This window comes from Heteronotia binoei, chromosome 5 (genome assembly GCF_032191835.1).
Source record: "Heteronotia binoei isolate CCM8104 ecotype False Entrance Well chromosome 5, APGP_CSIRO_Hbin_v1, whole genome shotgun sequence".
Classification (NCBI taxonomy): domain Eukaryota; kingdom Metazoa; phylum Chordata; class Lepidosauria; order Squamata; family Gekkonidae; genus Heteronotia; species Heteronotia binoei.
This window is the reverse complement of record NC_083227.1, coordinates 85036500-85280292: the sequence shown is the minus strand read 5'-3', so window position 1 is coordinate 85280292 and position 243793 is coordinate 85036500. Positions and strand designations below refer to the sequence as shown.

The 243793-nt window shown below is 42.2% G+C and overlaps 1 protein-coding gene across 16 annotated transcripts; it reads left to right on the top strand.

Moving 5' to 3' along the window:
- The first annotated feature begins 24641 nt into the window (after positions 1-24641).
- On the top strand, positions 24642-191443 carry SLMAP (sarcolemma associated protein). 16 transcript variants are annotated; one of them, XM_060239751.1, is made up of 25 exons: positions 24783-24876; positions 25042-26453; positions 96870-97017; positions 99771-99843; positions 101333-101369; positions 116070-116132; positions 123934-124029; positions 124276-124347; positions 126177-126317; positions 129163-129300; positions 130899-131067; positions 131155-131205; positions 131746-131796; positions 136689-136751; positions 142327-142383; positions 151483-151563; positions 151764-151823; positions 152939-153061; positions 153518-153592; positions 164876-165196; positions 168397-168514; positions 170158-170329; positions 182779-182913; positions 188418-188507; positions 189553-191443. In XM_060239751.1, the coding sequence occupies exons 2-24, from the start codon at positions 26247-26249 to the stop codon at positions 188499-188501; spliced, it is 2535 nt and encodes an 844-aa protein (XP_060095734.1). In that variant the 5' UTR covers positions 24783-24876; positions 25042-26246; the 3' UTR covers positions 188502-188507; positions 189553-191443. The 16 variants fall into 16 exon arrangements, with proteins under 16 accessions (XP_060095731.1, XP_060095734.1, XP_060095733.1 ...); XM_060239750.1 differs by having other exon boundaries at positions 152936-153061; XM_060239748.1 differs by lacking the exon at positions 188418-188507 and having other exon boundaries at positions 24642-24876; positions 152936-153061.
- The last annotated feature ends 52350 nt before the right edge of the window (positions 191444-243793 follow it).

The following is a 243793-nucleotide window of genomic DNA, read 5'->3' as shown; positions in this document are numbered from 1 at the left end:
CCCCTTAGACTCTACTTGTGATTCTTCTGATATGGCATTGTTATCTCAGGCTGACTATGTGTCTTATGTACAAGAATATGTAAACCGTCAAGAGAAGAATATACCTTTCAAGCCAATCATGCATATGTATTAGCAAAGCAATTGGAACAATACACCCCTTTTATACAATCGATTCCAGAGAGTGACGGTGAGGGGTCAGATACCTTTTAACAAAAAACAAAAAAGAGTGAGATGAAGGAAGGGCAATGGCCTGGCCAACCTTGTCCTGACTCCATCTTAAGACTCAGAAGGCAGCATTAAGCCTGCATGTACTTTGCCCTATGCAAGAATGCTGAGGGTCTTGGAATGATCTGCCCTTTCACCTCCTTCCTGGAATCCGCATTTGGGGTAACAAGCTTATGTAAACATCGGTCGTCTCATTCTGCACGTTGTTAGTAAATGTTTGTGTAAAGAATAATGTATATAAATAAAGCAATGCAGCCACTGACAGTCAGAAGAGCAGCACAGACTGGACAGACTGGTGCGAGAACATCAACCCTGAGTCGTGTGACATTCCTACAGCCTTTGACTCACTCAAGACAGCTCTCTCTTGCCAACAGCTCTCAAGAACTCTTACTTCAGTTGGCCCTTCTTGCTGCAAACAGTTGTTCTGAGGCAGGCCTTAGGGCAATATTCTCCAAAGAGTGGGACAGTCAGAAGTTTCCAATGGTATTCCTGAACTGCAAGCTACAGCCAGCCAAGACGCAATATGCCACTGTGGAAAAGGACATGGTGTCTGTAAAATTGGCAGTAGAGACCCTTCAGTACTAACTTGCCAATAACACCTTTGTCCTTGTAACAGACCATGTTCCACTCCAATGCCTACCATGCAAGAAGGACCACCACAATCAGGTCTTCAGTCAGTATTTGTCCCTGTCTCTGTGAGGTACCAGGCAGGCAAGAGCCGCATTAATACTGACTGCTTATCATGCCTTCTTGAGACAATAGATCAACTAGTTATGACCAGGCCAAGGAAGAGTACCTGAGCTTGTACCCCCGCACTTCTCTCAGGAAACTGAGTATCCCCAAAAGAAGCAGTGCTGCCAACAAGCCCGAACAGCATGGGAACAGCCAATCTGATTGCCACTAGCCACACCAACAGGGAACTACAGGCCAGGAGGAGCTCGACTGGCTGGTAGGGACACTCTGGCTGGCAGGACCACTGGATCTGGTGCCAATGCCACACTGGGTGAAGTTCCTGTTGAATACCAGTGCCCAGAGTCATTAGAGAGCCAGTTTGATGTAGTGGTTAAGTGCGTGGACTCTTATCTGGGAGAACCGGGTTTGATTCCCCACTCCTCCACTTGCACCTGCTGGAATGGCCTTGGGTTAGCCATAGCTCTGGCAGAGGTTGTCCTTGAAAGGGCAGCTGCTGTGAGAGCTCTCTCAGCTCCACCCACCTCACAGGGTGTCTGTTGTGGGGGAAGAAGATATAGGAGATTGTAAGCCGCTCTGAGTCTCTGATTCAGAGAGAAGGGCGAGGTATAAATCTGTAATTCTTCTTCTTTTTCATCATTAGGGAAGGCATCTGTCTCTAGGCTCTGTTTGGCTCCCTAGAGTAACTGGTTGTCTGCTGTGTAAAATAGGATGTGTGACTACGTAGACCACTAGTGTAATCCAGCTAGGCTTTTCTTACGTTCTTTTATTCTTAACCACTAGGACCAAGTGTTTGGACAGATCTCTATGCCTTTGTTCCAGAGAGCTGCTGCCAGTCATATCAGACAATAATCTAGGTGAATGATATAAAACAGCTTTATGTAGGGATATATCTGTGGATTTTCTTCCTTCTTCCTTATCTTCCATCATGACCTTTTTGATAAATTGAGGCATTATGATTGACTATATACTATCTGTGTCTCAGGTCAAAAGAAGCAATGCCACATAAAAAGGTAAAAGTAGTCCCCTGTGCAAGTACCAGTTGTTTCCGACTCTGGGGTGACATTGCTTTCACAACGTTTTTGCGACAGACTTTTTATGGGGTGGTTTGCCATTGCCTTCCGCAGTCATCTACACACACACACACCCCAGCAAGTTGGGTACTCATTTTACCGACCTCAGAAGGATGGAAGGCTGAGTCAACCTCGAACCAGCTACCTGAACCCAGCTGCTGCCGGGATCTAACTCAGGTCGTGAGCAGAGCTTAGGACTGCAGTACTGCAGCTTTACCACTTTGCGATATTGAGGGCAGTCTAACAGCTGTGTAGGCCTTATTTCTTCTGGTGATTCATCAATGTCTGATAATTTTTTGGAAATATTGTAGATCTTCTAAGATATTCTTGTTTGTGCGTTGGCTTTGTACAACTTGGGAATAATTTAGCAGAAAAAATATATTGTTTGTCTATTTATGAAATTTAATATATAAATGCGTTATTGTATTCTAATTTTATTTAAACGATTATGATAAATATATTGAGATAGTTATGAAATAGCTTTTCCCTTACTCAATTACATTTTTGTTTTGCCATTTGGGAAAACAGGAATGACCTGAAAGGTAAAAACAGAAGTTGAAATAAAGGTTTTTATTATCTGGGCCTGGTTCCAAAGGACCGGGCTGTGGGAGGATCATGCAATCAGCACACCAACCTGCTTCCCTATAATGCTGATAACACAAGAGCACAAGATCTTTACACCCGTGTTCAAACCGCACTTCTGCTTCCTCAGATAAATCTATTCCTGACAACTACTGAGCTGGTATTAGTTTCTGTAGACGAGACAGACACAACCTCATGGTAACAGGGGAGATGTCTTCCTGTGAGTGCTTTGTCTGTTGTGATGCGGTAAGCTGAATTATTTTTGGTGTGAGTGGAACAGGAAAAAATAAACCCTTGCTCAGAGAGGCAAGGTAGAGCATTTTCTCCTCAACACACGTGTTGTGTGGATCATTCCAACAAGTGGCCCCCCAAAGCGGGGACAGCTCATCGAAGCAGGCACAGCTCAGCTCCCGGGACAAGGGAGAGCTCTTGCTTTCAGGTATCGCCTGGCATAGCCCAGCAGCTCAGCTCCTACTTATCAAACGCCTGGCACAGGCCCCCGAAGTGCGCACTCCGTCGTTCTCAAACGACCCCTTTCATTTGGTAAGTAATGGATGGACAATTCTCTCAGGCTGAGCAGAAACATTTAGGTGAGTTAAAGTTTTTGATACAAAAGTCCAGCGGGTCCGTGACTTCTGGCCAACTTAAGACTCTGTTACAAGAGATCAGTAAGCAATGCCCCTGGTATCCGGAGGGAGGTTCTCTTAAACTTCGGGACTGGGAGAAGATAGGGAAGATCTTTCACATAGAGCCTTGAGCTTCTGTTGAACTGCTGCAAGTCTGGCATAAATGCAGATATGCAGTAGAGAAATTTATGCCCGTTTCTAACCCAAGCCAGTTCTCCAAAGATTGTCCCCTAAAAGGCACCGGTGTCCAACTTGTGCCCCCTGCCCTCCTCTTCTTCCTCCTCCTTTCCCCCCTCCTCCACCAACAGATCCACCCATGGGCCCACCATCTAACACCCTGGGACGCATGGTCTGTGAAGTTTTGGAGAAGGAACTTGATCAGGCTAAATTGAAAGATGTCCCAGAATTGGCAGAAATGTTGTCTATTTGCCCTGTACATTTGACAGGGGAAGAGTTGCCTGACCTTTTATCAGTAAAGGCTATCAGAGATATGGGCAGAGGGGGAACCAATGTGCAAAATCTTTTAGAAGAACTCTCTAATGGATACACTGTGAAATGTGCTTTACAGGCCTTTGTCAAGGTACCTACAGAAGAAAAACCAGCCCATAGTTTTGCAACTGTTTGTCAAAAGCTACAAGAGCCCTGCTTAGACCCTATCAATTGTCTTCAGGCAGCAATCAGAAGACAGGTTGATAATCCTGATGCAGCAGGAAAATTGATGATAAAATTGGCCAAGGAAAATGCTAATTTGGATTAAAAAAGAGCCCCGTGGTGCAGTGTTAAAGCTGCAGTACCTCAGTCTTGAGCTCTGCTTATGGCCTGAGTTTGATCCTGGCGGAAGCTGGATTCAGGTAGCTGCCTCAAGGTTACTCTGCTTTCCATTTTTCTGAGGTTGACCAAATGAGTACCCAGTTTGCTGGGGGGGAAAGTGTAAAAGATGCAGTTTACTTTGTGGCAGTGCTCAATGCAGCAGGCTGAAATTGTTACTATTCGCACAGGCTTTCAACTTAATAGGACACCTTATATCCACTTAATTTGATTCATCAACTTCTTGATTCATGTATCTCTCCAAATTGACCTTGATTTGATTGGCTATATTTTTAATCTTGCAGGGTTTAATTTTTTGTTGTTACTTTTCTCATTGCTCACTATTTAAAGTCATTTTAATCTTCCTGGTGTGATTGCTCAGGGCAATATACATGCTGATAAGATTTTAAAAAGTGTTACTTCCCTATTTATTTTCTTTTTCTTTTTCTTTCTCAGTCATAGCTATTTTTACCTAAATTCCAAAGCACTGGAAAAATGGTTTTTGTTGCTTTTGATCAGACTCAGCATAATGTACTAATAATCATATTCCTGATTCTGCTGTTAACCTGCAGGGTTTACAAACTAACATAAGAATATAAGAGAGCCTGTTTGGTGTAGTGGTTAAGTGTGTGGACTCTTATCTAAAAGAGCCAGGTTTGATTCCCCACTCCTCCACTTACAACTGCTGGAGTGACCTTGGGCGGTCATAGCCCTCTCAGAGATTGTTCTGGTTAAGAGCAGTTTCTGTCAGTGCTCTCTCAGCCCCACCCACCTCACAGGATGTCTGTTGTAAGGAAGGGCAGAATATAGATCCAATCTCTTCTTCTATGAATACACACATGCACATATATATGTATATCTATACTGTGGCTAATAGCAACTGATGGACCTCTGCTCTATATTTTTATCTAGTGTACTCTTGGGACTGGCTATGCTTGTATCTGCCACCACCTCCTGTAGCAGTGAATTCCACATGTTTATCACCCTTTGGGTGAAAAAGTACTTCCTTTTATCTATTTTAGCCTGACTGCTTAACAATTTCATTGAATGCTTAGTAGGAACCAAAAGCAATTGGCACACTCACCCATTTTTTTCCTCATCACTAACAACTATGCTCTGAACTTGCACACCAGCCCTGCAAGGCGGGCCAAGTACAAACAACAGACTTGTGCAATGAAGACAGAAAAACAGCCCACAAAGTCTAACTGCCAATAGAGGAGCGGCTGACAGCCAGATAGCACTACTTCAAAAACCCCAGTTGCTCCTTCCCCCATAGAAGAATTTTTTAAATTAAAACAAACAAAGACATGTGCTTAGAGCCAGTTTACTCTCTCTCTCTGCCTTTAGAGAAGAAACAGGAAATGAGCGTAGTTTCACTAGAGCAATAAATAGCTTAGTGCTTCTTTGCACGGAGCTAAGGAATGTAACCCTTTGTGTTACAAATTGCCCTGAAAAGCAAAGGGCAACCTCATTTTTTAACCCTAGCTTTTCTTTTCATGGATAAATAAATAAATTTAAAACATTCTTGATCAGCCATGTGATATAGAATTAATTTTGTTTTTCTCTTGATTTAATCTCAGGTGTGTTCTAATATTTTCCAGAATTAAGATATGGTCTCACATGGACACACACCAGCAGTAAAAATGGCTCTGGTGACTTCAAATTGCCCATAAACGCGTGCATCTGAAAACCTGCTCCCTCTGGAAACAGAAGTAACAAACAATGGTTCCAGACATACATCCTCCCTGCTGCAAGAACATGGGGGGGGGGGGGGGGTTGATAACAGATTTTACTATGTGCCTGTTAGTTTTGTACATGCTAGACAAGGCCTCTGTCTATATTTCTGTATTTCTTTTGCTGAATCCCATTTTACTTTACCTGTTTTTCTGAATTTGTTGATTTCTGTACACAATGGAACATTTAATTCCAGCATGGCATTTCATGTAATTCCACAGGTCAAGCTATTGTGGAACATGCTAATCAGATATTGAAAACCACTCTTCAAAAACAATTAAAAGGAGCGAAAATGAAGGTTTCTACTCAAATGCAGGTTCAGGAACAATTGAATTTGGTCTTTGGGCTTATTAACTTGGCATGGTCCAGCTCCCCTTATTACCTGGGGGTGCAGGCATGCTGCTGCGTTTTCTCTTGCAGGTCTTTTGTGGGTTCCGGCACGTTGTATTCACCCAGCTAAAGATGGCATGGCATCAGGGTCTCCCAAATCTGATTCCCAATTTCAATCTCAGCCTCAAACACTGGAAGAGGCTGGGCAAGAGCCTTCTCCAGAGAATTTGGTGGCTGCTGTTTTTGCAACTCACAATGAAACCCATGACTAGTCTCTATTGTTTGTATTTATGTATTTTGTCTCCTGTCAAGGCTATTTGTGTTACATTTAACACAGTTTTCTATCTTACTTTGAACTTTCCCAATTTTTCATTCATTTAAAACAAAATTCTTTTTGTTGTTGGTACTGCATTTTTATTTTCTGAAAAGAACAGTGTTTTAAAATTCTACCTCACAAATTTTGGTTCCTACAAGACCTTTTTTCATTTGAAGTTATAGCATAGAAGAACATCTGTATCCTTCCTTGGATAAAACTACCCTCTCACTGTACAGCTTCTCTCTTAAGTCTACATGAACTAATACCTTGTTTTACCAGTGACTCAATTATTCTCAATGTTGTATTTTTCACACAAATACCTTTTCTAGATTTATTGGTAATTCACTATGCAGAATTCCTGAAAACTCTTGGTCTTCATTAGAAATCTGGACTTTAATAATGTTCTGCATTCCTCAAATGTATATCTTCATTTGCTCTCTTAATGTCATTTATAATTATGTTCCATCTATGAACTGTACATATCAATCTTCCTATTTAGCTGTTTGGTGAACCTCTTACCTGTGGAAAGAGGCATCTACATGCTTATCTATTTTATTTTATGCCTCTAGAGTATCTTGTTAGAGTTTGACCTTTTCTGAGTGTTTTGTTTAGAAAATCATTTCTATATTTCATGTTCTTACCATGGTAGGACTCCAGTTCTGCTTGATTTTGTGTTTCAATCCAGTCTACAGTTCTGGCCAGGCTTGCTACTGGATAACACATTTCCATTTGCTTGTTTTAAGTTTTAGCCTCTCCATTATTTCAACCTTCTTCATCAAAGTGCATGTTTTAGCACCCTGCTTTATGCATCAGTTTTGAATTATATCTTTGCAGTGCCCCACACATCTCCTTGGCTGTGCAAGCTCCTTACTAGGTTTTCTCCTAAGTTTATATATATATATTATATATGTATGTATGTATGTGTATATATATATATATATATATATATATATATATATATATATATATATATATATATATATATATATATATATATATATACACATACATACACATATATATATTATATATATATTATATATGTATATATATATATATAGCATGCTTATTATAAATAGATTTAAGAATTGTTTTGTGTGTTTGTCAAGGTGTATTAACCAGAATTTGCTTTTAGGATTTTGTTGTTAAAGTTTGTTGAAACCCACTCTCACACCTATGTGAGACCCACAGAAGAAATTTTGGAAGAGCTGACAGAGAGAAAAATGGGGTTCAGTGGGACTTGATCATCCCTCTGATTTCCAGTGGTTTAAATTCTCTGATCCAGTTCTCTAATCATTTTGAGTCTGATCCCTCGTATACATGTATGTTAAAGCTGGCATTGTTCTATTGAGGCCTCAGTTTTGTTTTGTTTGTTTTTGAAGTTTTTCTTATTGTGCACAATTTCATGTTTTCTTTTTTAAAATTCATATCTGTTGCAACAAAATAAAAAGCCTCTCATGAACCTCTAGGTGCTCGTTTTATATATCGATATGCACTAGCCTGAATCATGAGAAGTGATGCGTAGGTTTATATTGTGGATTTGTATTCTACATAATGTATGGTGTATAAAATTTGCCCTTTAACATTAGAAGGATAGAGATCTTGTCAAACTAAGACTCCATGTGAGGAGGAGAAAGTCTTTAGTCTAAAACAAGTGTGGTCATTTAGCTAATATGTGCAACCCTATCTCAACAGGGTTGAGCTCAAGTTATGGCAATTTGTGGACAGCCAAGAAAAGCTTTAAAGGGAAAAAAGCACCTATTATTGTAGTTTTGTTTGTTTGTTTCTCCAAGTATGTTTTCCAGGCTCTTCCATATCTACCCAGAGGTCCTGAAATTTGCCTGGGCATGCCTCATTGATGTTGGAAGGAAGGCCTCCCACAGAACCCCATCCAAACTGAGTTATGGAGAAAACTTGTTTCCAGGGAAATTCCTCTGCCTAGCAAAAGGCTGGTTGCCTCAGCTGATCACAATAGTAGCCCCACTGCCACTTCCAAGTTGTACTTCCAAATAAAAAGAATTCCTTTTGGCTACAATAGAAACAGATTTCCCTGTGAAAAGATTGTCATGCATAGAGCACGCAAACTCTCCATAAACTCAAGAAAGATGACCTTTTGTTAGACTAAGGGAGGAGGGGAACAAGAAATGAACAGTGAAATGGTTTTTGTATTGTAATAATATAGCCAGTATGAAGTGCCCATTTCTGGCCATGCTCTCACCTATGGCTGAATGTGTGTATCTTGATCACCTAGGCTATAATATGTTGCTTGCTATAAAGGCACATGAATTGATTCAGTTTATAACATGTCACTTACAAATGTCCCTTATGTGTTTTAAAAAATTGAGATGAGCTTTTGTATTCTTGCATCATAACTAGTAATGTTTATTGATAAAGAATTGTCAATACCAAGACACATAGCTTTCCCTCATGCATGAAGAGCTTTCTTTTTGGTAATTGACATTCCCATCCCCCTCTTGTCTCAACTGTGTTTCAACCCTGGTTGTTTGAAATCTAAATGAGAGCACATCATGCAATGTGGCATACACTCTCCAAAAATTGTACAGTGCAGGAAGGGTGGGAACTGATACCAGAGTGCTATTGTATAAAGAGACATGGTGGGCTCTCTCAAGGTATAAAGAGGGTAGCCTAGCCTCAAAAGACATGGTGGGCCCACTCACGTTAGCCTGCATGCCCAGCTCCATGATGAAGACCTGAACAGCTCTGTACTGGAAGACTGGGCTGCCTAGCCAAAGCATGCCTCTGAATACCCCTTCTCCCCCTACACATGCATCTTTTCTGGACAAAAATTAATACTAAGATGTGCCAGTGTGAATGCATAAATCCATCATTGTTTGTTCTCCACCTGTGGCTTATCTTTACCCCATCTAGTACACCTTTTTGTTACCCCATTGTAATGTTATTTCACTCTTTCCTGGGAATGTCGAAAACCAAAATGTCACTTAACTGCCCTTCCTGAGTGGTCACACAGAATTATGATCACACAAAATTGCCTTAATAAAATAAGCTTTCAATAAATAAATAAAAAGTGAGATGTGGGAGGATCATGCAATCAGCACACCAACCTGCTTCCCTATAATTCTGATAACACAAGAGCACAAGATCCTTACACCTGTGTTCAAACCGCACTTCTGCTTTTTCAGATAAATCTATTCCTGACAACTGCTGAGCTGGTATTAGTTTCTGTAGATGAGGCAGACACGACCTCATGGTAACGGGGGAGATGTCTTCCTGTGAGTGCTTTGTCTGTTGTGATGCGGTAAGCTGAATTATTTTTGGTGTGAGTGGAACAGGAATAAATAAACCCTTGCTCAAAGAGGCAAGGCAGAGCATTTTCTCCTCAACACACGTGTTGTGTAGATCATTCCAACACCAGGCATCTAGTTCTGTGTTTTCACAAGGTTTTTAGCTCATGTTTGTTGAACAGCAGTCCCTCAGCAAATCTCTTTTGAAGCTGTGAGGCACTTTAATGTAGTTCATGCTATGGCACATCAAGGTCTATCATGTAAAGGGGAAAAGTAAAACATCTTATCTGGAATGCCAAACCCTTGGCCACACCTAAAGCAGAAGTTTAAATTCCAGCCAATATGGTGATCTCAGCATTATCATGTACAAACATAATAATATTAAATAAATAACCTAGGAAATAAATATGCAGGAGAAGTAATAAATTTGGATATTCATTTAAGCTTTATAATAACTACCAAATTATTCAATAGTATATGTTAATTACAGTAATGAATCTGCAGTAAGGCTGAAATATTGTAATGTACGCTGCATTGCATTGGGGTGTTTCATAAAATCTTATAGTCTGTTAATTACTTCACATATACTTATTTATTTTACAAAATTTATACCTTGCCTTTCTAACCTTCATAAGGGCCACCAAGGTGGCTAACAAAACATGCACAATAAAATCACTTCTTATAAATCATTAAAGCCAACAAAAACACATAACTAAGACCAGAACAAAAATACTTACAAAAACATAAAAATAAGAGTTACTTATGTAACTTCCTATTGTATCTACTTATCTCATTTCATCCTGTACAAAGTTTTACATTTTGGCTGCCTAACAATCCTTGGGAGTGTCTCACACCTATGCAAAGTGAATTGATTAGATTTTGGATTAGATCTTGTTTTGAATCAGCCTGTTTTTGTAACATTCCTCCACCTCCTTCTGTAGTGTATATAAATTGGCCTGATGTGTTTATATTCCCAGTGCATCTGGTGAAGTTTGCTCTGATTTACAAAAGTTTATGGTGGAATAAAGGTGCCACTGAACTCTTTTTTAGTCCTTAATCCACACTGTAAACCAAAATTCATATGTAGGTATATCTCACATTCTCACTCCATCTCAGTAAATAAAATTTGTTCAAAACATTAGCATAAAACATTTGTATATTTACATATATTCCAATTCTGGATTTTCACTTAGGTCTTCACAGTTTTGCACAAATTGCATCAGGTTTCTGAATTCTTTCACATTAACTTATTAATTGATTATGTTTTCATATATGTTTATTTAGTGCAAAAGACAAAATAATCTGAGGTTAAGTGAAAAACAATGTAAGTCAGAGTCACATGCTTTACAGAGTCCCAGATCAGACCAAATATCTGAAGTTATTGTGTTACATTTTAAGAGCTGTTACATTTGAAAATCTGACCAAACATTAGTCCATGCTATCGTTTCTAACATTACTATTTCGAATGCTGGGAATTATGGCCAAACTACAAATAGCAATTGGTAGAGAGTGGGGAAAGGTATCCATATTTTGCCTCTCTTTTTCTGTATCAGGGCTAAATGAAATTCATATTGAAGGCCCTCAACCCCAAGCAATGCATCCCTGATCTATATTGCCACCCCCTGCAGCTGCTTAATGCAGCTAAATTACACATCAGGGGATTACAGATCCCCAACATCACGTGGCTTGGCTCTAAGAGATCTGCAGACGAATGAGATAGCTTTACCAACGTTGGTGCTGTGGGGTTTCTGTCTGGTTACTTTCCATATGTCTGTTTATTATTTTCCCTGTAGTGACACACATACCTGATGAATTCAGGGGCTATGATTAAAGAATGTTAATGTTCCTTAATAACAGATGCTTTGTCAACAAGAACTAGCTCTCAAGATAGTTTTCTTTACAGAGAACCATCAGAATGTACAGAAAATGATACCTTTCCTCCCAGCTGAGGAGAGAGGGGCCAGTGTATGAACATATATAGGGGAAAAAAATTAACAGATTGCAGTTTTGGAAAGACAGAAGTGTGAATTGGCTGAAAGGTGAAGGTTGGTAGCTTACAGAAGGACTTATATTTCATTCTTAAACTGAACTGGGCTTTCTTCGCTATCATAATTTTAATTATGAACAGTACATTTTAAGCTACCCTACTCTTTTTCTGTCTGCCAGGGTAAACAGGACGTTTGCTGACATTTTGTGAACCTGGATGGCACTGTCTCCTTGCTGAAGCATTTTTACACATGCGTTTCTGCTAGTGTATTTTATGAAAGGATGATGGAAGGCTTGCCTGGCAAAAATGCTGATAATCAGGGCAACATGCCAGGTAGCAGCAAAGTCTAAGTAGATTAGTTCAGTCAGAACTGGTTGTCTGTATTGCATAACTTTCCATAAATTATTGCCTAAATTCAGCATTCCCTTCTGGGCCATTGATTTGCCTAAAGTCATATGCAAAATAATCCTGCATTTCAAACAGCATGATTTATAACTATTTATATGTAGGCTTTTAAAATATCACCACAGCTTTGTTATATGAGCTTTGCTCTAAGTAAATAATGGATGCCTGTCCCAAGTGTTTTTAAATTGATACTATGAATATAAGCATGTTTCCTTGCTGTTTCCATTTTCTTTGTCCCTAAGCTCAGACCTACTAGGAAATTAAGTTTATAGTGTCTAATGTATTTGTAAATCTTTGTTGTTATTTAGGATGCTTGCTAGTTTTAAAAGATTCCCCAATCTTTTAAAAGGAAGAATGGCAAGATCTATTTTGAATTTCCAACAATCACTCTAGCCGATTCTTTCCTTCAGCCGACATCCCTTTCCCTGCTTCTATCAAGAACTTTGTGGTCCTAATGTGATGCCATAAAGTCTACCCTCTGAAGTGCCATTTCCTCCAGGGAACTGAACTCTGTAGTGAACACACAGACTTCTTCAGATACTTAAGATATCTGAAGAAGTGTGTGTATAGAAAAGCTTATACCCAAAATAAAACTTTACTGGGCTTAAAGGTGCCACTGGACTCAAACTGTGTTCTGCTGCTTCAGACCGACATGGCCACCTACTTGAATTTAGACTTATTTAGAGTCACTCTCCTACTCCCATTCTTCTGTATCCTAGTCTAATCCTAGCTATCTGGTAGACAGCTGTGGCTCTAAGGAAAATTACTAAGCAGCAACTCTGCCTTTAATAGAGCATTTTCCATTGAGATTATTACATTTATATTGCTTGCAATTTTCCAGTATTTACATAATTATCAGAATTTGCCATTCAGCTCATACACATACTGGAGACATTGCAATGGTACATTTTGTTATATATGTTCTTCTATTATGCATTCATTTCTGGCTTGGCTAAAGCTGTTATCATGGGTAAACATAGGTGTGCTTGCATTTGTGAGAAACTGAGTCCAATTCTGTAAATACTTATGTGTTAACTATTCTTGCAAGTGCAATTCCCCTGATTCGATAGGTTCATGTACAAAAGCTACTAAAACAGTACTCTAGACACGTATACTCAGAAGTAAATCTTCTTGAGTTCAATGAGACTTCCTCCCTATAGAGCAGGTCTAGGATTCCAGTGTTCCCTCTATGCTGAGTTAGTGTCAGCTAGCTCACAGTTTATAGCCTCCAGTTCACACATTTTTGTCATAGCTCAAGAAAAATGGCCCCAGAACCAGAGCTTTTTTTGTAGCAGGAACTCCTTTGCATATTAGGCCACACACTTTTGGTGTAGTCAATCTTCCTGGAGCTTACAGTAGGCCCTGTACTAAGAGCCCTGTAAGCTCTTAGACATAGAGGATTGGCTACATCAGGGGTGTGTGGCCTAATATGCAAAGGAGTTCCTGCTACAAAAAAGCCCTGCCCAGAACAAACTAACGTATGCACTAGCTCACAACTTTAATGCTAATAGAATGTTAACAAAATAGAATGTTTGCTCACAAGACTCCACAGCTTGGAGGGAGTATTGGCAACCATCATTTAAGCAGCAATATTTAAACTTCACTATTTTAAGCAAAATAAAACATTACATAAAAAATCATTATAGCTTTTAAGTTGTGAAAAAACCATGGAGTTCAAAAAAATTGCATGTCTATATTCTGTCTCTTTATGTCTATATGTGATGGCTAGAACTCCCTTCAATCGCACGTGTCACACCCTTGCTCCTGGCCCCACTGCCAAAGTCCCCAGATATTTCCTGAGTCAGACCTGACAACCCTACAAACATCTAGATAGATCCAAGAGGGCAGCCGTGTTGGTCTGAAACAGCTGAACAAAGCAGGAGGCAAGTTGAACCTTTAAGACCAACCAAGTTTTATTGAAAACGTAAGCACATGAAAGCTTACGTTCTCAATAAAACTTGGTTGGCCTACAAACATCTGTCATTCATGTCTTGTGGCTTTCAAATATCTGACATTTTATTCTATGTGGCTAGGCTTGTGAATCCCCAGGTCCCAGCGGGAGTTCTCCCACTTTCCCAGGTTCCTTCCCACTCCCAGTCAGCTGGCCGCTGGGGGAAGCCCCACCCCCACAGCCACCATGTGCCTTTCTACCTCCGGAGGCTTCAAACTCCGCTTGGAAAGGCTTCCTCTTGGGATGGTGTGTCTGTGTCTTTAAGGCTAAATGGGGGCAGGGGGAGCAGGCAGAACATGTTTGCTCCCAGTGACTGTAAAAGCAGCCCAGTCCCTCTGTTAGTTGCACAATCTTTTCAGAGGTCATAATGTTGGTGTCAATAAGTATCTCTTTACTTGTCATGGAAATACTTATGTATTTAGAAATTTATTCCCTGTTTTCTACCCAGTGGGGACCCAAAGCAGCTTACCACATTGTTCTTGTGTCCTCCCAACAAGGCCCAGTGAAGTATGTTAGCCTGAGAGTGATTGGCTCAAGGTTATACAAAGAGCTTCCATGGCTGGATGGGGAGTCAAACCTAAATTTCCTAGATCCTAGCATAGTAATGTATTCACTACACCATGCTCACTCGCCATATATTTATCCATCCTAAACAATAATAAGATCCATAGTTTTTTTCTTCACAATCTTCGAATAGTTGATTAAGATATGCAGTGTTTTGTATATATGATTCAGACCAGTGTCACCCAGTTATTTGGGGCATGCATGCCACAATAGGTCAAAGCTAATTAATTATACATTGTTTTTATAATGTGCTTTAGAAAATAATAAATAACTTGAAAGTAGTTTTGCCTTTAATTTACTGAGCTGGCAGCTAGCAGCAATATACAGGCAGGAGTATACCACAGCCAAGCCAGTTGGCTCAGCAGCACTTTTTAGGCATGGTACAAATTTTTCTGATTGTATTTGTGGTACCACTGCTACAGGTTCTCCTCCCAAAATGAGTAAGATTGTACTATCGCATAAAATTAGAATGATTTTCAGATTGTTTTAAACATGTACCTTCTCATTCCATCTGTTTTTCACATAAGTAAACACAGGAGGATTGAGGCATCTATCAGATAGATTTCTGTGACTACTGTAGTGGCAACTGGCAAACACTCCACCTTTCCTCTCTGAATTGTACCCTGGGATCACAGAATGTGGTATAATCAATAGCATCAAAGGCTTAAAATGTTCCAGTTGAAAGCAATATGAAAGACAGCAGAAAGAACCATAATGTGAACTAAGCTATCTTTTGGATTGGCCACGAAAAGGTAATTGAAATTTTGGAGACAGCAGTTTCAGTAGACAATATGAAAACAAAATCATGGAAAACTAAGAGCATAGTCATAAGAGTCATATAAGTCATAGTCATATAAGGGAGCTGAAAGGTGAAGGGAATGATCAAGATGAAATTTAGCTGGGAAAAGTGTGGTAATTGCAGTTAAATTTGTTTGCATGTTTCATCATGGAGAAGTCTGGAAGTGCTTGAGAACCCAAAGCTGAAGATTAGAAAAACAAAACAAATGAGGTAGGAGATGGAGACTAAAAATATGATGCATTTAAGTTCAATGGAAGAGACTTTAGGATTGCAGATGGTTTTACCATTTTGTTTCTGACAATTCCTAGAGCTACCTGCCATCGCTTCCAGAAGAGATATTGTCACACCAGTGATGCCACTTCCCCCTCAACCCTCCCTAGACAGATATAAAGAGGATGATATGGTGTTGTTGTTTTTTTTGTTACTGCTATTTAGTGTCCTGGCAATCCTGGGGAAGACATAACAAGAACCCTGATATATTAGACCAGTGCTCCATCTAGTCCAACATCTTGTTTCACACACACAGTAGCCAACCAGTTGCCCTGGAGGTCCAACAACAGGGTGTAAAAGCTGAGGCCTTTTCCTGCTGTTACCTCTGGCACTAGTATTACTGCTTCTGAATATGAAAGTTCTCTTTAGTCACTATGGTCAGTAGCCACTGTTAGACCCCACATCAATTAGTCTGTCTAATCTCCTTTTAAACCCTGTGGCCATAACTACATCCTCTGGCTGGAAATTCCATACTTGAAGCAGTCTTTGTGTAAATAAGCATTTAAATTACTGCTTAATTATTATTTTTAAAAAATTTACACCTCCCAAATAGGCTTCTCAAGATGGTATTATTATTTAAAACGCTATTTAACAAATTATTAGTTGTCTGTCTGGAATCTACTGCCCATCAACTTCATTGAATGCCCTTGAGTTATAGTATTTTGCTAGTGCTGCGGAAAGATTCTAGGTTAGCCTCTTTATGAAACATCCATTCACTTTATGAAACAAAGCATTCAAACATTCACTCCAAGCTCCAGGATGCTTTGCAGGCCACAGCAGCCTGAAAGAGTTCTATCGCAGGGCGCAAAAGGTAGACCTGGCTCTTCAAGCCGTAGCATCTTGGCTCAGGCTGAGTTGGTTGAAGCTGAATCCAACGAAGATTGAGGTTCTCTATCTGAGTCGGGGTGGTCCGGGAAGGGAGATCCCTTTACCGGCTCTTGACGGGGTGTCATTAATATCGGCCCCTAAGGTCAAGAGCTTGGGAGTATTCCTGGAGTCCTCTCTCACAATGGAGGCCCAGGTAGCAGCCACTACCAGATCTGCCTTTTTCCTTCTTTGGTGGGTATGGCAGTTGGCCCCCTTCCTGAAGCATGCCGACTTAGCAATGGTGATCCATGCTACGGTCACCACTGTAATGCTCTCTACATGGGGCTGCCCTTGACTCTGACTCAGAAACTACAGCTAGTGCAGAACTCTGTGGCACAGCTGTTAATGGGGCTCCCTCGTTGGGAACACATTCAGCCAGTGCTGAAAGAGCTGCACTAGCTACCTATTGTGTTCTGAGTTCATTTTAAGGTGTTGGTATTGACCTTTAAAGCCCTTTATGGCCAGGGGCCTGCCTATCTACGGGACCGCCTTTCTCCGCATGTTCCCCAGCGAGCACTGCATTCAGGGACACAAAATCTACTGTCCATCCCTGGACCAAAGGAGACCAGGTTATGTTCCACAAGAGCTAGAGCCTTCTCGTTGGCAGCACCAGGAATGTGGAATGCCCTCCTGGAGGCTATAAGGGCCCTGCGGGATCTTTCTACCTTCCGCAGAGCCTGCAAGACAGAACTGTTTCGACAGGCATTTAACATCTGACCTGGGAGAAGACTGCCACCCCACATCTCTAAAGAGCTATGATTACTATCTAATCACCATCAGGAAAAGAATCCACCTATATTAAAGACAGCACCATAGAATGTTTTTAGAATGTTTTAATTGTAATTGTATTTTATTGGTTTTTAAATTGTAAACGTAAATATTTAAATTGATTGTTAGCCACCCTGAGTCCGCTTGTGGAGAGGGCAGGATAGAAATTTAAGGTAAATAAATAAACAAAGTATGTTAAGGCCACTGAGATGGGAGGGAGGACAAGAAGAGCACCATTGGCGTGAAAAGTGTTTAGGTTTACTCATGGGTCGCTTTGTAGAAAAATAGGTGGTGGAGCTCATCCAGGGATTGTTATGCAGCTGCACCTACTATTCAATGGACAAGGTGGGGAGGAGGAGGGGGAACCCTCAGAAAGGTTCAGGAGCTGTGCTCCAGTGAGCTCCTGCTGAATCCGGAGCCTGGGTTTACTAGAGATGGGAAACTGACCTTATCAAGATTTTCTCTCTAGACACTGTCTGAAGAACAGATGGCATCAAAGGGGTACTGGAAATTAGCTAACACTTGTGCGTCTCTTATCTAGATGCTGAGGGATATGTCAAAATAAAGATGTATAGACAAGTCTTTGATAAGAAAGGGGTTCACACGTTAGATACTATAAAAGCTGAATTTCTCTTTATTTCTTGCTGCCTTTTAAGAGAACTAAATGTTCTCGGGGGGGGGGGGCAGCCAATTCTGCTAGAGAGACCTCTGCTGGATATCTGTTAAGAGAGCTTAGATTTTCTGAAAGCTTTTGGGACTTAGTCTCTGCAAATGCTTACTGGACTTAGATTTTAGCAGGTATAAGTAGAGTCTATAAATAATAAGGTATAAGCTTATAACTTTTAGGATCTGAGAACTGGAAATTGTTTTTCTTTTTCTACTGTATTTTGAGTACATAGAGAAATAAAAACTATCATTTGTTTAAGGGTCATAGAGCACAATCCAAAGGGGGGGCTGAAAGCGCTCTGGAAGCGGACTTGCTACTAAGTGGGCGCCAGAAGGATTTGTGCCGACATACGGCTGTTGCCGCAGGGGAGGGGAGTTACGTGGGCGGGGGGCCACCACAGCGCTGCTCTGCCCAAGAGCAGCGGCACCTGAAGGCTGCGCCCAAGTGTGGGCGGAAATGAGGCAGAGCGCAGCGTTCAGGCGCAGGAGGGGGTGGAGTTGGGGGCGTGGCCAGGCTTAGGCGGCTCCCTGAGCAGAGAGGCACATCGTTATGCCTGCAAAAACAGTGGCGTGTCCCATAGGCACTCGTTGAAACCAAAAACAAAGGTCACTTTCGCCACTGCAGAAGTTCGCAAACCCCTTAGGGAGCTTTGTTATCGCCCACCAAATCAAAAGATAGAGGATGATTATAATATGATGGAAGGATTAAAGATAGTGGCTAAACGTAAAAACTGTGTTGTAATAGGTGATTTTAACTACCTGCAGATTGATTGGGTCAATATGTGTTCCTGTTGAGAGAAAGAGATTGAGTTTCTAGATGCTCTCAATGACTGTGCTATGGAGCAGATGGTCACAGAATCTACCAGGGGTGGGGCGATCCTGGATTTGGTCCTAAGTAATGCCCAAGACTTGGTGAGAGATGTAAAAGTGATTGCACCGCTTGGGAGCAGTGACCATAACGTTATTGATTTCACCATTTGTATAAATAGAGAGTTGCCCCAAAAGACCAGCACAACCATGTTTAACTTTAAAAGGGGTGAATTCTCTGAAATGAGGAGGTATGTGAAGAGGAAAGTGAAAGGCAAGGTAAATACAGTCAAAACCCTTGGGGAAGCTTGGAGGCTATTTAAAACTACAATCCTAGAAGCTCAGATAAAATATATGCCACAAGTTAGGAAAGGCACAAACAGGTATAAGAAAAGGCCTTCATGGTTAACAAACAAAGTAATGGAAGATGTAAAAGGTAAGAAGGACTCCTTTAAGTGGTAGAAAGCTAGTCCAAGTGAGATTAATAAAAGGGAACACAGGCTGTGGCAAATCAAATGCAAGACTGTGATCAGGCAGGCAAAAAGGGACTATGAGGAGCATATTGCAAAAAAACCCAAAGACCAACAATCAAAATTTCTTCAAATATATTAGAAGCAGGAAACCAGCCAGGGAGGCAGTGGGGCCCTTGGATGACCAAGGGGTAAAATGATTACTGAAGGAGGATAGGGAAATGGCTGAGAAGCTGAATGCATTTTTTGCCTCAGTCTTCACTGTGGAAGATTAGAAGTGTTTGCCTGCTCCAGAACCACTAATTTTGGAAGGGGTGTTGAAAGACCTGAGTCAAATTGAGGTGACAAGAGAGGAGGTCCTACAACTGATAGACGAATTAAAAACTAATAAATCACCAGGTCCGAATGGCATACATCCAAGAGTTCTGAAAGAACTCAAAGTTGAACTTGTGGATCTCCTGACAAAAATATGTAATCTTTAATTGAAATCTGCCTCCGTTCCTGAGGACTGGAAGGTAGCAAATGTCACCCCCATCTTTAAAAAGGGTTCCAGAGGAGATCCGGGAAATTACAGGCCAGTCAGTCTAACTTCAATACCGGGAAAGTTGGTAGAAAGCATCATCAAGGACAGAATGAGTAGGCACACTGATGAACACAAGTTATTGAGGAATACTCAGCATGGGTTTTGTAAGGGAAGATCTTGCCTCACTAACCTGTTACAGTTCTCTGAGGGGGTGAACAAACATGTGAACAAAGGGGACCCAATAGATGTTGTTTACCTTGACTTCCAGAAAGCTTTTGATAAAGTTCCTCATCAAAGGCTCCCTAGTACGTTCGAGAGTCATGGAGTAAAAGGACAGGTCCTCTTGTGGATCAAAAACTGGCTAATTAATAGGAAGCAGAGAGTGAGTATAAATGGGCAGTCTTCACAGTGGAGGACGTTAAGCAGTGGGGTGCTGCAGGACTCAGTACTGGGTCCCATGCTCTTTAACTTGTTAATTAATGATCTGGAGTTGGGAGTAAGCAATGAAGTGGCCAAGTCTGCAGATGACACTAAATTGTTCTATAGGGATAACACACTGGCAGTAAGACCGTATAGAAAACCTATAGATAAATCTTTACCTTTGAGATTTGACAGCCGCCACCCCTGTCACTTGAAAAAGAGCTTACCCGTTTCACAATTAATAAGAGCAAGACGCAACTCTACAAATTGGGAAGATTTTGAGAAGGAAAAAACTAGAATTTGTACCCAGTTTAGGACGCAGGGATACCTTGAGCAAGTCATTACTTCTGCCTGTAAACGTGTCAACAAAATGTCTAGAACTTCCATGTTTTCCAAGCTCAGAGACAATGGGGAGAATGAGGAGAGTAGTGAAAGTAGATTAACATGTGCTTTCCAATTTTCACCCTTGTCTTATTCCATTCAAAATGCTTTGGAAAAATTCTGGGTTTTGGTAAAAGATCTTCCAGGCTGCAGCAATTTTCCTAAAATAGGGTATAGAAGGACCAGGAATTTATCTTTTTGGTATGATCTGATTTTAATAAAAAAACCCCACCTGCTGCAAAACATACGGGCGGGCATCATAAATGCGGGACTGTGTTCCGTTTGTTCTTTATCTCTGGAACTAAAGGAGTTCATACATCCATTTACAAGTTTTAAGGTGTCACTTAGGGACATTGCTACTTGCTCAATCAAGTGCTGTATTTTTATTATTTTGTGTCCTTGTTTAAAAATTTACTGTGGCAGTACAAAATGCGCTGTGCATACACGCGTTCTTGAACACAAGTCTTGTGTAAAGAACTTTGTTTCTGAAGCTCCTCTTGTCGATCGTTTCCAGGATTTAAGACATGATCCAAATGATTTAAGATTTTTTTGTTTTGGAAAGGTTTCCCACCTGGCTCCAGGGTAATGTTGATATGAATAAATGGTTGTTAAGAGATGCGGAGGATTTTTAGATTAAATTCCCTGATTCCACATGGACTCAACAATGATTGGGATCTTTCCTGTTTTTTATGAATTGTATAAGGTATGACACTGTCGATTGGTTGTCTGTAACTTTAGGAGAGTACTGTAAATAGTTACACCTGTGTGTGTGTATATATAGTCTTTTGATGCTGGGTTTTCTATTGCCGTTATTCTGCAGAAAGGATTGAGCTGTTGCCATGTATAATATTGTAAAAGATACTGAAGGTATGCAATATTAATTTTCTAACAACCTGGTATATTTTATTGTAAAAACTTGCTTGTGATGTCTAATATTGTGTTTACACAGCTTGTAGAAGCCACATGTGAAACAGGGTCATATGCACATCCCTGTTGCGTCAATGTGCCTTGCTGTCGTTATGACCTACACCAGTTACATCTAAAGAAGGAGCGTTGGACTCCGTTTTCACGGCTTATCTTATCACATCCCAACCCCTTTCTACAAAAACAAGAACTCTCATCGTAAATTTGAACTAATGGGACTTGGCTGTGATACCATTGCACCTTTGTAATATTTATTGCACAAGGTGTCTATGTTTTGTATATGAATAGAAATTAATTATTCTTGAGGCTGGTTTATCGTGGATGCTTTAGTGCTTTTTTCCTGCTCCATTTTTGGGTTACTCTTTTTGGGTTGCTGATTCAGTATAAGGCAGCTTCATGGGTGTCCCTTCAAATCAAGAGGTGATAATGATGAGAATTTGGGTCTTTTGATGGCCCTATAAAACTGACTAGCTTCTGAGGCCTAACCTCACAGGTAGGTTTCCCAATCCCCAGGTCCCAGCGGGGGATCCCCCAGTTTTACAGGCTTCCCCCCTCCCCCAGCCAGCTGGCCGGCGGGGGAAGCCCCACAGCCATTATGCACCTCCATGAACGATTCCCATAGGGAATGATGGGGAATTGATCTGCGGGTATTGGGGGCTCTGGGGGGGCTGTTTTTTGAGGTAGAGGCGCCAAATTTTCAGTATAGCATCTAGTGCCTCTCCCCAAAATACCTCCCAAGTTTCAAAAGGATTGGACCAGGGGGTCCAATTCTATGAGCCCCAAAAGAAGGTGCCCTATCCTTCATGATTTCCTATGGAAAGAAGGAAGGTGTGCTGTCCCTTTAAATGTGATGGCCAGAACTCCCTTGGAGTTCAATTATGCTTGTCACACCCTTGCTCCTGGCTCCGCCCCCATGTCTCCTGGCCCAACCCCCAAAGTCTCCTGGCTCCACCCCCAAAGTCCCCAGATATTTCTTGAATTGGACTTGGCAACCCTACTCACAGGCCATGTATAGACAATCCAAAGATTTCATGTAAACTTGCTTATATGCTTCTTGGTATTGTTTTGAGCATACAAGAGGATGTGGCAGGCATGCATGGATTGTTGAAAAGGGTTTCCTGGCTTGTTGCTGGGTTAAAAAGGTAAGGTGATAGCACCGTTTCCGACTCTGGGGTGATGTTGCTTTCACAATGTTTCATGGCAGACTTTTTACGGGGTGGTTTGCCATTGCCTTCCCCAGTCATCTACACTTTCCTCCCCAGCAAGCTGGGTACTCATTTTACTGACCTTGGAAGAATGGTAAGCCGAGTCAACCATGAGCCGGCTACCTGAACCCAGCTTCCACCAGGATCGAATTCAGGTCGTGAGCAGAGCTTAGACTGCAGCTACCCCTCTGCACTATGAGTGTCTATGGTTTGAAAACCTCTATGCTAACTCCCGCTGTACTTAGTAGGGCTTACATCTGAACAGTGAACATTTCACGGCATAAATCACAGATTGAAAAGTACAACTATTCCTACCTTTCAGTCTGTGATTTATGCAGTGAAATTTTCACTGTTCTATATCTTATAGTGCAGCACTTCTATACTATGTTCCACAGTGCACTTATGTTTCTGCCAAGCAGCCTGGCCATTGCATGCCTGCATATCAGTGGAGTTCATCCAGTCAGCCAGCATATTCAGCTTGCGGATCTCTTAGAATAGAAGCCATTGATAATAAATCAATTCCATAACTCTGGAAGACCTCTCTGCCAGTAGCTTCATGCACACATTAACCAACACAAGAGGAAAAAATGATGAAAAAAATGTAATAGAGAGGAATGAAGGCCTTTCAGAACCTCCCGGGAACTATAGAATGGCACACTTTAAGCCAAATCCTGAATGCCCCAGAAGGATACCAAAGTAAAGGATAGCTGTCAAGAGATCCAGGCGAATAAGCAGGATCACATTTTCCATCCTTTTTCCAGCAGGCAAACAAGAGTATTTCAGTCCAAAAGCCAGGCTAAAGTCTGATTGAAGCTGATGCAGAATGGAATAGGGTTGCCAAGTCCAATTTAAGAAATATCTGGGGACTTCGGGGGTGGAGCCAGGAGTCATTAGGGGTGGAGCCAAGATCAAGGCTGTGACAAGCATAATTGAACTCCAAAGGGAGTTCTGGCCATCACATTTTAAAGGGACGGCACACCTTTTCAATTCCTTCCTTCCATAGGAAATAATGAAGGATAGGGGCACCTTCTTTTGGGGCTCATAGAATTGGACCCCCTAGTTCAATCGTTTTGAAACTTGGGGGATATTTTGGGGAGAGGCACTAGATGCTGTACTGAAAATCTGGTGCCTCTACCTCAACCCCCCCCCCCCCAGATACCCGCGGATCAATTCTCCATTATTTTCTATGGGAATAAATCTCCATAGGGAATAACAGAGTTCCCAGCAGACATTTCCCTCCCCTTCCCCCGCTTTCTGACGACCCTGAAGTGGGGGGAGGGCCTCCAAACCGGGGGGAACCCCTGCCCCCACCTGGGGATAGGCAACCCTAGAATGGAAAGTGCTGCTTCCTAGACAGTTATTCTCTGTCCTTGGATATCTGTAGTTCTTTGTAACTATTTGCATTTGGCCTCGCATTCCCTTGCCCCCTTCTCAGTATGCACTTTTCAGTTCATGGAAGTAGTTATTATACAGGTTTAGCCTAGTCCCTAGCATGTTTCTCCCATCTCTTCAAATTTCAATATCTGAACATTTGGAAGAACAAAGCCCACTTCTGCATTCACCTTGGAGTGGCCAAAACAAGGACTGCATTCTTACACACTTACTTGGGAGCATGTGGAACTAAGCAAGGCTTACTTCTGAGTAAACGCGTTTAGGATCGTGGTGGCCGTTCTACAACCATGATGATATGAAATAAGGTTTTCCTATTACGTTCAACGGGGCAATCGTTTTCCCAGAAAAATGGGTTTTCCCTTTCACCTTAGCGTGATTTCAGGCACTCTTTGCGGTGAACGATGGGCCAAATTTCACCCCACAACACCACCCCGGGTCTGTTTTAATCCCTAGCCTCTTTTTTCTTTCCCTGCAACTTCCACTGTCTGGCACGACTCAAATTTTCCTCTTTAGCTCAAATCTTAACTACTTCTCGGTACCCGGAAGGAGCGTTACTAGGTCAGAGTTACAATAAGGGCAGCCCATACGAGCCGGGCAAAGGAAAAGCATCGCTCTTTTTTCTGCGCATGTACCATCCTTGCGTGTTATGGAAACCGACGGGCAGGCGCCTGCGCAGAAGCGGATGGGCGGCCTTCAGCCTTTCTTTTAGTCAGGCCTATTACAAGGCGGCTCCTCCCCCCCATTCCCTTACCCCCCCTCCCCGGCAGCGCGGCTGCTGCTGCAGCTACACCGGGTAGGTTAGCAGGCACTATGGCGGCTCCTGCTGGGAAGGTAAGAGTGGATGGCGGGGGGTGGGGGAGGGTGCTCCGTTCCTCCTAGCTGTCCTTTTGCCCTGCGCGCTTCTGCTGAGGCGAGGAGCCCAGCGGCTGCCGAGAAGGGTCGAACTGCGGCCCCGCCTGAGCCTGGAGATTGACCGGGTTTGTTTTGATTTCACAGGCTGGGGGAAAGTTTTCGCTGTCGGTGGCCAATTGAGAGGGAGACACCGATCGGAAGGCGCCCGGCCTCCAGGCCTCTCCCTCGGCGGGAAGGAACGGGGTTAAGCTTCTCTAGACAAGCAAAAGGCGCCGCTCCTCAGGAGAGGAAAGAGGGAGCGAGGTCCTCGGTCTCGGCCACCTGCAGAGTCACTGAGCCAGCGGCGCCAGAGCCTTCACTGGCCTTCATCGGCAGCCCCCTTTTCCCTCTTCGCTTCCAAGGGAGAGCTCCTTAGTCCCTGCGCCAAGACCCTCCTCAGCGAGTCCTGCCAGACAGACTCCCATTCTCCAGCGATAAGTCATCTGCAGCGCCTGAGACCATCACTAAACAGACCACAGCACTTCAAGTTACCTCAGCAGTCCTCACCTGGCCCAGCTTGCTGTCAATTCTTTCCCTTCACTTGAGAAAACCGCCTTTTATTCAGTGACTGGGATACGTTTTTGGGTTTATTGACCCTTAGGTCTTGAGGGGGGTGCAATACAGTTCTGTTCCATTAATGACCAGATTTGTTGTTGGCTCTGTTCCTTCGACAGTTCTAGATAGGGCCTCAGCTGTCTGCTGAGGGGTCAGCAAACCTGCTCATCATCCCATTCCTGACTTTGTATTGATGTCTGAAGAAGATGAACCCTGGATTTACTGGTGGATCAGTTAGACTGGTCTTGTTGCAAAGACTTCGTGGTCATTATTCATTTTGTACTTAACTCTTGTAAATATCTTGTCTTTGGTTTCCCATTTTTAGAACCTTTAATTTTTTCTCTGTATTAAGGAAAAATCTTGGGCAGTGTTTACGGAACAGAATCAATTACATCCCAAACAAGTATTTGTGTGTGAGTCACTCTCTTGGATTTATAGCTATCTCCACCTTAATTTAACAAGTTCTGTTTCTCCCTTTGAGGCATCAGATGCTTGTTCATATTCTTGAGAAATATGGATTGAAGTGGAGCTTCTTAGACTTACTACAGGCCTTATTAAAGGAAACAATGGAGCTTTTTTACTGGATTATTGCCAGGATTAGTTCACATACTGCAGCTATAAATTGTTAGGTCTCACAGGTAATGCTTGGCCTGCTTTAATGTGAAGCGCTGTGGGAATTTTACTTATCAACTGTGGAGGGTGGCTTGGATCAAGAAGAGTTTCTCTTCTTTCCTGATTGGTGTGGCATCACATATATGTCCTCAATGCCTTCAGCGTTGGCCATCTTCACTTGCCGTCCGAACTCTCACCCATTTCAGGAACGTCATGTCTACCTGGATGAGCCTGTCAAAATTGGCCGCTCGGTGGCTCGTTGTCGACCAGCTCAGAACAATGCTACCTTTGACTGCAAGGTCCTGTCTAGGAACCATGCTCTTGTCTGGTTTGACCACAAGACAGGAAAGGTAAGGCATTTTGCATTTCCCAAAAAGATACATGTTGTATCATTTTGATCAATGTTTGCTTTTGTTTTAAGTATTGTAAATTAGAACTAATGTGAAGGTGCCCAGTGAAACAGTGATTGTGACTGCCTAGGAAGTAAATTAACATTAGTCTTTGCTTTTAATTCTTTCAGTTGATAGAATTTTGCTAAAGAGTTTGGATCTTTAGGACTATTTCTCAATTTGTGATGCTTTTGTGAGAAAATTGTATTATAATAATTGCACTTATCTATTCCCTTTCCTTTTGAGACTTGTGGCCAGAGTGGCTAGCAACGTGAAGATCCATGTTCCAGGCCCCACTCAGCAGTGAAACTGTTAGGATGAACTTGGGAGCAGTCTTAGCTTAACCAGCCATAAAATAGGAGAGGGAGGAACTATGTATACTGCTATGAGAGGTTATGAGAGGTTGGGGAGGGACGGTGGCTCAGTGGTAGAGCATCTGCTTGGGAAGCAGAAGGTCCCAGGTTCAATCCCTGGCATCTCCAAAAAAGGGTCCAGGCAAATAGGTGTGAAAAACCTCAGCTTGAGACCCTGGAGAGCCACTGCCAGTCTGAGAAGACAATACTGGCTTCGATGGACCAAAGGTCTGATTCAGTATAAGGCAGCTTCATATGTTCATATGTTCAAAATGTGGTATGTATGTCACTGTTCCCATGTTACTGACTACCAGTGAAAACTGATGGGGAGGAGGCTTTTGTAAAGGGACTCACAACCCTGTTCCAAACATTAGCGTTGCTTGAACACTATGTTCACCAAAGTTACTGCACCATATAAATACTAAGGATATGGCAACGGTCTTTTAAGACTTGTGTTTAAGTCTATGCCTTGGTAGAAATTGCCTCCAAATCCAATGCTTCCCAGTGGATTATAATAGCCTGAAACTGGATAGTGTTGTAGTTGTACAAAATAGAGTGTTGCGGTGGAGTGAGATTGCTAAATGATTGTTTGCCAAATCAAGAAATGTGGTGCTTAAAGTGATTAGTTTTCCTAGGAAACTGAAACAATAATTTAATCAGTTTTTTGTGTGTGTGGCAAACAAAGTAATAGTTTATAGAAAATTGTTCCACTCAGGATGAATGCAGCTAGATAGTCTCTCCACCCCACCCCCCAGCTTTTCTCCAAGGTACAGTTAACTAGATGTAGAGCAATGTGCCTGTATTTGGTTTGTGTGGCTTATTTGGTATTTATATATTCCGGCAAGAGAATTTCAGCTTTGACAACAGAACACTTAATTTTAAGCAGCTGACACATAAATACGGATAAAGCTGTCTGATCTGTTATGTTGTCTTGGTACATTACTGAATGGAGTAAAATATTTTATGAATGATATCTGTCATATCAGTAGGAATGAGATTTTTAAAAACACTTTTTTAAACAAGTGGGATAGAGTGAGTGCATAATGTATGTCTTTTTAGCCTGTACTGGGCCTCTCAAGTCAGGACAGCTGTTAACTGTTGAGGGGCTTTGTAGTGCTTGCTTTTGTCCAGTAGGGAGGGATTGAACTGATACAGTCATACCAATTTTGCCTAAGCAATCCAAATTTTAAATAACTATCTGATAAATGTTTCAGTAACCGTATTAAAGCAGTTTCCTTCCCTTTGCTGACTTACGAAGCCATTATTGCCTGTTGATTCTTTACATGTTAGGTAAATATTTTCTGTTCTGGCGAATGCTGTTCTGAAGTATTAGCAAAATAGATCCAGGTGGGTAGCTGTGTTGGTCTGAAGCAATAGAATAAAGCAGGAATCTAGTATCACCTTTAAGACCAACAAAGTTTGTTGGTCTTAAAGGTGCTACTAGACTTGTACTTCGCTGTATTAGCAAAATGACATTGTTGTGCCCATATTGTGCCAGATGAAGTAGTCCTGCTGTATGTTGTGCAACAACTAAACCCAATGGGGCAAGCTGAAAGGTAAATTTCATAAAGCTAAATTGTAACATGAATTTCACAGGACTTTATAGAGTAACTCTTATATATGGGAAGATAAGTATTCTCACAACACTGCAAAGATTTTGTTCATTTTTCAACAGAATTTTTAATAAGTTTAGAAAACATACATATTTTAATTCGATATAGTTGGCTGAAGTTGTTAATGATCAGTCAGTGTTCCATCCAGTATGCAGCACATGTTATGCCACTGTTATCATGCCTGCTGTCATTTCTCTGTGTTTTGTATCAATAATAATGAATTTGTAAATTGTTCAGATACATTAATGTGTTAGGCCATCTATGTGACAGGATTTTAAAATCAAGACCACAACTTGTGTTTGTATAATTATTAGCTTTCAGCAACAAGTTTTAAAAATAGGTTTGCTGTATTTAGGTATGAATGATTGCTTGCTTAGACTTTTCAATTCTAGAATTACTGGGAATGATTTATTACTTGTCGAAGATACAAGGTTACTGTAGTTACTGTTTAGAAAATGATCATCCATTTGCTGCTCTGCTTGCCCTGAACTATTGCTTCATTTACTGCGTTCCTTTACAGCTGCAGTCACTTCAAGCTGCTTTCCCCTGCTGGCTGTCCCAGGTGCCTGTTCTAACCTGAATTTTAATAGTTTGGATAAAGCTGCACATGGTTTCTCCTCAGTATATCACTGTTTAACACACTGTAAAGTTATGGGGCTTGTACAACTTTCAGCCTAAGAAACAGCAGCTCTTTAAGATTACAAGGGGGATCAGCAGAGCCATTGGTACAGGATGTGTTAAAACAGGGCGGGCAGGCTGGAGGCAAACTGATAGGTGAGCCTGGAGGCAGGCAGGTAGTCAATCCGGTATGTGGGGATGGGCACTTGAGGGAGCAGCTCAGCCTGTGCAACAGGCCCATCAGCCTGAAGAGCTGGGCCAGTGTCAGCAGCTCGATATGACCATTTAGAATTCTGTTGGTTCTTTGTGCCACATGACACTTACTGAGCTGGTGGATATAGTACTAGCTGGGATGGTCACTTACAATGATGGCAGTGAAGAGCTGTAGAGAGAAGCTCCTTTTTCTGGCAAGCTACCATGGTGCCATACAGCATAAGGTATCTTGTTTCCATTGCCAGAATCATCAGATCCTAGCATCTTACAAGTGGAATAGATAAAAATGAAGTATTCTTAAAAGCCAGTATTTAAATCTAAATTTCAGCTGGAGTAAGGTGTTTTTTTTAATAACCTGGGTTAAAATGAACTCTGAACTTCATGAGTCCATATAAAATCTCTTCAAAATCGTTTTATGAACCCTTTTATGAATTAAGCAAATGGTGCCTTTCTTTTTAAAGAATTATGGGGAAAACATCTTTGTCAATCATCATGTAAGTACCTGTGCTATTGTGCTCCGGACTTGCAAATTGCCACAGATGTTACCCACTGATCCATCCGGGTGACTTTACTCCAGATCACCTTGGTAACTACTACTAGTCTTTCTTTCTAGTTGTGATTACTTTTGGGGATTGGAGTGAAGCAGGACAGGGCACATACAGGTGAAAAGAAGCGAGGTAAACCAAAACTGAATGAAACCCTGGAAAGAAGCATCTTGTGTTCATCCCAGTGAACCCCTATTTACAAAAATCTGTCTTGATGGCAGTGCATAGGGGGTCAAAAGCACAAAGTTGTCTAAAATATTTAATGCACATAGTTTTCTAAAAACATAAAGTAAATATTTACAAAACTTATAGTGTACTCTCTGAGGTGGTTTGGAAATTATATGAAATTTTAAATCAGAGGTTTGATTTTGGTTTCCTTTTGGGGGCAGCTGCAAAGATGCAATTCTTTCAGCCTTTGCAGCTACGCTTGGAGTTAGAAAATGTTGCTGGGTCAGCCCAAGTAACACTCTCTTTCCTCTGAGATGGGCTGCAAAGGAGGGAAATAAACCAGCCTTTGCATCTGCACTCATGGTTGCGAAAGACCCAGTAGCCTCACTATCAGTTCCAACAATGGCTGCCAAATAGGAACTTGGGGAGGGGACCTGTCCATCCCATCTTCCCCTGGCTCCTTTTCATTCACCATCCTGATCCCCCCCCCGCAAAAAAAAAAATCTGGTTCCCTTGCCCATTAACACAGGTTTTCCTCTGTGGCACCCGTGTTCCACTCCCGTATGTCCCCTCACCATCATTAACCTCATAATTCTTTTTCTCTGTCCCAGTTTCCTTGTCCGGCTGCTCACTCCACCTGCTCTTTTACTTTCTTACTCCTTCCATTTTCAGAGCAGCCATTTCTTTGCATTATCCACATATGCTGATTTTTTTTTTGGGTGGGGTGGGGGGTAGGCTGGGGTTTGTCGGGACCCAGTCCTGGTGTGTGCATGTGTCAGGGCAGTTTCGCACTTCCTGCCCTTGTCTTTAGTTTTACCACTACCAAACTGAACTTAGCCAATCACATTTACTTGAGGTTTGTGCACCAGTAAAGGCTCTCTGTGGATGTGCAGAGTGTGGAGTTTCACAACTTCTGTTCCCCCTCTGCGTGCGAGCAGCTTGATACGCAGGAAGTATTTTAAACACAGTATGAAACATGAAAAGGATTTTTATTTACTAAAGCTTAACAGTCTAGAGCAGGGATGGCCAAACTTGCTTAATGTAAGAGCCACATAGAATAAAAGTCAGATGTTTAAAAGTTGCAGGACATGAACACATATTAACACATGTCTTTATTAAAACTTGTAATACTGTCTTTGTACAGAAAGATAAATAAATATGTATGCACTTTACAATACAACCATGCTAGAAGGAGACTTTTTAAAAAACAAAGACTGGGTATAACAGTCCCTATAAGACCAGGATAGAGAAAGGTTTGGGATTTGTTTTTTGGTACCAGTGGGAGAAGAAAACACACATATATCATATAAATAACTGATCACTGTTTGCATCCTTATGAATCTCTTTGCCTTGACACCAAAGTTTTTAAATACAGCTCCCACAAGAGCTATGAAACTAAGGGGGAACTCTGCACTGCCTCTTTAATTCCTTCTAGCGGCTCCCTCGGCTCTTGCATTCTCTTTCCTTGCTTTCAGTCTCCAGGCAATCTCTGTGGTGGAGAAGAAGAGCTTGCAAGCCTGCCTGTTTTCCCCTCCTTCCCATTTCACACATGGCAGAAATAGTCACCTACCTATGGGTCAGCACTCAGACTGCTGTGGTCCCTATGCTAAGCACACTTACTTGAGAGTAAGCCTTCATTAGGTTCCTTCTTGACCTCCAGGAGCCGTGCAATATGTGTGAAAGAGGCTCCCAAGCCACAGTTTGGCCACCCCTGACTTAGAGCATATTACACAGGAAAATACTTAGGCTACAACAGATCATTACAGTCATTACTTCAACATCCCTCATTTGAACATAGCTGAAACAAGTGCTTGGTTGGTGTCTGAACAATGTTAATGGGTTGCTCAGATCTTTTAACCCTTCCTACTGTAGTTTCCCAGAAGTTCTTAACATCCAAGAGCCCCTACCCTATTCAGCATACAGCTCACAGGTATTACTGCCTAGCTCATGCTTTGGCAACAGCTATCTATCTTGCCCCTTCCTGGTAGTTTGGACAAGTGATTATGTCCCTGAAGAAATTCATCTGTGGGGTGGTGGTAAATTGAATATTGAATATTGTATTATCCCTTTCCCTGGAAAAGAGTGTTCTTTCCCAGACTTTTGGGACCCTCAGTGAGCTTTAAAGCACCTTACATCTCACAGACATGGCAGTGTTAACTCCCCCAATTTTTAAAAGATTTCTCAGTAAACTTGGAGATTCCCCACAAAAACATCCACCTTAGTCCAGGATGGCTGATGGAGTGGATATATTTATCTGCAAAGCGGGGCTGCTATTATAATGATTTATAGTGAATTTTAATTACTATCCCACCTTTCTCCACAGTGGAAATCCAAAGAGGCTTACATCATTCTCCTCTCCTATAGTAACAAATAGTATGTATTTTTATTCTAGTATTTAAATAAAATGATGGTTTTGATTTAGCGCAGTGATTTATATCAACCTTTTCCTCCCCCATGTGATTTAAATCAATCCACCCTGCTTATAATAGTAGTGAATGTGATTCTGTCACCGCTGCTCAAGAAGGGATGATGACATTATAGTGTGTATGAGAACCTGATTGCTTGGAAGCAGTTGTAACTTGCTTTGGGTGAATGCCAAATTGTAAAGCAAAACTGGTAAGTGTAATGTGTGAGAAATCAGCCTTGGTTAAGTTGTATGCATTCATAACTCAGATTGCTTGGATGTATGTTGTTATGTTTGTAACTGGAATAGACACATGGGAATAAGTGTACAGAGACAAATTGATTTTAAATGTAAATTTTAAGCATGATGTAAGTTTGAGTTCTTGATTAAAGTCTTTAAAAGGCTTCCCCAGACGAATTTCATATCATGATTGGGTCTGTTGTGGGATATTTCAGCCCACATTTGTGGCTGATGGGGCTAGTATGGGCTGTGCAGTGTGGTCAACTAATGTCTGTAGAGTGAGGGCAGCAGGAGAGATACTTGCCTCTCTGGCTCTTGCTGTGCTTCCATTTGCATGTTAGTGTTCATCAAGGAGTTCGGGAAGTTGCTTTCTCAGCAGGCTGTAATTTGCTTGAGTATACCTGTGCAGGTAATTATATGGTTGACGTAATTCTGTGATACCATTGATAAACTGCTATAATCCTTTTTTTGACCACTTTTGTTAATCATAGTAAATTTGGGTCACTATTTTTGTATTAATGTCTAAAAGGGGAATGCCTTTGTAATCAAAAGTTATATGGTGTAAACATTTATAACTAAAAATGAGGGAAACTGAAGATTTCTCTTGAGTATTCAGTGTTAAAGGAATCAACTAGCACAGGGCTGGCCAAACTGTGGCTTGGGAGCCACATGTGGCTCTTTCACACATACTGTGTAGCTCTCAAAGAAGACATTTCTCTTTTTAAATCACGTCCCCAAGCCAAACCAGTTGGCAGCTTGGAGAATGCATTTAAAGTTAAAGTTCCCCTCTCCCCAGTCTGTCTTCCTTCCTTCCTTCCTTCCTTCCTTCCTTCCTTCCTTCCTTCCTTCCTTCCTTCCTTCCTTCCTTCCTTCCTTCCTTCCTTCCTTCCTTCCTTCCTTCCTTCCTTCCTTCCTTCCTTCCCTTCATAGTCTGTTACTTTTTTGGGGAAGGGAGTATGAATGAAATAACATGGAGCAAAAAGTTACAGAGCCATGAGTTACTGTACTTCTAGTCAATAATTCATTGGTGGAGCAGGAGGGCAGTCCAGAATTTAAAGCTGATGTAGTTACATATGTAATAATGTTCAGAGATCTGATAATACAGTCCCATCAATATGGAATTATAAGGCAGCTCCCTCTCCAGATGGTGAACCTGTTGAGCATTGAAGCAGAAAACAGCAGTCTGGTTCATAATTCATTGAGACCAGTCAACTTGGAAGAACACAACTTGACATTTCTCACATGCCTGGTTTCTATCTACTTTGTGTTGAGAAGAGAGAATTGTGTCTATAACTGTACATTCAAATTCATTTACTGATTATTGTAACCTTGTTTTATTTTGGAATCTGGAAGGAAAGAGATGCCAGCAGTTAGCAGCTGAAGTATCCTTCTGGTGAGGATTTTCCTGCAGGGAGACCAAATGTAGCCACTGCCGCAGAGCTAATACTGTAATTGTTGGAGCTGGTCCAGTACAGTCACATAGCATCAGTTTTTAAACAGGAATACTTTGGTACTTGTGATGCAGTTCAACAAAAATCTCAAAAGGCAACCTCACCACAGATGTTTTATTTTTTTAAAATGAACAAAAAGAACATCTTTTATTAAATTAAGCCAAATAGATATTTGCATTTAATTAGTTTATAATTGCTTTAAAATTATATGCTACCTTTTTGTAGGCACATTTAAGGGTTTACATAAAAACGCAAAGCATATTATAAAATAAGCAACACAGAGCATCAGAAGTAAAAAGCAGCAGTAAAATCAAGACTGAAAGTACTGTAGTGCCAGAAAAAAAAGTCGTGGAAACAGGATAGATTATTTTGTCTTACATCTAAATACTAATCAACAATACTAATCAAACAACTGTTGGGAGTGTTCAATAAACGGACACAGAAAAGGTCCCTTATCTAATAGACAAAACACCAAGCTTCTAAAGATTGGAGCATCCCAGTAAGGGTCCCTGAGAAAACGGTTGGGCGTCTATACTGATGGGCAAGGTCACATAGGAAAATATAGCTTTAAAGACTTGAGAAAAATCTGAAAGAATAAAAGCAACAATTTGAATAGAATTTGGAAACAAAAGCCAGTTTGAACACTTGTGAAATATGTTTACTGTGATGAACTGCTGTTAACAACAGTTCACTGTTTTCTGGACATCTCGAACTTCTGTGAACTGTTGGAAGACATCCTAGAGTTCAAACAAATGTAAGCAATCTTATTCACAAATTGCTTACCAGATATCTCATAGTAGATGACCCTTAGTTCAAGATGATCACCTTGAGGCTCTACATTCAAAATTCTTTCTCTAGCACCCAAGAGCAGTGGTGTACCTAGCCTATTTGGTGCCTGAGGCAGATAATTTTTTAATACCTTCCCTCCCCTCTCTCTTTTTACTTATGGTGACCCTGTAGAGTTTTCAAGGCAAGAGATATTGCCTGCCTCCACATTGGCCCTGCTTAACTTCTGAGGTGAGGCTAGACTGGGGGTATCCCAGTCAGGGGTCCTCCCCTATACAACAAAATTATTTTCAATAAACCATAAAACAAAATGAATAATAGCCAGAAAATAGATTCAGGTAGGTAGCACTGTTGGTCTGAAGCAGCAGAACAGAGTTTGGTCTTAAAGGTGCTACTGGACCCAAACTTTGTTTCAGTAGCCAGAGGGAAAAAAACACAGGAAGTAAAAAAATTATTTAACTTCATATATATAATCATGGCAGTAAAAAAGATTCAAATTCCAACATACTATTCCATCTTGAGAGCCAGTGTAGAGTAATGGTTAAAGTGTTGAATTAGGATCTGGAAATCCAGATTTGAATCCCCACTTGTGCCATGGAAGCTTGCTGGGTGACCTTGGCCCAGTCACATTACTCTCAGCTTAGCCCTGACCTGGATAGCCCCAGGGTAGCCTCGTCTTGTTAGATCTCAGAAGCTAAGCAAGATTGACATGGAGGCAAGCAATGACAAACCACCTCCAAACATATCTTTCCTTGAAAACTCTACCAGATTGCCATAAGCCAGTTGTGACTTGATGGCAAAAAAATAAAATCGAAATCAAATCTATGCCACTTGTATTCTGACGGATACCTGTAAGGGCTTCTGTTTTTCATTTTGAAGCCTAAGAGGTGACCATCTCAAACATCTATGGCATTTTTGAGAGCTAGGAATTAGCCTTTGTACTAACTTTTACTAACACTAGCCAAAGCATCACAAAACAATGATCACAAGCTTCACCAGTCTGAATGTTAAGAAGCACGCTACCACCCCAAAGAAGGTGCCCCCATCCTTTTGTTTCCAAAGGACTGAAGTCAAACCAGAGAATCTTTGCAGTAGAAGCTGAAGGTGGGGGGCATTTTTGCAAGTCCAGTTGAACCAGCACAATGAACAGAGTACCTAGCTGTATCAGTGCAATCAGATTGCCCAGCAAAACCCAATGCCATTATGGCCATGTCAGCTGATGTCAAGCACAGAATTACAATCCAAGCAAGGGAAGGAGTTTAAAAGGCCAGCAAAACCAGTGCAATGTTTGCCCAGTAAACCCAGTGCCTTCTGTTCATAATATTAACAAAGGTTAGGTTTGCTGCTATAGTTTAGTAGAGCCATTTTGGTGTAATAGTTAAGTGCATGGACTCTTATCTGGAAGAACCAAGTTTGATTCCTCACTCCTCCACATGCAACTGCTGGAGTGATCTTGGGTCAGTCATAACTCTGCCAGAGGCTGTTCTGGAAAGAGCAGTTTCTGTCAGAGCTCTGAGCCCCACCTACCTTACAGAGTGTCTTTTGTGGGGAAGGGAAGGGAAAGGAGACTGTAAGCTGCTCTGAGACACGTTTGGGTAGTGAAGGACGGGGAGTAAATCCAATTTCTTTTTCTGTATACTATTCTTGAATACATTCTCTCACCAAGCAGGATAGAGATGAGAGCAAAAAGTGAAAATAAAGGGTGGTGGTGGTGGTGAAAAATTAGGTGAGGGGAAACAAATGAATGAGAGATGTGTCAAAAAGAGGGAGAGAAATTAAGAGAGGGAAAGATTGTTTTATCTTGCAGTAACACCCTAACTACTGCTTTGCAAGATCTGGCTGATCTGGGTGCAAGGAATGGAAGAGAAAGGCATCAGAAAAAATGACCTATAGGCTAGCAATTGCTGTAGCAGCTATCAGCATGCTGGCTTGGTTGTATGATCTGTTAAGCAAGTTTGCTTCAGTCTTGGAGAAAGCGAAGTCAATCCTAGAGCACTTTTTGCTGTGCTCAGACTTCCATGCATTCCTAGTGGCTGCAGTCAGAACTGCATTTTAAAATAAAAGGAAAGCTGTTCAGCTGGATGCAGCATGACGCTGGGTTCAGGGGCCTTCCTCAAGTTGCAGCTGGCCAGAGTGCATCCCTCACCCTGCCCTTGGTACGCCACTGCCCAAGAGAACATTACTGGATGGTATTGCACAAATGCAATGCTGGCAGAAAATCCACATTTCTTCACCATTGTCACCAGCTTTCGTATGGCCTATAGTGTGTACTCAGATTCATCTAAGGTTTCCTTCTCTCACAGTCCATATGCTGACCCAATTACTTTGTCACTTGCAGATTTCACTATATTGGTAGGAACAGATGTTGGGGAACAATTATGAGTACTGCTTAGGATATCTCTCTATTTCAGAGATCAATGGTAGTGTTGACAGAACTGGCAGCCACATTATCCAGAAACTCCCCCAGAGTTCTCTGAAAACCATCTGGATCCATATGCCTTGAACAGATTAGCTAACTCCCATTCCCTGCACTGATTCAGAGTTGCTGTTAGCTCATGGTAATATTAACATTCTTTGTGAAAAGAATATTGCTGATATCTCCTCCACTCCCTGATCATCATCTGGTTGTCCAACCCAGAAGACTAAATCCAGAGTGTGGCTGTGTGGATTTAGATCATGATTTACAGTGTTTGAAGACCATTTGGTAGTCATCACACTAACTCATGAATCTATAATAACAGTAGTACTAACATTCTGCTGCTAATATGTTCTGTTTTGTGTGCTTGTATTTGATTATCATCTTTTAATAGTGGAAAAAGTTTAAGTTTTAAAATGTGATTTTAATTAAAAACATCTTTAATCAGGGCAGGTGACTGAATTGTAAATTAAAATCTTTTTGATATTATCTAGTGTTTGAGCTAAGCAAGCCTAAACAGGCCGAGATACTCCTAGAGATTTAGCAGGTAGCACCTAGCAATAACTACTGAAATTCACTAATAATATTAACAATTATTTAGTGAAAAGTTTCAGCACTCATTCACTGTTGAATGTATGGTTTCACTGTTCAGTAAAGTAGCTGAATTCTGTTAACAGGTGCTTAATCTTGCAATACTGCCTTCTGATATATTATTTTCATTTTGGTTAATTCTGTTAATGTCATTGAAATTTATACAGTGCTTTACATGTGCAGGGTATTTTACAGTCTTTTTGTATAGCTTATTCTTACAACCATCAGTTTCCAGTTCATCATCGGGGAATTGAATAAGAGATTGGCTCAGCTCAGTCCTCACACTAAATTATTCTTTGAGCTTCCAGAAATCAGGCAAATCATGATTAACAGTGACATCTATTTTCATTTTCTGCTTGCTCAGCACTCCTTCTCTGTAGATACATAGGTCTCTGAATGTAGTTAAAACATGACACCTAGCAACAAGCCATAGTTTGAAAAGCCACTTTAGACTAAAGTTTCTGATTTGGCAACTGATTGAAAACCATCATATCTAAATTCAGACAGATCAGGCTTCAGTTAAGCTTGATCAGTGTAAGCTGAAATGGCTTGATTTGAGACCTCCAAGTTCATCACTTAGATGGAGTTTGGTCTCCTATGCTCAAAACTCGACCATAATGGTAAATGCTATGTTAAGTGAATTATGTGTAGAATTGCTACCTTTCTTAGACAAATGATGTTAAGATGTGTTTGTATGGATGAACTTAAAGTTTGAAGGCAGAAGAGACAATTAAGGGTCACATAGTATAAGCAAGTGTTGATTTTTTTTCATATCAAATGGCTTTCTTTGATAACAAAGCAGCCAAAGCTCTCAACGAAACAATTGTATAGCTGAGGAAAGACTTTAAAAATTGGAGCAAAGTATTTCTGGTTTCCTTAAACATTGCATAAACACAGTGCTAAAAAGAAAAAGTGTTTGATCTAACAGTGCAAGAAGCAGCTGTGTAAGTATGTAGAGAGTGATTTTTAAAAGCTAAAATCTTGTTCGGCTTTTGGGGAAAGGGGGAAACTGAATGCGATCCCCTTCTGGAAAACTGATCTCTGAGATTTCAGTTTTGCACACTACCCCTAGCTGTTGGACTGGAGAAGGGAATTGAATGTGTAGTGTATTGTTGAGCATCTGGTTCCAGCTATTCTTAAGCACATGGAAACCTGAATCTGTGTTCATAGGGCTCCTAACAGTATTGAAGCATTTGTGTGACATTAGAAAGGCTCAGACATAAGACTTTTAGAATGTAGTAAAAACAACATAAGAGCAATAGTAATCTACCCCATAGATAAAACAAAAATAAAACATAAAAGCCAACATAAGAAATGGACGTTAAAGAAGAAAAATTAAGCATTTCCTTGTATACACACATAACAGGCATCAGTTTCACATATAACTCACTTAACATAGCATTTATCATTATGGTCAACTAGTACCAGAAGTTCTAGTTCTATCTGTACTTGTCTGCTAACATTACAATAACAGTTTAAAATTTTAAATGCTATGCTATATTTTGCTAATTATAATTATACACAGGGATTATGTTAAATTTAGATGATATGAAAAGATTTGGTCAGGTTTCCAGTTGTGTACTTTTTGGTTTTGAAACGCAGAGTCTCTGTTTACTGTTGTACTAAAAACATTTCAGGAGAATGTTAGTTAGCTGGGATGGTTGGGACACCCAAACTGGCCAAAAGTTTCCCTCAGTATTTCCCTCAGTTAGCATAAGGAAAATGAAGTAGGCCAGCTGTTGTCTTCTAGCAGCTGCCTGTCTGACTGTAATTCCACAACTGAGGAAACTAGCTATTTAACAATGTATGTGGATAATGTGTATGCAGCACCTAGTCAGTAGCTGCCGTAGAGATAATGAAACAGTCTCTCCTTGCTCCTTTCACTGTTCCCCAAGGGAGGAGGAGTCTCAGCCAAGGGAGGAGGAGCTTGGATCTGTAACTCTGCTGTGTGATTGAGATAGCCTGGTGCAGCTAGAGTTCTCCCAATCAAAGTTCAAGCTGTGCCAGGTTCTCTCAGTCACACAGCAGAGCTACAGAGCCAAGCTCCTCCATTGGCTGAGACTCCTCCCTACGCCTCCCTTGGGGAAGAGAGGGAGCTGCTTTCCTTGGCTGCCATAAAGCACCTTTAAGACCAACACAGTTCTGTTCAAGGTAAGTAAGAGGTTTTTGCCTTCCCCCCCCCTCCTCTCCCTCTTGTTAATCTGGGCTTTCCTTGGTACAACTGGATTCCCTCCTCCTTTTCACTGTATTTTTGCCCTCATGATCCAATCTTTCCCAGTAGGAAAGCAATGGGAACTTTTTAGATGATGAATAACAAGAAGCCAGTGAGGTGGAGACTGGGAGTTTTGAATGTAGGCTTACCAAATAGTAGGTTGATACTGACCACTATACATTACGGTCTCCCTATTCTTGTTCTCATTGGAGTTATTTTTCTGAGGAAGACTATAGATAAACACATAGCCCTCAGTCTGTGTCATTGTGCCTTCACATGTTCTTGACCGGCACACCAAGCTATGTACAAAAGTTCACAATGCCCAGCTATTTCATGTTTTCCCCTGGGTCCTAGGGCACAGAGCATTGACCATGAGATTTCTGTAATGTATGGCAGTAAGTCAGAAGTTGGTTTGCAACTTATACACACCTGAACAACACCTGAGCAGCATACTCATTGCTACAGCACAGTCTCCAGCTTTTAATGCAATAATTCAGAGCAAATGGTATCAGTTATCAGAGACTGTTACTTAAACAAAATATTGCAAGACTGCTAATGTTTTAAGCATGTTTTATTTTAAGTATTTAAAAAAAAATCTTTCTGTGCCCTTTTAAAAGTTTACATCTGTGCTACCTGACATTACATTTTATGATGCACATGGCCTGGCCTGACAGGGTCTCATTTATGTAAGGCAGGGGTGGGGCATGTCTGTCTCGAGGGCCATTTATGGCCCTCAAGATCACTTTCTCTGGCCCTTAGGGATTGCTGGGCCGAGCCAAGCCACGTTGTGGTCTCTACAAAAGAAAGCCCTGGACCTAGGCATTTGCCTAGGGTGGCAGGCCAGGTGTGTGTGTGTGTGTGCCAAATTAGGCTTTCCCCACATGACTTCAAATAGAAAAACAATTATTTGTATAAATTTTGCCGACCTGAATTATTCGGCAGAGCACTGTTTTTTAAGCTGATAATTTTGTATGGCCCATGAATGATGTTATAAATATCCAAATGGCCCTTGGCAGAAAAAAGGTTCCCCACTCCTGATGTAAGGTGTGGCCCTCATAACAAATGAGCTTGACACCCTTGGTTTAGGGGTGAGAGAGATTAAATCCTCATGTAGTTATTGTGTAATGTTTGATATCAGTAAGACTGTCATGCTTGTTTGACTTGTATGTTCAAGATTCTTTTTGGATCACTGTTATTTTCTGATTATGAATTGGGGATTCAAGTGAAAGAGGAAAGTATAGCTGTAAATCATCTTCAAAATGAAATGTTGCTTGTGTTGTAAATGAATTATTATTGAGAAACGTGCAAATGCTTGAATATATTTAGTGTAACTGGGATCTGCAAGTTTTATTGGGAGGAATCGCATCCTCTACATTTGCTCAGCTAGCCATTTGCTGGTCCTCCCATCCACCTGCAGTGCAACAGCCTCTGTATGCCTGGTTCATGTGGTGGCTGCTGCTCCTGTAGGTTGTGGTTCTTCCTTCTTTTCTTCCCACCTGCTTGCAGCACCTCTGCCTACTTGATACATGCAGGGACAGCAGTGGTGGCTCCCAGTCTTCCTCACCCAACTGTAGCATTTGGGGGCGGGGGGGGGAGATGGTTCCAGCTCCTCCTTACTCACTTGCAGTGCTGGTGCTACAGGCTCTTGTACCTCCTTGTTACACTAGCTAACTGGGGTGGTGGCAGCTCCCAGTCCTCCTTGGCCACCCACCTGGCTCATGCAGTAGTGACCTCTGCCTCCCGTCCACCTTGCTGCTCTCTTCCATTCACTTTTAGCCCATGGGAACACTTCATTTATGTTGTGAAACATAGCTGTCTTTGGGGGGGGGGGTTAAAGCCCCAGCTTTTTTTTTTTTTTAAGCGTTATCTTTTTTTGCAAACCTGGCGTCTTCCAGGTCTGCAGAAGAATATCCCTCTATATGAACCTGGCTGTATTCTCTGGATTTATTTGGAGGCCAGGTTCAGAATTAGATATAAGCTATACCTTAGGTCAGGGGTCCTCAAACTTTTTAAATAGGGGGCCAGTTCACTGTCCCTCAGACTGTTGGAGGGCCGGACTGCCAACAACAACAACAACAACAACAAATTTTATTTGTATCCCGCCCTCCCCGCCGGAGCAGGCTCAGGGCGGCTAACAACATGGTTCAGAACCAAATTATACAAGTGAATAAAACTACATCAAACATTATCAGCATTTAATTAAAATCTAGTTAAGCTTTAAAATTAAGTTAATTTTTAAAAGTGCTAGTGCTATGTTTACTTTTTCTGATGGCGGTTTCCTTTGTAATTTCCATTTCGATCAGGGAAAGCCAGTCTGAAGAGGAAGGTCTTGCAGGCCCTGCGGAACTGTTCTAGGTCCCGCAGGGCCCGCATTTCCTCTGGAAGTTGGTTCCATAGGCTCGGGGCTACAGAGGAGAAGGCCCGGTTACGGGTGCTTTGCAGCTTCACCTCTCTCGGTCCAGGGACAGTCAGCAGGTTTTTCCCGGCTGACCTCAGTGCTCTCTGGGGTTCATATGAGGAGAGACGGTCCCTAAGGTAGACAGGTCCTCGACCATATAGGGCTTTAAAGGTAATGACCAGCACTTTGTAACGAACCCGGTATGTAACTGGCAGCCAGTGCAGTTCGCGCAGCCCAGGCTGTATGTGCTCCCATTTAGGGAGTCCCAGCAACAGTCTAGCCGCTGCGTTCTGCACCAGTTGCAGCTTCCGGGTTCGGCACAGAGGCAGCCCCATGTAGAGGGCATTACAGTAATCCAGTCTCGTTACTGTACAAGGCCGTGGGCCGTCAGTTCTCCGTCTTCTGCATCTCTCTCCCTTCCCCACACCACACACCTCAGCCTGGGAACTCACCTCACCTCGGTATCACCTCACACTCTGTCTCCGCCGCCTCAGCCCAGTGCCGGAAGTGTGCGTTGCTAACGCGAGTTTAGGTCGAACGTCACTTCCGGTCTGATTTTGCCATAACCCGGCAGGCCGCATAAACGTCCTCAGCGGGCCGCATCTGGCCCGCGGGCCGTAGTTTGAGGACCCCTGCCTTAGGTTCTTACAGCCAAATATATACACAGACTGGTGTGGTACAGTGGGATGATCACAGAATGTAAAAAGTGGTATAATTAATTACATTCAAGTTCAACTTAATGTATGTTGGAGTGCTGTTTTGGGAGTAGCTATTTACAAACTTGGTCAGATTGGGTACAACTTTGTAGAAAACACAGATGAACCAAGGAACTGTAGGGCCAGCCAGTGCTAAAAATCTTTTGAATAACAAAATTGTGACTTGAAATTGGTTTTTGAAATTATGTATTTATTAATGTTATTTATAGTCCATCTTTCTCACTGATGCTCAAGGTGGCTTACACATGTCAGTGAACGCAATCAATAGGCTGAGACTATTGAAATTAGACCAATGTGAATTGCAGAGCTGAAGATATTTAGCTTTAAATGTATTTCTGATAATATGAATAACAGATGTGAAGAGCAAATCAAGACACATGTTCAGAAAGTCTCTCTTTTACCATTATAGAATTCACTTTTGTTTCATTCTTACTTAGGTGTCTTTAGAATTGATTTTGAGGTTTTTCCTGAAATACCAGTGTGCTATGGTAGGTTTCTCATCCTGAAGTACTTAGGTGGGAATGGAAGGGTGGATACAGACTTCTCACTAAGAAAAGAGTAATAATGTACCTGGATTGCATCCATCTGAGGTAACTGCGGGAGTTTGTTCCTTCTCCTTCAGTGATGATTAATATATCTTACATTGTTTTTCAAACAAAATTAGTTTCCAAATTAAATAAAAATAAAATCTAACACAAGTTATATTAAAATTCAGTACAAATATTCTTTGGGAGGGAAGGATGAGCTGGCTCCTGACATGATAGAGGGCTGCAGGTCATACCTAATGGCCCAAATGACAGTAGTTGAAGGCCAAAGAGAGGGAAGGAGTACTCAGTTGAAGTCAAGACTCCTGCCTCCCTCCCTGTCTGTGTCACTTAGAAGCTAGAGGTAGTGTCATTCTGGTTGGATCCAGACATCATGGGCTGGCTGTTGCCTCCCCTTGCTCTTATTTACATATGCTAATTTTAAGTTCTTCACTTTAAACAAGATTAAATAACTGAAATTGGAATATAAAAGTAATGTGTTCTAAACTCTTCAGAGAATCCTGTTGCTACTGGTACTAGTATAAGTATCATCTTTAATTGGAAATAATGTATTCCAGCATATTTGGGCTATATGGTCTGAATATTTGAGAACACTGTATTCCACACATTTTAAATTAGTATATTTGTTCCCATCCAGATATTCGTGTGCATTTGAATTTCCATATGTCGAGAGCTATGTGTGGATACATATACACATGTGACCATTCATTATTCTTCACTGGGGGAAGTGCTACAGTGAGGGAAGTCATACATATATCTGAATTGCACTGAATTAGGATTCTTGTTGAGCAGGGTGATTAGAAAAATCTTTGATTCAAAAACTAATATTTTTTCCTATGCATTAAACAGCCCTACATGATTTCTTTTTTTTTTATTTAAAAGTTTTATTGATTTAAACTATAATAAAGAAGCATTGCAGAAAATACATAAAAAGAGGGAAAAGGGGCCTTGACAGTGTAGCAGGTAAATAACGAAGCCCCATACATTGCTTGGTTTGAAGCGAGGTATTTTACTTTGACATCAAAGTAGAACTTGTCAGCATAAACTCAAAATGACTAAGTTAAAATCATCAGCCTTCTGACCATTTTTATTCATCTCCAAAACAAGCAGACAAGCCCCCTCTTATCTAATTCAAATGCTCCACCTCCTGCTTTCCTTCCAGTAATTTCTTGTAGTTTCCCCCTGCTCTGTCCCTCTGTGTTGTCAGCAAGAAGCTCCTTCTCTGCGGGGCCCCTGTTATCTTGGATTCACACCCTTAGCCTGTCTGGTTTTAACAGTTTAGCAGAAGCTCCTCTGAGGGGCCTCTTAACAGTCACTCTAAATGTTGCATCAGACATTCTCTTTTGAAGGCACAACCATATTTTCCATTATTATTATTATTATTGAAGTATTCATTAATTATTCAGGGGTCCCTCTTCAACAGAATGGGGAAAACAAACAGAAATCAGTACAAATATATCAATTATAATTCTACCTCCCAATAAAATGCTCAGATCATTCTACCTACAAGTATAAAAATCTCCTTAAATATTACCTTCCTTTCTTCTTTTACCAGAATAAAAAAGAGAATATTTTTTTTAATAAACTAGTAAAGCAATGTAAATCTAAACAGTTCTTCTTAAACACAAATTAAATACAACCAGTTAAGAAAGAAGATTTTTTTCTTTCAAGACTGTCTCAACGTCAAATTTATCTAATTTAACTCATGCCTGTAATAAACACAAAGTAAGTTATTGATTTAGCAAAATCCTTATTAAAAGAAGCACATAAAAATCATTTCTTTGTCCATAGCAAATTACATAAAATACAACTGCATATTTTGTCTGTCTCCGTCTAAACCATTTCTCCTAATAACATATTAAAAGCAAGTTTGTAAAATTACCAAGTCTACCAGATTCCGCAGCAATTATGCTATCTGCCTTTTCACCCTTGATCCTATTCTTACATCATTATAAGCCGTCTCACTAAATAGGCAAACTGTCAATACATCTACTATATAGAGAAATATATACACTCATTACTTTTTCAAGATCTCCCTTATTCTTTTAAAGTTTAACATATGTTCATTATTAATGGTTACATGTTTGTTTATTCATCAGGAAAGGAGGAAAAAAACTCAAATTCCAGAGTCCTTCTTCCCAGAGATTAAAAAACTTTTGAGTTCCTTTATTTTCTGCACCCAAATTGTATCTGAGGCAGCCCATTTAATCATAGTTTATCTTTTGGTATCACATTTCATTTTTTAGTCAGAGTTCCTTGTTCAGCCATTCACCAAAAGCAGGCCGGATCCAAGCCAATATTTCAGGTGTGTTGGTAGACCATAGCCTGGTTGCATCTCTGTGCACAATGTCAGTGTCCACTGACTAGAAAGGCTTTGGTTTTCTTCCTCTATTTAGACTTTTTGGGTTGCTTTCAACCTGGAGGTGATTCCTCATTTTGCTCTTGTTACCTTTGCGAATGCTGGGACATTTGCAATCGCAACAGAGCTTCTACTTGGGGGAGGGGTTTGTAAAAATTCTTGTTTCCATTAATTTATGTCTTATACAAGAAAGGACCAGGTAATTATTTTGGGATTTTTAAGATTTTGAGGGTGCATAACTTGTTGAATATAAGTTGCGGTTCTTGCTTTTACCTGAGTTTTGATACCCTGTTCCATGGTTTCCTAGAACTTGATCGGATCAGCAATGTGGATGGTAGTACAGGGAAATCCAGAGTGTTTTCACAATGGCATTCTTGAACATAAGAACATAAGAGAAGCCATGTTGGATCAGGCCAATGGCCCATCCAGTCCAACACTCTGTGTCACACAGTGGCAAAAAATTTTATATATATACACACACACTGTGGCTAATAACCACTGATGGACCTCTGCATATTTTTATCTAAACCCCTCTGGAAGGTGGCTATGCTTGTGGCCGCCACCACCTCCTGTGGCAGTGAATTCCACATGTTAATCACCTTTTGGGTGAAGAAGTACTTCCTTTTATCCGTTTTAACCTGTCTGCTAGCAATTTCATCGAATGCCCACGAGTTCTTGTATTGTGAGAAAGGGAGAAAAGTACTTCTTTCTCTACTTTCTCCATCCCATGCATTATCTTGTAAACCTCTATCATGTCACCCCGCAGTCGACGTTTCTCCAAGCTAAAGAGTCCCAAGCATTTCAACCTTTCTTCATAGGGAAAGTGTTCCAGCCCTTTAATCATTCTAGTTGCCCTTCTCTGGACTTTCTCCAATGCTATAATATCCTTTTTGAGGTGCGGCGACCAGAACTGCACACAGTACTCCAAATGAGACCGCACCATCGATTTATACAGGGGCATTATGATACTGGCTGATTTGTTTTCAGTTCCCTTCCTAATAATTCCCAGCATGGCGTTGGCCTTTTTTATTGCAAACGCACACTGTCTTGACATTTTCAGTGAGTTATCTACCACGACCCCAAGATCTCTCTCTTGGTCAGTCTCTGCCAGTTCACACCACATCAACTTGTATTTGTAGCTGGGATTCTTGGCCCCAATGTGCATTACTTTGCACTTGGCCACACTGAACCTCATCTGCCACATTGATGCCCACTCACCCAGCCTCAACAGATCCCTTTGGAGTTCCTCACAATCCTCTCTGGTTCTCACCACCCTGAACAATTTAGTGTCATCCGCAAACTTGGCCACTTCACTGCTCACTCCCAACTCTAAATCATTTATGAACAAGTTAAAGAGCATGGGACCCAGTACCGAGCCCTGCGGCACCCCACTGCTTACCGTCCTCCACTGCGAAGACTGCCCATTTATACTCACTCTCTGCTTCCTATTACTCAGCTAGTTTTTGATCCACAAGAGGACCTGTCCTTTTACTCCATGACTCTCCAGCTTTCTAAGGAGCCTTTGATGAGGAACTTTATCAAAAGCTTTCTGGAAGTCAAGGTAAACAACATCTATCGGGTCTCCTTTGTCCACATGTTTGTTCACCCCCTCAAAGAAATGTAACAGGTTAGTGAGGCAAGATCTTCCCTTACAGAACCCATGCTGAGTTTTCCTCAATAACCCGTGTTCATCAATGTGCCTACTCATTCTGTCCTTGATAATGGTTTCTACCAACTTTCCCGGTATTGTAGTCAGACTGACTGGCCTGTAATTTCCCGGATCTCCTCTGGAACCCTTTTTAAAGATGGGGGTGACATTTGCTACCTTCCATTCCTCAGGAACGGAGGCAGATTTCACTGAAAGATTACAGATTTTTGTTAGAAGATCCACAAGTTCAACTTTGAGTTCTTTCAGAACTCTCGGATGTATGCCATCCGGACCGGTGACTTATTAGTTTTTAATTTGTCTATCAGTTGTAGGAGCTCCTCTTTTGTCACCTCAATCTGACTCAGGTCTTTCAACACCCCTTAGTGGTTCTGGGGCGGGCAAAAAGTTCTCATCTTCCACACTGAAAACGGAGGCAAAAAATGCATTCAACTTCTCAGCCATTTCCCTATCCTTCTTCAGTAATCCTTTTACCCCATGGTCATCCAAGGGCCCCACTGCCTCCCTGGCTGGTTTCCTACTTCTGATATATTTGAAGAAATTTTTATTGTTGGTCTTTATGTTTTTTGCAATATGCTCGTCATAGTCCCTTTTTGCCCGCCTGATCACAGTCTTGCATTTGATTTGCCACAGCCTGTGTTCCCTTTTACTAATCTCACTCGGACTGGTTTTCCACCGCTTAAAGGAGTCCTTTTTATCTTTTACAGCTTCCATTACTTTGTTTGTTAACCATGCAGGCCTTTTCTTATGCCTGTTTGTGCCTTTCCTAACTTGTGGTATGTATTTTATCTGAGCTTCTAGGATTATAGTTTTAAATAGTGTCCAAGCTTCTCCAAGGGTTTTGACCGTATTTACCTTTCCTTTCAGTTTCCTCCTCACATGCCTCCTCATCTCAGTGTATTTACCCCTTTTAAAGTTAAACGCGGTTGTGGCGGTCTTTTTGGGCAACTCCCTATTTATACAAACGGTGAAATCAGTAACATTATGGTCACTGCTCCCAAGCGGCGCAATCACTTTTACATCTCTCACCAAGTCTTGGGCATTACTTAGGACTAAATCCAGGATCGCCCCACCCCTGGTAGGTTCTGAGACCATCTGCTCCATAGCACAGTCATTGAGAGCATCAAGAAACTCAATCTCTTTCTCTCGACCAGAACACATATTGACCCAATCAATCTGCGGGTAGTTAAAATCACCTATTACGACACAGTTTTTACGTTTAGCCGCTATCTTTAAGCCTTCCATCATATTATAATCGTCCTCTCTCTTTTGATTTGGTGGGCTATAACAAACTCCCATAGTTTAATTTCCTTTTGGGCCCTCTATTTCAACCCAAAGCATTTCTAAAAGTGAATCTAATTCTCTGACCTCAGTCTTACTGGACCGTATATCCTCTCTGACATACAGAGCCATCCCACCTCCAACCCTTCCCTTCCTATCCTTCCGATATAACTTATATCCAGGAATCACCGTGTCCCACTGATTCTCCTCATTCCACCAAGTTTCTGAAATTCCCACAATGTCTATGTTTTCTCCCAACACTAAACATTCCAATTCACCAATTTTACTTCAAACACTTCTAGCATTTGCATACAAACATCTATAATTTCCCAGGCAAGCTATGCCCGCCACCTTCCTCCTGCCGCCTCGAGACTCTGGCAGACAGTCCATACTGTTTGTCACCATCACAGTGGACAACTCTGGTCCGTTACCCGGTAGAAAAATAGCAGCCAACCCTTCATCTCTTTGAGACGAGTCCTCCCGAACCATAGACATTTCATCTCCTGTCGGCTTTCCCCCAAGATTTAGTATAAAACTGCTCTGCCACCTTTTTGATTTTAAGCGCCAGCAGCCTGGTTCCATCCAGGGACAAGTGGAGACCATCTCTTTTGTACAGCTCCCGCTTGTTCCAGAAAGCATCCCAGTGCCTAACAAACTTAAACCCTTCCTCCTTACACCATCGTCTCATCCACACATTGAGACTTCTGATTTGTGCCTGTCTCTCCTGCCCTGTACGTGGAACAGGTAGCACTTCCGAGAAGGCTACCTACCTTGGAGGTCCTGGCCTTAAGTCTCCGGCCTAGCAGCCTAAATTTTTCCTCCAGGACCTCACGACTGCATTTCCCCACATTGTTGGTGCCAACATGCACCACAACTACGGGCTCCTCCCCAGCACTGTCTATCAGCCTATCTACTACACACGTAATGTCCGCTACCTTCGCACCAGGCAGGCAAGTCACCATACGGTCAGTACGCGGTTTCACCACCCAGCTTTCTACTTGCCTAAGGATCAAATCACCAACTACCAAAACCCCCCCTCTCCCCCTGCCCAGGGATGGTTCCTTGGCGCGAAAGGATTCCTGCTCACCAGCCGAAGAAGAGGTCCCTTCTGAGGGTGCATTCCCCTTATCCTCAGCACGGTGCCCTGTTCCCTCTCAACCCTCACGCTCTCTGGCAGCAACGGGGCTGCTACGTTCAGAGCGGGGCTCATCTAATACGCCCCTGAGAGTCTTCTCCAAGTGCCTAACTGACCGTCTCTGCTTCTCCAGGGCAGTCACCTCGGCCTCAAGGGTACGAACTCATTCCCTGAGGACCAGGAGCTCCTTGCATCGAGCACACACCCAAGACTTCTGTCCTTTGGGCAGATAGTCGTACATGTGACCCTTCTGGAGGGTCAACTTACCTTATTGGGAGAACAAGGAAATCAGGGATCTGGGTTCCTGGTCCTTAGGGAGCCCCCATGCGAAGAGCCCAGGCCAAGAGCCGTTTAGCTCTCGCCCTTTGGCAAGGCGCAGCTTAAAAAGCAAAGAGGGTGGAGCAGAGGCACTCCTCAGCAATCAGCAGCAATCACTCTCAATCTTTCTCCTTTAGCCCACTCAACCAAACAAAGAGCAAACAAAGACCAAACAAACAGCAGTTCCCCAGCTATCACACCTCAGAATTTTAGGCAGCCCCACAAAGCTCAGAATGAAGTCTTCCAAAACGCAGAAATTCCCAGCAACTTCTCCAGCTGTCTCAGCTATGAGAGCTGCTCTGCTCTGTTCTGCTCCTCTCAGACCTCCTCTCAGACCTCTTGGAAGCTACTTCTAATCCACTCCTCTCATTTTAACACAAATCAAGCCTATTCCAAAGAGGTGATGATTTTCATTTGTTAGTTTCATGTCAATATGGTAGACCTTTTTAGAAAAATTATTGACCTTTAATAACTGAACTCTCCTGCCTTCCTGATATTTAGTAAGTAGAGGATTTTGCTTATAAGACTTTGCTTTGTGAGAGTATCATACTGTTTCACTAGTTGAAGCTGAACAAGAGCAGCTTGTGCCCTGAAACTTTGTGAATACTCTCTAGCTTTCACAGTTGCCACAGTCCCACTTTGAAGGAGGTTGAGGTCAAATTTGTTCTTGAAGCAAGCATCTGTTCCTGTATAGGGACCTCCTCAAGCAATACTTCCTCTAAGCTGTGGAGTCCTGGGAAAAAATTATGCTTTATGAGCTATAGGTATTAAAGTTGTGAGCTACACTAACTCAGCTTAGAGGGAACACTGTTCCTTACTGTTATGCAATGCTTTCTAACTTTTATTTTCGTCCACCATCCCCAGCAGGAATTGTGATTCCAGAATGTAGGAATTAGTGTCAATGGGCAAATCAGATTGGTGAGTCACTGATGCTAGTGGGACTTGCCACGCTTTGAGGACATTAGAGTAGAATTGGTTTGCAGTAGTACTACTTGCTGAAAGACGTTCTTGGTTCCTAGATTGCAAAATTAAAGTTTGAAAGGGCTTATCCTTTTAGGGTACATGATCGTTGTCATAAGCAGGGCTTTTTTCCCCTCTGGAGCAGAAAACAGAAGACATTGGTAAATAAAAAGTATGGAAACTGTTTTGTTTTAAAATAATATTTTTATTGGTTTTGACTATGAGGTAAACAGAGTAAGAAGTAAAAAATATTTCAGAGAATTTTAACAATTGTATTGGAAACTGCTTTAAAGCTAAGGTATGTGTGGTACTTGTCTGCTGGAGTGACTATAGTGTCTTTACTCTCTCTAGAACTTCCAGCATCAATCACCAGAAACTCTGTGAGGTGGGTATGGCTGGATGACTGCACTTCTGGTGATGTCAGGGTGTGTGGCCTAATATGCTAATGAGTTGCTGCTGGCCTCTTTCTACAAAAAACCTCCCTGACTATTCCCTTTTCTGAACTTTTTTCTGCTGTTTACTGTACCTGCTAGATATACGTACTTGAGTGCTCAGTCTCTTTTATGACAATTAGTTGAAGATAGAAAAGGTCTACAATTAAGTGTTTCTTTTCTGAAAACCATAGCCTAATTTTATGTTTCTAATTAATATGTGACTGTAAATCTTTTAGTGTGTACATTATATAAGTATTGGAGTACATTTCTATGTTAACAATCCAGGGAAATTTTGAGAAATTTTTATCATTGATGGAGAAGAGGATAGTTGTACTTTGGCTAGATTGTATTGGAAGTTCTCCTGTTGGATGTAGTTTCTCTGTTTCAGTGTACAGCTGGAGTTCCCAACTTTTCTGAGCCTACAGGCACCTTAGGAATTCTGACATGGAATAGTGGGTGCCAACCACAAAATGGCTGCTTCAGGAGGCAGTGCCAACCATTAGATGTCAGGAGATGAGGTTATGCATAATTCTAAAAGTAACATTTCAGGCATACATTCTTTTTAATAGGACGCTTTTAAAACTACACAGCCAATTAGAAGCGCTACTATGCAAAATTCTCCCCTTGTCCCACCTACTTTAAAAAAAAAACACTTGGCAGGCACCAGGAAAAGGTGTTGAGAGGTGCTATAGTGCCAGTGGGTGCCATATTGGAGACCCCTGGAGTAGAGGTTCAGAAACTAAAGGCTTGGTCCGTTAGTCAGCTGTACAAATGTAGCAGCTGCTTCAGGTCTATATAGATGTTCTTAACCTAGAAAGCTTGGCACAAACTGATATGCAGCTGAGGAGGAATTATTCTTACACCAAAGTGCTAACAATATCCATGATTCTGAATGCCTAAAAGGAATAATTCCTAATATTTAATTCCATTAATAGTCCTGAAGCGGGGCTGGGATTGTCCAACGGCTGCTAAAAACCCAGTAATGAAAACTGCTACAGTAGTCATCTGCTTACTAGTACTCAGTCTTATATTATCTTGAGCTATATGAGCTTTTGTCTCATCATAAGGTTTTCAAGGTATGAGATTATTAGAAGTGGTTTACCATTACCTTCTTCTGCGCGGTACTAGAAGGGAGTAGTTGAAATGTCACTGTTGTTGCCTTCATTATGTGTTATGTCACCATCTTCCACAACTGCTGCTGCCCAGCAGTTACCCTTAAAGGATTCCTCCACCCACCCCCCATCCTCATTGGAACTGTCCTTTCTCTTCTGCTGATGCGACCATTGATTCATGAACGGGGTGGATGCATCTTAGTCTGGTGTCTCAGCTGTGACCATTCTTCTTTGAGTGACTCTTCTGGGAGTTTAGCCTCTTGACAGAGTCTAAACGCCTTATAGTGTTGCTCTCAGTTTCTCTGACATGCACAAACCTCACTGGGTTAAGGTGTGTGTCCGGTGCTATAGTATTCCCCTTTACTATGTATGGATGTGAGAGTTGGACATTGAAGAAAAGTCAGGGGAAAAGTTGATCCATATGAAATGTGGTGTTGGCAGAGAGTTTTATGGATACCATATTTGGCCAAAAAGACAAAGAAGTGGATTCTAGATCAAATCAAGCCTGAACTCTCCCTAAAAGCTAAAATGACCTAACTGAGGATATTGTACTTATTACATTATGAGAAGGCAAGACTCACTGGAAATTAATGCTAGGAAAAGCTGAAAGTAGCAGAAAAAGAGGAAGACCCAACATGAGATGGATTGATTCAATCAAGTAAGCCATGGTCCTCACTTTGCAATACCTGAGCAAGGCTGTTAATGATAAGATGTTTTGGAAGTCATTAATTCATAGGGTCGCCATAAGTCAGAAGTGACTTGATAGCACACATACACACACAAGCTGTTGTAAAATGAGCAGGCTGGGAGTGTATGATTCTCAACTGATATGCTCCTGGAAAGTGAATTCCAGTGTCTCCTGAAGACTCATGGGTGATGCTATATTTAAAGTGTTTCTACAGAAGGCTTTCAATTTTAGCTATGGCAAACTCACATTGGTCTGATTATAGTTATGAAGCACCATCTTTTGAATTACAAAAATGCCCTTTCTGGATTTGTTCATAATGCACAAAATGTTTGTATTTCTAATATACAACAAGCCACATGAAGGTTTGAGAATGTAGCTAACATTGTATGATTTAACAAATTGCATTGTAGCATTTTTTTTAAATTACTTGTGTTCAAAAAGTATTCCATTTCTAAAGACTGGAACTATGAATTGTAATAGCCACATTTAAAGTGACTTGCTGCAGTGTTGCTTGTTCACTCACTGAAAATGTCAAGACAGTGTGCGATTGCAATAAAAAAGGCCAACACCATGCTGGGAATTATTAGGAAGGGAATTGAAAACAAATCAGCCAGTATCATAATGCCCCTGTATAAATCGATGGTGCGGTCTCATTTGGAATACTGTGTACAATTTTGGTCACCGCACCTCAAAAAGGATATTATAGCATTAGAAAAAGTCCAGAAAAGGGCAACTAGAATGTTTAAAGGTTTGGAACACTTTCCCTATGAAGAAAGGTTAAAACGCTTGGGGCTCTTTAGCTTGGAGAAATGTCGACTGCGGGGTGATAGAGGTTTATAAGGCTCCTCCCTTGGGGAGGAAGGGGGGGAGGGATAGCTTGCTTTAAAGGAAACTCTAGCTCTTTCCTTCCTTCCCCAGGGGACCAGGTGTGGGAGGAGCCTCAGCTAATAGAAGGAAGAGAGGCTTGGTTCAGTATCTCTGCTGTGCAACTGAGAGAACCTGGATTGCATGTGAGGGATACAAAGAGCGCATCTTTAAGACCAATAAATGCTAATGTTTAAGCATGTTTTATTTTAAAGTTTTTTAAAAATCTTTGTGTTTGTGTCTTTATAAAGTTCATATCTCTGCTACCTGGCATTACATTTTATGACAGACATGGCCAGACCCGGCAAGGCCTCATTTATGTCAGATCTGGCCCTCATAACAAATGAGTTCGACACTCCTGTCATGTGTTTGATCTATGGGACTTACTCCAGATTTGAGGGTACAGATCTATGAAGTAATCAGCTCAACAGTAAGATCTACTGTTAACCTGAGTCATATGGTGTGTCTCACCCTGTTTTCTGGATTCAAAGAAGTCCAGAACAGAAATCTTGTATTGTTTTTGACTGCCTCCTAGGTGCAAGTTGCCCTACAGAGTAAGGCTGATTTGTTCCAAGTACCAGTGTGGGGAAGAGATAGCCATGCATGTTCTTATCACCCTCTTGGTCAGCATTAATAATGTATGGAAGGGTTGGATTATCTTTTCTCCACAATGGGAAACCAAGGCAACTAACATATTTCTCATGTCCTCTGTTCACAACAACCCTTCTCTCTCCACTTACAGAAACCAAGGGTAGAAGGTTGGCAGTACTGTTGCAGTTGTCCAGCATGCCTCAAAAAGCTACTAAAAGGGCATTTGTTTCATGAAATGATGGGTGCCTCTTTTATATTGGGGGGGGGGGGGGTTAACTTCCCCAGTGTTTTAAAAAATATATTATATTTTTCTGCAAACATGGAAATTTTTGTCAGGTTTGTAGAAAAATCTGTCTTGCCTTTCCATAGTTCCAGTCTTCCTCCTTCTCAAAGCAGTCCCCCAACCTGTATAGCTTTTAGTCTGTGCCAGTTCGCAATAATAGGAATTAAATTCCCCAGTGTTTTAAAGAAACTACTGGAAAGAGAGGAACATAACAATGATTCCCAGTCACAACTGCCATTCTGACAGGTCATGGGATCCAAGTCATTGCCTTTTCCTTAAATTTTAAAATTAGATTGTATGTATTACTTCATCAAAATCATTCCTTTGCAGATAAGTAAAGAACAAGCCTTCTCAAGAGTCAGGAGATTTACTGAATAACTTTTGTTGGCAGTTCAGCAAATGTTGGGACTTTGCCCTTTAAAAATCTTTGAAGCTCTGTATGTTGACATTTGTAGTTAACCTACATAGATTCTATCTTTGATTTCACAAAGCTGTAAGCTAGGTACTTTGATTAGATAATTGATGCTAATGAAAACAGTGCACCAAGCCTTTACAAATTTGCTTTTTCTTATAGGAGTCAGCCCAAACATTTAAGAGCCAAACTCATTTTTCAGCATTCAGGGTTTTGTGTGGACCATTTTGCTTTTATTGCTATAGCAAAACATACTATTAAACACTTCACAGTTTCTCATAATTTTGTTCAAACTATGATATGGCAAAACTGTTGAGGTATAAGTGTCATGTAGAAAATTTGAATGTGTGCATTTGGCATGGAGAAGTAGTAGTGGTTAAGCAAAAGGAAAAAAAGGAGTGGGGAGAGAAGAAGAGTGTTTGATTGTTTTCAGATATTATAAAATGGTTGTTTCAAACCAGGAATCTTTAATTATGCCCTACAAGATGGGGGAGGAGGGGTGATTAGCCCAAAAATTTAGGCACCAAACTCAATTTTCAGCCTTCAGGGTTTTATGTGTTAAAGACCATTTTGCAGTTATTGCTATACCAAAACTTATTAAATACTTCACAGTTTCTCATAGAATATTATAGATATTTCCACCTATAATTCCCATTCATTCCCATCATAGCAACCTATTGGCTTAATAGAATGTCTGAATACAGCCTGTTTATTGCAGAAATCGTGGTTAGTCTACCAGATGTAAGCATCAGATCAAAGTTTTAAAAATCGGAGTTGATCTCATTTTTGCCTCTGTCCTGCCTCCAAGCAGCTATCCTGAGCTTGCTGAAATTATTTTTCAGCTGCATCCCAGCTACAGTTGGTTATCTTCAATAACTGGGAAGAGAAGAGAACTGGGCCAGGAAGCTTAAGGAAAGGCAAGTCATTGCTCCCTCTTTGCTTTGGTTATGAATCATTCCTCTCCTCTATTCTGTTGAGATTCTTGCAGTTATAAACTGTTATAATTTTGAAACAATGTTCTTACAGATTTCATCCTCTTTTTTTCTTGCTGATTATAAGTCACTTTTCTTCTGTCATAAATATGCTCTGAAATGAAATAGATTTTACAGTCCTTATTCCTCTTCTCTTATTTTTTGCCCGTTTTTCAACTCTGTTTTCTTTAAAAGAGAAAACAGAAGCTTGGGAAGAAATACATGATCATGCCTTAGTCACACACTCTGTTATGGAGATATGAAGGTGTGCTTGAAGAGGGCTCTGTCATTATGGAAAAGAAAGTATGGCAGCAGATATGTTGTTGTAGTCAAAAGCAGTTCACAGTGTTTTGTGTGGAGTAATTTCTGTTATGTACTTGACAAACTCAAAAGTATGTGATTGAGAGATTGGAGTTTCTAAAGGAGACAGGCATCCTTGTGGCAAGCCACAGAGCCTTTACGTTTACTCACAAATAAGACTTGTTGCATTTATTGGTTCTTACTTACCAAGTAAGTGCCCATTCAAATGTATTGTGATCAAGGTGAAGAGGTGAGTGGGACATGTGAGTGAAACAGTGGTGACTCCTTGCTTCCTTTGGAGAGGGCTGCTGTAGGAATTTGAGGGTCCATGGATATTCTCTTTTCTGGCTCAAAACCTGGATATTGCCCTGAAGCCAACAAACCACGGTTTGAAATAAATAAATAATAACTAGCTGAAGGTGGGAAGCAGACAAAATCTAGGTTAGTAATCGGCTGAGAAAGAAAGAATGAGGCAGCGAAAGGGGAATGGATGAGTGCATTGCCAAGAGGAGGGAGAGGGGAATTAATGTGGGGAGGGGGGGGAAATAGCATGCCCCCTCACAAATCCATGAGGGTTTGCTACCTTGCAAGTGGTCCTGGGCCAGTAGCTGCACCACCTGACTGTACCATAGTTTTCCTAGGTAGAGGCTGCCGACGGGGGGAGGGAAAGTTGAAGACAGGGGACAGATAAAGGTAGGTTGGCTGCTGAGTGGGAAGGAGAGAAGAAAGCAGGAAAAGGGAAGAGGTTGTGGGGGCTTTCAGAGAAAGAAAAGAGATGCCCCCTCACAGGACCTTGTGGGTTTCCACTTGTATGTTGTGTAATCTAAACTCCAGGGATTGTATTATTGTGTTGACAGTTGCATCTGGTGTTCTCCAGTGGTCCCTGGTAGTGGGACGGTCCGAAACTGTTGGGAGTAGGCTCCTCCTCCGGAAACAGGGTCGTTGATCGTTTGATCCGGCCTGGGGGAGGGGCCGCTCCGTTGGAAACTCTCCAGTCCAAACGGCCCTGTTATGAGACAGGACGTGTTCGTCGTGCGTCGGAGCACAGTGATCCTCAGAACAAGGTCTCCTTGTGAGAAAGTCTCTGCCACCTGGTTCTTCAGCCGCAACGGCGGCGAGCAGAGCATTTTACCGCCAGCATTGGGTTTTACCCAGCAAAGGCGGCACAACCGGGGACTGGCACGGAGAGCGAGGTCGCCCCTCCTAAGCCTGTTGAGGCGGGGGTGGGGAGAGTGGCAAGTCCAACTTTGCGGTCCCACACAGCGCTGACGGGCGTAGTGCAGACGACCGAGGTCCAGCGCGGCCGAGAGCAGAAAACTTTCGGTGGTTCACTCAGACAGCGTGTCTACTCGAGAGGAGGTGGTAAGCTGCCTGAGGGAGAGCGGAAAAGCTTTGTGATGCGCAGACTGTTTTTTACTTGGGACGGGCTCTGCTGGGATGAGGGAAGCCCACCCAGTAGCTTACAGCAGTTTCCCAGGACCCCTCCTGAACGGGGTGGGGTTTGCGTACGACGGGAAGCACTTCCAGTACCAGGCTTTGCCATTTGGGCTCAAGTCTTCCCCGCGAGTGTTTACAAAGATCCTGGTGGCTTTGGTTGCTCATTTACGGATGGGGGTGTGTGGCTCTTCATCCGTATCTGGACGATCCCTTGGTCAGGACCCCTTCCTTCCAGCAGAGCCTGGAGGACACCAATCGGACAATTCAGATACTGCAGGACCATGGTTTCGTGGTCAACAGGACAAAGAGCAACCAACGCAAGAGATAGTGCATCTGGGTGTCCTGATCAATACTCAGAGGCACAAAGTGTTTTTGTCAGAAGTACAACAGGTGAACCTCAGATCCTTGTTGTAGGAGGTATTGTTCCTGAATCAGGTGCCTGTGATGACTCTAGCAAAGCTTTTAGGGGTTCTGGTGTGATGCCAGGATGTACTGTCTTGGGTGCGTTTCCACCTATGGCCCTTACAATGCTTCCTGATACCTTATCAGCATGTGATAGCTCGCAAGCTGCACAAGCTAGTGTTTCTTCCACTGGAGCTGCGGACGCAACTTCGGTGGTGGCTGGAACCATCCCGTTTTCAGCAAGGAGTGTCAATGAAGGAGCCACAGAGGATAGTGGTAATGACAGACTCCAGCTTCTCTGGCTGGGGAGCGCATTCTCAAGGGATGATGATTCAATGTCAGTGGTCCCTGATGGAGTCCCGAGAGAGCATCAACCTGCTGGAGCTGAGGGCGATTTGTCTGGGGTTGTTACGTTTTCAGACGACGCTGCAGGGGAGTCACGTGTTAGTGAAGACAGACAACGTGACAGCCAAAGCTTATGTCAACCGGCAAGGTGGCACCAAAATCAGGAAACTGTGCAGCGAGGCCAACAGCTTACTGGATTGGGCAGAGAAGTATCTGTTATCCATAAAGACGATTCATGTAGCCGGGAAGGACAACGGGCTGGCAGACTGGCTCAGCAGACAGTGGCTAGATCAGATGGAATGGTCGCTGGACAAGGCGGTGTTCCAGTCTCTTCAGCGCAGATATGGCAGAGTGACTGTGGATTTGTTTGCAACTGCAGACAATCGTCAAGTGCGATGTTTTCTTGCCAAACACAAGGACGATCAGGTGGAGGGCATAGACGCTCTCAACTGCGACTGGCTATGTCTTCCCACCACTGCAGCTGATTCCCCAGTTGGTTCACAAGATTCTTCAGCAAACAGAACAGCAAACACAAGATTCTTCAGCAAACAGAACAGCTCCCTTCTGGCTGAGATGGGGGTGGTTTCAAGACCTCATGCGGCTGTCGACGGAGAAGCCTTGGCGTCTCCCAGCATCCAAGACATTGCTGAGACAAGGGACAATTTGCCATCCTCAGCCAGACATGTTACAGTTAACTGCGTGGAGGTTGAGCGGTTGCAGTTAGTTAAGTTGGGGTTTGACAAATCTGTGATACTATGTTGGCATCCAGAAAATGTTCTACCACTCGGGTGTATAATACCACTTGGCGTGTCTTTTCCAGCTGGTGCGTGGAAAGGGGTTGGGATCCCTTAAAGTTACCAGTTCGGAAGCTGCTGCTGTTCTTGCAAGAGGGCCTGGATAAGGGGTTGGCTACTAATACTCTTCATTGGCAGGTGGCAGCTATTTCTGCTGTTTGTGGAGCTAAAAAAGGGGTTCCTTGACATTGCATCTGCATGTTAAGCATTTTTTGAGGAGGGTGACCCTGTTGAATCCCCCTACTGCACATAGGTTTTCTACATGGAAGTTAAATGTGGTGCTGAAGGCGTTGTGTCATGCACCTTTTGAGCCCATGGCTACTTGTAGCCTGAAGGATCTTACCCTTAAAACACTGTTTTTAGTTGGGATTACCTCTGCCAGCAGGGTATCTGAGTTGCAGGCTCTGTTCGTGGATAAAGATCTTTGTACTTTTCATGAGGACAGGGTAGTGTTGAGACTTGATCCGACATTTATCCCTAAAGTGAATTCAGTTTTTCACCGGTCTCAGGACGTGGTATTACCCCCATTCTGTCCCAATCCCAAACACGAGAAGGAAAAGGAGTGGCATCGGTTAGATGTTAAGCGTGCCTTGAGTTTTTATATAGACAGAACCAAGGACTTGAGGAAGTCAGAGTCCTTGTTTGTTTCCTTTAATCCGCCCTCTTTGGGAAAACCAGTTACTTCTTCAACCCTGAGCAGGTGGTTGGGGCACTGTATTTCTGCAGCATACACGGCGTCAGGGTTGGAACCTCCAGAAGGAATTACGGCTCATTCCTTACGAGGAGTGGCCACATCTGCAGTGTACAAGTCCTTCTCGTCCCTGGAAGGCATTTGTAGGGCAGCCACCTGGAGTTCTGCTCATTCATTTACCAGGCATTATAAGGTGGATAGGTGGGCATCTGCTGAAGCGGCCTTTGGGCGCAGGGTGCTACAACAGGTTGTACATTGAAGGTAGTGGTTCCCGCCCGGGGTACATATTGCTTTTGTATGTCCCAACAGTTTTGGACCGTCCCACTACCAGGGACCACCGGAGAACGGAAGATTGGAAGCTTTTACCATGAAGCTTCCTTTTTGGTGGTCCTGGAGTGGGACGGTCCATCCCACCCAGTGTTGTACCTTGCTCCAGGCTGGTAGCTGTGGGAACTTGGTTGTGGGAGGTACTGGGGCACTGGTAGAGGAAGTTTCTTATTGGTTACAGTTACTTCTGCTGTTGTTGTTATTAAAATGGCGTTGCATCATTATGGTCTCTGAGTGGTTTGTTATCATGATGCAGAGTTTGTTTTATAGATTTCTACTGATGGGGGAGCATGGCTTTTCTACGGACTGGAGAGTTTCCAATGGAGCGGCCCCTCCCCCAGGCCGGATCAAATGATCAATGACCCTGTTTCCGGAGGAGGAGCCTACTCCCAACAGTTTCGGACCGTCCCACTCCAGGACCACCAAGAAGGAAGCTTCACGATAAGAGCTTCCAATCTTCCGTTCTATAAAGTCAGAACTATGGAACACAGCAGTTCCCCCCCCCCCAACATCTTAAACACTTTCTTTTCTCAACAAGCTATATTGGGGTGGTCAAACTGCAACTCAGAAGCCACATGTGGCTCTTTCACACATATTGTGTGGCTCTCGAAGCCCCACCACCCCATTGTTGACTTGGAGAAGGCATTTCTCTCTTTAAATAACAGAATCATAGAACTAGAAGGTACCTCTAGGGTCATCTAGTCCAACCCCCTGCACAATGCAGGAAACTCACAAACATCTCCCCCAAGCCAAGCCAACCGGCAGCTTGGAGAATGCATTTAAAGTTGAAGTTGTTTTCTTTCCACCCCTCCCTCCAACATCTGACTTTCATGTCTTGTGGTTGTCAAACATCTGACGTTTATTCTATGTGGGTCCTCCATTATGCAAGTTTGGTCACCCTTGAGCTATGTAGTACCAGTAGCATTTTCTTAGCTCTGTCAGTGAAACTTGATGATGCATCATTATTTCTTTTATGGGGGGAAAATATCCCAGTTCTTCGCTTAGGAATTACAGATATCAAATTTCCTGAAGGCTGCAATAAGCTCTTGTTTTAATCTAACAAAAAAAGGATCTTCAGTTTTCCTTTATCTCTAGGCTCTTTGTGTATGTATTGCAGCAAAGGTCAGTAACTTTTCTGATATTAGAAAATAGTGAGCTTCTGCTTTTTAGAGCTGAAATTATTCTGAATAGATAGAATTCTAAAGGGATCTTATTTATTTATTTACATTATAGTCTACCTTTGTCACCTGGACAGGTCAGATTATACAGAGTAGTGGATTATACAGACTCAGGTTGGATTATACAGAGCATCCAGTTGTCACCCACCCTTCAGGCAATTTATGGGGGACTGGTTTAGTTTATTCTTTCAGCAAGTCTGTGCTGTAAATGAAAAATAGTTAAATTAACTTTTCCAAGGACATCTTGCAAACTCATGGCTGTGTAGGAATTGGTTCTCCAGACTGAATCAGATTGAATGCTACTGTAGGCTTTCTATATAATCTGCATAATCTTACTGGTTTTCTCCATAAAATCTGCAGTTTAAAATAATAATTTTCAACATATCAGAGTAGCAACTGAAACTGCTAAAACAAACTCCAGTGCTCTCCTTAGGTTCTACTATTCAAGAGGTGGCCAGTATGTTCCAGTGGCCATCTCAATTTTTATATGGGGCTGCCATTTGAATAAAGGAAATCTTGGAATCATCAGATCAGATCCTTCTTCAGTTCTTGCGTTGTATTGCAGGAGTTCCCAATTGTGTTGCAGGAACTGCACTTAGAGAGGAATTTGCACAGTGCTCTTTTGAGTTTAGGGCTATCTTTAAACTGAGATTGAAAGCCTTCTGTATGACTCCCAATGCTTGCTGGGAGACCTTTATCTTCTAAAGGAGGACAATTTCAAAAGTACGTGGGCAAAATATCTAGAAAATAAGCAGGAGAGGATTGGCCTTTCCTCCACAGTGTTTAATAATACAAACTATCAAGATGCGCTAAACTTGGCTAGACTGAGGGTGACAAATATAGATTAAATCAGCACCTCAATTTATGCAAGGCATGTTTGCTCGAATTTCTAGAGTCTTCATATAATTATCTTCATATAATTATCTTCATATAATTTACGGCCCTGTGACACAGAGTGTAAAGCAACAGCACTACAGTACTGTGGTCTGAACTCTGCTCACCTGAGTTTGATTCCGGCGGAAGCTGGATTCAGGTAGCCAGCCCAAGGTTGACTCAGCCTGCCATCTTTCCGAGGTCGGTAAAATGAGTACCCAGCTTGCTGGGGGCGGGGGGAATGTAAAAGACTGGGGAAGGCAATGACAAACCATCCCTTAAAAAGTTTGCTGTGAAAGCAACGTCACCCCAGATTCGGAAACGACTGGTGCTTGCACAGGGGACCTTTCCTTTTCCTAGAGCTCTGCTTCCTCTCTTCTTTCTTTGATCTGTTTGTCAGACACGGACAATGAGTGCTGCCAAGTGAACTTCCATTTTGGCTTGCCTAAGAGAGGTTTCAGTGGTATTTAACTTTTATTTCCAGAGGCCCTCTTTAGAGAACCCCTGGTTTACATAATTGTACTCATAAGAGTGGTTGCACATTCTAGATTGCAGAACTTCTGAAAAAGTGCACCATCACTTCCTTATTTAATCCAGAACATTTACAAATATACCAAGTTGAGGTACTGAAGTAGCAGAGTTGGTTGGTTTGGAGAATAAGAACAAAATTTTAAATTTGGAGCGCCAGTAGCTTGAAGCAGAACATTCAGAAAATATGCATATGTGCTGGGAGGGAAATTTTTTGCTGAATGATTCAGAGGTGAGTGATGACCCAAGATGTTAAAGTAGCATTTATGATTTGGTAGGGATTTGGCTAACTGATGTTTTTCATCTTATTGCTGTTAGAGCTAGTAGTGTAGATACTGGGTTTCATCAAAATTAAATTAGCAATTTCAACAGATCCCCCCCCCCCCCCCCCCACGAGTGCAGATTGTGATAATTCCTCAGCGTCTTCCATCTCTTCAGAGCAGCATTTCATGAAGATCAGTGGACTGCATGGAAGGGGACAGGCTGGGAAATTCCATTCTGCTGTTGTAAAATTTATTGTGGATCCAACCCAGTGTCTCAGCTTGAGTCCAGAAATTTGCAGTATTGTGCAGTAGTTATTCTTGATGATTTCTGAAATGCATGTTTATTTTTGGATGTGTGTGTATACATGTGTGTGGCTTAGTTCACTAGCAATATCACTATTTGTTTCAGTACTAAAAACTTTTAAAAAATATTTTTAGTGTGAAAGGAATACAGACAGTGGGTACTGGACTAATTCTATAACATAATCAGTATATTGCAGAATTGCATATTCCCAAATATATTTCTGACTGTTTTGTTTCAGTCACAATTTGTAACATTGTTGAAAGCACTGTTTTGAATGGGAAAAGGCAATATCAAATTGTTATGTTATTGTAAAAAAAAAATTAAATTCAGTATTCAACATGACTTAAAAAATGACGTAAAATGCTTTTGATTTCATCTAAAAATAAGCTGTGCATATGCTATAATTCTGCGACTGTCTTCGTTTTAGTAACAGGTATAATCTGCATACATTTTGATTTTAGAATTTTCTTGAAACCTATATAGCATTGGAAGAGTAGCAGCATGATCTAGTGAAGATAGAAAAAGAAATCTTGAGAATGTGAAGTAAACCGAACTTTATATACACACACACAATACATTTCCTTTTAAGACAGAATGAGGAAAGTTCTTACAGATTCAGCAGCGTTACAAATTTTGCAACATGCAAACTTTGAGTTACATAGAAGTATGTTGGATTGAGGAAGCAGTGAAGGTGGTGTTGACTTTTGAATTAAGTGAGAGTTTATCCTGTGCATTTGGTTATAAACGTATCTTGCACTGTTTTCTTTGACATTAAAACTGGGGTGTTTAATTAGAATGCTTGTATTTGGAATATTGGTCCTGATATAGATCATGTTACTTATATGATATACTAGATGATGAAATAAACTGGGAAAAAATTCAATTTGGGCTTAACTTGTTCAATTTATTACTGCTTTTACTTTGTAAATGCCATTATTAATTTTGAGAGTCTATTCCTAAAATGTACTGCAAAATGCATCTTCCATGACATAAATATTGAGATCCTCTTGGTAACATTTTGATTTTTTTTTTTAAAAAAATATTTTATTCAAGATTTTCTTAATACACAATTGACAAAGTACAATGAACAAGAATCCAACAATACAGTCTATAGAAAAAAACCAGGGGAATAGGATGCAAAGATTACAAATAAAATCATATTGGAATAAATTCATTAACTCATTCAGCCAACAGAAATAGATTCTCTTTTAGTAATAAAACCCATGGCGTGGTAGCAAATCCCAGCTCCCTCATTTGTTGGATGTGGGATTTCCACTATTGGCTAATGAACCATCTGTCACTGTCTCTGGCCTCTCATTGGCTGACTTTATCAATATTTTGGGACTTTATCAATATTTTGTGATTGGACCCAGGCATCCATGACAACTGTTTTGTTGTGGTGCCCAATATTTGTTCTCAAAATAAAAAAAAATGCCCAGTGGTTCAGCAGGATTGAGGATCTTGATGTAATATAAAGTCTGATGAGTGGTAACCTTAGTTTTTAAAATCAAGTTTGAAAATTTTCAAATTAGGGATAAAACTAAGAAGGAATGTCTCATAGTATTTAAACTGAGAAAAGAATGGGAAAATCAGGACAGGTGAGGGAAGCAGGAGCAGAAAAGTGTTTGTACCATGCTCTTGATTGTCTAACTCTGATTAGGAGATCACTAAATGGTACATCTGCAATCAAGTTCTTTGTTAACGAATTTAAGTCCAGATAAGTCCTTGAACTGTAGAGCACTTGCAGTGCAATTCTAACCAGAGCTACAATGTTCTTAAATGGGTGGACTTAAACGGGTGCAACACTGTTGAGGTTTTCACATTTTAATAGAAATTAGCCTCCTCAGAGGTTGAACAGATTGTTCTAGGGAAATCAAACATATATTCCCATATGCCTGTGATTTTTTTCTCCTTGAGATATATTTGCATTTTCAGCATCTGGATACATAGACTGATAGAATGCATTTTATTTTGGCAACGTTATGGTGTTTTTATAGCAGTTACCAGGAAATATTCATAGTGAATGTTAAATCCAGATAAATGGGCTAAAAAAGCCTATTTTTAAAACATTAAAGTGTATTTATTTTCATAATATCTCACTCCATAAAAAGGAAGATGGAATAATACCTTAGTTTGTTGATAAAGGAAAGAAAAATATTGTCTTGTTTTCTTTATGAGCAGAAATATGCAGATACAGTTGCCAGACTGATTCCCCTGATTTTGGGGGCTTCAGTCTTCCACTAGACAGCTGGCTAGCAGGGGAAGCCCCACCCCCAAATAGCTCCCTCCCAAGGCAACATCATCAATGTGATATCACGTCAGGCATGTAGTGCAGTGACGCTCTAGTATTTTGGCAAAAACTCTATGGTAAATAGAGTTTTGACCAAAATGCTTCAGCATCACTGCACAGCATGCCTGTTGTGGTGATGTCACTTCTGCATAACATCATTTTGCCAGCAGCGTCACACATAGTGATCTTGCCCTACACTCCCCACTCCCAGAAAGCTCCCTCCCACCCTCTGCCAGCCGGGTAAGCAGACCTGGGAATCCTATATGAAGATTATGTGAATCTTGCATTCTTTATAGTTTATGTTCAGTGAATTTGATGTACTTTCTAAACAATGAAACTGTTACAAGTAAACTATTACGATCAATTTGTCTGCCTACCTAAGGTGGCCCAAAATACCTAGATACCAGTGCAGAATAAACCTTTCAAATGTGGCTGTGGAAATATTCTTAATATTAGTTCTGCTGTTGTAAAGTTAACTTCAAAACAGGCTTTAGCCAAAAATTGCATCAAAGTATGAGGGAAATGTGAAGTAAAATCATTGAAAGATGTTAAATTTTAAAAGAATAGTAGTTTATTGAACCAGATAAACATAAAGCTGCTTATTTTAAGACCACTGGGTATGGCATTAAGAGATTATATACTGAGCTGGGTAAAGTACAAGCAAATGAGATGGTATATTGTATTTGGTCTATAAGAGCTGATAGCGAAGTAAAAATCCTAACTGTCTGGTATAACAAAAAATTAACAGTTGTCTTATGCTGTTGATCTGGTAGGCCTGCCTCTTGCTTTTTGCTTTCATGAAGAATTTATTACTGGTGTGTTCTCACTTTGGCGTGGAGCCATAGTGCCATGCAGATCCTTAGCTTGTTCATAAGATCCAGTTGCTCATCTAGGAAGAAGTAGTGCCATAAAACAAGTGCAGAAATCCTTTCAGCTGCTCATTCATGATGTCATAGTAATAGCTGGGGTTACTTAATGGTATTTTGATGGTTGTTGATATTGGAAATGTCCTAGAATAGCCTTTGTGTTAAATTAGGGACTAAAACAGAAGCTTAGTTGCTTGTCTTGGGTATTCGACTGTGTGCTGATTTGTCTATTTATAGCAAAGCCATGGTGAAATAAAGAACTATTTTTAAGACCTGTACTGTATGTATCAAAGGTTAGTTGCTGCTGTTCTATTTATAAATCTATCAGCTTATCAAACATATATTGCACTTTTCTGAGAAAGCTTTCTTAATTGAATATTACATGAAACAAATTATCATGTTGTACCAGACTGGCACTCCCTATGAATTTTCAGTTCACCTTCTGTTAACTGGGTAGCCTTTAGGTAGTGTATCACTGTTCTGATGTGGTAAATAAACTGCTACAATCAGGGATTTTTTTGTAGCAAGAACTCCTTTGCATATTAGCCTACACCCCTCTGATGTAGCCAATCCTCCAAGAGCTTACAGAGCTCTTCTTACAGGGCCTACTCTAAGCTCTTGGAGGATTGGCTACATCAGGGGGCTGTAGCCTAATATGCAAAGGAGTTCCTGCTGCAAAAAAAAGTCCTGGTTACGATAACGCCATTGTCCCACCTTATTACTTTTTGATACTTGGTAGGCTTATCCCCCAAATAAGGAACTGTGATCGAGGAAGGTCTGTGCCTCTATAAAATCCCCCCTCAGCAATAAGCACTTAAGCACAGTAAAAGGTGAAACAGAAATAAAATTTAATAGAATGAACAGGCAGGGAATAGAAAACTATACTTATAAGTGAGTTTAGGTTAGGATTGATAGAGGTTTAAAGATATATATCCAAAATAACTTTTTACAGCACTAGAGATATGTAGAGAGTATGTTTTTCCTTGGTTTACTTTGACTTGCTGCTGTTATAGATGTTTCACTGTATTGTGATACAGATATTACTAGAGTGCTTTATATTGCCTTTTGGACTTGTTACTGGTTGGTCATACAAACTTGAAATCTTATTATGCTTTAATCCTGTGTTTTTAGACCAGGGACTTTTCTAACTGTCCTCTCTTCCTCTGGTCTAGGCTTGCCAGTCCCCAGGTCCAAGCAGGGGACTCCTCTCCACTGCCAGCTGGTGGGTGGGAGGAAGCCCCCCCCCAAACCACAATGTGCCTTTAGATCTCAGGCAAGTTCAGAAGTTTGCCACTGCTTCTGTTTTGGAAGGATTGTGTGTACCTTTAAATCTCAACAAGACTGAAGCTGTGATGGTGGGGGCAAGCAGGAAGAGCCACCTGTGTGTGAGAGAGAGGAAGCCAAAGAGCCCAGTCCCTCTGTTTGTTTTGCATTCCTTTCAGAAGCTGTGTAGGAAAAGGGATGGTAATGGGAGACCCATTCTATGCAAGCAAACAGTATGATAGCTGCCTGATTCTGGAAGGAGAATGACAAAAAAGTGATGTGCGAGTTTAAGGGGTGGCAGTGATCCCCAAAGCAGCTCCATTCAAAGCCAGTGGGACATGGAGAGTTTAGTTACAGTCACCGTGCAAGTAAGATACTAGTCCTCAAGAATTTTTAGAGTTATTTGGGGAATAATGACAGCTTGAAAGATGCCTGTGCATTTGTGCGGTTGGGATCTATTATTTCTGTTTGAAAAAGCTTTCAGTTACCAAAAAGAGAAATGGCATGGCATTAGAAACAAAATTGTATTCCATCAAATTACACCGTCCTTTCACCCTAAACCAAAGCCTTTAAAAAAAAAATTACATCAGCCTAGAACCTGGGTAGAAGAGCCAGTTTGGTGTAGTGGATAAAAAAAAAAAAAAATTACATCAGCCTAGAACCTGGGTAGAAGAGCCAGTTCGGTGTAGTGGTTAAAAAAAATATTACGTCAGCCTAGAACCTGGGTAGAAGAGCCAGTTTGGTGTAGTGGTTAAGTGTGCGGACTCTTATCTGGGAGAACCAGGTTTGATTCCCCACTCGTCCACTTGCACCTGCTAGCATGGCCTTGGGTCAGCCATAGCTGCTGTGAGAGCCCTCTCCAGCCCCACCCACCTCACAGGGTGTCTGTTGTGGGGGAGGAAGGTAAAGGAGATTGTGAACCGCTTTGAGACTCTTTGGAGTGGAGGGCGGGATATAAATCTAATATCTTCTTCTTCTTCTGAGTATGGGACAGAGGAAAACTCCACCCCCTAGACCTCTCTCTCTGTAAGTTGGTTGCAATACAGCAGATAGTTACATTCAGCAGCTTCGGTGAGTAAAGCTCTCTATACCCATCTATCTATATCTATCTGCCCCAGGGAGATCACAAAAGTATGGGCATACAAACTGTTTATTTTGGCTACTTTGTGAGTGAGTGTGTGTGTGAGTTCACTTTCATTTTAGTGGAAGTGCAGCTGCTGTGGAATCATTTGAATGCAAAAAAGAGGAGGAAGAAATGAAGACTATATTTAGGGGAACTGCACTACTGTAATTTAATTTATTTTCAGAGAATGGGAAAGTCTCCCAGCTCCACCCCCAAATTCTCCAGGTATTTCCTGAGTTGGACCTGGCAACCCTACTCTGGCCAGAATATTCTCTTCTCCTTAAGAGCAATAACCTCTTTTGATTTAAGCTTGAGGGACCTCTGTGCCTCCTCAAACCTTTTGTCAAATCCCTATCTTCCTGAAGAATAGTCCTTGTAAATGGGTTAATAAGCTTCCCTATTAAGAAAGGGTGAACTAGCTGAAAAATGATTGACAATTCACTGAGCTAATTTTGATTGGGTGAAGGCAGATTAATGTGGAATGGAACAGGGAATTGTTAAAAAAAATCAAGTGGAGGGGGTTGGTTTGACAGTTGGAGAAAAACTGTTGGAGTTAGGGAGCAAAGTGGACTGTAAACTCCTAATAAGAGACTCAAGAGAAAGGGTCTATTAAACCCCGTCTGTAGCAGAAGAGTGTATTGAGACTTCTGCAAATGTCGGATTTGGGTGGAAGTTGACACTGATTCTGGCAAAGTGTCAGAACCTCATACTCAAGGGCTGGAAAACTCCTTGTGTGAAACACAGAAACACTACTTGAGTGAATAACTAGTTATTCTCAAGCAGCATTGCTTAAAAGCCTGCAATTGCTTGCTGTCCATCACACACGTCTATAGCAGGTCTGGTTAAAAGCAGTTAACCATCTATATAGTATTCAGTGTTCCATTAAGGGGCAAATATTAAGCTGTTTGATAGCCATGTAATCATGCAACTGTATACTACACCAGGTAGGAACACATTTCCAGATTTGCCTGTCTAAAGCAAAATAAGGTACAATCAAGACAGTCTTTTTAATATATGTGTGAGGCAAAACATGGTGGTCTGGTACAGCATGGTTTAATATGCATGTTCTTGTGTTGAAACTGTACATTCTAAAAGTCCGTGGTTTCTAAACTTTCTATTGCAGGAGTAGTTGAAGTGTATCTAATACAGTTAAACCACCTAATTAGAAACTTGGTGCTTCGTGGCCCTTGAAATGGGAAAGCTCTTCACTCCACTGCCTTATATTAGTAGTCAGGTATGCACTAGGTTTTCTTAATATAGCCCCTGATACAGCCAACTTTAGTGTGGAAATCCTGGAACTATCACTGTTAGCCAGAAAGCAGGAGCTTAGTAATAGCATTTTGGTAATATTTGCTTCACAAATGTTCAAGGAAATGTGCTTCTGTAACAGGGGTGGCCAAACTTGCTTAATGTAAGAGCCACATAGAATAAACATCAGATGTCTGAGAGCCGTAAGATATGAACATCAGATGTTGGAAGGCAGGCAGGCAGGCAAATAGATGGGGAGGGAGGGAGAAGTGGAAAGAAAACAACTTCAACTTCAAATGCATTCTCCAAACTGCCAGCTGGCTTGGCTTGGATTTAAAGAGTGATTTAAAATTATTTAAAGAGTCAAATGCCTTCTCCAAGCTGGCCAATGGGGCACTGGAAGCTTCAAGAGCCACACAATGTGTGTAAGAACCACATGTGGCTCCCAAGCCACAGTTTGGCCACTCCTGTTCTATAAGAAGACAAGTACGGCTGCTGATCCTCAGTCAGGTCACCTAAGAGAGCAGCAGCAATTCAAGGGTGATTCAGCCAACACAAAGCCTTGTGACCTTTCCCTTTCCCCCCCTCTAAACTTTTATCAAACTCTTTCTTTGTTCCTTTCTATTTGCTAGGAAGGTGTAATCTTCAAATTCTTATGGATAATACATTTCAAATGAGAGAGAGATATATATATATTCCCAACCATCTATAGAACATATCCTGCCTTTAGCTCAGGGGTGTCAAATGTCTGGCCTGTGGCCCAGAACCAGCCCACCCGGGGCTTTATCAGACCAACGGGGCTTTTTTCTCCCTCTCCTCCCTTCCTGTCCTCACCCTTTGAAGTTTCCAGGCTGCTGAAGTTCCCTGCTTCTTCTTTCTTGTCTTTGCAGGCTGAAGCATGAACCAATTGGGGGCTTGCAAAACTGCAAATAAAATGTGGAATGGACTTTTCATTAAGGTCTCTGTGCCCAGATAGACTACTCTGGGAGTAGTCTGTCTGGGCACAGAGACCTTAATGGAAAATCCATTCCATGTTTTCCTTGCAGCTTTGTGCTGCAATGCATTTTAATGGAGTGGAACTCAGTTTTGTTTTTCAGCATTCATATGGCTAGTTAGAAGCTGTTCCTTGCTGCAGTTGTGTGACCTTGCAAATAAAGTGTTGATGCTTTGAGCCAGCATGTCTCTGCTGAATGGACCTTAGAACTTAGACCTTAGTGAGTACTCTAACCTGGGAATCTACAGCCAAAGGGGGATTGTACACTGAAGAGCCATTGCTGATATGAGTATGTCTGGGGGCAGGGGAAGAAGCTTGCAATGCCCAGCTATTGAATGTTTTCATAGACCTGGAGCATTTTATATTTTTGGTTTATATGTTTAGTTTCTGCTGTGATTCTTGTGCTTTTTCTTGATTTATTTTCTTAAAATAGAGTTGCCAAATACACTATTCCCCCACTTTTCCATTTTAAACAATACATTTCAAGAGTTGTAAGCATGTTTGTGTTTTAGGTAAAAAAATAATATCTCTAATTGTGTTTCTCTGTATCCTTTATAAAGTTTATATCTCTACTATCTGGCATTACATTTTATGATATGCATGGCCTGGCCCCAGTAAGTCCTATTTATGTCAGATCGGTCCCTCATAACAAATGAGTTTGACATCCCTTCTTTAGCTCCTCTTTCTAAAATATTAACCAGTTGTCTTTTTTGCCATCTGAGAAAGGTCTTCTGAAGGTGCCACCCTGCAAATGGATAAAACTGGCAACTGCTCACTTGTGCACATTCTCTTTGTAGCTCCCATCTTGTGGAACGGCCTGTCTCAGGTGGTCTGGAAGGCCCAACATACCTATAATTTTGCAGAAATGTTCAAATTCTGCAAAATACAAATGTTCTGGAGGGCATTTTCACAAAGGGTTTAGTAGAGTAGTATTAGGGAACAGCATGGAAAACTGAGGGGTTTGGATGGAGATGTGGAACGGAGGTCCATCAGTGGCTATTAGCCACAACATATTATTGGAACTGTCTGAAGCAGTGATGCTCTGTGTTTTTGGTGCTTGGGGGGGCAAAGTGGAAGGGCTTCTAGCCCCACTTGTGAACCTCCTTGCTTTTTGGCCACCTTGTGACACAGAGTGTTGGACTGGATGGGCCATTGGCCTGATCCAACATGGCTTCTCTTATGTTCTTATTGCTTCTATAAGGGGTAGTATTGTAGTCTGTTGCACTGTTTGTTGTAAGTATCACCATTCTTTTAAACCGCAGTGACATCTAATTTTATAGCCCACTTTCTTCGTTATGATATGTCTTGCCTTAGATCTGTTTTTGTTGTGTTATTTTCTAGTTCTGTAATCCTAGTCTTATTGCACTATTTGTCTGGGGGCGGGGGTTGTCATCTGATTGAATTGCTTTTCATCTTTTGTAATTCTCCAGAGTCTCTGGTATAAAGGCAAGCAATAAACAAAGGTTTTATTTGTTATTAAGGGCAATATGAAGTTTCCTCTAGCCCAGTACTGTTTAGCCTCGCTGGCAGAAGCTATCCAACGCCAAAAGCTGTTTCCTAGCCATGATAATTTGAATATATTTTTTAAATGAAGATACCAGGGATAGATGGGGCATTCTGCCTGCAGTTCATGTGCTCTGCTACTGACATATGGATGTTCCTCTGAAATGTGTCTTGAAAATAAATATGCCATACAGAAAGGATGCCTGCCTCTTTTGGGAGCCAACTGAGGAAAATACATATGAAGAATGCCTAGAGTTTTAATCTGGAAAAATCTCTCAGAAATCAAAAATACCTATCATGTGATCTAATCATGAACTTTTGTGTTGGCTTATTGTTCCTGTTGTGGTACACACTCATTCTGAACATGAACCTTAAATCCTTCTCTGTTTTCCAACAGTTACAGTAGAAATATAATTAACATAAATCATTTTGTGTAAGGTCCATATTCAGATGGACTGATAATGTGAGAATTATTTAAAAGTTCTTTCAATTATACTTCTGCCTTCCCAACAATGTACTTTCCTTTTTCCATATCCCCGACTTCCCCCTCTCCATTTTCCACTTTTTTCTGTGGTTGTGGAAAGAGCCGCTGTTGGAAACACAGTGTCCTGGGAGGGGGGAGGGAATTGTACTGACCAACAATTTTCAAGACCTTTTTCCTATGGTACTCTTTTAAGCTGCAGGTGTGAAGTTCCTCTAATAGTTTAAGATATTCCTATTGGGGTAATATTGGGTTTGAGAGATGTTTTCCTGAGTGCACAACCCAAGAGTTCCCTCCACCCCTTTCCATTTAGTTCAGGCTGCAGGGAAGTTAGTAACAGGCCGCTTTTTCCACCTGAAAGTTCTGCATCAATTGGAGGCTAATGGCTGCTTTCTACTTTCACTTGCCAGGAGTCTAATGTGAACATTAGAGAGTTGCATGCATGACCTTCTTTCTGAATTGTTCTGAAGCCTGGGGTGTTTCTGTGGTTCTTTTCAAACCCAATATTTTCATAAATATCCTGGAGGAGCAGGGATGAAGGAACTATCTCCTAGATTCTTCTTTGTTTTGTTTTGGCCCATGCCCAGTTTTCACAGCGTACACCCACTTTCCCGTTATAGGGTGTGACAAATTATTAAACCAGTTTTTGTGTGAGTAAGATATAAACGAAATACTGGATTTAGAACTCATCAAACACATGGTTGAAAGCAAGGCAGGGAGTGAAGAGGCTTTAAGTACCACATTTTTGCATGTACTATCAAGCAGCAAAATGCCAGTGATATTTCCTTGGATACAGGAGCTGTGTAGTCTTAGGTAAAATGTTAGATGCCTGAAAAAGAAAGCAGTATATGATCAAGTAGAGTTCTGACCACTTGATTGAAATTAAAGTTTGACTTTAAAAGTATTTATCTTAGTACAGGGATAGGTTTCCAGTAAGTCTTTGCATATTGCTGTTGCCCAAATCTAAAGGTGTGGGATTTTTAAAAATGCCATATTTTCCAGTGCCTTTTTATTGAAATCTTCCTTTTTCTTAAATAACTGGGACAGCCCATGTGAATGTTTTACTTTTTTTTTAATGGTGAATATTTTCTAGTCTATGAATAGGCAACAAGACAAATAATGATGAGTCAGCACTTTCCCACTGCTTTCAGAACTGAAGTTTTATCTTATGGAGATGTGTTATTATATGAAAAAACAAGACTTAAAAACTATTGAGCACAGAAACTATGCTATACCTTACAAGGCTGTTGTCAGATTAGATGTCTGGGGAAAAAGCAGTGTATGATCAAGCAGAGTTCTGGGCATTTGATTGGATGTTTGGAAATATTCTTGGAAGCTGGGTACTATGCTGTTCTCATCTGTGACTTTAGCAAAAAATGTTTGTAAAATATCCCAGTTATTTAATACTACTTGGAAATTGAAACAAGATGTATGGAGCTGTAGGCAGTAAATGTTCACAGAGCAGTCTTGAATTTGATGGGTTTGCCCTAAGAAAATGTGGATTATATTTACTGAACAATAAGTGTAGCAGTACCAGTTCACCTAGTTATTGGTTATCAGTTGTCTCCTTTCCTAGACTTTTTCAATATTTTTTCCACTTGCTTAAAAAATGATAGCCTAACAACTGGCTAACTGAAGGATGGCTAATTAAATATGAGATATTCAGTATTTCATATTGTTACCACTCTTTTTTGTAAGTTAATTAATTAATTAATTCATTCATTTTATTCGATTTATATCCCGCCCTACCCCACCGAGGCGGGCTCAGGGCGGCTCACAACACAAGTTAAGAGACAATTGGATTGAATGAGCAAAATTTTTGGGGTTTTCCCATCAGTATAAAGATGTAAACAGATCGTCTCATTTATTTTGGAGAGCCATGGCTTAGTGGTTGAGCAACTGCTTTACACTGAAGATTCTAGGATTAACCCCTAGCATCTCCAGTTAAAGGTAGCAGAACAGAATATCTGTCAAACAAAGTTCATCTGGAGAAAGCAGAGGAAAAGCTAGTGTAAAGACGTGATGTCAACTGGAGGCATGGAAAACTGTTAAGTAATGTATTCAGCTGCTGATATTTTGGAAACATTGCTTAGGTTCCATTAAAACTTTCCTTTTTGGTTTTAATTTAGTCATAACTTTTTGGGAGCTTTTACAAAATTTCTGTCAGCATTTCAGGGCATTTGCTTGTAGGATAGTCTTCTATAAGTACTATGGTGGTCTTTCATAACTAAATATCATTTTGAAATAATTAAAATATGGGTCCTAGGAGCTTGGCAAATGTTAATGCAGACTCTGTATGACATGAAGGTTTAAAACTGTACTTGCTTATCAGCAAGACCCTAGTACACAGTAATTATTCATAGGTCAGTGAATGTTCTTTTCTAACTGGGCAAGTAGCGTAGAAGATGAGATGCAGAGATTATTGTCTGGTTTTCATCCTTTATAGGCATTGTTTTAAAGTTTTCCAGAAGTTAGTTTTTATCCCTTAAGTAATGTGTTCTCCCCTGAAAATATAATAAATTCTTCATCTAGAAACCTATTACCTTGGAGACAAGAATATAAACAAAAACCTTGGCAGCTACTTCATTTTTCATTTTATAAATCATGTAGGTAGATAGGAAATTGATGGAGATAAACAAAGGTCAAAGAGACAAACGTTATTGTTTATAGCATGAATTTCCCACGAGGGCTTCATCCTCATTTAAATGAATGTTAGGGAAACAATTCAGGTTTCCAGTAGTACATTGCCTTAGTGTACAACTGATTAAATTTCTTGGGCAATGTATTGTTAGTGCTGCCCCAGCAATGGTCTCTTGAAGTAGGGAGACTTTTTTTCTAATGCTTTATCATCAGTTGAAACATTAGAAATGGCCAGTGCTTGAGAGGTGGGATGCTAGATTGTGTTAGCGGAAGAATTTTCTTGTGAATAAAAAGTATTTTAAACTTCCTTGTTGGAGTGCTGTTGGATGGAACAGAATTTTCTTCCAAGTATTCTTGACTGCCAATATGGTACAAGGACAGAAAAAACTTCGAACTGTTCCACCTGCTTAATGCCCATGATCAGAATATGATTCTGCCCCTCCCCCACAAAGATTGGAGTGGCCTGCCTGTTATTAGATTTATTGATAGTCCATGGGCAATACCTATGTTATTAGATTTGGAGAGTGCCATTGTCTTTAGGTTGGTCAATGAGATTGGAGAGGTTTGCAACCTTTTCCAGCACACTTAGGATTTAAAAAACAACACTTCTAGGACAAATGACATTTTAAAATTGGAAATATATTTTAATGGTGTAAATTCCTAAATGTAAACATTACTATAAGTAGATTATGAATACTTATTGGAGACACTGTTTATTTATTTTATCAAATATATATCTCGCCTTCCGCTAACGGGCTCAGGGCAGAGTAGACTGTGAGTAGACTGAGTAGACTATGGATGCTTATTAAAGGCTTTTGGGGAGCCTTTCTGAATTACTGAGGAAATGCATTGTTACAGGTTACAGTTATTATTTAAGATGGTGAACCACCCTTGGTATTGAGAAATTTAAAACATTTGAATTTGAAACCAGTAAATGAAGGGGATATCCATCTGATAGAGGAGATAGTGGTTGAGTAGCTGCTGCAAAGAGTCTCAGCCCTGGCAAGATATGACAGCAGGCCCGCAAACTTGAAGGCAGGCACGCACTTGCTTGGGAATTCATTGCAATCAAGATCTTGGCCCTGAGAAAATTCAGGATCTCTCCCCCCCCCCCCCCCGGGGAAGGGAGAACTCATGGGAGAAAGAAAGGAGATCTCTCAGAGCCAGGGCAGTTTCAGCCTACCTTGGCAAGCTAAGTGAGGGCCCTAGAATCTCACAGAGGAAAAAGACCAGAAGAACATAATGGTTTTGAGAGAAGTTGAGAGAACCCCATTCTGAGGAAAGGTGGTATAACTGCAGGCTTCTACAAGGAGTTCCATCACTGAAGGGAGCTTACTGTACTTACGGACAACTGGGCTACTTCAGTTATGAGCATTTCCTTATGGAATTTGATATGGTTGAGGGAGCTGAATGAGGATGGAGTGGCCTGCCTATTATTAGATTTATTGGTAGTCCATGGGCAATACCCATGTTATTAGATTTGGAGAGTGTCATTGTCTTTAGGTTGGCCATTGAGATTGGAAGGCCTTGAGGCTTGCCCCAAATTCATGTCCTTTCAGGCCAGCTGGGGGCATTGTGTTTCTCAGATGTTAGCTGTGATTAAGACATGTTTTATTTCCTTAAGATTTATATCTCACCTTTCTGCCCTCATTAAGTGCCACCAAGGCAGCTAACCAATTAAATTAAAACATAAAATCACATCTCAAAAACCATTAAAACCAGCAAAAACACATCATTTAACAATTAAAGAAACCCAAACACATAGTTTAAAAATTAAAACCAGAGGTAAAATACATACAAAACATTAAGAAGAATAGGAGATTAGATTTATATCCCGCCCTTCACTACCCAAGGAGCCTCAGAGCAGTTTACAGTCTCTTTGCCTTCTCCTCCCCACAACAGACATCCTGTGAGGCAGGTGGAGCTGAGAAAGCTCTAACAAGAACAGTTCTGTGAGAACTTGTGACTAACATGTGACATCAGCAGGTGCATGTGGAGGAGTGAGGAATCGAACCTGGTTCTCCCAGATAACAGCCTGCACACTTAACCACTACACCAGACATTGGGTAGGAAGGAGGGATCGCCGAAGAAATGCCAAATGAAACAAAAAAGTTTTCATCTGCTGTTGGAAGATAGCAAAAGAGTGGAACGGATGAGAGACAGTTCCAGAGTTTTGGTGCTACCTCCAGAAATGACCATAGTGGTCAGGTAGGTTCATAAGGGAGTAGGTGGCCTTTCATGTACGTTGGTCCCAAATCATATAAGGCTTTAAATGTCGACACCAGCACCTTGAATTGAATCTGAAAAAAGATCGGGAACCTATGTAGGCTGTGTAGATGGGCTTAGACTGGAGTCATATGGTACATATGATCTGCTGCAGCGTTCTGCACCAGTTGAAGTTTCCAAACACTCTTCAGAGGCACCCTCATGTGGAGTGAATTGCAGGAGTCCAATCTAGGTGTAACCAAAGCATGTACCACAGTGGCCAGATATTTTCTGTCCAGAAGGGCCACAGCTGACTAGCTAGTGGAAGTTGGTAAAAGGCACTCCTGGCTGCAGCTACCACCTGCTTATCCAGCAGTAGGCCTGGGCCCAAGATCATCTCCAGATTCCATGTCGAAAGATGGATCATCCATGATAGGTAGTGTTGGCAGGAGACAGCATGTTATGCTTGAAGGGGATAGTAAATCCTTGGACATTTTTATGGAAACTCTGCATTCCACCTAGAGTACTCCTGCATCTCACCTATAGCACGTTTCCCTTGGGTTGGGAATCACTGCACTAGGGAGTCATCACTATTTGAACCCTGGAGGATGTGTCAGCAGCATTGCAAACCATGATCAGATCAAAAACAAAGGAGCTACTAATTGGTTGGAGAAGTTGAACTATCAAAGTACTACCATTAACTCCTCAGATATTTTACTACAGTGTTGCAGTTCCAGATGGATTTTTGAAAGAAAACTTTGTTGCAGTAGCTCACATGTGCATTGATAACAGCCACCCCATCCCCTAGAGCCAGAATTCTGAGAGAATTTTTTTGTTGCAAATATGTATGTTGGGAACTGTTCTGTAGGCAGTTCTATTTTAGGAGAATGAAGAGATCGAAGGACCCCATAAAATGGCATATTCTACCTCAGAAAAACAAGCATTGGCCATATGGTGTTCTGTGGGAGCCCTATAATATTTCCTGATCAGTTCTCCACTCATGCTAGTGACCAGCCACACACCCCCTGAAATGAACGTAATCAGTGAAAAATAATAAAGATTAATTATTATGAACCTCAGTTCATTACATTACAATTTTATAATCTGTCACTGCAGCAGCATCATGAATGTCACCACAAGTTTCTTTGCCTGACTCTCTAAAGACCCCCTGATAGCCTGGCACCTAAACCCAAGGAGAATTTGACACTTAGGTTTATGGTTTCTTGCACTTATCTAGCATGCTTCTCTGATCTAATGCAGCTTGCTTAGTTCTCTTCTGGGCTTATATTGCACTTTGAATACTGCATTAGGAGTTTAATGTACAGAGCTATCTTGGTGCAAGGGCATTTGATGCAGTGGCAGTTCTCTTAAGATTCTACAGACCATACAGTCCTATTAATATCTGATTTAGTGTATACTGAGGGACCTGTTCTTTTTTGCTTCTTTCTCCTTCCTCTGATATATATTTAACCTTTCTCTAGTGATTGTGCCATTTTTAGACTTGCAGAGCAAGCAAGGTGATACCTCAGTTAATTTTTAAAGGGCTGGAAGTGACTTTTTGGGTTTGAGAACTCTTCAAATAAAGTTCTTTTAAGTAATTTTATTTTAAAAATAGATAATAGGCTAATATTAATAGGGTAAAATTGAATATTCTTAAACAAATGAGCAGAAAGGATTGAGCGAGGGCTGTAACACAGCAGTCTTTTTACATGATACATTTTGAGTTAGCTAACATAAGGAAAGAGTTTGGGGCTTTGTAAAGACTATCATAAGAAACCATCTGTATTTTCTTTTACTGATCATACAAGGCAGGAAGAAACTAACAGAATTCATTTGAGCATAAGGTTTCATGAGTCAGATGCATGGAGTATACATCCATTAGGCTGAAGCTTCATATTAACAAAAGAATGGAGGGGGAGTGATGTTTTTTAACAACTTGCAAAATGAAGCATTGGAAAATAAAACACTTTAAAAGAAAATGATGAAAACCGCAGCACACTGAAAGAACGTACAAACTAGGGTGGCCATAATGTCTGAAGGCCAGCCAGGGACACCTTTTTTTGGGGGGAAGGTTGGGGTGCGCGCGCGCTGCCGGAAACAGGAAGTGACGTCACTTCCGGCGACGTCATGCCATCGCCAGAAACAGGAAGTGACATCACTTCCTGTGACATCATTTCTCCCGCGCCACCTGCCGGAAACAGGAAGTGACATCACTTCCCGTGACATTTCCCCTGTGCCACCTGCTGGAAGCAGGAAGTGACATCACTTCCTGTGACATCATTTCCCCCAAATGACATCATTTCCCCCAAATGCCACTGCCGGAAACAGGAAGTGACTTCACAGCACTTCCTGTGACATCCCCCAAAATCCCCCAAATATCACCGCCGGAAACACCAAGATTATTTATAGAGAGGGAAAGGGGGAAATAAAGTTAAATAAAACTCTTTTTTTTACTTTTTTCAAAGTGAGAAGACTAGAGAGAACGGGTTCCATGCTGAGAAGCCAGTCAGATTCCAGTGAGATTCCAGTGAGACTGTGCTGCATAATGCAGCCTATTTATTTTGTCCTGTTTGCTCTGTTGGCTCTATCTGCGCCACCTTCATCACTTTCGGGGTGTGGATCCCCCAGTGGGGTGGTCTCCCGACTCCTTCCGCCGGCTGTTTCTGATAGCCCTGCGCCCCCTCTTTCATTTGATATGTGTCCCGTGCGGGTGCCACCCTCCCGCTGGGAGGTGCCGCAAAATGAGCCCCCTTGAGGCTTATGGCGGCAGGGCTCGGGGGAAGCGAGCTAGACTGCTGTTCTTTTGAGGGGTTATAGAGTGTTTCGAGCCCGTCCCTGTGGCATCGGTCCCATCGTTGTGGGGCCCAGGGGGCCGGCTCAGCGGCACGCTGAAGCAGCCTGTCGGTCACTTCCGGGTTCCTGTCCTGCATCTCGACCTGTCACTAATAACACAGGTCACTAATAACACCCACAACGATGGGACCGATGCCACAGGGACGGGCTCGAAACACTCTATAACCCCTCAAAAGAACAGCAGTCTAGCTCGCTTCCCCCAAGCCCTGCCGCTATAAGCTTCAAGGGGGCTCATTTTGCGGCATCTCCCGGCGGGAGGGTGGAACCCGCACGGGACACATATCAAATGAAAGAGGGGGCGCAGGGCTATCAGAAACAGCCGGAGGAGGGAGTCGGGAGACCACCCCACTGGGGGATCCACACCCCGAAAGTGATGAAGGTGGCGCAGATAGAGCCAACAGAGCAAACAGGACAAAATAAATAGGCTGCATTATGCAGCACAGTTGAGAAAGTGCCTTATCCCATATACTGATGAAGTAAATACAGGATCTGAGAACAAAATTGCACCAGAAGACACAAACACAAAGCTCCCTTACACTGAATCAGTGCTTGGGTCCACCAAAGTCAGTATTGTCTAGTCCAGTCACAAACACAAAGCTCCCTTACACTGAATCAGTGCTTGGGTCCACCAAAGTCAGTATTGTCTACTCCAGTCACAAACACAAAGCTCCCTTACACTGAATCAGTGCTTGGGTCCACCAAAGTCAGTATTGTCTACTCTAGGGGTGGCCGGAGGGAGGGAGGGAGGGAAGGAAGGGAGGAGGGAAGGAGGGAAGGAAGAAAGGAAGGGAGGGAGGGAAGGAAGGAGGGAAGGAAGGGAGGAGGGAGGGAAGGAAGGAAGAAAGGAAGGAGGGAGGAAGGAGGGAGGGAAGGAAGAAAGGAGGGAAGGAGGGAGGGAAGGAAGGAAGGAGGAAGGAAGAAAGGAAGGAGGGAAGGGAGGAGGGAGGGAAGGGAAGGAAGGAAGGAAGGCCGCCCCCCCGCCAGCCGCCCCCCCCACTTTCGGCCCCCTCCCTTCCTGCTTACTTTCTTCCAGGACGGGTGGCGGGCTCTCCTCCGGGCGGCTGGTGCTGCTGGCGGGGCTGGCGGCGGCTGCGGAGGCCGGGGAGGCGGCAGAGAGGCCGGTGCTGGTCTCCGGAGGGCCTCCAGGGACCAGCGCCGGCCTCTCCGCGGCCTCTGCCACCGCCGCTGGGCCCCGCGCGCGCGCGCGGGCGGGAAAGGCGGCTAGTGAGGGAGCCAGCGTCCCTGCGCGTGCGCACACCGCCGTGCGCACGCGCAGGGACGCTGGCTCCCTCACTCGCCACTTTCCCCGCCCGCGCACGCGGCCCGCCGGCTCCCCGCTGGCTATACCGGGACTTCTAATGGTCCCGGTATAGCCAGCCCGGGAGCCGGGAATTGGGGGCCAGAACCGGGACTTTCCCGGGAGACCACCCTAGACCTCTCTCCAAGGAGTAATACAGTGAATTGACCTGACAAAAGTAGTAGCATGTATTGGATGAGGAAATTTTGGTACATTATTAGGCTTAATGATGGAGAAAAACTTTATAGTATGTAGGGTTGCCAAGTCCAATTAAAGAAAAATCTGGGGACTTTGGGGGTGGAGCCAGGAGACATTGGGGTGGAGCCAGGAACAAGGGTGTGACAACCATAATTGAACTCCAAGGGAGTTCTGGCCATCACATTTAAAGGGACAGCACACCTTTTTAACTGCCTTTCTTCCATAGGAAATAATTAAGGATAGGGGCACCATCTTTGGGGGCTCATAGAATTGGACCCTCTGGTCCAATCGTTTTGAAACTTGGGGGGTATTTTGGGAAGAGGCACTAGATGCTATACTAAAAATTTGGCACCTCTACCTCAAAAAATACCCCCCCCCCCAGAGCCACCAATACCCATGGTTCAATTCCCTATTATTCCCTATGGGAATCATTCTCCATAGGGAATAATAGAGTGCCCAGTAGACATTTCCCTCCCCCCCACGCTTTCTAAAGGGGGGAAGGGCCTCCAAACCAGGGAATCCCCTGCCCCCTCCCTCTCTCTCACACACAAATACTTACTAGATCTTCTTCCTGCAGAACTTTACTTGCTGTGAAAATGAAAGCAAAAGAAAGGGAGGGGCCGTTCTCCATGGAAACTATTGCTGACTCTTTCCAATGAAGCCCTTCCTGTTTCCTGTGCAGCCTTAAAGGCACACATTTTACAAACTGATCAGTTTGCAGGTTTCTAAACCTGCAGGAGCTCTACAACTACATGATGACTGTGGGGGTGGGGTTTCCCCCACTGGCCAGCTGGCTGGGGGCGGGGAGAAGCCTGTAAAAACGGGGGATCCCCGGCTGGGACCTGAGGATTGGGAAGCCTACATGCATGTTCTTTTCTCTCACTGGCCCAGAGTGAGTGGCACCAAAATTTGCGCCGTTTCTCTCCCCCCCCCCGCTTCCGGATTTTTGGAGAGCGGGGGAGGAGGCTGCAAATTCGGGGGTTGGGAAGCCTAATAGTATGTTCTTATAGTGTGTCTGTTCCAAGACTGCCACATAACGTTCTACAAGCAAACCAACTGACTATATAAGAATTGTGTTGCATCTTTCTTCTTCTGAAGCTGCACTGCATAAAAAGTATGCAGGGGAAACTGTGGCCAGCTGCTGTGTATGTTAATGACATGTTCAGTTTATAACAAATAGGAACCTGTTTGCATCACTATACTAGTTTGGCATGTTTATTACTTGGAAGAGACAGGTGGGCAGGCAGAAAGGTCTAGAGGTGTAATGTGGAAGTTAATTGAAATGCTAAATTACTAGTTACCTCACCCATATATGTTGGGTGTGTACAATATAGAACATCTTCCTTGTATTTCACAACAGTTGACCAAATGTTTAGTCCGTATTTGTTGATTCCAAGGGAAGCATAATAGTGCCTTGCCTGAATATCAAGGAAATGCAGCTGCTGTTCTTTGATGCAAGAAGAGAGGCTTGTAGGAGAAGATTTTCTCATTTACCAAACTGTTTCGCTCTTGGTTATTATAGGGGTTATTCGTCCAAGGCAGAAAGTCATACTTTCAAGTTTCAAGAGTAAACTGCATATTTGCTCTGAAAACGCAAGTCTGTGTAGCTAGAGAAGCCGCACCCTTCTTCTGTTGGCTCTGTTTCCAGTAAATTACTCATATGCTCAATGGAATGCTCAAGTTTAAAACACAGGCTGGAAACAGATCATCTAAAGGGTGCAGTTATATAGCAAATTTCCTTTAAAAAATGAACATATAACCTAATACATGATAATGTAAATTTAAAGATTTAGCTCCTAATTTGCTACTGCTTTTTAATTGTTAAAGCCTTTTAACAAACATGTGCATAAGGTTTTAGTTTATCCTGTGTAGAGAAACTTTCTGAAGGGAAAAAAGTATGTTAAAAATAGATGAATAATCTAACAATATTCACCTGATTACTGGTATTGCATTTATGTTCCATGTGGTTAGTGAAACAGGATCCAAATCTGAACTGCTAGATTTTCCCAAAACAAAACAGGAAGAAAAAGGGGCAGAACCCCAGAATCCAGCAACTAAATACAAATAAATTGTTACAAAAATGTAATAATGATGCTGGTAGATCTGCACACAACTTTCTATAAAAAGTTTCCAAATATCTAAAAATGTCTATATTCAGTTGTCATCTATATGCTGAGAGTTTAAATATTGATAGAGTTCTAAGGTCCTCCATCCACTGATTTTACTGGAGATGAGTATTTACCTTTCAAATGTTATAATGAAAATCTTTTAACTGTAGTAAGGGCACAAAGGGTCCATTTTTTTTTACCATTGGTTAGCCTTCAAAAGACAGACATGTAGTTTAAAATTTAAAAACTGTTATCTAAAAAAAGTGAACTGTGCTCAGTTAACTTTTGGCATTAAAAATGTGTTTGTTTTTAATGTGCCGTAGAACTCCTGGTTCTTGGAAAACTTGTCAGTCTTTTTCATTTTTTAAATTTCTTTTGGGTGGGAATTTAAATGTGTTAGCCCTTTTAATAGCAAATACATAGTGTTTATAATAGATACTACATAGCATGTATATTTTGGGGTAGAAGCAAAGCTCCAAGTGTAAGGCACTCATTTTGTTTCATTTTTATTTATTTTAACCAGCATTATAATTATTGCCATAACAATAGCAGTAGTCCTTCAAGAGTACAGAAATACAAAAATATAATAAAGCGAATTAAACAGAAAAAAACGAAAACTTGACCTGTAGAATTTACAATTTCTGAGCCTTTTCTGAACAAATTTAAGCTTCTATAAGTGTCAATAAACCACATCAGTGAATATAGCAATTCATATGGTAAAGAGAATATAAATCCAGGGTAGTATAATAACATTTATATACTTACAACTTTGTTGAGGTACTATAACACTATCCTTGTCCAACATAATACCTCGTATTTCTTGGTCTATCTACAAAATATATACTTAGAAAGTTTAGTTAGTATTTAAGCATAACAAAAACTAAAATATTATCTGTTACCAATTCAGATAAGTTATGATCTATATTTATCAGAATTGCATATCTGTTACCATTTAAAAAATTCATTTTGATTTTGCAGTTATTCAAGCATCGGGTTCCATATTGTGAAAAAATCAGTGTACTCAAGTTGTGGTTGAGATTGGGTTTTGATGTTGTCTGTAAGTTTAGCCATTATGTATAAGTGCCATAACTTTGAGTGCCATAAGTTTATATCTGGTGGTTTTCCTGACTTCCATCTTTGTGCTATTGATAATTTTGCTGCATGTAATAAAAATGCAATCATGTAAGGCACTTATTGATTGGCACAAATTTCTTCATATTTTGTGAAAGAAATGTTTGAATAGAAAATGTTCATATTGTACATTATTGGAGGTTGTTAAGGAATTACATATTTGCTGACAAAATTAATTCAGTTACTGTGACCTGTTCACCCTTTCAGATTTTTAATCATGCCTTAAAAGTGTGTGTTAGGAAGAAGTCATTACTTTTGATAAGAGGGAAGATAGCAGGTACTGAAGATACTTTAATTCTTGTAATTTTGTTATTTTTTTATAAACACAATTAATATATATATACGGCCTGATAATTCCTAATCTTCTTGTTGTAGGTAATTGTGGTGGTTGTGGTGGCATTGGACGCTGTGGCTGTCTAGTAGAAAATAAAAGTTGGCTACCAAATCCAGCCACATCAGGCTTGGATGCTGTCAGTTGGCTGTTGCTGCACTTGGGCTATCTTTTCAGAGGGATTGCCCCTTCAGTCTGTTGTAGCACAAACAAGAGCCTTGCATCCTTCGAAGACTAACAATAGTTATTATCACATATTTTTTAAGGGGCCACTTTGTGAATAAAAACTGTGCCTCTGATGGAAAGGAAAGAGAGTGTGCGCAATGAGCTCTTTTCTGGAATGATGCTGCAAGTGGGTGTAAGTTTAAATGGTGTTAATTTTGGTTCCATTGTACTTGTCAGCAGTTATTTTTAGTATATACGTATACAATCCTGTAGATGGCTTCATGCTGTTGTCCCACTGTAATCAGTGCAACTTAAAGTAGCATACCTGTATCTGGGATCCTTACCTTAATACAACCAGCCATTCCTTATTAACCATTTGTAAGGGCAGAAAGATATCATTTAAATTTTATAAAAATAAATAAATAAATTTGACTACTGGATTTAGAGGGGGAAGACTGAATTTGTATTATTGAGAGGCACTCTAGATTATCTAGTCCAGGGGTGGCCAAACTGCAGCTCAGGAGCTGCATGTGGCTCCTTTACACATATTGTGTGGCCCTCGAAGCCTCAAAGGCATGTGTCTCTTCAAATCACAGCTCCAAGCCAAGCTAGCCAGTGGCTTGGAGAATGCATTTAAAGTTAAAGTTGCTTTCTTTCTACCTCTCCCATCTATTTCCCTCCCTCCCACATCTGACATTCATGTCTTGTGGCTCTCAGCCATCTGACATTTATTCTATGTGGTGCTTGTGTTAAGCAAGTTTGGCCACCCCTCATCTAGTCCCTTAGAAATGGTTTAACTGCTTAATATTTTTTTTAAAAAAATCCATATTTGTTTTCCAGTCGTCTTTTCTTCCCAGTGGGAACCTAGAGTGACTTACAACACTATATACATTGAATATAAAACTATCAACTGCATCTTGGGCCAGTCCTGGATTAACCATAGACTAGAAGGAGCCCTTTGATTCTGATCCTCTGGCTTGCCCTGGATGTATTTTCTTTGCAACACAAAGTTAGGCAACTCTTCAGAGTTATGAATTAGTGTCATTTTCATCTGCCTTTGGGTTTATAGTTAACAGTCTGGGGCCTGAACCTTCACATGCCAACTTATATTCTATCTCCATCTACTGTCGTTTTTCAGACTAATTTCAAACTAATGTAGTGCTAAATATTTAGTTCCTTCTTTTCCCCTTCTTTTAAAGGATGGACATAAGCTAGTTGTGATCTGGGATAGGAGTAAGAAAGGTTGGTTTGACAGGATTTTTCAGTGTTTACAATGTGTAAAGACAAGGGGGTGCATGATATTTGATTCTTCAATGAAATTGAACAGATAAGATGGATATAGTTAAAGATACTTGCTTATGCATTTTGCTCTAAATGTATCTGGTTTTTGATAGTAAATTTTTTTTTATTAAATCACGAAGCATTTATGGGCTAGGGAAGAGATATAGTAGTATAATAGTAATAAAACAATGGAATAATATATAAATAATATCTGAAGTTTATAATATTTTTGATAGCATATTAATATGAGTTAAATTAACATAAATCCAATCACTTGGATCCAATCTACTGAAGTGCTCAGTATGGATTGTCTGAGCAAGGTGTCCAGTTGATGTAAATGAGAGGTTTTCAGAATGTGCACCTTTTGGAAGAATTAAACACCACCTCCTGCAATACCACCTCCTGCGAACAGTTCCTGAGTTTCACGGCCACTTTACTAATGATGCTACTGCAAAAACTGCAGCGAGGCATTTCAATGGATGTGTAAAAATGTATGAAAAAGCTTTATTGGCTGTTTCGTTTTATGCAGCCTTGATATTTATGCCTTGGTATCTGCAGTTATAATTGTTTCATCTCCTCCTCACTGCCCCCACCTTCCACTCCCATTTAAGTCTGTGGATCTGTAGCCAAGGTTAAATTCAGAGTGAACCAAGGTCTGTCAAGAGATCACTAAAGAACAGTGAGTATGAAAGTTTTAGCAGCAGTCATGCTGCCCACCTTGTCACACAGCAATGAAGAAGGAATCTTCTGCCTGTTAAATACATTCCACTGGGTCCTTTTGCCTCCTGCTTTCTAGTAGTGCTGTAATAAAGACAGTCTTAGCTTCACTGCAGTATGGTAGTGTGATAGGGGAATTTCTTCCCAACAGTATGGGGGAAAACTTCAATGCTTATTGTTTCATAAACTCTCAGCATTGAAGATGATGATACTGATAGATCATACAGCGAATGATTTATTAGAAAAATGTCAGCTTGTTAGCATGCTTCCCTAAGGCATAACTTATTTCCAGGGCGTAATATCCTCCAGGATAAAAACCCAGGCCTTATACAGAGGTGGCAATCTGATAGAAGGGAATGTGGTGGAATTTTGGAAAGGAGACGTGAAATTCATGCATCTAACAGCTATATGTACTATGTGTGTCTTATTAAGCAGAACTTTGACTCTCTCCCATCATCCCCAGTGGTCTAGAAGCAGAGATGTGTTTTCAGTATTCGAGAGCCCAGTGTCCCAGTCTTTTGTTTTCATTCTTGGTGATAACATGTACCATCCCCAAGACACAACAGTTATACCTTACGATAAGCCTGGTCAGGACTTTTTGAGCTTGGTAGGTAGATAGTGCGACTGATGATGCTGTTAAGGGGTGGGGGTCTGTTTTGTATCTTTCTTTTATTGCTCTATAATTTGACATCTACCTATATAGCCTGTAGTGTCAGTAGGGTATAAATACTGCTGATCTTTGATTGTTCGGGGCTACCGGGTGACTGTTCAATTAAAGCCTCAAACAACAGCCAAAGAGATTCCTTTTTGTATTGGTGTACACTGTGATTTGTTTTCTTCTTTATGTTATTACTGAATATCTTGGTTTTTACTTAGTTATAATAAACAGTGGTTTTGGAAACAGCTTGTCTCTTTCCTTTTGCCTAGTGGGGCCTTGGCTTCCTGCTAGTTACTGCTGAACCCCCATAGATTTTTTTTTCCTGCAAAAGGGGAAAGGGGGGGGACTTGAAGGGTGACTGTGAACTAAGGAGGAGCTTCATGTAATAGATATGTGAACCAGAAAAAAGAAGCCATGGTGGGGTAAATGAGCTGATCTTTAGATTCAAGTTTCTGATATTAGATTTTTACATATTTATGTCTTGCTAATCAGTCATATTATTTGCTATATAAGCTGTCTTTTGACTTTGCTATTTAACTGTAAGTCTCAATTCTTTTGCCATGTGTTGATTCAAATGGTTTCCTTGTTTTGTTAGTAAGACACTTCATGGTTTGATACATGTAGCTCCACTAATAAGATGGGAGGGGCTGTGGCTCAGTGGTGGAGCATCTGTTTCACATGTTCAATTCCTGGCATTTCCAGTAAGGATCAGATAGTAGGTGATGTGAAAAACTTCTGCCTGAAACACTGGGAGTCTGAGTAGACCATACTGACTTGGTGGACCAGTGGCCTGAACCAGTATAAGGCAGTTCCATGGGTTCAATGTTAATTTTTTTAATGCAATATATTATGCACTAGGAATAAAGCCTCTTGTGGGAAGATACAGTGGGTTCTAGAAAGAGGCTGGGAGCATGCATCCTGGGCTTGGTAATGGAGCTGGGGTGGGATGCGAAAGACAGACAGATGAACACCAGTAGTTGGACAGACACAGCAAAATAGAGATAGACAGGCTGAAAGACCAAGACAGAAAGGTAGGTAGGCAGAGAGAGAGACAGAGACGCAGATAAATGATGGAGTAACACAGAAAGAGGGAAAGATAGACAGAGAGGTGTGCTTGCGGAGGCCATGGTGTGCTCTGTGACCTGGATCCACCAGTCTGGGGGAAGCAGCAGTGGTGGTACTGATGCCCTGTGAATGGGTGAGCCTTCTGTCTGCTTCTCCTCCGAAGGAGACTTGGCACTTCTCCAATTGGACTGGCAGGGCTGGCTTGCCTCTCCCAGGTGAAGGGGGGAATTGGCTGTGTGGGCAGCATATTGTCCAGGGGATAACAGAGAAGGAGGCAGCGGCCGCAACTGGCAATGATAATCTTTGAGGGCAGCAGGCTTGCACGGCATGCGGTAGCTCCTCCCTTCCCTTCCTCCCCAGTGGGAGGGTGAGTTGAGGGCTATTTAGTGCATCAGTGGTGGCTGGTGGAGGGGGCATGCTTGCAGGCTGCTTAGGCCAGTCCATGGGTTGGCCTGGGGCCACTGGTCTGAGGGAAGCAGTGGGCAAACCTGGGCAAACCTTACAGGTCCTTTTCCTCTTGAGGAGACCCACAGAGCGGTGGAGGAGGCGGCAGTGACAACGTCCTCTTTCTCTGCTGCCTAGTCCTCCTCCAGAGCAGCAGGCGGTTCCATGGGGTGGACACCTTGTGCTGCCAGCAGAGGGCAGGCGGATGATGCCAAGGCGTGTTGTGGAGCACTGGCACAGCCGCCTCATCCAAGCTGGATGATGAGCACAGAGTGCTGGCGGAGGAGCACCCTCCTACTGCACGAGCCACAGCCCTGCCATGGCCCTCTCGGCCTTCTCCATCCCTACCAGTGCCTCCAAGCCCTGCGCACATGCATGGAAAGTCAACCCAGACTGTTCCCTGGAAGGTCAGATGCTGAAGCTCAAATACTTTGGCCACCAAATGAGAAGGGAGCACTCCCTGGAGAAGATCCTGATGCTAGGAAAGACAGAAGGCAGAAGAAGAAGGGAACAGCAAAAGATGAGATGGCTGGACAGTGTTACTGATGTAACAAACACGAATTTGAGCAGACTTCGGAGGATGGTGGAAGACAGGAGGGCCTGGCGTGACTGTCTATGTGGTCACAGAGTGTCGAACTTAACTGTGCGACTGAACAACAAAATTTCTGGTCTGAAATTTAATAATAAAGATTCCATAGTCAGATTAATTTCTTATTCTCTAAGTATATAAATTTCTTTTTGTATTTTTTCCTGAAAGGATCGAATTTTTGGACATTCAGCCCAGCAGTGGATATATGTACCAATTTGTTTACAATTCTTCCAGCAGTGTTGTTATACAAATTTAGTAATATGAGAAAACTGTAAAGGAGTTAAATACCAAAAAGTCATCATTTTAAAAGATTGTATAAGGGAGAGATTTAATCACTGTTTCTGTGTTGATATAAGTAAATGAGACTTGTGATTCTGAGTTTGGCTTTCTTGAATTATACACGATTAGATGTGTACCCATTTTTAATCTTGGGTCCGTTTCCCTCCATTCTCTGTAGGTGCTTGATAGAATTATAACCATAATTTAAATTTATTTAAACGTTGTTGGTATCTGTTATTACTTTTAACTAATGAATAAAACTGTGACATATTTAAAGTGAACAATGTTCTTTTAAAAATAGCATGCAAAAAAATTCTACAAATGTAATTGTGCTGGAGCATTCCAGAATTCATAGCATAAGAATACTTGTCATGTCAGTTGTTATGAAGACTACAGTGACAAACTTTAGGAACAGAGAAGTATCTAAGCAGTAGTTAGTAGCTATGGTGATATGTCTTGCAGCAAGTCAGTCAGCTATATATAAACTATATTATTTGAAAATTAGTACTCATCTGATTTTTCTTAAAATAATTTTCATTACTGTCACTAATTTTGATACAGAGCATCTGATTTTTCTTGAAAAATAAGTGCTCTGTATCAAAATTAGTGACAGTAAAAAAGAAAAAAAAATTTTTATAGTGTACATGTGTCCTAAGGAAAGATGCTCCACTCTCACAAAGATACCTCATATTGCTCTTCCTATGACTAGTGCATTAGTGTTAGTTTTATCTTCTGAATGATTGCTGAAAAGTTCAGTGACAAATATTTGTCTATACCTAGTCTAGTTTCAATCAATCTTTATTGCATTAGCAACGCAATGCTGTAGCAACTAACAATTAGACTTACCTATAGTTTAGCACTGCTTAATAATGAACGTTATTTCATCAGTATGCAAAATGAATACATCTGTTTCCTCATATCAATTTAAGTATTGCTCTCTTCCATGTATGTGATTGCAAAACCCAGTGAAGAACCTCCCTTCCATTTCTGTCACTTGTTCTTGAAGGAAAGAAGTGATGCTTTCTCTGCTGAAAGCTGGGCTCTTATTGAAGCACAGCGGCACTTGCTGTTGATGAGCCACTAATGGAGTTTATGGAGCTCAGATTTCCAGCTGTTCTAGTTTAAAAGAACTTTGCCTTTGTTGGCAGTGGCTTTTCAGATATACAGTACTGGGATGTTCAGATATACAGTACTGAGTTGGATGGACCAATAGCCCATTGAATGTGTTCTTCCTTTTCTGTTCTGAAAGGGTGATACTGCTAGTGGTAAGGAAAGCAGGGCTAAGATAAGGGCTAGGAGCAATATAAGCAAGCAAAGCCGATGATTGGTAGTTAGTTGCCTGTTACTGTAATAATAATAATAATAATAATAATAAGTTTTTATTTATATCCCGCCCTCCCCGCCAGGGCAGGCTCAGGGCGGCTTACAAAAACATGATGTGGTATCATGATATAACAATACAGGTAAAATCAATTCGCAGTATAAATACAAATACAAATATAAATATAAATTAATGTTAAAAAGCTAAAACAATACGGTGGTGCTACAGTCTCTATTTATCCAGGCAGCGTAATATTCAGTCCGGTCACGTCTTGAAGGCTTCTTGGAAGAGGGCAGTTTTGCAGGCCCTGCGGAACTGGTTGAGGTAATCACAATGTCTCGAGGCATAAGCTTTTATGATACAGAGCCCTTATCATGTCAGATGCATGAAATGACTATAATAATCACTATTTGAGACTACAGCTAATGTAATCCCAGGCTAACAAGATTGTTTACTCTTCTGGCTGTTGTTTTCATCTGTGTTCTGCATAATAATTCAAACATCTACTTTATTTTTATTTTTTAAAGCTGTTCTTAGACACTTTTCTTCCTTTTAAGGGAAAGGAAGGGGGCTTAAAGTGTGAATAAAGTAATTACAAAAACACAGTAAAAATAATATGAATAAAACAACAATTACACTAACTGTGATATGGACCCATGTCCGTCCTGGTTGATACGTGCTTGCCAGACGGAATTGTGAGCCCCATTGCAGGTGATCAACAGGTCCCTGATTGAAGGAACCTTTCCCATGCCCCTTAAGGAGGCGGTGGTACGACCTCTCCTCAAAAAACCATCTTTGGACCCAGCCGTATTGGCAAACTACTGGCCAGTGTCAAACTTGCCCTTTCTGGGTAAAGTCAGAAATGTGGGTGGATCACGCATTTGGCATATCAGCCTGAGCCCGCCCACATTGTGTCTGAAAGGCTAAAAGGGCGCAGACATCTTACACTCGTATTCATGTTTCCTTTTGCTTACACATGTATTTTTGATAACTGCTGAGCTGGTATTAGTTTCTGTAGACTAGGCAGACACGACCTCATGGTAAAGGGGGGTATGTCTTCCAGTTAGTGCTTTTGACTGTTCGATGCTGTAAGCTGGTTTATTTCTGGCGCAATTGATGCAGAGATAAATAAACCCTTGCTCAGAGAGGCAAGGCAGAAGCATTTTCTCCTCAACACGCGTGTTGTGTGGTTCATCCCAACAAGAGGGAGTTACAAAACCCAAGTTTCTGTTTAGATCTGGGATGGCAGGAAGTGGTAATCTCTTGATGAGTTCTAAATCAGTACTTTGGGATTCAGTTCTCCCTTGAAGGGTTGGGATTTTTGTTTGTTTTGTTTTTAGTAGTAGAATGCTGACATTTAGGGGGTGGAAGTGGAAAATTATTTTTAGTACTGATACCCCAGTGAAGCTGTCCTGTGTGAAGAAAAGGTGATAGTGTGAACAGTACCCCTATAGAGTTGTTTCACACAGCACTGTTTCCAGCATTATAGGAGGGTATTACTGATACTGAGTATTTAAATGCTTCATGTTACAGTTTCTTGTTTTGTTCATTTGATATCACTGTTTGTAGGTTGATCTGATTTGTATTTCTTTTCTCATGTGAATTAACACAACTAATTTAGTGACATCTATATTTTCTTATGTGAATAAACAACTAATGTAGTGACATGGGAAGAGATCAAGCTGTACAATAGAAGAGAGGGGTAGTATTGAACCTGTGTTTGAAATGGTCATGTGCCATCCGACTATAATGCTTGAAAAGTTCATAGAAGCTTAATTACATGATGCATAAGCATTTAAATGTTTGTGAAATCTGTAACCTTACAAAAGAACAAATCCTTTGTGTTTGCATTTGATTGGTACCAAGGGTTAGAGTTATTTATCTTAAATACTATTGGTTATGTTTAGAAACATACATGTATGTAAACACATGTACTATAGCCTTGCATGATACTTTCATAATCAGTTAAATGAAATGCTGACATTTGTTTCGCTAGATTAATGTACTATTTTGTTTTATCTATTGTTTTATGTTTCTTTAAATGTATATCCCTCCACCCTCTACACTTCAGAATGCAGGGAATGTTTATTAAAACAATAGAATAACGTCTGAGTCCAGTGGCACCTTTAAAGACCTATAAAGTTTAATTTTGGGTACAAGCTTCCATGCACATGTACGCTTTACTGAATTAAACCCAGAATTAAATTTTGTTGGTCTTAAAGGTGCCACTAGACTCAGACTTTGTTCGGTTGCTTTAGACCAACCCAGCTACCACCTGAATCTTTCTTAAGACAAATTTAAGTCTAGCTCTCAGTCCTAAGGTAGAGCATCATTTGGGCAATTGGGCCTAGCACTGGCTTTCAGTCATGTAGCAATTAAGCAGCTTTCTACAGTCCCCCCCCCCACCCCGAAGTCAGCCCTTCACTGAGAAGAGTGGATCAATGGGCCTGAGGGCTGCAAGTTTCTATTTGGTTCACAACTCTGGTTAAAAAGGAAGGTGCTGAAGGTGTACTGGGCATTCAGAAGCTCTCTCTCCGAGCAAAGACCCTCAATCACACTTTCAGCTTTTATTTTTGTTGTGGATACCCCATCCTTTGCTATGTCTGCAGGGCTTGCTGGTTAGTATGGCTGGGAGGGAATTTTATCCAAGACTTTGATTGGCTAGTAAGCCATAAGTTTTTTGCCTTCCCCATAGCAATGTGTGTATACTGTATACATTTGGTTGTACCTTTAGTAAGAGCATAACTGTCACAAATGGGTGTTGGCATTGAGGCATGGCTGGGGAACATTGTACAGGTCGACCAGGGTGGGCTCCCTGCATGACCAGAAAGGGCGGTTCTTTTAAGGGGTTTTGGGTGTGCCTGTACAACAGACAACATCAGGGCAGATGCATTGGTCACACCCTCCCTGGCTGCCTCTATGTACCAGGAAGTCCGTTCACAGAATTCCTATGTGGTGTCACCTCCCTGTAGGCATTGAAGGGTGAACTCTGTGGCCCCTCTCCTCCCCAAACCCTACACTTCTCAGACTTCATCACAAAATCTCCAGGAATTTCCCAACCAGGAAATGGCAATCCCTAGCTAGGACTGGCCCTATCATTCCTCAGAGTCCAAAATAGGCCTGGAAAGGACCCTGCCCCCCCCTGCCATTTACTTATAGAAACTGAAGCCTGGAATGCTGTGGTTGCCTAGCAACAGCCACTGATGGAATCAATTTTTAAAGTTACATGCACGCCTTTTATCATTTTCAAGTTTTTAAATCTCCCAGTGATTTTTTTTAGGCTTTACATTTTTCTGCAAACATGGGACCCTTTTCAGGTTTGTAGAAAGATCTGTTTTGCCCATGCACAGCTGCAGTCACCAGATTTAAGCATCCAAAGATTTTGCTGACTTTGCTATTAGAATATAAGATATACAAGAACAAGGGAGGTTTCTCTTGCACTTTTGTGGACTGGGTACCAGTTTTATATGTTGACTTCTAATCTTCATTGTACTTCTCCCACACTTGCAGATGACTTATGGCAGTGTGTGTTTCTCTTACAGTTTTATCTTCAAGACACTAAGAGTAGTAATGGTACCTTTATAAATAGCCAGAGATTGAGCAGAGGATCTGAGGAAAGCCCACCATGTGAAATTCTGTCTGGTGATATCATCCAGTTTGGTGTAGATGTGACTGAGAACACGCGGAAAGGTAAGAAAGCTTCTGAGAAATACAGAATAGGCAGTATGGATCTGACATTGTTATCTGATTAAAAAGAATTATTCATGGAATCTGGCAGAAATACCTCTGTGTTCATACAGTGTATATCACTTTGTCAGCTGGGGATGAGTCTGTTCTTCTAGAATGTAACACGCTTGTAAGGATGCCTCTGATATGCTAAAGTTTAAATGCCTTGTTATTAGATAGAAAGCTAGATAGAGAACAAAATGAACTCTGCCAGTCAAGTTCTGATTAAATACTGTCTGTTAATTCTTTCATTTTCCATTCTGCATTCTTGTAGCCTAACTTTATTGGGCTCTGCTATGCTGATGATAACATTAGCTGCTATAGTTATGTACTGAGTTGGCTTTGCTGTTGCTAACTGTGCCTTATGTTTCTCTGCATGTACTTGTGATGTTTTTTCCAGTTATTTCTTTACATTTTCAGTGGTGCCAAAGCACTGCAAAATGTCTGAAAATTAAAAACAAAGTAGAATATTCAATTATTTGCATAGTTCTTACATTTTAACTAATTTTTTAAAAAGCACTGCACTAGAAATTTAATCTCTTCCATTTAAAAAAAAAAGACGGGCACAGCTATCTTGACATGATGAGTGCTGGGTGTAAAATGGATTTATGAACGTGTTGATTTTAAAAATACCATTCATACAGAGATATAACACTTGTCTCTAAATTCCTTTCCTGTTTGTTTAGCTTGAAGTTAACATGTTATTCAAGAAAGAAAGCAGTAGAGCCACTCTGCAGTATTTTATTTACTACTACTTGTATTTTATATCCCATTCTTTTTCAAGGAGGATTAAAAGTGGTAATCCAACCTCATAACAGTTATGAAAATGTTCCTTGTCCATGGCTGCTTTCTTAGCTGTCCATCACCTTTTTATCCCACCCTTTGTTCAAGGAGTTCAGGTCCACGGTTCTTTTTCTCCTCCTCCTTAGGCTCACAGCAACTCCTGTGAAGTAGATTAGACTGATGGGTCACCTAGTGAGAGTAATGGCTGAACCTCCAAAACATTGGCAATAAAGTACTGATACTATTTAACAGTTTACCCTGGTTGGAAGAGTGAATGACCAAGAGCCCTTTGGCCCTTTCCAAAAGATTTTACCTTTGGTCATGCCCAGGCTTAAATAGCTACAGCAGGAAGAAAACAGAAGCTCAGTCTCAGTATTACACAACTGGCAAAGATGTTTCCAAGGTATAAATATTTCAATAAATAATTAAATATATGTATTTTAAATGTTGGCCACCCTGGAATGTATCCGGGGCTTTTTTTCTGCCAGAGCCTACAAGAGTGGGGCTCTATCTGGACTGGTCAAGGCTCCTGTTGGCCTGACCCGCCATGTGGCAGCCATGTGCTCCCAGGCCAGGCAGTATGGCCTAATATGCAAATGAGTTCCTGCTGGGCTTTTTCTGCAAAAAAAGCACTGGATGTATCATAGCAGTTTCTCTCAGATAGCTTAGACATACTAGTTTCAGAGAGGATCCCTGTTGGTCTGCAGGAGAACAGCTAAATTTGAATTCAGTAACATCTTAGAGATGAGCAAGATTTTTGGTTTATGAATCTTCAAGCATCAAAGTGTCCTTCGTAAGATACAACTAAGGGAGCTTTGACTCTTGTAACTCATACCCTGAACATCTTGTTGCTCTCTAAGATGCTACTGGACTTGTATCTAGCATTTCAAAATTAGTTTGTTCAAATTGTGTTCACTAATTTCCTATGTTGACTCAAAAATATCAATCTGTATTTTGGATGCACAGAGTATATTCAGTCAAGGTTCTCTGTGCAAGGAAATCTGTGCTTTGGCGCTTGAACCTGGCAGTAGCACCTTTAACAGAATCTCTTAGGAGCAACCCTTATGTGATACTAAACCACTCAGCTTTTGTTAACTATCTCTCTGAAAAAGATGGTTATCATCCAGAGTACCACGCATGTGAACATAAAGTGCTTTCATATGTGCTTAGGTGCACATGTGCTGCTCCTCCTTTTGTGAATTACTGTTGCTTCTGCTAGAAAAGGGGAACTGCAAAGTTTCTGTGCATGGACAGAATACTCTATGTGGTTCTTTGGATCCCAGATTCTTTGAAGAAATGTCTTACAATGAAATCTAGAAAGCTAAAGGTTTTTTTTTTTTTTTACAGTCTACCCATTCATGCACAGTGTTTCTTCTTTTACCCAAATTTGGTGCCCTCCTTGAAGATAGATTCAGTTCGGTCTGAAGCAACAGAAAAAACTTTGAGTCCAGTAGCACCTTTAAGACCAATGTTTTTTTCTGGGTATAAGCTTTTGTGTGCAGATAAAAGCTTATACTCAGAATAAAACTTTGTTGGTCTTAAAAGTGCCACTGGACAAACTTTGTACTCTCCCAAATTTGGTGAATAGTAGCATTGGCTTGGATCCCAGCTAGCATTTATGAGGGCTCAAGGACTTCCCCCCCTGCAGTGTGCACATTCCCCTCCTGCAGTGTGCACAGTGTGATTCCCCCCCTCCCCCCTCCAATGTGTGCATGTCAGCTGAAAATTTTGGGAGTGTTTTTTGCTGTCACAGAAAGGAGGCAGAGAAATTATACTCTGTGAACAGGAAACCTATCACGCTCAAAAACTCTAGTTGGGTTCCAAGACATTGTTTACAATCTTGTAGATGACAGGACTATTTCAAGCTGTTTTCATTCTTCATAAGTTCTTATTGAATAATTACTTAAAACTTACAGTGTTAATATTCTTTCCAGTCACCCATGGATGCATTGTTTCCACAATAAAACTGTTTCTTCCAGATGGTATGGAAGCTAGGCTGCGGTCAGAGTAAGTGTAACTTTAAGTCTGGTTTTCCAATGTCCAGCAGGAGTCAGATGTTTGAAGAGTTAGGTGATCAGATATGGTAGCAAAATTTGTTCCATATGACAGCTGTAGTAAAGAAGGCTCATCACGACCCTTATGAACTGTGTTAACAGAACATGAAAAGCAGAGATGTGGGGTGGAAACTTTCCCAGTGCTAAAATTTTCCATTTCTGAAGAATTATAATTTCATAAAATTAATAATAATGAATGGATGCTAGTATAACATTACCAGGACATTGCAGGTAGAAGTTTGGCAGTTTCAGACTCAGCTTACAGGGCTTTTATTACAGGGCCTACTATAAGTTCTTGGACGATTGGCTACATTAGGGGTGTGTGGCCTATTATGCACAGGAGTTCCTGCTGCAAAAAAGCCCTGCTTGTAATTACTATTCGGATCATTATTCCTAGGAGTTGCATGATAGAATATTTGTATGTTTTATTGATTCGTAAATTGTGGGGGGATAATAAAGCAACAATGGCAAACCACCCCATAAAAAGTCTGCCGTGAAAACGTTGTGAAAGCAACGTCACCCCAGAGTCGAAAATGACTGGTGCTTGCACAGGGGACTTTTTACCTTTACCTTTAATAAAGCAACAAAAACATAAAACACATTAAAAATGAAATATGAATTTACCTGATAGGCTGTGCAGATTAATTCAGAACCAAAATGGAAATTCTTATTTTTACGTCTTTGATGTGGCAGAAGGGATATTGTTGTTACCTATTTGTTATGGAATAACAAGTAATGCAAGTAATGTTCTGGAGAGTGATGGTGAATCTGAGGTAGCCCAGTGACTTCCCTGGAAGAGGGTTAAACTCTGTTGAAATACATGAGGAGACAGTCACCTCTACAGCATGTGGTATATGTCTTTGAGTGTGCTAAAATCACTGTGTCAAAAATTTTCAGTTTCTTTGGGTTTTCATTAAATTTAAATGACCAAGGAAATGACTGTTCTATATTTTTAAATTTTTACATGTACTAGTCCAATAAAAATAATTCCACATAAAGCTTTGAATTTGTTCAGCTATAAAATTTAAACCACTTTTTTTTACAAACATTTCAGGTGTTTATTGTTATGGAAATATAAACATAGGGTATTATTTAAAATTTTTGTTGAACTGTATAGTTCAAAATAAATATGCTGCATCAGTTCATGCTCTATTAAGGGTATTTCCAATTTTTTCTGGAAAACCAACATCACTGATGAAAAGTATTTTTTTTTTAATTTAAGCTTAATTAATTGTATGGTTGTTTCATGCCATTATTATATAATAGAATACTTTATTTTGTTGAAGTCTTTTATTCAACTTCTATTCAACTCCATCTAAAGCACATTCATTATTGTAAAAAACACCATGGAAAACTTTGTAGAAATTGTAACTTTTTGCAGTTTTACTAGTAGACAGTTGGAAGGAGAACTTTTAAAAATAAAGTTACTTTTTCTTTAACAGTGTCATCCATGCTCCGTTACCTAGTCCTGTTGATAAGGTAAGCTTTAAACCATTTGTTTCCATCTGTATACACAGATGACATAAAAACATTAAGAGGACTTTAAAGATCATAATGTTCTCATACTTTGCCCATAGACAACTCTTGAAATCCACTTTATTTGAAGGTGTGAAGTAGTAAAATAATGCTATCACTAATCTGTGACAAGAACTGTGTATATTCCATCATTTATATTAACACAGAATTAATAGAACTTTTCTGGTCACACAATTCAGCACTGACTGAATTATCAACTATGTATGGTGTGTGTTATCTGAAATTTCTAGGTCTATCAACTGTGAAATACATTACAGGGTATTTGAGCTATCCAAAATGGTTCAGAAGCTGGGTAATAGGACTTTGCTATAGTTAAAGACAAGGATCTGTTGTCTTGCCTAATTTCTTGTTCATCTTAATCACTGTCAAAAGCAGTGATTTTACTGGGAAAGTTGGTAGAAAGCATTATCAAGGACAGAATGAGTAGGCACATTGATGAACACGGGTTATTGAGGAAGACTCAGCATGGGTTCTGCAAGGGAAGATCTTGCCTCACTAACCTGTTACATTTCTTTGAGGGGGTGAACAAACATGTGGACAAAGGAGACCCGATAGATGTTGTTTACCTTGACTTCCAGAAAGCTTTTGATAAAGTTCCTCATCAAAGGCTCCTTAGAAAGCTTGAGAGTCATGGAGTAAAAGGACAGGTCCTCTTGTGGATCAAAAACTGGCTGAGTAATAGGAAGCAGAGAGTGAGTATAAATGGGCAGTCTTCGCAGTGGAGGACTGTAAGCAGTGGGGTGCCGCAGGGCTCGGTACTGGGTGCCATGCTCTTTAACTTGTTCATAAATGATTTAGAGTTGGGAGTGAGCAGTGAAGTGGCCAAGTTTGCGGATGACACTAAATTGTTCAGGGTAGTGAGAACCAGAGAGGATTGTGAGGAACTCCAAAGGGATCTGTTGAGGCTGGGTGAGTGGGCGTCAACGTGGCAGATGCGGTTCAATGTGGCCAAGTGCAAAGTAATGCACATTGGGGCCAAGAATCCCAGCTACAAATACAAGTTGATGGGGTGTGAACTGGCAGAGACTGACCAAGAGAGAGATCTTGGGGTCATGGTAGATAACTCACTGAAAATGTCAAGACAGTGTGCGTTTGCAATAAAAAAGGCCAACGCCATGCTGGGAATTATTAGGAAGGGAATTGAAAACAAATCAGCCAGTATCATAATGCCCCTGTATAAATCGATGGTGCGGTCTCATTTGGAGTACTGTGTGCAGTTCTGGTCGCCGCACCTCAAAAAGGATATTATAGCATTGGAGAAAGTCCAGAGAAGGGCAACTAGAATGATTAAAGGGCTGGAGCACTTTCCCTATGAAGAAAGGTTGAAACGCTTGGGACTCTTTAGCTTGGAGAAACGTCGACTGCGGGGTGACATGATAGAGGTTTACAAGATAATGCATGGGATGGAGAAAGTAGAGAAAGAAGTACTTTTCTCCCTTTCTCACAATTCAAGAACTCGTGGGCATTCGATGAAATTGCTGAGCAGACAGGTTAAAACGGATACAAGGAAGTACTTCTTCACCCAAAGGGTGATTAACATGTGGAATTCACTGCCACAGGAGGTGGTGGCGGCCACAAGTATAGCCACCTTCAAGAGGGGTTTAGATAAAAATATGGAGCACAGATCCATCAGTGGCTATTAGCCACAGTGTGAGTGTATATATAAAAAAATTTGCCACTATGTGACACAGAGTGTTGGACTGGATGGGCCGTTGGCCTGATCCAACATGGCTTCTCTTATGTTCTTATGTTCTTAAATCATGCACAGTAAATATATGCCCAAATATTACTTTGATTAACAGAATTCAGCTGAGGTTTTTTAATCCCAGAGTTCTTGGACTTGCATGCTGCTGATACATCCTGTAAACTCTGGCTGCTTGTAGAAGTTTGCAATTTCACTGCCAATCAAGGCTGCTATAGTAGGAATAACAGTTTAACTAACGGAAAACAGCAAGTATTTGAAAACATCATTGATTAAATGAAAGCCAGTGTATCGCTTATGTGGCCTTATTGCAAGTGGAAGAACTCAGCTTTCTCACATAACACTCGTACACAAGTTGAAACATGATTTTAATTTCATTTTGAAACCAAATTCTAACGTTAACTTTTATAGGAATGCCTAAATTTCACTGCATTTTTAAACATCTCCTGCCATTTCATTTCACCAAATATAAGATGAAGATTATGTCAAGCATCTATTATAAAGGTTGCAAGGAACTGCACAGGGATCAAAAGAAGGGTGTCCTGCCAAGAATTAATATAGAGTGAAACTTGATCGATACAGTGGAAGACAATGTGAGTCCAACTGTTGTGTCACTACTCTACAGCATTACTGGAAATGATTACCAGAGATTGGGTTGCATCCAAAATACTTTGAGCAGAGTTACACTCATAGAATGGAAGATTTCCACCCGCTCACTCTGCATTGACCTTTAGGGTTTAGGGGCCCTCCAGCAATAGTGCTGGGTACAATGTAAAGATCTGTTAGGGAAGGGGAGAATCACTGTCTTCTCTACTGGTGAATGTTCTTTTTGATCAGTAGAAAACAAGTATTAGATCCAGTCCATAATAATTTTATCTCCAGCCCTTAAATGAAATATCCAGCACTCTTTTGAAGTCTCAATGGAAAAACAGAATTTAAAAACCTTGTCATTTTTAGTAGTCACTTTTGCATTTGGTAATATTCTATCTTTAGACGGTGTAGTTTTGTTTGATGCTTCTCCTGCTTCCAAAAGTGCTTTCAAATAGTATCTTTTTAGATGTAGATTTATACTTTGTGATGTAATCCCTGTGAGACAATACAGATGATTCCATTGCTTTTCAAGAATTCTCCAAGATGCATATGCAATTCAGTGTTTGCTGCAGTAAAAATTCAGCCATAACATTTAAATACACTGCTCCAGGCACAAGAAGAAACAATTTAGTAATTGCCAGTCATTTGTGTACAAATATATATACAACATACAAATCCCCAGTATAAAGTATGGACTACAATAGGTTGATCTAATACAACATTTCAGATCTTCAGGTCCATAGACTGCTCAATCACAAGAAGCATTAAATCATGTAGAACATTTATTAAGAATTGCCATCTAGTCCATACAGAACTTCTCATTATGAAGAAAGAGTGCAGGTGGTTTATGTATACATAAATCTCTCTGAATACTTTGAGTTCTAATGTAATCAGTCAAGGAGACTGCATGTAAGTGGAGGCGAGTTTGGTTTTTATGTAAATACAGTGTGTGACCAGTCTGAAACAGTATCTGTCAAGTTATCTGAAAGCATGATTGGCATGATCGAAACCACTTTATCTTTATGTACAATTAAATTGGGCATTCCACTGTGCCTTTACTGTCCTAAGGGTAAGTAGCCTGAACAAAAGATCGCAGCGTGGAAAATACAAATAAAAAATACATTGCTCCAAGCACAAGAAGAAACAATTTAGTAATTGCCAGTCATTTGTGTACAAATATATATACAACATGAACATAAGAACATAAGAGAAGCCATGTTGGATCAGGCCAACGGCCCATCAAGTCCAACACTCTGTGTCACACAGTGGCAAAAAATGTTATATACACACATACACTGTGGCTAATAGCCACTGATGGACCTGTGCTCCATACACTGTGGCTAATAGCCACTGATGGACCTGTGCTCCATACACTGTGGCTAATAGCCACTGATGGACCTGTGCTCCATATTTTTATCTAAACCCCTCTTGAAGGTGGCTATACTTGTGGCCGCCACCACCTCCTGTGGCAGTGAATTCCACATGTTAATCACCCTTTGGGTGAAGAAGTACTTCCTTTTATCCGTCTTAACCTGTCTGCTCAGCAATTTCATCGAATGCCCACGAGTTCTTGTATTGTGAGAAAGGGAGAAAAGTACTTCTTTCTCTACTTTCTCCATTCCATGCATTATCTTGTAAACCTCTATCATGTCACCCCGCAGTCGACGTTTCTCCAAGCTAAAGAGTCCCAAGCGTTTCAACCTTTCTTCATAGGGAAAGTGCTCCAGCCCTTTAATCATTCTAGTTGCCCTTCTCTGCACCTTCTCTAAAGCTATAATATCCTTTTTGAGGTGCGGCGACCAGAACTGCACACAGTACTCCAAATGAGACCGCACCATCGATTTATACAGGGGCATTATGATACTGGCTGATTTGTTTTCAATTCCCTTCCTAATAATTCCCAGCATGGCATTGGCCTTTTTTATTGCAAACGCACACTGTCTTGACACTTTCAGTGAGTTATCTATCATGACCCCAAGATCTCTCTCTTGATCAGTCTCTGCCAGTTCACACCCCATCAACTTGTATTTGTAGCTGGGATTCTTAGCTCCAATGTGCATTACTTTGCACTTGGCCACATTGAACCGCATCTGCCACGTTGACGCCCACTCACCCAGCCTCAACAGATCCCTTTGGAGTTCCTCACAATCCTCTCTGGTTCTCACCACCCTGAACAATTTAGTGTCATCCGCAAACTTGGCCACTTCACTGCTCACTCCGAACTCTAAATCATTTATGAACAAGTTAAAAAGCATGGGACCCAGTACCGAGCCCTGCGGCACCCCACTGCTTACCGTCCTCCACTGCGAAGACTGCCCATTTATACTCACTCTCTGCTTCCTATTACTCAGCCAGTTTTTGATCCACAAGAGGACCTGTCCTTTTACTCCATGATTCTCAAGCTTTCTAAGGAGCCTTTGATGAGGAACTTTATCAAAAGCTTTCTGGAAGTCAAGGTAAACAACATCTATCGGGTCTCCTTTGTCCACATGTTTGTTCACCCCCTCAAAGAAATGCAACAGGTTAGTGAGGCAAGATCTTCCCTTGCAGAACCCATGCTGAGTCTTCCTCAATAACCCGTGTTCATCAATGTGCCTACTCATTCTGTCCTTGATAATGGTTTCTACCAACTTTCCCGGTATTGAAGTCAGACTGACTGGCCTGTAGTTTCCCGGATCTCCTCTGGAACCTTTTTTAAAGATGGGGGTGACATTTGCTACCTTCCAGTCCTCAGGAATGGAGGCAGATTTCAATGAAAGATTACAGATTTTTGTTAGAAGATCCACAAGTTCAACTTTGAGTTCCTTCAGAACTCTCGGATGTATGCCATCCGGACCCGGTGACTTATTAGTTTTTAATTTGTCTATCAGTTGTAGGACCTCCTCATTTGTCACCTCAATCTGACTCAGGTCTTTCAACACCCCTTCCAAAATTAGTGGTTCTGGGGCGGGCAAAAAGTTCTCGTCTTCTACAGTGAAGACGGAGGCAAAAAATTCATTTAGCTTTTCAGCCATTTCCCTATCCTCCTTCAGTAATCCTTTTACCTCATGGTCATCCAAGGGCCCCACTGCCTCCCTGGCTGGTTTCCTACTTCTAATATATTTGAAGAAAGTTTTATTGTTGGTCTTTATGTTTTTTGCAATATGCTCCTCATAGTCCCTTTTTGCCTGCCTGATCACAGTCTTGCATTTGATTTGCCACAGCCTGTGTTCCCTTTTACTAATCTCACTTGGACTGGTTTTCCACCGCTTAAAGGAGTCCTTCTTACCTTTTACAGCTTCCATTACTTTATTTGTTAACCACGCAGGCCTTTTCTTATGCCTGTTTGTGCCTTTCCTAACTTGTGGTATGTATTTTATCTGAGCTTCTAGGATTATAGTTTTAAATAGCGTCCAAGCTTTCTCAAGGGTTTTGACCGTATGTACCTTTCCTTTCAGTTTCTTCCTCACATGCCTCCTCATCTCAGTGTATTTACCCCTTTTAAAGTTAAACGTGGTTGTGGTGGTCTTTTTGGACAACTCCCTATTTATACAAACGGTGAAATCAATAACATTATGGTCACTGCTCCCAAGCGGCGCAATCACTTTTACATCTCTCACCAAGTCTTGGGCATTACTTAGGACCAAATCCAGGATCGCCCCACCCCTGGTAGGTTCTGAGACCATCTGCTCCATAGCACAGTCATTGAGAGCATCAAGAAACTCAATCTCTTTCTCTCGACCAGAACACATATTGACCCAATCAATCTGCGGGTAGTTAAAATCACCTATTACAACACAGTTTTTACGTTTAGCCGCTATCTTTAAGCCTTCCATCATATTATAATCGTCCTCTCTCTTTTGATTTGGTGGGCGATAACAAACTCCCATAGTTAAATTTCCTTTTGGGCCCTCTATTTCAACCCAAAGCATTTCTAAAAGTGAATCTAATTCTCTGATCTCAGCCTTACTGGACCGTATATCCTCTCTGACATACAGAGCCACCCCACCTCCAACCCTTCCCTCCCTATCCTTCCGATATAGCTTATATCCAGGAATCACCGTGTCCCACTGATTCTCCTCATTCCACCAAGTTTCTGAAATTCCCACAATGTCTATGTTTTCTCCCAGCACTAAACATTCCAATTCACCAATTTTACTTTGAACACTTCTAGCATTTGCATACAAACATCTATAATTTCCCAGGCGAGCTAGGCCCGCCACCTTCCTCCTGCCGCCTCGAGACACTGGCAGACAGTCCATATTGTTTGTCACCTTCACAGTGGACAACTCCGGTCCGTTACCCGGTAGAAAAATAGCAGCTAACCCTTCATCTCTTTGAGACGAGTCCTCCCGAACCAGAGACATTTCATCTCCTGTCGGCTTTCCCCCAAGATTTAGTTTAAAAACTGCTCTGCCACCTTTTTGATTTTAAGCGCCAGCAGCCTGGTTCCATCCGGGGACAAGTGGAGACCGTCTCTTTTGTACAGCTCCCGCTTGTTCCAGAAAGCATCCCAGTGCCTAACAAACTTAAACCCTTCCTCCTTACACCATCGTCTCATCCACACATTGAGACTTCTAATTTGTGCCTGTCTCTCCTGCCCTGCACGTGGAACAGGTAGCACTTCCGAGAAGGCTACCTTGGAGGTCCTGGCCTTAAGTCTCCCGCCTAGCAGCCTAAATTTTTCCTCCAGGACCTCACGACTGCATTTCCCCACATCGTTGGTGCCAACATGCACCACGACCACAGGCTCCTCCCCAGCACTGTCTATCAGTCTATCTACTACACGCGTAATGTCCGCTACCTTCGCACCAGGCAGGCAAGTCACCATACGGTCAGTACGCGGTTTCGCCACCCGGCTGTCTACTTGCCTAATGATCGAATCACCAACTACCAATACCCCCCCTCTCCCCCTGCTCAGGGATGGTTCCTTGGCGCGAAAGGATTCCCGCTCACCGACCGAAGAAGAGGTCCCTTCTGAGGGCGCATTCCCCTTATCCTCAGCACGGTGCCCTGTTCCCTCTCGACCCTCACGCTCTCTGGCAGCAACGGGGCTGCTACGTTCAGAGCGGGGCTCATCTAATACGCCCCCGAGAGTCTTCCCCAAGTGCCTAACTGACCGTCTCTGCTTCTCCAGGGCAGTCACCTCGGCCTCAAGGGTACGAACTCGTTCCCTGAGGACCAGGAGCTCCTTGCATCGAGCACACACCCAAGACTTCTGTCCTTTGGGCAGATAGTCATACATGTGACACTCAGTGCAAAACACTGGAAAGCCCCCAACCCCCTGCTGGCATTCTATCTTCATTGTATATATATATATATTAAAATATACAGTCCTCTTTAAATGCTGTTTAAGTGGCTCCCCTTCTGGCGGGTCAACTTACCTAAACTTACCTTATTGGGAACTTACCTTATTTGGAGAACAAGGAAGCCAGGGATCTGGGTTCCTGCTCCTTAGAGAGCCCCTAGGCGAAGAGCCACAGGCCAAGAGCCCTTTAGCTCTCGCCCTTCGGCTCGCGCCAAAGGCTCGCGCCTTTGGCAAGGCGCAGCTTAAAATGCAAAGAGGTGGAGCAGGGCACTCCTCAGCAATCACTCTCAATCAGCAGCAATCACTCTCAATCTCTTTCACCCTTAAGGCAGTCAACCAAACAAAGAGCAGTCAACCAAACAAAGAGCAGTTCCCCAGCTATCACACCTTAGAATTTTAGGCAGCCCCACAAACCTTAGAATGTAGTCCTTCAAAACTCAGAAATTCTCAGCAATTTCTCCAGCTGTCTCAGCTATCAGAGCTGCTCTGCTCCTCCCAGACCTCTGTGAGATGTGCTCAGCCTTTGGCAAGGCGCAGCTTAAAATGCAAAGAGGTGGAGCAGGGCACTCCTCAGCAATCACTCTCAATCAGCAGCAATCACTCTCAATCTCTTTCACCCTTAAGGCAGTCAACCAAACAAAGAGCAGTCAACCAAACAAAGAGCAGTTCCCCAGCTATCACACCTTAGAATTTTAGGCAGCCCCACAAACCTTAGAATGTAGTCCTTCAAAACTCAGAAATTCTCAGCAATTTCTCCAGCTGTCTCAGCTATCAGAGCTGCTCTGCTCTGCTCCTCCCAGACCTCTGTGAGATGTGCTCAGCCTTTGGCAAGGCGCAGCTTAAAATGCAAAGAGGTGGAGCAGGGCACTCCTCAGCAATCACTCTCAATCAGCAGCAATCACTCTCAATCTCTTTCACCCTTAAGGCAGTCAACCAAACAAAGAGCAGTCAACCAAACAAAGAGCAGTTCCCCAGCTATCACACCTTAGAATTTTAGGCAGCCCCACAAACCTTAGAATGTAGTCCTTCAAAACTCAGAAATTCTCAGCAATTTCTCCAGCTGTCTCAGCTATCAGAGCTGCTCTGCTCTGCTCCTCCCAGACCTCTGTGAGATGTGCTCAGCCTTTGGCAAGGCGCAGCTTAAAATGCAAAGAGGTGGAGCAGGGCACTCCTCAGCAATCACTCTCAATCAGCAGCAATCACTCTCAATCTCTTTCACCCTTAAGGCAGTCAACCAAACAAAGAGCAGTCAACCAAACAAAGAGCAGTTCCCCAGCTATCACACCTTAGAATTTTAGGCAGCCCCACAAACCTTAGAATGTAGTCCTTCAAAACTCAGAAATTCTCAGCAATTTCTCCAGCTGTCTCAGCTATCAGAGCTGCTCTGCTCTGCTCCTCCCAGACCTCTGTGAGATGTGCTCAGCCTTTGGCAAGGCGCAGCTTAAAATGCAAAGAGGTGGAGCAGGGCACTCCTCAGCAATCACTCTCAATCAGCAGCAATCACTCTCAATCTCTTTCACCCTTAAGGCAGTCAACCAAACAAAGAGCAGTCAACCAAACAAAGAGCAGTTCCCCAGCTATCACACCTTAGAATTTTAGGCAGCCCCACAAACCTTAGAATGTAGTCCTTCAAAACTCAGAAATTCTCAGCAATTTCTCCAGCTGTCTCAGCTATCAGAGCTGCTCTGCTCTGCTCCTCCCAGACCTCTGTGAGATGTGCTCAGCCTTTGGCAAGGCGCAGCTTAAAATGCAAAGAGGTGGAGCAGGGCACTCCTCAGCAATCACTCTCAATCAGCAGCAATCACTCTCAATCTCTTTCACCCTTAAGGCAGTCAACCAAACAAAGAGCAGTCAACCAAACAAAGAGCAGTTCCCCAGCTATCACACCTTAGAATTTTAGGCAGCCCCACAAACCTTAGAATGTAGTCCTTCAAAACTCAGAAATTCTCAGCAATTTCTCCAGCTGTCTCAGCTATCAGAGCTGCTCTGCTCTGCTCCTCCCAGACCTCTGTGAGATGGTTACAGGTATGCTGTAACATGCACTCTTTCTTGATAATGTGAAGTTCTATATGAAGTGGGTGGCAATTCTTAATAAATGTTCTACAAATTTAATGCTTCTTGTGATTGAGCAGTCTGTGGGCCCAAGGAATATTTGAAACAGTGTATTGGATCGACCTACCATAGTCCATACTTTATATTTGGGATTTGTATGCTGTATATATATCTGTACACAAATGACTGGCAATTACTAAATTGTTTCTTGTTGTGCCCGGAGCAGTGTATGTTTGATAAAATTTTAAATGGCAGCATTAAATGACTATGTATTAAACAGAACCAGCTGAGACAGAATCCTTCACAGATGGAAGTTCTGTGGCTGGGCAAAGCTGGTGCAGGACTGGGATGCCAACTCCCAGCTCTTGACAGCATACCTGTAACCCTGAGCCAACCTCCGAGAGCCTGGTTGTGTACCTGGATGCGTCCTTATCTATGGAGGTCCAGGTCCCAAATGTTGCCAAACTGGCATTACTCCAGATCAGGCAATTAGACCCCTTCCTGTCCTGCCCTGACCTAGCTACAGTAATTCATGCACTGGTCACCTCCAGGCTAGACTACTGTAATGCACTCTATGCAGGGCTGCCCTTGAGACTGACCATAAATTAATGTTTTTCCAAAAAGGCAGTGGTATGAGTCCTTCCCAGGACCCCAATCAACATAACATATCCAACCAGTACTTTGCCTGCTGCACTGGCTCCATGTTGTGTACCAGACCAGGTTCAAGGTTCTATGTGGCAGAATTTGGGCTTGAGTGAGCCTGGGCCTTTTCTGTTCTATGCTATGTAAGGACTAGCTAATGGTTGCTTTGGTTCTTAATCCCATAAGCCTTTTGCTGGTAGGCTCGGCATAAAAACTAAAGCCTTACCCTGTAGGTGTACCTTTGCCTGAATTCATATCTGACATTCCATGGCTTCCAAGTGGCAGCCTCCAAAGCCTAAACATATCTGTCTAGGTCTTTTTTGACATCACAGTTAATAAAAGATATCTGGCCAAAAGTTCATACTATCAAAAGTTCATTTTGTCAACTTAGGATGGGCTGGTATTTGGCAAGCCTGGTACATTTTTAATGGACATCTCCCCAATTCCTGTTGGCTGAAAATAATATAAAAAGGAGGCTTTAGGCTTTGTTCAAGGCTGTTTGACCAACACCCAACCTAGGCATGAGTGAGAGCTTGGTCCACAGTTTAGGAATATTCCTTGTTCTTTCCAAAGTGTATAGTATATCAGGTATTGGAATTTCCTATGTGTTATGGGGTATTGATATTGAATATATGTTGTTGTTGTTGTTGTTATTATTATTATTATTACTACTATTATTATTTATTACATTTGATGACTCACCCTATCCCGGCTAGCGCCAGGCTCAGGGCGATGTACAACATTAAATATATATATATATATATATATATATATATATATATATATATATATATATATATATATATATATATATATATATATATATATATATATATTACATTAAAAAATTACAAACCCTGATGGCATCTTTAAAGTGCTCTTATTCAGTCATTACATCACATCAGGGGTGGGGGAATCCCCCCAAGAGGGGGTGGAAAGGAAAAGGTGCCAGCACGGCAACCATCGCTATCCTTATACAAAGGCTTGGTAGAACATCTCTGCCTTACAGGCCCTGCGAAACTGTAAAAGATCCTGCAGGGCCCTGATATGTTCTGGCAGACATTTCCACCAGGTCGGGGCCAGGACTGAAAAAGCCCTGGCCCTTGTTGAGGACAGCCAGACCTCTTTTGGGCCAGGGATCACCAGCAGATTTCGACCAGTGGAGCACAACACCCTTCCAGGGACATAGTGGAGGAGGAGGAGGCGGTCCCTTAGATACATCGGTTCCAAACCTCTCAAGGCCTTAAAGGTCATAACCAAAGCCTTGAATCCCGGTACTCAATCGGCAACCAGTGTAGCTGGCACAGCACAGGTAGAATATGTGCTGTCCATGGTGTTCTTGTCAGGACTTCCACTGCTGCATTCTGGACCCGTTGGAGCTTCCAGATCAGACTCAAGGATAGGCCAGCATGGAGCGAGTTACAGTGGTCTAGTCTGGATTGTATGTATTACTGTGGTTAGGTCCGAGCGAGATAGGAGGGGAGCTAGCTGCCGGGCTTGATGAAGATGAAAAAATGCCACCTTGGCAGTATGTGTGACCTGGGCCTCCATTGAAAGCAAGGTATCCAGTGTCACTCCTAAGTTCTTGATGATAGGTGCTGGTGTTAGTAGTGCCCCATCAAGAGTCAGCAGTCTATGCTCCAGCTCCAGTCCTACTGCTAAGGAATGTTACTTGTGCATGGTTTTAGAATTAGTAAAATACTTTTAGTTTAAGGCAACTGTTCTTTCTGTGTTTCTCTCCCTCTGGAGGCTTGAGTTCCCTAGCCAGACTCCATCCACCTATAGAAAAGAACCCTAATGGGGTTGGGGATCCCAGGCAGAGGCGTGGGCCCCTAAAATTCTCTTACGTTCTGGTATTGCCCTTCAAGGCCCTAAATGGTCTGGAACAAGCATATCTTTGGGACTGTCTCTCCTTATATACTCCCTGAAAGGCATTACACTCTGGAGATTAGAACCTCCTTGAGATCCTTGGCCTAAAGGATATTCGGTTGTCCTCGACCAGAGCCAGAGCATTTTCAGCCCTAAAATGAGAGAGTCAGTTTGGTGTAGTGGTTAAGTTTGTGGACTCTTATCTGGGAGAACCGGGTTTGATTCCCCACTCCTCCACTTGCACCTGATGGAATGGCCTTGGGTCAGCCATAGCTCTGGCAGAGGTTGTCCTTGAAAGGGGAAGCTGCTGTGAGAGTCCTCTCAGCCCCACCCACCTCACAGGGTGTCTGTTGTGGGGGAGGAAGATAAAGGAGATTGTGAGCCACTCTGAGTGGAGGGCAGAATATAAATCCAATGTCGGCGTCGTCTTCTAAAACCAGCCTAATGACATCCAGGCCCTGCAGGTCCTAGTGCAATTCTGCAGGGCCTGTAAGACAGAGATGTTCCGCCAAGCCTATGGTTGAGGACAGCAGTGGTTTGCCATCTAGCCTGGACTCGTCTCCTCTCCCTGATAGTGGGATATGGAATATTCAACACCATCAGATTAGTTGATTATTGCTATTTTTATTGTTTGAAATTTTATTGTATGTGCATATTATAGTATTTATGAGAATGTTTATAACTTACTGTTAATAGCTTGGAGCCCCAATTGGGGGGTGGCGGTGGTATATAAATCAAATCACATAAATATGTGGGCTTTTAAAATATGTCACATAGTGCATAATGTGTCAGTGGCTCATTTCAATTCCTACATGATTTAATTTTTAAAATGGACTTTTTTTGCTTTTTAATCAATACAGATTTAAACTAAACAAAATGACAGTCACTTAAGTAGGGTAAGGGGAAAAATGGGTTATTGAAAGAAAAAACTTAATTTGTACATCTCCTTGTACATTTTTTGATCTATACACAGTTGTTTCTTATTAGATGTTATAGATTAGGTTAGAGACCAGTGCCAATTTAAACGGCACCTTTTGCAGTGCAGGTATATTCATGTATTCTTTTGCCGCTAGTTGAACAAGTATCATTTCTTAAAGGTTGAACATTCCTGCGCAATGACTAATACTGTGTTAAAGTGCTATACCAAGGTATTAAGGACTTTACTAGTTTAATATTTTCCGTATAAGGAAGAAGATAGAAAAATTACACACGTGTTATAAATAAATGGGTGTTTGAGTTTGTAACACTGCTTGACCTATGACTTTTCTTCCAGTTGTATGAATTAAACATGTTTGAGCAATATTGTTGAAAGTATGTAGCTGAACTACAAAAAGGGACTAAGACTGTGAAAGGTCTATGTTCTAGAAGTTGCTTCATGTATCTGGACCAATTGTATACTGTCAGAAATCTTTCCTGTGACTGTTGTGCCTGCCTAAAGAATACAATGTCATAAGCTGGTCCCATAAGATAAAATGAAAGAAGGGTAAACATTGTGAAACCCTCCACCCAAAAGTCATGCCCTTGAAGTTCTTTAAGCTTTTGGAAACTAACTTCTCTCTCCTTTTCCCTATTTAACTGGTGCCTAACTGCTCAACTTTCCATGCCTCCAGAAAAGTATGTGTGTAGGGGTCTGCTTTTTAACTGAGAAATTAATGGGGTTTTTTGGAGAGCCAGTTTGGTGTAGTGGTTAAGTGTACGGACTCTTATCTGGGAGAACTGGGTTTTATTCCCCACTCCTTCACTTGCACCTGCTAGCATGGCCTTGGGTTAGCCATAGCTCTGGCAGAGGTTGCCCTTGAAAGGGCAGCTGCTGTGAGAGCCCTCAACAGCCCCACCCACCTCACAGGGAATCTGTTGTGGAGGAGGAAGGTAAAGGAGATCGTGAGCCGCTCTGAGACTCTTTGGAGTAGAGGGCGGGATATAAATCCAATATCATCATCTTCTTATCTGGGGGGTCCACTAGAAAACCATACCTTGTATGGGGAATGGCCCAACTATGTTTTCGTAATCATAACTGAGGCCAGTCACTTTACTGTTTAATGGAGTGATATGTCATGGGAGGGGGCACACTATTAAACTTTGCTGGATACTAAAAATGATGTGATCCCTCCCTAAGAATTTACAAATTGCAGATGGATTAAATAACTACATATAAAATATTTGGGGTTCTCTTTTTGCTTATTGAACTTGGCTCGAAATAAAGGTGCTGAATACAGCTGTAAATAAGCTATAATTTTTTTCTTAATATGCCGCTTTGCATTTATGCTTGTATTATTTAAAAAGCTTTCTGAGAAACACAAAATTGACTTTGTTTTAGAGAGCTATTTTAAAATTTATAAAATTAACTAAATGTGTTTGAGTAATCTGTAGAGGTGATATGACTTCAATCTGAATTTTGTTAATGAACTTTATTTTTAGGAGCTGACCATGTAGAAGAGCTCTGAAAAAATTTGCTGAAGTCTGACACAGTGTGGTTTGACATTGTTTATCTATTTTACAGGTTAATGCTAACACTCCCAGTATGTACTCTCAGGAACTGTTTCAGCTTTCACAGTATCTACAGGTAATTTTGTTTTCTGAGCTTTCTTGTAAATTTTATCCTTACAACAATTCTGTTGTTAGAATGAGAGATAGTCACTTAGTGAACTTCATGGCTGGCTAGGAGTTTTAAATCCTGCTCTCACCAGCCCCCCTCCAATACTGTAACCATTACAGTGGTTAAACAACTCTCATTTAAGGCAAATAAGTAAATTTTTTTTGTCTTTTGATATTGGGTGGTTTTAGCATAATGGCCTCATATTTAGACCATTAAGAGTTTTGGTACCATAGACACGTTAGAACCAAGTCTGAGGCAAGTCAGATTGCTAGTATTAAGCTGATGTACAGGTTGAATAGTCTTTCCCAACTTTCCACAGCTTTTTGTAGCCTGCTATAATGTTTTAAGTTCCTGTAAGCTTATTTAAAATTTAAAGATGCCATATACATGAACAGCTTTTATACAGTTACAAGATTTTCCTCCTTCCCTCACTGATTCTTCTTTCCTTTCCCTGAAAGCTCCCATAATAACCTTTTCTTGCCTCCTTCCTACTCCCAGCCAACCTTCCTTTATTTGTCTTCCTGTCCTGTCTGATCTTGACTCCCATCTTTGGATTTACGTATCCACAGATGTATTGATAAGCCACTTTCTAACTTGCGGTTGGTGTGGTTTACAAAAAAGGAAAAGAAAAGAAATAAATATAGATACTACTGTATAAAATCAATTAAAACATGCATTAACAGATCAAAAGAGTCACTGTAGTATGCATTAATTTTAATGGCTTGTTTAGTTTTTACTATGTGCATTGTTACTGTTTCATATTTTTACTTGTGCGCCTTGAGCAGGTCTTTGGAGAGGCAACATAGAAATTCTTGAAATAAATAATCCCAAAGGCATGGCAAAAATGTCTTCACAGTCTTCCTGAAATGCAAGCAAAGAGCAAGAATCTAGTAGCACCTTCAAGACTAACAAAAGTTCTGGCAGGGACTGAGTATTTGTGAGTTAAATCATGAAAGCTCATACCCTGCCACAAATTTTATAAGCCTTTAAGGTGATACTGGACTCTTGCTCTTTTCTACCGCTGTACCCAGACTAATTCCAGAAGGTAGTTGGTTTGTCGTGGGGTGGGGAGGCTGTAGAGGCTATGCTCCAACTGGCAGAAATTCATATTGGGTGAAGAGATGATAACTCAAGCAAGATCAAACCTTGCAAATGAAGATAGTTGACAAAGTGACAGGGTATTATAGACTGTAGAGAACATTCAGCCTTTCTCCAGGTTGCTGTAGCTGCATCCTACTTAATCTATCAAACATTGTCACTTTGGAAGTTAAACAGGAGTATCTTTTGGGGAAAAATGAATTTATTCCTTATCAGTCTTCTAAAGTCTGTATTTCAGTTTTCCCTTGCATTCAATTAAAATATAACTTAAAGAAGTTACAGAATAAGTTTGTCCTTAAAGGACAACAGAGAGAGCACTGAAAGCCGCCTGTAAGCCTATGTAACTTTGCCCAGTTTGTTTGTTCCTTTGATCCATCCCTTCCTAAGCTGTTCAAGAAGCAGGTGGGTTGGTCTGAAGCAACAGAACAAAATCAGAGTCCAGTAGCACCTTTAAGACTAAGTTTCATTCAGGGTGTGAGCTTTTGTGTGCAGGCACACTTCCTCAGACAAGTGTGTGAGCACACGAAAGCTCACACCCTAAATAAAACTTCGTTGGTCTTAAAGGTGCTACTGGACTCTTAATTTTGTTCTGTTGCTTCAGACAAAATTGACAAAAATGAGCTTTGCAAGTCTTGTTTTCTTGTGTGTACTGTAGAGGTTTACATTTTACATTTTGACTTTTAGAAGCGATAGGACAGTGTGAGTTTCTGGTTGTAGTATTAATCTATGCAGAAGTATTTTTGCAAACTGTTTTTGAGCAGTCATCTACTGTAGTGGTAAGGTCTAATTCTCACTGATGAGCAGACGCATTAAATGAGAAGGTTAAAGTACTCCATCTAGTGGTTTGTCAGTAAAGATAATTTTAAATGTTTTGGTTGAACATGCTTTTTTTTAAGTTCCTTTGATTTAAAACATGGCCTCAGTTGTATAGAAGGGGAAACTATCTGAGCCAAAGGAAAACTTCTGCTACTACTCAAAGTATTCAGTTGTGGGCTAAAAATGCTAGTTATCTGATTTGATTGATATTAAGGGTCACCATGTAATGGTCTTTTAGGTGAACATGTAAGAAATCTAATATTTACATCTAAAAACGTGACAAATTCATTTGCAAACATATGTATCATGCAGTAATACTTGCCATAAAATAGGGATTGGTTGCCTAAAAACCTGTGTTTAATGCTTTACAATATATGAAACAGGCCTAAGTTGAGTAATTATTTGGAGTTGCTTGATAGATGTAATTGAATCCTTGAAAGTGTAGGTTGATTATGGGATTTAAAAGAAGAATAACACAAGACCTGTCTTTTAATTAAATTCTAAATTCCAATATATTGTTAATAAACATATAATAATGTTCTTTCCAGCAGCAAATTGAATATAATTTGTTCTAACACTATCTCCTGCAATGGCCAGATTCTTTAGGAAGCTTTAACAGCAGAATTATATTAGTGTACCCTATTCCATATAAACGCTTGGGGTGTTTGAAGGCATTCTATAGATACCTTTATGATTTTTCTTTCTCCCCTTTCATAATTTTGGTGAGGTACACACACAGGTTTTGTGCTCGTACAGAAGTAGTATTGAACATAAGAACATAAGAGAAGCCATGTTGGATCAGGCCAATGGCCCATCCAGTCCAACACTCTGTGTCACACAGTGGCAAACAATTTTATACATACACACACACTGTGGCTAATAGCCACTGATGGACCTCTGCTCCATATTTTTATCTAAACCCCTCTTGAAGGTGGCTATGCTTGTGGCCGCCACCACCTCCTGTGGCAGTGAATTCCACATGTTAATCACCCTTTGGGTGAAGAAGTATTTCCTTTTATCCGTTTTAACCTGTCTGCTCAGCAATTTCATCGAATGCCCACGAGTTCTTGTATTGTGAGAAAGGGAGAAAAGTACTTCTTTCTCTACTTTCTCCATCCCATGCATTATCTTGTAAACCTCTATCATGTCACCCTGCAGTTAACGTTTCTCCAAGCTAAAGAGTCCCAAGCGTTTTAACCTTTCTTCATAGGGAAAGTGTTCCAGCCCTTTAATCATTCTAGTTGCCCTTTTCTGGACTTTCTCCAATGCTATAATATCCTTTTTGAGGTGCGGCGACCAGAACTGCACACAGTACTCCAAATGAGACCGCACCATCGATTTATACAGGGGCATTATGATACTGGCTGATTTGTTTTCAATTCCCTTCCTAATAATTCCCAGCATGGCGTTGGCCTTTTTTATTGCAAACGCACACTGTCTTGACATTTTCAGTGAGTTATCTACCGCGACCCCAAGATCTCTCTCTTGGTCAGTCTCTGCCAGTTCACACCCCATCAACTTGTGTTGGTAGCTGGGATTCTTGGCCCCAATGTGCATTACTTTGCACTTGGCCACATTGAACCGCATCTGCCACGTTGATGCCCACTCACCCAGCCTCAACAGATCCCTTTGGAGTTCCTCACAATCCTCTCTGGTTCTCACCACCCTGAACAATTTAGTGTCATCCGCAAACTTGGCCACTTCACTGCTCACTCCCAACTCTAAATCATTTATGAACAAGTTAAAGAGCACGGGACCCAGTACCGAGCCCTGCGGCACCTCACTGCTTACCGTCCTCCACTGCGAAGACTGCCCATTTATACTCACTCTCTGCTTCCTATTACTCAGCCAGTTTTTGATCCACAAGAGGACCTGTCCTTTTACTCCATGACTCTCAAGCTTTCTAAGGAGTCTTTGATGAGGAACTTTATCAAAAGCTTTCTGGAAGTCAAGGTAAACAACATCTATCGGGTCTCCTTTGTCCACATGTTTGTTTACCCCCTCAAAGAAATGTAACAGGTTAGTGAGGCAAGATCTTCCCTTGCAGAACCCATGCTGAGTCTTCCTCAATAACCCGTGTTCATCAGTGTGCCTACTCATTCTGTCCTTGATAATGGTTTCTACCAACTTTCCCGGTTTTGAAGTCAGACTGACTGGCCTGTAATTTTCCGGATCTCCTCTGGAACCCTTTTTAAAGATGGGGGTGACATTTGCTACCTTCCAGTCCTCGGGAACGGAGGCAGATTTCACTGAAAGATTACAGATTTTTGTTAGAAGATCCACGTTCAATTTTGAGTTCTTTCAGAACTCTCGGATGTATGCCATCCGGACCCGGTGACTTATTAGTTTTTAATTTGTCTATCAGTTGTAGGACCTCCTCTTTTGTCACCTCAATCTGACTCAGGTCTTTCAATACCCCTTCCAAAACTAGTGGTTCTGGGGCGGGCAAAAAGTTCTCGTCTTCCACAGTGAAGACGGAGGCAAAAAATTCATTCAGCTTCTCAGCCATTTCCCTATCCTCCTTCAGTAATCCTTTTACCCCATGGTCATCCAAGGGCCCCACTGCCTCCCTGGCTGGTTTCCTACTTCTAATATATTTGATGAAATTTTTATTGTTGGTCTTTATGTTTTTTGCAATATGCTCCTCATAGTCCCTTTTTGCCTGCCTGATCACAGCCTTGCATTTGATTTGCCACAGCCTGTGTTCCCTTTTACTAATCTCACTTGGACTGGTTTTCCACCGCTTAAAGGAGTCCCTCTTACAGCTTCCATTACTTTGTTTGTTAACCATGCAGGCCTTTTCTTATGCCTGTTTGTGCCTTTCCTAACTTGTGGTATGTATTTTATCTGAGCTTCTAGGATTATAGTTTTAAATAGTGTCCAAGCTTCCCCAAGGGTTTTGACCGTATTTACCTTTCCTTTCAGTTTCCTCCTCACATGCCTCCTCATCTCAGTGTATTTACCCCTTTTAAAGTTAAACGCGGTTGTGGCGGTCTTTTTGGGCAACTCCCTGTTTATACAAACGGTGAAATCAATAACATTATGGTCACTGCTCCCAAGCGGCGCAATCACTTTTACATCTCTCACCAAGTCTTGGGCATTACTTAGGACCAAATCCAGGATCGCCCCACCCCTGGTAGGTTCTGAGACCATCTGCTCCATAGCACAGTCATTGAGAGCATCTAGAAACTCAGTCTCTTTCTCTCTACCAGAACACATATTGACCCAATCAATCTGCGGGTAGTTAAAATCACCTATCACGACACAGTTTTTACGTTTAGCTGCTATCTTTAAGCCTTCCATCATATTATATTTGGTGGGCGATAACAAACTCCCATAGTTAAATTTCCTTTTGGGCCCTCTATTTCAACCCAAAGCATTTCTAAAAGTGAATCTAATTCTCTGACCTCAGTCTTACTGGACCGTATATCCTCTCTGACATACAGAGCCACCCCACCTCCAACCCTTCCCTCCCTATCCTTCTGATATAACTTATATCCAGGAATCACCGTATCCCACTGATTCTCCTCATTCCACCAAGTTTCTGAAATTCCCACAATGTCTGTTTTCTCCCAACACTAAACATTCCAATTCACCAATTAGTGGAACACTTCAGAGTCCTAGCCAAAGAACTGGTGGTGAAATCCCCTCTCCGAAAGCAGTTTTGCCTTTTTGAATGTGTCCAGAGAGGAGGAATTTCAATACTGGTAAAATTGGTAGAAATCATTATCAAAGAGAGAATGAGTAGGCACATTGATGAACACAAGTTATTGAGGAAGACTCAGCATGGGTTCTGTAAGGGAAGATCTTGTCTCACTAACCTGCTGGAGTTCTTTGAGGGGGTGAACAAACATGTGGACAAAGGGGACCCAATAGATGTTGTTTACCTTGACTTCCAGAAAGCGTTTGATAAAGTTCCTCATCAAAGGCTCCTTAGTAGACTCAAGAGTCATGGAGTAAAAGGACAAGTCCTCTTGTGGATCAAAAACTGACTAATTAATAGGAAGCAGAGAGTGAGTATAAATGGGCAATTTTTGCAGTGGAAGACGGTAAGCAGTGGGGTGTCACAGGGCTCAGTACTGGGTCCCATGTTCTTTAACTTATTCATTAATGATTTGGAGTTGGGAGTAAGCAGTGAAGTAGCTAAGTTTGCAGATGACACTAAATTGTTCAGGGTGGTGAAAACCAGAGAGGATTGTGAGGCACTCCAAAGGGATCTGTTGAGGCTGGGTGAGTGGGTGTTAATGTGGCAGATGAGGTTCAGTGTGGCCAAGTGCAAAGTAATGCACGTTGGGGCCAAAAATCCTAGCTATAAATACAAGGTGATGGGGTGTGAACTGGCAGAGACTGACCAAGAGAGAGATCTTGGGGTCGTGGTAGATAACTCACTGAAAATGTCAAGACAATGTGTGATTGCAATAAAAAGGCCAACGCCATGCTGAGAATTATTAGGAAGGGAATTGAAAACAAATCAGCCAGTATCATAATACCCCTGTATAAATCGATGGTGCGGCCTCATTTGGAGTACTGTGTACAATTCTGGTCACTGCACCTCAAAAAAGATATTATAGCTTTGGAAACAATGCAAAAAAGGACATCTAGAGTGATTAAAGGGTTGGAACACTTTCCCTATGAAAAAACGTTAAAATGTTTGGGGATCTTTAGCTTGGAGAAATGTCGACTGTGGAGTGTCATGATAGAGGTTTACAAGATTTTGCATGGGATGGAGAAGGTAGAGAAAGAAGTGCTTTTCTGTCTTTCTCACAATACAAGAACCCATGGGGTTCAATGAAATTGCTGAGCAATCAGGTTAGAACTGATAAAAGGAAGTACTTCTTCACCCAAAGGGTGATTAAAATGTGGAATTCACTGCACAGGAGGTGGTGGCGGCTACAAGCATAGACAGCTTCAAGAGGGGAATGGATAAGCATATGGAGCAGAGGTCCATTAGTGGCTATTAGCCACAGCTTTTTGTTGGAACTCTCTGCCTGGGGCACTGATGCTCTGTTCTTGTGCTTGGGGGGGGGGGCACAATGAAAGGGCTTCTAGTCCCACTGGTGGACCTCTTGATGGCACTTGGGGATTTTTGGCCACTGTGTGACACAGAGTGTTGGACTGGATGGGCCACTGGCCTGATCCAGCATGGCTTCTCTTATGTTCTTAATTAGCACCTTCCCACTTAAGCAGCTGAAAGATCAGCTCCCAGAACATTCCTCCTCATCTTGCTTCTCCTCTATACTACCCTTTTTCTTACTCCCTCCACTGTTTTTTACTAGTCACGGGATTGTATTCATGCTTATGCAGATGCAAGGTCCCTAGAAGGTATTTTGAAGGTATCATGTACAGCAAGGAAAAGGAGGTGAATGCAGTCTGAAGTATTTTACAGAGAAAGATATTGCAGTCTGTATTTAAAAGAAAAAGAATACTGGGTGAACTGTTACTAGTAATTACTTTTCTTACTAGCCAAATATGTATGTAGACACTTTAGCCTTAATTCCAAAAAGTTGTACATTTGAAAGTTTTCATTGCTGCAGTTCCCACTGCTTACAACAGAAGCTGCAGCGTGTGAGTTGGGTGTTTGCTTGAAGTGTCTGCATCACTACTTGCATGTTGGAAGAGAGGGGAATTATGCAGCAAATGTCTGAACCATGCCACAAGCTTCAGAATTTAAACACAAAAATTGAAGCACCGAGGGCAACATCTTCTCTAGATGCTGCGTTTAAATTTTCTCTGAACCTGTAAAGAAAAATGTTCAGCCAGTCTACCAAATGGCTATGAAGTATTCAGCTGTTTTAGCATATTACTCTGATACGGTTTAAACTCACTTTTGTGTGTGTGTGTGTGCTTAATGTAGGAGGCCTTACATAGGGAACAAATGTTGGAGCAGAAGCTTGCCACCTTACAGCGATTGCTTGCTGTCACGCAAGAGGCATCCGACACTAGTTGGCAGGTATTTTGTGCATTTTTGCTTTAATCTGCTTGCCAGGCAAATAGAAGGTCACCCATTTATTTATCAGAATTGTTACTTTTTACTAATTCATGTGAAGATGGTGGTGTTAATGTTCCAATAATATGTTGCATATGCTGTGTGAAAATCTGCTTCAAATAAAGAATTCTCTTATGAAAATTCTCCTCTCTTATGTGTTGTCTCTCACATGTTGTTAATTTAAGAATGTGTTGCTTTTCTTTCTAACAGGCTTTGATAGATGAAGATAGGCTACTATCAAGGTTAGAGGTTATGGGAAACCAGTTACAAGCATGTTCAAAAGTAGGTAGTTTGCTTGGGTGAGATATATAACCTTCAGGATTAGAATAATTTTAAAATGTTTGTATAGCACCTGTATTGATCATGATAAAAAAAAGTATTGGTGAAACCAGTGGAGTGCCATAGTCACTACATTGTATTTTCACTGCAGCAGCTTCCACTACCAACAAAACAAGCTTGGAAATTCAGCTCTTGAATTTATTAGGAAACCAGTGATATCACTTAAACCAATTAATTAAATTGATTGAAATGAAATATGAAACTGTTGTAATCTGGAGTATATGCTGTGTGAGCCTTCATCACCTTGTTGACTTGCTTCCTGACTAATGTGCTCTTCTGTCCCCTCCATCTGCCTCAGATATTAAGTTGCCCCTGCATCTAACATAATTCTTCCAAATCCTACACGCAGTGCTTTAATTATGAATGTATTGCAGACTTATACAATAGCATGCTTCTAATGCTAAGAATTCTCAAATGCACTTTGAATTGTAAAACCGGTGTCATGGTTGTCAGGAATACATCTACCTGTGTTACCTTACCATTGATGTTTGTATGAAGTAGATTCAATGTGGATTGGGCAGGTTTTAACTACACTTGCAAAATGCATACTCTTCAAGAGAAATTTCATGGTTTGATTAAGTATGATCCATATAATGATCCTGTGTTATCTATGTTGGTGGTAATAGCACTTTGGTCAGGAGAAAGCTGGAAAAAATAGGGACATTTGGATTGAATGCCTGATAGGAGAAATTGGGGGAGCTGGGTGAAAAGGAATGATACTGTTGGAGGGTAGCATCATAATAATTATAATTATCATATGGGATTGTGTGTAGTGTAGCCAGGGGATGGTAAGATTGCCTGGCAGTCAGAAGTTCTAGCTCTTTAACTTTATGCATCATTAGATGGTGAGCTAGACTTGCTTTTTGGCAAGAGATGATTCAGGGGTAGTTTGCCATTGCCTGCCTCTGCATCATGACCCTGGTATTCTTTAGAGGTTAATTCCTAGCCATGGTTGACTCTGCTTACCTTCTGAAATGTGTTGAGATCAGGCTAACCTGGGCTATCCAGGTCAGGGCAGTGGGTAGCGTAGTAACGTTTGCTCAGTCACAATATAGAAACAGAATTTGCTGTCATAGATTTCTCCTGGTCTCTCAGTGCATTGCTGGTTACTGCCTCCCCTCCACCTCCCATAGATTCTTAGTTCTGGCATCAAGACCTCTAGATCTTCAGTTATTTTTTGCTGCAAAGGAGCTATACTTGCTGTATCCTATTTACAAAGGAAAAGTCACTAATGGAGGATTCCTCTAGCTGAGACGTGTTTTGGAAAGTTCAGAGCACACATTGATCTGAGAGCCTTCAGAAGGCTTGAGCAATTATATCTCCTTTACTGCAACTGACATTAGGAAAAATAAGGAAGCTTTATCTGATTATAGAAATTCGATCTATTACTCCTTTAAATTTCAGTAAGATTCTCACAATTCTGAAACTGAACTTGACAGTAAGGAAAGAGTATTCCTTAATTTGCTTTCCTTTCTGAAGTCCTTATCAAGAGTGAGGACAGAACAGTTTGGCCTCAACAATGGAAAGGTGTTATTGTCCATGTACACACAGTGCTTTCTTAGAATCACTAGAACAGAGCAGTGTTATAAGATTCAGAGATAATCAAAAGATGTTAGTGTCTTGCGATTATTCTCTATATAAGAGAAAAAATATTATTCCACGGGTAAAATTATAACTACAACAGCTCAGTTCTTTTCATAACACAGTACTAGTATAAATAAATAGAATTCTGTTGTCTTTAACTCTTTGCTATCTTATGTTTCTGATTACAGAGTCAAACAGAAGACAGTTTACGAAAGGAGCTTATAGCATTACAGGAAGATAAGCATAATTATGAGACAACTGCCAAAGAGTCCTTGAGGCGGGTCCTTCAGGAAAAAATTGAAGTGGTCAGAAAACTCTCTGAAGTGGAGGTATATAACTGCATGTTTGCTATTGTTCTAAAACACAAATATCATACTATCATGCGAAAACACAACAGTATGACGTTTTTAGTTTTTTGTTTTGTGGTTTTTATTTGGGCCTTGATGTGGTATTCCTTTTGTCCCTTTAGGGATAGGCATGAACTGGGAAAATACAGTTCAGATCAGTTCATGGCTGAATCACAAACTGAACTGGCTTGCAAACCAAACCAGTTCATGGCCTCACAAACCCCATTGAAAGGAAACTCAGTACCGCACGTGGTTTGCAGAAAGCCTGAAAAACAGCTGAGCAGCAGGAAGCAGCCTGCTCCCCACTGCTCAGATGTTTCATGCTGTTGTGCTGTCTTGTGCAATTTGGCGTTATGCTTAAACCTTAGCATGTGAGATTAAACCCATTTTATTCCTGAGTGTTTGCAACTGACATCCCCCCCCCCCCCGAATCTATGGCCAGATACTTTTTGATCCATGAGCAAAATGATCTGCTTGAAAATAGAGATACCTTGAATAGACTTGATGCTTTGTAATCTGAACCTCTTATTATATGCCATTCCTTGAGATCCAAATCAATTGTTCCTTATATTTTTCTCAGCTAAACCTTCATATTTTCATAACATTCCAGCAATAGGTCTTGCTTACACTAACATAAGGATTTGTATTAAACAGATTGTGTATATTAATGCTTTCTAAATGGCAGTGCTTTTTGCTGTCACTGCAATTAAGAATGCTGCTGCTTTTGTCCTCTGGTTCTGAGTTTGTAATGTGGGGGTGATAATGTTGCTCTTACTTCTTTCTGCAGTCTGTCCTGGTTTGTAATGCTTGAAAGCATTATCTTTATTACATTTGTGTCTTGTGCTTCTTTCAAGGAGCTCAGAATGATGCTTGGTGGGTTAGACTGAAGGCCCAACCAGGTATATGTTTCAAGTTCAGAGTGCTTAGTTATTTTTTTAAACTTATTTTTAGGTGAGGGGGCCAAATTTGTATTGGTAACACAGCCTTCCTCTTGGAATAGTTTTTATGACCAGAATCTGTTCTTTGCAGTTGTTATTTGCCCCACTGAGGCTAAATGTATGAGCACACAATCCTCTATATACCTTAAAATTAAGCTTGAAACTTCCAGCACCTGTGTGGCTTGCCCCTTGGAAATAATGAATTGCCCAGACCCACAAATTGAGCTTCATAGCTGGATGAGATTTTGAAGTTACTATGGGAATTTTTTTCCTGGAATGCTAATTGTTTGATGCTACAGTTAAATGGCAAGGCAGATGTTCCCTAAAATGAGGACAGCAACCAAAGGAGAATTCCTCTAGTAGTTGCTTTAATGCCAAGCCACTAATAGCTTGTCTTTGGTCTGGCACATGACTTGACCTGCATCTACATGGGCCTTTAACACAGTACCTTCCCCCCAAACCCCAGTGATTTTAAAATTTATGCACAACAGAGTTGTGTGATCATTCATCACTGCCTCACAGTGCTTTTCCTCCCAAACCTGCTTTGGTGTAGTCTCTTTTTGGGAAAATCCTACTCAACATGAATTTGCTCACATTATGGATGGGAAAGTACAGGTTTTCTGGCTTCCCTTTCCATGGCCAGAGCCATTTTCTCATCATTTCCCATACCGCCTCTGGTGGTCTTTTTGCCACTTTTAAAAAATCTTATGTATCTAATTCCCAACTATGCCCAACTCAGCTTAAAGGCAACACTGCTTGGGGCACTCAGTTTAAAGGGAACACTGCTTAGGGCTCTCCCCAGGTGTGCAGAAATATCTGAAAATTAAAATACATGGGGGTGTTTAAATCCCCCCCCCCCAAAATAGTTTTCTCTGCACAAGCACAGAGAACACACCTCGGCAGTTGGCAGCAGGACAGAGGGTTCAGAAGCAATGGTGGTGCAGCTACTCAGACACAGCTGCTGCAGCAGAGGATGCCAGCACCTGCTCCAGGCCTGAATACAGTCTGAAGGAAGGGGGGAAGGAAGCCTCAATGAGCCTGCCCGGAGCAGTTCTGGACTAGCCATCAAGAAAGGGTAGTGGAGGGGAGGAAGCCTTGGCAAGCCCATCTGGAGCAGCTCCAAACAAGCCACCAAGAGCAGGGGGAAGTCAGTGGGTCTGGTAGCTGCAAGGCAGCCTGGGAAGAAAGTGTGTGTGGGAGATGAGATTTCCCTGCTTCTCCAAATATCACAGGCAGCCACCACTTGTTGAGGTAGGTATATTGTTATACAGTATGTCACAAAAGTGAGTACACCCCCTCACATTTTGTAAATATTTAAGTTTATCTTTTCACTTTTCACTTTTGTTGCCAGCAGTTTAGACATTAATAGCTGTGTGTTGCGTAATTTTGAGGGGACAGCACATTTACACTGTTATACAAGCTGTAGACTCACTACTTTACATTGTAGCCAAGTGTCATTTCTTCAGTGTTGTCACATGAAAAGATAAACTTAAATATTTACAAAATGTGAGGGGGTGTACTCACTTCTGCGACATACTGTAGAATCATAACACTTTACCTACTACTTGGTTTTGTTTTGCTTTTTTATAAAAACACTGAAGGGCGATGGTGATTGTATGAGGAAATGAAATAAAAGCATGTAAAATATTGTCATGTGGAGGCTCTGTTGCCGCTGCGTATAGCTCTGCATTTGCAATAGCATTTTGTTAATGTGAAACAAAGGATATGTTCAGAGCTCTTTTTGAGCATGAATGCACAGGAATGCAGTTCTGGCTGGCTTGGAATCAGGGGTGTGGCCTAATATGCAAATGAGTTCCTGCTGGGGGGTTTTGTACAACAAAAGCCCTGGATATGTTGTAGTTTAAAATATATTTTTGAAATTCTTACAGCGAAGTTTAAGCAACACCGAAGATGAATGTACTCACTTGAAAGAAATGAACGAACGGACTCAGGAAGAATTACGAGAATTGGCTAACAAATACAATGGAGCTGTAAATGAAATTAAAGATTTCTCTGACAAACTAAAGGTATGAATGATCTTTGTACACTCATAATTTCAAATGCTATAATGCATTTATGATGACCTCGCCCTCCTCCCTCCCTCGGATACAGGATTTTCTCTCTGTTTTTCTCTTCCTTTCTGACTGAGCCGCCCCTTTATCAGTTTTCATCTTTCCTGAAGACCTGTGGTTGTCCCATCCTGTAGCATTATTGTAATTTTATGCTGGTTTAGCCCAGGAATTTGAATGAAAAGAAAAGATCACCTTCTTAACTTACACTTCTAAAATGACACACAAGAGGATTTAAAACGTTAAAAAATAAACAAAATGTTTTATTTAATGTAGAGGGGGAAAGGTCAGGAGAAATCAAGGGTAAAATGTCTGAGATCAATCTGTAAGAACTCTGAAGTAACAACATTTCCACAAACTACAGCTCATGTTTGCAGCAATTGAGAGTTTTAAACTTTTCACACGGTCAAAGATTCTCTTTGAGAAGAGAGGCTGTGGTTTCAGTGTTTCCTAAACGCTCCAGAATACTTTCTTGAGTTTAACTGACTCTTCTTGTTTCAGAAGGCAAGGATACACTATCAAGCACTCAAATTCCTTCTCTGAGCACATGAGGGTTCACTCCACTCTTTCACACTATCTCCTATCTACTGAGCAGTGCCCTTACAACTGCTTCTGACACTGACAAGGCTTAGAAGAACACAAAATAGCCACATTCTGTTCTTTCGTCATATGTCTTTCCTGGCATGAAATGGGAGGTTGCCCTGTTTCTTGGTGAGAGTAAATTAGTCAGAGGTTGTCAGGCCATGAGCCCCAGCAGCTGCCTGACATACTGTCCTTTGACGCCTCCTGGGAAGGAGGGAACACATAAGCCTGAGTTTCATTCATTTAACATCTAAACTCAGCTTTAGAGTTTATGGTCATATTTCTACAGAATGACTCTGACAGCTTTGGATACCCTCCTGCAACATAATAACAGCACAAGACAATTCAAAATATTATGTGGCCGACATGCTCCACCATGGCAGGCAGCCAGAGTCAGATATGGAGATTCTAGAAGCAAGTTAACATCAAGTTTCCCTTCAGATCAGTAGAGAAAGCTCCTCTCACCTTTTTCACTCTTCAAAATCTGGCACCCTTGGTGATCACTAAGTTTGTCTAGCAGTCAGGCCACTCTTGCATTTATGTAACATAGATACCTAGTTCAGTTTTGGTTTGAGGAAATATCTTAACTTGTAGGCCCTCCGTATTTGTGGTATGGGAATGTGAACATGCATGTGCTTCCACCACACGTACAGGTGAACATGATGAAGACCTACATATGTGTGGTTGTGTAAATTGCCCCCCTAAAGATGGTAAGATTATAAAAACAATGCACATATACATATATAATATTTGTAACATACTACATTGTAGGGATGTCAAGGAGCACCTAAATATGGACACTGTCAGACTAATGCCTATGGAGAATCTATTCTGATACACATGTGAACTGGAATATAAATTGGTGTGCTAGATATTGATATGCCTGTTGGTGAAAAAAATGATGTCTGAATATTTTTTGCCATACAGTTTTTGATATGTTTGTTGGGGTGTTTTTTTTTTTTGAATTTGAGTAGGCAGCTGAGGGAAAACAAGAAGAAATCCAGCAAAAGGGACAAGCTGAGAAAAAGGAATTGCAGCGTAAAATAGAAGAGATGGAAGAAAGAGAGCAGGAGCTTCAAGCAAAAATAGAGGCTTTACAAGCAGATAATGACTTCACAAATGAGCGGCTAACTGCTTTACAAGGTCAGTCTGCTAGTCCAAAAATACTTTTTTCATATGCTTTTCTTTTAAACTGTGAAATATCTTTTTCTTTTGGAATTCTGTTTGCAGTCCAATTAGAACATCTTCAGGAGAAAGCTCTTAAAGAACACAACAGTTTAGGTAGGTCAGCCCAGGTTAGTACTTGGATGGGACACCAAGATCACCAGGGTTGCTGTGCGAGGGAAAGCAATGGAAAACCACCTCTGAAGTCGCTTACCTTGAAAACTCACAGAGTGCCATAAGTTGGCCGTGACTTGACAGCAATTATATATAACACACACACACATTTAGGTAATTTTTAAAGGTAAATTAGGTAATATGCTGGTGCCATAATATGGTATTGCAGTGATACTATTACATTGCCAGTAGAGTAAAATGTTCAAAGACACTGGGCTAGATTGACCGTTGTACTTTTTAGTTAGTGGTGTTGTTAAGAGAAGTCTTCTACAACATTTAATTTTTTGGATGTTATATTGACTTGGACATATCTAATGGATTTGTTATGGCAGGAAAAGAAATCAGATGTCATTTTTTCAGGTGAAATTTGTGTGTGTAATGGTTGCATAAGTTACCTGGCATAAGGAGGCAATACAAGAAGTCTGTTGTCAACCATATAGACCATTTTGCTAATTCAGAATTAATACTGTTTGTTAATCCTAGGCATACAAGTTGATGACTTCATTCCTAAAATTAATGGAAGTGCAGAAAAAGGTAAAGTGTCCTGACAGACATCTTTTTTCTTGTTTTAATTCTGAGCATATTTGTTTTGCTAGTATTTCTTCTTAAAATTAAAAAAGTAAAAAAATATTAAAACATTATTAACCAAACCACGAGGCAAAATTCATGACAAATTTTGCCCTGTGTGGTTGATGAATCAAAATCATGACAAAGCAGTTTGTGGCACTTCGTGGATAGAGTAGAAAAGGGAGTCTGAGTCCCTTTAAACCCCTGATTTCTATTTCCTGTGAAATCCACAAAACCAGCTGAGCTACTCAGTTGTTCAGGCTGTTTAAAGGGACTGCATGACAGCCTGAAAAACAGTTGAGTGGTCTTTCCGCAAGCCCCCTTTCAGTGGGATTTACCATACCAGACTTTTAATGGCATAACAACAGTGGATTTACAGAACCACAAACTGGTTCGGTTTGGACAGGAACCTCCCAGTTTAGTTCATGATTCAGCCACAAACTGCACTTTCCCCATTTGTGCCCATCCCTACTTGTTAGATACCTTTGCCAAACCTGGGATGGTATGGATATTTTACTGCATGTCTCGTTCTAAATCTTGCAAGAGCAGTGAAAGTGTTATTAGGCTGAAGTCTACAGTCCTTCACTGGTGCATGCACAGAAGAGGTCTATCAGTGACTATTAGCCACGGTGATGAAAGGAAACCTTCACATTCAAAGGCAGTAAAGCTTTTGAATACCAGTGCTAGGAGTTAATATCAAAGGAATGCCTTGGCCTGTATGCCTTGTTGTTGAACCTCCGGAGGAACTGGTTGGCCACTGTGTGATACAGGATGCTGGCTAGATGGAGCACTGGTCTGATACAGAAGGTTTCATCTTATGGTCTCTGTCTTTACCTATGAAAAGGAACTGCAAGGTGTTTAGGGGCCATTTAAAACAAAAGGGCATGTGGGTCACAGGGCTGCTGTGAAAAGACTCATCTTCTGTCAGAGGCATGTCAATAATATTTGCTCCTAAGTAAAGTGGGTGTTATAAATGTGAGTATATTATGACACTTCCAGACTCGATACTTCCAGATTCGAATCATAGAGTTGAAAGGGACCTCCAGGGTCATTTAGTCCAACCCCTGTACAATGCAGGAACTTCACATATTACATATTATTATTATTATTATTATTATATACCTACCGCCCACACTCCCTTTCTGACTTCCTTCTCATGACGTGCCTAATTTACACAATTAGCATTCCTGTCAGATGGCCAACTAGCCTCTGCTTAAAAACGTGCACAGAAGGAGAGCCCACCACCTCCTGAGAAAGCCTGTTCCAATGAGGAACCGCTCTAACGGTTCTAATCTAATGTTTTAATACCAATAAAGTAGTATCTGTTTGGCCACACAGTGAACTCTAAAATAATTATAGCAGTTCCTTCTCTTTCCTTTTTAATTGTAAGGAAGTTATTCAAAAGTATTATTGAGTTCAGCTATGAGTCATTTTCTTAGATTAGTTTTAAGTGCATTCAAAATTAGGCAAGCATCTTGGTTTTCGATTAGAGGGGTTCACTGCTTACTCTTTTGCTCTTTATTTTATTTATTTATTTATTTACTTTAAATTTCTATCCCACCCTCTCCGCAAGCGGATTCAGGGCGGCTAACTACATTCATATTTACAAGTTAAAACTAATAAAACATAGTTACAATTTAAAACCATTACATGGTGCTGTACCACTGCAATATAAGTGAGTTCTTCTTTTCTGATGGTGATCACATAGTAGCTTTAGGTTTTGTCAGGGAGCTTCTCTCATTCTTTCAGTTATGTATAGTAGTTAGCATTCTGTTCCCCCCCTTTCTGACTATCACTTGATTTCCCTTTTGTTTACCCCCAACACACTGACATTTTTCTGAACAAAGTATTCTGTATTTTATCATATTTTGTTCAATCTCTGTTGTTTGAATTCTGCCACTTTCATCAGATTTAAAAACAAGTCCACAGCAGCCCAGACTAGCTAGAGTAGCCCAGTCCAGTACCCCTTTAATATCTGCTGAGGTGCAGAGACAAGCACTGTGAAGGAGGTGGGGGCCTGCCTCATCTTTCTGTTGCCTCTCAAAATCTCTTCTACCCTTCTTGTTGCATTTATATGCCAGTTTGACTGTGCACCAGCTTTTATAGTCTTTCAGGACCATAGATGAATCCCCTCTCTTCCACAGTTCCTCTTGCTTCTTGCTTCCTTCAAATGTCACAAATTCTTTCTCCACATCAGTGCTTTGCCCAGTGTTGACATAGAGGTTCTGATTGGTTTTGCTGCCCTAGCCCAGAGAAAGAGGACAGCTGCCAACGTTGGTCATTTCTGTGTTCTGCAGACAGTCCTGTTCAAATGGACTCAACATTTGTTTTCCAAGCTTGATGTAGTGACAGTAGTTGAAGCCATGTGGTAAAATGGCAAGTTACATTTTGGAAACCAGATCAAAACCTTCACTCAACCATGAAGCTGTTGAGTGACATTAGGGTAATTACCATTTTCACATAAGAGTGAAATTCCAGTAGAAAAATATTATTATAAATATAAATTATTAATATTATAAATAAATGAGTGTAATCCTATCAGAGAAGAGAGCTGTGTAGAATAATGGGATATCCCTGAAGGCTGAAAATACCCTCTTAAAAGGCAAACTTTGAAATACTGCATCAAAAGATTGACATTCTGTTAAATTTACAAAGTAAACGTAAACTTTTGTTTATTTTAAAAGTTTGTTTTTATTATTAATTCAAGGTTGCCTTACGAAGTCTAACAATAATTTGATCAATGCAACCCTTTCCAGCTGTTTACTTCAGTTATGGCTGTCTTCCAAACTGAACAAATGCTATGGTCCATCCAGAAACATTGAAAGTAATACAAAACCTTGTCAAAGAATGACCATATGCAAAGTGCCCTGTTGACGCTATCTAAATTTGGGCTTGCGAACTTGTCAGCCAGTCTTAACATGTGTTTAAAAGAGGTTTGTAAATTTTAACAAGAGTTTTATAATTTTTGAAGATGCAGTATGTCACAGAAGTGAGTACACCCCCACACATTTTGTAAATATTTAAGTATATCTTTTCATGTGACAACACTGAAGAAATGACACTTGGCTACAATGTAAAGTAGCAAGTCTACAGCTTGTATAATAGTGTAAATGTGCTGTCCCCTCACAATTACGCAACACACAGCCATTAATGTCTAAACTGCTGGCAACAAAAGTGAGTACACCCCTAAGTGATAATGTCCAAATGGGGCCCAAAGTGTCAATATTTTGTGTGGCCACCATTATTTTCCAGCACTGCCTTAACCCTCTTGGGCATAGAGTTCACCGGAGCTTCACAGGTTGCCACTGGAGCCCTCTTCCACTCCTCCATGACGACGTCACATAGCTGGTGGATGTTAGAGACCTTGTGCACCTCCGCCTTCTGTTTCAGGATTCCCCACAGATGCTCAATAGGGTGTAGGTCTGGAGACATGCTTGGCCAGTCCATCACCTTTACCCTCAGCTTCTTTAGCAAGGCAGTGATAGTTTTGGAGGTTTGTTTGGGGTCGTTATCATGTTGGAATACTGCTCTGCGGCCCAGTCTCTGAAGGGAGGGGATCATGCTCTGCTTCAGTATGTCACAGTACATGTTGGCCCTCAATGAACTGTAACTCCCTAGTGCCGGCAGCACTCATCCAGCCCCAGACCATGACATTGCTACAGAGGTTGAAGGGGTGGGGGGTCAGCCTATCAGTTCTCAGACCATACGCTGCATGCTGCATAAAATTAGTCTGCAGGGCTGTCGTCCCAGAATGAAACCTCTTCTAAAGGTGATGCACAAGAAAGCCCGCAAACGATTTGCTGCAGACAAGCAGGCTAAGGACATGGATTTCTGGAACCATGCCCTGTGGTCCATTGAAACCAAGATAAACTTATTTGGTTCAGATGGTGTCAAGCGTGTGGCGGCAACAGGTGAGGAGTACAAAGATAAGTGTGTCTTGCCTACAGTCAAGCATGGTGGTGGGAATGTCATGGTCTGGGGCTGCACGAGTGCTGCTGGCACTGGGGAGCTACAGTTCATTGAGGGAACCATAAATGCCAACATGTACTGTTACATACTGAAGCAGAGCATGATCCCCTCCTTTCAGAGACTGGGCTGCAGGGCAGTATTCCAACATGATAATGACCCCAAACATACCTCCAAAACGATCACTGCCTTGCTAAAGAAGCTGAGGGTAAAGGTGATGGACTGGGCAAGCATGTTTCCAGACCTACACCCTATTGAGCATTTGTGGGGCATCCTGAAACGGAAGGCAGAGGTGCACAAGGTCTCTAACATCCACCAGCTATGTGATGACGTCATGGAGGAGTGGAAGAGGACTCCAGTGGCAACCTGTGAAGGTCTGGTGAACTCTGTGCTCAAGAGTGTTAAGGCAGTGCTGGAAAATAATGGTGGCCACACAAAATATTGATACTTTGGGCCCCATTTGGACATTATCACTTAGGGGTGTACTCACTTTCGTTGCCAGCAGTTTAGACATTAATGGCTGTGTGTTGCGTAATTTTGAGGGGACAGCACATTTACACTGTTATACAAGCTGTAGATTCACTACTTTACATTGTATCCAAGTGTCATTTCTTCAGTGTTGTCACATGAAAAGATGTGCTTAAATATTTACAAAGTATGAGGAGGTGTACTCACTTCTGTGACATACTGTACATGCAAGTCACAAGTGACACACATGTCATACAAACCAATATTGGCTTAAGAGTTATCATTTGCTAGTTGTATGCAGTATATTCTAAAGTATGCTACTGTTTGTTGGGGGAGTTCTTCCCTTTTGGGGGAAACTGTGTGAGGCTTACCTTGAACCCTAAAAGATGAAGATTTGAACTTATAGGTGTTTCTTTCTTTACTAGAGCACTTTCTTTCAAAGAGTGGAGGGGACTGCACTTTTATTCATCAATTCATAGAGTGCCAGAGTGAGTACAGAGTGTTCATCACATTCACTAAAAAGTCTATAAAAATCAATAAAATCTACATTATTAGTGAAAATAGTGGCATTTTTGCAGAGATGTGATGAGGAAATCATACAAAAAATAATACATCCATGTGCAAGTGAAGTTACACATCACTTTAAATAGCACAGATTACTGCTTCATATATTTTTAAATCAGCAGCTACTTTAGTTGTCAACACAGAAGACCTTTACAGGTTTCCTCTGTTATGTTATACCAGAAGTGTAAAATTGAATCTGGTGCCGACATACTCAGTTTCCCAATATAAGGACTAGAAACCAAAGGCGCACTTCCACTCATGAGAAACCACTCATGCACTAAGGGGACAATCACCAACTTCCAGCATTTCTCCCTTCCTCCAACTGCAGCTCCCTGCTCCCCACATCCCATGCCCTCCCAGAGGGTACTTCAGCTTTCAGAAACAATGTTTTAGAGTGGAGAAGCAGCTTCAATGGAAAGGTGAAGATAGGAAAGCTCTGTTGAATGAGCAGAATACCACTCATGCTTCTCTGACTAAAATTCAACATCTGAAGCTGGGGAAGGTATCTTGGGGGTAATGTGTTGTACCTCAGTTCAACTTAAGAGACTGATAATATAAAATGAGATCACGAGATATATAACATGAAAGTTCTTGGACAGTGTTGGGGAACACATGTAAACTTGCACATAGTTAGTGTTCTCCAAGAAAACAATAGATCAGTAGAGAATGTTGTATATATATTTCTTGTCTTCCTCTATTTTGTATCTTTTTGCATTAATCCCTTCACTATTTCACAAATGTTAAAAGGTGCTTGCTAATAATAGAAAAAGGCAAAGATGAGCAGGAAAAGTTTTGGGAATGACTTCCCCCAGTGTACAGTGTTAAAATTTTCCCTCAAGACTTTCAGTGTTTGCTTCTCTGCCTTGCATGTCTCTCTTTTTGTGTGTGTCAACTAATTTTTCCATTATCACATTTTGACACAATGTTATCCTAAAATGCAAGGTTTTATTGTTTTTAATAATTCTATATTAGTATAGTATAGTCACAAACAATACATTTTATTAACCAAACTAGGCATTCAAAGTTTTTACTGTCCTGTTCAGCAAACTAGATTAAATGCTTGGTGTAGAATAAAGTGAAAACATTCCATGAATGAAATTCTTAGTTAAACGCAAAAGCAGTACTGTTATGAAATTACTGCTTATAAGCAGGGACCTGGGAATATCTTGTTCAAATTCTTCCACTAGTCTTGCTTCATTCAACTGCTTTTTACCACCCAGGGACACTTTCCCATATCCTCCTCTTCATTGCTGCTTCCACCTGTCTTTCCTGCCACTGCCTTACTTTTCCATTTGGTGTTCAATGGAGTTATTAACAATGGACAGCAGCAGCTGCCACCACCTTCCCCATCTTTTACCTTCACATCTTTCTCCCTAACTCTCCTGCTGACACCTTCTCCTTTGCTTACAGCTTTCACCATGCTTACTGCTGTGGTATTGTTTATAGGTGTTGCTAGGTAACCACCCCAAATTGCAACTAAGCAGTTGCTTCTCCACTGTTTGGGCATATTTAACCCTGCCCCACAGTGTAATTTTTACTTTTGGGACTTTTCTAGAAACCTGGCTTTCCCTCTTGACATACAGAAAAATCCCCCTTTGTGTGGATTATTTGATGTGCTCTCTGGGGCCACATTCAGAATTAGATTAAAATTCTAATTTTTCAGAAGGATGTTTAAAGCTTTCTTGCGTTAAAAGATTGAGTAATCTCATGAAATAAAAAGTAGTACATGCACTGTACAGATATAAAATGTAGATTCTCAAATTTTCAGAATGAGACTATGTAAAATAACACTACAACTGTAGAAAACCAACAGATGTTTGACGATCTCCAGTAATGGGTACAATATAATGGATGTTTGGCCCTGCTGGTATTCTCAGTGCCATTTCACAAAGGTCATGTATGATGATGTCCTTATCCATTCCCACCCCACCTCCACTAATTAGGGCCAATCAGTTTGAGACATCAGAAGACCTGTGATCCGATTACACACCTTCTGTTATCTTCCCACTCTGTTCTGGCATCTAAATCAGGGTGGAGGGAGGAACTGCATTTTCTATCATGGATCTTCTGGCATCTCTTCCAGTTTGGCCCTTAAATGTATTTGTCTCTAAATGTCCACCATTACACAATAAATACCTTACTGTAGTGTCACATGAGAACTACTGTTAAGGAGTCCTATTCAGCAAGATTTCAGGAATGTCATTTGCAGTTAGTTATGGATAATTGGATTCTGCAAGCCCTACATATTCTTGTTTGTTTGCCTTATCCTTGTCTGCATTGTGGGATAAAAGATTAAATAGATATGCAATTCCTACAGAAGACTTAAACTTTTAATCCTTAGATGGGTTACTGGTAAATTGGCTAGAAGGCAATGTAGTTATTTCAGTTTACCGCTGTAGTTAACATCATTTGAGACCAAACAGAATAAATCTCATTTAGGATTGTTTATGGAAAATTTGGAAACCTGAGACTGTTGACATTGTGTCTTCCTCAGTATAAGGAAACAATTAAACACTTTTAATTTGGGCCTGGGAAAAATGGGCAAATGTAATAAGGACTGCATCTGGTGAATCAGAAGGGATTTTTACCTGCTAATCACTGAGGAAAGGAAACATTCACATTTAATAATATCCAAGCATTAGACAGTAGATGCAGGATCTGATATTTTACCCTTCCTTTGAGGTTTGCAAAAAAGCCAAACAAAACATCTCTCCCCAGGAAGAGCTTGAAATGTTTTCCTCTTGGACATTGTCAGCTACAAACATGGAGGGACAAAGGAAGCATTCCATATAAATTGAATGGTTATTAAATGTTGGTCACAGAAAATCAAATGTCCATCCACATTTTTATAATACCAAATTATAACACAGAATGTGCACTATTATATGCACTTTCTACTGATGGTGTGGGGGAGGAAACATGTTTCCTGTCCAGTTCCTTTACTTTATTCATTTAATGTTTTGTTTATTCATTAGCTTACCTACTTTAAGCAGACTTCTGTAGAAAAGGCTTGTCAATACAAAATGTAAAAGCTCATGCATCAGTCTGCTTCCTTTAAGCTAAAATTTGATCTTTTCCCTCTTGAGTCCATCTGCTTATCTTAGTGCCTTATGCCAAATGCTTTTTGCCAGCATTAGTCTTATCCATGAGGAACAGCTTTGTCTCCTGTGTAATATAACTGCTCTCTGATCTAGCCATCCTTTATTACTTTCTCAAGCAAATGCACAGCTGGATCAACTTATTCATATATGCATTTATAACATTCAATGTGTTTTGTTACTTGATTACTCAGCTGTAGACTTGCAGCTGAATGTGTGAACTTAAATTTCCATTTGGTAGTGTTTTCATTGAACTGTGACATGTATTATGAATACTGTAAGATTCCTGGCTGTAGGTCACTTACCCTTAGCCCTGGTTCAGAGGTGCACCGTTCACTCTCATAAATCAGGTAAAAGGCTCTTTGTTGATATACAGAAGGCAAGAACAACTCACATGCCTATGCTAGCTGGGCAAAGAAAACTGGAGTGTGTTTGAAGGTTTACAAACAATAACAAATCAGTTAAAAACCAAATAAAATCAGTAAAATGTGCTTTTGAAACCTGACAGGATTATTCTACAAGTCTGCTGTTAGGAACGCTTTCCTGTGCCACTCCTTATTCTACCTTTGTGTATCTTCAGGATAGTACAGAATGTGTGATTTCTCCCATTTGCTGCCCCATCTGTCTTGTGCTTCTTCTTGGTCTTCTCTGACCTATAAGTTTGCCACTTTTTTCTGTTATCTTTGTATCCTCCACTGAACCTTTTTGGCCATTCTTACTCTGATTTTTTAGCCCATTGTCACATTAACAAGTTTTCTTTCTTTGTGTGTGTGTGTTGTATTTCCCCCCATCTCAGTTTCTTGCTAACAAATATGAGGGTTCCAGACTGTTTACACAGCCTATTCCAGTCTTCTTGGTGTTCCCACATACTGATCTTACTGGGGAACATTCTTAAAAATACAGTGAAAAAAATGGCATGGAAAACTGATTCATTTTGTTGCTATTGTTGAAAGTGGTCTAGATTCAGAACTGTATGGCAAGAAAGGCAGGATTAAAATAGTTTAATAGATGAATAATGTGTTAACAAATACTTGCAAAATAATGACCCCAAACATCTACCCCCAATTGTGTAAGGTTATAGCTGTGTAGTAGAAGATATACACAAGGAGAGCATAATTAGGGATATCAGTCCCCATGTGGGGGATCCCTGGTTTTGGGGCTTCTGCCTGCTGCTGGCAAGCTGACTGGTGGGAAGCCCCACTCCCAAGTCCTGCTCCTACAGTGGCCCTTCCTCCCCCCTGCTAGATTTAAAGGGCCTTCCAGCTGATTGATCAGAGCACGTGACCCGCTGATCAGCTGGAGGGCCCTTTAAATCTGGCAGGAGAGAAGGTAGAGGAACAGCTGCTGGCCACATTCCTGAACTCCAAATGGCAAATTTGCCACTTTGGATTAAGGCATGAAAGCCCTTACTCCTCAAAAAGCATTTAAAGGGTCCTTTCAAATGTTTTTGGAGAGTGGGGGCCACACACACTGAATCACCGCTTGAGCTTCCTTTTAATGATGAATTCCAAGCGGCAAATTTGAAGGTGCCTGAATTCCAAATGGCGAATTTACTGCTTGGGTTTCATGTGCATCCTGATGTGATGTCACTGTTGAGTGATATCACATTTGGGTTGTCCCTGCCTCTTCCAGGAACGCCTCCCAAAGTCCCCTACTGGGGAGGAGGCAGGACCTGGCAACCCCCAACCCTAAGCAGAATCAAGATTGGTGACTAGGATGTTAAAAATATTGCATGGGTAGTTTCCATGCCTGTGAAAACTAGACTAACTTTTGTACCACCCTCTCCAAGATTGTTCATCTTTTTCCTCACTTCTGAACTCTACTCTTTCTCTCAAATTCACCACCAAGTTTTGTAGTATTGCTCCCAGTATCCAGTATGTAGATACAATTTGTCTATATGGGACGGTCTGAGTTCAACATTTCAGCCATCATAATTACATTCTGTATGTAAGGCCACTGTTGAGCTACCAGGGATTTTTACATTACTACCACCCCCAACCAATTAATATGAATACATTTTCACTCTTTGCTCAGTACAGGTTTTTAAACTTTTGTTATTGAGGAACACATTCCAAATGCATAAATGTTTTCATTAAATTTCTTCTTGTAAGGTTTCACACTTTGATCATGGAAAGCAGCTCATATTTCAGATCCCCCCCCCCCCCTAAAAACTGAGTATTTTGCATTGAATTTCCTGTTGTGCTTGTGCATAGCTGGTTAAAATCACCTTTTGTATAATTATTTACTGTTCTGTAAAACTCCCTCTGGATTCTAGGACAGAGAAGTATGAGGTAATAATGTCCTGTTTAAATTTGGTCATGGAATGTAGATTAGAGAGACGTGTACAAATAAATGCTTGAACAATTTGAGCCAGGATAGTAATCCCTATTTTGTTCTGCAGACAAGCTCATAGATGAAGGACATCTTTCCAGAGTGGATGAAACAAAGATTCTGAAAGGTTAGACATTTTCTTTTGTTTTTGAGAAATGTTACAAGTCTTGGAAACTGGGTCATTTATCTTCCTTTTTAAAAATCCAAGTATTTTGATTAATGCTTGAAGGAATATGATACACCAAATATAAGACATCATAAAAAGGAAAATATAGTAGGTATTCTTTTTGAATATGTTATTGTTTTAGTCTCTTAGCTACAAATGGCTATGTATGTATTGTAATAGTTTTGCAAATGTCTCCTACTGGATATAAGAATAAACAATACTGCTCTGTATCCAATATCATCTTTTCCTAAAATCCACTTCAAAGTTAATTTGCTCAAGGAAGGTAATTACTTCCTGTAGACAGAATATCGAAAATGGTTTAGTTGCATTTTTGAAATTGCTTTTGAAGTTTCAGCTCTTTTTGTTTTAAATCTGAAATGTGAAAACACTGAATCATGGATACCTTCAATTCAAAGGTATCCTGCCATAAACTGTATAAGTTAGTAATTCATTCTGCAGTATTTTCTAAGATTTTGTTTGAGTGAATATGAACTTATAATATTTATATTTATTTAACTAAACTTCAGTGTTATTGGATTTCCTCAAACTTTGTATGGGTTTCAAATTATTACTATTCAATAATTATTCAAATTATTACTATTAATTAAAAGTTCTTTCTTTGGTTTAATATGGTCTTTGGGGGGGGGGGAGAATTACCATGTTCAAGTTGTGTCTGTAGTGAATGTCCTGCATGTTCTTGTTTGTGCAAAGTGTAGAGAGCATGCCATATTTGGAAAAGAATGCAGACAAACTGTAATGTAAGTCAATGCTTGAATGTCAGTGTAATCTTGTTGAATGGTGTGTTATTTTTTATGTTGGCATAATGCTTTCCATATAACCTTTTAAAAGATTTTGTCATTAAGTTTTAGACCTTTCATGCCATATAAGAATTGGAGAAAGCTAGGCAACAAAAGGAAGAGGTATAAAAGAAAGTCATACATCGTAATTGCAATTCACTCACTTTCAGAAGGGCTTGTCTGCAGTATGAGGGGTTACTGATCAATAGACAGAAGTACAGAGGCTTCTTTGGACATATGATACTAACTGAATGCATCTGCATTCTAACACTATGGAATAACTAGGTCTTTTGTCAGAAGGGTAACGGTATTAGTCTGTGGTGGCAAAATTAAACCAGTCCAGCAGTAGCTAACTGTCATTTTCCCAGCATAAGCTTTTGTGAGCGCTCAATTTGTCCTTTGTGTCCAGCCTTTTTCTGACTTGTGCTTAGTACTGTCATTATAATAAATACTGTTCTGTATAATAAAGTCTGAAATCAAATGGCAGATCAGGAGTGAGAATGAAAAAAAAGGGAATGAATCTAGTGGAGGTGAACCACTTTTTAAAAATGCCTCTTTCTCTCTCAGTTGATCTGTTGCTGTTTTTCACAAAGGAACCAACTGTACCTTTTATATAGGGAACTAAGAGTGATGTTGTTGCTGCTGCAACAGCAAATGCCAAAAAATAAGCATTTCTAAGAAATTGGGCCTGTAGTAAATCTAACTGCATTTAATATACTGTTATAAAAATAAGTTTGGTTAGTCTGTTTTGTATGTTATAGAAAGGAACTTTTGTTATTTGTAGTATATGACTGAATGCTTACATTATAGCAACTTCACTATTTGTAATATTATATGGAATAGCAGAAGCAAGAGATTCCCTATTCTTAAGATCTAAATTTAGATCAGAACAGGGTGGAAAGAAGACAACAAAGGGAAAAGGTGGCAAATTATAGGGTAGCCATCTAGTTCAGAAATTTCTGGAGATTTGGGAGATGGAACCTGGAGAGAGGGTGGTGCTTGGGGAAGGGAGGGATCCCAACAGGGTATAATGCCATAGGGTCCACCCTTCAAAGCAGCCATTTTCTCCAGGGGAACAAATCTCTGTGGTCTGGAGATCAATTATCAGGAGATTTCAAGGCAATGCCTTGAGGTTGGCAACCATACACAAGTAAGAGGGAATGTATGTGAGCTAATGCAGTTTCCTACATTTATACTTGGTTTCAGTTGGAGATAAGATTTATGGAATTTGTAAAGAAGAAGTAATATGGGTAAAACAGATTTGGTTTGATTATTTTGTCTTTTGTCAAACACAGAATCTGTAGCAAAGCCAAGAATGCTTTCTGTGTTTTCTGAATAGCACTTCTGGCTTAGAGAGTACCTGTCCTCAGTTTAAAGATAGAACCATCATTGACTGATTTCCACCTGTTTAAAGAAGGAACACTCTTATTTTGGCTCATTACAGTCAGATGTTTGTGTTCTTGCTGAACAAGTACATGTACACTTTGCTGCACTCAGTGCTAGAGGATTATTTTCTCGTGAACAATATCTTTCCTTTTCAACATTGACCTATTTCTAGAGCAAATGTACTTCATCTTCTCTTGAATTTCCTTCTGTATTTGTTTGATGGGGTAACTGTTAGTATTCTAGTACATAACATTTAGAAGCTTACTTTTCAAAGATGGGAAGGTTTTTTAATGCAGTTCTCCATTTAACATTTTCTTAACATTCTGTTAGGAACAAAATATAAGCAACTATGAAAAAGTTGGATGAAAGTTTTGAACAAAGAACCTCATACAATTATGAGAATGGGTATGTGCTGAAAATTGTCTAATATTAAATTATTTCTGATAAATATAAGTGCCTTAAGGCAAAGCGGTACTGTATAGCCCTCATATGGCATAACCTTGTGTCCATATCAGACACATGTAACCATGGTGGTGTTTCAGTTGTTTACCCAAAAATATTAAGCAAATTGCCTAATAGCCAATTATAATAATTGTTGAACACATCCCCATTCTCATAATTGTATATATCTTTAGATAGTGTATGCAAATTGATAATTTCTTTTAAAAAAAATTATTTTCCCTTCCTTTTCAACATAATTTTTACTTGGTCCTATATTGATTAATATTGGAAGCGCAATGATTTAGCCTGTGTGTAACTTTTTTGCCTGACCACTGAAGAAGGCCAGTAAGGCATAATGTGTCTGTTTTAGGATCACATAAAGTCCTAACTGTGCATACTGTATGATTTTAATTCTTATTGAGGCTACATTTGGGCCTATAACTGTTTTTAAACCAATTTATAATAAATACATGCATTTTTGTATAATTTGTTTATCTATATCTTGGTGTCAAACTCATTTGTTAGGAAGGCCAGATCTGACATAAATGGGACTTTGTGGGGCCGAGCCATGTGTGTCCTAAAATGTAATGCCAGATAGAGGAGATATACTCTTTATAAAGGACATAGGCAAACACAATAAAAGATAATATTTTTAACGTAAAATACAAATATGCTTAACATTCTTGCAATATTTTGTTTAAAATGCAAAGGTGGGGGAATAGTGGGATTTTGCAATGCAGTTTTAAAAATAAAACATCAAGGAAAAGCACAAGGATCACACAGTAGAAAACTAAAAATATTAAATGTTCTCAACCTGGGAAAACATGAAATGGCAAGGCATTGCAAGCTTCTCCCCCCCCCCCCCGGGTCTACCCAGCTTAGTGGTGGCTCTCCAGTGTACTATCCCCCTTTGTCTGTGGGTTCCCAAGTCAGAGTAATCACTAGGCACTAGTCCTCATGTCCATTAAGAGACAAAGCTGACTCAGAGCATGACATTTGATTTTCAAGCACGCAACTCTAGGAAGCTTCATCTGGCCATAGGAACACTGGGAAGTTGAACCTCTTCATTGAAACAAAGTTGCAAGGAAAACATGGATTGAATTTCCCATTCCAGTCTGCTCTGCCCATAGGCCTGAGTGGGAAATCCATTCTGCATTTTCTCAGCAGCTTTGCTTCTGCTTTAGCCTTTGCAAAGAGAAGACAGAAGGAGCTGTGAACATTGGCAGCTTTGGAGCTTTGCAGGGTGAGGACGGGAGGGGGGAGGAGGAGAAGAGAGCTCTGTGGGCCTGATTGAAGCCCTCCAGGGCCAGATTGGTCCATGGACCGCATGTTTGACACCCCTGATCTATATATTTATGTTGTAGATCTATTGATTTTAACATTGGGCCCCTAATGTGTATCTAATTAATCTTTCAGGTTCTTAATTCATTTTTGGGGTTAAGTTTAGGTTCCCCTACTTTATTTCTGTATTGAAAAAACATTGGAAGTCACGGTGACCTCTGGTGACTGACCCCCTACTACACCTCAAAAAAGATATTATAGCATTGGAAAAAGTGTGGAAAAGTGCAACTAGAATGATTAAAGGATTGGAACACTTTCCCTGTGAAGAAAGGTTAAAGTGCTTGGGGCTCTTTAGCTTCAAGAAACGATGACCAAGGGGTGACATGATAGACATTTACAAGATTCTGCATGGAATAGAGAAGATAGAGAAAGAAGTACTTTTCTCCCTTTCTCACAATACAAGAACTTGGGCACTCAATTAAATTGCTGAGTAGTCAGGTTAGAATGGATAAAAGGAAGTACTTTTTTTCCTATAGACCAAGGATTAATATGTATTTATGCTCTATCATTGGAAATTTAAAACAGAGGAAATTTTTAAACAGCTTTTGTATATTATATTAAATAACCCAATCACCTTCCCCCCCCCCAAAAAAAAACTGGTAAAGAATAAATAATATAGTTTACAATATGGTACAAAAATAATCAGTAAGGGCAAGTATTTTGGCTTTATACATACACTATATGTTTAACTTCATTATCTATAAAACAATTTCACATCTCAAAACTAGTCAGAAACCCTTAAATGATATGGTTTAAGTATTATTAAAAGAAACAGCAACACAGTCTACTGTCTGAGTCGCAAGCGGGTTATAAAGGAAGTACTTCTTCACCCAAAGAGTGATTAACACATGGAATTCACTGACACAGGAGGTGGTGGCAGCTACATGCATAGATGGCTTCAAGGGGGGACTGGATAAACATGGAACAGAGGTCCATCAGTGTCTATTAGCCATGAGGAATAGATGGAACTCTTTGTCTGGGGCAAGTGATGCTCTGTATTCTTGGTGCTTGGGGTGGGGGGCAACAGTGGGAGGGCTTCTAGTGTCATGGCCCCACTGGTGTACCTACTGATGGCACCTGATATTTTTGGCCACTGTGTGACAGGTGTTGGACTGGATGGGTTGACCTGATCCAACATAGCTTCTCTTATGTTCTTATGGGCTGGAGGATATTCTGGGAGGTGGCTGACTTCTGATACTCCAAGGTCTCCCATCCAAGTATTTTCCAGAATCGACCCTGCTTAGCTTCTGAGATCTGATGAAATCACACTTGCCTGAGTTATCGAGGTCAGGGCTCTCTATTGATAATTGTGAACTTCATTTAGGTAATTTGCTAGGAATGTAGTAGGTATTTCACTATAAGATTTATTATGTCCATACAAAAGCATTTGTCAAATTGTAGACAGATGGCTGCACCCTCCAAAAACATTGGAATGAGTTCTGATTTGATTTTGAAGCCTTATAAATGGTGGGTGGATTTTTCCTAATTGAAAGAAACAGGGTTCTTTTAGTTTACTTGGGAAACTCAAGACATATTATAAAATTTACCAGTGTCATAGGAACAGTATCAGACATATAATAAACATTGTGATATGATTGCAATGCAAAGTTAGAAAACAGTGCAAATAAAAGTAGTGTTTGCCTAAAAATATGCAAAAACTGGTTTAGAGAAATTTAGAAAACATTGCGGAAGAAACAAGAAATGAAATAATAGAACTTGTAAACCTGTTCTCTGAAACAAATTCCACTTTACTACAGCTCTGTTCTCTTTATAAAAAGCACTCCTGAACAAGTCTGTTCTACACATTCTGCAGAATAACATAATTGACCTTCCTGACCTCCTCAGCAGGCCTTCCACAAAGTGGGAGCCACAGCAGAGAATGATTGGATACACGCAACAGCTATTCTTACCATTTTCAGGGTGGTGCCTTCAGCAAACATTGTTCAAATGAGCATGACTGTCACAGTGGGGCATATTGGGAGTGGTGATCCTTTATTAGGAGAGATGATCCACCAGGCTTTTGGTTGGCGACAGCAGTGGCTGGCACCTTTCTTTTTTGTCCACCCCACTCCAGAAGCCCCCCCCCCAGGTAATTGAGGAGAATTCAGTTAGCAAGATGTGATCAGGGGTTTCTGAAATATTATTGTTTTAACCTGAATTTGCTATGTTGTTTTAATTTTTGTACTGTTTTATCTAATGTACATCGCTCAGAGGCTGAGAGAGAGGTCCTATTTCATGAAGGGCTTTGTAGATGTTTTATTTATTTATTTATTTAGGATTTATATCCCGCCCTTCCCACAAGTGGCTCAGGGCGGCTTACAACAAAGAGTCAAACATAAAATTAGACTGACATTTAAATATATAAGTATTTAAAATATTTAAAACATTTAAAACCTTAGAAACATTAAATATCACAGCAAAATATGTAACAGGAGTCTGGCAAGCTACGTTTCGTTTCTCATCAGTTAGGTGTGGGCTAGCCGGAAGAGAGTTGTCTTACAGGCCCTGCGGAACTGAACAAGGTCCCGCAGGGCCCTCACCTCCTCCAGCAGCTGATTCCACCATGTAGGGGCCATAACAGAGAAGGCCCTATCCTTGGTGGATTTTAGGCGGACTTCTTTTGGCCCGGGGATAACGAGAAGGTTTTGGGTTCCCGATCTCAGTACTCTCTGGGGATCATGTGGGGAGAGACAGTCCCTCAGGTAGGCAGGTCCCAGGCCATATAGGGCTTTAAAGGTAATGACCAGCACCTTGAATCGAACTCGGTACATTACTGGAAGCCAGTGCAGAGCCCGAAGACCCGGCTGTATGTGCCCCCATCTTGGGAGGCCCAGTAACAGCCGGGCCGCAGCGTTCTGCACCAGCTGCAATTTCCGAGTTCGACACAGGGGCAGCCCCATGTAGAGGGCATTGCAGTAGTCCAACCTCGAGGTGACCGTAGCATGGATCACTGTTGCTAGGTCGTCGCGATCCAGGAAGGGAGCCAACTGCCTTGCTCGCCTAAGATGAAAAAACGCAGACTTGGCAGTGGCTGCTATCTGAGCCTCCATCTTTAAAGAAGGCTCCAATAGTACCCCCAGGCCCTTGACCCTGTCCGCCGCCATCAGCGGCGCACCGTCAAAAACTGGCAGGGGGATTTCCCTCCCCGGTCCCCGATGACCCAAGCAAAGGACCTCTGTCTTCGCAGGATTTAGCCTCAGTCCACTCAGTCTGAGCCACTCAGCCACGGCCTGTAATGCCCGATCCAGATTTTCTGGGGCGCAGACCGGTCAGTCGTCCATGAGCAGATAGAGCTGGGTGTCATCAGCATACTGGTGGCATCCCAGCCCATACCTTCGGGCAATCTGGGAAAGGGGTCGCATAAAGATGTTAAATAACATTGGGGAGAGAACCGCCCCTTGGGGCACACCACAATCAAGTGCGCGCCTCCGGGATAGCTCCCCCCCAATCGCGACCCTTTGTCCCCGACCTTCCATGATGGTCCATCCCTTCAATTGATTCCTGGAACCGATTAATAAAGTGCAGAATGCATGCTCTGCTTGTTCTTTATAATAATTTAGCTGTGGCATGCCATACCAGCTGATGTTTCTGAGTTCTTTTGTACTGAGCTAATATTACAGCTGGCATCCAGAATATATTTGAAGTTCTGAGCATGTAAGAACTCAGCACTTAGCAAGTGTTGAAATACCTTGAACAAATGAGCTGGTCATGAACTAGCTGCTGCAATGTTTGCTGAAGGCACCACCCTGAAAATGCTGCCACCCTGCTGCTGCCACTGTTATTGTCACCTCTTAGGCCTTCCAGTTTGCTTTACAGCATGGTCTGTCAGATTCACTGTGAATTTTCTACCAACACCACTCCATATGTGCCCTCCCTGCATTCTTCAAATCATCCAGCTCTGTAGTAAACCAAGGGGCCAGAGTCTACCTCAAGGGTGGGAGAGGGTGAGTAGACAACCTTGTCAATAGCTTGTAGGAGCTTTGTATTCAGCTTCCACTATGGCATCTACAGAACTAATATCTGGGACTCTAAATTCCCCCAGAGCATTCTGGAATTCAGTCAGATCCAAAAGTCTCCATGGGTAGTCTATTTTAGAAGAGGGTTGGTGCCACACTGACCTGTGCCTTGAGGGTGGTGGTGTTTAGACCATGACATAGGATGAACCTCTAGGTCCCAAATTAGATGTTCCTCCCAAAGATCAGTGCAAAAGAAATTAGCTCCCAGGTATCTTTTTATTATTATCTGGGCCCATCATAACCTGAGTGAGACCCCTGGTGTTCAACAAAGCTATGCAATCCTGAGCTGGTCCAAACAAAGTGCCTTCAGCATGAATGCTGAAGCTCAGTCTGGGGAAATATAGCACCAAACTCTATAGCACCTATTGGAGAACTAGATGGCCTGTCTTTTTGTTTGCCTCTGCCTTGAGCCAATGTTGTAAGTATGTATTGTAAGAATATGTCCCTTCTTAGATTAAATTTCTGTAACAAAAGTAACCTTTTATAGCCTTAATTGAATATCTGAATTTCTTTAATCCAATGCCCGTGTGTATTTCCCACAAATGTGTATTTCCCACAAATGCAACTTTTAAAAAGTTACATATATTGCTCAGTTTAATTTTAATGGCTGGGTTCTTTTAAATTTTATGCTAATATCTTTTATGTATCATATTCTTAAAGTGTTTTTCTTTTCCTTTATCCATTGTGGTACAAAGCAGTGTTTATTCCTAAAAGCACTTTTCTGTCTAGCATGTTACAATATCTCTATTGTTCTGGAAATGGTTTTCTCTGTCTCTCCTGATTTGCTCCTAGAATTAGTGGACAAAACAACTAACTTTACACAGGGTTCCAGCTGGCCAGAATACAATTTTAAACAAAAGGCTAAACTATGCATGAGGCAACTACATCCTGTGTTGGATTGTTTAGTATTAAATATGTGACCTGAGGATATTTAATCCAGTTGGGAACAGGACTGCAAAGACATAGGAAAACATTGATTTTAACACGTGCGGTCTTAGTCTTGTCCTCCGTGCTTTTACAAGGCAAAATTACATTGATGCTAAAAGTACCTTAACAAAACAATTGTTTGTATTTTACAGAAAATCAGGCAAAAGCAAAAGAAGCTGATCTATCTGATACTCTTAGCCTAAGCAAGGAGAAAAGTAGTGACGAGACTACAGGTAAGTTTGGGGATATAATTTCGTGCAAGCATATTGGGATATCAAAGTACATATAAGAAAGACTTAAAGAAAATGCTGTTTACTTTTAACTTGACATAAAACTGATACAGCCTATGTTGTTTTTATGGGACTTAGTGTGTGTTGGAGCTGCACTATGTTGAATTTATATATTCAAATATAATTTCAAAAATGACTTTTAGATCCTCAGATGGATGACCATGAACTAAATGAACCTATTGCTAAAGTAGCTCTCTTAAAAGGTAAGTTTTCTTAAATTTATAATATGGTAATTATTACTTTTAGATCAGTGAGGAAGGATTTCTCATTTTATCAATTTCCTGCCAGCTTATTGCTGAAAAAGTTAAAGCATACTGGTATTTTTTACTAAGCAGTGTCTTTATACTAACTGGAAACATATTTGAGTTACTTCCTGACTCTTTAGTCGTGTAGCCCTGATGTCTTTTCTGCTACAGAATTATTTGCCTGGAGATCAGGCAACAAATGAAATTAATGGCTATCTGTTTGATTCCTTCAGAAAACATACAAGGACACTAAGCAGACCTCTTACTTGAAGGCTACAGCCAGCATGCAAAGAATTGTGAAAATAGTTCCTTAAGCCCTTTTTTCTGAAATAGCAACCTTCCCTCACGGGAAATTCATGTTTGAAAGGTTGTGGAGTGAGCATCAAAAACAGTTTGTTTCACTATTAAGTCTTCTTTGAGAATCCAACACATGTATTTAAAAATAAAGTCTAGGCAAGCATGAACTTCAGGTTTTTTACTAGTAGTCTACCAGGGAGGTACCACTTCAGCCATTGTCTTACCATTACTATCCCTGTCCATATTGGTTTACTTTAATCCCAGTCCTGAGGGTCCCAGAACTGAATAAACATTCATAGGAATGAGCTATGGATGAATTTCTTTCTGTAATTTCATTTGTCCAGTTTCCCCTTGATTGCATAAGGCCTTGCCTTGACTGCTGTAGGCCTCTGGCATGCTGAATATTCATTTTTGAATAACATAATGTGGGGGAAAATAAAATTGGAGCCTGAAAAGAAAAATCTGCTATATTCAAACCATTTTGATCACATAAATGGAGAATGGCTCATGTCTGACATTTTAACAGTATAGAATATATTGTGATTTGAATTATCTACCTATATGATTCCAACTGAGTTTATTTCTGTATGCTGGACTTCAGTGTGTGAATATTTTACTTCCTAACAGTATTCTAATTTATCTCATAACTTTTGTCTAATTCAGTGACATGTAGGTCACTAACTTTGCATGATTCTCAAATTCCTGTCTTTGTAGGGTAGTAGAAACTTGGGCAATTGCTAAAACTGATGCTTTAAAGGAAAATGTTCTTTTAGCAGATGAATTGCAGGGTGCACAATCAGAAACTGAGACAAAACAAGAAATTCAGCAGCTGCACAAGGAAGTGGTTGAAGCCCAAGAGCTAGCTAGAACAAGTAAACAAAAATGTTTTGAACTGCAAGGTGAGATCACATTCCCTTTGAATATGCAGCTTATCTTGGAAAATGTATGCCAAACTGCTTCGATGACAATTTTAAATGGCATTACAAATCTGATCAAATCATTCAGAATTAAATGTGTGCGAAGTACCTTCTATATAATGAAGGTGAAAAGTCAAAATCTTGATGAATTTCAGAACTGGAAAAGGGTTTACAGTCGGTTACATTTTCTTGCTGCCATTCTATAGCATAATGATGTCAAGAATGCACTGAAGAAAGGCAGAGAGAAATTTTCAGCAAAAAATTAAGTAAAATAATTAACTACTAGCAGTGTAATGTAATCAATTAAATATGTTAATTTACTTACATTGACTCATGTTTACTAAAGAAGTAAATTTTTTTTTTAAAAACTAATTCCTAATCATTTACATTTGTAATGATAAACAATATGCATTTAAACTTTATATCTTTTACTAACAGCTCTTTTGGAAGAAGAGAGGAAAGCTTATAGATTGCAAGCTGAAAAGTCTACCAAGCAAATCCAGATTCTCCAAGGTATATAACCCTTCAAAAACTTATGAAGAAGTTAATGTAATTGTAGAAGTAAGGGTATTGGTTTTTAATAGGATTATAATTTTCAGTATTTACTGCTGCAAAATTCTGAAAGTGGAATTCTTAATACTGAAGAATAACAATGCAAATTTATTACACCGCCTCAGTATCAAAATTAACAGATTATTCAAGACTGAATGTGAGAAACCCAGTGTCTTGGGGTCAGATACTCTATTGCAAAAGCTGCCAACACTATGCCAGTGATGAATTTAGTCTGTGTTTATGTTTTAAAGAGGGGAAGCGATCTTAAGCTTCCTTCCTTTCTTCATTAGTGGGTGCAGTGTTCTTGGGCAGCAGGTTTGTGAGGAAAAATAATTTAGAGTCTCAGAAAGAAAAAAAATGGAAAAACTGTTTTATTCTATTCATATACAAGTTAAGTTAATAGGGAAATCTAAGAGTAGGGTTGCCAAGTCCAATTAAAGAAAAATCTGGGAACTTTGGGGGCAGAGCCAGGAGACTTTGGGTGTGGAGCCAGGAGACATTAGGGGTGGAGCCAGGAACAAGGATGTGACAAGCATAATTGAACTCCAAGGGAGTTCTGGCCATCACATTTAAAGGGACAGCACACCTTTTTAAATGCCTTTATTCCATAGGAAATAATTAAGGATAGGGGCACCATATTTTGGGGCTCATAAAATTGGACCCTCTGGTCCAATCGTTTTGAAACTTGGGGGGTATTTTGGGGAGAGGCACTAGATGTTATACTAAAAATTTGGTGCCTCTACCTCAAAAAATAGCCCCCCCAGAGCCCCCAATACCCACAGATCAATTCCCTATTATTCCCTATGGGAATCGTTCTCCATAGGGAATAATAGAGTGCCCAGTAGACATTTCCCTCCCCCCCACGCTTTCTAAAGGGGGGGGAGGGCCTCCAAACCAGGGAATCCCCTGCCCCCTCCCTCTCTCTCACACACAAATACTTACTAGATCTTCTTCCAGAGAACTCTACTTGCTGTGAAAACGAAAGAAAAAAAGGGAGGGGCTGTTCTCCGAAGCCCTTCCTGTTTCCTGCTTCCTGCTCAGCTTTAAAGGGGCACACATTTTACAAATGACTCAGGAGCTCTACAACAATATGAAGCCTACACGTATGTTCTCTCCCCCTCCACCCCCCACCCCCAACCGGGGGGTGAGGCTGCGAACCCAGGAGTCCCCCGCCAGGGCGGGGGGGTTGGGAAGCCTATCTAAGAGATAAAAATGCAGAGTACATAAAATAAAAGCAATTTCTTGCTACCTTAGCAACTCCATAAGGTGCCACAAAACTCCCACTTATTTTTGTTGTGAAAACTAACATGGTTTTCCCTCTGAAATTACTGCTTTTTCCATTAAGTTTCCTCCGTACATTAGAAAGTAAATATAACAACCAACACCCTGTAATTATATCATCCCTCACCTCCTTTCCCAACAAAATCCATCAAGAAACCAAAGAGCTGCACACACTCAGGCAGTCAAGAATAAGAAAAAAAAGAAAAAGAATAAAAGGCAGAGTGAGAATGGGATAAGGGGAGATGCGAAACAGCAATATGGATCCTGCTGAACAAGGAGTGAGGAAGTAAGGAATCATTCTCAAAAAGATAAAGGAAATTTTGCCAGACAGCAATTAAGGTTTCAGGAGCTTCTTGTCATTTATATGAATGAAATTAAATAGGCTTGGCTATATACAGGCCTCAGATTTAGTGGGAGCTCACAGGAGAACCTTTCTAAAAGTTACACCTCCTTCTGAGAGTTCCACCTCCTTATCCATTGAACAGTATGTGCAGCTGCATAACAATCCCTGGATGAGCTCCACCACCTATTTTTCTACAACATGACCCCTGGCTATATAGATTCTTAGGAGCCCCGTGGCTCAGAGTGGTAAGCTGCAGTACAGCACTCTAAGCTCTGCTCACGACCTGAGTTTGATCCTGGCGGAAGCTGGCTTCAGGTAGCCAGCTTCAGGTTGACTCAGGCTTCCAAGGTCGGTAAAATGAGTACCCAGCTTGCTGGGGGTAAAGTGTAGATGACTGGGGAAGGCAATGGCAAACCACCCCATAAAAAGTTTGCCATGAAAACATTGTGAAGTAACATCACCCTAGAGTCGGAAACAACTGGTGCTTGCACAGAGGATTACCTTTACCTTTATATAAATTCTTATATACATGTATGTGCCTTAGCATATATTTTTTTGGTTCCTTGTATTATATTGAAATCTGCTTCCAAGAAATTTGGTTATTGGTGGGCAAATAATCCCATTTTTAAAAAATCCTATTTGATCTGCTAATTATAAATTTTCTCTTCATAAAGGGGTGGGGGGCAGAACATTTTGAGAAGTTCCTAATTGCCATGTAATGTTTTAGTGTCCACATACTCTTGTAGTGCAAATGGGTAGGCAGGTAGCAGATTGTTTGCCTAACAATTGCTGGTCTGCAAACAGCTGTGCTATTCTCTAAACTAGTTGATTCTTTGGACAGTTTCATCTCTTAGGAAGGGATTTTTTCATCCAGGGACTGAGACTGAGTAAAAAAGGTTAAAGTAATCAGGTAACTTCAGAGTATGTGCCAAGAATAGTCTGCTGCCTAGCCTGATCAATACCACGTTGTAGGTGAAGAAGTGGGGCATATGGATTGTTAATTATGAATAGAATAAGAGTTTGTGTCTTACAAGCAGTGTGCATTCTTTTTTCAAGCCTTTTGTTGTGAACTGAATTAGCATCTCTGATTTCAGTGGTGCTTAATCATGATGACCAGTTTGACCTGAACTGAAGATTAGGGTATAATATTGGGATCATAAGATGATGATGCAAATAACTTTGTAACTAATGTATTACTGACTAAACCTAAATAAAATTTACTTTTATTTTCTTCATTTATACCCCATTTCGCCCCCCCCCCATAGGAACTCATAGTGGTTTACATCATTCTGTTCTCCATTATAGTCTCACAACAACCCTGTTAGGCTGAGAGTATGTGTGGCCTAAGGTCATCCAGTGAATTTCTATGGCAGAGTAGGGGAGTTGAATTTATATACTTATTTATATTTCAAATGGTATTTTAAGACTATAGACAAAACAACTTCAGTTTTTATAAAATATTTACAGTGTACTAAATAAAACCATATAGAGATTTTTCATTGATGAAGTGGTTTACTATTGTTGGACTGAACTTATGTTAGGTGTCACTGGACTGGAAATCTAAAAACACAGAATTCTCAGAAAACAATGCCAACTCTTTGTCTAGCTTTTAAGTACTAAGTGATATCTGCAGCTGAAATCTTGCCTAGTTTCAAGCTTTCCATGGATCTAGAATTCCCTTTGTAATATGTCCTGTATTTCTTGCAGTTTATCATCTTTAAGGCTCTCCTTTGGACCCCTTTCAATGTCTTTGTGACTACACAACAAATCCAGTTTCCTTTTCATAATTCTTAATAGGTTCCATTGGCATAAATGTTCACACATTGCTTTTATGATGAGAAGCATATGGATGGAGGAGTCCTCTGCTTGTTGGCGGGTGGGGGAGACTCACCCACTAGTGTTCAGATCACTGTGAGGTCATAGAAAGATACTTTGTGGAATGGCATGCTGTAGCCTTTCCCTCATTAAAAAGAAATAGGTGATGCCACCATGAATGCCCCACTTTAGAAAGCTGTGGCTGACTTTTTTTTTAATCAATAGTTTTATTGAAGTTCAAAAAGCAACATAATATTAAATAGCAGCTCAGAAGCTTCTGTAGTAACAATGGGGAATGAGCAGGCAAAGAACAAAACAGATTATGATTATATGCATCCCTCCCTCTCCTGCAGAAGCAGCAGTTTTTAATTTGCTCTGGTAGCAGTTGCTTTTGATTAGTTGTGGGAGATCAGCTGTTGCTGAAGCAAAGAAGGAACTACTACTTAAAAAAAAGAATTGCAGCTGTTTAGGACAGTGGCATTGGGAATTCCTACTCCTTTCTAGGAGAATAGGGTAAAACAATGGTATTCATGTTGCTGAATCCCTCCTGTTGCCAGACTGCTGCTCCACTTCCTTGTAATGTCAGATAGGCATTGATTCAGCAAGCTTATGTAAATTAGAATCACATCCCACTGTAAGCATTTGTTCTAGCACTAATTGTACAAGTAGTTTTGTCAAGTGGTAAGTTTGTTATCCTGATTTCATATTCAAAATGGCAGTTATACAAATACCCTTAGTTGAACATTCATAAGTTGCTTAACTCTAAGGGAATTTTGTGCCATTCCCTTGTGTCATGTGCATGCCCATGGGGGAAGGGCGTGGATATCCTGCCAGTTTTCTTCTGGTCGCCATGCAGATTAGTTGATCTTCTAGCTTTGGTTGGTGAGCTTACCTTTCAATTTTTCAACTCCTCTTCTGGACTTCAGATTTTTGCTCAGCTTTTTTCATCTTTGTTTCTTTGACTAGCTACCAAAAAAAAAGATATCACTCTCAAACTTTATTCTTCCCTTCCTCCTCTTCCCAGCCTACAGAAAAGTTGTGGGGATTTTTTAAACAGTGCACTCAGTGTGGGAGGAAACTTGCCTCCCCTAGGATGGCCACTCCCTTGTGCCAGTTCTGACTTGGAGAAGCCCATTGGTCAGACTCCTGCAGTCACTGGGCTGAATTTTCTAAACAAACTAGGAAAAACTGGGTGGCATGACTTCAGGCAGCACTTTTGGAATCCACCTTGATTCCCTCCAAAATAGTGTCCATAACCTGCACTCGTCAGGGGACTGCTGAATTGGCAACAAGGTCAATGGGGCATTTCCTACCGTGAGGCCAGATCTCACAAGCCCTGAAGAAGACCCTACCCAGTACTGGATCCTCAACATCAAAGAGCTCTTGATAGGCATCGAAGTAAGCATCATCTTCCCCTATCAAGAAACGCAAGGAAGACGAAAGCCATCAGAAGGGAGAGCCCAAAGCCAAGGCAAGCTCTGGGCAAAAGTCTCTTAAGTCCCCACCATAGCTCTGCGACTCACAAACATGTCACCTCGATGAGACCACTGACAACAGACCCAACACAAATTCCACTGCCACAAAGCTTCACCTCTCCAATTTTTCAGTTGAACTCCCTGGTGCCAAAATTGACCACAACCTTGTACGTCCAACAGCTCCAACCATCAGAATCAGGTGCCGACAAAATCAACCTAACCCAATGGAGTCCCCCCTGTTCATCCTACTCCAGATTTTTGAGCTAGGGCAGCTTGATAGCTGGCAGTGATTTTCAGAATCACCTATCCCACACTCAGAGACACATCAGCCAGAGCAGATCCACTTCTGTCATTCTTCACCTTGACATTGGGACTTCTCATCCTGCACCAACACACCTGCCACTTTCCAACTGCTGAACACACTTCCCATAATTCCCTGAGATCAACAGTGGCTTCAGTATCTATACAGAGTCTTCCGGCTCTCATCGACTCTTCTGTGGCTCAATGTGAGAGGACCTTCTGACTGGAGCTGCTGCTCTACACCATCACATTGATCCCTGTCACCTCATTGGTAGACACCACCACCAACATCTTCAAGAACTAAGCCCTCAATGTCGACATGCCAACTTCATAAACAACACAAAGCCATCTCCTGGCCCCATTCTCTGAGTAAACATCTCTATCTAACTCTTTGCTCGATGCATTCCTCAACATTGGAAGCCTCCGAAGCACGAAAAATGCACATCTGCCAGAGTGAGATTGGTATCAGTGTTGATGCCATAGCAGTCTCCATTAGTGACTCTCTGTGGAGGTGATTGGATTAGGAAGGAAGGATTCAGGATGTTGGGCTTTTGTGATAAGATGGAATTTTACCTTTCCTGGGGAATCTACAATAAATAGAAATACCTCTTTTGTTTTAGATGGGGGGCAGTGTGTAGCCTGGAGAAGATAAACAGGTTGCTTCCCTACAGCCACCTCCCAAAATAACAAGGCAGACTTGTGCTTTGCTGCTAGGAACCATTTTGTTTGGTCCTTCTCCATCTTGGTTTATATTGTACACTTCCAGACCACACTCTGTCTTACTCCTAACCCAAATGTGGCTGGCACGTGTACATTGGGGGTGAAGGATTATGAGAGAGATGTCTTTTTCCCTGTGTACACTTTGTGGGAGTATATAGGGGGCTTTACGTTTGATGTAAAGAGGGCCTTGCTTTTCTTTCTGCATTGGATACAGCTATACCACAAACATCCTGCTGTCTCCATATCTTATGCACCTCATAGACAGGGCTGCAGAATTTCTTCTCAGAGATTGTCTAAGTGGTTGCTGGAGACCATTAAACTGTATTATCTGCTAGCGAAACACCCTGTTCCTGGTCCTGTCCATGTCCATTCTATCAGGGCTCTAGCTATGTCCACTGTGTTCCTTAAGGGTATACCACTGAAAGAGATCTGCAAGGCTGCCACTTGGGCTACTCCACATACTTTTGTGAAAAACTCTAGATGTCCATCTACATCAACGGGCAACAGTGAGTTGGTCTGTTTTGCAGTCTGCTTGTGCCCTGAGTACTTGCCTGCACCCACCTCCAGGTAGGCCTGAACTTGCTGCCATCCCATAGGTGATGCACAGAGACCACAAAGAAGATAAACAGGTTGCTTCCCTGAAACTGATGATCTTTGAGTGGTCATATGCAATGTTCCCTCTAAGCTGCAGAGTCTTGTCAGCAAAAATTCTACTTTGTGAGCTACTGGTATTAAAGTTGTGAGCTACTGGCACTAAAGTTGTGAGTTACTGCATAAATCAGTGTGCTCTGGAGCCATTTTTCCTGAGCGAAGACAAAAATGTGTGAGCTGGAGGCTAAAAAACTGAGCTAGCTCATGTTACCTCGGTTTAGAGGGAACACTGGTCATATGTGCATTCACACCACCCACCCTCCTTCCTCACTTCTGTCAGTCCTCTAGCATTTTTGGGGGGGAATGGAGGCTTATATAGTGGTCAGAAGGAACTGGTGGGATGTCTATGCTCACCCCAGTGAGCATGTGTGGTAGGGCTCCTTCATAGGCACCCTAATCCCCATAGGTGTGAATGCACAAGTGACCATTCAAAGATCACCAGTTACAGATAAGCAACCTGTTTCTCTGAAAAAACTAATGGGGAAGCCCTTTGAATCGATGACAGCATGTGATCTCAGTTTCTGGCCTGGAAGACCACCTTCTTGGTTGCTATCATGTCAGCCAGACATGTGTGTGCTCATGGCACTTAGACATGACCCACCATCTACACTTGTACAAAGACAGAGTCTCATTAGCACCAGAATTAGCTTCTTACCCAAGGTGATGTCATATTTCTATCTTCACACTGACACCATGCTTCCAAACTTCTTCCCAAGTCTTAAGGATGAGACAGAAAAACTGTTTCATTCACTGGATGTTAAGAGGGTCTTACTGTTCTATCTCAATAAAACAAAAGCAGACCATAAAGACCCCCATCTCTTCATCTCCTACACCACATACAGAAGAGGTTATAGGATATTGTCACAAAGATTATCCAAAAGGATTGTTGGGAGTTGGGGACAATTAAACTATGCTACCTATTGGCCAAATGTCCGTTACCAGGACCCATAAGAGAACACTCTGGCTACATCCACCATCTTTCTCAGGGGAGCCTTACAGCAGGACATTTGTAAAGTGACCACATCAGTGACTCCTCTGAACACCTTTATAAAGCACTACACCATCGATGTCCATATGCAACAATAGGAGATGTGGAGACAATCCATTCTGCAGTCCACCTTCAACTGAGCAGCTGCCAGCACCCTCCCTACTTACTACTCTCCAATGGGTGCGATGCACAGAGAGTATGACAAAGCTGAACAGGTTGTTTATCTGTAACTGGTGATCTTCAAGTGGTCATCTGTGCATTCACACTGCCTGCCCAATGTTCCTCAATGCTGTTAGCCTCTAAACATTAATCTGGGGTTGCACAGCAGTCAGAAGGAACTGGTGGGATGTCTGCACCTCATGCATGACATAGGAGAAGGGTGCAAATAATCCTTGTCTGAGCTTGTAAATTTGCCAGTCGGAGCCAGCGTAGGGGCATTAATTCCATGAGTGTGCATGCATAGATGACCACTTGAAGATCAACAGTTACAGGTAAACAACCTGCTTTTTTGTTCTTACAATGAGGAACAGGGTAAGACATGAAATACTACAATATTTTGATTAGCTGAAGCAAATTGCCTATCAGTTCTGTGACACAGACCACAGATTTTTCTTACTGTTATTACTGAGCAAACAAAATGATCTGGAGTGTTGACACATGGTTTTTAGTTGTCATTATCACTTGATGGCATTTATATTCTTAGTTTAAGGTAGATGGTCTTCTTAGTGGCTGCGTACAATCAAAATAGTAATATTTAAAAGTATTAAGCCAAAAATAATAGTGTAAAATAGAATTGTTGTGTGCCTGCAAAGACAGCCCTTTTAGAAGGGATTTCCACAGCACAGAAGCCGCTGCTGAAAGGGCTTTCTAGTAGATGACTGATTGTAATGAAAGATTGTAATGAATTTTGGCTGGTTCGTGGTTCATGAACTGAAGTTCATAGCAGGTCTGCTGGCACAAACTTCCCACAAAATTTCAAGCAGTTCATGCAGTTTGTGAATGGATACATTTCCAGACAGTCTTTGCTCAATCAACATGTTCAGCAAACTTTGTCCGTTTCAAGTGATCTCTCCCCACCCCGCATCTTTGCTGGAGTTTCTTTGTGTTCTGTTCCCATTTTCTTGCACAGAGCTTCCAAAACTCCACCCCCCAAACTTGGATTTGTGTATCTGTGCTTTGAAATCAGTCCTTTTAAGCTGGCAATGCCAGTGGCACTGGGTTCTGATGATCATTCCGCACATTATAATAGTTGTGCTGAGCTTGCAAAATCACCTTCCCCCCCCACACACACACTTGGATTTCTTATGACTCTGTTTTCAGATCAGTCCTTTTAAGCACGCAGTGCCACAGTGGCATTGGGTTCTGCTTGGCATTTTGTACACTGAACTAGTTGAGCTGTCCTTGAAAAAATGCCCCTCTTCAATTTGTACTGCAGGGATTCTCTGGTTTGACATTAGTCCTCTTGTTCTTGAATTGCCTCAGTGGCTCTGGGTTCTGCTGGGCATTCTGTACACTGAATTGTTTATGCTAGGCTTGTTTGGATTGTGATTCTGTTCTTCACATCAGTCCTGTTGAGCTGGCATTGTCACAGTGGCACTGGGTTCTGCTCAGCACTAGTACATTGCACTGCTTCTGCTGGGCTTCCAGTCTCCTCCTTGCTTGGATTGTGCTTGAGATCAATCCTGTTGATCTGCCATTGCTGCCTTGGCACTGGATTCAGCTATACAGTTTTTGATTGCACTGATACTACTGAGCACTCTGTATATCGTGCTGGTTCTGCTGGGCTTGTAAAAATGCCCCCATGCTTTGATTGTGATTGAGTTGGCATGCCCCAGGGTTCTGCTGGGCACTGGCACATTGCACTGATTCTGCTGTCATTTTGACACCCTCTTGTTTGGATTGTGATTCTGTGCTTGTCATCAGTCCAATTGAGCTGGCATTGTCACATTGGCAAGGATTCTGCTGGGCACTCTGCGACTGCTTTGGTACTGCTTGGCACTCTGTACATTGTACTGGTTCTGTGGGGCTTGCAGAAATGCTCCCCTGCTTGGATTGTGATTTAGCTGTCATTGCCACAGGGTTCTGCTGGGCACTCTGTACATTGCACTGTTCCTTCCACCTTCAGTTTCTACTGCAGAGATTCTCTGTTTTGACCTTAGAGTTTGTACTGTTGGGTTTGTATGCTAAGTGGCACTGGTTCTACTGAGCATATTGCACTGGTTCTAGTAGACTAGCAAAAATGCTCCAACCTTCAGTTTCTGCTGCAGAGATTCTCTGGGACTTTGATTCTGTTCTGCTGGGCTTCTGTTGTCCTTGCTTGTTTGTTTGCTATTTTTGTCCTCCATTGGAAAAAATGGAGGATGAACACACCTTCTTTGGGGGACTGTAACTCAGGCCCTGTAAATCCAATCCTCACCAAACTTGGAGGGGCCACTAAAGGAGAGTCGGCCAGAGATCCCCTGTGAATTTGGTGTCTCTAGCATGCTGGTATTCTCAGTAGTAATGTATGGCTGTGAGAGCTGGACCATAAGGAAGGCCGAGCGCAGAAAAATAGATGTTTTTTGAGATGTGGTGCTGGAGAAGACTCTTGAGAAGAGTCCCTTGGACTGCAAGAAGATCAAATCAGTCAGTCCTAAGGGAAATCAACCAAGACTGTTCCCTGGAAGAACAGATGCTGAAGCTGAAGCTCAAATACTTTGGCCACCAAATGAGAAGGGAGCACTCACTGGAGAAGATTCTGATGCTGGGAAAGACAGAAGGCAAAAGAAGAAGGGGATGGCAAAAGATGAGATGGCTGGACAGTGTTATTGATATAACAAACACGAATTTGGGCAGACTTTGGAGGATGGTAGAAGACAGGAGGGCCTAGCGTGACTTTGTCCATGGGGTCAGAAAGACTCGGACTCAACTGTGTGACTGAACAATAACAAAGCATGCTGTTGTGTGTGTGTGGGGGGGAAATCTACTGTGTCACAAATATTATGAACTGAACCAGCTTGTTTAGCTCCTAAAAGTTCATGACACCAGGCATGCCATGAATCATGAACAGAAACAAACCAAATGTTCCCAGTTTGTGCCCATCCCTAATGATAGCACCTGTAGTAGGTGTGTACAATCTAAATAATAGTGGGAGCATTTGGCAACTTCAGAAACTCATATATCCTGGCATTTATTCTAGTTGCTCTTTCCTTCCTGAAAGACCACCACAGAGAGAAGGTTACTTTGGAGGGGCAAATAACCATCTGTTCCTTTGCACAGGGTCATGTGAAGGGGAACATTCACACACACCTTTTTCCCCTATCCTCATATGTATATATGGGCAGCAACAATCAGTTGGTGGAACAGTATTTGATGAGTGCTCAAGAAAATACTTGTGATGACACAAACATTCCAGAAGAGATGTCTTCTAATTGTATACTAATTGGTATCTATGCCAAAAAATATTGGACTTTATTTTCAAGGTTTTTGTATTCAGAACAGAAAACTGAATCTAATTTAGAAATGGTGAGACAAAGGTGGAGTTGGCATTATATCGCTCTCTCACCATACAGATTTTTAAAATGTAACTTTAAAAGTTCAAGCAGTGTTTGCTTTATAGAGCTATACCTGACTAATGTGAATTTACCTTCTTTACAATTTAAGAAAATCTAATTTTCTTTCACTATTTACAGCTCAGTTGCTCAGGCTACAGGAAGATATTGATCATCTTCGAGAGGAAAAAGAGAGTGAAATTTCTAGTGCTCAAAATGATTTGCATAGTGCTCAGACTGAAATTCGGTTATTGCAACAAGAGGCTGAAAAGGCTGCATCAGAAAGGGACAGGGATGTGGCCGCTTTACAAGAAGAGCTTCAGAAAGTGAGATCTGAGCTTGAACGGTGGCGCAGTGAGGCTTCAGAATATGAAAAAGAAATTGTTAACCTACAAGCCAACTTTCAGCTACGATGCCAGCAGTGTGAGGATCAGCAGAAAGAGGAAGTGGCTCTTTTACAAGGTTTGGCTCGTTTTAGAGGAAACTAAAACATGTTGCGTTCTCTTTCATTATTTTGTTGCGGGTTTTTATGTTTGTGTAATCCAAGCTGAGGAGGGGGTAATAAATTTGTTTTAGATGGAAAAGCCAGAAATGCTAATCATTCACCCTATTGTATTGGCATTGAAGACTTTTATTGTTCGTTGATGCAGCATTGCAAGTTGTTGAAATATGCCTGTATGCAATGAAAACTGGTCCCTGCTGGGTAGTGTGCAGCCAGAGTCAGTGATTACTGAATACAAAATACCATTCAGACACTGCAGCAATACCACAGACAGAGCAAGGGGCATCCACCAACAGCAGGTTAAAAAATCTGCTGTGAGCATTCCTTGATCTCTGAAGGCAGCTTTACATCACAGTTACTTATGTCCAAAGCTGCCTGAGGCACAGAGTTTTAACAGCATAGCCCATTAAGGACTTAGTTGTATCATGCTATTAATATATAAACAGTTGACATTCAATAATACTGTAAATTAAAAATAAACATCAAAACATTAAATTTCATTATGTTGAATTTCTGACCGGAGATGTATATCTTGAAAAAAATCAGGGGATCTGGATATCAGGGAGCTGAAAAATATTAGTATTCCCTGTTATCCACATTCCAAATATCAATTTGGTAACTGGATCTAGATTTTTGTCAGGATTCTGATATTATTCAGCTTCATTATTTCATATGGGGAATCTTTCTAGAGGGCTGGAAAGGCTGTTGCATCAAAGCTGCTGCTGTCTGGCCTTTAATTAACCCCCACATTTAAAGTGGGGCACTGAACAAGGTACTTCAACCATTCTCCATTGTTTCGGGGGGCGGGGGGAGGGGATTCTGTGCTTTCTTCAAGGCAAAGAATAGACACAGATGCAAAAAGCCTTTTAAAGTAGACAGAACTAACGATCCCAAAGAACCAACTGGGGAATCATGGCAGAAGCATGGGCTAGATGGCCATCTGACAGCAATGAGGATCCTGTGAATTTAGGGGGAGGTGTTTGTGAGTTTCCTGTATTGTGCTGGGGGTTGGACTAGATGACCCTGGAGGTCCCTTCCAACTCTATGATTCTATGACAGTAGGGATGGGTATGAGATAGGAAAACGGTGGTTCAATGTTTGTGAACCTCCATGAACTTTCAGTTTGCTGAACTGGTTTATGGTTCATCAGGTTCATGACTGAGTATCCAAAAGATGCTCCTGGGCACCCTCTCCAATATTCAGGGGTCTGCTTCCCAACCCCCCTTTGCTGCTACTGCAAGCAAGCCCCCTTTTCACTTTCTCCCCCTGCAAAAACAGCTTCCTGGGCTGCTGGAGACCCCTCACTGCTCATACATTCTGGCTTTCTTCTCCCACCTCCAAGAGTTGGCCCACTGGCACGACTCCCCACAACCGCCATCAAATCTATTGTACCTTCTTTTCTTTGCTGTCAGCTTCCTTCCCCTGCATCCAACTCCCATTCCCCCCAGTGCAGAAACTGAGACAGTTTTAAATAATAATAATAATAATAATAATAAATTTTATTTGTACCCCGCCCTCCCCCGCCGAAGCAGGCTCAGGGCGGCTAAGCTCACTGGAGAGGCCCACCATTGCCTTGGGTGCCAGCATGTCTGGCCCACGAACCCAAATTGAACATACAAAAAAATAGGACAGTTTGTGGACAGTTCATGAACAGTGTGATTGCTTGAATCACAGTTCACGATCCAACAAATCAGCCTGGTTCATCACGAAATTTAGTCCATAATTCAGTTTGCACCCATCCCTAATCAACAATATAGCAATTGGTATTGTGTATGTGTACATTTACATATACAGCATTGTCTGTTCTGAACTGATTGCTTCTGAATGTCTCTGATATTGTGCCTGTGTACAGCTGTCCTGTTCTCACTGAATCTCCAAAATTAAATTGCTTCATTTGGACTCAGCTGACCTGATATTGATTTCTTAAATATTTTCAAGTTACTTGGGTCTACCACACGCAATATATCTATCAACTCAGAAGCCCTGGTTGATTTTATTTTTCCTAATGATAATTTCTTTACAAATTACAAGTGTTTGTAAGAAATCATGGGGGAAAGAGAGACAAAAAATTAGGAAGCTCTTCCTTCCTCCACCACCACTGAAATAGTATTCCACTTCTGAGCTCTAAGATAAGACTAATAGCTTCCTGCCTGCTTAGCCTGGATCTTCGGTAGCTTAACATTATGGTTCAGTTGCACAGACTATTGAGGTTCATGACTAGTCAGGCAGGGCTGGTCTAGACCAGTATCTAAGTGGTATTGTACTGGGCACAGATATATCTTCTTCTCTTCGTTCAGTATTGGAGAGCTTGAGGGTATGAATACAGACAAAACTCCCTCAAATATAATTTCAACCTCATATTCTCAGGGTGAAGGGTGTTGATTACTTTTATTCCAATCCTATGTCCTAACTTGGCTCTGACCTCTTATTACTTTGGAGTGGGTCTTTAAATACTTCTTGCATCCTAGACTGTCTGGACTCTGGAGGGTGTTTATATGGGAAGCAGCTCAGCTGCTGAGGCAGCCTGCTTTCACATCTCACCTGTTTAAATGGGCTTTCTTTGCAGCCAGCCCCTGGGGCTATGTGAAGAATGCAATGTTGGGGGATATGTGCCTCATGACCCCCCTTCTGCCAACATAATCTCCTCTTTAGGATACTATAAGACAGGGGTGGCCAATGGTAGCTCTCCAGATGTTTTTTTTGCCTACAACTCCCATCAGCCCCAGCCAGCATGGTCAATGGCTGGGGCTGATGGGAGTTGTAGGCAAAAAATATCTGGAGAGCTACCGTTGGCCACCCCCACTATAAGAGCTTATTAGGGGTTCAAGGAAACCATCTTCCACTTCTCTCACTTCCTATTAAAAGAATACTGGTGCTCAGCTGGTTTCCACAATCCATGGCTCGCAGAACATACTTAGTGCTCATCAGACTGCTTTTGGATAGTAGATTACTTCTTTTTAGAGTATTTACTTTTATCACTATGAAGTGTGACTTGAAGTTTGTTGATTTTTTTTATACCATAAAACAGATGTAACTATCAATTCAGTTACACTTCAGAGAATCTGAAGACCTACCTGAATGTATTACTTGAAGACAATTAAAGACAGCTATTTCCACCTTGGCTTTAGTGAGTAACAATGCATTTTCCCTTTGCTTGTAGGTGAACTTGAGAAGTTGAGAAGGGAGTGGACTGTTCTAGAAGCTGAATGTGTTTCATTAAAGAAGGAAAATTCTTTGCTTGAATGTGAACTTCAGAGGCAAGAGAAGGAGCTTCATAAGTAAGTACTGATAAATATAATGGGGAACTCTATAAGCACTGAACTGATGAAGCAGGGTTTTGCCTTATTATTAGGTGCTAATAAAAATCAATAAAAATATTTTCTTGTAATGAACTCAAGGAATTTCCATTTTTGGTATTATTTTCTTAGCAGTTTGGACCATATCTATTTTGTACATCAGACATCTTTTACTTGAAGCTGCCCTACAGTTTGCTCTATTTGTTTACTTCCTTTGAGAACTGGGCAAACATGAAGTTTATCACAAATTTTGGCTAGTTCATGAACCACTGTTTGCAAACTTAACGCCCACAAACTTTCACTAATTTTGATGCAGTTTGTTGTGGTTCTTGAAGAGCAGAAAGAAGGGAAGCCATTTAAACCACTGCTTTCTGCTCCTTGCAAAAAGCTATGGAGAGCAGAAAGAAGGGGTTTAAATGGCTTTGAGCCTGGGGCTGGCTCCTTTAAACAGCTGAGCCACAGAAACCGTTTGTCTCTTTCAACCCATCTTACATTGGAATTAAGGTATCCAAGTCCACCATTATGAGGTGGATCAAGAACTATATCATCTTAGCTTAAGAGATCCAGCACTTACTGGTCCCCAAGGGTGTCACAGCACAGCCCACTGTGGCAGCAGCCACCTCACTAATCTTTTCCACCAATGCTGCCATCACAGAAATCTGCATGGCAGCAGCATGGATATCAGCCTCAACCCATACATTACATAAACAGGGCTGCAGGTACAGCCTTTGGCAGTTCTGTAGCATGTGGTCCCCCAGGAATTCCTCCTGTGCTTTGTAAGCTACTCACCCTGGATGACACAGCTTTTCAGCATCCCATTTCAGGATACCTTCCTCCATAGAGGTAGAATTAAACATTGGACTTAGCCATAAGGTTTTTTTTCTCATCAGTGGAATGGAAGGTATCTCTTCCCTCTTGCAGGGATGGAGGAATTCTGGGAGAGGAATGACAGCCTTTCAAGGCACAATGTTTCCCTCAAAAATACAAAGGTGCTCAACTGGAAGCTCGGCAAGCAGAATTGGGGCTTGCCCTCTAGGTGGAAGCCCTGCAAAGATTATTTGCATAGCCCTGCCTACAGAGCAAGGAGGGAGAGTAATTAGTTTCAGGATACTTTCCATTTTGCTGTTGAGAAGAAGCCATCACAGTAAGTCCAATATTTTGCTCTCCTTTCATTTAGTTCATGGCCTCTTTTTTAACAATGGAAAAACTGTCCTTTTTGCGATTAGAGTTTTTGTAATTAGAGTTAAGCAAAAAATCATGTATAAGTCGTAATTGTTTAGATAGTACCAAGATGCCCACCAAATGGTGGGAATACCTGCTAAAGCTTTATTTCCTGACTTCCTATTGGGTTAATTTTCTTAAATGTTGGTAACAAGGATTGTTGGTGTTGTGAGGTAAATAATATCTGCTTGCGCTTCCAGAAAAAAAACGTAAATTCTTTGTTAGAATATTGTTTTATTCCTGTTGCCTGGATGTGCCAATACATTATTGTTGTCTTTAGTCATCAAAATTGTACAGATTGTACAGGTGTTATAGGGTTTTGGATGGGAGGGTTGGAATCCATCATGCCAGATGAATTACTTTTTTTTATCCAGTTGTTTGACTTCTTTTTGTGTGTGTTGCAGCTCTCAGCAGCAGAGTTTAGCACTTACCAGTGATCTGAGTGTTCTTGAGCTGGCCCAAAAAGAGCTGGAAAATAAAATGGGATCTTTGAAAGAACAACATCAACGAGATGCAACTAGTCTAAAAACTCTTCTTAATGAGGCAGAAAAGCAAGCCAAGGATGCTCAGAAAGAGGTAGGTATCTGCCAAGTTTATTTCCCCTATTTGGTATTTGGATACTTAAAAGTTCTTCTAGACCAAAATCCTAATGTCAGGAACCAGAACATTAGTTCTAAACATCCAGTGGGGTTTTTGACACCTTTGGAATAGATCCCAACAACTGTTCCCACATTGTGAGTCAAATTGCTGTTGGAACACAAGAGAGTTGCAAAAGCTTATGGGGGGCAGGGATAGAAAGCTACTATCACTGAAACACTGGAGGGAAAAAATCCATCATCTCAGCTGGAATTTTTTGTTCTTGTGTTTATTTATTTATAGTACATAACTAAACATAAGAACAAAAAAATTCCAGTTGAGATTATGTGACGTGAAAATTTTCTGTATGGGTACTCAAAATTGAGTAAATTAAGTAGGCTATGAAATTAGTTGGAAATTTAGTACAGTGGGCTTTTTATTAAGAAATCTGTTATGAAGAAGAAGAAGAAGAAGATATTGGATTTATATCCCGCCCTCCACTCCGAAGAGTCTCAGAGCGGCTCACAATCTCTTTTACCTTCCTCCCCCACAACAGACACCCTATGAGGTGGGTGGGGCTGGAGAGGGCTCTCACAGCAGCTGCCCTTTCAAGGACAACCTCTGCCAGAGCTATGGCTGACCCAAGGCCATTCCAGCAGGTGCAAGTGGAGGAGTGGAGAATCAAACCCGGTTCTCCCAGATAAGAGTCCGCACACTTAACCACTACACCAAACTGGCTCTCATGAGCCTATTATGAGCAATAGGTTTTTTTCTGATAGAATCATAAAGTTGGAAGGGACCTCTGGGGTCATCTAGTCCAACCCCCTGCACAATGCAGGAAACTCATAAACACCTCCCCCTAAATTCACAGGATCTTCATTGCTGTCAGATGGCCATATAGCCTCTGTTTAAAAACCTCCAAGGAAGGAGAGCCCACCACGTCCCGAGGAAATCTGTTCCACAGAGGAACCGCTCTAACGGTCAGGAAGTTCTTTCTAATGTTGAGACGGAAACTCTTTTGATTTAATTTCAACCCATTGGTTCTGGTCCTACCTTCCGGGGCCATAGAAAACAATTCCACATCCTCCTCTATATGACAGCCCTTCAAGTACTTGAAGATGGTGATCATATCACCTCTCAGCCGCCTCCTCTTCAGGCTAAACATGCCCAGTCCTTCAACCTTTCTTCATAGGACTTGGTCTCCAGACCCCTCATCATCTTCGTCGCCCTCCTCTGGACCCTTTCCAGCTTGTCTATATCCTTCTTAAAATGTGGTGCCCAAAACTGAACACAGTACTCCAGGTGAGGTCTTACCAGAGCAGAGTAAAGCAATACCATCACATCACGTGATCTGGACACTATACTTCTGTTGATACAGCCCAAAATTGCATTTGTCTTTTTAGCCATCACATCACACTGTTGACTTATGTTCAGCATATAGTCCACTAAGACCCCTAGATCCTTTTCACACATACTACTGCTAAGACAAGTCTCCCCCATCTGATAACTATGCATTGCATTTTTCTTACCTAAATGCAGAACTTTACATTTATTCCTGTTAAAAATCATTTTATTGGCTTTAGCCCAGTTTTCCAACCCATCAAGGTCATCCTGTATCCTGTTTCTTTCTTCTACTGTATTTGCAACCCCTCCCAATTAATCTTGCCCTCTTTTCTCCCTTGGGTTCCTCCTTGTGTCAAGTTAATTATGAATATGCATCCTTAAATATAATTAAGAATTTAGTTATAAATAGTCAGTTACATATTCATTCAGTTAATGCAATTGTTTCTTTGGTGTGGGGACCATTGCTTTTGCGTGTTATCCACCTCTGCCCCCAATAACAGCTGGGGTTTACATCAGGTTGAAGGGCCTGAGAGCTGTGTGATATCAGCTGTCACCACAACCAGTAACATCCATAAGAAATATTCTCCATAAAATGATGCAAAATTTATCTCATAATGAATTCTCCATAAAATGATGTAATAAATTCTTCATAAAATGATGTAAAAATGATGCAAAATTTATCTCTTGATAACTTGGATGAGGCAAAGGTGAACATGAAAATTGGGCCTCATGCTCTTAATAGAATTTTATTAAAATACTGGAGAAGATCAAGTGCCATTCCTTTCTTCTGTGCACCAAAGACAGCATTTTAGATGTAATGATTCCTGAAGTAGGCTTTGAGCTTTTTTTTTTTAAAAAAAATAAACTGTATATCATACAAACAGATGAAATATTGTTCAAATTAACTGTATAATCAAGACAGTAATTTTGCTTGAATACATAGCAATCAGACTGAGTGGTTATAGTTTTACTCAGAGCTTTTTGATAGCAAAGGCAGAAGTTAGAAGCCTTCCAGAAGTATCTGATTGCATACAATACCAAAGGGAAAGAACCATTCAGCAGTTATTCCATTTTTTCATTTACATTACAAGAGAAACACTGCTTGACCATTTCCCTTGTCATCATTTCAGCTTCCATATGAATGTTGTTTTGGTGTTTGCATGCAGGACTGATGCGACTAGTTTTAGCAAAGAAATCATTGCTTTATCTCAGGAACTCGAAACACAACTTTTATATAGATAGTGAAATGGTATGTGTGACAGAATGTATAGGTTAAATTCATTTCCCTTAACCCTCTGTGTTTTATTCCTGCTGTAGCAGTAAAAATAGCTACAATCATGTGATATATAGTGGAACTGGAATACTTGCAGTAACCTTTCTAAAAAAAACCCGGAAATGTCATACTCAGTTAAATATATTTTGGCTTTCTTTGATTAGCAAATTAAGTTTTAAGATTTGGTCATATCTTGGTGGTGAAATGACATGCTTCACTTAACCTGATTTTGAGTGGTAAAAAACTCTCAGTTTTTATAATGTGCACATGTGACAGTCTTTCAATATATATATAAAAAGAAATGTCTCCATGAGCCATCTCTTTATAGTATTTTTGCTAGTTTGGTCTGATTACGCTTGCAGTCCTTAAAGGTAGGTGTTTAGACTGAATTTGCTGATGCTTCAACCTTCTTTTGTTTTTGAAAAGTACTTGTATGGAAGTGATCTTCTTCGTGGTCTCTGTGCATCACACTGATGGGAGAAGGTGCCGGCACCGATCACGATCGGTAACTTCAAAGCCGCGGATTTCCGCGCCCCCGTCTCGGTGCGCATGCGCAGGCACCCCCCTTCCCTGCGCATGCCCACCGGGACAGGAGCGGACATCCTGCCAGTTCTCTGGAGAGCCGGTTTGGTGTAGTGGTTAAGTGTGTGGCCTCTTATCTGGGAGAACCGGGTTTGATTCCCCACTCCTCCACTTGCACCTGCTGGAATGGCCTTGGGTCAGCCATAGCTCTGGCAGAGGTTGTCCTTGAAAGGGCAGCTGCTGTGAGAGCCCTCTCCAGCCCCACCCACCTCACAGGGTGTCTGTTGTGGGGGAGGAAGGTAAAGGAGATTGTGAGCCGCTCTGAGACTCTTCGGAGTGGAGGACGGGATATAAATCCAATATCTTCTTCTTCTTCTTCTGACCGCCGCTGAGATCAGTCGATCTTCGCTACAGTCGGTGGATTTCTTCATAACGTTTGTTGGATTTCCAGAGAGGATATTCTAGAGACTGTGACTTGCGGTTATATCATCCGTGAGTGGGGAGAAAAAGGGCATTTGTTATTTTTCCAGCTTCCCAGTTTCCCTTCCCTTCCCTTCCCCCCCCTCCTCTCCCCCTCACCCCCGCGCCTTCCGCGTATGGAAAAGTGCTGGGGATTTTTCAAGAGGTGCAGGAAGTGTGGCAGCAAAATCGCCCCTCCAGACAGCCACACCCTGTGCCTGCTTTGCCTGGGAGAGATGCACAAGCCAGACTCGTGCGCCCACTGTGCTAGGTTTTCCAGGCAAACGAGGAAAAATCGAGCGGCTCACCTCGCTGCAGCCTTGATGGAACAAGCGCTGTCTCCTCGTAAAATGGCAGCGTCATCGGAAAGCGTGCCAAAGTCTTCGACGTCGGTGGTCGATACCGACAAGACCTCCTCCGATGCCGATCGCCCCCTAAAGAGAGCGGGCTCGGCTTTGATGTTGGATATCTGTACACCAGCAAAGAGGTCCAAAGAGGATAAAGGAGCTTCTTCGGAACCGAAGAAGAAGAAGAAGGCGGATAAGCTGAAACATAGCAAGACCGTCCCTCGCTCCTCACCGAAGTCTCCACCGGATCCAACAGCGCTGATTGTTCCACCGCTAAAGCTGTTTGCTTCCCCGCGCCGTCGACCGAGCCCACCGATGTTGGAGTCGATGTCGACGCAAATCGCAATCTCGTCAGACTCCGACCGCGACTTAGAACCAGCACAACGTTCGGGAAGAGAGGACAGTCCCTCAGACCTTATACAAGTGGAGAAGGACAGCTCTCGGGATCGATCCGACAGAGTCCGGCGGGACCGATCTCGGAGTTCTTATAAAATTTTCCCCCTTACTCTGAGACGTGAGCCAGTGAGAAGTGATCGCTCTAAGAGCTCGCAGCGGGACCGGTCTTGGAGCCCTCGACATCGACGGGATCTACGGGCATCGAGAGAAAGATCCCCAGATGACCGCTCCCCCAGAAGACATCGGGATAACTCCCCAGTGCAAAGGGCGCCACCACCACTGCCATGGGATCAACGCCAATGGCAATATTTGTATGGGTCATGCCCGATGCCATCAATGTTTCCATGGTTTCCCCCACGCCAGGATGAGTGGGACCAGCGCTCGGAGGCGTCCTATCGATCGAGGACATCCTACTGACCGCAAAAACATACCCCGTCGGCATCGGTGTCAAAGCCTCTGACAGAGGAGCCCCCCAAGAAAAAGAGGTCCCCACGCCCTCCAGCCCAGGAGGTTGCAACCCCGGACCCGGGTCGGGATGGAGCATCACAACCTTCTGAGCAATCAGAATCCCCTGTAGGCTCACTGAGGTCGACGGAAGGGTCGATACTGGAAGAATAAGGGGCGTCATCATCTCCGGAGGAGCGATCGCCATCCAACAAAGTTGGTGAGGACCAACCTATCTCCCCCTCGGAGGACTTAAAATCCTATGGGGAACTGATAAAGAGAATGGCATAGTCCCTATCCCTTTCAACGGTGCAGCCCCAGCCTGTCATCACAGACAGTGTGTTCGACATCATACAGAGGGTTACGTCAACAGCTGTCGCCCTCCCCCTGATGACGGTACTACTGCACACGGCCAAGGCCTCGTGGGACAAGCTTGCGTCCACACCCATATCATCACGCAGGCTTGATCACATGTACCGTATACAAGAGTCTTCAGCAGACTTCCTGTTTAATCACCCCAAGCCAAACTTGGTAGTTGTGGCATCATCGTCAAAAGCGAGGAAGACCCATGCTACCCCCCCAGACAAAGAGGGCAAGAAACTTGACAGTTTGGGTCGATGGGGCGCTGTCAATACGCCTTATGGGACCAACTGTCCACACTGTTACCAGGGCTTCCGGAGCAGACTAAGAATGCCATCTGAAAGATTCAGAATGAGGGCATGGCATTGGCCAAACAACAATTAAACTCCGCAAAACACGCTGGCGACATTGGCGCAAAAACCCTCACGACGGCTGTCACACTGAGGGAGACACTCATGGCTCAGATCTACAGCATTGCAGACTGATACCCAGGCATACGTTGAGGATCTACCATTCGATGGGAAAGGGCTGTTCAGTGCCAATACTGATACAGTACTACAAGAAATGGATAAAAGCATCGAACCTCCAGGAATTTGGGGGTTCCAGCCTCGTCCCGGCAGCAGAGCAAACGACCATGGTCAAGACCTTGGAGCAAAAAGCCGTTCCCGAAGCAGTCAGGGGAGCAACAATGGAGGCCCAAGACCACGGCTCCCTTTGCCAAAACCCAGTACAGCACTAAGTCCAAATACTCTCCGACTTCTACACAGTCATCTCGCCAGAAGGGAAACAGGCAGCCCAAGCAGGGCCTTTGACTGTCCTTCCCCATATTTCCCCCTCCCCACCCGTTCTTCGGACCGTACCCGGCTATGGCCCTTTTACCAGGCGTGGTCCACAATAACAATGGATCAGTGGGTGTTATCGATAGTCCGGCTGGGCTACCTGATAGAGTTTCAACAAGAACCAGAGGTTCCAACATTCGTCTACACCACCCCGTCACCAACGCTCCAAGAGGAGGTGAGCGCCTTGCTCCGGAAAAAGGCCATAGAACCGGTCCCGTTGGACCAATTGAGACTGGGTTTCTACTCCCGTTATTTTGCGATCCCAAAGTGGGATGGAGGCCTGCGTCCCATCATGGACCTTCGGGGTCTCAATTTCTACATACCACATCAAAAGTTCCGGATGACCTCCTTGCCCAACATACTTTCGTTGCTGAATCCGGGAGATTGGATGGCCACTCTAGACCTGCAGGATGCTTATTTTCATATAAGCATCCATCCATCCCACAGAAAATTTCTCCGGTTCGCCATCGGGACTATGCACTATCAGTACAGAGCCCTACCCTTTGGCCTGTCTACAGCCCCCAGGGTGTTTACAAAGACAATGGTAGTGGTAGTGGCTCATCTCAGATTACAGGGCATTGCAATATACCCATACATCGACGACTGGCTGCTGGTGGCCGAGTCAGAGACCAGGCTCCTGCAGCACATTTCCACCACCCTGACCCTTCTGCAGAAGCTGGGGTTACAGGTGAACACAAAGAAATCCTGTCTCCAGCCTTCCCAAAGAGTTCAATTTATCGGGGCGATCTTGGACACGCAGTTGTGCAAAGCGTTTCTGCCAGAAAAGTGGGCAGGGGACATTATAGACCATACAGATATTTCAGAGGAACCAGTCGGTCAGCGCTCTTCTGGTGCAGCGTTTACTAGGCTTGATGGCATCCACAACAGTGGTACTGGTCTTCACCAGGTTCCACATGAGGAGCCTCCAGTTATGGTTCCTGAAGCGCTTCAGATGCGGGGAAGATTCCCCTCTACGCAGATTCTCCATTCCGGAGGAAGTTCTGGTGACACTAAGGTGGTGGCAGCACAAGCGCAACCTGCTAGAGGGAGCGCCGTTCTACAGATCACGTCCAACAATAACTTTAACCTCGGACGCGTCCCTGTGGGGATGGGGCGCACATGTGAATGGACTATGTGTGGGCGACAGATGGCCCAAGGAACACCTACAGTATCATATAAACTTCCTGGAGCTTCTGGCGATTCATCATGCTATCCTTTTCTTCAGGCTGTTGCTAGCAAATCAGACAGTGGCGATTCTAACGGACAACACCACAGCACTGGCCTATATAAACAGGCAAGGGGGCACGGTGTCTCGGAAGCTCTGTCTTCTAGCTTTACGCATCTGGGAAATCTGCAGAGAGATGAATACGTATCTGACAGTGGCTCATCTTCCGGGCGAACAAAACGTGTGCGCGGACTTTCTCAGTCGGAGGGAGCTTCCCTACACGAATGGGAGCTCAACTGGAGTTTCCTCCAACCCGTCTTTCAGAAGTGGGGGACGCCGGAGATAGACGTCTTCGCCACCCGCGACAACAGAAAGTGCAGAAGGTTCTGTTGCCGAGGGGGGAGAGATCCACTGTCGCTGGGGGACGGCCTCCTGCTCCAATGGGACCGTCGTCACATGTACCTGTTTCCCCCGATTCCACTAATCACGCGGGTAGTACAGAAACTATACAGAGAACGCCCGAGAGGGATTCTGGTCACCCCGTGGTGCCCCAGGCAACATTGGTTCGCCCCCATTCTACGTCTGTCCGAAGGCATCTTTCACCACTTCCCCACAGTGCCGGACTTACTGTTCTCCCAACAGGGGCTGATAGTCCACCATGATGTTCCACACCTAAAACTGACGGCGTGGAGGCTCGGGTGAACCCATTATCAGCAAGGGTTCAGCATGTTATCCTTAACTGTAGAAGGGAGTCTATGAGAAGATCATATGCCTATAAGTGGGCACAGTTTGTGTAGTTCACCTCTGGGGCCGGGGGTGACCCAGTGAAGGCAGGTCTCCCCAGCATCCTCGACTTTTTGCTCACCCTGCTGGATAAGGGACTAGCTGTGTCCTCCGTTAGAGTGTACTTGGCGGCCATCTCAGCCAATCATGAACATGTCGAAGGCCGATCAGTGTTTGCACACCCCACCACAAAGAATTTTCTGCGGGGGTTGACGCGGTTGTACCCTTCTGTTAGGAACCCGACTCCGTCGTGGGAATTACCGGGGGTCCTGGAAGCCCTCGTGGGAAAACCCGTTGAGCCCATGACCACGTGCTCATTGCAGTTGTTATCGTGGAAGACGGCGTTCCTGGTGGCTATCACCTCAGCATGGAGGGTCGGAGAACTGGCGGCATTGAGATGTGATGACCCCTACCTCCGTTTCCGACCGGAGGGCGTGTGGTTGCGCCCAGATGTGACCTTTTTGCCCAAGGTGGTGTCCTCCTTCCACTTGAACAGGGAAATTTGCCTGCCAGTCTATTTCCCGAACCCGGCTACGGATTCGGAAAGGCGGCTTCATGCCCTGGATGTGAAGCGGGCGCTCTCCTTTTACTTGCACAGGGTGAGGCCCTCGCGGAAGGACCCTAGACTTTTCGTCTCCTATGCCTCGGCCACGTTGGGGCAGAGGATCTCATCGCAGAGACTCTCGAAATGGTTGACAGAGACGATTAGGCTGTGTTACCTACTGCGGAAGCGGCCTCTGCCAGGGCCGATTAGAGCGCACTCCACAAGGGCAATGGCGACCTCGGCAGCATTCATGAAGGGAGTGCCATTGCGAGACATTTGTAAGGCGGCTACCTGGTCCTCCCCACACACGTTCATTAAGCATTATGCGTTGGACCTTCAGTGGAGGCATAGTTCGTCTGTGGGCAGTGCAGTTCTGCAGTCGCTCGCCTGTTGACGGACCGTGCAACCCTCCTCCAGGTAGGCTGTTAGCTTGCTATTCTCCCATCAGTGTGATGCACAGAGACCACGAAGAAGATAAACAGGTTTCCTACCTGTAACTGATGATCTTCGAGTGGTCATCTGTGCAGTCACACTACCCGCCCACCTTCCCCACTGCTGCTGGTCCGTCCCAGGGGCTCATGCAGCGGTCAGAAGGAACTGGCGGGATGTCCGCTTCTGTCCCAGTGGGCATGCGCAGGGAAGGGGGGTGCCTGCGCATGTGCACTGAGACGGGGGCACGGAAATCCGCGGCTTTGAAGTTACTGATTGTGATCGGCGCCGGCGCCTTCTCCCATCAGTGTGACTGCACAGATGACCACTCGAAGATCATCAGTTACAGGTAGGAAACCTGTTTTTACAGGCACTCGGGACCACAATTGGCAAAGGGGAAGGGATTATTGTTACCGAACTCATGGGTTTCAGTGCAGCCAGTTTCCACAAGGTCATTTCCCACATCCTTGAGCAGAGTCTGTAGTAGTCTCCAGCCTCTCTATATGGATGGAGTAAGCCAAGGATGCACTGGCCAGATTACCTAAGACATAATATTGGTTCACTTCTATCCCATGCTTTTTTTGTGGAAGTCCTCTTCACAATAATCTCAACAAACATCCTAACCTAAATCGTTAAACAGTGCTGTGTCTAGCCTGTTGGTGGCATTCCATTAAAGGATTCTTGGTTTTGGTGATGTAACAGTGAAAGCATAAATCTCAAACAGACTGAGAAGAAACTTTTAGTTCCCTAGGAAGACATTAGCTGTCTTGCTGTTGATCCCTAGTTCTCTTTTTAATTCAAGAAATCAGGGAATTGCTATATTTCTTTTATCATATTAGACACAATGTTTTCCCTTTTTGTCAGCATTGTTGGTAATACATGGAGCTTAGATGAGATTTTTGGAAGAAAGTCTTGATCAAATCCAAAGGAAAACAGCTTTTAAACTAGGAATAACATTTTTGTTGTAACATCACTAAAGCTAAATTCCAAAAGGAAGTAATTCTGAATCAAATAACATATGGTATGATTTTGTAATTTCAGCAGAAAAGCCTCATGGGCAGTTAAATTTATTTTAAATACTAACTTTACTTCAGGGAATTTGAATGGATACCATTTCATATCTTGAACAGATGTTCTTATAAGGATGAGCGGATTTCCTCAGTTCTGCTCCATTGTTGTTCAGCAGCTTTATTATGAATTGGGTTTGGTTCAATTATCTTCCAGAAAAAGAACAGAATTTGGGGAAGTTGGCAAACTGTTTCCTTATGTGGAGTCAGTTACTCAGTAGATACACACATACACACACACGTGTGTGTGTGGTTATTTATATATATATAAATATATGTGTGTGTGTGTGAAATGTGATTATATATACCACATTCCCAAAAGAAGAATATTATTTTATCTTCTGTTGCAGTAGAAAGGCAACAGAACAGCAAGTGCTCATGTCCAACAAAAAATCCACACACTTCTGTCAAAACTTATCCTTCATATGACAAAAGGAATATATTCATTTTTACACAAAAAGTTAATTTTGCAAAGGTTTCTACTATTTGGGGTTACGGTGCAAAAAGAGCTGCCAAACTCCCAGTGAAGGTGAGGGATTCCCTGTCCCCGGATCCTGTTGCCTGCAGGGGGAGAAGAATTAAGGGAAAAAATGTCTAATTTACTTACAGGAAGTTCTTACCACAGAGTTTATGGCAATTCCTAGAGCTACCTGGAAGTTGAAGTGGTAGCTCTAGGAATTGTCAGTCACTCTATAGCAAGAACTTTGAGTTTTGCCACACAGTTCCTGGCAATTCTTAGAACTATATTTTTCATTTCCATGTAGTCTAGGCATTACCAGGAACTCTCTGATAAGAACTTCCTATATGTAGACAAGACCTTCTTTTAATTTTTAAATTTTTGTCCCAGGATGCTGTCCCCTCCACAACTCTCTTGCTGATTTCCAGTCACTGCCTAGCAACCCTAGTAAAGGAATATAAATGTGAGCTGCCCTGAGAAAGACAGGATGGAAGCATTTTAATAAATAAATGTTCTCGTAAAAGCACTTTTAAAAGGTTTTTTTAAAAAAAGCCCCTTCAAAACTAGCCATTTTTCTCTCCCTGGTAGAAAATTCTGTAAAAGAAGGGATTAGTTCTGAAAGATTTCTCTCTAGGTTTTGTGCTGTAATTTCTTTTATGGTGGTGGTGGGTTATGTCTGAAAACAGCAAAACTGCTTTTCTGCTATGTAAAAGAAAAATTAAAATAACTGTTAAAATTTAGCTTACATTGTCTTAGTTTTACTACTTTTAATTTACACATTTAGGAAATAAAATTCCAGAAGAACTTATAATTCTGATAGTTTCATTCCAGTAAATATTATCAGTAGTATGAAACCCAAGAATCCAAGGAGAAATTTGTAAGTGGAGGATTTTGTAAGCATCCCTCATTCCTACTGATTTAAAAGAATTCTCTCCTCTAGATAAATGATTTCTATAACATGTAAGCTACAAAATTAAATGTGACAAAAAAGTTTATGCAGATAGTTCTGAATGTTTTATTAAATAGTTACAGCTGACCTTTCCTCCCCCCCAAATATATCCAAGATAGGGTTGCCAAGTACCTATGTACCGTAGAGTTTTCCCTCCCAAATGGCTAGAGTGTCTGGGAAAACCATAGAGTTTTCCTGGAATCGCCTAGAGCAATCACCATGTGATGTCGCTGGTGCAATGATGTCACTTCCAGGTGATGTCATCACACCGGCAACATCAGGGGAGGTTCCCCCCGCCGGCCCAGTGTGGGCCAGTAGGTTGGGAGCCTCCCAGGCAAGGAAACCCCCGCCTGGACCAGGGGCTTGGCAGCCCTAATCCAAAACAGCCCCTCTAGTCATCTGTTAGAAAAGAACAAGTAGAAAAATACAGGTATTACAGTCAGTGTTTAATTTTCTTAGAGAAATTAAGTCAGAACCCATGTGCAGCCTCTTCTCCTTTTCTCTTTCTAATAACTGAAATCATATGAAGTGATATTTCATTCCCTCTTTACGAGGTTACTAACCTCCAGATAAGGCCTCTGGAATTCTCCTGCAGTTACAACTTCTTTCCAGACTACAGAGATAATTCCCCTGAAGGAAATTCCAGCTTTTGAGGGCAGATTCTATGGCACCTTCCCCAAATCTCCAAAATTTTTAGAAGCCAGAGTTGGCATCCCTAGATGGGAGGGGAGCAAGGGACAAATAGTCTGGTTCTATCTAGAGAGGTTCTTATCGGCCTTGATATTTCATTTACTTTTAAGTAAACCGCCACAATAAATAAAAATAGCATTAATTACTAAATCTTATTCATAAATCACTGGTAAATAAGACACTACTGTGCTGAGGAGAGCAACTTGCATTCAAGCATTTTCTGGGTTACACTGTACCAAAACCAAAGTTGTCACCCAAAAACATCAGTATTAAAAGCCTGTGTGATCTTGTTTCTGATAGTCTTAAGAATATAACCCAAAGTTACTTTATCTTCTATTTAGTTTAAATGGGTCTGTAGATATGTTTTTTCTTTGTCTTCAGTATGAAAAAACACAGACCATACTCACAGAGCTGAAGCTGAAGTTTGAGATCACTGAGCAGGAAAAGCAATCAATCACAGATGAACTCAAACAATGTAAAGACAGCCTGAAACTGCTACAAGAAAAAGGAAACAATGTAAGTTGGTAAAAAGTGTGCTTCAGTTTTTGGCTATTTCATTTTGTTACAAGGTCATATGTTTATTAGATATACAGAAAAAGGTTTTGTAATAGGCTACATGAATCACACGCCCACGAAGCATTCGTGTGGTTCATGTATTCCTAGGCTTGAACTCTTTTGAAATATAATCTGACTCTGGCCAGTGCCATTTCATTACGTATAATTATACAGGCATCTTGATTCAGAAAGGATGTGCCCACTCTGTATTTTATTTTTGGAAATGCTCAAGCATGATTCAGTCAACAATAACAGCTTTTCGCCCCATGATGTCTGAAAACTCTCAGTTATAATGTTAGGATAATTTTGTAATTGTTATATTCTGCTTTGCAGCTTGGTACATACACTGAAATAGGTGCCATAAAATTAATTTTTTGAAAAGCTTTTCTAAATACTGAAGTATTTATAAGTTTATATAGTGTTTCCCACTATAATAAGTTCTTAAGGCATTTCAAACATAAAATAAAAAAGCATGGTGAAACATAATACCCATAGAAAGTACTAAAGTACCAGATACAAACATATTTCTTAGGTATTCCTATCCACTGCTTTTCTCTTAAACATATTTCAATGCATTTTATATGCAGCCCCGGACAAGAGAATTATTCATTAGGGTTTGTAGAATCTTTCGGGCTCAAGAGAATTACTGTACAATGGTTCGCCTATAGGTGAATACTTATGGAGGAATAAATGTGAAAAAATCTACTGGAATATATAATATATGACAATCAGTGTTCCCTCAAGCTGAGTTAGCATGAGCTAGCTCACAGATTTTTAGCCTCCAGCTCACACATTTTTCTCTTAGCTCATGAAGGATGACCCCAGAGCACACTAATTGATGCAGTAGCTCACAATTTTAATACCAGTAGCTCACAAAGTAGAATTTTTGCTCACAAGACTCTGCAGTTTAGAGGAAACATTGATGACTGTGGATTTTCCCCACAGAATCCATATGGGTTTTGCATTCAGCCATGTAAAACTTCACTCCCAATTCAGTTCAAATGGGTCTCACCATTCAAAGTAGTGTCCTATTGCAGGGAGTATCCAGAACATTTTGGTATTAATTTTGCCAGTCTTTGTTGCAGAAAAGCTTTTCTCCAAAGTACTAATCAAAGGGTTTAATTGGTAGCTTACTTTCTTCAACATCATTCCTTAATCACTGGTTGATTAGAAATGACATGAGATATAGATTTCCTTATGGAGATTGTGGCACCCCCTGTCAACGTCCTCAGCCGGCGGGGCATTAGCTGTGGCGGGAGGAGGCCCAGGAGGGGGACGCTTGTGGCCTCAGAATGGGAGAGTGAGCTGTGTTGCTTCACGCAGCTCCCACTCCCGTGGAGGGATGCGCTCTCTGGCCTTCTCACCCTCTCTCTCTCTACCATCTTGGCTTCAGCTCCCTTCTCAGCTACTTCCTCCCCGGCCGTCAGTGTTCCCTCTTCCTTTATTGCCCTTAGACAGCTGTTCCCACTTCCGTGTATGTTCTCCCTTCCATCACCCTGCCTCCCCTCCCATTGGTGCTCCCCATCTCTTCCTTCATACCCCACCCCCCGGGTGGCTCGGCCCCTGTCGGGTCGGGTTGGGGCACGGTCTGCAGCTGTGCCGCGTCAGCCTTGGAGCCGGACTTTGGATTCTGTCTGGGGTGGGGGCTCCTCCCCCGCCCTGCCCCTCCACGACACTCACCTTCTTCAGCTCCCATCAGCCACATCCCGGAGCTGCCTGGGCCTCTGCGGCTCAACCACACCGCTCGGCCCCGCCACACCCCCTCAAGGCCCAGAGGCATCTGAGCATTTTGTGCCTCCCCCAACACTCCAGGATGCCCACCTCCAGTAGTCGAGGTAGGCAGGTTGGGTGGTCTCGGGCGGTGCTGGGTTGCCAGGGGGCTGGGAGAGGCTGGGACGGTGGGGCCCGGACAGAGATATAAAGAAAACAAAGCCAAGACATAAAACACTTTTTACTGCCATTTGGAAACATATTTTGTAACAAGAAGATATCAGATCAGTAAAAATTGAAAATAAAACAACTAATTTCCAACATTTTATTTTACTGAAAAACTGTTTACTGAATAAATTAGATCTGAATGGGGTTAGTCTTGTTTCTAATATTCTTCTTGTTACAAAAATCCTAAATACAGCAGTAGCTGGAAAAAATGCCTTCTGCATCTCTTCAGTTGAGATGTAAAGTTATGGTAACAGACTCCCCAGTAGTTGACTTGAGAAAATAAATATAACATTAATTGAGAAAATAAAATAAAAATTTTATTTGGGAAAACATAGTGAGAAGGGTGGGTTGTTCTTTATGATAGTTAATTTGGTTTGAATGCAGATCTGTGATGATTAACTTCTATTTGATCTGTAAGGGTAAAGAAAGTAATAATGTGTATGCTGTTTTGGTTTCTTTGTTTATTGATAGCCACGCATGTCAAGGCAACACAGATAACTGTGCTCATGTAGTATAAATAACAAATAGAATCAGGTGCCAGGAATGGTCTGTATGCTAGGAATGGTCAGGAGAAATTAATGCTTCAGTATAAAGCTCATAATAGCCACATGGTTTTATTTTAACTTTTTTGTATATAAGAAATTTGACCGGCAAAGAGAAATACATTATTTCAGACGAATAGAACTAAAGGTGTGTCTGCCCATGGCTTCAATCCAATATTCAGTGAGTTAGATCCAGTGTTTACATGGGCACACGGACTTCTGTCTATGGAGTATGATTTTTGAAGGGGGAAAACCCCCCTAGAAGTGTGAAATACCCCTGAAGCCCCTGTTCCTGGAGGTTCTTGCTCTTCTAGGAGCAGGATTTTAGGGAGAAGGGGAAAGATGACTAAGGGAAGAGGAATGCAAGTCATGTTCCAGGGGAGGAAGTCTTGCACCTGAAGAAACCCTATCCAATTCAATGTCTTCAGATATTCATTCATAACTGGGAGTAAATGCATATATCCTTTTGAGTCCATGAAAATAATGCACTTTATTTAATTTTGACTTCTACTTACCATTGTAAGCTAAGCGAATAATATGAAAACCAGTCACAAAGTAATTCACTAAATCCAGATCAATGTTATGCATTCATAACAAACTGCAATCTTTATAATTGTAATTCATTATGACTGAATGTAGAACACTGATCTATTAAAAGCCAGGCTATCCTGTGTGTGGTATGCACATGCCCATGGATAAAAACAGTTAACTGTGGCCTCAAAGGGTCATGTGAATTGTCTCTGTTTTTAAAAGCTTTCTTAACATTATGATTTCTTCTGCAAAAGATTTATTAATTGATAGAAGAATTATGCTGAATTGTCATTTGTAGGGTATGAGAGAAAATATGTAAGTACCTGACAAGGAATGTTGTATATCTCATTTAATTTTAACAAATAGATTTCTTTAAATTGATTCCTTATGGTAAAAAGACAATTGCCAGAATGTTAAATTTCTACTGCATAGGAATCTTTAAATTCTCAGTATATTTTGCCTAGTAGGCTCTTGATCAGGAGTTTAACACTGTAAATTTTTGCAAGATGTATGCCATCATTTCTGCACAGTTAAAGACCAGTGCAGAATCAGCATGGTTCATAAAGTATTTTGTTTCAACATATTACATCTTTTGTGCTAAAAGCATTTTGTTGACAAAAGTCTGTTGGTATTTGATTTGCTACCATCTTTTCTTTTTCCAGTTCTTGCGTCTTTGATTCTGGGCAGTTGTATTTCTCTGTGTTTATCACTGTAAACTTCCATTTAGTGTGACTGCTGTTGAGGACACTATGTGGGAGCAGATGAGCCTATATAAACAGCATGGGATTGTTTTCCCATGTGTTATGTCAGCAGAATCTAGCACAGGAGAAGACGAGCACTAATCCTTGCTGAATCATAAGCACCATCATTGAGAGCATGGAGCTAAATTTAGAGAGTTCTCATCTTGAATCCCAGTTCTGTTCCCCCTTCATATTTGGATGGACATTCACAGAGTCAAATGCCATTCTATACACTTTATGTCACCTTACATTTATGCTGTGCTGATATTCTCACAATACTCTGCATATCTCACCTACACCTTTAGCACCGAAATCTATAACTGTCTACTTAAGTATCTCCCATTCTCTTTCTTGAGCGGAAACATCCCTTTGCGCTAAGCAAATATTTTTCTCCTTGAAAAGAATGTAAACATCAGGCATTGTTGGATGATAGACAATAATAACTGGGTGGTTTGGGGATGTGACTGGGACAGTTTTCCTCATAACTGCAGCCCCAAGACATCTTGATGTTAAATTCTAGCAGCATACACAGAATAACAACTGTGTGGAAAAATTAATGTGAATATGCTCTGTGGCAGTACCATGTATATAACTAGGGCATAAAGCATACAAAGACTGCTTTTTGTCTTCAGAAAAATGTTCTGCACAGCCTAAACTTTGGTTTGCAAAGAGGTATCCTTGAAATACTGACTCAGAATTCTCTTGGCTACAAAGGTTGTGTGCTGTAACAAATTTAAGTGGCAAGTAAGTAAAAAAGGTAAAAGCAGGCAGTAGTCAACCATCCATGCATGGATGTTTTCTTGCATTCCTCTCCATTTGTGCAGCCCCTTCCAATAATTCCTTGGGTTACAGGTTCTGTGGAAATGAACAGCCATGAGATTCTGTGGGCTAGTATGAAGAGGAATAAAGAAATTAAACTGAATCCTCCTTCTCTGTTAATATAGGAGTGATTTCAGAACTTTAAGAACATAAGAGAAGCCATGTTGGATCAGGCCAATGGCCCATCCAGTCCAACACTCTGTATCATACAGAGGCCAATACACACACACACAGTGGCTAATAGCCACTGGTGGACCTCTGCTCCATATTTTTATCCAATCCCTTCTTGAAGCTGGCTATGCTTGTAGCCGCCACCACCTTGTCCAGCCCCATCAATCCATGCAGCCATTCCTCTATGCAAATTCCTTGATTCTGGTAGTGATCTTCCCTGGGGTTCAAAAGGAGCTGAATGAATGGAGAGGAATGCAGAAAACTCCCAAATTCTATGCACAGAATGGTTGGATATTGCCAAGTTTTTGTGATGAATATTGTTAAAGGGCTAAAGATTATTGAAATATTTTATTTAACAGATTCAAGATATTCAGTTAAGAATAAAACAGTTAGTTGTGCATATTGTACATTATTGCTTCTATCATCAGAGGAATATTTCTGAAATGCAAAATGAGTTTAAGTCTTGTTTTGCCCCAAATACTAAGCTGCATATGACAAGTGAGAGAATCCTTAGAAAGAGTCCCTTGCTTTATTTTCAGTTTCCGTTTCCTTAGTACAGTTATGTACTAACTTTGTATACCAGATTAGCTGTGTTGTGTTAGATGTCTTTAATGTTTCAAATGAAACAAAACTCTCTTTGAAGTCTCCCCCATCTAAATCATCTTTATCTGGTTGATTTTTTAATAGCACAAAATGATTTTAATATCCCTTCCCTTCCCTTTAGCCTTCCATATTACCACCCGTCCCAGCCGTATTCATCGGCCTAATCCTGGCTTTCCTGTTTTGGTGTTACAGCCCATTGTGGTAGAGAAAGGTACTATAAGCACTATTCAGTCCATGTATGTTCGTCCCTCTCACCTGTTTGTGCCATTTTTGTAAAATAGTGCATGGTGAAAAGCAGGTATTTACTTACCTGACACAAACCTTTCATGTTATGAGCCATTATTTGTAATATTGGCAAGCCAAGCAAACAACTAATCATTTAACATCTGTCTGTTTTCCTTGTGCTAGTGCTAACAGTGTCCTATTGTAACATAATTGTTTGACTGTGTCTTTTCTAACAAAAGTTTGTCTTTAGCAAAATGGGTCATATGATGCTTCAGAATGAGGGCCTGAAAGACAACCTAATTGCTTAATTAAACTTAATATGAAGAGCTTGCATATGTGAATTTGGCCCTTTATTTTCTTTTTGCCCCCAACTAAATCAGAAATTCCTCTCTGAATATTAATGCTTTTATTTTTAACTACTGAGGTGGAAGAGGTGGTGGGTTTTGTATTTCCAGCTTCAAGTTTGCAGTGATTTCTGGTACCATGCAGAACTGCATTCTGTGAGATTCTGACCCTCTGTCTGAAATTATATACTTCAAAAATGTGAGAAGGTGGAATGAGGACTACGTGCAAGGTTAACATTACTGTATGTCAGATTGGGATTCAAAGCTTATGCATTGTCAAATTTGATCAAGAGAGCAGATGTACTTGACCTCATTGAACTAAGGTTTTGGAGGATATGGAAGAACAGTTCCAAATTCGGCATGGCATGTATCTCAGCTGTACAAGCAAGAAATGCTGTTAGCAAGATCAAAGATACAAAAGTTTCTTGGGCATATGTTTTTATAAAAAGGAGATGGAAATTATACAGCTGTGAATGGCAGTCCAGATGAAGATGCATTTTTGAGACTTATGTCCATTGAAATTCATTCACCTAGATGACCTTAACCCCCTTGGTGCCCAGAGTCAAAATTTTTCAAAAACAAGAGCAGATAGGAAATATTCTAGGAATGACAAGAACCAAAGGGGTTAAGCAGTTAGTGTCCACTGCAACAAATGAGATGTTGATTCTTGTCTTTTTCTCTACACAGAGACAATGGCCTTGGATGCCTGTGATGGCAGCTTTGGTAGCTGTGACAGCAATGGTGCTGTACCCAGGCCTAACCAGAGCTTCTTCATGAGAACTGTTGTTGAAACCATACACCGTCCTCTCTTTAGAAGCTGGCATCATTCACATACTGGGGGGAAACCAGATTTCATTCTCTTCCTTTTTACCTCTTAATACCACAGAATTTGACTTCCGAAAAGCAGTAGGATATTTGCTTTAAACTGTACAAAACGTATCTGTCTATAAAGAGGGAATAAAATTATGACTTCATTCTATCGTGAGCAATATCGTTGCTTACAATTTCATGTAATTCTTGAAATAGTATGTTGGAGTTCTAAATACTGTTATGGTGGCCTAAAGTAGGCTTCTTGGTACCAAATTATTTATAATGGTTAGGTGTGTGGGATGTTTTACTTTAGAATCTGATTGCCAGATTGAAAGCAGTGCATTTTTTTTCTGATTGGGTCACCCATGCCAAATATATCCTTTAAATATTTGGAAGCAGATGCAGTGTGCTCAGTGCCTTTCAGTTTGACTTTATTTGTACATTAACATACCAATTTTTTTTACTTGCTGTGAGTCACTGAGCTATGGGGAACAATTTCTTTTTCCAAGTCCTTGGACGGAAACAAATATTTTTCTTCAGTAAAGGTCCTATTTTATTGATGACTTGGGAATGAGTATAATTCATTGCCAGCCTTAAAGAGCTCTAGAAGCAATGGAATGGGAAGCATCCATCTAGACTGTTCTTGTGTGCAGGTGTGTGCATGTGTGTGCTTGAATGAATTAAGGGTTTTCTGGGAGCAAAATCTTGATTTTTCTGGTGGACATAGTGCAGTGATCCAACTTTTAGTTTGAATGTAATTTATTAAATCTCATGTATATAGACACTATAAAACTCGACATTTTTTCACATATCATATTATAGAAATGATTTTTTTCCAGTCACTTACTATCAAAACTGAACTGGGGAAATGATGTTTGTCTCTTTAATCGTACTTTCATTGGCATAACTTCATTATGCGAAGTGCTTGAGTGCTTCTATTTTTAGGGGAAGGGACAATGGAAAAAAAAAATTCAACGTGGGTAAGCTTTCTGGGAGGTTAAAATAACCTAATTGGTCCTCTATGCAACAACTTATGCTGAAAGAATGTGCTGTCAACAATTAGAAGCTTTACATCACAAGTTAAAATGGCCTTAACATTAATGTCTCCTGTAAATGTTGGCTCCAGAATGGGGGCAGCGCTATTTAAAACCTGAATCAAGTGTTGGCTTACACAGCAAAACAGCTATGTTAATTAAGGTCTATACTGATGTTAAAAGAATTGGTAATGATAACTGAAAAGTTTCTGCTGCTGGGTAATTCATAGGAAGGTTTTCTCAGCAAAAATTCCTGTGGTTTAGAGGGTTTAATGGCAATCCACAAACCTAGTTAAATATTTAAATAGGTGTGTGTGTTTTTTTAGTTTATGAATTGCCTTGGAGGTTTTGAGGGTCATTTTTCTTTAATGGTTCTGACTGAAGCTATTTGGGATTTGTTAATAGGAAGAGCACTAGATTTAAGGGAATGTTAGACCACAGACTCTTAGAAAATATCATTTTTGTTCATTTCATTCTTTTCAGTTGCAGGAAGCTGCCACCTATCCACAAAACACACACATGCCAGTGGTACACAGTACCTCTTGTATATAGGTTATTGCAAATATTATTCTGAAAATGCTTAACTTCAGAATTACATTTTTAAAAGTAAATAATTGTTTTAAATCTATTTTGTAAAGATATAAAAACCAATAGAATTTCTGGAGTACAGATTGAACTATTTGCACTAACACACATGATGTGCATGATTTAATAAAATAACTTTACTCTCCCTATGAATGTTTGAGTTGAATCTCATTTGACAATCATAGACTTGTAGTGTTTTGCACTCTATTGAATGATAAAAATCATATTCTGAACAATGTTTGCATTATGTCTGGTAAAAATGAGACTGGCCAATGGTTTTTGCTTTGCTTTGCGTGTAAACTAGTTTACCAATGGGCTCCAAGTTTTACTGTATCATTAGAGTATTATTGAGAATATGCTGGATACCCTGAGATTGCAAGAGGGTTTTGCTGGCACTTTAGGTTAGTGCAGATAAGGACCACGCCAGGCATCACAAGGTATTACTTTCTTTTGGTTTCTTAAAATTAGAAAAACATAGCAGCTATGGGTGGAACTACATGTTGCAAAAGGACACGGACCTTCAATTGAGCATGGCAGCCCTGTGGGAATTTCGCTTTCTTCTGTGCATTGTCCTAGTACACCTCAGTTCACTTGACAATATAATCTTGTGAATCCCCTCCATATATACACATCTTCATAGCAGCTAACAATATAAGGATATGAGAGTGGGTTAAACCAAACATTCTAAATGGGGTAGGAAAGAAAGCTGAACACAGAGTTGCCATTTTGGGTAGCAGCTCTTGTTGTTTTTATCACTGTTCTTTCCAAAGAATATCATACTACAGATTAGATTCATAGATGAGAATCGGTTTTATGATTTCCAGTATGATCTATAACCCAATGAATTAACCCTAATCTTTTCTTTGCTGCTAAATTTTCTTTACTGCTAAAACTTCTGTTGGTTGGACTCATTCATCTTATGTTACAATGATCATCACATCCACCTCATAATTCATTCTCATCCTATTTGTTTTGTTAAACTTTCCTTGTGTGTGGATTTGGATGCAAAAAGGGTTTCTGGAAGGAATTCTCTAATTGTATTTATCAACACCACAGCAACATTAAAATGCCGTAGGTGCTTCTATGAATTAATAACTGGTAAAGGGTACCAAAAACCTTGAAGTTGAGCTAGTCATCTTCAGGTGAGACCAGAGTAGGGAAATCCTTCAACAGCAGTGCTTCACAGTTGAGACCCATCCCTACTAAGCAAAGTTAAAGGCAAATGAGACTATATCAGAATGGAAGTGTTCTCCCTTCTTGTTCTTTTCTAACCACTTAGGCCATTTTGTTTAAAGATCTTCTTAGAAGAGGCAACACAAACACAGACTAAACGAGAATAATATCTTCATTCACTTACTAGGAATAAGGCATGCTGTGAAGGAAAATACAACAGACTCTAGACAGGCTCTGGGTGAGTGACCACCCACCATTGCTGTCTTCTCATCCACCCAAGTTGAAGTCATTCACTCCCTCCACCCACCTCAAGGGGAGCTGATGTTTGTCATCTGGAAAGCAGTTGTAATTCTGAGTGATCTCTAGCCCTCACCTGGAGATTGGCAACAGTGGTCCCTCAGGAGGAAATGGCTGGCTTGGAGGATGGCATCTGTGGCATTGTACCTGTCTGAGGCCCCACCCTTTCTCAAACTTACCCTCTTCAGGCTCTACCCCTCAAGTCTCCAGGAATTTCCCAAACTAGAGTTGGCAACTGCTAAGTCACAGTAGTTGTCATAGTGGGGCTAGGTCATGGCAGCCAGGTAACATCAAGTCACGTAGAGGGTGCTGCTAGGCCTAGGGTAGCCTACCTCCAGGTGGCGCCTGAAGATCTCCTGGGATCACAACTGAACTCCAGACAACAGATCTCTCTCCCCATCCTGAAGAAAATAACTGCTTTGGAAGGTGACCTGTATCCCATTCTATTCACCTGAGGCCTCTCCCTTTACTGACAGAAGTTGGTTGCCTTGCATTAGTCTCTGGCCTAGGGGCAAGGCTGAGGGGAGGAGGGAGAGAGGGAGTGACAGGAAAGGCAGCAGCCATGCCTCTGAGGAAATGCTCCCAGCGGGGTCAGGCCTTGCTGCCTAGTTGCATTATGGTGGCAGCAGCTCCCTGGCTATTTCTGCAGCCTTCAGAGACTTGGAGTCTGACTGTGTGGGCCACTGATGGGGCAGCAGAAGTCTATTGCTGGCAACACCTTTCATGAGGCTGGTTGACAGAGAGGAGTTGGAGATGTGGCTGTATCTGAGGTGTTTTGATGGTTTGTTCAACATTCCCGGGGCTGCAGTAGGCAGGGGCAGGAGAATCTGCCAATGAATGGCCAGGGACGCTGACTGAGCCATGAGGGGCCAATGGTTTGTGGAGTGCATGGAATGCACCCTAATCCAATGGGAGAGCTCTATTTTGTCCATACCATTAGCAAATTTTATATATCTATGATGCTAGTAGAATTATCTATTATTCCATGTTGTAGGTTAATATTCTGCATTGCTTGAGCTATGGAAGGCACATTAACGGACAAAATCATTTCTTCTCAACCTGAGGGAATTATTCATAAGCCTCTTTCTCCTGTTGACATGGTCCCTGAAATACATTTTAACTTTTAAGAAGGAGCTGAGGATACTCAGACTATCCCTAGCCGAGCAAATGGTTTGCCCTATGCTACTGGGATGTGCTTTCTAGTTTAGGGATCTTCAGTCTTTTTGCTGTGCCTGAGGCACTGTTGGAATTTTGAGAGAGGGTATTGCATGCTACAACAAGAAACCTACAATGGAAGGCACAAGCAATAATAAAATGGCTGCCATGGGGCAAATTAGAAAGTTGGGAAGTTTTAAGCCAAACATCCTATTCTGGGAGCTATGCTCTTTTTAGACCCCAAAGTGATTCCTCCTAGGTTTTCTGAAGCACTCCTGCTCCTTTAAAGAGGGACAGGAAAGCTAGGACTTGGCTCTTTGTTTTGAAAAAGGAGCAAGTGGGCACCAGCTTGACAGGTACCATGCCAAGTCTGTGGGCAGTATGTTGGAAGTCACTGCCTTGTCTGAACCTCTGAAAGTTTTCTTTAACCACTAGTTGCTTGAGTTACTGTATAATCATGCTTTCATTTCTTCCATTGAATCAGTTGGTAGAGAGTATGGGAGAAAACTTGGGAATGCATGCCAAGACTCTCATCTGCAAGTTTAGCATGCTGTCAGGTTAGGATACTTGGTTCTGAGGGTCACCCTTCACCCTTCCCTGAACACTTCCCACAACATAATGGTAAGAGAGAAATGGTGTGACATATGTGTCTCACTTGTATGAGTTCCTGCCCTGATTCCAATTTTGGATGCTTTCTAATCACTAGTAAGTGTGGCAGTATACAGCAGCTGACTTTGCACTAAGAAGGGTGATGACCTCTTCCTCCTGTGTATAACTTCACGTGCCTCATACTGTTACTCAGTCAGAAGGGTCTCTCCTCAGGTTTATAGCACAGCTGATGAAGAATTTCTTACTAGCCTGGTCAACTACCCATAAGAGTGATTAAAGCTGGACCTACCTAAAACACACAAAAACCACCCGTCACAGGTAAGCAATTTTTGTTTTCTCAAAGTCCTTCAGTTGGGAAATATTAGCACCAATGTCAGTCATGGTGAAAACTGGACAGGTTGTAGAAATTCAGAATCAAAGCTTTAAGCAGATTTCTGGTCACTTTAGCTTTCACGCCATCATTTACTGGAGAGAGCATGAAGTACTGTTCCTGATCCACAAATCTGAAGGCTGAATTATGTTTTGTAACTTTATTCTAAGTCAGGGTTGCATAACTCAAACCACTGCAAATAGCCACTTGAGGGCTGCAGTGCTCCAAAGAGAACTTCCTTCAATATCTGAAAGGAGGAACTTTTCTTTGCCCATTTACTGGGGTCTTCATATTGGAGTAAGTCCAGGTGGTTGAGAAGCAAGAATTACTCTCCAGAATCCTGCAGAGAGGGTTTGGAATTAATTTCTGTTTTTTAAAAAAACTGCCAACTGTTTTTTGTAAAACCAAGGAAATAAGCAGGTTGGTTTAAATTGGTGTAGGCTCTCCCTGGTCATGTGAACAGTGTTTCATACTGCTTTGGAACTTGTATACTTCCAATTTTCAGCTACTAAAATATTACATGACTTCGGCCCACCATAATGATTTTAGATGTTGATATCTACTTAAAACTTAATATCTGCACAATAGAGAGGAACCTTTCCATTGCGAAGGTAATATGGGGGTGGAGAACTGATAGAAGGAAGGATACAAGTTTCTTTTCTGGGCAACTGTGCCTATTGATCAAAAGGGGGCTAATTCTATTTTGTTGTAGAATTCACAACTAAGCAAGATGTGAGAAACTGATTCCATTTTCCTGCTACTGCACAAACAAGTCCTTTCAGGGTAGGGAATATTCACAGATGTACAATAAAGAACTGCTGATGGTAAAGCATCAAAGCATAAACGCTCATCTTAACGATGAGACTGTAAGCTGTGAAAAATAGGCAGCCATAAGTCCATTTCTCAATGTTATATTGAACTTCAGAGGGGAGCTGGTAATACTGGAACAGAGAGTTTGTTTTTCACTGTCAAGGATAAAAGTATTCGGGGTATGACTTTGGCATTCAAAACTTGCATGACCACAAGGATGAACTGATTGCCCTTCACATACAAAAACTTACCAATCACGGGCAGACTATTCTTAGCCATTGTAGTCAGTGGTTCCCATAGAGTAAAATGGGAAATTGATCGGGCGGGGGGCTGGGTCTCGGTTTTTTTGAGGTAGAGGAACCAAATTTGCAGCTTAGCTGCTGCTGCCTCTCCTCAAAAGAACTCCCAAGTTTCAAAAAGATTGGACCAGTTCATCAATTCTATTAGCCCTCAAAAGTGCCCCCATTTTTCATTTTTTCCAATGGAGAAGGAGAAAAGGCATTTAAAGGGATAGCAGTCCCTTTAAATGCCTTCTTCAAATGGCAAACAAATTTTGAAGGCATTTAAAGGGCTTGCAGTCCCTTTAAATACCTTCTTCAAGCAACTAATTAACTCCCTTTAACTGCGGCTCTCTGGCATTCCCAGATAATTCTGAATAATACCTGGGAAAAGCTATATCAAATAGCTGAAAATAGACTGTGGTCTGCATTTGGCTGAGGAAATATTTTTTCGGCTTGGATACAGTCAAATGCACATCCCTAATGCACGTAACATGTCCCAGATGGCTGTTTCCTTCAAGAGATGAATACCTACTCTGAGAGGGTAAACACACATTCAGAATCCCACAAGGCCAAAAGTGGCTTGGAGGGGTTGTCTGGAACAGAACAGAAAGATATAGGAAAGGGATTAACATTGCTCCATTTCTTCTTTTGATTCTGAATTATTCCATCCTTTAATCTGAGGTTTCTTACCTCTTTCTGAAAGAGTTAGTTTGGAAGAAAAAAGCTATCCAGAGTTCACTAAAAGAATATTGCTCCAAGTTCAGAATTTGCCCAATAGTAAATGTTCAGCCAGTCTTTGTTAACAAATACTTTCAGGGAAGACTGATAACTCATGCTAACCTCCTTTAAAGATTAGTATTGGTGTGTCTGTTTAATATAAGCAACTCTGTATTATAGTACATTGTGTTTGTATATTGATTTTATTTTTATATTGGCAGACTGAACCCAAAAGTATAACCCCTTTCTGGTTTCTCCTGAACAGAATAGCTGCTGTAAAGCAGAACTAAATCCAGTCAATTGTCTCTGTCACTGGGATCCTTAACAGAACATCTGCACACATGATAGGAACACCTCCTACTGGATCATCCCTGCTCAGTGAGAGTGACTGAAGCTCATTTTAAGACATCACTTTGTGTTGTGCAGTGGAGGCAAATGTCTCTTCTTCTAGGATTTCATCTTGAACATATGGATAGAGAGGCACCTGTCTGTTCGCTGCTAAATTACAGAAGAATAAGACCACCAGGCACATGGCTAGTTTGTGATGATATTTGCACAGCAATTTAGAAGTTTCAGTAACTATCCCTTCTGAACTTATCACCAAGACTTGGGAGTGTACAAATTCCATGGAAGCTGAGTCATGTTTGTAGTTACATTCGAGAGCTTAGTTAAGGCTGGCTGCAACTCAGTAACAAGCAAGCAAGACCCACTGAACTCAATTGGACTGGCTTCTGAATAAAATTGAAAGGATTGGGCTGTATGAGAGGATCATGTGTGTTAATATATCAAATGGCTGCCCTTCTAAGATCAGTTTTGTCTCCTCACTTTTCTTGCTTACTGATGTCATTTTGTTAGCTGCTGCCTGCTTTACCTGATTTCAGTTATACAACTCAATGCACATGCCAATAAGCCATATTATTTTTGTTACTAACAAATAAAACACCAAACATGCCAGATCAATAACCAGTCGTGGACTTTTATTTTGTAAAGCATCTGTCCCTGTTGAAGGGTGCTTCTTCTGAAGTCTATAGCCATGAGTAATCTCTGTGGAATTGCTACAAACCATTTCTAAGTTGCAGTTTTGTTAAATTTTATATTTATGTTTCTGCCAGGTCATATTCCAGAATCAATAAAACAACAAATACATTCTCTAGGTCTCTCTTTTTTTAGTCTTTCTGAACAGGTTATTTGTTTAGGATGAACCATTCTTCTATAAAACTACAGTGTGATCCTCAGCACAAGGCAATATGCGCTTCAGTGGGACTTCTGTCTGACAGACTGAGCTGTCAACACAATACTTGTTGATTAATGTGTTGAGTCAGTGAAAACGTGGGTGGCCATCAATGTAATGAGAAGTATGAAACAATGTTTGTTCAGAACCAATACCATGTATAGTGTGACACAAATTGCACCCTCCCTGTTCCAGCACTTTCTGAGTGCAGCTTTAGATCTCGGAGCACAAGGTTAATGCCTAGTCAGAGTTTGACTCATATACCAAATGGTAGTATCTAAAGTTTTCATTGCAGCAGTACACAGAGATTCATCCATCTGAGGCACTCTGAAGTCCAAGGAAGTGGGGTCATGTGAACCATGTCACATGAAATTGTTGCAGGTGGTAATCTGTACACACTAGCTGTGTATTACTTTCTTCATGGTAATGCTTTTTGTATTGACAAGTTTGAAAGCTACCTTTAATAGCTTGTTTAGATACCCACATACAGAACAGCGTCTATTACTGGGCAAAGAAAGGTGGCTTTCTCAAATCAGTTTTTATTCAAACGGTGCTAACAAAATATGGAATCCTGCTGTCATTATAGAATGACAAACTGCACAGGCATGGCCACTGGAAAAGAAGTGAGACCCAGCTTCTCTGCATATTGCAAAGGAAAGTGTTGATTGTATATATGTACATCTGCACTTGTAAGAACATGTCCTGGGAACTAGTGGTCAACTGACTTTTAACAATCATTTTTTCCCCTTCCTCCTGCTCTGTTTACAAAGCCTAATGACTACCCGTGCCACACTCTTATTGATCTACCTTCCAATGGTTCACTTTGCATCCAGTTCCCTCATTGTGGCCTTCCATTGAACTGAACAAGCCAAATGGGAGTGGGGGGTGGGGTGGGGGGGACGGACACAGAGAGCTGGATTTAGATAACTTTGTGCCAGATCTCCATACAGTATGACTCAGTAGCCTTGCATATACTGGGAGGCTGGAGGAGGATTTCATTCAGCTCAGCCAGTAATATGCCACTCCTTGCACGATGACTCACCATCACTATTTCCTTTGACACTTACATATTCCTTGGAACACTCCCAAACTGTTGACCTAACCCAGTTCTGCTAAGGTCAGTTAGTTGATGGGTACTCCACATTATATACTGAGACTGCTAGTGAATGGAGGATTGATGCCATGTAGGATTAAAAAACTAAAACCAGTGTTCCAGATCAGCAGGTTTAAAGCACAGCTGGATGCAGGAATTTCAGGACCTAGTCTGGAGATGATGCTTGTACTTTAACAAAATAAAATGTCCCTTCTTACCCCAACTTGTTGCGGCCAGCAGAAGTATATGTTTATCCCATAGCAGGCAAGAAAAGAAGATGGGCAAAAGCTGGAGCTGGGATGAGACGAGAAGTGGCTTCAATCTTGTTTGGCACCTTGTACAAGTACCATCTCCAAGTGGGGGGGGGGGGGGTCAGACAGTATGGCATAGTGGTTAGGATGTCAGGCTCTATAACTAGAGAGCCCCAGGTGCAAATCCCTGCCTAGCTATGAACCTTACTACAAGGCAGTAGGACCACTTGTTCTCACACTGCTTAACCTAGCTAACAAAGTTATTGTAACAATGAAAGAATGGTGCAAGCCACCCTAAACCCCTTCACTGAAGGGTGAGATAAAACGTGATTAATCCATAGAATGCAATATAAACCTAGCAGCACCAACCACCTTTATTGTTGTTAACTAATCTACCAAAGAGCTTACATTCTAACAGGTTGGATACACTGAAGAGGTGATGGTCCCCACAATCTTTCTCGGTGTTTTAGCGTGGTTCTAGGTGTATCTTGGAAACAGGCCATTTGTACCTGGAGGCTGACTTTATTTAAAATTTTGGGTAGTATTTGATATAGTGGCCACCAAATATTGCTCAATCACTTGCTGGTTAAGATCTTGCCCAACTGGTTTTAAATTTTTAGCTTTTAGCATACCTTTATGTTTGATATTCTAATAAAGGTTGTCAGTCTGTCTGTCTGCCTAACTGGTTATAGTCATGAAATGGAGATGGTGACTTTTAGCTGCTTTCATGGGAAAATTTTGTGGACTCCCACTTGTCATCGACCTCATTTAACACCTGTATGAAAGTGGTTTGATGATTTGGGGTGAAATATAAATCTGCTTACAATTACTCATTTGACACGCTCTGGTAAGTGGGGGGGATCTCAGTTTCTGCTAAAATGACACATCTACCAAGTCCCATTTGTAAATAAGAGTCAGAGCTACAGATCCCTGGCAGCTGTTGTATTTTGAATACACAGTAAACACTATCTGCTCTAATCTAAATCTTGTTTTTTTTTTTTAAGAAAAATACATGTTTGGAGATCTGTTCACAGATATTCCATGTAATGTGTTTGGGTTTTCTGTACAAGACAATTTCATGTGTCCACATAAGGCATGTGATAAAGGCTGCTGGTAACATACAAAGCCATTATTTTATATAGTGGAGCTAGATTCAAGGCCAGTAGCACCATAAAGACCAACAAAATTCTGGGTGTGTGAGCTCTCCAGAGCCAAAGGTCCTCTAATCAAATGCAAGTAGGGATGGAGATCCCTTACAGAATCTTGCTCTTCTACTGCAAATCAACATGACCACCCTCTGAAACTATTTTTTAAAATAATATTTGTTGTGCATCTGCTTGAAGTCTCTCGCTGTATCCTCAGAAGGCCACTGGATGAATGAGATCAGAAGTGAGACTTAAAAAATAGCACATGAAATTTGACTAAGTTTGAATCCAGTGGCACCTTTTAAGATAATCAAAGTGTTATTCAAAGCATAAGCTTTATTGTGCACACACTCTTCCTCAGTGTGCTTGCACCTTCCATTTCAATGTATCCAAGGAAGTGTGTGTGCACATGAACTTTATACCTTAAATAAACCTTTGTTGGTTTTAAAGGTGCCACTGGACTCTAATTTTGTTCTCTTGTTTCAGGCCAACACAGATACCCCCCTTTAAAGCAGCCCAGCCTGCCCCATACTGGCTTAAGTGTATGACTGCCTGCCTGGCAGCATGCCAGTAGAATGGGTTAAGGTGGAAAAGGAAACTGCTGAGCTGAAGCACCAGGCATGTGTTTCTGTGCATTGAAGATAAACAAGATAAATTGGGCACATTTTGTGTCTTGCCTCCAGTTCTCTAAAGCAGACTTTCCCACGCAGGATTTGACAGAGAAACTCTGCATTTCAGCCTTTCTGGTGAATTTACACTGACAAGTTTTCACTTTGAATGTGTATAACATTCTTGAATGATTCTCAGTACAATTATTTTCATTAACAATGGAGACTTCAAATAAGGATGAAAGGGAAAGAAGACAGCCAAAACCCACCTCTTTAGGGGATTTTTTTTTTTTACACTAAGATTTAACAGATGGAACAGTCTCTCTATTTAACAGTTTACTGCTTTGGAGGAAGATAAATACATGCATCACTATTAACTATATTGGTATATGTCAGCCAGAGCTTACTAAGAGAGGACCAGAAGATCTTTAGTCCCTGGGCAACTTCAGAGTAGCTCAAAGACCTCTTTAAATTAAACTGGCACTTGGAATTATTGTGTTGTCTGGGAAACCTTGAAAATCACCCCACATTTCTTGCTCTGTGATATGAAGTCAGCAAACACAGTTGCCCCAAGGTGAAGGAGGCCTTGCCTGAGTTCATTGGTTTGGTTTGTTCCTAGTAAATTCCATCTGGAATGGCCTTGAGTTACAAGGGGAAGAAGGCAATATGGTCCTAATTACTTTTTCTTATCAGGACAAGAAATTGCACAACAGGCAGACACATTCAAAACATTCAGTTCCAGTATATTATTTATATATATATGGAAAGGAAAGGTCCCCTGCGCAAGCACCAGTCGTTTCCGACTCTGGGGTGACGTTGCTTTCACAACGTTTTCACGGCAGACTTTTTACGGGGTGGTTTGCCATTGCCTTCCCCAGTCATCTATGTTTCTCCCCCCAGCAAGCTGGGTACTCATTTTCCCAATCTCAGAAGGATGGAAGGCTGAGTCAACCTCGAGCCGGCCACCTGAAAACCCAGCTACCGCCGGGGATCGAACTCAGGTCGTGAGCAGAGCTTAAGACTGCAGTATTGCAGCTTTAACATTCTGTGCCATGGGGCTCTTCATATCTATCTATCTATCTATCTATCTATCTATCTATCTATCTATCTATCTATCTATCTATCTATCTATCTACTATCTATCATCTATCTATCATCTATCTATTGCAAGTTTCTTTCTTGAAACTGGACATTCCAAAGCATGCTATTTAACGTCTTCAGGAAACCACTGGGGTACATAATGCAGCTATTTGGAGTGAGGTGTCACCAATATGCAGGGACACCTAATTATATTTCTCCTTAACAGGTGAGCCAGGTGGGACTTTGGATGTCCTGTATAGGCACCTGGAGAAGGCAATGGGTAGGAATGAGCATAGGAAATGGGGAAATGTGGTTCAGTTTGTGGTTCGTGATGTGCCGGGTTTGCGAACCATTACAAACTTTTAGCTAGCAAATGAACTGGTTCAGTTAATGAGGCTTGTGATGCAGTAGAATGCCCCCCACAAGCATGCTAGCGCCACCAAACTCACAGGAGATCTCCGGCTGACCCTCCTCTACCTGCCCACCAAGTTTTTCAAGGATTAGATTTATGGGGTCTGAGTTATGGTCCCCAAAGAATGTGCCCCCAGGAGAATTTTATGGAGAAATGACATGTGATCATTTTGAGAGGCACAGGTTCAGGAAAATATAGAACAGACCATGTGCAAGAGAGATATATCAAACTCACTGGAGACTTCCCCCTGATGCTCCTCTACATGCCCTCCAAGTTATGAGTAGATTGTCCTTAGGGGGTCTCAGTTATGCCCCCCCAAAGAAGATGCCCCCAGGAAAATGCTTTTGGGGAAAATATCAAGCACAACTTCAGAAGTGCAAGCTACACACATCAAACTCATAGGGAACTAATTGGTGTTTCCAAAGTTGGAGTGTTTCAACCCCCCCCCCACTTTGAAATTGCTTTGTTGCTTTTTTGCTTTTAAGTTCAGTAAACATTTCGTTTGAGAAGAGACAGTCTGTCTGGAAATGTATCCATTCATGAGCCTGCACAAACTGCTTAAAAGTTTGTGGAAAGTTCATGCCAGTTGAACTGCCACGAATGTCAGTTCACAGATCACAAACCAGCCAGAATTAATCATGAACTTTAGTTTGTGAGCCAGTTCATGCCCATCCCTAGTAATGGAATGGATGAGGGCAATAAACTGAAGTTCAGGCCAGGTAAGACTGAGGTGCTGTTGGCCAATTAGAAGCTGCCTGGGCACTGTGGAGTCAGCCTGTCCTGGAGGGTTTTCTTTAGAGGTTGGACTTTATGGCATTAAACCTTGCTGAGGTCCCCTGGAGCAGGTTTGTTAATTAGTAGTTTCATCTTGCCAGCATTCTTAATGGCCTGCTTCTGTTTTATGGCTATTTTTATGCAGCTTATGTCTGATGGCTTTCTTTTATAGTAAATGATGAACAAAGACCACTGTGAAGGAAGAAAGTCACAAGCTGACCCTGTGCTGCTGCCAATCTGGCTGAGTATAGAAACAGCCAGGATAAGCAGTTGGGAAGCTTCCCCTCCCCTGGGCTGGAACCTGATAAAAAGGCAGGCCCAGCTAGAAGAGGAGATGCTGAGAGGAGGAGAAATGGCTCCTGATGAAGGAAGAAGCTCTGGGATTGGAAGTGAAGAGGACCAGCAGTAGAGAGCAGCACCAGGTAAAGCCACTCCCTGAGTGATGTGGGCTAGCAAACAGGCTCCAAACCTAGGGAAGGGACTGAGGATTTGAATTAAAGTAACAATGCTTCTTAGCTGTGTGCAATAAACAGTGAAAAGGCTTACTGCAGCTGATGATGAGGGGTGAGCAAAGAGAGGTACACCGTATGACAGGGCCCTGCCCTCAGGGTTGCCCTGACCACAAGTGTGACAACCATCTTTCCTTAGCTTTGTCTGTGTTAACATCTCAGTATCTTGTATACGAGTTAGCTACAAGTTTAATATCAAGCTCCTATTCTGTTAATTCTAGGGTAAACATTGTTTAACATTATTGTAATTAGGAAATGTCCTAATTGTCCACAAAATTTACAATTTAATTTACATAATTGGACAGTAGCTAAATTGTCTAAAATTATGTTTTCTTGGCACAGGAATCTTTTTTTGCACAGAATAATATTATTTGTTTGTTTACTGTTTTTCACCTTTCTCACTGAGACTAAGTGCAGATTACACTGAAAATTAATAACAGTCCATGTGAAGAGACATCTAATAAGCCCAATGTAGGTTGATAACAATAAAAATTATATTGTTATGCTATTCTATTTCCCAACAAGTGAGAAATTCTAGAGGTAATAATACATGGTCAAGTTTCCTTTAAAATGAAAGAGCTCTGGAGACTCATGGCATTTTTGCAATATCTGTTTTTTTTAACATAACGCAGAGAAACAAATAGGCTGTCAAGCAGACAGTGCAATTCTAGGAAGCCATATCCATTTAGATGCCCTCATAGTTTCTTTCAGCTGGCTGAAAAACAATTATCTCCTGTTGGCTGCATTTCACATCCTCCAGACATTGTAACACACTGGTTTCATCCAAGCTGACAGGTGAGTCCTGGCTTGCAGTAGATTTTCAAACAACAGCATCTATTAAGGAAAAGTCATTTAATCATCAGCAAGCAATCAAGTATAGGAGAGATGGTCACTGTAATCAAAGATGGTGGTAAGCTTTTTAAAAAGAATGTTTATTCACCACTGGCAAGCTGACTGATTTATATAACTTTATTTTTGCTTAAAGTATTTATATCCTGCTTTTCAACAGTGGTGTATGTAAATTTAAAAACAAATATATAACACTAGCAGGGAGTATAGATAAAAGAAAGCAAGTCACAAACTCATGGGCTACCAATAGCATGACAAAAGATCTCCTGGAGCTTTAGCAGGTGAAGTCTGGGGAGGGTGGGGTTTGGGGAGGAACCTCAGCAAGGTTTAATGCCATAAAGTCCAACCTCTAAAGCAGCCATTTTCTCCAGGGAAACTGATCTCTTGTCAGCTCTAAAAGTCCCAAGTAATGAAGGGCTATAAAGGTTAACATCAATACTTTGAATTGAAAATGGAAGCAGATTGGGAGCCAATGTATGTTCTTATACTCAGGCTGACATGTTCAAAATTCTTCATCCCCCTCAACAATCTAGCTGCTGCAGAAGTAGAACTTCTGTGTTGTCTTCAAGGGCTGTCCCACACACATACAAAATATTATCTAGTTTCAAGCATGGATTAGCATGGCTAGGGTAAGCAAAGTCCAATAAGGGCAACAGTTCTCATGTCAAACAAAGTTTGTAAAACAAACTTTTGGCTGGATGGTTTCTTGCTTTTCCAGCAAAATGGCTGGATCCAACCGAAAACTTTCAAACTTTTAACTTAGCCTGAGTCAAGATGGGTAGCATTACTTTCTCCAGAATTTCAGCCAATCAGCATCCATGTGACTGACTACCAGGTGGCATGCAGCAATGATACTTCTGTGGGGGAGGAGAGAAATTAGAACCCCCCATTGAGCTGTGTGACAATGTGCATGTGTGAAATGCCATTGATTGCACTGTATTGTACAGAGAAATTTGGCTCTAGCAACTGAAGCCTGGTCATATATGCAGCAGAAGGAGAGCAAAAACTGATGTGACAAAGATAATGGGTTTCCACCCATCTGTAAAATGAAACTTGCAGGCTCATTCAGCTCTGATTTGTATCAGGGAGGGATTGGTGGGGGTTTAATCTGTCATGACTCCCTGTGCAGTTATTTGCATTGAAAAGGGGAAAGTATCTTTTAAAAATATAACTGTTATGTATGTGGGCTCAAGGGAAAACTTTGGGTGTTCCTGCCTGGCTCATTGGAGCCATATGGGCTGAGCTTGGGGACTTGGGAACAATTGACTGCAGGATACAAATCTCTGCAGCCCTGGGCCAATCACAAGCTCCACCAGTTTGAATGACCCAATAATGTGCTTGCTCAGGAACCCAGGGATGTATATAAGTTTGACCCCATTGGCCTAGATCTTCTTCGTGGTCTCTGTGCTTCACACCCATGGGATGAAGCTTCAGCGTCGATCCCTGATCGGTAGTACCCAAGACCGGGATTTTAACGCACCAACCTCCCGTGAGCATGCGTAAAGCCCCCACCACGCATGCTCCCAGGATGGCTCGAAGATCTCGCCAGTTCCTTTTTGATCGCCGAATCGGACAGTCACGTTTCGGCTTCTCCAGTCGGTATTTACCTTTTCCTGCCCTTACTGGGTACCTTTCTTGTAGTTAATAGTTATAGTTATATAAAAAAATTGTTGTTATTGTAGATAGTTGGGGTTTCTGACCCTTTGGGGTCTCCCTCCCCCCCCTTTTCCTGTTGCTTCTATGGAAAAGAGCTGGGGATTTTTCAAACACTGTCGCCAGTGCGGGAGTAAAATTCCGCCTCCGGATGGACATTTTCTGTGTCTTCTGTGTTTGGGAGAAGGTCATCGGGTTGAGTCCTGTCACCACTGCTCCAAGTTTTCGAGGCAAACCAGAAAGAACAGAGCAGCCAGACTTTCGACAGCCTTACTGAAGTCGGCCTTGACCCCACAAATGGCAGTGACCACTGCTTCTGCTTTGACACCGATGTCGCCGTCGATAACGAGTCAACAGACTCAACTTTTCCGCACCGACCGCCCCCCCCCCAAGCATGTGGGCTCGGTGTCAGCTTCCGATTCCTCCACTCCAGCCAAGAAGGCTAAGGGAGGAAGGGAGCGCTCCTCGCAGGAGCCAAAGAAGGGGAAGGATATGCGTCTGCATACTGATCAGCATACTCCTTCTCTGCCACCGAAGAGGCGCTCAGACCCGATGATCGTGCAGCTAATGCCACCAAAACGAATCCTGGCTTCCCTGGCACGAATGAAAAGCCCCTTGCAACCAACTTCCTGCTCCAGCTCCAAACCAGAGATCAATCTAACCCAGCGATCGATTTCACCGAAAGCTACGTCACATGGTGGCACGGACTCCATTTCGCCATTGGAGGTCAATGCCCCTCGAGCGAGGATCACATCGATACTGGTGGCCAAACCTGATGAGTGGGAACAGCCTGATTCTTTTTGATGCCCGACTCCGCTACCGAGCTGGGACCCTCATCCATGGTCATGCCCATTCAGGGGATTTCCATACCAGGCACCTTACCCTTGGTACCCTCCGCAGAACCCCGACTGGGATCAATGTTCGGAGGCTTCCCATCGCCCCAGGGTGTCGTATCGTTCGGCTCCGGTCAAACCTTCGACCTCAATGCCAGAATCGCGACCAAGGACCAGCGCTTCCCGGTCTTGCATGCCAGAACACGCCCCAGAAGTGCCGCATTTAACTGAATGCATGGAGTGTAGTGACTCCTCCTCTGCATCGGCACCAGAGTCGGATGATGAACATCGTTCAGAGCAATCTCCGGAGCAGAGAATAGTGGAGGATCTTCCTATTTCTCCTTCAGAGGATCTCCTTCAGGTGAGCTTATTAAAAGACTGGCTCAAACCCTGTCTTTGCCCATGGTGCAGCCTCAGCCTGTGATCGATGACACGGTGTTTGACATCATTCAAAGAGACACATCCACACCTATAGTGCTACCTGTGACCGAGGTCATACAGCAGGCTATTAAGGAGCCACAGGAGAAGCCAGCTTCAACCCCCATCTCCTCCAGGAGGTTGGACCACATGTTTAGGGGTCAAGAGCAAGGGGCTGAGTATTTATTTTCTCACCCTCGCCCCAACTCAGTTGTTGTCACATCCTCATCTAAGGCCAAGAAAACCCATTCTACACCTCCTGACAAGGAGGGTAAAAGACTGGACAATTTTGGCAGACGTTTCTACACGGCGGGTGCCTTAGGCATTAAGATCTCCAATTATTCGGCATACATGGCCAGGTACCATTACTCCTTCTGGGAGCAGCTTGCACCGCTTCTAACCTCCCTGCCAGATGAAAAACAAGCCTCTGCAAGGAAGCTACTGAAAGAGGGATTGCTCCTTTTGAAACAGCAACTGACAGCGTCCAAACATATGGTTGATACTGCAGCCAAAACTTTGACATCAGCAGTGACCTTGAGATGTCAGTCCTGGCTTCCTTCTACAGCACTACACTTGGATACGAGGTCATGGGTTGAGAATCTCCCATTTGAGGGGGAAGGACTTTTTAGTTCTACCACAGACTCTGTCCTCCAAGAAATGGATAAGATCATCAAGACATCCAGAAATCTTGGAGTTCCATCTACGTCTCGTCCCAATCAACCTTGCCTAAATCCTAGACAATGGTCCAAGAAACCATATCCTCCCAAGTCACCGGAGAGGTCATGGAAACCTTGTACTCCACAACAGAATAAGAGCCTTTATTTTGGGGGCAAATCAAAATTTTCTTCGCCACCCTCACATTCAGCCAAATCTAAAGGTTCTTGGAACCCTAAACAGGGTCTTTGACTTTGGCCTTCGTACCATCCACCTTTCCTTCCCCTCCTCAGGCCCTACACACCTCTACAGTTTTCTACCAGGATGGTGACTTATTACCACCGACAAATGGGTCTTGTCCATCATAGAGGAGGGTTATGCGATAGAATTTGTTCAGCTTCCCCCATGTTCAAAATTGATGATCACTCACCCTATGCTGGTCCTGCTAGAAGAAGTTCAGAACCTCTTGACCAAGCATGCAATAGAACCGGTTCTACCTACCCTCAGGGAGCAAGGATTCTATTCGAGGTACTTTGCTGTTCCCAAAAAGGATGATGGGCTCCACCCAATTTTGGACTTGCGGGACTTGAACATCTTCATATCCTACCAGAAATTCCGGATGCTCACGTTGCAGAACATCCTACCACTGATCAAGGAAGGGGATTGGATGGCCACGTTGGACTTGAAGGATGTCTACTTTCATATTGGCATCTGGCCGAGCCACAGGGCCTTTCTCAGGTTTGCCAAAGGACCAGACCATTACAAAAAAAAGGCTCTCCCATTTGGACTCTCTACAGCACCCAGAGTGTTTACAAAGACGATGGTGGTTGTAGTAGCCCACCTGCGTCTGCAGGGTGTAGTCATCTTCCCTTATATAGACGAACGGTTGGTCGTGGTCAGTTCCAAGCCTCAGCTTCTCATCCACCTCAGACTGACCCTCAGTCTCCTTCAGGACTTAGGTCTCCAGGTGAATTTTGCGAAGTCACATCTGACGCCTTCAAGAAAAGTGTAATTCATTGGCGTGATTCTGGACACCATGCGTCATTTAGCCATCCTTCCAGAGGGTAGAGCATCGGACATTATTGCTCTGGTCTCTCATCTGCAACTCCAAAAGAGGGGGACATTGCTGCAGTTCTAGCATCTCCTGGGGTTGATGGCAGCCACCACGAATGTTCTCCGCTTCAAGAAATTTCACACGAGGACACTACAGCTGTGGTTCCTAAAGTGCTTCAATCTGTTGCTTGACTCTTGGCAGAGGTTCTTGCCCATTCCTGCTTTGGTTCTCCGCTCTCTGGACTGGTGGAAGGTGAGAACCAACCTTTGCCAAGGAGCTCCATTCCGACTTCCGTCCCCATCGGAGACGATACTAACAGATGCCTCTCTGTGGGGATGGGGGGCCCATCTGGACGAGCTGAATGTCGGTGGTCCATGGACCCGTTCTTTTGTGCAGCACCACATCAATTACCTGGAACTGACTGCTATCAGATTAGCCCTCACTTCCTTCAGGCCCCTGTTGGAAAACAAGACTGTAGCTGTTCTGATGGACAATACTACTGCTATGGCCTATGTCAACAGACAGGGGGGCACGGTCTCCAGAAAGCTGTGTGCTTTAGCAATGAACCTGTGGGAAGATTGCATCCAAGCAAACATCTTTGTGGTGGCCACGCATTTGCTGGGAGAGCTCAATGTGAGGGCGGACTCTCTGAGCAGAGAGTCAGTGACCCCTCATGAGTGGGAAATGAACTGGCGGGTTCTGACTCCCATATTCGAACTTTGGAGACATCCAGAGATAGATGCTTTCACAACAGTGCAGAATCGCAAGTGCCCTTGCTACTGCTCCAGAGAGGGGAAAGGGCCAGGGTCCCTGGGGGACGGACTTCTGTTTTCATGGAGGAGCAAGTTCCTCTTTTCCCCCCATTACCTCTCCTCACCCGAGTACTCCACAAGCTGATGTGGGAGAGACTGGAGTGCATTCTGATCGCTCCCTGGTGGCCCAGGCAGAACTGGTTTCCGATCCTCCTGGCTTTGGGGTGGGATCGGTATCGCATGCTTCCTCCAGAACCAGACCTCTTACTAGCTGGGGGGGGGGGGGGTCCCTGTTTCATCACAGTGTCCCTCATCTGAAGTTAACTGCTTGGAGAATCAGCTTCCAGCATTCTCCAGCAGGATTAGACATGTCCTGCTGAATAGTAGGAAGCCTTCGACTCGCTGCTCTTATAGCAGCAAGTGGGTGAGGTTTACTAAATCTGTCCAGGAGCGGGGTGTGCTAGCCCAGAGTGCTGGACTTGAACTGTTTTTTTAGTTTCTTTTATCCCTGGTGGATGCTGGCCTTAATCACTCTTCTCTTAGGGTTTATTTGGCTGCGATTTCAGCTCGCCATGCCTTGGTGGAAGGGAAGTCTGTGCTCACGCATGGGCATACTAAACATTTCCTGCAGGGTCTACTTCAGTTATACCCACATTCCAGGGTACTGCCCTCTTCCTGGGACCTTCTTTTGGTGTTGGGTAGGCTTACGGAGAAACCGTTTGAGCCCTTAGCCATCTGTCCCTTGCATTTATTATCATGGAAGACTGCTCTTCTGGTTGCTATCACCTCGGCTAGACGAGCTGGTGAACTGGTGGCTTTGCGCTCTGATCCTCCTTACATCACCTTCCATGCTGACGGGGTGTCCTTAGCACCGGATGTTGCTTTCCTACTTAAGGTGGTGTCCAGTTTCCATCTGAACTTGGAGGTCACACTACCGGTGTTCTATCCCTCGCCCTCCTCGGCCGAGGAGCGGAGGCTGCACTCGCTGGATGTTAAGCGAGCCTTACTTTTTTATCTGCATTGCACTAAGAGCTTTCGCAGGGACCCTCATTTGTTTGTTTCTTATGTGCCCCCTAATTTGGGCCATAAGATTTTGGCTCAGAGACTGTCTAACTGGATCTCAGAGGCTATTGGACTGTGCTACTTGTTGGCGAAGCGGCCTCTGCCGGGTCCCATCTGTGCCCATTCTACTAGGGCACTGGCTACTTCCACTGCATTCCTCAAGGGTGCTTCCTTAGCTGACATCTGTAAGGCAGCTACCTGGGCGTCTCCTCATGCTTTCATGAGACACTACGCCCTTGACGTCAGGAGGCATCATAGAGTGCAGCTGGGTAACCTGGTTCTTCAATCTGTTCATTCGGACTGACCATCAGCTCCCTCCTCCAAGTAAGCCTGGCTTGCTAATCTCCCATGAGTGTGAAGCACAAAGACCATGAAGAAGATAAACAGGTTGCTTACCTGTAACTGATGATCTTCGAGTGGTCATCTGTGCATTCACACCACCCGCCCTCCTTCCCCTCTGCTGTTGGTCATTCTTGTGACTGATTACAGTCAGAAGGAACTGACGGGATCGCCACGCTGTCCCAGGAGCATGCGTGGTGGGGGCTTTGTGCATGCTCACGGGAGGTTGGCGCGTTAAAATCCTGGTCTTGGGTACTACCGATCGGGGATCGGCACTGAAGCTTCATCCCATGGGTGTGAATGCACAGATGACCACTCGAAGATCATCAGTTACAGGTAAGCAACCTGTTTTTCTCAGTCTTGACCGGGCAGCCATATATCATGCTGTACCAAATAAAGACCTTGTTATCATTTATCCTGCGACTCATCAATGCTTAGAACCCACTATGCAATAATAACTCTAACTTTTAAATTGCTATATTAAAAGTGGGTACTATTTAAATTCAATTAACAAAACCAAGCAGAGGCTGAAGAGCTGAAAACCTCCCCGCCCCCACCATCATCCCAGTAAAAATTAGGGAAGCATGAGTTTGCAATCTGCATTTTACAGGGATGTGCAAACTTCTGGTTTTGCCCTTAGATGGAAATGAGATGCTAGATGGCTGAGGGGTAGATCAGACAATGCTGTACTTGTTTTCTATTCACAGGGAGTTTTTAATATGGTTATCCATGGTACAGTCCATTCCACTACCTCATTCAGCTGCAGGTGCTGACTAGGTTTCAGTCTAGGGTAATCTTTGTGAGATTCAGAACGTTGTATGGAGTTTGGCAGAAGCTGCAGATGGAAGTGAACACGTAGAGTCATCTTTTGGTCAGCTGACATATACTTAATAAAAAGTTTTGTGAGAACTTTGTTGATATAGAGGCTGTGAAGCAGTGCTTCACTTCCACTAAGTTTTCTGTTCTTTGCCCCTTTAGGTTCATTGTGCAAACTCTAAGAATAAGCCATGCTTTGAGCACACAGTGAGGCATCAGTAGGGCTGCAAGGTCCAACTCAAGAAATATCTCTGGACTTTGGGGGTGGAGCCAGGAGACTGAGGGTGGAGCCAGGCGTAAGGGTGTGACAAGCCTGACTGAACTCCAAAAGGAGTTCTGGCCATCACATTTAAAGGGACCGCACATCTTTTAAATGCCTCCCTTCCATTTGGAAATAATGAAGGATAGGGGCACCTTCTTTTGGGGCTCATAGAATTGGACCCTCCTGGTCCAATCGTTTTGAAACTTGGGGGTGTTTTGAGTAGAGGCACCAGATGCTATGCTGAAAATTTGGTACCTCTACCTCTGGTCCCCTCAAAGCCCCAGATACCCATGGATCAATTCTTCATTATAACCTATGGGAATCGGTCTCCATAGTGTATAATGGAGTGCCCAGCAGACATTTTCCCCTCCTGCTTTCTGATGACCCTGAAGTGGGGGTAGGGCCTCCAAACCAGGGGATCCCGTGTCCCCACCTGGGGATTGGCCACCCTAGGCTGCATCAGTGAGAACAGATTAGCTTTGTTTGCTCTCACACTACAAATAACTAGTTATACTAACGTATAGTATTTTTCTTTTAGCCTAATTTCTTCAACTCCATGTGCAGAAGTTTCAGTTCAGTTTCTCTCAGTGATTTGTGTAATAACTAACTGTATGAAGACCAAAGCGACATCTTGAGATGGAGTCACTTGCCCTTTGCCATTTCCCTCAGGCAGCATTTCTGTATAAATATCTACCCACATAAGATACTTAACATGAAAGGTCAGGATTTGTTGGTTGCTTTACTTTTCTCTTTTCTATTTATCATTTGCCAAATTGCCAAATGCAGAGAAGAAAATTAAAGGAAGTCCCAAGATGTTCTGTGTTCATTTTGTAATGAACTAGAAGCAAACTCAATAAAGGTTCTTTTTTTCAGGGGAAAAGGTAAGCTTCTAAAAGGCGCACATACTACAGGCAGAGCAAACAGAATTCATATCAGGAATGAATGAGCACAATTTTTCCCCTGAAGAACAGCACCCACACAAAATCCACCCAGTTTTTTTCTGATCCATTTTGTCACTTGCATACAAATACGTGACAACCTCAGATTTCCTCATTTCACTTAATTTCTCTGGCTATGGTTGAGGGAGTGGGGGGGGGGTGTATTTTCAAAACAACAAGATGAAAACAGTAGTAATTTTATATTTAGTGTCCTGAAATGATGAAAGCTACCAACCTGATGTTCACTTGACAAGTTATTACTTTTTGCATTTCAAAGGGATGTTTCCATTTATTGTTTTTTTCTTTTTCACTTGCCAGGGACAGTCTGTTCCCAGGTAGCCCATCAAATTCAGCCTGTCTCCTATGGGATACAGATAGGGTTGTCAGCCTTCAGGTAGGACTTGGCAATCTCTCACTTTTACAACTGATCTCTAGCTGGCAGAGATCAGCTCCCCTGGAGAAAATGGATGCTTTAAAGCATGGACTCCATGGCATTGTACAATGCTGAGATCCCTCCCCAAACTCCACCCTCTCTTGGATCCACCCCCAAGTCCCCAGGTATTTTCCAACACAAACCTGTCAACCCTAGATACAGCCAAAGAAGTTTAATACCATGACCACGAAGATGTCCCCCCCCCCACACACTTTATGCTTTTAATAACCACTCTGATTAAAAGTTCATTTTGTGTCATTATGGTTGGTCCTCATAAAAGGTATTATGTTGCTTGTATTTTTTATAAAAGTATCACAGAACATTAAAACAACAAAATAATAGAAAATAATAGCTCTTTTTAAAGATGTGTTTTGAATCCAAACCAAGCTAAGTCTGTCACTGTTCTTTCTGGCAGGACTGTCCTCCCTTTAATATGACCACGGCCAGCCTAGACTGTCTGGCACCCTAGGCAAGGCTAACCTCTGGTGCCCCGCCCACTGATAACATCACTGAGTCACATGGGGGGTGCCCAATTTGGTGCCCCTAGAAGGCCAGTGCCCTAGACAATTGCCTAGTTTGCCTAGTGGCAGGGCTGGCCCTGGGCACAGCTTTTCTTGGCCTGAAGTTACTGCAATTGAAAAAAAATGCTTATTGATCTGCAGTTGATAAAAGGCACAGGAGCTCCGGCATTAAAATGTGGAAACTTCGAAATACAACAGTAATTCCAAAATACACATTTCATAAAGAGAAGAAGAAGAATCCTTTGGGCCTAAAGGCAACTCTGCACTTATGCAAAGAGTTATCTTTCATTTGGAGGGATTTAAACCCCCCGATGCATTTTTTAAGACTTCAGGTTTTTCTGCAAACCTGTGGGAGTTCCCCAAGGGTTGCAAGAAAATCTGTTTAGTGTCATTGTAGCCATGATCTGCAGATTTAGATATCCACAGATGGGAGGACACATTTGAGAAATGGATACATAGATATGGTTATGATATTAACTGTTCATTATGATAATGGTTTTCAGTGAATTCATTAAGGTCACTCACAAGCAAGAAAGCACTTCTGTGTGGAGTTATTCTCTCTCAGGCTAAAATCCTGCACAAAGAGGTAGGGTGGAAGTAGGGTTGCCAAGTCCAATTCAAGAAATATCTGGGGACTTTGGGGGTGGAGCCAGGAGACTTTGAGGGTGGAGCCAGGAGACATTGGGGGTGGAGCCATAAGCAAAGTTGTGACAAGCACAATAGAACTTCAAAGGAAGTTCTGGAAATCACATTTAAGGGGGACCACATACCTTTTTAATGCCTTCCCTACATTAGAAATAATGAAGAATAGGGGCACCTTCTTTTGGGGCTGATAGAATTGGACCCCCTGGTCCAATCGTTTTGAAACTTGGAGAGCATTTTGAGGAGGCTCATCAGACGCTACACTGAAAATTTGGTACCTCTACCTCAAAAAACCACTTCTCCAGAGCCCCAGATACCCTGGGATTAATTCTCCATTATATCCTATGGCCCAGCAGACATTTCCCTCCCTCCCCCCTCCCCCATTTCTGATGACCCTGAAGCTCCAGAGGGCCTCCAAACCGGGGATCCCCTGCTCCCACCTGGGGATTAAAATAAAAAATTAAAAGTCAAGATTGCAACCAGTAAACAACCCAGAAGGGTTATAGTGACACAATTACTATATAATGCACCACAATAACAATTTTATAGGTAAAAACAATGACACTTGTACATCTCGATATGGAACGCTCTCAACACAATACTGAGTCCATTCACATCATAATATAGTTCCAGTAGTAGAGTTCCAATGACTGAAAACATAATACATATCATTAACACAAGATTAATACAAATACCACCCTGCAAGTTACATTCCCCCAACCAATATACTCACATTCACTTCTTATAGTACATTAAAAAATAGACTAGTCTCCTTGTTTTTCAAATAGACAACAGCTCAATATGGCTCAAGGCACCGCCACTCTGTTTTTAAATACCTAATCAGTTTCACCTGTGTCAAATGATGCTTAATATCTATATGTGCCCCCTTGCCCAGATTACCAGAGGTTTTGGGCTGGGTTGTCACCAGTATGCAGATGACACCCAGTTCTATTTGTTGATGGACAGCCACTCAGACTCTGCCCCAGATCATCTAACCAGGGCGCTGGAAGCAGTGGCTGATTGGCTGCAACTGAGCCAGCTGAAGCTTAATCCAACTAAGACGGAGGTCCTGTACTTCAACCGGGTGTGTGTGTGACAAGATCAGGGATCCGGCTTCCCACTCTGGATGGCGCATCTCTTGTGTCAACCCAGAAGGTGAGGAGCTTGGGTGTGATACTGGATGCCACCCCTCTCTATGGAGGCCCAGGTCACAGCAGTTGCACAATCTGCCTTTTATCATCTCCGGCAGGCCAAACAACTAGCACCCTATCTGGCCCCTTGAGATTTAGCTACAGTGATCCATGCAACAATCACTTCCAGGCTAGACTACTGTAACTTACTCTATGCAGGCTTACCCTTGAGGCTGATCTGGAAGCTCCAGCTGGTGCAGAATGTGGCAGCATGATTGCTGTCTGAATCGCCCGTACGGGCGAGCAGTTGGCCAATGCTGCGCAGTTTGCACTGGCTACCAATTGAGTACTGGATCTGCTTTAAGGTTTTAGTATTGACATTCACAGCCTTGTGTGGCCTGGGACCAGAATACCTGCGGGACCGTCTCTCCCCATATGAGCCCCGGAGGTCACTACGATCAGCCAGCCAACATCTTCTGACCATCCCTGGCACAAAGGATGTCTGGCTTGCCTTGACCAGGGCCTGGGCTTTTTCGGCCCTGGCCCCGACCTGGTGGAATCAGCTCCCTGTGGAGGTTCAGGCCCTCCAGGATTTGTTGCCATTCCAGAGGGCCTGTAAGACGGAGCTGTTTCATCAGGCCTATGGCTGAGGCAGACGGGCGTCCTGTCATTTAAACACCCCCCCCCCCCTCCCGCACTGATTGCACTGTACTGATTCCTTGAAACCAATATAGCTGGGATTTGAACACCTAGGTTGGGACAAGTAAGCCTAATCAATCTTTTTATACCATCTATGTCGCCTCACCTAATGTGGCTTGTCTTATTTTAAACTGTTTTAAGCTGTGGCTTGTCTTAATTTTAAACTGTTTAACAGTTTTAATTGTTTTAAATTGGTTTGATTGTTTTATTGTGTTGGAAGCTGCCCTGAGCCCACTAAGGGAAAGAGCGGCCTAGAAATCTACGGAAATAAATAAATAAATAAAATAAAGATTGCTTATGTATACCATCCATAAATCACTCACAACTCTCTTGCATTTAGTGTGTATGATCAGAATACAACATCTTCAACATTCAGTTCATAGAAAACATGAAAAATCTACTGCGCAATCCAGCGCAATCAGCGCAATCTGTACCAGCGCAATCTGTTTTAGTTACACTAGATGTAGCTTCACTATACACGAGCATTCCCCATGAGGAGGCTCATGCTGCAGTGGAGGAAGTCTTGGGAAAGCTAGGACGTAAAGCCCCACCCGCTTATTTTCTTTTGGAGCTGGTTGAAATTATTTTAGAGAAAAAATTTTTTCAGTATGGTGAAGAATTTTTTTTGCAAACTAGTGGGGTAGCGATGGGATTGAGTTGCGCTCCCAGTGTGGCAAACCTGTTTATGGGTCAGTTGGAGAGTAGTTTTATATACGGTGAAAATAATCCATATTGGGATCAAATCCTTTTTTATTGCCGCTTTATTGATGACATCTTTCTAATTATGAAATGTGGGGATCAACTGACCCTGTTTGTGAGATGGTTAAATAATATTCATCCTGATATTCATTTTACTAGTTGTCAGAATGTGAGTGAGATATCCTTTTTGGATACAAACATGTACAAACAACAGACCAGGAAATTGGGAGTGTGCACCTATTATAAACCTACTGACAAGACCTTATTCCTCCATTTTAAATCATTTCATCCTGTGCAGATGAAGAGCAATATTCCGTATAGCCAGTTTATTAGGCTTAAGCAAAACTGCACTGAGCATGCACAATATGAGCGAGACAGTAGAGAACTAGCAGATAAATTTCGGAAAAGAAGAAGAATAAGAATTGCAGATTTATACCCCGCCCAATCTCTTTTATCTTCTCCCCCCACAACAGACACCCTGTAAGGTGGGTGGGGCTAAGAGGGCTCTCACAGCAGCTGCCCTTTCAAGGACAACCTCTGTGAGAGCTATGGCTGACCCAAGGCTATTCCAGCAGGTGTAAGTGGAGGAGTGGGGAATCAAACCCAGTTCTCTCAGATCCACACACTTAACCACTACACAAAACTGGCTCTCAAAACAGGCTACCCCTGTGATTGGAACTCTGCTACTGGAACTATATTATGATGTGAATGTGTATTGTGTTGAGAGTGTTCCATATCAAGATGTACAAGTGTCATTATTGTTTTTACCTATGAAATTGTTATTGTAGTGCATTATATTGCAGCAATTGTGTCACTATAACCCTTTTGGGTTGTTTACTGGTTCCCACCTGAGGATTGGCACTAGGGGTGTGCAAAAAAAAAATTCAGAAAAAATTGGATTCAGAAATATACGGGGCCAAAAAATTCAGAATACCGTATATTTCCAAATACCGGTACTCGGAATAGCCATATATACGGCAGATGCACGGCTATTTCCAAATATACAACCCCATTATACCCTATGGCCATTGAAATCAATGGCAAAATAGGGTATATTGGAAGCCACCTGGAGGGTACGGGGTTTGAGGGAGAGCCCCCTGCAGGGGACTCTTCTCTACAAACCCCCCAAGTCCCAAAAAGATTGGGCCAGGGGGTCTCATTCCAAGGGCACCCTATCCCACCATTATACCCTATGGGCCATTAAAATCAACATCAACATAGGGCATAATTAGAGGCTACTGGGGGGCAGGGGTTTTTAGGAAGAGCCCCCCAAACTGCAGGGAACTCACAGGGGACTTTCCCCTACAAAACCTGCAAGTTCCAAAAAGATTGGGCCAGGGGGTCCCTGTCTTTGGGCTCCCCAAAAGGTCCATTGCCACCAATGCTAGGGAAAGCCCAATTAGCCACTTCCTCCACTATAATTGCTGTGGGGAAAGTGGCTCTGGCAAGAGAGGGGTTTGAGGGAGAGGCCCCAAAACTGCAGGGCAGCTTCAGGGAACTCCCCCACATGCAACCCCCCTGGCCCAAAAAGACTGCACCCATCTGGGGGCACCCCAAAAGGAACACTGTTCCCAATGGTGAGAAAAAAACAATTAGAGTCACTTCCCCCACTGTAATTGTCGTGGGAAAAGTGGCTCTGGGGAGCAGGGGGTTTTGAGGAGACCCCCCCAAACTGCTGTGCAGCTTCAGGACACTGTCCCACACAAAACCCACAAGGCCAAAAAAAAAAATTGGACCAGGGGGTCCAATTCCTGGGGCACCCAAAGTCAAACCTAACTTCACACCAGAGAATCTCTATAGGACCCAAATGCACGACATTCATCTATCTACTCTATGAACCCTGCTGGCCTGGAACCAATATAAACCCAGTTGCCAATGTCACTGCCACACAAAACAATCTGCTCAAGGTCTGATCTGCAGACCTGGCTGCAGCAAATCCAGATGCTAGCTCTCCAGCCCTGCCCCAAACAACACGGAGAGAGCTGGCCAAGCACAACAAGCATGCTGGTTCTGGGTCTCTCACCCAGATGCCAGCTTCCCTGCCACAAAACACGCAATTTACAGATGCCAGCTCTCCAGCCCTGCCTCAAACAACACAACTCTCAAACAAGAGAAGCGGTAGACCACACCTAGCTCCACATCATTCTGTATCTGACACAAAGCAAGAAGCATTTAGGCTTACCTTGAATGATGGATGGTTGGCTTGTCCAGGCTTTTTTGCGTTAACCAGGGTGCACCACAAGGAGGCGAGACAGAGTTGCACCCCAAATGAGGAAGATTACTGGGAGGGCCTCAGATTGTGTGAGAGGAAGGGAACCATTCCTTCTCTCTCAGCTCAGCAGCAACACACCAGCTATCACTGTCCCATTAGAGGGACCTCAGCATTGGTATGGCTGCTGGCTGCCTGTCATCATCACTGGCACCTCCCTCTTTCTTCCTCCTGCCTCTGAAAAAAAATCTGGGTTATCCTGGCTGGGCCTGTGGGTGCTGTCGGTTATAGTTGGGGGCTGCAATGGCCCTTTCAGTATTATTAGGCATGTGTGGATGGGGACTGGGGAAATTTGGATTGCTTTGCAGATTTTAAAACCGCATTCACTTTTGGTTTGGGGATGGATGATGGGTGGGGAGGGTGTACTGCCAATCAATTTGTGAGTTTTTGGGCTGCCTTTGGACTCTAGTCTATGTTTAGTGGGAGAGCATTTTACAACCACCTTCCAAGCACGGGCCAAGAGAGGATGCAGGCACAAGTATGAAGGCTCACTTCATTCACTCTCAAAGCCTACGTTCGGGGAGCCGAACAGAGGCAAGTTGACCTTCAGGAAGACCAACTGCTCAACTGTCCAGGGTTGCAGGCGATTGTGATGTGGGCAGACAATGTCGTCCATATGTGAAAAGACGCGCTCACTCTGCACGCTTGTCGGTGGGTATGAGAGGAACGCCTTGGCCACGGAGGAGAGGACCGGCCAGACCCGCTCCTTCATGACCCAGAAGTCCAAAGGAGATGTTTCCTGCAACTCGTTGGGCTCCGAAAGATAGTCCCTCACCATTGCAGCACCCGTCTCCGCTCCCAGGGGCCTACCGCTCCCAGAGGGGCCAATGAGCCACCCGATGAGTGTCATCTCGGGACTCTTCGTGGCGTGAGTCTGGTAGGAAACACTGCCTAGCCAGGGAGGTTGGGGATGAACAGCAGTGGAAATGTCAGATGAGCTGCTTTCACCTCTCTCCTCCTCAGCTACTGGCACTGGGCCCGCCCTGACTCTGCAGCACTCGACCTTCTGGGAGAGCTTGTCTCGCCAGTGATCAAGCTCGTTGGCCCGATTGGCGATTGTGCCCTTAAGGCGCAGGTCTAACAAGGTCGCCATCATATAGACCTTATCCTGGGTGAAAGTCTGAAAGCGGGCCTCAAGCCCTTCCTGCAGCCTAACAACCAGGGCATGCACTGCTGGAAGAACGTCTGCACGGCCTTGAGCTGGCACTAGAAATGAGGCCAGGTCCTCATGGGCCATGTGGACCATGGGGACGACCAGTGCGATGCTCACCCTGTCAGACGAGAGCATTTCTGTGTGGGTCTTGAAGGGCCCAAGAACCTCCACAGTCTGAGAAATGACCACCCAATCCTCTTGGGTGAGATGGTTCTCATCCCGAAAGACCCTCGTCTCAGAGACAAAGGCATCCAGGTCTGCTCTCTGCTCCACCATGCGCTCCAGCATGGCACAGGTGGAATTCCAGCGTGTGCTGATGTCACCGATCAGGTGATGCCCTGGCATGCCTGTCAGTGTCTGTTTCTCATGCAGCAGATACGAGTCTGTATTGCTGCGTGAGAAGTGACCCGTGATGTGCCGACACTTCTGGAGCAGAAATTGGTATTCATGGGTTGCGGCTAGATACCGATGATCCTGGCTTTTTGTCTGGCCCAATATGTCCTTAACCACAAGGTGGAGAAGGTGGGCCACGCAAGGAAGGCATTGTAGGCCCTGACACTGGATATTCGCCTTGATGTTGGAGCCACCGTCAGTCACCATGAAGCCCATGGCAACTTCCCTGCTGCCTACCCAGCCCTCTAACTGGTGTGAGAGGATGGCTCTGAGAGTGTCCGCCATGTGCGGCACATCGACTGTTTCGGCGTGCAGCAAGGCCCAACGATAGCCGGCCTGACGGCCCTGACTCTGCCTGCCGCTACTGCCACCCCCACCCTGCAGCTCACTGGGTTGCTACCAATGCACAGTCAGGGAGAGATACCCCTCGAACGCATGTTGGGAGCTCCAGATATCTGAGGTAAAATGAACAGTCCCCCCAGCAGCATAGGACAAATGCGCCTTCACCACAGATCTGGTCACCCTGAAAACAGATGGCACAATGGTCCTGCTAATGGTGGTTCTTGCGGGAACTTTGTACCAGGGCGCCAGGTACTCGAGCAACCCTAGCACCCCAGGATTCTCGACCACTGAAAATGGAAGCCCATGGGCAACCAACCTGGCAAGGTTCTAGGCGATCACCCTCCTGCCATACCTGATTCCCGCTCTTGGCACACGGGTGCCACCCCCACCAAACATCTCAGGCAGAGATGGCTGGCGTCCCTGCACCGCCACGGAACTCTCCTGGAGAGCTCTGGAGGTAGTCGCAATGGGACAGATCTCCTGGCTGGGTGGTGTTGGCCCCTTGGGCACCCCAGCCTGCTTCTCCCCCTTAAGAAGCACCGCCTGGTGGTGCTTCCGCAGGTGGTTCTGCATCCCCCCCCCCCGGAGTCAGGTGGGCAGGGTCCCTCCCACAACTGATCCGAGCTCTGCACAGCTGGCACTGCACATAGCATGGATCCTCTATAAGTTGGAAATGCTTCCAGACTTTGGAGGTGTATGGATGCCCAAGCTGACCGGCATCCATACACCTCCTGTGAGGTGCTCAGGGCACACACATCATGTCTCGCTGTGGCAGGAGGGGCTGGCCACCAGGTGGAAGTGGGCAGAGATGGAGGCACCTTGTGTGTCTCCATCTCTTCCCCCTCCACCCCATGTGGCCTCTCCTCCTGGCCATCCCCTGAAGGACTGCTGGTGCCCGAAGGAACCGAAGAAGGGGGCTGGTCCTCCTCAACCAGCTTCTCCTCCAGCTCCTGCATGACACTATGCACCCTCCTTGGGGTGATCGTTTTGGACAGAAAACTGTCCCCAAAGCTCATCTCCAAGGAGGGCTGCTCTTGCTGCCCCTCCTCCGGCTGCTGAGGCCGAGCGTCATCAGCTGGAGGAGAGACTGCCCGAGCAGCAGACCCCTGCTCAGTGCCAGCACCTAATGGCACCTCTGCTGGGGGCGCCCCAGCAGCAGCCTCGATGAAGGGTCCAAGGCAGGACTTCATAACACTCCGGCCAGAGGTCGGAGTGCTGGAAGGTGGCTGTGGAGTGGCCCTATGCACAGGTGGTGGGGAGAAACTGGGTCCTCCCCCTCCCCTCCACCCTTCTAGCCTTCTCCTTGGCCTTGCCCCCAAGGCCCCTCTTCTGTTGCCTGTCACTCATGTCATCCTTGGCCAGTCTCACACAACCTGAAATGAGAGTGGGGTTTTTTACCAACCTAACTCACTGCACTGTACCCTGAACTAACAGTTGCCCTAACCTCTTTTTTAAAACCCTCCCTCCAAAACTTGTTTGTTTTTTTGGTCCCTAACATGTCCTTCTTTGGGTTGGGGTAGTAGTGATCTGGTAAAGTTTAGAAGACTAGTTGATCCTGCCTCTACCTGGCTACAGTTTTTAAAAGGCTACATTGAGATGAAGGCGATCCTTGTTATATCCTCCTAGTTAAACTTCTCCTAACTAGATCCTGAGACAAACTGGATTTCCTTGCAAACTAGAAATCAGGTGTCTGATTTCTCCCTATAACTTGAGAGAAGCTGTGGTTTACTCTATGGAAATCTAAGAATGCACCAGCTTTCAGTGGCTGAAAGCAAGATGCACTGCAACCCTAGTCTCTTTAAAAGGGAGCCTGATGTGGCCTAGTAGTCATGCTGCCTTTTATGAGAAACCTAAAATCTTTTTAAATCACCCCTATCTGGCCTAGTTGAATTTTGAAATAAGATAAAGCCCTAAACTGGATTAATTTCAAAAAACACAATCCCTAAAAACACCCTTATTAGTGGGGCAGCCTACTTAGTGGCCCTAGCCAAACCGAAAGCACCCTCAGACTCCAAAAGTAACTCTATAAAAACATGAAAGTGACTCACCCCACACAGCCCACACACCAACCCCCATACCAACCAGAGGTAATTTAAAAAAACCAAAACGTGACAGAAAGAAATTTAACTTTTAACCCAGCCACCCCCACCCCAAAACCAGAACCAGGAAAAGGGACAACAGGACAGGATGCAAAACCAGCAACAACAGAGAATAGATCCAAACAGATTACTGAGAAAAGGCCAACAGTTAAAAAAGTGACCTTTTAAAATGAAAATTAGGCAAAACAGCCCCCCCCCCCACCGCAAGAACCAGAACCAGAAGAGAGAAGGAACAACAGCAGCAAAACACAGCAGCAACAAATCAAACACAGAATCCTTTTAAAACAGTAAAAAAACTTGACTTTTAACAATACAGGAACTTTACCATCCCCTCCCCCCAAGAAAACCTTCACCCTAACCCCAAGAAATGCAAGCCACCCAAATCAGGAAAAGTAAAAGGATACTGCACTTTTAAAAGTCCTCTCACTAAAGTAAGATATGGGCAAATTGGCAACCCCCCCACCCCAGGCCCCCACCCCCAGCAGAACCCCCTAACCCTAGCCCCAAATAAGCTACCCAGTACTCACTCACCCAAATTTGGATAAGTAAAGGGACTCTGAGTCTTAAAAAGTTCTTTTACTAACTAAAATAACAACAAGAACCCCAAGACTGTCTTACCTTAGATGTCTTCTCTTCTCCAGTCAGGTCAGGCAAGGCTGAGAGAGAGCAGCAGCAGCAGAGGTCAAGGGCCAGCGCAGCACAATCTCTCTCTCACACCAACCCAGCAGCAATGGAATGGAGTCCAGCAGGCAGACACCTTAAAAGGGTTCTCTGGCCCTACACAGAGCAGTTTCAAAAAATACCACTGCTCTGTGATTGGCCAGAGAACACTGTTTACTTAGATACCCAAGTAAACAAAAGAACAACAATGTTGCTGATGGCTGGGGGATTAGCCCAGCCATCAGCTACACAACAGTCCTGCAAAGCATGCATTTGCAATGCATTTTGCAAATGCATGCTTTGGATTGGCTGCTGGTGCTCCTCTCCCCCTTCCCCTCCCTCCCTGATCCCAGGGAGGCTATGGGAGAGGCGGGAAAAGGCTTCCAAAGGCAGGAAAGGAGGCAAGCAGCTCCCCTGAGGCTGCAGAAACGCCTTTCCCGCCTTTTCCATGAAGTTCCGTATACTTCCGAATATTGATTCAGAAGTATACGGGAAGCCGTATACGGCTCCCGTATAATGGCTTCCAATTGGATTTGGATGTATACGGTGCCATATACTTCCCGAATCAGGGGTGATTCGAAGGTTTCTTCGATTCGACCAAACTGAATGCACATCCCTAATTGGCACCTCTACTCACGAGTTGTTGAACTTCCACATTTTTCACAGTAACACAGGGCAACCAAAGGTTCAAGTTTTCCTTCACACTATGTAAATGACCTCTGCAAAGATTGTGCAACAAACAGAGGGTCTGGGCTCATTTCACAGCCATGTTGTTCTGCCTCATCCCCCTCCCCTTCTGCCTTAAAGATGCAGACACACCGTCCAAAGAGGAAGGCTTTCCAAGTAGAGACTGAAGCCTCCGGAGGTGGAGAGGCACATGATGGTTGTGGGGGCGGGGCTTCCCCCTGCCGGCCAGCTGACTGGGGGCAGGAAGGAGCCTGGGAAAGTGGGAGAACCTCCTGCTGAGACCTGGGGATTGGCAAGCCTAGGTGGAAATCTGATATTCCAAATCTATTTAGTAAGAGGAAAGACTTTATAGATCACTGCTCATGGCACAAATGAACCACAAGAAATAGGGCCTAAATTCTGCTTTTATTTAAAACACTCTGGCAACTCTAACTGGTTTGTTCACTCTCCAAATGTTCTACATTCAGCTGAGTTTCTCAGTGTCCCTCTGTGGAAGATAAATGTGATCCCTGTTAGGGAGCTGAAAAAATCATGATACAGCAGAGATGCCTGGCTAAACTGAAATCAGCTGTTAATGATTGAGCCAACAGCAAGGTGGAGGGGGGGGGGGTTGGAGTGTGTGTGAAGAAAGGGCAGACAGGTTAAGGATGTAACTTTCTCAGGCACGGAACTCTGCATTTTTCTTGACTGCCTGTAGCACATATAAAAGATTGCTTATGAGGGCCTAAGTACCAATGCAGGAGAGCTTCAAGACTCATCACTTAGCAGAAGGGAATTACAAGGTTTGACCTTAAGCAGGGCCACCAAGAGAAGGAAATAACATTCTGCAGCCCTGGTCACCTGCAGGAGCCAAGTTAATAACGTGATTTTTTTTCATATGATGTTTTGACTGGGTCTGGGTTGTGTGAGGTTAGGCCCAATGAGAATATTTTATGTGGCAGGGTTGATCCTATGTAATGTCCAAGACTGGAAAGAAAATGTATGGGATGTTAAATAAATGTGCAGAACCCTCCTCAGTCCAAACTGATAAGGTGCGGCTAGTTTGTAACCTCTCTAGATTACAAAAATAGATGGGACTCTAGCAGTACCTTAGAACAACTAATACAACTTTATTCCAGTGTGAATTTTCATGTGAATTTATTCATGGGATAAACTTGCATGCATATTATTTGGCTTTTATTTGAATGTGGCTAGAAGGTTTAGTTGACTCACAGTGTCATGCTGCCACCATGGCACAATGCAGTGAGTCAGGGACTTTAAATGCTTGCTGAGTTGACTGTGGCACAACCACCACAATAACCAACAAATCTCCTGTACCATTATCTCCTTGTGGATCACTTCCTCCCCCTGGGTCAAGCCCCATCTTCCTGGGGTGGTGCAATTCCAACTGAGCATACAAAAGTGCCCCTGGGCACCCTCTCTAATATCCAGGGGTCTGCTTCCCCTTTGCTGCTGTCATAAGCAAGCCCCCCTTTTCACCTTCTCCACCCTGCAAAAGCACCTTTCTGGGGTGCTGGAGACCCCATTCTCATACCTCCTGGCCTTTCTCTACCACTGCCAAGGTCAGCCCACCGGAACAACTCCCCCAACCTCCATCAACTCCCTCTCTCACCATTGCTTTCTTTCAACAACAACAAATTTTATTTGTATCCCACCCTCCCCGCTAGAGCAGGCTCAGGGCGGCTAACAGCACAATTCAAGTTTCAATCATACAGGAATAAATAAAATTACATTTAAACAGTTTAATTAAAATTCAGATTAAATTTTAAAAGTTAATTAATACAAGTGCTAATGCTATATTTGCTTTTATGATGGCAGTTTTTCTTAGCAATTTCCTTCTTCAGCGAAAGCCAATCGGAAGAGGATGGTCTTGCAGGCCCTGCGGAACTGTTTAAGGTCCCGCAGGGCCCACATTTCCTCTGGAAGTTGGTTCCATAGGCTCGGAGCTATAGAGGAGAAGGCCCGGTTACGGGTGCTTTGCAACTTCACCTCTCTCGGTCCGGGAATAGTCAACAAGTTTTTCCCGGCTGACCTCAGTGCTCTCTGGGGTTCATATAAGGAGAGACGGTCCCTAAGGTAGACAGGTCCTCGACCATATAGGGCTTTAAAGATAATGCCCAGCACTTTGTAACGAACCCGGTATACAACTGGCAGCCCGTGCAGCTCGCGCAGCCCAGGCTGTATGTGCTCCCACTTGGGAAGCCCCAACAGCAGTCTAGCCGCCACATTCTGCACCAGCTGCAGCTTCCGGGTTCGGTACAGAGGCAGCCCCATGTAGAGGGCATTACAGTAATTCAGTCTCGAGGTGACCGTTGCATGGATCACCGTTGCCAGATCTTGGCGCTCTAGGAAGGGAGCCAGCTGCTTTGCTCGTCTTAGATGGAAAAAGGCTGACTTGGCAGTGGCTGCAATCTGGGCCTCCATTGATAGTGAAGACTCCAGTAAGACTCCCAGGCTCCTGACCCGGCACGCCACTTTCAGCGGCGCCCCTTCGAAGACTGGGAGAGGTATTTCCCCTCCCCGAGCACCCCGACCTAGACAAAGGACTTCTGTCTTCGCTGGATTCAATTTCAGCCCGCTCCTCCTCAACTAAGTTGCCATATCCTGCAGGGCCCGGTCTAAATTTTCTGGGACGCAGTCAGGCCGGCCGTCCATTAGTAGATAGAGTTGGGTGTCATCTGCATATTGATGGCACCCAAGTCCATGTCTCCTAGCAATCTGGGCAAGGGGGCGCATATAGATATTAAATAACATTGGTGAGAGAACTGCCCCCTGAGGCACTCCACAGTCCAGTGTGCGCCTCTGGGACCGCTCGCCCCCAATTGCCACCTTTTGTCCCTGATCCTCGAGGAAGGAGAAAAGCCATTGTAAGGCAGACCCCCTCACCCCCACATCGGCGAGGCGGCGGGTCAGTAGCCAATGGTCGACAGGTCCAGCAACATCAGCACCACCACACTGCCCCGGTCCAGATGCCGTTGGAGATCATCTACCAGGGCGACCAGTACTGTCTCCGTCCCATGACCCGGGCAGAAGCCGGACTGGCAAGGGTCTAGGACGGAAGCGTCATCCAGAAAGTTCTGCAACTGCGACGCCACTGCCCTCTCTATAATTTTACCTAAAAATGGTAAATTGGAGACTGGTCGGTGGTTTGCCAATTCGGCCGGGTCTGCTGTACTTTTTTTCAAGAGGGGACGGACCAAAGCCTCTTTTAGGGATGATGGAAAACGCCCCTCCGAGAGGGATCTATTTATGATGTCCCGTAAAGGACATTCAAGCTCCCTCTGGCAAGATTTAATTAGCCAGGAGGGGCATGGGTCCAAATCACAAGTTGTAGGGTGCGCAGATGAGAGAATTCCGTCAACTTCCTCCAGGTTGAGCAGGTCGAAATGATCCAGAGTTAAACCGGAAGACAGGCACGGGGCCTCGGGCTCATGTACTGTATCCAAAGTGATGGGCAGGTCCTGGCGGAGCGACGTGATTTTATCTGCAAAAAAATTCACAAAAGCCTCACAGCCTATTTCTAATTCTCTAATATTTGGTCTGCCCTGGGGCAGTGTAGTTAAATGTCCAATTATTTTAAACAACTGTGCCGGGCGTGAATTTGCAGACGCAATCTTGGCCGCCAAGTACTTCTTCTTCGTGGCCTTGACTGCCATCTCATAAGACCTCATAAACGTTCTATAGGATGTTCTCGCCACTTCGTCACGAGTGCACCGCCACTGCCTTTCTAGTCGTCGGAGTCCTTGTTTCAACTGGCGTAGCTCCAAGGTGTACCAGGGAGCCAGCCTTGAACGAGGACGCAGAGGACGTCGGGGTGCGATCTCATTGATTGCCCCGGATAGCCAATCTTGCCAGGCCTCAACCAGGGCATCAAGGGAATCGCCAAGGGGCCAAGGATCCCGAAGAGCCATTTGGAACCGTTCCGGGTCCATCAGGCTCCGTGGGCGAGCCAAAATAGGCTCTCCGCCCTTACAGGGTTGTGGTAGCGTCTCCATACGAGCCTTGAGGGCTAAGTGATCCGACCATGGTATCGCCTCCGTTGCGATTTCGTTCACTTGAATCCCGGTCGCAAAGATCAGATCTAGAGTGTGCCCCGCCTGATGCGTGGGAGTCGTGACAAATTGAGAGAGTCCCAGTGTCGCCATGGAAGACACTAGGTCCATCGCCTGAGTGGAAGCCGCATCATCGGCATGGACATTGAAGTCCCCCGGGACCAAAAGCCCTGGGTACTCCAACGCCCAGCCGGACACAGCCTCCATCAGGGCTCCTTCCCCTTGTAGCCCCCCTGCCCTGGTGGGCTCAGGGCCCCTGCTGCCAAGCTGCCTTCCCCCTCCTGGCCACTCTCCAACAACCTCACACAGTGAGGTCTCCCACAGTGGCACAACTTGGCTAGTCAACTCAGCAAGCATTTGAACATGTTTATTATACCTAGGTGATGGTCCCCATAACAAAATCTTGAAATAGTAATCCCAGAACTCATTGCTGTTCTTATGATGGACTTCCAAGACACTTTTGTTTGAAATATTTAAGTATTTAAGTTGTTTTACTTGCTCCATAGACTGACCTACTACTGCCCACTTATATTTCCTCATCTGTTTTTTTTAACTAAATAGAAAGATCCTCAACTTAGAAGCATTAAGACTTAGGGCTTTTTTGGAGCAATACTCTGTGGAGTCTGTAAGTTTTTGTAAGCCAGCCACAGATAGAATCACAGAGTTGAAGGGGCCATACAGGCCATCTAGTCCAACCCCCTGCTCAATGCAGGATCAGCCTACAGCATCCCTGACAAGTGTTCATCCAGCCACTGCTTAAGGATTGCCAGGGAGGAGGAGCTCACCACCTCCCTCAGTAGCTGATTCCACTGTTGAGCAACTCTTACTGTAAAAAAGTTTTTCCTGCAGTTGATCTTGAGAGTAACGCTTTATCATCCACATACAAAAAACACAGTGACTTAACATGAGCAAGATAAGACAGACAAAATTCATCTCTGCAAATATAAGAATTCAGATCTTTTATAAACACATTAAATAATAGAGGAATGAGGATATATCCTTGCTTCACTCCTCTATCTCTAGCCAGTTCACCAGATGAATCACATCTTACTCGAGCTGTAGGCTGATCATATAATTGTTGAATTAAAAAAAATAGGAGATGCTTGTCAATAGATGATTTCTTCAGTTTATCCCATAATCTCTGCCTAGACACTGAGTCAAAGGCAGCTGTAAGATCAACAAAGGCCACAGCCAACATGCCATTCTTTCAGCTGGTATATTTGTCTACAATAAACTGAAGAGTATGGTAGTGGCCAACTGCGAAATCCAGCTTGCTCTCATCCCAAAATAACTTAATCCTCTACCCATGGTAGTAATTTCTTAGAAAGCAGGGAGGATTTGGTCTCCCCAGTCCAGCATGCCAAGCACTCCCCACCAAATTGTCTATGGCTATGTGTCCCACTGTGTGGCAATATCAGGTGGCTTCATTGGTCTGACCTAGCCTCAGATCGCAAAGCATGGAGGCACACCATCCACCAGGCTGTCTCTTCTTTTGAGAACGCACGCATAGCTGGTCTTGAGGACAAAAGGAGATTGAGGAAGAATCGCACTGCTACAGCACCAACCCTAAATCAGACTTTTCCCTGCAGCCACTGTGGCCGGACCTGCCTGTCCCGCATTGGTCTTGTCAGCCACCAGCGAGCCTGCAGCAGATGTGGACTATTGCACCCTTCTTAAATCTTCGTTTGCGAAGCCAAGCCGAGACATATGTTCATATACATAAGGCACAGCATAGCTGAACTGCTCAGGTGCTGGAGGGGCTAACTGACATGAAGCACTTGGGAAAGTATAATATTCAGGAGGAAAATGAAATAAAATTATTAGCAAAATTGGGCAGGAAAGCAATTGACTTACACAATCTGTCTCAAATGGCTGAACATAAATCTATAGTTCATATGCTTAAATATAAGTAACAGTCCTAGGTGTAAACATTGTCCAGAATATGCAGCGGTTACTGGCTGCTGATCTCCACTATGCGTCACATGAAAAGAAGATAAATAGAACTAACTGGCTCTTCCCTCTGATGTAGCTTCAAAACAAGTGTTTATTTTTATATTGGAATCAGAGATCAAAGGGTTAAGCTGCTTCTTCTTTTTTTTTTCTGGAAAATAAATTCATGCTAAAAACTAGTGAACCAGAAAACGCCAACTGTTAAAACAGGAGTAATTCAGCAGCTAAAGATCACGACATACATTCATGGTATGTACTTCCAGGAAAACACAATACTGCACAACACAAAGATAGGAAATGCATAAAATCTGAAAGAAGACTGTCTTGGGATTCAGCAGAAGCTTCTGGCCATTTCCTTTTCTCTGGTAGGTTGAAAGAGAAATTCTAAGATTAAATGAAGGCACTGAAATGATTGTTTTTAAGGCCTTTCTTAATCATGTTGCACTTTGTACATGATTTACACATCACTACTTTAAACAATTCGATGAATCAGCTTCAGAATGCAAGGAGTGTCATTTACAGCTAACTAAAAAATCTTCTGTGTTTCATAGCCATTTAGAAAGCAGATCTGTGAAAAAGAAAACAGCTTCTGTTCACTGATCTGAAACCAAAGTTTTGCCTACACAGAATGTTTCTGTTTTACAACTGCATATTCATTATAAATTCTTTCAGAACTTCCCCGTTTACAAAGATAATTCTATGCATATTACAATGAACAATGCTGCGGGTTGATTCTTCTTTCCTTTAAGGAAACTGTAATGTACATTTTTATTTCATTTTTGTCCAGACAAATCAGCTGTTGTTTAAAACTGAATGGTGTGGAATGTTTGTTTCTATGGTCTAAACAAAAGAAGATTGCTTCCCCCTTAAGATTTTACAAACTATCCTTTGGTCAGACTGAAAACATGATCCAGTTCTATGTTATGTGAGATGTACAATATAATCCAGCTGCCTCATGTTACTGGTTTGGTCTTATCTATATGTATTTATATCTATAATCTATCTTTGTTAGTTGTTTGTTTTCTTAGTCTATAATAGACAGTCAGGAAATATATTAAAGTAATCTCATTTGGCATTTTGGGCACATTAGAAAAACATGAGTTTTATTTCTTTTAAAGTATGCACATGATTTAATTTCACAGGAAACAGGGCAGAGCACTGTCCAATTATTTTTAATAATTGAGCACAGTCCATTTATTAATGATGGGTACATATTTTTTATGACAGCAAATGTAATTTTAAAATGTTGTATCCAACATTCTTATGCTTGCAGCCTGCAGCGTAGCTGCTAGGCTGCATGAGCAGAGTTTGCTTCCCTGGATGGGAAGAGTCAGGGGGCGCCCGTTTTGGCGCACAGAGAAAAAGGCGGGATCTGACAGTCTAACTGGAGCTTCGGCTGCAGTGCTGCGGGCTGGCGGTGGCATCGGAGGCTGGAGGACGTGGTGTTGTCCTTCTTGTTGGCTGAGTCTGCCTAGGGTTTGGGGTCTGCTGGGGCAGGGGTTGTGGAGCCCAGGGCTTGGTCTTTCCCCTTTTATTTTTTGAGGGCGTGGGCCTGTGGGGCAATCTGGGTTTTTTATTATTGCCCTTGAGGTTGGCAGGTGGCCATTTTGGAGAGCCTCAACCTCCCTGCTTTTTTCCTCCTTCTGGGGACATTGGTGTGTAGCAGAGGCTTTTGTGGCCATTTTGAGTTCCCTTTCTTGTTCCAGGGGGAAGCCATTTTAGAGTGAAGCTGCAGGAGGCCATTTTGTGGTCTTGTGCTTGCTATTTAGATGGCTGGTGGAAAAGGGTCAGGCAAGCCCAAAGGGAAAAAGCCAGCTCCTAAGGCACCCAAAGCTTCTGCGAAAAGGCCACCACCGCCATTATCCTCTTCTGATGAGGAGGGTGATATGGTGGTTGATTCTAATATTGCTTGTAGATTGAGGGCATTGGAACAGGCCGCGGGCATTTTTTCTCCAGGTGGGGAGGAAGGTGTGAGGCAATCTAAGAAGGGTAAGCAGGCGAGTATTCTCACCAGGCTGTCTATTCTTGAGGGCAGGTCTGGTGGAGTCATGCCTGGCAGGGACGCTGGCCTTTGCAGTCCAGATGTGGGTTTGATGGCGGCTGGAGCATCGGGGGTCAGTTTGCCATTGGTTCCTGCTGGATTCGGAGGTAGGTGGGGTGATAATTTACAGGTGGGGCCTGGGCAGGTTTGGCCATGGGGAGCATGGGGGCCTGCTTCGGCGGCCGGGCAGGGCCCTTCCATGTCTAGCGCGGGGGCACCTGCCTCCTCTGCGTTGGGTGCGTTTCAGAATTGGGCTTGGCCATGTGGGCAAGGCATTCCTAGTGTTTACCCGGGCACAGGGCATCCTGGCATGGCTGGATCCTTTATGGGGGCACCCTCAACATATGGGATGGTGCCTTTTGCTGCTTTGCCATTTGGGGAGGTTGCCTTGCCACTGGGGGACCACTTGTTTCCTGCTACTAGGGAGAAAATATTAAAAGGGGAGTACGTGGATATTTTTTCTCTTCTCTTTCGGTAGGTTGAGAAAAAAGACAAGGAGGAATTAGATGAGAAAGAGAAGGAAAAATTGAAAAAATGGAATGTGGACAGGACCTGGGCTAGTTGGCTTCCTGGGTTCTGTATTTATGCCGGGGTGATTGCGAGGGCGCAGCCGTGGTGGGCAGCATCCCTTTTCCAGTATTTGGACATAATTTATAAAGGCTATATGGTCTTTAGTGGACCAGCCTGGTTACAATATGACCAGGAATTTAGGATGAGGGCTGCCCTGTATCCATCCCTTCAGTGGGATCGGATCCATCAGCAGCTTTGGCTGCAGGTTATGCCCCCGGCTAGGCCTAATCTGGGTGATCGCTCTGATAGTGGCCACTTGGTGAGTAGGTAATCCACATCCGCTGCTGGTTCATCAGGCTCTCCCCGCGGTGCAGCGGGGCAGGCGGTTCAACCCCGCATGCTCTGCTGGGAATTTGGATCCCTTGGGGTATGTAATAGGAAGGCGCGCCAGTTCAAGCACGAGTGCCCCATGTGTGGTGGTTCCCACTCATTTGACAACTGCCCTAGAGCCCGTGGGCGTAAAAATACGAAGAAGCCTGGTGGGAGCGGAGGAGCCTTTCCAGCTAAGAAAGGGGCCCAGTCAGATAAGGATGGGACCTTTTGAGCAGTGGCTGTCGAGGAACCCTTGAAGGGTTGATAGTTTGTAGTTGTTAGAGGGTTTTAAAGTTGGTTTTAGGATCCCTTTTCAGGCTCCTCGAGTTCTTTTTATGTCAGGAAACCTTAAGTCAGTTCAGGGCTTGGAGCAGGTTGTTAGGGACAAGATTGCAAAAGAGCTGGCTGAGGGAAGGGTACTGGGTCCTTTTTCACAACCTCCAGTGAGTACTCTTAGAGTCTCACCTTTGGGTGTGGTGCCTAAAAAGGCGCCTGGTGAATTTCGTTTGATTCACCATTTGTCTTTTCCTAAGGGGAAGTCCGTGAATGATGGGATCCCGGAGCACTTATGCTCTGTTAGGTATACCAGCTTTGACCAGGCTATTGCCATGGTGAGGCGTTCCGGGGTGGGGGCAGAATTGGCGAAATGCGACATTAAGTCTGTGTTTTACCTTTTACCTGTCCATCCCAATGATTTTGAGCTTTTAGGGTTTTCTTTTGAGGGTCAATTTTACATGGATAGAGCATTGCCAATGGGCTGCTCTGTGTCATGTTCGGCTTTCGAGCATTTCAGCACATTTTTAGAATGGGCTGTGCAGGAGAAAGTGGGTTTGCAGGATGTCATTCATTATTTGGATGACTACCTTTTTGTGGGTCCTGAGGGGACTGGGCGTTGTGGGCAGTTGCTGTCTGGCTTTGTTGAGCTGGCGGCAGAGCTTTGGGTTCCTTTAGCACGTGAGAAAACTGAAGGTCCGACCCAGAGGTTGACTTTTTTGGGGATTGAGATTGACACTATTGCGCAGTTGTCTAGGGTGCCTCTTCAGGAAATAGGGGAGCTGAGGGCTAGGATTTCTACCTTTCTTCTTAAAAGGAAAGTTACTTTGTTGGAGTTGCAGCAGCTAGTTGGGCAACTCAACTTTGCTTGCAAAGTTGTTACTCCTGGGAGGGCTTTTCTTAGAAGGCTGTGCGATGCTGTGGCAGGGTTACGCTTGCCTCAGCATAGAACTAGGGTCACCTGCAGCATGAGGGATGATTTGAGGGTTTGGCAGGAATTTTTGGAGTCCTTTAATGGAGTCTCTTTTTAGAGGGATGACATGAGGCTCGAAGCCGAGCTCCAGGTCATGTCTGATGCTGCTGGATCTTTGGGGTTTGGAGTCTATTTCTGGGGACATTGGTGCGCGGATAGGTGGCCTGACTCCTGGGCATGTGTAGGAGTGAACCGAGATCTTACGTTTCTAGAGTTCTTTCCCATTTTAGTTGTGGTTTGGCTGTGGGGGAAGGTTATGGCCAATCATACCGTTCATTTTTGGTGTGATAATATGGCGGTGGTCCACATCATTAATTCCCTTTCAGCCAAATCTGGCCGGGTTATGAGATTGGTGAGGGCCTTCACTGTGTGCTGTTTGCGGCTTAACATTTTGTTTGAAATTAAGTTGTCATTATCTCCAAGCAGAACTTTTTCCAATTCCGTTTGTTCTTTCCTTATTCCTTCAGTTTTAATGTCATTCTCTACCAAGCTCTTTATTTGTTGCATTTGAAACCAATCATATTTGTAACTCAATTCTTCAGCAGTTTTCAGTTCTATTTTCCCACTTTGTATTTTTAACAATTGACTGTATGACAACCACTTTTCTTCACCTATCTCAGCCGTTATCTTTATTACTTCAGCTGGCACTATCCATAAAGGTCTTCTCTCATCTCCATATTTCTTGTATTTTGTCCATGTATTTAATAAATTGCTTCTTATATAATGGTGAGAGAAAAGACCATCCATCCTTTTTTTTCCATAATACAAATACGCGTGCCAGCCAAATTTATTTCCATGACCTAACATTAGAAGCTTTTTGTTTAACGGCGTTATCCATTCTTTTATCCACACTAAGCAAACTGCTTCATGATATAATTTTAAATCTGATAGTTGAAATCCGCCTCTCTCTTTGGCATCTGACAAAACTTTCATTTTAATCCTTTGCTTCTTCCCAGCCCACACGAATTCTGAATTTTTCCTATGCCATTTATCAAATTGTTTAGTATCCTTCACAATAGGAATAGTTTGAAACAAATACATTATCCTTGGTAGAATATTCATTTTGATTGCAGCAATTCTGCCCAGCAATGACAGATTAAGCTTATTCCATTTTAACATATCTTCATCCATTTTATGCCACAATTTCTCATAATTATTTTTAAACAGATCAATATTTTTCATTGTTATCTCCACCCCTAGGTACTTTACCTTAGAAGTGACTTCACAGCCCGTTAGTCTCTGTAATTCTTGTTGCTTATTCATCTGCATATTTTTACACAGAATTTTTGATTTTTCTTTATTAATACAAAGTCCCGCCAACTCCCCATATTCTTGTATTTTAGCTAACAACAAAGGTGTAACTTGTAAGGGATTTTCATTTATAAACATTATGTCGTCAGCAAACGCTCTATATTTATAAGTACATCCTTTTATTCGTAAACCCTGTATTTCTTTTCCTTCTTGAATCTGCATCAATAAAATTTCAAGAGTCATTATAAACAACAGTGGTGAAAGCGGACAACCTTGTCTAGTACCTTTACTAATTTTCATTTCTTCTGTGAGGTCTGCATTGACACACAATCTTGCCCTTTGTTCAGAGTATATTGCTTTTATCATTTTTATAAAACTTTCTCCCAACTCCATTTTTTCCATTACCGTGAACATAAAGTCCCAGCTTAAATTGTCAAATGTTTTCTCTGCATCTGCAAAGAATAATGCTACTTCTTTTCCTGGATGTCTTTCTACATAATATTCTACAATATTTACAACAGTCCTAATATTGTCTCTTATTAGTCTTTTGGGAAGAAACCCTGCTTGATCTTCCTTTATAAAATTTATCAGATGTTGTTTAAGCCGTTCTGCCAAGATTCTTGTAAATATTTTGTAATCATTATTTAATAATGAAATTGGTCTATAATTTTTTACATTTGTGGCATCTCTATCTTCTTTAGGTATCAACGAAATAACAGCTTCTTTCCATGTATTTGGCACTTTCCCTTTTACTCTTATTATGTTCATCAGCTTCTGCAATTTTGGTATTAATTCATCCTTTAGAGTTTTAAAATATTTAACTGTATATCCATCTGGCCCAGGAGCTTTTCCATTTTTCATTGCGTTGATTGCAGCTTCAATTTCTATCTTTTCAATTGGATCATTCAAAACTTTTCTCATATTTTCAGTTAGGGGATCTATTTTTAACTTTTGTAGATATTCATCTATCGTCTCTTTCTTTACTTTAACACCTTTAAACAGTTTGGCGTAGTACTTGAAAAATTCTCTTTTTATTCCCTCTTGAGTGACCACTTCCCTTCTATCTACCACAGTTCTACTAATAGTTCCATTTTCTCTCTTTTTCTTCAGTTGCCAAGCCAAATACTTTCCCGGTTTATGTGCTCCTTCAAATGATTTTTGCTGAAGTCTTTTCAAACTCCATTCCACTTCTTTATTCAACAAATGTCTTATTTGAGTTTGTAATATTGTAATTTCTTTTAGAATTTTCTTTTTCCCTGGTCTTTTTCTCAGCTCCCCTTCCTTCTTTATTTCATTTTGAATGTCCAATAACTGTTTCTCTTTTCTTCTTTTATCTTTATTGTTCAAGGTAATCAACAATCCTCTCATTACTGCTTTATAAGCATCCCAGACCGTCTGAAACTCAATATCTTCCCTATCATTCACTTGGAAAAAAGCTTTAGTTTCTTTTTCTAGATATGTCACTGTTTCCTTATTCTGCAGCAAATCCTCATTCAATCTCCCATCTTCTCAATTTCTTGGACAATTTTGTAATCCACATTATTGAGGTATGATCAGCCCCAATTTTAGGTAAAATCTCTATCTTCTTTTTTATAAGACTTAAGTCTTTAGTTCCCCACAGCATGTCAATTCTAGAAAAGGTTTTATGTCTTGCTGAAAAAAAAGTATAGTCCTGCACTTCAGGGTTAAATTTCCTCCATATATCTTCTAAATTTTCTTGTTTAACCAGCTCAAAGAAAGACTTTGGCAATTTCCCTTCTTTCCCATCATTTTTCCCCTTCCAGATCTATCCAATAAGTTCTTAACTGTTCCATTGATATCTCCCATTAATAATACTAGGTCAATTCATCAAGTTTTTGTGTAATGTCTTTTAAAAAAGCATCCATTGCACCATTAGGCACATACAGTCCCAATAACAACGTTTTTTTCCATTTAAAGTTGTCTCCACTGCTACAACTCTTCCATCTTTATCTTTAAACACTAATTTTGGCTCCAATTCTTGTTTAACATATAAAACCACTCCCCTTTTCTTCTGTTCCACTAATGAAAAAAATTCTACTCCCAATTGTTTGTTCCATAAAAATTTATAATCCTTTTGTTTAATATGTACTTCTTCCAAACATATTATATTACAATTTTGTTTCTTAATCCAATGAAATGTTGCCCTTCTTTTTTGTGGTGTATTTAGTCCATTAACATTCCAAGACAATAATTTGTAATCCATCATGGTGCAAATTCTTTATTTTCTTCAAAAAATCTACACAACTCCTGAGCATTTGTAAGTGTGACTCTTTTCCCCTGGAGTTCAAAGCTCAAACCTTCAGGTATAATCCATCTGAATCTTGTGCCATTGTCCCTCAGTTTTTCTGTCAATTTTTTATATGTTCTCCTATCATTTATCACTTGCCTTGGTAGCTCCTTCATGATTCTCACTTTACTGCCTCCCACTATCAGTGCCTTTTCAAAATTTTTATTCATGATCCTTCCCACCATTTCTTACAACCATTTCTTCATATATCTTACAACAACATCTCTTGGTAGATTATTTTTCTTGGCAAAAAGTGAGTTCACTCTGTACATATAATTATACATATTTTTAGTCTCTTCAGGATCTTCCTCTAAGAATTCTGCAATTATTTTTATTATATATCCTTTCAAGTCACCATCCTCCACTTCAGGTACTCCTCTCAGACGTATCTGAGTTGCCATCATTTTGCAGTCATGGATTGTCACTTTTTCTTGAATTTTCAACAAGGTGGCATCATAAACTTTCATTTTTCCTTCTACTTCCTGCACTTTCTTAGCTGTTTCCCCAGCCTCCTTTTTGAGATCTTCCATATCCTTTTTAATCTCTGTAATAATTTCATCTTTTGATTCATCTATCATCTTCCTCACCCCTCTCATCAGTCTGGCTTCCATTGTGTCCAATTGTTTCTGCATCTTCTCCATTGAAAGAGCCCTAGTTCGGGGCTGCTTGGCTTCAGACATTTAAAAAAACACCAAAAAATTTTAACTTCACAGATTTCAATTTTAAATGTCAAGTTCAAAAGATTAGGTCTTACTTTTTATAGTCAGCTTAGTTTCACCTTCCTCAGAGCTTTCTAGACCAGGATATTAATTTTTAAAGCCTTAAAACCCCCTCAAAAAACAGCGAAATTTTTGACCTCACCAATTTTTGTTTTAACTCAGATTCAAAAGAGTAGAATTTGCCCTTCACAGCAAGCCTAATTTCGCCATCCTCTGAGGTCCCAAAGTCCAGATATTAATTTTTAAAGTCTTTAAATTTTCCAAAATGGTGGCCGCGACTTTTTATCACTCCTTAAAATTTCTATCCCTTTTTAAAAGTTCTGAGGACTACCCAAATAATGTGACCAATAGTTCTTATCTTCTTACCCTTTTTCCAGTTAGTTCCAATAATTTATATTGTCCCGAATTCTTTTTATAACAATGTCTTTAATTAAGCCTCCCAGCAATGGCCGACGATGTTTCTCAATGGTATTTATTCCTAGAGTAGGTTTACTTTTCACTACTTCCTTTTCTGGTTACTACAAAGTCACAAGAAAATCTCACGATACTTGACGTACTTCCTGTCTTGCTCAGACGTGCTGCAGGTCTGTTCCAGTATGACGATGTTGCTTTTCTTTCCAAAACTGCAAGTAGACAAAACAATAAATTCCTTCCCACTTTTTAGCAGTTTTTAACACTGTCCATTATAGTTATAAAATCCAAATTTCGCCTCTTCCTTCCCTCTTCTTCCAAGCTCTCTGTATTCCCTTTTCTCACCTTTTAACTTTGTCTCTTTAAGCTATAAATAGCTCCGGAGTGAAAAAATAATCTTCTGTACCTTTTCTTCCGATTATCCAAGTTTCCACTGGTCTTTCAAAGCTTTAGCTGTTTTACAATGTCCAAGAAGGTTAGGATCCTGACGAGCTTATGTCAAATGAATGACTCTGGATACTTCTGCAGATGATGACTATGCAACTTCCCCTGAGACCCCTCAAAGCCGCAAAAGAGTCCCCTCCGGGCTCTCTTTAAGCCAAGGTAAATCTCATTAAAGTTTTCCATGCATGTCTTGGAATAATCTCTAACTGAGAAAAGTAGGCAGTAGGCATTAATTTGCCCTCCACTACCCCGAACAGAAGTTCCAGCCAGCTCCCGTTATGAGAGACAGCTCAGCTCGACATTTTCCTCCCCCAGAAATGGTCTACAGAGGACGAAGTAGTGAAATCTCAAATGATTAAATGGACAATTAATGTTAATAAAGAAATAAAAATGGAATCTTGGGAATATCTGTGGAAGAACTCTATGAAACTTGCAACATGTCAAAGTATTAAAGAAAATTGTTTTAAGATGATGTATAGATGGTATATGACTCCTAAAAAACTGGCAAAGATGAACAATAAAATGCCTGACAGATGTTGGAAATGTATAAAGCATGAAGGTTCTTTCTACCATATGTGGTGGACTTGTGAAAGAGCTAAAATGTTTTGGCAGATGATTCAGCAAGAGATTTCAAAAATTTTGGGATATGAAGTTGCAGAGATTTTTCTGTTGGGACTGCAAATGGAAACATTTCCAAAAGAAGATAGAACTTTAATTTGGTACTTGCTCTCAGCTGCTAGGACATTGTATGCACAGCTGTGGAAGCAAGAAAAAATACCAGAGAAATGGGACTGGATTATAAAAGTTATGACATGGAGTGAAATGGACAAATTAACAAGAACATTAAGAGACTATGATTTGGAAGTTTTTAAGAGGGAGTGGAAGAAGTTTAGAAGTTACATAGAAAAAGAGTGGAAAATAAAAGGATATTGGACAGTTTTTGATAATGATTAAGTTTTAAAAGAAGAATACAACTTTTGGTGTTTTCTGTTTTTATTTTTTTTAATAGTTAAGTGTACCTTAATATCTGTTTTCTTAAGTAAACAAAACTGGTGGGGGGTCAAGTAACGGGGGAGGGGGGGGAGAAAAGTAAGATATGGGGTAGACTAATTGCTTTTTTTAAGTTGTAAGATATTGATATAGATTTGCTACCATATGTTACCAATAAAATTGTTTAAGGTAAACATTTTGTTTTTAGCCAAGCATGTTCCTGGGGTGAGTAATGGGGTGGCTGACGCTCTATCTTGTAAACAGATGGAGAGGTTTCGTCAGCTGGCCCCAGATGCCGACAGAGAGCTGGTGCCAATGCCCCAGGAGCTATGGCTGATTGGAGAGCCGAGGCCTAGAGAGCGATAGGTCTAGCCATTGCGCCCAGCACCAGGAAGTCTTACGAATGGGCTGTGCGGCAGTTTGAAGACTTTAGGGCTGAGGTAGGGTATTGCAGGGTTTGGCCCCTCCTGGTGGAGCATTTGCTCCATTACTGTGTTTCGCTGCGAGGTAAGGGGTTGGCCGTGCGATCCATTAGGGGGTGCCTGTCTGCATTGGCTTTTGTCAGTAAGGCGCTGGGTTATAGGGAAGAAACAGCTGACTTTTGTATTCAAAAGATGCTGGAGGGGTGGGCCAGAGAGGCCGGTCCCAGGGTTGATACGTGGAATTCTGTGTCTCCTTCAATTCTGCGGGGTTTGAAGAGGGTTTGGGACGTGGTGTGTGCTTCGTCATTTGAAGCATGTTTGTTTCATGCTGTGTCTTTGTTAGCTTTTTGGGGGGCTCTTAGAGTAAGTGAGCTGGTGGCACAGTCTAGAAACGATGTTTCTGGTAAGCCTCTGTTGTTAAGGGATATGCAGCTATTGCGGGTAAGGCAGTCATTACTGTCCGTCACTCTAAGACGGATCAGTTGCAGAGGGGTACGGTGCTCGAGTTGGGTAGTTGTTCAGAGCTTGAGCTGTGTCCAGTTACTGCATTGGGTGCTTACTTGGCAGTTAAGGGGCCCATGGAAGGGTTTTTATTTATACATTCGAATGGCCGTTGACGAAGCATCAGTTTTGGGCAGTAACATCACGGGCTTTGGGTGAGTTGGGGTTGTCTGGGGTGCGGTTTGGGACCCACTCCTTTAGAATTGGGGCAGCCTCAACAGCGGCTGTCATGGGGTATCCTTCCACTTCCATTCAGAGATTGGGCAGGTGGCGTTCCTTGGCCTATAAGGCATACGTGCAACCTTTTATTAGGCCGTGAGTGACTTGGTGTCAGCTTATTGTTGGTTCTGTTCTTTAACTGTTTTTTTCTTTTTAGATGCTGTTGTTCCTGGCCAGAGGAGCCGAGTTCTCGTATGTGGCCATAGCCATGTGTTTTGGGCCGCTCATCAGGCTCGGAGAACTGCGGTTGGCTCTCAGCTGGGACTCAGCCAGCATGTGTGTATCAAATGGCGGGGGCGCTGGGCCTGATGCCTTTGTTGTTTAAAGATAGTGTGGGTCCTCCTCCTCAGGTTTTAATTGTTCACCTGGGAGGTAATGATCTGGGACTCTTAAAGGGCAAGGCCTTAGTTTGGCAGGTCCGGGATGATTTCCAGCACATTCAGGAGCAATGGCCTGGGACCACCATTATTTGGTCAGCCATGCTGCCCCGCCTGGTGTGGCGTTGTGCTTGGGACCCTGCAGCTATAGAAAGGGCCCAGTATAAGGCTAATAAGGAGATCAGGAAGGTGCTGGAAAAGGGGTTGGGCCACTATTTGCCCCATCCGGACATTTTGTTGAAATTTCCTGACCTCTACAGAGGGGATGGGGCCCATCTCTCGGAAAAGGGTAATATGCTTTTCCTGAGAGATTTGCAGCAAGGGTTGCAGGTGGCTTTGTGCCTCCCGGTGGGCGCTAAGCCCTAAGTAGAGACTTGGCCTTAGTAGTGGCAGGTTTCTGGGGTTTAGGGCACTTTGCGGCTAGGGAAGGACTGTGAAGCATCCCCCTTTTGGGGAATTTGGGGTCTGGCATGATCAACCTTGGGGTTTGAAGACCCGGGTTTGGAGAATGCAGACTGTCCGGGAGGCTCAGCTAGAGGGTGCCTTTCTGTCGAGACGTGCGTCTGGGTTTGGGCCCTCTGGTGCGTGCCTCCCTGCTGGGCCTGCCTGGAGGGAGCTGAGTAACACTCAGCTCCGGTTGGGGAGCTGGGTCTCTCGCCCGCTAATGGCAGGGGAGCAGTCACGGTGACCCCTAGCCCTGGCCAGGCCACTGGTGGGTTACCCTTGCTGTTTATTAGAATATTGAATAAAGTAGCCCAATTTTATACCAATACTCTGTGTCTGACTCTTTATTCCGTCCTTGGGGAGCAAAGTAT

Bases quoted from the DNA above. Each gene is read 5' to 3' on its own strand.
- SLMAP (XM_060239748.1), top strand. From the start codon at position 26,247: ATGTCCTCAATGCCTTCAGCGTTGGCCATCTTCACTTGCCGTCCGAAC. The intron at 124,348-126,176 runs GTAGGTAGTTTG...TTCTGATTACAG, and splicing joins AGTTACAAGCATGTTCAAAA to AGTCAAACAGAAGACAGTTT. The intron at 142,384-151,482 runs GTTAGACATTTT...TGTATTTTACAG, and splicing joins TGAAACAAAGATTCTGAAAG to AAAATCAGGCAAAAGCAAAA.